Source organism: Rhineura floridana, chromosome 6 (genome assembly GCF_030035675.1).
Source record: "Rhineura floridana isolate rRhiFlo1 chromosome 6, rRhiFlo1.hap2, whole genome shotgun sequence".
NCBI lineage: Eukaryota > Metazoa > Chordata > Lepidosauria > Squamata > Rhineuridae > Rhineura > Rhineura floridana.
In genome coordinates, this window is record NC_084485.1 from 64,193,137 (window position 1) to 64,481,494 (window position 288,358).

Genomic DNA, 288,358 nt, shown 5'->3' on the forward strand with positions numbered 1-288,358 from the left:
GGCTCGGAATAGACGTTTTAAACCTACTTTAGTTAAGGATAGTAGGGCAGCATCATCTGCATATAACAGTAGGGGGCAATGATGACTCGCTAGTTTGGGGGAATGAAAGTCTGGTGAATGGCACCTAGTTGATAAATCATTCATGAAAAGATTAAATAGGAGAGGGGCTAAAATACAGCCTTGTCTAACTCCTTTTGTTGTAGAAATGGAGTTTGTTAGACCCCCCTCACGGTCACATCTGACACGGAAAGAAGTGTGCTGATGCAATCGGATAATTAGAAAGAGAAGTCTTTTGTCAATTGTGGTATTTACACGTTTTGCCCATAATTTCTCTCTAGGAATAGAATCGAATGCAGATTTTAAATCCACAAAAGCAACATAGAGGCCATTACCCCAACGATTCCTATATTTTTCAGCTAAATGATTTAAGATTATGCATTGATCAATCACAGAACTACCTTTCCTGAAACCCGCCTGCTCCCAACCCAGGATGTTTTCCTCTTCTAGCCATGTAGAAAGTCTCCCTTTCAAGTAGCTGGCATAAAGTTTTCCAATTACAGAGAGAAGACTAATTGGTCTATAATTGGCAGGATCTTCTCTGATCCCTTTCTTAAATATGGGAATAACTATGGCTTCAAGCCAAGACTCAGAGGGGTATCCAACTTTATTTATCATTGTAAACATGTTGGCTAACACGGGAGCCCACCAGGCTTGATGTACTTTCAACAGTTCAGGGGGTATGTTATCAAAACCTGGCGCTTTACCCGATTTTAATCTGTCAATCAAATCAATTATTTCCTTTTGGGTAACAGGTGACCAATCCGGGAGAATGTTTGTTTAAGGGAAGGAAAAATATGGCCTGTGCCCTCATAGCTGTCAGTAAAATATTGTTCCCACACATGGGGAGAGATGTTACATGGGGCAGGGTTTGGTGGTCTCATAGCTCCAGTAACAAGTTTCCAAAAGATTTTCGAATTTTTATTTCTGGAGGCTTGTATTAAGGCCTTCCACCCCTCCTGAACAGCCTGCCTTTTTTTGGCGGCTATCATTTTTTTATATTTCCTTTTAATGACAAAATATTCTGAGGGAAGAGTATTGGCATTATGAAGACGATATTGTAGATAGGACTGCCTTAGTTGTCTCTTGACAGCTAGACAGTCCTTGTCGAACCATTTAGAGGTATCTGTTCTGTGGGTTGCCCTATTGGAGGAAAAATTGGGTACTAAGTTCATGTTTAAAGTTGAGATCAAAGTAGCATAATCAGTTAATATAGAGTGGGGGTTTGTAGCTTTCGCTATTCGTTCCTGTAGGGCCAATCCAAGAGGGGAGGTAAAATTTTTTGCCACATTTGAAGCTATAGTAGGGCACCAAATAGTTCTTTTATGTGTGAAATATTCTGAGTTGGCCAATGGGTTGTACTCTAGCTCCACATGTCCCCTTTCTGGTAGTTGTATAGAAAGGTTTAAAGGGAGGTGATCGCTGTCCTGTCTATTGCCTACCCTAAACTTTGGTGATAGATTGAGTAAATGATATGAAATTAAGGCGTAATCGATGACACTGCTCCCTCGGCCAGAGATATAAGTGTATTTTGCACATGGATCAAGCCCACAGAGGCCGTTCAACATTATAAGATTATGAGTGCTAATTAAACGTGTTAGGCAGATGCCTCCATAGTTAATCTTAATATCCTTTGAGACCCTAACGTGGGAAGAGGCATAATGGGCATTGTCCTCTCCCTCCCAGAGATTTGATGCAATTAATGCATCGTTGTTGGGACCGGTCCTAGCGTTAAAGTCACCCATGATAATAAAAAAGGCTTTAGGAAATAAGACCTCAAGTTCTATTAAGTAATTTTCTAATTCTTCCCAATCTTGAGTAGTTAATTTCCTAGAAGGATGAGGGGGAATATAGACATTGATTAACAAAAATTATATAGTGTTATAGGACAATAAGACTCCCATAGCAATGTTTTTACATGGGTGAAGATTTTTAAAATGGGCTGACAGTGTAGTAGAAATCAATAGTGCCACACCCCCTTTTGCTCTACCCTTTGATTTAGCTAGAGAGTAAACCACAGGTAGGCAAATAATGGGAAAACCATCCAATATTAAATTTTGAGAGCACCATGTCTTGTGAAGAAAAATTAAATCAAATTTGTTCAGGTAAGCAATCATATCTAAGTTCTTTTGTTTAGCCGTCCAACCTGCTATATTCCAAGATAAGAGATGTAACGCATGCTTCGATACAGTTGTAACAGTCCGGCATAGCTCAGAAGCTGTTATAATTGGGACTGATAAATTTTCATATAGTGAATTTGTTTGGGGAGAGGAATGTCATTTTAGCTCAGTAATCTGGTTTAGTGACCCTGTAACATCCATAAGAACTGCACCTGGTTTAGTGGGGCGTACAGGAAATTGAGAGACACATTTATCTGGCTGTGGGGTGGATTGTTGCCGGGTCGGAGAGGCCAGTTCCCCAAGATCCAGAAATCTTGACTTTATCCAATCCTCTCCTCCCTGGAGCAGTTTGTTTAGTTGGCTGTGACTGGGGTCCTTAGGGGAGACTGTATGAAGTTTTAGCTGCTTTGGAGGCGTACTCGCATTGAGATTACTAATACGATGTTCTTTCGTTTGAGACATTATTGGTTTCAAGTCTTCAAGGCGATGTATTAGATGATATAGTTTGTCAATAATCATTGATCTCTCAGCCTCTGGTAGATGGGAATATATTTCCGTTAATTGCAGTTCCTCAGGCTCCAGTTCCATTATAAAAGCTGACGTCACTTGGGAATCGCTAAATAGAGTTCGAGAACGCACTGGCTGAACAAAATTCTGCTGTTGGAAGTCCCTCTGATTAACCTCTATTGAGGACGCCTCTAACTCAACATCAGTCGATCTAGGAGGTTTTGGTTGATAGCTTACCAACGGTGTTGGTAATACATTGTTAGTATAGTAACATTGTATGATTAAGCCCCGTTCCTTTAACTTCCCTCTTGCATGAAAAATCTGATTAGCAATGTTCGATGAATGAAAAGTAATAATCAACCGCCAGTCACCAGGCTTAAAGGATATATTTGTCATAAATTTAATGTAGTTAATACGATGAGTTTCAGAAAACAGAAGACCAAAACAGGAGTCCAAGAATGGAATGCTCGGAAAAGGAGACCGACGTCCATGAGTCCTCAGGTGGTACATGATTACTAGCTTTTCTGGCTGTAATACTAGATTCCATGGTTCTGGTTTCTTGAGGATTAGGGATTTGGTGGAAAATGTCCTATCGTCCGAAAATGGCGACTGCTGAGGGGCAGTTTCTCCTATTTTCTCTTTAGTAGAATCGAATGTAAGGGCAAGGCTCTTTTTATTTGGAGATAAGTATTTTTTTTTTGTTGAAGTCCAATGCCCTCTTTTATAGAGGGTTGTTCCTTTGTATTAACTTCCAACTTATGGGCGTCCAGTATTTTAAACAGGGGCTTGAAGTTCATTTTCCTTAGGGAACTACACTTAGATTTAGAGTTCTTGATGTTCTTTGGTTTTTTCTGATTTTGATTTAACCGAATATGTTTCTTCAAAGTCCTAGAGTTACGCTTGTTAACTCCCCCTGAAGACAATTTTGGATGCTCATGAGCAGATGGTATTGATCCCAGAGACCCCTGTTCACTATTATAATTGTGCAATTGCAGTCCCAACGCCTGGACCAGTGTGTTAAGCAGATTGTTTGTTATTGCTATATAGTTTTTAACAGAATACAGTTCGTTGAACAAAAGTTCCTTCCAGTCCAGGCAAGAAGCCGTTGGAGCATTAGTGGTTAAATGATTTATGCCATTCTCCTCTGTTCTCTCTTCAAGGGGAGGAGTTTGTTGCCCCTGAGATTCTTGGTATGAGTCTATAGTAATTAACTCCGTGGGGGGGCATTGCTTGTTAATATTGTTTGATTTGGTGTATTTATAGTACAATTAAAGCCGGCATCTTCCAATTCCTCAGCCAGACTTTTAGCTCTTGTAGAGGCAACATATGGATTTAATAAAAAGGGACGGTCTAACGACCAGTCATGAAGAATTTCTGGCAAAAGTTGGGAATTCAAAGCAACTTGAGTCCGTGCTGAAGATTTCCCAGAGTCATGTAAGTATGGGAAAAAGTTTGTAATTTTTGTTTGAAGGTTACTTGCCATATCATCACCCTCAAAAAAGATATTCCCAACTCCTGGGATCCCTTTCCAGTTAGGACTGTCTGCACAGAGTGGAGTTGAAACTGTGTCTGCAGTAATTCTTCCTCTTAAACTCTGCATAAAACCATTTAAGCATGTAGCCTTTTGGCTCTACGCCTGGAGGAATTCTTTCGTCAGTATAGTCTCATTAAGGAGAGTATTTTATAGCCAGAGATTTATGGCATTCAGCTCCTTCGGCACAGAACCGAAAGTATTTTACGAACGTCAAACACAGCAAATGGAAGGAGCTTTATTGCCAGATTATCAGCTTCCGCTCGTGTATCTCAGCAATTAAAATTCCGTTTAAAATATAAAAATGTAAAAATAACATAAAATAGAGTAAAAAATTAAAAGAAACAAGAGCGAAACAGGAGCAGAAGTAGACACGTCTTACTGGAAGCAGTCCCTACATCAACATAACGTACAATCATTGTCATTTGTTCAATATGACTAACATCAGGTGTGCAGTCCAGAATAATTGAGTAGTATTATATTCCATACCACTGTTGTGGTATTTATCTTAAAATAAAAAATATAAATTGACAGTTGCATTTTTACAAGGGTTAAAAAAACTAATCTATATAAAATTGTGCCCCTCAAAGGTCAATACTGCGCCCCTCTGAGGTCTGCGCCCTAGGCAGCTGCCTAGTTGGCCTAATGATAGCACCAGCCCTGAGTCTGTATGTGTGTGTGTGTGTGTGTGTGAGAGAGAGAGAGAGAGAGAGAGAGAGTCTGTGAGTGTGAGTGCGTGTGCGTGCTCGGGAGAGAGAGGGAGAGGGAGAGGGAGAGGGAGAGAGAGAGAGAGAGAGAGAGAGAGAGAGAGAGAGAGAGAGAGAGAGAGAGAGGCAGAGAGAGAGAGGCAGAGAGAGAGAGGCAGAGAGAGTGATAAGCAGAGAGAGGCAGAGAGAGATCCTGGACCAACTTTGACTTATGTTCTGGCTAAATTCCCTTTTCTCCTCCCTGTTAGTTCTTGCCACTATCCTTCAGGATGAAACTTTGAGTGGAGAACCATGATAGATGAGATCATATGCTCATCACACACCAGTCAACACTAAGTGGTGACCCAATTTCTGGTCCAATTCTGCTCTTTTGAGTACTAGGAAGGTTTTTTCGCCATCACCTCCTTAAGGAGAAAGAGTGGCATGGAGAATCATGGGTGAGACCATATGCTCCTCACACACTAGTTACCACTAGACAAAGGCTTTCCTCAGTTCCCCCTTCTCCCTAGCATGAATCAAATGGCCCTTCTCCCTTGCATGAATAAAGTGTGAAGGTGGGAAGCTCCTATGTTGCAAGGTCATCAGTAAAAAATAAAATCAAAAGTAAGAACTCACAAGAAGTATTTAGAAAAGGAAGAAAAAGTGTTTATATGTCTACCTCTTCCAAACATGGGGAACCCATGGATCTCCTGATGTTGCTGAACTATGACTCCCATCATCCCTAGCATTGTTCATGCTGGATGGGGCTAAAGGGACTTAGAGTTTAACTACATTTGGAGGCCCAAAAGTTCCCTATCCCTGACCTACAGAGGATGAAAAAAAAATCTAGGCAGGTTCCAAGCTTGTGGAAGCTCAACAACCTTGAAGCACAGCATTCTTTCCAGGCAAAATAGCTGACCATCGTCTAGGGAAAAAGGGTTCCTGTTTGTGTCCTTAACAAAGCTCCTATTATCTGGTAACCATCCTTAATAAATTACTCTCCTTATTCTTCCTTCGGGATATTGCTTTTAAAATGTTAGGGATCACTCATTTCCTTTCATGGTACAGCTTGAGGACGTTGACAAGGTCCTTGAACAGGTTCATGCAACCACTTCTGTGCTGGATCCTTACCCTTCTTGGCTAATAAAAGCTAGCAGGGATGGAACAGCCGGCTGGGCCAGGGAAGTGATTAATGCCTCTCTGCGAGAGGGGGTGGTCCCTGGCTGCCTGAAAGAGGCAGTAGTGAGACCACACCTGAAGAGACCCTCCCTGGACCCAGAAAATCTTAATAACTATAGGCCGGTAGCAAATGTTCCATTCCTGGGCAAGGTCCTTGAATGAGTGGTTGCGGGCCAGCTCCAGACACTCTTGGATGATGAGACCGATTATCTGGATCCATTTCAGTTGGGTTTCAAGCCTGGTTTTGGCACAGAAAGCCCTGTATGATGACCTTTGTCAGGAGAGAGACAGGGGGAGTGTGACTCTGTTGATTCTCCTTGATCTCTCAGCGGCTTTCAATACCATCGACCATGGTATCCTTCTGGGAAGACTGGCTGAGCTGGGAGTGGGAGGGACTGCATGGCGGTGGTTCCACTCCTACTTGGCAGGTCGGCTCCAGAAGGTGGTGCTTGTGGAACATTGCTTGGCACCCTGGACTCTCCAGTATGGGATTCCACAGGGGTCAGTTCTGTCCCCCATGCTGTTCAACATCTACATGAAACCATTGGGTTTGCTCATCCGGAGCTTTGGAGTGCGTTGCCATCAGTATGCTGACATACAGCTCTATTTCTCCTTTTCATCTTCTTCAGGTGAGGCTGTCAATGTGCTGAACCGGTGCCTGGCTGCGACAATGGACTGGATGAGGGCTAATAAACTGAGGCTCAATCCAGACAAGACTGAGATGCTGCTAGTGGGTGGTTCTTCTGACCGGATGGTGGATGTCCAACCTGTCCTGGATGGGGTTGCACTCCCCCTGAAGGAGCAGGTTTGTAGCTTGGGGTTCTCCTAGAACCATCTCTGTCACTTGAGGCTCAGGTAGCCTCAGTGGCAAGGCATGCCTTCTACCAACTTCGGTTGGTGGCCCAGCTGCGCCCCTATCTGGACAGGGATAACCTGGCTTCAGTTGTCCATGCTCTGGTAATCTCCAAGTGAGATTACTGCAATGCACTCTATGTGGGGCTGCCTTTGAAGATGGTTCGGAAACTGCAGCTTGTGCAAAATGCAGCGGCCAGATTGGTAACAGGGACCAGACGGTCTGAACATATAAACCGATTCTGGCCCGCTTGCATTCGTTGCCTGTATGTTTCCGAGCTCGATTCAAAGTGCTGGTTTTAACCTAGAAAGCCTTACCCACCTTGGGACCACAATACCTGATGGAATGCCTCTCCCGATACGAACCCACCCGTACACTACGCTCAACATCTAAGGCCCTCCTCTGGGTGCCTACTCCGAGGGAAGCTCAGAGGGTGGCAACAAAAGAGAGGGCCTTCTCAGTGGTGGCCCCCAAATTATGGAATGGTTTCCCAGACGAGGTGTGCCTGGCGCCTCACTGTTATATTTTCGGCGCCAGGTCAAGACTTTCCTCTTCTCCCAGGCATTTTAGCATGTGTTTTTAAATTGTTTTAAAAAAATTAAATTGTGTTTTAAATTGTTTTTAGAAGATGTGTTTTAAATTTGTATATTTGTTGTTAATGTTTTTAGTTACTGTAAACCACCCAGAGAGCTTCGGCTATGGGGCGGTATGTAAATACAATAAATAAATAAATAAATTATCACCTAATGCAAATATTACAAAATGAGTTTGAGTTGCAACTATGGCCACCTTCTCAGCTTTTCAGTTCTTACATGGCTATTTTGTCATACCTGACATGTGCCCCTCAGTGTGAAAAACATCCCATATTTATCAAAAAACCCAGCTGCAGACAGGTTGGTAGAAAGGCAGAGATATGAGCAGATGGGAATTCACACACCTTTCAAGAAAAACCAGGAGAGATTTTGAAAATGAACACAAATGTAGAATGCCTCTTTTAATGAAAGACACATATGAAGTTGTCTCAGAACATTATTAAAAGGTAGGACTATGCATGGGTGGTGTACTCAAGGGAAATGGTGGAGAGATATTGCCTACGTTTCCCTTATAGAGTTGCTTCTCATCTCCCTGGGAAAGCCAGATTAGGGATTAAAGTGGGCTGTATACATCAGGGTACAAGTTGGTGAGGTTGTCATGATCCCAACTGACCTAGGCTCTCAGCCTCAGGAAGGGCCAGTAGGCAAAAGTCATGGTTGCTGGTGTTCATCTACCCTTTCTCTAAAAGTATTGGAGGTTTCTCAGGGAAGAGAAGGTCTCTGACATTTGGCTGACAGCCTTCCTGTTGACTTCATCAGCACAGCTACCATACCTGATTTTCTTGATTAATGACTGGAAACCAGACAACCGGGAGCCCAGGAGTAGAGGGCTGATTGTGGGAAAACAAGTATGACTCCTGAACAGCTGACAATCTAGTTCTCACTCCACCAGATGCAGGGGATCAAAGCTAATTGTTCTGATTGCCTTGGAGTGTCCTGCAGAAGGAGATAAATAAGATTAGGCTGCTGTCATTCTGCTGTTGACCTGTTGCAATATAATGCATGTATACATATTCTGGAAAACGAATAACCAGCCTGCAACATGTTAAAAAAAGAAGACCAAATGGTGATGTCTAGAAAATGTGGTCCTTTGGTCTCAAAACACCTGAGAAAATGGATGTCTCATTTATTTATTTTAGGACTTGAGGAGAGAACAGAGAAAATTCACATTCCTAACTCACTTGATTCTTACATTTACTCCCTGACCTGTGCTTCTCCCACTCTACCCATTAAGGAGAGCTACAGCTGCAGTTGTGAGAACAAACCTGGGGACATCAGTTTTTGTAAGGTAACAGAAACTAACTATAGGTTTTCACATAGAACAGATGCAAATAGACAGCCAACTGAACATTCTCTCACAAAATGACGTGCTGTCAGCTAAAATCATTATATAGGTCAATTCAAACATACGTAATTGAAGCAGAACAGTTCTGATGTAAGAACTGTATCTCCTCAGTTCACTCTTATTTATTTGAGGCCCACCCTGCATAAAAAGCACATTCTGTGTGAAAAAGTAACACATTCTAGGAAAGGCCATCCTTCACATCTTCTCTTCCTCAAGGGCATCATTTTTGTATGGAGAGTGCTTTCAAACAAATGGTTTCCCTTGTGAAACATAGATGGTATGTTTCATGATAAAGGTCTATGCCACCTCAGTTAAGCATATTTGAACCAAAACTTTATAAACCTTTAAGCTATTTTCATATTAGGGGCCTTTCCACACTTACCTTTTATAGTGGTATAGTTGTTGGCTTTTTTCAGACTTTTTGGTATGCTTTCACACACTATCATTATTCAGCTACAATTCCAGAATAATGTACTAAAAAAAAAAGGTTTTTCTTCTACCACAAAAAGTCAGGCACTTGACCTTTGTGAAAGATTTGGAATGGATCCTCAATATTTTCGTTTGGAATATGTGACAGCATTATCCTACTTTCCGGGGGGGTTGATGGGCATGGATTAGGAAACATCTGTTTTGCACCACTTCCCTCTGACAGGTGTGTGTTGTCAGTTTGGGCTGGTGCTGTCCTGAGAAGAAAATAGCAAATAGCAATGGGACCAACCACAGCAGCCATGGAATTTCATAGTTCCTCTTGTCTAATGTCTTCTAATCTTGTATACTCCTACAGGATTCGAATTCTGGAATACTAGGCTTTATATTCCACACTCAAAACTCTGCAAAAGGGCAATCCCCGTGATAACTCCAACATTTACTGGCTGGAGGAGCATGAGGGTGTGCAAGGAGTATGACTACAGTCACAGAACTTTTCTCAATTTTGGCACAACCCACCATTAGTGTAGAAGGGGAAAATTGTGACTGAAGGCACAGACAGTCAACTCCAAATTCACTCTTTAAAATATCAAATCAATCAATGTCCTGGCTCCCAACCAGAGATGCAGACTCAGGACTGAAAGGCTGGGTTTTGTATGAAGTTTTATTTCAGCAGTCAGGAAAATTAGGCATGGCAGCAGCAATGGAGAGTTATTGCAACAACTTTATCACGCCCAGACACCCTAAATAAAAGAGAGGTGGGTGGGCACAATATTTCCCCAGCATTTCCCCAGCACTCTAGCATTTTCTAGCCTTGGCTGCAAGGTGGGAGCTTCTTCTGGGGAGAGACGCTGATGCCTTGCACTGAAGCCTCATTTTCTCCAGTCTGCATGACCTTGGAGAAACTATTATCTCAGACTCTGATAAACTACTCTCACTCTCGTCTCTCTGGAAGAGCCCAGTCTGTTCATTAGAGTCTATCTGTTCAAAAGCTGGTTTCAGATGGGTGCCATTGAGGATTCCTCCCATGTTTCTCCAGCCCCCTCCACAACCTCTGTAACCCACTCTCCATTCTCCCAATCCTGCCAAAGGTTCTCCATGGGGCCCATGATATCATCCCCCTCCCCAGAGGAATTCCCCTCCTCCCAAAACTCTGGCCTAGGCTTATGGGGGTATAATCTATTAATGTATCTCACAAGATATAGGGCATGTACGTCTTCTTCAGCTTCCCTGGAATGACCGTCTGATCCTGTTGGATCGCCTAGGGGGATTAGGAATAGGGGGCACTGTTTTACAGTGGTTCTATTCCTATCTCTCAGATAGGCACCAATGGGTAGCTTTGGGAGATGATGTATCAGACCCTTGGCCTCTTAATTGTGGGGTGCCACAGGGCTCTATCCTCTCTCCCATGCTGTTTAACATCTATGTGAAACCGCTGGGGGCCATCATCAGGAGTTTTGGGCTGAAGTGTCACCAATATGCAGATGACACTCAGCTCTATCTCTCATTTAAGTCCTCACCAGAGTTGGCTGTGGATACCATGTCCAAGTGCCTGGAATCCGTAAGTGGATGGATGGGAGAGAACAGGCTGAAGCTGAATCCTGACAAGACCGAGGTGTTGCTTGTGGGAGACAGAGGAAGGCTGGGTATTACGGACCTGATGCTTAATGAAGTGAGATTACCCCTGAAGGACCAGGTCCGCAGCCTCGGGGTCATTCTTGACTCCAGGCTGTCCATGGAGGCTCAGGTCTCGGCGGTGAGTTGGGCAGCTTGGTATCAGTTACATCTGATACGGAGGCTGCGACCCTACCTTCCTGTTCATCTGCTCCCACGGGTGATACATGCCCTGGTCTCCTCTCGCTTAGACTACTGTAATGCGCTCTACGTGGGGTTACCCTTGAACACGGTCCGGAAGTTACAGCTGGTACAGAATGCGGCGGCACGCTTGATTAAGCACAGCAGTCGCCGTGACCATATCACGCCAGTGTTAATAGATCTTCACTGGTTACCAGTTGTTTACTGGGCCCAATTCAAGGTGTTGGTGCTGACCTTTAAAACCCTATATGGTTTCGGCCCAGTCTATGTGAAGGAGCGCCTCCAGCATCACCAATTATGCCGCCTGACAAGATCAGCCTCACAAGACCTTCTCTCGGTCCCACCGGTTAAAACAGCTAGGCTGGTGCGGACCAGAGAGAGGGCATTTTCGATTGTGGCCCCCACCCTCTGGAATTCCCTTCCGTTTGATCTCCGACAGGCTCCCTCCCTGATGGGTTTTCGCCAAGCCTTAAAAACCTGGCTATTCAGGCGGGCCTATGGGATTGGGGAGGATTAATTTTATAAGGTTTTAAATAGAAATTGGTTTTAAATTGATTATGATTGTGTTTGCTTGTATTTTATTTTGTATTATGTACTGCTCTCTATTATTGTAAGTCGCCTAGAGTGTACACTAACCAGGACAGATAGGCGACCAACAAATAAAATGTATTATTATTATTATTATTATATACCCCTTTCAGTGGAGCAGAAACTGTAGCCAGCCACAAAATTGGTGGAAGTCCAAAATCTGTTCAACTTCATACTCCTCTTGCCCCTCAATGATTTCAGGTCCTAGGGGTGGCTCTTCCTTTTGATAAGGGGGGCAGGGGGCCCTGGAGTCAACAGGCAAAAGTGAAAAACTAGATGCACTTTCATGGAAGTTGGCAGCTTCAGTCTAAATGCCACAGGGTTAATCTGGGCCTCTACCAAGAAAAGTCCAGTGCATTGAGCATCCAACTTTCTACAAGGTGTGGGGGTGGGGCAAAAAATGGGTAAACAACCAAACTCCATCACCCACCTTGATGTAGGGTTGCCATATTGCCCGGATAGCCGGGTTTTACCCAGATTCTATGCATGCCACCCGGCGCCCGGCTAGCCCCTTATGTGGCCCGGAGTCTCAGCTTTAATTTAAAAAAAAAAAAAGTTTCTAGGTGGTCCGGTTCTCGAGATATACATAAAAACGTTAGCCACCCCCCTCAACTGTTAAATCTTTCTTTAAACAGTACTGTACTATAGCACTTTGTAGCTTTAACCCCGCCCGTTGTCAGGCCCAGGATGTGACTCAGGAACCAGACCAACGGTTGTAGTTAATTCGTGTTTTATTAGGGTAATGTCCAAACAAAGACTGCATTTTCTCATGAAGCAATACAGGGATACAGGTCCTGCGGCATTGGGAGAAAGTTGAAAGAGCAAGGGACTTCTTCCCGCCTGTTCTTTAAGAAGGGGCCAAACGGGCGCGCAATCTTTCGCTCCTCCTTAACTGCCCTTCAGGTACTGCCCGCCTTCTCTCCTGTCTTTTCAGCTGTCTGCATGTGCGCGGTGAGGGGGGAAGCATCACCCCCTCCTCTTCTGAAGTTTCCGATTCCAGGATGGGGGATAGGGGAGGGACTGATGGTAAACTGCCTCCCCGCTTTTCGGCTCTGAGCAGCCCTCCCTCTTCCCCCTCTTGCTCTGAGCCTGAAAGAGGGGGAGGCATGAGAATGTCCAGGGAGGGCTCAGGCTCCCCATTGCTAAGCGACCTTATCACTGGCAGTTCCTCTGTTTCGTCTTCGCTCCAAAGGGGGGAAGTTCCTCCCCCTTCCCTCTGCCATCCATCCGAATACTCTTCTCCCAACTCTCCGGGATCCAACTCTCCGGGATTGGGACCCCAGCTCTGCCTTCCGACACCATCCCCCCTCCCAGGCTGTGCCCCCCTCCCCTTGTCTGGCTTGGGACGGTGGGGAAAACGTTGATGGAAAAGTTTTACCAATTCTGGAGCATGCACATCAGCTGCATCTTCCCATGATCTGTCAGCCACCCCATAGCCTTTCCAGTGAATCAAGTACTGCAGCTTGTGGCGTCTGATCCTGGAATCTAAGATCTCCTCAACTTCAAACTCAAGCTGCTCATTTACCAGGAGTGGAACTCCGGGAGGTTCCTCTGGCCGTAACTCACTGGGAGGGGTGGCTTTCGTTAAGAGGGATCGATGGAACACAGGATGTATTTTAAACGTGTCAGGCAGCTTCAGTCGGTACGCCACGGGATTGATTTGAGTTTCTATTTCGAAAGGACCCACCCTCTTGTCTTGTAATTTTCTACATTTGCCCGGCCTCTGGAGGAAGCGGGTGGACAGTCATACCTGGTCTCCCGGTTGAAGGGGGGGGGCCTCCTTCCTGTGCAGGTCAGCAACTCGCTTGTACTCCGTTTTGGCTTCGTTTAACTGCTGTTTCAGTGTCTGTTGCGCCGCTTGCAATTCCTTAAGGAAGTTCTCAGCTGCCGGTACCAGCATTCCTTCTGAGCTGCTTGGAAAGACTCTAGGATGGAATCCATAATTAGCGAAGAACGGGGTTTGTTGAGTGCTGGAGTGTAGAGAATTGTTGTAGGCGAACTCTGCAAAATGCAAATATGATACCCAGTCAGTCTGTTGATAGGACACATAACTTTGTAAATATCTTTCCAAAACGGCGTTCAAATGTTCCGTCTGCCCATCTGTCTGGGGGTGATGGGCGGAGGAGAGTTTTAATTCCGTCTGCAACTGTTTCCACATTGCTCTCCAAAATTTGGCTGTGAACTGAGTTCCTCGGTCTGAGACTACGCTGTTTGGCAATCCATGCAGCCGGTAGACTTCTTTTATGAATAACTTGGCCGTTTCTTTAGCCTCTAAGGCCCCTGCACAAGGAAGAAAGTGTGCCATTTTGGTAAGTAGATCCACCACTACTAAGATGGCTGTCATTCCTTGGGACTTGGGTAGATCAGTTATAAAATCCATGGAGAGGTCCTTCCAGGGTTCGTGTGGGACAGGCAACGGTTGTAACAGTCCTGCTGGTGTCCCTGTTTGTGTTTTTGTCCGCAGACAGACAGAGCAGGACTTTACATAACTCTCAATATCCCGACGCATTTTAGGCCACCAGAAGTCCTTGGCCACGTTCTGAATGGTCTTGTAAATCCCAAAGTGTCCCGCTGTGATGGAATCATGACACTGGCGTAGGATTCTGAGCCTTAATTCCCCTTCTGGCACATATCTGGTGGTTTTGAACCATAACAGTCAATTTCTCCATTGAAAGGTTACTTTGGTTACCTTGTCCCGTCTCCAGCTGATATTTTAGCATGTCTGCATCTTCTTGTTGTGCCTTTTTGAGTTCCTCTTCCCATGAAGGCTGGCATACTCCCAATGTTAATTTCTCTGGCGGAATTACGTACTGAGGCTGGTCCTCGGATTCACTTTCTTTGTATTGTGGCTGTCTGGATAAGGCATCCGCTCTCTGGTTTTTGGCTTGGGCATGGTAAGTAATCTGGAAGTTAAACCTAGTGAAGAACTGGGACCATCTCATCTGTCTCTGGTTCAGCTTTCTGGCTGTTTGGAGGCTTTCAAGATTCTTGTGGTCGGAGCGCACTTCAATTCGATGAGAGGTCCCCTCTAGGTATTGTCTCCAGTTTTCAAAAGAGTCCTTGATGGCCAGGAGCTCCTTCTCCCAAACTGTGTAGTTCTTCTCTGGAGGCATTAACTTCCGAGAGAAGTACGCACAGGGGTGCAGCTCCTTCCCTTCTTGGTCTAATTGTAGCAGGACCCCCCCGATGGCAAAATCTGAAGCATCTGCTTCCACTATGAAAGGGCGGTTCGGATCAGCAAAGCGCAGAATGGGCTCAGTAGCAAACCTTCTCTTCAGCTCCTCAAAGGCCTCGGTGGCGTTCTCTGTCCATTGAAACTTTTTCTTCCCCCTTAAACAGTCAGTCAGAGGAGCTGTTAATTTGCAAAACCCTGGAATGAACTTTCTGTAATAATTGGCAAACCCCAAAAACCGTTGTACATCCTTTTTGGTGACAGGTTAGCCCCAGTCCAATATGCAGCTTACTTTCCCTGGGTCCATCTCCACGCCTTCCGCTGAGATTCGATATCCAAGGAAGTCTAGAGACTTGAGGTCAAATCCACATTTCTCTAATTTAGCATACAGGTGATTTTCTCTCAGTCTCTTCAACACCGTCTTCACATGCTGGTCGTGGTCTTCCTGGTTCTTTGAGAACACCAGGATATCATCTAAGTAACAGATTACATACGTGTCCAACAAGTCTCTAAACACATCGTTCATGAATTTTTGAAAAATTCCTGGACTTCCACAAAGCCCGAACGGCATGACCAGGTATTCATACTGTCCGTAAGCGGTCAAGAATCCTGTTTTCCATTCATCTCCCTCCTTCATTCTGATCAGATTGTACGCTCCTCTCAAATCCAACTTCGTGAAGATTTTTGCAGAGCGCAGTCGGTCCAGCAACTCTGAGATCAGGGGCAGCGGGTAGCTGTTGGGGATGGTGATCTGGTTCAATGTGCGATAGTCGTTACAGGGTCTGAGTTCCCCCCCTTCTTTTTCACAAACAGTAGTGGCGCTCCAGCAGGGGATTGTGAGGGGCGTATGAATCCTCGCCTCAGGTTTTTATCCAGGAATTCCTTCAGGGCCTCCCTCTCATTCTCTGTGAGAGAGTAGATTCTCCCTGATGGGATGCTGGCTCCTGGCACTAGATCAATCGCACAGTCGTAAGGGCGGTGGGGGGGTAAAGTCTCTGCCTCTTTTTCATCAAACACATCTTTGAATTCTTCATACTTTGGCGGCAGGGTCACTTGCTCGATCTCTTGCACTGCCCCCGCTAAGGTGTTCTTGATTCCTTCAGGTTGACAGTTCTCCTGGCAATACTGTGAGGTGACCCACACCACCGCCTCCTTCCAACTTATTTTGGGTTCATGCTTTGCTAGCCAGGGCATTCCCAGAATCACCTCAAAGTTCGAGAGATCTGACACGTATAGTGAAATGAACTCTTTGTGCCCAGGGATTTGAAGTTTCACTTCCTCTGTGGCTTGTGTCACCCCTCCTGACTTCAGGGGTCTCCCATCGATAGTCTCCACAGCTAGGGGAGCGTCCAGTTTCCACCGGGAAATTCCATGATGCTTGACTAACTTTGCATCAATAAAATTTGTGGAGGCTCCACTGTAAATAAAGGCAGTGGAATTAAACACCACTCCTCTGGAAGTTGTAATCTGAATAGGCAAGACCAACACCCCCTTTGAGGGAGGTTGGATCATTGGGGGGCCTTTATACAACACTGCCCCCAGTCCACCGGCCTGCACGTGGACTGGGTGTTCTAGTTTCCCGACGGCTCAGCTTTCCCCCCTTTCAGTCCACAGTCTCTGGCCACGTGGCCCGGCTTTGAACAATAAAAGCATAAACGTTCCCGACGGCGTCTTTCCTTTTCTTCTTCCGACAGTCTTGGCCTAGCCCCTCCCTGTCCCTCAGTTGCATTACCTGCCATCCCTGCAGAGGGAAGGATCTTGCTGTGGGATGCCAAGGCTGAGTATCTCGGGACCTCCTGCTTCCTTTCCAGGCGCCTTCCTTCCATCCGGTGATCTATCTGTAGGCATAGCCGGATGAGCCCTGGTAGGTCAGCGGGGGGGGAGGTCCTGGCCAACTCATCCAGGATTTCAGCATTTAATCCACTCCGGTACATAAACATCAGGGCGACGTCATTGTAACCAGTTTCCTGGGACAGAATTTTAAAAGCATTAGTGTACTCGGAAACAGTCCCTTTAGCTTGCTTCAGAGCGCCTAGTTGCCACGCTACTGTTTCAGCCCTTTGCGGGTCTTGGAACATCTCGGTCATCTCCTGTATAAATCCTCTGTACCTTCTTAAGACAGTATCCTTTCTCACGAGATACGGAGTCACCCATTTTGCAGCTTCTCCCTCCAGGAGGCTAATCATGAAGGCCACTTTAGCCCCATCGTCTGGAAATTCCGTATGCCTGACATCCAGATATAACTCACATTGAGCCACGAAAGTTGCCAACTGATCACTTTGTCCCACGTATTTTGGGGGCAATCCAGTGGGAACCTTTACTACGGCAGCTGGAGGGGCTGTTCGCATCTGGTCTATCGTGGCCTTCAAGGTTTGATTATCCGTCTTCAGCGCCTTGACTGCTGCTAGCAGGGCTTGAACATCCGTCTGCAAATCAGCTACCTTAGTCCTCAAGAGTTTCACTTCTTCCATCTCAGAAGTGGGGTTCGTCCCCCCCGCTGCTCCCTTTGACATCTTGTCCCAGTCAAGTGAAGAGAGCGTTGAGGGTGATTTAGGTGGCTCTGTCAAGCTGACAGGCCCAGGATGTGACTCAGGAACCAGACCAGCGGTTGTAGTTAATTCGTGTTTTATTAGGGTAATGTCCAAACAAAGACTGCGTTTTCTCATGAAGCAATACAGGGATACAGGTCCTGTGGCATTGGGAGAAAGTTGACAGAGCAAGGGACTTCTTCCCGCCTGTTCTTTAAGAAGGGGCCAAACGGGCACGCAATTTTTCGCTCCTCCTTAACTGCCCCTCAGGTACTGCCTGCCTTCCCCCTCTTCTCTCCTGTCTTTTCAGCTGTCTGCGTGTGCGCGGTGAGGGGGGAAGCATCACCCCCTCCTCTTCTGAAGTTTCCAATTCCAGGATGGGGGATAGGGGAGGGGCTGATGGTAAACTGCCTCCCTGCTTTTCGGCTCTGAGCAGCCCTCCCTCTTCCCCCTCTTGCTCTGAGCCTGAAAGAGGGGGAGGCGTGAGAATGTCCAGGGAGGGCTCAGGCTCCCCGTTGCTAAGCGACCTTATCACTGGCAGTTCCTCTGTTTCGTCTTCGCTCCAAAGGGGGGAAGTTCCTCCCCCTTCCCTCTGCCATCCATCCGAATACTCTTCTCCCAACTCTCCGGGATCCAGCTCCCCGGGATTGGGACCCCAGCTCTGCCTTCCGACACCCGTTCAGCATTCCAGCCAATCAGGGATTGTGTTTCAGTTTCACTGACCTCAGGCAGTGTCTAGAAAACAAAATGGTGGTTTCACCCCCCCCGTTTATCTGAAAATCTCATAAATTGGGTGCCCCAGGAGGGACTTAATACTGGGAACGATCTATCGTCCCCCTGATCAAAATGCTCAGGGAGACCTTGAGATGAGATATGAAATTGAGGAAGCATCCAAACTAGGAAATGTGGTAGTAATGGGTGACTTCAACTACCCAGACATAGACTGGCCGCATATGTGTTCCAGTCATGACAAAGAAGCAAAGTTTCTAGATATTCTAAATGACTATTCCCTAGACCAGTTGGTCATGGAACCGACCAGAGGGACGGCAACCCTGGACTTAATCCTCAGTGGGGACCGGGACCTGGTGCGAGATGTAAGTGTTGTTGAACCGATTGGGGGCAGTGACCACAGTGCTATTAAATTAAACATACATGTAACTGGCCAATTGCCAAGAAAATCCAACACGGTCACATTTGACTTCAAAAGAGGAAACTTCACAAAAATGAGGGGATTGGTAAAAAGAAAGCTGAAAAACAATGTCCAGAGGGTCACATCACTCGAAAATGCTTGGAAGTTGTTTAAAAACACTATATTAGAAGCTCAACTGGAGTGCATACCGCAGATCAGAAAAGGTACTGCCAAGGCCAAGAAGATGCCAGCATGGTTAACGAGCAAAGTCAAGGAAGCTCTTAGAGGCAAAAAGTCTTCCTTCAACAAATGGAAGTCTTGTCCGAATGAAGAAAATAAAAAAGAACACGAACTCTGGCAAAAGAAATGCAAGAAGACAATAAGGGATGCTAAAAAAGAATTTGAGGAGCACATTGCTAAGAACATAAAAACCAACAACAAAAAATTCTATCAATACATTCAAAGCAGGAGACCATCTAGGGAGACGATTGGACCCATGGATGATAAGGGAGTCAAAGGTGTACTAAAGAACGATAAGGAGATTGCAGAGAAGCTAAATGAATTCTTTGCATCTGTCTTCACAGTGGAAGATATAGGGCAGATCCCTGAACCTGAACTAACATTTGCAGGAAGGGATTCTGAGGAACTGAGACAAATAGTGGTAATGAGAGAGGAAGTTCTAAGCTTAATGGACAATATAAAAACTGACAAATCACCGGGCCCGGATGGCATCCACCTGAGAGTTCTCAAAGAACTCAAAGGTGAAATTGCTGATCTGCTAACTAAAATATGTAACTTGTCCCTCAGGTCCTCCTCCGTGCCTGAGGACTGGAAAGTGGCAAATGTAATGCCAATCTTCAAAAAGGGATCCAGAGGGGATCCCGGAAATTACAGGCCAGTTAGCTTAACTTCTGTCCCTGGAAAACTGGTAGAAAGTATTATTAAAGCTAGATTAACTAAGCACATAGAAGAACAAGCCTTGCTGAAGCAGAGCCAGCATGGCTTCTGCAAGGGAAAGTCCTGTCTCAGTAACCTATTCGAATTCTTTGAGAGTGTCAACAAGCATATAGATAGAGGTGATCCAGTGGACATAGTGTACTTAGACTTTCAAAAAGGATTTGACAAGGTACCTCACCAAAGGCTTCTGAGGAAGCTTAGCAGTCATGGAATAAGAGGAGAGGTCCTCTTGTGGATGAGGAATTGGTTAAGAAGCAGAAAGCAGAGAGTAGGAATAAACGGACAGTTCTCCCAATGGAGGGCTGTAGAAAGTGGAGTCCCTCAAGGATCGGTATTGGGACCTGTACTTTTCAACTTGTTCATTAATGACCTAGAATTAGGAGTGAGCAGTGAAGTGGCCAAGTTTGCTGACGACACTAAATTGTTCAGGGTTGTTAAAACAAAAAGGGATTGCGAAGAGCTCCAAAAAGATCTCTCCAAACTGAGTGAATGTCGGAAGGCAGAGCTGGGGTCCCAATCCCGGGGAGCTGGATCCCGGAGAGTTGGGAGAAGAGTATTCGGATGGATGGCAGAGGGAAGGGGAGGAACTTCCCCCCTTTGGAGCGAAGACGAAACAGAGGAACTGCCAGTGATAAGGTCGCTTAGCAACGGGGAGCCTGAGCCCTCCCTGGACATTCTCACGCCTCCCCCTCTTTCAGGCTCAGAGCAAGAGGGGGAAGAGGGAGGGCTGCTCACAGCCGAAAAGCGGGGAGGCAGTTTACCATCAGCTCCTCCCCTATCCCCCATCCTGGAATCGGAAACTTCAGAAGAGGAGGGGGTGATGCTTCCCCCCTTACCGCGCACATGCAGACAACGGAAAAGACAGGAGAGAAGGGGGGGAAGGCGGGCAGTACCTGAGGGGCAGTTGAGGAGCGAAAGATTGCGCGCCCGTTTGGCCCCTTCTTAAAGAACAGGCGGGAAGAAGTCCCTTGCTCTGTCAACTTTCTCCCAATGCCGCAGGACCTGTATCCCTGTATTGCTTCATGAGAAAACGCAGTCTTTGTTTGGACATTACCCTAATAAAACACGAATTAACTACAACCGCTGGTCTGGTTCCTGAGTCACATCCTGGGCCTGTCAGCTTGACAGAGCCACCTAAATCACCCTCAACGCTCTCTTCACTTGACTGGGACAAAATGTCAAAGGGAGCAGCGGGGGGGACGAACCCCACTTCTGAGACGGAAGAAGTGGAACTCTTGAGGACTAAGGTAGCTGATTTGCAGACGGATGTTCAAGCCCTGCTAGCAGCAGTCAAGGCGCTGAAGACGGATAATCAAACCTTGAAGGCCACGATAGACCAGATGCGAACAGCCCCTCCAGCTGCCGTAGTAAAGGTTCCCATTCGATTGCCCCCAAAATACGCGGGACAAAGTGATCAGTTGGCAACCTTCGTGGCTCAATGTGAGTTATATCTGGATGTCAGGCATATGGAATTTCCAGACGATGGGGCTAAAGTAGCTTTCGTGATTAGCCTCCTGGAGGGAGAAGCTGCAAAATGGGTGACTCCGTATCTCGTGAGAAAGGATACTGTCTTAGGAAGGTACAGAGGATTTATACAGGAGATGACCGAGATGTTCCAAGACCCGCAAAGGGCTGAAACAGTAGCTCGGCAACTAGGCGCTCTGAAGCAAGCTAAAGGGACTGTTTCCGAGTACACTAACACTTTTAAAATTCTGTCCCAGGAAACTGGTTACAATGACGCCGCCCTGATGTTTATGTACCGGAGTGGATTAAATGCTGAAATCCTGGATGAGTTGGCCAGGACCTCCCCCCCCGCTGACCTACCAGGGCTCATCCGGCTATGCCTACAGATAGATCACCGGATGGAAGGAAGGCGCCTGGAAAGGAAGCAGGAGGTACCGAGATACTCAGCCTTGGCATCCCACAGCAAGATCCTTCCCTCTGCAGGGATGGCAGGTAATGCAACTGAGGGACAGGGAGGGGCTAGGCCAAGACTGTCGGAAGAAGAAAAGGAAAGACGCCGTCGGGAACGTTTATGCTTTTATTGTTCAAAGCCGGGCCATGTGGCCAGAGACTGTGGACTGAAAGGGGGGAAAGCCGAGCCGTCGGGAAACTAGAACACCCAGTCCACGTGCAGGCCGGTGGACTGGGGGCAGCGTTGTATAAAGGCCCCCCAACGATCCAACCTCCCCCAAAGGGGGTGTTGGTCTTGCCTATTCGGATTACAACTTCCAGAGGAATGGTGTTTAATTCCACTGCCTTTATTTACAGTGGAGCCTCCACAAATTTTATTGATGCAAAGTTAGTCAAGCATCATGGAATTTCCCGGTGGAAACTGGACGCTCCCCTAGCTGTGGAGACTATCGATGGGAGACCCCTGAAGTCAGGAGGGGTGACACAAGCCACAGAGGAAGTGAAACTTCAAATCCCTGGGCACGAAGAGTTCATTTCGCTATACGTGTCAGATCTCTCGAACTTTGAGGTGATTCTGGGAATGCCCTGGCTAGCAAAGCATGAACCCAAAATAAGTTGGAAGGAGGCGGTGGTGTGGGTCACCTCACAGTATTGCCAGGAGAACTGTCAACCTGAAGGAATCAAGAACACCTTAGTGGGGGCAGTGCAAGAGATCGAGCAAGTGACCCTGCCGCCAAAGTATGAAGAATTCAAAGATGTGTTTGATGAAAAAGAGGCAGAGACTTTACCCCCCCCACCGCCCTTACGACTGTGCGATTGATCTAGTGCCAGGAGCCAGCATCCCATCAGGGAGAATCTACTCTCTCACAGAGAATGAGAGGGAGGCCCTGAAGGAATTCCTGGATAAAAACCTGAGGCGAGGATTCATACGCCCCTCACAATCCCCTGCTGGAGCGCCACTACTGTTTGTGAAAAAGAAGGGGGGGGACTCAGACCCTGTAACGACTATCGCACATTGAACCAGATCACCATCCCCAACAGCTACCCGCTGCCCCTGATCTCAGAGTTGCTGGACCGACTGCGCTCTGCAAAAATCTTCACGAAGTTGGATTTGAGAGGAGCGTACAATCTGATCAGAATGAAGGAGGGAGATGAATGGAAAACAGGATTCTTGACCGCTTACGGACAGTATGAATACCTGGTCATGCCGTTCGGGCTTTGTGGAAGTCCAGGAATTTTTCAAAAATTCATGAACGACGTGTTTAGAGACTTGTTGGACACGTATGTAATCTGTTACTTAGATGATATCCTGGTGTTCTCAAAGAACCAGGAAGACCACGACCAGCATGTGAAGACGGTGTTGAAGAGACTGAGAGAAAATCACCTGTATGCTAAATTAGAGAAATGTGATTTGACCTCAAGTCTCTAGACTTCCTTGGATATCGAATCTCAGCGGAAGGCGTGGAGATGGACCCAGGGAAAGTAAGCTGCATATTGGACTGGGGCCAACCTGTCACCAAAAAGGATGTACAATGGTTTTTGGGGTTTGCCAATTATTACAGAAAGTTCATTCCAGGGTTTTGCAAATTAACAGCTCCTCTGACTGACTGTTTAAGGGGGAAGAAGAAGTTTCAATGGACAGAGAATGCCACCGAGGCCTTTGAGGAGCTGAAGAGAAGGTTTGCTACTGAGCCCATTCTGCGCTTTGCTGATCCGAACCGCCCTTTCGTAGTGGAAGCAGATGCTTCAGATTTTGCCATCGGGGGGGTCCTGCTACACAGTTTGGGAGAAGGAGCTGCTGGCCATCAAGGACTCTTTTGAAAACTGGAGACAATACCTAGAGGGGACCTCTCATCGAATTGAAGTGCGCTCCGACCACAAGAATCTTGAAAGCCTCCAAACAGCCAGAAAGCTGAACCAGAGACAGATAAGATGGTCCCAGTTCTTCACTAGGTTTAACTTCCAGATTACTTACCATGCCCAAGCCAAAAACCAGAGAGCGGATGCCTTATCCAGACAGCCACAATACAAAGAAAGTGAATCCGAGGACCAGCCTCAGTACGTAATTCCGCCAGAGAAATTAACGTTGGGAGTATGCCAGCCTTCATGGGAAGAGGAACTCAAATCAATCCCGTGGCGTACCGACTGAAGCTGCCTGACACGTTTAAAATACATCCTGTGTTCCATCGATCCCTCTTAACGAAAGCCGCCCCTCCCAGTGAGTTACGGCCGGAGGAACCTCCCGGAGCTCCACTCATGGTAAATGAGCAGCTTGAGTTTGAAGTTGAGGAGATCTTAGATTCCAGGATCAGACGCCACAAGCTGCAGTACTTGATTCACTGGAAAGGCTATGGGGTGGCTGACAGATCATGGGAAGATGCAGCTGATGTGCATGCTCCAGAATTGGTAAAACTTTTCCATCAACGTTTTCCCCACCGTCCCAAGCCAGACAAGGGGAGGGGGGCACAGCCTGGGAGGGGGGATGGTGTCGGAAGGCAGAGCTGGGGTCCCAATCCCGGGGAGCTGGATCCCGGAGAGTTGGGAGAAAAGTATTCGGATGGATGGCAGAGGGAAGGGGGAGGAACTTCCCCCCTTTGGAGCGAAGACGAAACAGAGGAACTGCCAGTGATAAGGTCGCTTAGCAACGGGGAGCCTGAGCCCTCCCTGGACATTCTCACGCCTCCCCCTCTTTCAGGCTCAGAGCAAGAGGGGAAAGAGGGAGGGCTGCTCAGAGCCGAAAAGCGGGGAGGCAGTTTACCATCAGCCCCTCCCCTATCCCCCATCCTGGAATCGGAAACTTCAGAAGAGGAGGGGGTGATGCTTCCCCCCTCACCGCGCACACGCAGACAGCTGAAAAGACAGGAGAGAAGAGGGGGAAGGCGGGCAGTACCTGAGGGGCAGTTAAGGGGGAGCGAAAGATTGCGCGCCCGTTTGGCCCCTTCTTAAAGAACAGGCGGGAAGAAGTCCCTTGCTCTGTCAACTTTCTCCCAATGCCGCAGGACCTGTATCCCTGTATTGCTTCATGAGAAAACGCAGTCTTTGTTTGGACATTACCCTAATAAAACACGAATTAACTACAGCCGTTGGTCTGGTTCCTGAGTCACATCCTGGGCCTGACAGCGAATGGGCAGAAAAATGGCAAATGCAATTCAATATAAACAAGTGTAAAATTATGCATATTGGAGCAAAAAAAATCTTAATTTCACATATACGCTCATGGGGTCTGAACTGGCGGTGACCAACCAGGAGAGAGACCTCGGGGTTGTAGTGGACAGCACGATGAAAATGTCAACCCAGTGTGCGGCAGCTGTGAAAAAGGCAAATTCCATGCTAGCGATAATTAGGAAAGGTATTGAAAATAAAACAGCCGATATCATAATTCCGTTGTATAAATCTATGGTGCGGCCGCATTTGGAATACTGTGTACAGTTCTGGTCGCCTCATCTCAAAAAGGATATTCTAGAGTTGGAAAAGGTTCAGAAGAGGGCAACCAGAATGATCAAGGGGATGGAGCGACTCCCTTACGAGGAAAGGTTGCAGCATTTGGGGCTTTTTAGTTTAGAGAAAAGGCGGGTCAGAGGAGACATGATAGAAGTGTATAAAATTATGCATGGCCTTGAGAAAGTGGATAGAGAAAAGTTCTCCCTCTCTCATAATACTAGAACTCGTGGACATTCAAAGAAGCTGAATGTTGGAAGATTCAGGACAGACAAAAGGAAGTACTTCTTTACTCAGCGCATAGTTAAACTATGGAATTTGCTCCCACAAGATGCAGTAATGGCCACCAGCTTGGATGGCTTTAAAAGAAGATTAGACAAATTCATGGAGGACAGGGCTATCAATGGCTACTAGCTGTGATGGCTGTGCTCTGCCAGCCTAGTCAGAGGCAGCATGCTTCTGAAAACCAGTTGCCGGAAGCCTCAGGAGGGGAGAGTGTTCTTGCACTCGGGTCCTGCTTGCGGGCTTCCCCCAGGCACCTGGTTGGCCACTGTGAGAACAGGATGCTGGACTAGATGGGCCGCTGGCCTGATCCAGCAGGCTCTTCTTATGTTCTTATGTTCTTAAGTATATACATTTCAGTTTTTTTTCCTCTTGTGTGCAGGAGTCAGAGCTTGGGCAGTGTTTTGAAAACATTCCCAATACTTGCTTTTTGTAAAAGCAATGCTAATCCCATATGCCCAAAGTAAATCCCATTTAATTCAATAGGACTTACTTTGAGTAGACATGTTATGAATGTGCTGAAAATCAATGGGACTTTGGAGTGAATGTAAAAACGAATTATGTTTGTGTTCTAACTCTTTCTGTCTCCAGTCCAATTTTAAAGCAAGTAGGCAGGGCTTACTTAGGTATTACAGTTTTTATTCGGTAGGAAAGTAATACTGATTTTTTAAAAACTAATACTGATTTTTCTGCAATGACCAACTGGTTTGACAATAAACTATTATATGGGCTGTATGTATTTATACATCTGCTGTGTGTGCATGTGCGTGTATGGAGTCTTTCCAACACCCCTGTGAGGTAGGGTTGGAAACCAATACAGCTCACAACAAGAAATAAAGCCATTTAAAATCCAATGACCATAAAACAAGTATAAACAGTTGCAAAACAGCGTAAAGTGGCATAATTCGGAATTTTGGGTTGTGTGAATGAAGTTGCTTATCACTTGAGGTTGCAGTTCTGTCCCTGTTTGAGTAAGCCCCACTGAATATGCTGGGACTTGCTTCTGAATAAATAAACTTAGGATTGCACTGTAAATATCTTTACAGTTTGTGTAAATAATAAATATATTTGATAGTCATGCTTATATACATATTTCTTCATTTATCATATTTTTGGTTTTTGGTTAGGAATCCTGACTGGTTGTGAGATGCTTAGTTTTTTGCGTTACTCATAGGAATCTTGTTGTGGTTGGTATGGTATTACATTTAGGAAAGTGTTACTGCCTTCTGTGTTTTTTTTCCTATTTGCATTTCACTTATCTTTAACCTCACTCCGTTACAGCCATAGAAGCAACAGCAGCATATGCAAGATAATTAACTCCCATTAGTGATAAGAACAAGAATTTATAATTATTATTTCAATTAAAACAAGAGGCTTCTCAATACTTTGAAGAGGACCAGATATTTATTTTCTTTCTGAGCCCAGGACTGGGTCTTTCATGATGCCCAGGGAGCAGGAGAGTAGTCGATAAGACAGACATCCTGGCATTGGTAATCTAATTAGCAAGCTATGTGTGGGGTTGTTGCACACTTCCAGGCCCAGTTTCATTTTGAGTATGGAGGTGGAACCTGTGTAGATGTGGTTGAGAAATTTTGAGTTAAGCAAAGGTCTGCTTTTATAAAACCTAAGAAACATACAGATACTTTGAATGTCTGAGTGCCTGCACCAGAGGAATACTGGAGGAATTTGTAAAACTTGCTGCAACAGTATTTAGAACTGAGCATGTGGTGTGAAAGACTCCTTTTCCTAACATTTTGGCTTGTTTTTCTCCACCCACCACATCTCTGAAATATATTGTATATGTTATGGTTAACCGTGCTGCTGCCCTGACTTACTTTATGTTTGATGCTATTTTGTGTTTTTATTATGTTTTTATATTGATTGTGTATTTTTATTGTTTTTATTATATTTGTAAGCTGTGCTGAGCTCTGTTTTTAACAGCAAAAGGGCAGGATATAAATTCTCTTAATCAATCAATAAATACTCCATAGTGTTGGAAACTAGAGTCTAGGCATTTAAGGCTGAAAATGTTGCTAAAAAAAAAAGATTTCTCACATCTTTCCCCAGTTTTTGGTGGTAATTCCTAGGCACAAAAACAAAACAACTGGACAATCCAAATATTAATATGCAAATATTTGCATAATATGCAAATAATATGCAAATAATATGCATAATATGCAAATTAACCTGCCTGGATTTGTGGAACTGGAATATGGCAACCCTACCTTGATGTCACCTCCCTCCTGCCGATGTTGGTCAGCTGCATGCTTGTATATGGCTTTGGTTCTCTCCAGCTATTCTTTCAACAGCTGCTGCATGGCTTATATTTCCTGAACGAAATCTGTGGCTGAAGGAACTGAGAGGGTGGCCGCGGGGTACCCCTAGTTAGCAAAGAAGGGAGTTTCCTGGGTGGAAGAGAGAACAGAGTTGTTATAAGCAAGCTCAGCCAGTGAAATCAGGTTCAGCCAGTTGTCTTGCTGGTAGTTCACACAGCAGTACAGATATCGTTTCAGGGTTGCATTGGTGCATTCTGTCTGGCTGTCAGTCTGTGAATGACAGGCTGAGGAAAGGTGTAGTTCAAACTCCAGCAACTGGAGCAAGGCTCTTCAGAAATGTGTTGTAAATTGTGGGCCCCAGTCCAAGACAAGGCTGTCAGGCAATCCGTGCAATTTTTTGTCCAAAAAGCTAGACAGTCACTTTGGCTGATGGTAGTCCCACATGCAATGAAGGGGTGGGTGAGCTGGGAGGAGTTGATCTGACCTAGCTTTGCCCACCTGGATACTCAGTGCAACACCAGCACAGGCTGCAGGGATGGGGGGAGGGGTTGCTGTGGTCTACAGAACTTCCATCTCTGTCACCAGGAAACCAATCTGTCATGGAGTTAGCTGTGAGGGCCTGCACCTGGTGAAATACGTGCTGTGAGGCTAGTAAAACATCATAACCATGTGTACTGTGTGAGAGTGGCAAAGGTGGTCCACTTCTCTGCCACCATTGCATCCTCAAGTAGCCATCCAGTGGAGCTTTTCCGTATTGCCAGAGGTCTGTTGACATCAACTCCGGGAAATGGAGTTTTAGACCCTTCAGAGGCCCTCTGTGAATTGTTTGCAAGGCACTTTGAGGGTAAGGTTGCTCACCTCCATAGCAATCTTGATGCCCCACCTACATCTACTGTGAGGTGTCCAGCGCAACATCTGCTGCAACTTCTTGAGATTGGTTTCAGCTGATGTGGCCTGATGACATGGACAAGGTGTTTCCGATGATGTGGCCAGCAATGTGTCCTCTTGACCCTTGCCCTTCTTGACTTATTAAAGGTTACTGAGGGGGTATGACCGAGTGGATCCAGGATGTGGTCAATGCATTGCTGCGGGAGGGAGTGGTTCCAGCCACCCTGAAAAAGGCAGTGATCCAACCACTCTTGAAAAAGCCCACCCTAGACCCATTGGTTTATGTCAACTACTGTCCTGTCACAAATACTCCCTTTTTAGGGAAAGTGATTGAGAGGGTTGTGGCACAGCAATTACAAGTACTCTTGGATAAAACAGATTATCTTGACACATTCCATTCTGGGTTCAGCCCTCGTTATGGGACTGAATCAGTCTTGGTCATCCTGATGGATGACGTCTATTGGAAGAAGGACAGGGGGAGTGTGATCCTGTTACTCTTACTTGTCTTCTCGGTGGTTTTTGATACTATTGACCATGGTATCCTCCTGGGCTGACTTAGTGAGATGGATATCAGAGGCATTGTTTTACAGTGGTTCTGATCCTATGTCCAGGGTTGTTTTGAGAGAATAGCATTGGGTGATTGTCTTTCGGGGCCCTGGCAGCTGTCCTGAAGTCCTTATAAGCCCTTGGGAGTGGTCATCAGGAGTTTTGGGATGAGATGTCAGCAGCAGAGATGTCAGCTCTATTTCTCTGTAACATCTGAATTGGAAGAGGCCATGCAAGCCCTGGACTGGTGCCTGGACTCGGTGGTGGGCTGGATGAGGTCCAATAAACTGAGTCTGAATCCTAGCAAGATGAAGGCGTTGTGGATTGGTGGTTCCTGAGTTCTGATAATTGGTCAGTTGCCTGCTTTGGATGGGGTCGTACTCCCTCTGAAAGAGCAGGTTTGTAGTCTGGGGATGCTCCTGGATCCATCTTTGTCACTAAAGGCCCAGGTGACTTCCGTGGCTAAGAGGGTCTTTTATCAGCTTCGGTTGATAAGATAGCTGCAGCCATTTCTGGACCAGCATAGACTGACCACTGTCGTCCGTGCATTGGTTACCTCCAGGCTGGATTATGTAATGTGCTCTATGTGGGGCTGCCCTTGAGGTTGGTCCAGAAACTGCAGCTGGTGCAAAATGTGATGACGCAACTGCTCACTGGCACAGAGTATCGCCAGCATGTCACCCGGCTGCTGAAAGAATTGCACTGGCTGCCTACTACCTACCAGGCTAACATCAAGGATACCTGAAAGATCGTTTTATCCCTTATATACCCATTCAATCACTATGGTCTGCAGGTGAGGGCCTCCTGCAGATACCATCTTGTCAGGAGGTCCATTCTGCACAACATAGGAAGTGGACTTTTAGCATTGTGGCACCTACCCTTTGGAATTCTCTTTCCTTATATAATAGACAAACACCATCTCTGCTATCTTTTTGGCACCTACTGAAGACCTTCCTCTTTCAACAAGCCTTTTAAATAGAGACCTTATCCCAGTCTGTGTTGGAACAGATTTTTAAGGTGTTTTCAAAGCTTTTTTAAAAAAATGTTTTTAAAGATGTTTTGTTTTAATATATTTTAAAGTCTGTTTTTATGATGTTTTAGAATGTTCTTAGTGTTTTTATTTGTCACCTTGGGCTTCTATTGGGAGAAAGGGTGGGATATAAATTTAATAAATAAATAATATATAAATAAATAATAAGAGGTGCTATATATTATGGATTAATTTTGCCTCAAAAGATTGGCATGGTGTTGCTTTAGAAAGACAGCATAAGATTTCAGTTTATTAAAGTTATCAAGTAATTCTAAATTCTAACTCGAAGGATTGACATAAATTCTAGGATTTTTTTTAAGCCACTGTGGATTCAGTACTGAAATACACTGAGAATTCATTATGATTTTCATAAACAATTGATGTACAAAGCCTGATCCTGAGAAAGTCACAAGTTGGTTGCAACTAACTAATCTCATTGATTTCAATGCTACAAGCAAGAATAACTTTCTCTGGTTTAGGGCTACAGCAGAATCTAGCAGAAAAGAAGACCACTTATATACACACACTGGCCCCAGTCCAGGGCTTCACAGATGTATCCCAAGTTAGGGATTCTAAATAACACCAGTCAGCATTTAACAGAGGATAAAGGGCGATGGGGTAACTAGAACTGTTCAGCTCCCCATCCAAAACAGTTGATCAAAGTCTCTCATCAGAAATACACATGCAGAGCCCTGACTGATGGATCTAGCACACAATATGCACATGCACTAGTCACCATCCAACTTGGGATACATGCAGAAGCCAACTTCTACTCATGTATTTTCACTAACTAGATAGAGTGAAGGAGCATGACAACAGATTAGTATGATCAACATGTAATTATCCAGACACTGGAGTGCCATAGTTAAAAAAGAAGTTTTGGTTTTTGCACAAAATTTCTGCATCATTGCAGTTGTGATATTTTACCAATATTATTTTTCAACCATTCTATGAAGAATGTGTTGTGATTTTTCCTTCACACCATAACAATTTGCAGGCAACTAATCCTCTTAGGACCATCCTCACTACTGCCCACTTTCAGTTAAGACCTTGCCCATTATCTCTTCATCAGTTAACACGAAGTATGGTTAAAGAAGTGATTGTTTAAATATCTGTTTGAAAATGTTGAGTAATGGAGCATTTTGAGTTCCTGAGGTCTTCCATTTGGTTCCATGAGTCAAAGAAATTGTGCTGGCTGCTGTGTGGTACTTTAGGTGAAGGCTACACACATTTATAGTCATTAGGCAGCTTCTCAGAAACAAAGCGGGCTTCAGTTAAATCATTTCTCTACACAAGTTGGTTTACCAACGAGTCATGTGACTTATTCAACTATTCACCTATGAAAAGAAGTGAGAACACTTTTTTGGTGAGTCTCCCCTGACCAAGGGGAGTCTGAGTGGGTACATCAGCAATATAGTAACTTTTTCAGACAGAGGTTAAAAAAAAAAGTTCTGATGACTATCACAGCTTGGTCAAATTGGGGAAACTGTCTGTAAGCCTTGGTAAAAGAAAGGATGTAGTAAGCCTCCCACAGTTATCTCTTCTAGCCAAGCAATCAGCACTTTCTTATGTTACCAATACAAGTCGGGAGCCAATGGCTGAGAAGACATTCTACTGCAACAACTCTCAACCAAAAGTAATCTAAATGGAGCCACTGTCTAGAACTCCCAGAAGGCTGCAGTATGTCAAAACTGGCCTTAGTAATTCATGTCACACTGTTAGGGGGAAACACATGTAACCACATTTGTATTATTCTCTGGTAGAAACCAGATTGTTCCTAACCCTAATGTCTTAAGTAAGGGACATTTCATGAATATTTCGCCTCTCCTTGCCTGATAAAGAGACCCAATCAGCTGCTAATGCTGTTTACTCATCTTTCAACACCTCCATTCTCTTACCATTTGTGCCCCCAGCAGCTGCTTTTCTCTGAGCAAATGGACAGAGCACAGATTCTTTTCCTCACCTTACTCATCTCAACCTGCTACCTCTTCAGAGAAATATGGAACTGCACAGTTGTTCTGGAGAAGAATCCTCCATAGCAAACATCCTTAAAAGACAAAAAACAATACAGTGCATAAGATATGGCACGTTCAAGGGAGAGGAGGGATCAATATGAAATGGGCCAGAGGAACTTGTGAAGCAAACAATAGAGAAAAATGGTTAATTAATAAAGTGCAATGGGACTTTTAATCTCCGCTCCCTTCACACACCCCTAAATCTGTTCTAGGGGTTCCTCCAACCCTCCAGAGCAGATTTGGGGAGGGAGCAGGGCATGTTCAGAGGGAGGAGAGGGGAGAAGTCTCATTGCACAAGCGGAAATCCTTGTACTGATGAGACATGTTGGTTGAATACTGCCCATAAATTTACATATTTCATATGACTGGTATTTCATTCCAACATTTGATATTTGACAGTATTTCATACTTGTACTGGATGACATGGGTTGTATTTCGTGATTGACAGTATACAGTGGTATTTAGTATTTGACTGTATCTGTTTGTTGACATGAAATTATTTTTTGTAACTGACCATACTTGTTAATTGTAAAGATTTCATATTTCATGCCTGCCAAAAGAATCAATAGCTTCCAGAAAATTACAAGGACTTTAATTTTGAAATAAAATTTCACAATCAAAATGTAAAAATGTATTTTGAATTTGAAATGTTCCATCCAAACTTTTAGTGGCAAAATTTGAAGTTTTGTCTAATTTTATATATGTATAATTATTGTGTTGGTTACTTGTTCAGTATTTTATTGTTTCATAATTTTATGATGTCTTAATTATTTGATTGTACACTACCATATTTTTCTTTGAGCTGGCAGTTTTTAAATACTCAAATAAATAAACAATTCAGATATTATTTCAGCTCTACAATGCAGTTGCTCGCCTGACTATTTCAAGCCACACCTACATACCTGGTGACTTTCCTCATACAGCTTATCATATGCTAGTTGGAGATAAGAGCATGGGGTGAAGATCTCAAGTGAGAGTCACTTTGCCATACCCTAAAAGTTGGACACATGCCAAGAAAACAGACCTAAAGTGCAGTATTGCAAAATACGCAAATTTTTAGTCTCATACCTTTTAACTGTCTCTTTATGCCAATCTCCAGTTTGCACAATATTTGTCTTGTCATATTGGTACTGGTGAATGTTGCTACAATAGTGTTGTACTGAAGTTTTAGATAATGCAGTACCATTTTAGCCACACGAGCTAAACTAGATCAATATCTAAATAGCTTTTAGGAACATGTCAATATTAGCAAATTCAGATAGTAATTAATAAAATTATTAGTATAAATTAAATTGCTGAGTCACCTTTCTCAAAAACTACCCAATGCAGCTTACATTAGATAACTTCAGACAAATGTTAACAACCATCTGCCATTGCAGCAACAAGCAAAGCTACTATTTATAGTCAAAATGTGTTTGCAACAAATTTACCTAGAATTACCTATATGAACAATGAAATTGGTATAGGTATAGGGAATTTTAGAGGACAGCTGAAAATGAATATTGTTGGCAGATAAAGGTTTCTTTGTGTAAGCTTTTCTGTAAGCATTCTGGCTAGGAGTTTCGGGTGGGGAAAACTGTTACCAATGAGCACATACATACATCTACACACACATTTAGTAACATTGGATTTTTTTCCTCACAGAAAAGCAGAGTACTGTATAAGCATTTTAAAATGAAACAAAAAAACAGACGCAATTTCAAGACAAGTATACTGATAACATCTTTAAAAGACTATTTTATTTCTCATTTCCTGTTTTCTGGCTATCGGTCAGGAGCAATACCATGACAATGAAACATTTGCTTTTACTTCTCAAGGTCACATGCTATCACGGTTTGGAAATTAAAATATGAGTTGGCCTGAGTGAGTCAATGTGATGGCATAAATTATATTTTCAGCACCATATACAAACAGCAACAAAGAAGACCACAGACTTCTCTCATCGAACAGCTGGCTATCACTTCTGCCTTCCAGGGGCAATATTTTTAACCAGATAAATGCAGGCCAAAAAACCCATATATTTTCAGATCATGGGTGCTGACTTCTTTCTGTCATGTCATTTAGATGGTAAGCTGGAGGGCAAGGACCATTTTACTACTTTTGTTTTAGTAACTACTTCCCCCCCCCTTTTTTTTTTAAATAGGAAGCATAGGAACATCGGAAGCTGCCTTATACTGAGTCAGACCATTGGTCCATCAGCTCAGTAATGCAGTGGCTCTCTGGGGTTTCAGGCAGGCCTCTCTCCCAGCCCTACCTTCAGATGCTATGAACTGAGCTTGAAGCCTTCTGCATGCAAAGCGGGTGCTCTCCCCTCCTGAATCACAACTCTCCCCCCGTGGTCTAAAAGAATGATTGTAAGGTGATATTGTTGGGTATTTTCACCTGCTCTGGGCAAAGCAATGATAATTGCAATGATCAATATATGCCATTTTGAGCACTAGAAAGATAGCTAACAATTCTTAAAAGAATAAATAAATAAGGTGTTAACTGAAAACTTGTTGCTTATTGCCAAATATATATAAATACTGCTACTGTAATTCTTTATAAGAGTTTACTATACTTTTATATGTCAAAGCTCTTTATTCAGGGTGTCTGAAGAGACTTACACAGCAAAAGACTTACACTAGTGAGATAAATAACATAAAACTCTCACTAATCAAATAACAGTAATTTTTCTTACTGATATGTACATAAATATATAAGGATTTTACATAAATGATACAAAAAGAAAACAGCATACTGTCCTCCCAAAGTTCTGTCTGTCACCATAGAACTTCCCCACTTGGTCGCTATTAAGAAAAGCTGCCCTCTCTGAAACTTGGTCTTGCTGCTGACCACAGAAGGAAAATTGTCTCTGCTCATTTGCCTCAGTCCTACTGTAGTCTTCTCAAAATGGCCACCAGTACCAATAACTCAGGTAAATTATATTTATGGGCCTTCTGTAACGTAACATAATATAAAGAGACAAGGACCATATAGTTTTGAGAACTTCATCACTCATTTTAAATTTTAAAGGTAAACCACACTACTAACTTGTTCTTAAGGGTTCAGGGCCCTACAGAGAGAAGGAGCCAAGCATCACCCTAACTGCACTGTGGTAAGTAATTTCCCTTTCTTACAATAGGCTAACTGCTTCACCTGTCTTACAGAGCATGTGTAGCAATATCCTCCCTCTGGAATTCTTAAAGGAGAATACAGTAATACATCAGTTAACAAAGTAGATGCTTTCCTGGACATGACTTCTTTAACAGAAACTTTACCAGAGGTAGGAATAACATGGAAAGAATAGGGATAGGGTCCTACACCCGCTCATAGATGGTGGGGGCAGCTTCAACAGGGGCTTTAAAGATGCCTACCAGCACCCTCCCCCTCCTCTGAATCCTATTGTATCTTTCCTCCCCAGCCCTGGGAGAAAGCAAGAGATCTCTTCTAATGCAAAGCAAACACACAGGCTTGTCAGTTTCACCCTAGCAAAGCAAAGGCAGGGGCTTATCAGTTTATTGATAGCAAAGCAAAGACACAGGCTGGTCAGTCGCACCTTAAAGCAAAGGCATAGACTTGAAAGTTTATCCATAGCAACGTCAACATCACCCAAGATGGCAGCAGGGATGTGTTGACGCTCATGCCACCATCTTGGGTGATGGTAGGCATGCACACTGATGCAGTGAAGCAAAAGGTGGCACGACTGGATGTACTAAACTGTGTGCATGCGGGGGGGGGCACAAAGGTCTGGTGACAGCCCTGGCTCTGTAAGGGTTAATGGACACCATTAGCAAAGAAGGATTCAGCACGTAGACCAGAAGGAGGCGCAAGCGCAGAGGATTGTTCTAGGAATGGAAAATTACCAGCTATACAGTTATGTGTTGTGCAACACACTCACCAATGTATCTTTTCTGTTGTCTGTAACCCAATAAAAGAGCTGTGCCTCAACTGTCAGGAGACACAGTTTGGAGGACAAATTCCCCTGTGTCTCTGCTAGCAATAAAAGTCATCTGATGAACCGAACTTGGGCCTGAGACTCAAATTCTTACCTTAACATTTGGCACCCGAACAGGGACATAAGGTCAAGGGTATTCCATCCTACAGCGGAGTTCTCGGTCAGGGATATTTCCCCTGCACCTTCCTTGGGCCGCGCGGTTCCCTGGATCGCTTCACTACTCTGCAGGGAGCGCGCCTTCAGCAGTTGCTGATGCCCGGCTGGGCTAGGGAGGAGGCCGGGGAGCGACGCGGAACCAACGGAGGCCTTCCAGAAGTTCGGTCCAGATCACTTTAAACCAGTACCGGAGCTGTTCACCGTCAGGCGAGTATTAAGGGATCCCTTTCTGTTCTGTCCTGTTTCTGCCTGCCAGCCGATCCCAGTGGATCGAAGGGGGGTCTGATCAACCTCCATTTCTATTTCTCTGTCGGGAGGTTTGGGAAGGGGGGTTTCTTGTCATGTGCTTGGTGAGTGTGTGACTGACCGCTCGATTTCCACGTCTGGCCGTTGGAGGTACTAGTCCTGGGATGCCTTTGGGTGTCTTGAAAGTCCGGGGGACGTGGGCAGCGGAGCATGCCTGTAACCTTTACCTCAGCAAGTCGCTTCCCCCAATTCCTATAGGCGACTTGTGTTCTGTGCCCCCTCCCTTCTCTGTGTGCTATCCACTATCCTGAATTGATTAGGTTAGGAAGGAGTTAGGTCAGGATGGGGGGAGGCTCTTCAACCCCTTTGGCTCTCATGGTCAAACACTTTCCTGAAGTCTTTGATACCAGTATCTGCAATGTGCAGACCATGAAGACTAAATGTTCCTGGGACTGGCCTAGACTTGGGCCCTTAGTAGACTGGCCAGCAGAGGGCACTTTCATCATTTCCCGCCTCTGGAATGTAGTTACAGTAGAAGGCAATCCCGGATGCCCTGAAGATATTCCTTATGTGAAAGGATGGAGGAAAGTGGCAAGTAATCCGCCACCTTGGGCAAAGAAGTGGGTGGAGAACGCCGCCACGATTATGTTAACTCAGGTCAAGAAGACTTCTAAGACAGGCCGCGAAATAAGCCAGAAGGCCAAGATGCAGCCTGATCTTGATTATACTGTCACCTGGAAACAGAAGGCTGCCTCAGAAGGCCAGGCCGAGAAACCAGAAAAACCTGTTCTAGAAAATCAACCTGAAAAATTACCCCCACCATATGTGTGTCCTTGCCCACCTTCGGCACCGTTAACTCCGTTACCCCTTATAACTGAGACGCCAGAAAAATCCTTGTACCAGCCCTTACCCAGAGAAGAAAGCCAAGAAGCCCCTTAGAGGAGGGCATTGAGAATCTCCGAAGGTCCGTTCGGCTAATAGAAAAGGAACTAGGGAAACCCAATCCCGAGAGTATTCATGAAAGAAATTCCGAAAGCTCTAGAATCCTGCCTGTTCGTACGGTCCCAGCTATGATCCCCGCCCCAGACCCAATTGATCCCGGCAAAGTAGCCTATAAATCAGTCAATACTTTCACGTGTGTGCCATTTAGTTCCTCCGATTTGCTTAACTGGAAAAATCATGGACCATCATATGAGGAGGAACCGGAGAAATTTGTGGACATGGTTGAAGGCATAGTGTCAGCCCAGAACCCCACCTGGTCTGATATACAACAGTTACAGGGATATTTGATGACTACTGAGCAAAGAATGCAAATTCAGGTCAACTTAGAAGAGGCTGCAGGCAAGATTGCCAGGCAGGAAGGAGCGAGAGATGAAGATCGAACAATGTATATAGCCAGATATGCTCCGACTGTGAACCCTCGATGGGACCTTTCTAGTGGAGCAGACCGCACCGCTATGCGTCAGTATCAACAAGCCTTTGTGGAGGCAGTGAAGAAAGGGCGAAAGGGAATGATGAACATGCAAAAGATCCACGATGTAGTCCAGGAAAAGGATGAAAGCCCTGGGGCTTTTCTTGAACGACTTTTTAAGGCATACCGGAGATACACCCCCATTGACCCTGAGGATGAAAGGAACCGACAGACAGTGGCACTGGCCTTCGTGTCCCAATCAGCACCAGACATCAGAAAGAAGTTACAGAAGGCCGAGGGCTTCGAAGGAATGCCCCTCAGCCAGTTGAAGGTTCTAGCAGATAAAGTATTTCTCAATCAAGATGTGGAAGAGAAACGGGAACAAGTAAAACGGATGAAGGAAAAGGCTAATCTTCTTGCAGCTGTCCTGAGGCCCCAGGAGTCACGGGAACAATTCCCACACCCTCGTCCATCTTTAGGATGTAATCAATGTGCATATTGTAAAAAGGAAGGCCATTGGAAAAACGAATGTTCAGAAAGACCCCGGGAACAGTGGAGAAGTTATGGCCGAGGCATTAGACCCGGCAGGGGCTGAGGTCAGGAAAGGGGACGAGGAGGGCTCAACCATCAGGCATTATCGTCTTCCCAGATGCAGCAGCCTGCTCGGACCATGACTGCAGAGGACTATTATACAGAAGACTGAGGATGCCTACGGGGCATTCTGCCTCCCGACCCCGTACTGGAAATCACTGTGGGAGGCAGGAAAATCAAGGGCCTTTTGGACTCCCGAGCTCAGCGTTCGGTCCTCAACGTGCTGCCTGCTGAGTTGTCCATTAAAAAGAAAACCTGTATACCTGTCATAGGGGCGGGAGGACGAATTCTTCAACCCCTCAGTTGAACTAGTGTATAAACAGCATCACAGTCAATCAGAGATGCTCCTCTGGTTTCTATAAATTAATTTATAAATTGTGGATGGTAGTAAAGCATTTTACTTCCCCAATGAAAATTCTTTCTGGACATTATCGTCTTTGTTACTGTAATTAGGAGCCCCCCCAATTTCACGCATTCTCTGTTTTGGGACAGATCTTGTACAAATGAATAAGTCCTTCATCACAGTGAAATCACCTCGCTTTTGTCAGTTATCCCTGTAAGGTAACAGAGCTTAAGAATAAGCTTTGCTGGATCTGTCATGACACCCCAGACCCTTAAATTGCACCTCAGGAAAATGTGCGCTGAAACAAAGACTAAATGGATCCAGATGCTGCCGGTGGCTTTGTTACACATGAGATGTACACCTGGAGCTAATGGTCTCACCCCATATGAACTGGTTTACGGGAGGCCACCACCTTTGCCTGTGGCAGTGGATACCCTGGCACTAAGGGGGGAAATAAACCTGAAGCGCATTTTAAGAGAGTTAAACCGAACCGTTCTAGAGATAGGTCAATACACAGAACAGAGCCCCTTGGGACTCACCACCCCTGTTCACGGATTCCGTCCTGGAGATACAGTATGGGTCAAAAGTTACAAGGAAGATGCATTGGGAAAAGTTTGGGAAGGGCCTTTTATTGTCTTATTAACTACCCCTACTGCCTTAAAGGTTGAAGGGAACCCTACCTGGATCCACTGGAGTCGCGCTAAAATAGTCTCTCCGGAAGGATGGACGATTGCCAACCAGAGAGGCCTGAAGATGACCCTGAGAAGGGATGCCACCACACGGGACGCGACGGGAGAAGCCTCCTCGGGACCGGCAACCGAGAGAGCGAAATAGCTGGGGGCGCTGCATCCCCTACCGTCCTGGATAGAGTATTGGGACACCGCCCGAAGATTCAGATTTGCCCAACTTCAACTAGAATGCCCTGTTGTAAACTATCTTATTTGATTATACTGTTCCAGTTTGGGGTTATTCTAATGCTGCTGTTGTTTCCTCCCCACTGTGTAACGGCTACCCATCCATCCTGCAGGATTTGTATTAAGACTGTTAGGAACCATAACAATATCCAGGACACTCTAGTTTATCAGAGTAAATTCAGTTGTAAAGAGACAGCTGTCACATGCCAGTTTCGTAATGTTAGTTACTCAGCCTGTATTCAGGGAAACCAGACAACTTGTTATGACCCCAAAGAAAGTCCTGACCAATGGTGGCTTCAGGTGAGGGAAAGCACGCAGAGTGGACGAGTACTGTTCCAGACCAGATTAGCAACCCCTAATACTACAGCATGGGTTAAAATCGAACCTTGTGAGATTTCAAAATGGCCTGACCAATGTGGAAATCATGATTGGGAAAAGTCTTATACGTGGGATGATAAATACATTTGTCCTGAAAAGGGTATCAGTACTGAATGTACAAATCAGTGTCCTTATTGGAACTGTGTAGGCTGGGCCACTTGGCAAACTACTGGGATAAGTGCTCACCTTTCCAAAGTCACAGTACAAAGTGACTGCGGGCCTCAGAAATGTAATTACGTAAATTTTACTATTAATAATCCACAGGCCTTTTTGAGTAAATTTGGGCAACACTTTGGGTTACGCATTCATGGAACAGGCAGAGATCCGTTAGGATTGTTCTATCTGAAACTTGTTCAACTAACAGAGACAGGCCATACCTTGCAGCAAACCTTCTTCTCTGATTTCTGGGAGGAGATGAATACTTCTTTCCAGGTACCTGAAGTGGCCAGAAATTTGTTTATTACTTTTGCAGAAACTGTGGCCACCGTTTTGAACGTCAGTAATTGTTATGTTTGTGGGGGGACTCAGATTGGAGATCACTGGCCCTGGGAAGCTGCCGAATTGAATGTTAGTCAGCTTTACAATACCACCAATATCACAAACCCCCATAGTCAATGGATGTTGAAGGCTACTCTTGTTGGTCATTGGTGTGTACAAAGGATCTCACCCGGTGCCCCACAGATAGGTCAGATGCCTTGTGAAACCATGACCATTTTGAATCAGTCTGCAATTAGTTATTGGCCCAATGCCTCTGTGATTCCAGTTAATCTGTTGTGGACAGCAGAGTTAAAGTTAAGATTAAATTTGTCAGTTATTAATAATAAGTCTTGGAAAGCGTTACCAGGGTTTTACTGGGTTTGTGGGAAATATGCTTATTCAGAGTTACCCGAACCCTGGGAGGGAACTTGTACTTTAGGAGAGGTCAGACCATCCTTCTTTCTCATTCCCCTCAGTGCAGGAATTCGGTTAGGACATCCTTTGTATGGTAGGAAAAAGAGGATGACAGTTAAGATTGGTGACTGGAAGGATGATGAGTGGCCCCCTGAAAGGATAGTTCAGTACTATGGACCTGCAACCTGGGCCCAGGATGGGTTATATGGATATAGAACCCCAATCTACATGTTAAATAGAATAATTCGGTTACAGGCAGTGCTTGAACTTATAACAAATGAAACTGCGAGGGCTTTGACTGCTCTGTCTAAAACACAAACCCAACTTAGAAATGCTGTGTACCAAAATAGACTCGCCCTTGACTACCTGTTGGCAACGGAAGGAGGGGTTTGTGGGAAGTTCAATTTGACTAATTGTTGCTTACATATTGATGACAATGGAAAAGTAATAGAAGATATAACAGATAAAATAATTAAGCTTGCACATGTGCCGGTACAAACATGGAAAGGATTTGAGTGGGCAGAAGGGCTGGGTCCGTGGTTCCAATGGATAGGAGGGATACGAGGTATTATTGGAACATTAATTGTAGGAATTCTGATGTGTGTCTTGTTACCCTGTATTCTACCTCTGATAATGCGAGGGTTAAGGAACATGATGGAGAGCATAGCGGACAGAAGAACAGCAGTGCAGCTAATGGCGTTGTATGAATATAGGTCCATACCTACCTGTAAGAATGATACTCCCCAAACCTCTTAGCGAGGTCAGTGAAGTATCAAAGGGGGGATTGTAAGGGTTAATGGACGCCATTAGCAAAGAAGGATTCAGCACGTAGACCAGAAGGAGACGCAAGCGCAGAGGATTGTTCTAGGAATGGAAAATTACCAGCTATACAGTTATGTGTTGTGCAACACACTCACCAATGTATCTTTTCTGTTGTCTGTAACCCAATAAAAGAGCTGTGCCTCAACTGTCAGGAGACACAGTTTGGAGGACAAATTCCCCTGTGTCTCTGCTAGCAATAAAAGTCATCTGATGAACCGAACTTGGACCTGAGACTCAAATTCTTACCTTAACCGCTCTGCCTGTCATTGGCTCTGACTCTGCATAACTTTGGCCTCCCTGCTTTCCACCCTACCAATCTCAACGGGCACCAACAACCACTGGGTATTAATGAAAAACACATTTTCTCTGGGTCACTTTTCCTCCCTGCCTCCACCCCTGCTTTATATCCAGCCAGTGAGCATGTGTTTAGAAAACATACATATGTCTCATTTGGTGCTTTGGGCTTTAGTTCAATTACGGTTTAATAATAATTGCTTTTTACCTTTATTTATTTTTGTTTCATTTAAAAATGTCTAAACTACCCACCATCCAGGTAATTCAAAAATACAGTAAAAGCAAAACATAGCCCATTATAAAACAAATACTAAAAACCAAGCTAAAAGCCAAGTGTAGCCCCTTTAAAATGCCTGAGCAAACAAGAAGGCCTGAACAGTTTTAATACCCTGTTTTAATATCATTGTCTGCTGCTGTACTGTTTTTCTATTGTTTTTCTATTGTACTATTGTATTTTATCTTATTGTGTTTTAACTGCTGTACGTCGCCTAGAGTGGCCATTGGCCAGATAGGCGACACAGAAATTAAATTTATTATTATTTATTATTAACCTGGCAGTGAAAATATTGTAGTGTTGATGCCTATTGAGCCCCTCTAGGGTGGGTATTTCAAAATCAGGATACCATCACAGAAAAATCCTTCTCCTTTGTGCAAGTATAACACACTTCAGCAAGTATTGCATCCAGAGAAAGACCTCACTTGACAATCCTAACGATCTTAAAAGTCAACTTGTCATGGTTATCTTTCTAGTAAACAAAGGAGGTAATACCAAAAAGATTTAAGATTGTTATCTTACATGTTCCACCTGATCAACCTCTTTATCATTGTTCTAATTAACATTCCTTCCTATCCCCTTACAGAAGGCTGTTGTATCTGTAATCATTGTCATCAGGTTAAAATAAAGTGTCATCTTTGTTTGTCTTGTTCCAAATGTCATAAAATGATATATTTCCTGTACACGTAGCCATGATTTCCAGTTAAACTTATGAAGCAGCGAAATGGTATCACTTCTTTATTTTATCTTTGAACATCTTGTTTTAAATTATCTTGTTTCCAGTTGAAGTTACAAACCATTAGCTTCTTATAAGATGAATTGAAGGTCAACATGAACCCAATAACCCAGTTAAGGTAGTTAGGATTTTCTATCCTGTATCAGACATTTATAAAGGACTGAAAACACCATTTCAGACCACTTCCTATTCTGAAGAGAGTTCATACAGATAGTTGTATGGCAGGGAGATGAGGTTGCTGATTGCTCATTCCAAGCTACAGACTTCCATACTTGATCAGACACTACTCTAGGGGATCTCTGGATCTCAAGGTATTTCCAGATGGCCTGTTTATTAAGCATTTGTTTGCAGGGGGGCTGAACGATGTCTATTTATTCAGCATTCATCCTGAATTGTTTGTAGGGAGGGTAGATGGCATTGTGGTAAAACAAGGGTTATCCTACACTCTCCAGTGCATTTTCCTGTTTTCCTCACCATGAAAAGTCTGATCTTTTGGGGGATGTTTGTTTGCTGTGCAAGACCTCCCAATCAACTGTCATTGCACAACCTGAATTTGCCAGGATGTGATTCAATCAACAAATCAACCTTGAGCTTGTCTGGAGGTTCTAGCAGGGGAGTGGAGCTATTGTGTACCCTTGACCGAAGAACAGTACACACCTATCTGGGATGGTCGTCCCCTTCCACCTTGCGTGCAGCTTTGGGAGGGACTCACATGGAGCAGGGAGGGAGGGAGGGGACATCTGCCTAGCCAGCCAGATCAGCCTAATCAACCTGGAAAATCAATGGGATGACAGATGTCACAGCCAGATTGCCCTCACATCCAACTTGAAAATAGTAGCAACAGCCTAGAAACACCTTCAGGGGACTTGTATCCAACATAGCCAACATTTTGAAAACAAACTGTTCATAGAAGTCACACCAAAAAGAGTCATCATGAACAGAGGGAGAAACTGACCAACAGAGAAAATGGCAGTGATGTGCATTCATCCTCAGACAGCCCCAGAGACTGAGGAATGTCAATATGGGGCATATTGAAGTACCTTGGAGACAATGAACAATCCTCTTCCAGCATGTAAGAAAATTTAAGAAAATGCATGTAAGAAAATGTGTCCTGTCAGTTAACAACTCACATAACAATATGACTGATACTCTGCCACAAATCAGGTGAAAGTGGGAGAAACCACACTATTCCACCACAACCACCACCTTAAAAAGTCTTGATTGATCCAAATTTTCCATCTTTTCTACCCATTGGTTCCAGCCCAGCCCTCTGGGACAACAGAGATCATCTTCTGCATGACATTCCTTCAGATAGGAGAGAGAGAAGGAGAAAGATTTTTCCTCTGTTCTTGTTGTATTGTATTTGCATTGTTTTTGTTGCATTGTATTTTTACTGTATATTTTTTACTGGTTACTTCTTATGTAATTTTTTTTGTAATATGTTTTATAATGTTTAGTTCACCACTTTGGGGGCCTTTTGGCCAAAATGTGATATACTACTATAAACTATAATAATAAGAACATAAGAACGTAAGAAGAGCCTGCTGGATCAGGCCAGTGGCCCATCTAGTCCAGCATCCTGTTCTCACAGTGGCCAACCAGGTGCCTGGGGGAAGCCCGCAAGCAGGACCCAAGTGCAAGAACACTCTCCCCTCCTGAGGCTTCCGGCAACTGGTTTTCAGAAGCATGCTGCCTCTAGGGTGGCACAGCACAGCCATCATGGCTAGTAGCCATTGATAGCCCTGTCCTCCATAAATTTGTCTAATCTTCTTTTAAAGCCATCCAAGCTGGTGGCCATTACTGCATCTTGTGGGAGCAAATTCCATAGTTTAACTATGCGCTGAGTAAAGAAGTACTTCCTTTTGTCTGTCCTGAATCTTCCAACATTCAGCTTCTTTGAATGTCCACGAGTTCTAGTATTATGAGAGAGGTAGAAGAACTTTTCTCTATCCACTTTCTCAAGGCCATGCATAATTTTATACACTTCTATCATGTCTCCTCTGACCCGCCTTTTCTCTAAACTAAAAAGCCCCAAATGCTGCAACCTTTCCTCGTAAGGGAGTCGCTCCATCCCCTTGATCATTCTGGTTGCCCTCTTCTGAACCTTTTCCAACTCTATAATATCCTTTTTGAGATGAGGCGACCAGAACTGTACACAGTATTCCAAATGCGGCCGCACCATAGATTTATACAACGGCATTATGATATCGGCTGTTTTATTTTCAATACCTTTCCTAATTATCGCTAGCATGGAATTTGCCTTTTTCACAGCTGCCGCACACTGGGTCGACATTTTCATCGTGCTGTCCACTACAACCCCGAGGTCTCTCTCCTGGTCGGTCACCGCCAGTTCAGACCCCATGAGCGTATATGTGAAATTCAGATTTTTTGCTCCAATATGCATAATTTTACACTTGTTTATATTGAATTGCATTTGCCATTTTTCCGCCCATTCACTCAGTTTGGAGAGGTCTTTTTGGAGCTCTTCGCAATCCCTTTTTGTTTTAACAACCCTGAACAATTTAGTGTCGTCAGCAAACTTGGCCACTTCACTGCTCACTCCTAATTCTAGGTCATTAATGAACAAGTTGAAAAGTACAGGTCCCAATACCGATCCTTGAGGGACTCCACTTTCTACAGCCCTCCAGTGGGAGAACTGTCCGTTTATTCCTACTCTCTGCTTTCTGCTTCTTAACCAATTCCTTATCCACAAGAGGACCTCTCCTCTTATTCCATGACTGCTAAGCTTCCTCAGAAGCCTTTGGTGAGGTACCTTGTCAAACGCTTTTTGAAAGTCTAAGTACACTATGTCCACTGGATCACCTCTATCTATATGCTTGTTGACACTCTCAAAGAATTCTAATAGGTTACTGATACAGGACTTTCCCTTGCAGAAGCCATGCTGGCTCTGCTTCAGCAAGGCTTGTTCTTCTATGTGCTTAGTTAATCTAGCTTTAATTATACTTTCTACCAGTTTTCCAGGGACAGAAGTTAAGCTAACTGGCCTGTAATTTCCAGGATCCCCTCTGGATCCCTTTTTGAAGATTGGCGTTACATTTGCCACTTTCCAGTCCTCAGGCACGGAGGAGGACCCGAGGGACAAGTTACATATTTTAGTTAGCAGATCAGCAATTTCACCTTTGAGTTCTTTGAGAACTCTCGGGTGGATGCCATCCGGGCCCGGTGATTTGTCAGTTTTTATATTGTCCATTAAGCTTAGAACTTCCTCTCTCATTACCACTATTTGTCTTAGTTCCTCAGAATCCCTTCCTGCAAATGTTAGTTCAGGTTCAGGGATCTGCCCTATATCTTCCACTGTGAAGACAGATGCAAAGAATTTATTTAATAATAATAATAATAATAATAATAATAATGGTAGTGGTAGTGGTAGTGGTAGTGGTAGTGGTGGTCAGATTAAGATGATCCGCCCCTGAAGACTAATGGAATCCGCAGGATTCCTGAATGCCATGAGAGAGCTCCCAGTAGATAGAGCAGGTGACCCTGTTGAAGCCCTTGTCACACTGTGGAACAGCGAGGCATGTCGGGCTCTTGACACAGTTGCCCCTGAAAACCCTCTCAGGCATTGTGGAGCCCGGTTTGCACCTTGGTACACCAGTGAGCTAAGGGCAATGAAACAGGCTGGAAGATGGCTAGAACGCAAGTGGCAAAAATGTGTTGTGAGGCTGATTGAGCACAAGTAAAACATGATAACCGTTCCTACTGTGCGGTGGTGAGGGTGGAACTTCTCTGCCATCATCGCATCTTCAAGTAGCCAACCAGTGAAGCATTTCCATATTGCCAGGGGTCTGTTGACATCAGCTCCAGGAAGTGGAGTTTCAGACCCTTCGGAGGCCCACTGTGAATTGCACTTTGAGGGTAAAGTTGCTTGCCTCCATAGCAATCTTGATGCTCCATCCACATCTACTGTAGTCCCCAGTGAGGTGTCCAGTGCTACATCTGCTGCAACTTCTTAGGATTGGTTTCAGTTGATGCAGCCTGATGACATGGACAAGGTGCTTGCGATGATGCAGCCAGCAACATGTCCTCTCGGACCTTGCCCTTCTTGGCTTATTAAAGCTTGCTAAGGGGATTTGATCTGGGGTGTGGGCAGTGCATCACTGTGAGAGGGACTGGTTCCAGCCACCCTGAAAGAGGCAGTGATCCGACCGTTCCCGAAAAAGCCCACCCTGGACCCATTGGTTTGTGACAACTACCTACCGGTTGCAAATACTCCCTTCTTAGGGAAAGTGATTGAGAGGGTTGTGGCACAGCAATTTCAAGTAGTCTTGGATGAAACAAATTATTTTGATTCATTCCAGTCTGGGTTCAGGCCTGGTTATGGGACTGATTCGGCCTTGGTTGCCCTGATGGATGACCTTTATTAGGAGAAGGAGGGGGGGCGACCCTGTTATTCTTACTTGATCTCTCAACGGTTTGATACCATTGACCATGGTATCCTTCTGGGCTGACTTGGTGAGATGGGTATTGGAGGCACTGTTTTACAATGATTCTGATCCTATCTCCAAGGTCGTTTTCAAAGAATAGCATTGGGTGATTTCACCCAATTGTGGCAATTATGGCAGTTGTGCTGTGGGGTGCCACAGGGTACCATCTTGTTCCCCATGCTATTTAATCTATATGAAGCCCTTGGGAGCGATCACCAGGAGATTTGGAGCGAGGTGTCAGCAGTACACTGACGATACTCAGCTCAATTTCTCTGTAACATCTGAATCAGGAGAGGCTGTGCAAGCCCTGGACCAGTGCCTGGTCTCGATGGTGGGCTAGATGAGGGCCAATAGACTGGGTCTGAATCCTAGCAAGATGGAGATGCTGTGGGTTGGTGGTTCCTGAGTTCAGATAATTGGTCAGTTGCCCACTTTGGATGGGGTTGCACTCCCTCTGAAAGATCAGGTCCATAGTCTGGGGGTGCTCCTCAATTCATGTTTGTTGCTAGAGGCCCAGGTGACCTTAGTGACTAGGAGTGCCTTTTAGCAGCTTCAGTTGGTAAGACAGCTGCGGCCATTTCTGGACTGGGATAACCTGACCACTGTTGTCCATGCACTGGTAACCTCTAGGCTGGATTACTGTAATGTTCTCTATGCAGGGCTACCCTTGAGGTTGGTCCAGAAGCAGCAGCTGGTGCAAAGTGCGGCAGCGAGACTGCTTACTGGGGTAGGGTATCAACAACATGTCACCCCGCTGCTGAAAGAATTGCACTGGCTACCTATTAGGTACAGTGCTAAGTTCAAGGTTCTAGTTTTGGTGTACAAAGCCCTGTACAGCTTGGGATCAGGATACCTGAAAGATCCCTTATATATCTGGTCGATCACTTATCCTTTATATACCCAGTCGATCACTGCACTCTGCAGGTGAGGACCTCCTGCATATACAATCTTATCAAGAGGTCCATTCTGCACAATATATTTAGTGTGGCGGCACCTACCCTTTGGAATTCCCTCCCCTTAAATATTAAACAGGCTCCATCTCTGTTATCTTTTCGGCACCTACTGAAGACCTTCCTCTTTCAACCGGCTTTCTAAATTGAGACCTTATCCCAGTCTGCTTCTGTGTTGGAGCTGCTTTTTAAGATGTTTTAAAAACGTTTTTTAAAAGATGTCTTTAAATACATTTTGTTTTATTATGTTTTTAAGGATGTTTTGTTGTAATGGGTGCTGCTGGTGTAAATTTCCTCATGAATATATTTTTTAAAAAAGTTAATGAAATGCCAGCCAAACAATTCATAGTTGTCACAAATGAAGACCCGTTATTTCAACCATTTTTTCCAGCTTCTGACTGGGTAGCTGAGTAAATAGCCCATGACAGTTGACCCAGAAGACTGACAGGTCTTAAGATAGAGGCTCAGGTGAGGTGCTGCTGCTCACCAGGCTTCCCAATGCTGAATGTCACTGCCAGTTACCGAGAGGGGTAGTGGTGCGGTTGTGGGGCGCTTAATGGTGGAATCATTGGATTGTCTCTGCTACTTTGCCTGTATTGTACTGAACTCTCTACTGCCTCCCCCTCCCCCACTCAGTAACTGGCAGCAATGCATAGTGTTGGGAAACCAGGTTAGCAATGCCAACCACTACTGTTGAGTCATCTGCCCCTAAATATGGCCCTGACCTTCACTCCTTCAAGTGCTCAGATCCTAGTCCAAATTCCTATACCATCACCGACAGGTTGGTAGTCACAAGGGGCACCATGTTGCTGAGCAACAACAGCAGGAGACAGATGTTGTGCTAATGTTTTCCTTGTGGGCTTCCCATAGGCATCTAGTTGGCCACTGCTGAAAACAAGAAGCTGCCCTAAATCAGCCCTTGGTCTTATTCAACAGGGCTGTTGGTACAGTAGGGCCCCACTTTACAGCGCTTCACTTTACAGCGCTTCACTAATGCAGCGGCTTTCAATTAGGGAAAGTCCCCGCATTAAGGCAATTGTTCCACTTTCATGACGTTTTTTTCCCGTCATTTTCACACAACGCGCCCCATTATTGTCAATGGGTTCCGCCTTACGGAGATTTCTGCTTTGCGGCAGCAGTCTGGAATGGAACCTGCCGTATAAGCGGGGCCTGCCTGTAATTGCACCCACCTTATGGAACTTCAAAGGGCAGTTTCATGCTAGGAAAGATCTGTATGTTTCCATTTCATGTCAGTTTTGCATGCTTGCATTCATAAGTGCATTTCATCCTGTTTCTTTAATAATTTGCATTTTTTTAAAAACTGCAGGAGAACTCATATTTTAATGCATACTTTACTAGGTACTTTATAAAAAATACTATTTAAGTACATATTTTGTCTCAATGTACACATTTATATGCCCATTTCATCCTAAAATATGCATGTTGTAATGCATTTTGAGATGCTTACTTATTGAGCCAAGAACTAATTGCTTACCCACCCACCCCACCCTAGGCGCCTTCTGGGAGGAAGTGTGGGATAGAAATTTAATAAATAAATAAAGTGTACAATCCAAAGGATAAGTACATTCCGATCTGCGCTTATGTCCAGGTGTGGATCAGGTTAGATCATGCTGGAATTCACAGAAACTGAATTCCTCAAGCATTCCTATTTCAGTCTTGGGAAGATCAATAAAGCTTTTTAGGTTGGGTTGAGTTATTTTCTCTGTTATGTTGTGGTAATTATTGTGATTTTGCTTGTTTTATATTTTATTGTTATAAAGTTTGATAGTTTTAATGTGCTTTTCATCTAACTTTCATGTCCGGTGTCATGTTGTTTTCATTTCAACCACCTTGGGTACCCAGGTGTACAGAAATATCATCATTTAGATTTAAATAAAATCCAATACACTTTTTCCCTGAACCCCTAAATCACCGTAACTGAGAAAGGCTGGAAATTTTTAATGTGGGAAAATATAACTTCAGTCTTTCTCTCATTAAAAAAATTGAGTTAGGAACATTTGCTTGAGAACTTTCTCTCTAAAACCCATTGAACTGTATTCTGAACCCATTCAAGGGGTTCACTTGTGCTCAGGTTCTCACCACCTCGCTCTCATTAACAAAACAGTTCCTTTTAACAATGATGCCTTCTGAGAAATGAATGCTATTTAATGTGCTCACTGCCTCTCATACACTATCACTTAAGAGCAAAATGTGAGGGAAAGGATGCTTTGCTCCTTTCAAAAGAGTTGTAATCTTAGGATGTAACCATTCTGACTCATAATTCCCCATCATGAAAACCCATCATGAAATATAACAAAAGTGCTAACACTGTATATAGCAGAATGTTATGTAGCACAGCCTTCCCCATCCTGGTATTCTCCAGACATTTTAGACTACAATTCCCATTATCCCCAGCCAACATGACTGTACTACCTGAGGCTGAGGGCACCAGCCTGGAGAAGGCTGTTATAGCATGAATGCTTTCAAGAGTTCTCTTGTGAATACTAGAAACTCAACTTTCTTCCCCTTGTCTCTTTTTCTGTCTAGGTATCAACCTGCCCGCCCCTACCTCACAGTTATTGATATAAGAATTACAGTAAGACAGGGAAATTTTATCATTTCCCCTTTCTGCAGAAAAAATGCAAGCATAGATGTGAGAGGGAGATTCGGAAAGTGGAAAGTGGCATGTAGAAGTCAACTGTTTGGGGCATGTGAACTCCAATTGAAAAAAATAAGCTCAGGTTATCCTACTTTGGACACATCATGAGAAGACATGATTCACTAGAAAAGACAATAATGCTGGGAAAAACAGAAGGGAGTAGAAAAAGAGGAAGGCCAAACAAGAGATGGATTGATTCCATCAAGCAAGCCACAGACCTGAACTTACAAGATCTGAACATGGTGGTTTATGCTATTGGACATTGCTGATTCATAAGGTCATCATAAGTCGTAATCGACTTGAAGGTATATAACAACAACAACAAATGACTAATTTTGAGACTCACAAGGGGGCTGAGGACAGAAGTGGAACCCAAGACCTCCTGAAGGACCAACTACATCAGTATGAGCCCAGTGTTGGAGTTTTACCCCTGATTGAGGTCTCCTAACAACTCTGAGCACCCTTAATAAACTACAGTTTCCAGGATTCTTTGGGGGAAACCATGAACATTAAAGTGGAACAATATTGTAACCTATATCTGTCACTGAATAAACATGAGTATGTGCAGTTATGCACACTCAGCCACGACAAAGCTGTATAGTTTGCACAAGTGACAAATGATCATACCTGCACCATTGCAGAAATTGGCATTTCCTATAGCTCTAGATAACTTTTTTTTTTTTACAAAGCAACAGAGAAAAGGCACAAATCAGTATGTTTTCTCTGTTGCTTTGTAAAAATAAACTAACTGGAGTGTTTACAACAGCAAGAGGTTTCTTCAATTTCCTTCATTCATGTAGTTGAACTGTTGCATCCCTGCTTTGGCTTCCAATTCAGCAATTAACTCCAAACAACAAATGCTGATTTCATTGCTGTTTGATCAGAAACAAGGTACTTGGAAACCAGTCTTTTCCAATGGCAGCCATACATGAGCTCTCACAATATTTTGTGTGTGCATAGACAACAGTATTTTCAAGGCCCAATGACAACACATGTGCTTGTAGAATTTGAGAAAGTGTAAATGTCTGGTACCACCACCCCCTTCCATTTGTGTGCTCCCAAGCAGGGGTGTAGTTGTCCAGGGTCTCGGGATCTTAGACCCTTTACCTTTTGGGGAGCAGGGTCCCTATGTTCCAGCATCCTGTGAGCATGAAAGGGAAGTGTCTTAGCCACTCCAAAGAATCTTCTAACATGCTTCCTTGACCTTTCCTGCTGATTGGAGCCAATCAGAGTGAAAGCAGGTGAGTTAGCCACTGAGAAGAGTCTTCTCAGTAGCTAGCACTCTCCCTTTTCATGCTTATTGGCTCCTAGGGATGTCTGTTGTGAGAGAAGGCATTAACAAGGATCTCATTCTCAACCCTGCAGCAAAAAAGGGTGTGTGTGGCTATAACTAACATGAAGGGACCCTGCACTACATTACTGCTCCCAAGTTAAAATCTCTTGGTCAAATTTTTAAAACTGCTTGTGAAATCAGCACTGAAGCTATCTTACAAAATCCAGAAAACAGAAAATGCTCTTGGAAGCCTCCAACATTCACTTGCTCCTTTTCAAAACCATTTTTTTTCAAAAATAACATAAGGCTACTTTAAGGCCAATGGATGAGAACCAGTGTGGTGTAGTGGTTAAGGTGTTGGACTATGACCTGAGAGACTCAGGGTTCAAATCCCCACATAGCCATGAAGCTCACTGGGTGACCTTGGGCCAGTCACTGCCTCTCAGCCTCATGAAAACCCTATTCATAAGGTCGCCATAAGCTGGAATCGACTTGAAGGCAGTACATTTACATTTTAAGGCCAATGGATACACCAAAGCTAGACAATTGGCTCCATCTACTGGAGGTTTCCTGTCAATAAAGTCAGCTAAAAATGAAAGGCTGTAATATTATCTATACAGTACTGAATGGAGTTCCCAACATCTTGTCACACTGTAGTTCTCACAGGTAAAGACAAACATGTTTTTTAGGACAGCTGTAATCCATCGGGCTTTCAGATACTCAAAGGATTATGCTGAAAATCCAATATAGGGCTATGTTGATAGGGACAGGGTTCTCAGTGGCTGGAGCTAGCAGGGAGCAGGCGTAGACCAGACTCTTGGGTCTGAATGCATCCAAGACTTCAAGCTTAAGATAATATTTTAAACAGAGAAAGATGTATTCAATTTTTTTCTATAAATGTGCATGTTGCTTAGCCAAACAAATTGATATGCTTATCTTTTTGCAAGGCATAAACAGTAATGTGTCCATACCCTATTAAAGTCCAACACAAGAGCTCACAGATTGCAGTCGCATACACACTCGCCTGGGAGTAAGTCTTATTGAACTCAAATGTGACTTTCTTCTGAGTAGACATGCATAGGATTATAGTTACAGGGCTGTGGTGAAAGTCTTCACTTTTAGATATAAAACCACAGTGATGGACATATATGTTGGTGAACAGTATGTATCCATACAATGTATCCACTTGTATGTATGTATCATGCCTTTTAGATCAGTAGTCTTCAGCCTTTTCAGACGTAGGGTCCACCTAATACACATTTGGGGACCCATTTTTACCATGTATTTATATGGTGGTTGTGCTGTTGTTATGACCTACCTTAGATGAGGCTGCAACCCAGTAATGAGCCCAAACCAATCAGTTGAACAGTGCTTTAGACAGTAGAATAATTCACTAATAGGCAAAACACCTTGTGGTTTAAGAATGTACCTATAGCCCACAGCTATTTCTATCAAACTTTTAAAAGCAGATAAATTGGGCAGCTATAGTGAATGCACCAGGGGAGCAGGAGACCTGAACTCTTTGAGATATTGGACTGCCCTACAAAGTTGTCAAAATGCAAACACCATTTGGGTTGGTCTTTCACAGTCCAATTCACTTGCTGTGTAGCTTGGAAAAATTTGGTAACATGTGCCTCTGAGCATATGGTGAGTGGTGGCAATACCTGCCATCTCCAAAGATGGAGAATTATATTTTTGTATGTTTGTTGGTGTTCTTACTTTGCATCTTTCCTGTGTTACTAATGTTTCTACAGGGAATCTAAACTAGAAAATTTTATTTCCCTCATTATTCATCCTAGAAATCTGTGTCAAATTTATTTTTATTAATTTCAAAGCCTTTTTATTGGTCAATGTCATATGATGGTGAAGACAGCCTTTTGTATTTCAAATTGTTGGTTGGAAGGGGAAGGAGGGAATTGGAAGGGGAGGGGCAAAGGAAGGGGCAAGAGGGAAGGGATGGGAGGGAGAACGGAGGGTGGGTTTGATCTAGGGTTGCCAGGCTCAGGGCCTGAGAATGATTCTGTATCTTTAAGAGAAGAGAAAATTCAGCCAAGTGCAGGTTTTCTTGCAACACTGTAATGGGAAAAACCACAAGGTGAAATTCTCCTTTCCCCCTGCACAACTTTTAAAGATATAGAAGACCTCTTGGAGGCTGGGCCTGGCAACCCTAGTTTGATCATGTGCATACTTTTTGAGTTCAATGGGATGTATTTCTGTGTAATCATGTTTGAAAATGGAAATGGATTGCCTTCAAGTTGACCGAACTTATGGCAACCCTTTGAATAGGGTTTTCATGGTAAATGGTATTCAGAGGTGGTTTTACCATTGCCTTCTTCTGAGGCTGAGAGGAAGTGACTGGCCCAAGGTTACCCAGTGAGCTTCATGACTGTGTGGGGATTTGAACCCTGGTCTCCCAGGTCCTAATCCAACACTGACCAGGGGGAGGGGGAGGGGGAGAGGAGGAGATTGGGTGGGTAGGCACTGGGCAAAGGGGAAAATCCTTTCCTTTCCAAAAGGAAAACATTGTGAACACTATCATTGCTTTTCAGCATTTCCCTCACCTTTTTATTCTACAGCAGGCACATGTAGCCTCCCACCCAAATTTAAGCCAAAGCTGTTCTGTCCACATCCACACCAGGCCTTTATTTCACTTTGGACAGTCATGGCTTCTCTCAAAGAATCCTGGGAAGTGTAGTTAGTGAAGGCTGCTGAGAGTTGCTAGGAGATGCCCTGTTCCCCTCACAGACCTTCAATCAGAGTGGCTGACTGTTAAACCAGTCTGGCCACTGGAGCTCTGCCAGGGGAATAGGAGTCTCCTCTCAGCACCCTTCACAAACTACACTTCCCAGGATTCTCTGAGGGAAGCCATGGCTGTCTCACATGAAATCAAAGTCTGGTGTGGGTGTGGCCCCCTGATTAACCAAGCCCAACAGCTGTGAGGCTTGTAGAACACTGACAGTTGCTCCTTACTGGGCATGCCTGCCCTTATCATAAGCTTCCAGCCAAATTTTCTTAAATTAATTGAAAATCAACCAGGCATTTTTTTAACTTTTAAACTGCAAAAGATGAAGGTTAGGGTATAGGGCAAGGTCAGTATTAGGATTACAGGTACTCTGTGAACATGGCTGATTTTTAATGAATTTCAATAGATTATGAGAGCTCTCAGGGGGAAAAGTCCAAAAGGGCTCTGGGTTTTTTCCCTCTCTTTTTAGACTTTGAACTCTCTGTTCTCTCTGACTGTTTTGTGTATCACCATGAAAATTTAGAGGGTTGTTAAGCAAGCGTTTCTGAGTTCAGGACTATAAGTTTTGTAAGGTTTTGTTTTGAAATGAGCTTATGGAAAGCATCAGAATGGCATGAGGAGTATTATTTTTAATGTAACATTGTGGAATGTGAAAAATCCATGCTGGCTATAGTATGCAGCCACTCTCGTGGCTGTATAATTTCTGAGAGCACAAACATTCCATTGGGCAGCGATATAAGGAGGAGTCAGCCCCAAATGAACAATGCAGATGGAAAAGGGTCAGTCATTAGGGTGGCCAGGTGAAGAAGAGGACAGTGTTCCTCTACCTTTACTTGTGCAGAAGAGAAATGTTAAACATGTATAGCTAGTATGGTGACCATTAAAAGTACAGGAGCCCTATTTTCACCTAGCCACCTACCTGACAAACAATGCAAGGTTTCTTAATGCTTTCTCCTTAGTTCTAAATTACAGTCTGGGAGATGACATGACAAGTGAATTAATGCATGCAAGAAAGAAGTCTTTGATGCAAAATACGGCTATTTTTCCTCTTGTGTGAAAGGCCTAGTCTCATAAACCACTTTAACCACTATAATCTTCAACCCTTTCAGACCCACCTTTAACTCAAACATGCATCTGGGGACCTGTTTCTTATTTTTATACCATATATTTTTATGGTGGTAAGAGCTGCTGTCGTGACCCACCTTGGATCAGGCTGGGACCCAGTAGTTGGTCCACACACACCAGTTAAAGACCAATGTTTTAACATATGGAGGCCATGACGGAGTCTGCCTGTGTTAATTTGAGCTATACACAGATTGGGAACAACTGAGAGTCAGCAAACGGCTTAGTCATACTTGCTGGCAGCAGTGAGAACCAGTGAGGTGTACTAGTTAGTGTATTAGAACAGGGATACTCTAATTCCAACTCCTGCTCAGTGACAAAGTTTATTGAGCAACCTTGGATTGCCTTTTAGTCTAACCTACCACATAGGATTGTTGTGGGGATAGAAGGAGGGCCCATTTATGCTGCCCTGTTGGCAAAAGGGTGTGATTGTGATTAACCAAACAGAGGTTTTTATTGTATTAACAAATGTTTCAGCTTCCGCCTTCATCAGCTGCTAACATACAAAAAGCTCTATAACTGCCACCTTAGTAACAGCATTTGTATGTTAGCAGCTGATGAAGGCAGAAGCTGAAACGTTTGTTAATAAAATAAAAACCTCTGTTTGGTTAATCACAATTATGTTCACATATATTTTTATGTGATTAACAGAATCCTTATAGGGATCCAGAGCAAGCTTGAGTGAAGGTTTGTTGCTTTCAAAACTGTCTCATCTATCTATCTATCTGTCTGTCTGTCTGTCTCTGTCATTAATAAAAATACATATATATCTCAGAGGGAAAGTCAGGTTTCCTGCTCCCCTGGTGTATTCACTATAGCTGCCCAATTTCTCTGCTTTTTAAAGTTTGATAGAAATATCTGTTGGCTATAGTACATCTTACATTCTTAAACCACAAGGTTTTTTTGCTATTAGTGAATATAGGAATAAGACTGATTATAGTATACAATTGGTAGCAGAAGATTGAGAAGTTCCATACTTTCTGCGAAAACAAGACCAGGAGCAGACTGTGGTACAGATCATGAACTCGTAATATCAAAAATCAGAGTGAAGCTAAAGAAGAACAAAGCAATCATAATGCCATGTTCCTATTGTGTATGTTGTACAATTCTGGATTCTCCATTCGCATCTGTGTGCATCAGCCTGTGGGCTTCCTTTTGGCTTTGACCCAGTGGCGTCATTAGTCACAGTACTACTCGTACTTGTCCATTGTTCTTTCCCAGTAGCTCGCTGAGTGCCTTCTGACCTGGGGGGTCTCATCTTCCAGCACTGTCTCATGTTTCATTTTGGATACTCTATTCATAGGGTTTTCATGGCAAGAGATATTCAGAGGTGGTTTACCAATGCCTTCCTCTGAGTCTGGCTGCATCTTAGTCTGGTGTCTCAGCTTTGACCATTCCACCTTGGGTGCCCTTGCTAGAAGTCTAGCCTCTTGGTCTAGACTCCTGACAGCATTGTTCTCAGCTTCTTCAACACTCTCAAATCTCCTCACCACATTAAGGTGTACATCCTAGAGGGGGCTGCATTGTTTTTTATATTGATGAAACCTGTCATGGGATCACTTGTGTGACAAAAGGTGGGATAAAAATGAAATAAATACATGCATGTATATGCACACATACTGGACTATTGTAATATACTCTACCAGAAGTTGCCCTTGAAGAAGCTTCAATTGGTCTAAAATGTAGCAGCCAGAGGTTATGTCACTTCCATCAGCGTCTGGGTTTATTTCAACATGCTGGAGTAAAGGTGCTTTAAAGCCCTGAAGTATAGTTTAGGACCAGGGTACCTTAAGGATCAATTGCTCCCATATAGGTCTGCCTGGGAATTAAGATGTCAGAGGTCTTGGTCTCAGGGTCATCTCAGGAGATTTAGCAAGTGAGCTTGAGAGGCATGGCCTTCTCTGGCAATGTCATATACTCTCCCAATTGAAATAAGTCAGGCTCCCTCCTCATGTCTCTTTTAACCAGAGAACAGTTTTATTTTGGCAGGCTTTTAATGTGCAACACCTAGTTTTTATTGCTGCCCATGATTAATGTGTTTTTGTTTCAAGTACTGATTGTATTATATTTTGTTTGTCATTGGCTAGAGTTGTATTGTGCACACAGGCCAAACCTCCATCTGACACAACATGCACATTTATAAACACAAACTGTTTATCACTTATGTTGTTCACTTAAGTGTTGTAAATCTTGCATAATAAAATGCTTAAAAATGAAAAAGAACCTATATGCTGGGGGAGGGTGGGGGAAGAGAGTGGTAATGGCATGATTTTTCCGCATGTTCCTGATCGCTTTTGTGGGGTTCTTCCATGTCTATATTCTTCAAGCAGCCACTGCTGGTATATATCTAAAATTCCATGTTTGCATGTATCGTTAGTACAATCTGCAACTCAACACATGTGAAAAACTGAACTGTATTAAAGCCCACTCTGGCTCAATAAACCCAACAAAAGGAATAATTTTTTTCTAATGGATCACACAAATACAAACTCTGATGTACTGGATGTCTTTAATCCAAAGTGGGGGAAAAGTAGATCAAAGAATTTGTTTCAGCAATGAGACACCAACAACAACAAAAATTAAAACTCTTGTTTTTACAAATTAAAATTCCATACAGTGTCTAAAATGCCATCTAAAAGCTAAACCCTTCTTTAAAAAAAGGAAAGAAAGTGTTTTTTAAAACATTAATATGCCAGTGAAACAAATGTGGCAAAAGATATTCATTCATGGACTAAAGATATATAGAAAGAGGCAGAAAAACAGATTGACCACCAGCATAATGAGGCAAAAGTTGATGTGAAGGGACACTTCCCCCCTTTTCTTCCCTAAGGTACTGATAGAGTAAGACTCAAGAGAGCTAGACTTTAGGCAAATGTGCCCAAGTGGAAAGTTAGAATCCAACTGAAGTCTACAGCACATGTCAATTCTATCTTTCAAACTTCAGCTGAGACTTTTTGGTTTTCCAAACAGAATCCCATCATCATCCTTCCCTAGCCATATGGCTATTCAACACCCAAAGATGCTAAGGAATCCACCCAACAAAGCCTCATTTTTATGGTACTGCTGTTTCTCACTGTGTTTTTTTCTTCACATCAGAGTGTGCAGGTGGCAAATTCTGCTCCACACAAGCTCCAGGATATATTCCAAAAGGATGCAAATCTCAGATTTGAGCATTTGAAATGTGTTCCAAAAAGTTGCAGTTTCTTGGTAACGATGGTTGTGAACAGCAACACAGAACAATGATGCAACAGCCACAAGAAAATAGTTAACATGTCGGATGTGGGACAGCAACCTTATAGCATGACATCTTTAGAACTGCACCAAGGTCTTAGGATTTAAAACTGCATGAGGTGGTGATAAAAACTAGACAACAGGATATATTCTGACATAGTGCTCCAGGAAGGCTGCATCAATTATTGAAACAGATCAGCCATCAACATCTTCACTCAACAAACTCCTACTTTCCATCCCACCCCCAAATACCCTGAGATCATAATTGAATTCTGGATGCATCACAGACTTTCCCCACACACTACCCCTCAAAATTCAAGATAGAATATAAAAGTGGGAGGCTGCCTGTCTATACTTACAATATCCATCCTATCACATTATTACATACAATCCACAAACTCACAAGTAAGGGGAAGTAATTCTGTGCATGCACAGTTAGAAACAGAAGGCTTTCAGTTTAAGGAGGCATCTTGTACTTGGGACAATAATTTCCAAGGCCCAAAACTGAGCTTAAGATCCATCAGCAAAGGAACTCTTCCTGATGTTAAATGAAGACCACAGTATCAACATTGCCTTTGTTTCAGATGGAATACTTCAACAGCCCTGGCTTTTTCCTTTTCTTTTTTGACGCAAACTGAAAGCCTTTAACTCTTTAAAAAAAAACAGAAAGAGTACTTAGCACAGGACTCTGTCAGGATTTCAGCTCTACAGTAGTTTTAAAAATATAGATTATGTATATTTATTTATATTATTAACCTTTAAATGGTGATCACAGGAATTTCAGCGTCTCTGAGGGAAAAAAACGGGAGATTTTACTAATAAAAATCCAATTATCAGAAACATTTCCCTACAGGACAAAAACAAAAACACAGAAGTGTGTATCATACAGACAGCAGCTGACTCGTGCCTGACCCCAGAACCATGAGAGGCAGCTTAAAAAATAACTAGTCTGGTATAAAGGTCTGAAATCCATGTGTTTGATATGACAGTCTTATCTCTTATTTGTTTTAAAAATATATAGATATAGTTATTGCTTTCACAACCACTAGGCTTGGTTCTGCTGAACTCTCAGTGGGGGAGTGCTGTAGGTTCAGCAGGGTTTGCTTTCTTCCGCCTCTTCAAAAGCAATGGGTTAGATGAGTCTTCAATTTTCTTAATCTTGATTTGTTCATAATCCACTCTCATGGTGGCCAAGGCACTTGTCATCTCCTCCTACAAATGTGAGAAAAAGGAAACAAATTAGCATCCAATTAGTGAAATGGAGCAATAACCAGCATTAGTCATACTATGAGTAGGCCCTACCGCCTCAAAATGCAAGTTGCTGGGAACTGTAGGTGGTGACAGTACTGTTGCCCTCATGTCCAGTGTGCAGGCTTCCCATGGGCATCTAGTTGGCAACTGTGAGAACAGAATGCTGGACTAGATGGGCTTTTGGTCTCATCCAGCAGCCTCTTCTTAAGAGGCTCTCCAGCTCAAGCAAAGTAATCCTTCCTATCTCAAGAGAATCTACCATATTTTTAGCTACATTATTCCAGGTGTAAAGTACCCTCTCATGATATCCAATTGATACCTCTTTTTATCCTCGTTGTTGTTGTTGTTATGTGCCTCCAAGTCGACTACGACTTACGGCGACCCTATGAATCAGTGACCTTCAAGAGCATCTGTCATGAACCACCCTGTTCAGATCTTGTAAGTTCAGGTCTGTGGCTTCCTTTATGGAATCAATCCATCTCTTGTTTGGCCTTCCTCTTTTTCTACTCCCTTCTGTTTTTCCAAGCATTATTGTCTTTTCTAATGAATCATGTCTTCTCATTACGTGTCCAAAGTAGGATAACCTCAGTTTCATCATTTTAGCTTCTAGTGATAGTTCTGGTTTAATTTGTTCTAACACTCAATTACTGCATTCCCTAAGATCCCCTTTCTTTGGAATTGCGATGTATATGGAACGCTTCCAGTCTGTGGGCCATTGTTTAGTTTCCCATATTTCTTCAATTTGGACAGATTCAGTCTCAGTAACTTGTACCAACTCTGTTGGTTTGCCATCTATTCCTGGTGATTTGTTTCTTCCAAGTATTTTAAGAGCAGCTTTTACCTCACATTCTAAAATTTCTGGTTCTTCATCATACAGTTCCTCCGTGAATGAATCTGTCATCCTGTCATCTCTTTTATAGAGTTCTTCAGTGTATTGCTTCCATCTTCCTTTTATTTCATTTTGGTCAGTTAGTGTGTTCCCCTGTTGATTATTCAACATTCCTACTCTTGGTTTAAATTTCCCTTTCATTTCTCTAATTTAGCTATTGCAATCTGGATCAAATGATTGAGCCTTCCTTATTGTTTACTCGTCTGGCATGGATCAGAAAGTATGTTTCTGGTTTACAGACTGTGATTTTGTGTTATGTGGCTCAGTGGCTCATATAAATTTCCAAACTTGTTGCTGTTGTCTGTGCTCTTACTATACTATCATTGGCCTATGTCCCAAAGCAAGTTATTTTAATTGTGGTTCAAATCCATTTTCCTGCTCCCCATTAGCTACCCTCAAGATGTGTAGCAAGCCAGGAATTAATAGTCTAGATCTCCCATTGATTAGCTAGTACTTTTATCTTTTCCCCAACAATGGCCAGTGCCAAAAATGTACAAATGGAAAGGTAAACCTAGTCCTAGGTCACATCCACACCATACATTTAAAGCACTCTTCTACCACTTCAACAGTCAAGGCTTCCCTCAAAGCAGCCTAGGAACTGTAGTTTGTTGATGGTGCTGAGAGCTGTTAGGAGACCTGTCACAAAGCTACAATTCCCAGAATAAAAAATAAAACAGATTAATTTTTTATTCTTGGGCTTCCTCCAGTGACACCTTCTAGTCTAAGAGCTCAAGCAGGGGAACCATCTATTGAAATGAGTGTAGAAGTGCTTTCTCTGAGATACTGATATAGAACAAATGGAATGGACAATACTAGTATCACCAAAGGCTGCTCACTGGAACAACTAAAGGTAGGAAGTTGGGTACAGAAATGTCATGTATACTGCCAAATATAAACCTAACTAGCGAAGGACTGTTGGCTATAGGCCATCATCATACTCTAAGGGACTGGGTATTTGGTTTGGGCACTCAGAAATTCGATGTAGCCATAAATATTATGGGTTTCTGCAAATGGTATGTTAAGATCAGGAAAGATTATAAAAGGGCATAATGCCTTCATACTTTGAGTATGAGTTAAGAAATGCCTTGGGAAAAGAAGGAAAGTATATAGGTATACCACATAAGAAACAAATATGAGTTTTTGGATGCAAGCATGTTGAAGATTTTGTACACTGTACTGTCTATTGTTCTGTCCTGTATATACTGAACCAAGGGAGATTTTTTTTAATCACATTCTTTTACAGTACTCAGGTAAAGCATCACAAAATACTGTGATAGAATTAATAACAGAAAACTGATGTTACTTCACTTATATAGTGGTGCTGTTTGTCACAGTGGCTAGAAAATTATGTGCAAGTTTTTAAAGGGAATCCTTTTAATGATTTTAATAAATTCTGTATTGGTGCACTGTACTACAGATAGGGATTTTAATTATGATGGGTTTTAGGAGTAATGTAAATTTACAATTACATTCTGTTAATGGATAAGACTATATATAAACAAGATGTGACTGTTTTTGTTTTCTGCAAATGCCTTTGGTTATGTGCATTAAAGTTCATTCCTGTCAAACCTGGGAGGGGATGAAGAGATTTTAACCTCCCATTCCCAGATGCTGCAGTCCTGAGCCTCATCACATACACTCTTGCACCTGCTATTTAAAAAAAAGGGGGAAAGACAGATATGTGAAATGTGGCTATCCATTTCACCTATTATCTATATAAGCCCATAGATACAAAGTTTTGACAGTTTTATTTTAACCTTAGGCATTACTGTCATCCAAAGGAAAGATCCTATTGGAAACCTACCAATGAGCCAAAAAAGCCTACTTTCAAGTTCAGATTATGGTTGACATCATCATCTGCTACAGGCAGTGGCTTTCAACAGACTCACAATCACGGATACCTGGCATTCAAAATCCTCATACCTGCTACTTACAAATTTGTGAGATGAAGCATGTAGATAACTTACCTTAACATCCTCCCAAAGATCCTTCTCTTCTTTCAAAACTCTACTAGTGTGCAGTGGTGTCTGTGGCACCTGCATTGATTGCTGCAGAGAGAAGACAAATGGGGAGTAAGCCTTGGGATCTGGGGAACCTCAGGCATGGGAGTCGAGCGTGGCTCTCCATGCCTCTCTATCCAGCCCTTGGGACATGCCAGAGGCCACCATCTCCCCATACCCCTTACCAGCCCTGCTCCATGCCCTCCTCAAGTGCTTTCATGTAGCTGAAATGTTTATTTGAACTGTGGCAGTGTCTCTTGCTTGCCTGGATGTAGGTTAGAGAGAGACATGTGGGTGGGTGCAGAAACTCCTGACTTTTGCATGGTTGGAATATAGCCTACTGTACAAAGGTCACATCCAGTGCCCATTTCTTCTTCTGGCCCCACTCACGTTTTCCTCCCTCTTTTTCTCTCTCTCTCTCTCTTCCCCCTCCCATTGGCATGTGGCTGCTAGAGTTTCCTTACAATGGAATGTGGCCCTTGGGCTGAAAAAGATTTCCCTGTTCTATATGAAGGTGCCTTACCTGCTCTCATGTTTCTCAGCATAAACTGCTGCATCAGTTTTGGAAAGTTACTTTTTCTTCCTGAAAAACAACAACTGAGCTCTTACCATGATCCAGGGATGATTCATGAACTCTGTTATAGTCATCCGCTGGGTTGGATCTGTTTTCAACAAATTCCGGATCAGCTGTTTGACTGAAGGTGAAGGAAAAACAACAGCATTACCAATACACTCTGCATCTTTGCCATCTCACTCCAAAGTTAGCATCACTCTTCAAAAGTAGTAGAAATCAAGACATTTGTACAGCAAAAGGGGAGATGACTTGCAAAGAGGAATGGGCCTATTTGAAGTGGAACATACTTTGCTTTATATAAACCTGCAGTGGCTCCTCCTGAGCAGGTTTGTTGCTTATGGAGTTAAATTACGTGAAACATTTTGAGCACTCTGAATACTAAAAAATATTATTACTACTTATGAATAATGCAGTTTAAAAAATGATCATGTGTGATTTGGTCCTTGGAATCTGCCATTGAGGTGTCTGGTCTTTTTCCAATGCAGTGTTTATTTTAATTTATTTTACCATCCCTCAAGTTCCAAAGGGTTGTATTTAACTAAGTCCTATTCATAGTTGACCCACTGAAGTTTGTCCTGTCTGTTAGCTTCACTCTGAGTAGGACTAGCATTGAATATCACCCAATGTTTTTAACATAATACGTGCACAAGATTACTAAGGGGGTAGGTATAATCATAAATCAAATACACAGTCAACAGGCAAGTTTTGGGAGTTAAGAGGGCATCCCCATCTTGCCAAGCCCTCCAAACACAGAAGCAGAATCATTGACTGATTCTGGGGGAAGGCAGAAGGCTGGGGAGAATCACAGGTCAAAGGGAAAGCAGAAACCATGCTATGGAAGTGGTAGGCATCCGATTTTCCCTAACAGCCCGCCAGGGAGTGAGATACCCCAGTTATGGTGCCCAGAACAATTTATTTGAACCAGAGCAAGGCTTCCTCGTGAGTGGCAGCCACTCACAAGAGCCAGGGAAGCAGGGTCGGCACTGGGTGTGACTGGGCCCTGGGTGCCAGCCTGCCCCAGGGCCCCTGCTCCCAGCACCCCCACAGACCATGTGGAAGCACTCCACCTACCTCTTCTCTCTTTCTGTGAAAACCCTGCATGCTGGGCATGCAGGTCGCTGCCATCAGCCAAAATGGTGGTGGAGGCTTCTCTAACGGACTGATACCCCCGCCACCATCTTCATTGATGGCACATATGGTTGCTACGCTGCATGCGTGCACATCAATCAAGATGGCGGTTGGGGCATCAGCCCCTTAGATACTGCCATCTTGGTTGATGGCATCTGTGCGAGCAGCATGCAGGGCATTCTCAGAAAGGGAGGAGAGGTAGGTGGAGTGGGCAGGTGCCGTGGACCCGCACGGTCTGCAGGGAGGGGACTGGGAGCTCCATCTCTGTGATCTGTGGCAAGGTCAGGAGTTGATCCTGCCAAGGATCGTGGAAGAGCAGCGATACCCCCACACCCTAAGGAGGGGCCCGACCTGGCCACCCTTTGGAGCCAGCCCTGCAGGGGAGCCAGGAAATTGATAAGGCTAGAGCAGGGTTGACTAACTTGTCACCTTCCAGATGTTATTGGTTTCCAGCTCCCAGCAGCCCCAGCCAGCATGGCCAATAGTCAAGGATGATGGGAATTGTAGTCCAGCAATATCTGGCAGGACAGAAGTTAGCCATCCCTGGACTACATAATCTTATTTTAAAAGGTGGAAAGAGGAAGAATCTCTCAGAGAGAGAGCCTGGAGTTTCAGAAGAGGAGGAATTGAACTTCCATAGCTGCCCTCTCCCTAGCTGAAGCCAAATGGCCTTGAGTCCACATCCCCATAAAATATAGGCAAGATATATTTATTTTGTGTTCTTGGATACATCACTTACGCATCCAAATTCTCTCAACACTTAGTGCATTTCTCCTTAGTTTTCTTTTCCTCATGAAGTGCAGCTCTCCTTATCCCCAAAAATTGCCCTCCTCCATGTGGCAATTAGAGAGGGGTGGGAGACGTTTCTGCCGGCACCAACATAATTTCCTAAGCATAATTTCTTCTTGGAGGTGAAGAGGGGAGGCTGCAGGCCAGATCCAAAGGCACTGTAGGTCAGATCTGGCGCACAGTTTAGCAGTCCTCCATCCCTGCTATGCATGGGGAAGTAAATTCCACTATGCTCAAGGGGAATTACTCCCAAGAAAGTGTACATAGGATTGAATCCTTAATTCGTGATCTTGTTTTATAACGTTCTTCTGTTTTGTTGCCTCCATTGTTAATGTTATTTCAATATAAAATTGCATGTTAAAGACAAACCATAAAACAGTCTGGGATCATCTTCAACGTCCAGTTTTGAAACCATGTGTTAATCTTGTATCTTTTCTTTTCAGAACAGAACAATAACTGCTGTTCACATTTTTACCTTCCTCGGATACTTCGGACCACTCTGGATTGGGAAATTCATATTGACCCATCCGGATCCGTTTCTTCATGCCTGGAGAAATAGCCAGACCATGGTTGGAATAGAAAGGGGGATATCCACACAGCCTGCACAAAAGAGAAACATAGTGAAATGACACGCAGAACAGAAGTCAATTTTAATGCCATCAAGGTCTAATGCACATTAAAAAAAAAACACATAATTTTTACTGACTGTACTATAAATGCTAGTCAGATATGATGGTCTACTGCAGTGGGGAACCTCTGGCCCAAGTGTCTAGTTAGGCCTCCCAGACCTCTGAATTTTGCCAACGCCATTTTGGGCAAACCATGCCCACCTGTCAGTCACCTGACATCTTAGCACTTAAGTGCTAAGATGGGAAATAAGTGTTGTCTTATCTAAGCGTATCTAAGGGTTCTCAATCTAAGCACTGCAGTGCTAAGATGGGAGATGAGCCTGTGCCAGATCATTGAACAGTAAATTATCAAAGAGTAAACAAGGTTTCCCTCATCTCCCATCTTAGTGATATGGGACCACAGTGCTAACATCAGAGATAAGATTCTGCTGTTGCTGTTTACTATCGAAGAGCAAGCAGAGGTTTATCTCCAGTCTTAGCACTGTGAGACTTCCCCTACTCCTTGGAGCTGGAGAGTGGAGAGAAGATTGTCCCTGTAGTTACACTGCACTTCCAAATACAGTACAACCCTGGGGGTCTATATCTGACAGCCCCCCCACACACACACAAACACAGCTGAAGCTGGAGAGAAAGTCTGAGATTCCTTTTCTTACACTTGCCAGAGAGCAATGGAACACTCGCCATGGAAAGCACATAAAGTGAAATTGTAAACCTTTGTTCATGGGGATGAATGGACAAAAGGATACACGTTAAGGGGCCACAACTGCCCTTGTCCAACCTGTGTGAGTCCTTTGAACAGTACAGCTATACTGTGCAAGGACAGCGGGGAAGCACTAGCAACAATAGCTGCTATTGTGCCAATACTAGGGCACTGGCCTTGCAATGGCATAAGGAAACATGCTGTCCTCATTATATATTTATTCAGCATGTTTCATACTCTTCTATTCAGTCCAAATGCCCTCCAAGCAACTAACACAGTAAAAAAACAATAAAAACAGGTGTGTGGGTCTCAAGTGCTTTAAATGCTAAAACTGCTTTGAATTGTGCCATGCTAGAAACTTTGTGTCCAAATCCTATGAGCTATTGCGTCAGTGCAGTAGTAGCACATCAAATTAGGATGAAAATCTTAACAGCCACTCAGCATATGAAAATAGTGGTCATCCAAGTATTTGCCTTGCAAGGATGACCAACTTCGTATTCCCCCATTAATACATCCAGTGTCATTTTTACAGTCCAAGATTTGTTCCCAAGGTGATCAGAATTGACCAACATATTCTGTGCATCTTTCCTCAATACCTCCAAAGAATCTTCCTGAACTGACTGATCAAATAAATGAACAGAATGTGCTAAAAAAAAGAGAGAGAGTACAGCCCTTCCCAGTTTGTTGGCTCAAGAAAACCACAGAAGAATTCACAGCATCTCCGATGCACAACTCCAAAATGTTCTGGAACTCTGCCCACAGAGTAGAAGGGACAGAGCAATCATCAGTGCTAAGCAGTACAGTACAGAAGAGTTATATAGGAGATATTCACTAATAGGCAAAAAAACCCTGGTGGTTTAAGAACATACCTATAGCCAACAGATATTTCTATCAAACTTTAAAAAGCAGGGAAATTGGGCATCTATAAGTGAATGCACCAGGGGAGACCTGAACTCCTCTCTGTGAGATAGTGGACTGCCCTACAAATCTGTCAAAATGCAAACACAATTTGGGTTGGTCTTTCACAGTCCAATCCACTTCCTGTGTAGCTTGGAAGAATTTGGTAACATGTGCCTCTGAACATATGGGCAGAGGGAGGGGAGGGGAGGAGGAAGGGCAGAGTGGAGGAGGGAGATGGGAGCAGGAGGGAGGGAAATGGGAGCAGGAGGGCAGGTTTGATCGTTTGCATGCTTGAGTTCAATGGGATTTACTCCCATGCAATCATGCTTAGAATAGGTAAAACTGACCATGGATGAGGGGGAGGGGGAGGAGAGGGAAGGAGGAAGGGAGCAAGAAGGGGGAGGAGATTGGAAGGGGAGAAGGAGGGGATAGGAGGGGAGGGCTGGTTTGATCATTTGCATGTGTTTTGAGTTCAGTGGGATTTACTCCTGTACAATCATCTTTAGGAAAGGTGAAACTGACCTGGGGGAGGGGCAGGGAGGGGGGAGGAGGGGGAGAGAAGGGGAGGAGGGTTGAGGTAGGGAGGAAGGTGGAGGGGGAAGGGAGGAGATTGGGTGGGCAGTGGGCAGAGGGAAAGCCCCTTTCCAAAAGGAAAACATTGTGAACAGTATCATTGTTTTTCAGGGTTTCCCCCACCTTGTTATTCTACAGCAGGCACATGTTGTCCCATCCAAATTTAAACCAAAGCTGTCCCTTGCCACATCTACACCAGACCTTTATTTCATTTTTGACAGTCATGGCTTCTCCCAAGGAATCCTGGGAAGTGTGGTTTGTGAAGGGTGCTGAAAGTTGCTAGGAGACGTCCTATTCCCCTCACTGAGCTACAATCCACAGAAGAGGGGCTGTTAAACTCCTCTAGCCACTGGAGCTCTGTCAGGGGAATAACAACTCTCAGCAGCCTTCACAACCTACACTTCCCAGGATTCTTTGGGGGAAACTATGACTGTCTAAAGTGAAATGAAGGTCTGGTGTGGGTGTGGCCCCCTGATTAGGCAAGCCAAGCAGCTGTGAGTCTGGCTTTTAGAACAGTGACAGTTTGTTCTTACTGAGCATGCCCAGCATTATAATAGACTTCAATGTTACATTTCTTAAAAATCAGCCACACTTTTTTTTTTTAACTTTAAACTGCCGAAGGTGAAGGTCAGAGTGTGGGGCAAGGTCAGTAATGGGATTACAGGTACTCTGTGAACATGGCTGATTTATAATTAATTTCAACAGATTATGAGAACACTGACAGAAAAAAGTCCAACAGGGATCTGGATTTATTTTCTCTTGTTTTATACTTTGAACTCTCAAATTTATCTGACTGTTTTATGTATCATCATGAAATCTTAGAGGGCTGCTAAAGCAAGTGTTTCTGGACTATAAGTTGTGTAAGTTTTTGTTTTGAAATGAGCTTATGGGAAGCAGCAGAATGGCATGGGGAGTATTTTCAATTTAACATTGTGCAATGTGAAAAATCCATGCTTGCTAGAGTATACAGCCACTGATGTGGCTGCATAATATACTTACAAAATATACATGATGACACCAAGGGACCACATATCACAGGACTTGTCATATTTCTCTGGGCCTAGTACTTCTGGAGCTAAATGAGAGAAAAAGGAAACACAGAGTCAGCTTTGTGACATGCTATTTTGATGTGAAGGTTCAGGAATCATCCCCACCTTGCTGAGGCCTCCAAACACAGGAGCAGGGTCCCTGACTGGTTCTGGAGGTGGGGTGGGAGGACAAAGAAGAAGCAGAGGGCTCAAGAAAGAGGCAGGTTAAAAGGAAAGGAACAACATGACAGTGGTGGGCATCTGGTTTTCCCTGGCAACCTACCCAGGAGAGGGGGATGAGACACTTTTGCTATGACAGCTCAGAACCATTCCTTTGAATGAGAGCAAGGTTTCCTTGCGAGTGGCAGTCTACTGACAAGAGGCAAGGGAACCAAGAAGTGGCGTGGCTAGAGGGTCATGTTGAAAAAGGCAGAAAGGAGGAGGAGGTGGCTGAGGAGAAAGCATATCTATGACTCTCTCTGGTGAGAGGTAGAGCCAGAAGTCCTGGAGAGAGGAAATGGCCCACCCACCCTTTCCACACATAAGATCTAAACTTCTCAATTTTGCTTTTGCAGATCATAACTCTGGTACACTCAGGAAGCTGGCACCAAGGCTGCAGAACACACACTGAGAAGAGTGCCATAGTTCAGTGGTAGAGCACATGCTTTGTAAGCAAAAGGTCCCAGATTCAATCCTGGTTTATCCAGGTAGGGCAGAGGAAAATTCCTGGACAGCTGCTACTAGTCAGAGTCAATCCTACTGAGCTAAATGGACCATTGGGAAGTTACCAAGCTAAATATTAGGAGGGAAGGCACAGTTTTATAGTAGCACGCTGCACAAACCTATGCAGATGGATAGGGACAAAGGCTGGCTTGAAAGACCAGGACTGGAAGAGCAAGAACTGTTGCAGTGCAGGTTAAAGCAAGATAAGAAAGGCAGCATTTCTGCTTGCTCTTTTAAACAGTACAATTTTCAGACCTTTGTACTGCAAAAGGAAAAGCAGTCCCCTCTCTGGGGAGCTTATTACCTTCGGCAGCGGACATGGAGTACACTTCCTTCAGCTTTTGCTGTTCGGATATAGTTTATCTGGCACTAGATATTAGTTCTCAGTTCCTAGGAAAAACTCTTAAACCCAGACTTCCATAGAAAGTTTAGATGTTTGCCAGCAAAGGACATTAAAGGGTCCCAGAAAAACATTTAAGTGTTAGCAGAGGTCTTAGCCTTTGAAACTGAGCTGTATGTTGCTTTTCTCTGTTCTGTTTAAAAATGGACCAGAACAAAATCCCCAAAAGCTAGAGGTTTCTTATAAGCTTTTTTTTTTTACAAAGTTTCTAGACCTCATGAATAAGGAGAATGCTCTAAAAACCACAGCTGTGAAGTTTCTGAAATGAAAAGACAAGGAGAAAGTATCTTAATCTTGATTTTGGAAGTCTCAACGGAAACAAAAATATCACTATTTTTATTTGGCTCTCCTAGGTAGGACAAGCCAATTGGCGCATGCTGCAAAGAGCCAGGCCTCTTCTGGACATGCAAAGAACCTTAAGGATGGACTAAATCCCACTGAAATCAATGTGAAAAATTGGTCATGACTAATTAAGTCCCATTGATTTCAGTGAAAACAAAGTGCAGCTAGCTTTGTCTGGATCCAAACCTTTAGTTTAAAGGATAGGAGTGGCTGGCATGATGGAGCCAATCTTGTCACCACTGTGCTCTACCCTGATATGTTATAGTGACACCAGTATTGCGAGGTGGCTCTATGGCATTGCTCCACTCCACTGGTTGCTCTTTTAAAGGTTTCACCCTATGCCAGTTGTCGTCCTTCTCAGAAAGTGGCAGCACAAGCAATCGATATCCCTAGATGGAATCACAAAGGCTAGCTTTTGAAACATGCTTACCTGTTTGCCCAATTAGTTACAGCCCAGTGCTTAGCTTTTAAACTCAAGAGATATGCAGTTTAAGTTTAAATTCACTAATAGGCAAAAAACCTTGCGGTTTAAGAATGTACCTATAGCCCACAGATATTTCTATCAAACTTTAAAAAGCAGGGAAATTGGGCAGCTATAGTGAATGCACCAGGGGAGCAGGAGACCTGAACTCCTCTCTGAGATATTGGACTGCCCTACAAAGTTGTCAAAATGCAAACACAATTTGGGTTGGTCTTTCACAGTCCAATCCACTTGCTGTGTAGCTTGGAAGAATTTGGTAACATGTGCCTCTGAGCATATGGTGAGTGCCAGCAGAGCTTGGAAAAGTTACTTTTTTGAACTACAGCTCCCATCAGCCTAATCCAGTGGCCATGTTGCCTAGGGCTGATGGGAGTTGTAGTTCAAAAAAGTAACTTTTCCAAGCTCTGCTGAGTGGTAGCAACACCTGCCATCTCCAAAGATGGAGAATTACATTTTTGTATGTTTGTTGGTGTTCTTCTTACTTTGCTTCTTTCCTGTGTTGCTAATGTTTCTACAGAGAATCTAAACTAGAAAATTTCCCCCCTCCGTATTCATCCTAGACATCTGTGTCAAATGTATTTTTATTAATTTCAAAGCCTTTTTATTGGTCATTGTCATGTGATGGTGAAGACAGCCTTTTGTGTTTTATATTGGAGGTTATGTTCTATTTCTATTTTGGGTGCATTAACAGTTGAATCTGAAACTGCAGTTCGATGTAAAATCAGACTGATCACAATATGTTGCTACTTCAGCAATGACTCTAGCTGTTTGAAAAAAGAGGATGCATGTTTTCAGCCTGCTATGTTTAAACCACTTTATTTAAGGCAAGGTGTTCACGATCAATTAAAAACATACAGCACATCTAGAATTTTGCTAGAATATATTTCACCTTCCACTGTCTTATCTTGTGCAAATTGAGATACTTCTGAGGTCCACTGGAGACTATTTTGCAGAAGTCAGTGCCATTATTCCACAATTATGTTTGGAGTTTTTTTACTATAAATTTTGCAAAGTGTTGCTGTACTTCACATATTCATAGAAACAAAAGCAAAAGAAAATGATTTCCTATAGGAAACTTCACTAAAATTGCAAAGTAAATCAGACATATTTAAAGTGACCATCTCAACTATATCAACTGTCTTAATAATGTTGCTTCCTCCCCACTAAAACAAGATCAGCACAGGACATATCTTTTTTCTATTACCTGGGCTGATTACAGGTGTTGCCACCACTCACCATATGCTCAGAGGCACATGTTACCAAATTCTTCCAAGCTACACAGCAAGTGGATTGGACTGTGAAAGACCAACCCAAATTGTGTTTGCATTTTGACAAATTTGTAGGGCAGTACAATATCTCGGAGAGGAGTTCAGGTCTCCTGCTCCCCTGGTGCATTCACTATAGCTGCCCAATTTCCCTGTTTTTTAAAGTTTGGTAGAAATATCTGTGGGCTATAGGTACATTCTTAAACCGCAAGGTTTTTTGCCTATTAGTGAATTTCCCTGCTTTTTAATCCGGGAGGTAAGAAATGGGATCCTGCACAAGTTTGCTGAGAATGGATTGATCATTTGCATGCTTATTGAGTTAAGTGGGATTTACATATACACACACACAGCAATCATGCTTACGATAGGTGAAACTGACCACAGGGGATGGGGAAGGGAGGAGGGGGAGGAGGGAGGGGTGGAAAGGCAGAGGGGAGGACTGGGATGGGAGCAGGGAGGAGGGGGAGGGGAGAAGAAGGACAGATGTGGTCATTTGCATGTTTATTGAGTTCAGTGGGATTTACTCCTGTGCAATGATGCTTAGGATAGGTAAAACTGACTGGGGGAGAGGGACGGAGGGCTGGAGTGGGCAGGAGAGGCAGAAGAAGGAAGAGGGGAGGGGAGGAGGCAGGGAGAGGAGAGGGCAAGGAGGGAAAAGGCAGGTCTGATCATTTGTATGATTATTGAGTTGAATTGGATTTACTCCTATGCAATCATGATTAGGATAGGTAAAACTGACCAGGCTGGGCCTGGCAACCAAGACGTCTTCTGTATCTTTCAAAGTTGGGCAGGGGGAAGGCAGAATTCTACCTTGTGGTTTTTCCCATGACAATGTTGCAAGAACACCTGCACTTGGCTGACTTTCTTTTCTCCTAAAGATACAGGATCAGGATCAGGACCTGAACCTGGCAACCCTACCTCCCACCCAAATTTAAAACAAAGCTGTCCCTGGCCACATCCACACCAGGCCTCTATTACACTTTGGACAATCATTATTTATTTATCTATTTATTTAGTGTATTTATATACCGCCCCATAGCCGAAGCTCTCTGGGCGGTTTACAATAACTAAAAACATAAAAAACAAATATACAAATTTAAAAACACATCTTTTAAAAACAATTTAAAAGAATTTATCATGGCTTCTCTCAAAGCCATGGCTCAAAGCCAATCATGGCTTCTCTCAAAGAATCCTGGGAAGTGTAGTTAGTGGAGGGTGCTGAGAGTTGCTAGGAGACGCCCTGTTCCTCTCACAGACCTTCAGTCAGAGTAGCTGACCACTAACCATTCTCTCAGGGGAATAAGAGTCTCCTCTCAGCACCCTTCACAAACTACACTTCCCAGGATTCTTTGAGGGAAGCCATGACTGTCTCAAGTGAAATCAAGTCTGGTGTGGGTGTGGCCCTCTTATTAGCCAAGCCCAGCAGCTGTGAGGCTTTTAGAACACTGACAGTTGGTCCTTACTGAGCATGCCCCGCGTTATAATAGGCTTCCAGCCAAAATTTCTTAAATTAATTAAAAATCAACCAGGCATTTTTTTAACTTTTAAACTGCAGTAGATGAAGGTCAGAGTATGGCGCAAGGTCAGTATTAGGATTACAGGTACTCTGTGAACATGGCTGATTTTTAATGAATTTCAACAGATTATGAGAACTCGGGCAGAAAAAAGTCCAAAAGGGCTCTGAGGTTTTTCTCTCTCTTTTTAGACTTTGAACTCTCGATTCTCTCTGACTGTTTTGTGTATCGCCATGAAAATTGAGAGGGTTGTTAAGCAAGCGTTTCTGAGTTCAGAACTATAAGTTTTGTAAGGTTTTATTTTGAAATGAGCTTATGGGAAGCATCAGAATGGCATGCGGGGGTATTTTCCATTTAACATTGCGGAATGTGAAAAATCCATGCTGGCTATAGTATACAGCCACTCTCGTGGCTGTATAATAATGAACCAAATGCAATAAAATGCTGGAACTGCTTGCATGAAAATCCCTGCTCTGATTACAAAACACAAGACCAGTAGACATGTATACCCGGGAGTTCTCCATCACTATTTCTATGAAAAGAAAGATGCTGGAAGGTTGTAATACTCATGTCTCAGAAGGGGGTGATGTTCTCAAATGGTTTACTTACCCACATAGTATGGCGTGTAGCATGGTGTAGCTAGGGAGTTATGTGTGGTAGTTTCTTTGGCAAAGCCAAAGTCGGTGAGTTTTAATACAGCGTTGGGCCTTTTTGAGGTGTATAAGAGGTTTTCTGGCTGTAAGACATAATACAGAAAATAATCTTAAGAGAAGGCTATCTTTTGTATCACCTTGTACAGCCTGGCTGGGGACATGGCAGCAGACATAGCAGATCCGAAAAATATCTCATTGCATGGAATCATTTAACTTTTACTTTTTAATTTATACCACATCCTCCTGAGTCTTCAGTAAAAATTACTCCTAGGACAACCTTACAATAACTTAAAAGCAATTAAAAACAGCAGAACAGTAAAAGACAACAATAAAGAACCAATGAATCAAAACAGGAACAGACTAAAACACATCAGCAGCATCAGGGGCAAGTGAAAACAATTCAACTGACATTTAAAAAGGGGAACGAAAACAGTCTTGCCTGCTGCTGTAAAGGCATGAGAGTAGTGCCAGACAAGCATCCACAAGAAGAGTGTTCCACAAACAGGTGCCACAACTGTAAAGGACCTCTCAATAGTTGCCATTATGTATACATGTATATTATGTATGTGCTCCAGAACAAATAACTTAGACACTTCCCCATAATGCCCATTCCACTGAGTTCACTTGCAGACCTGATAATGTCCTCAAGACATGCTGCACTTTATATTTGCAAAAGTCAAGGCCAGCTTTGGGGAGTCTTTTATGGCCCATACTAGGATAACGGAGAAATTCATGTGGTATCGAATGAAAACACAGATTTACAGGAAGAATAGTGGCTTTGCCAATTTACCCTACAAATCAAATAAACTTGATTTAAAAATACCTGAAGTCAGCATAGTCTCTGAACTCTCCATAGCTAACCACAAGGCTCTTGACTTTAATTTATTGAAACAAATCCTCCCTAGCCCATTTGTTCAGTGGATGAAACATTATATAATGTTTATTAACACAAGGCCATGAGCTTTAGGTGGACAGGGAGTAGGCAGTTCTATATGTATTGGTCAACTTTTAGACAGTGGCCACTTTCATACCTAACATTAAACCATGGTGTTTAGTGTAATACAGACACACCTGAACAAGCCCAAGCAAAGCATTGGGCTCACAACTTTCCCTCTCCTCCTCCCATGAAAGGATTTCAGCAGTTTAATTTCTACTTTTTCACACAGTGCACCAGAGGCAGTGATGACCACCCACATGACTTTAAAAGAGGATTAGACAAATTTATGGAGGACCAGGCTATCAGTGACAACTTGTCATGATGGCTATGCTCTGCCTCCATGGCTGGAGGGAGTTTGCTTCTGAATACGAGCTACTAGAAACCACAGGAGGGGAGAAATGCTTTTGCACTCAGGTGCTGGGCTTGCAGGTTTCCCACAGGTATCTGGTTGGTCACTGTGAGAACATGATGCTGGCCTGTTCCAGGGAGGTTCTTTTGCTCTAATTTTGCTTTCAGAAAATCCAATCTTACTATTATGCTCAAACCAGTGATTCTGATCTAAATTGAACTCTGGTATGTTTCACAATGAGCTAATGTGAAAACCATAGGCTACAAAGCTGGCTTGTGAAACAAATCAAATTTGTTTTAAATCAGGATCCCTGGTTTGAATAAAATGCTAACCGTGCATTCTATAAAAGTGAAACTAAACTCAGTTGCTGCACTGGGGCTTGTTCAGGCTCAGCCTCCTATTGCTAAACCATGGTTCAGCGTTATGTGGGAACTGTTAGAATTGGAGTTGGATGCTGGCAGAAGTTGAACAGCTGAAGGAGCACACTTTACCTTGGATACAATCACATTGAGACCCTGTCTTCAAGAAAATAATAAACTGACATTTATTAAAGGAAATAGACATCTATTAGGAAAGATTCCTAGTTCTGGCTATGGTGGGGATACAATAAGGCATGATTGTTCCTAGATCTCAAGAGAAGATAGATCCAGAGGGTCTTCTCTCAGAGACAGGAGTGGAAGAAGAGAGAGAGGAAGTAGGAAGTGAGGTCAGCAACCCTAAGAGTATCAATCCAGCCCTGGAAGGTAGATCAACAGAGGTTAGAAGGGAAAGGATAGTCTAGGAAGCATGGAAGTTCCTCTCTCTGTCTGTGCTTTCCCATGCAGACGCATCAGCCTTCAGGGCAAACTGAGTTGCACCCCAACCCCTCCAACAGGAACATGTCCTGTATGTGAAAATATTTGTGTCTATGTGCATGCAGAGGTGGCACCAGACTGCAACGAGCCCTCAGGCACCAGATTGCAGTGGCCCCTCAAAGGTGGTGGTGACATAGTGGGACTGAATCGGCCTTGGTCACCCTGATGGATGACCTTTATTGGGAGAAGGACAGGGGGAGTGTGACCCTGTTACTCTTACTTGATCTCTCAGAGGCTTTTGATACCACTGACCATGGTATCCTTTTGGGCTGACTTGGTGAGATGGGTACTGGAGGCACTGTTTTACAGTGGTTCTGATCCTATCTCCAAGGTCGTTTTCAGAGAATAGCATTGGGCGATTGTCTTTCGGCACCCTGGCAGTTTTGCTGTGGGGTGCCAAAGGGTACCATCTTGTCCTCCATGCTGTTTAACACCTATATATGAGAGCTCTATCTCTCATTTAAATCTTCACCAGAGTTGGCTGTGGATACCTTGTCCAAGTGCCTGGAGTCCGTAAGTGGATGGATGGGAGAGAACAGGCTGAAGCTGAACTCCGATAAGACTGAGGTATTACTAGTGGGGGACAAGGGAAAGTTGGGTGATTTTGACCTGATACTTAATGGGGTGAGTTTGCCCCTGAAGGACCAGGTCCGCAGTCTCGGGGTCATTTTGGACTCCCAGCTGTCTATGGAGGCTCAGGTTTCTGCAGTGAGCCGGGCAGCTTGGTACCAACTTCATCTAGTACAGAGGCTGCGACCCTATCTTCCCATACATCTGCTCCCACGAGTGATACATGCCCTGATCTCCTCTCGATTAGACTACTGTAATGCGTTCTACGTGGGGTTACCCTTGAAGACGGTCCGGAAACTCCAGCTGGTACAAAATGCGGCGGCACACTTAATAAAGCAGACCTGCCGCCGCGATCATATCACCCCAGTGTTGATTGAATTACACTGGTTGCCAGTTGTATACCGGGCCCAATTCAAGGTGTTGGTTTTAACCTTTAAAACTCTATACGGTTCCGGCCCAGTTTATCTGAAGGAGCACCTCCAGTATCACCAAATATGCCGCCAAACAAGATCAGCCTCACAGGACCTTCTCTCGGTCCCACCGACTAAGACAGCTAGGTTGGTGCACACCAGGGAGAGGGCTTTTTCGATCGTGGCCCCCACCCTCTGGAACTTACTTCCCTTTGATCTTCGGCAAGCCCCCTCCCTACTGACTTTTCGCCGAGCCTTGAAGACCTGGCTCTTCAGGCAGGCCTATGGGATCTCTGGGGTGGGTTAGGTTTTACATTGTATTAATGTAAGATGGTCTTCAGATGAGATGTTATGATATTAATAATGTGATGATTATGTATATGAGTAGATTGTATTTTATATTGTATTTTATATTGTAAGTCGCCCAGAGTGTCCGTTCAGTCGGACAGATGGGCGTCTGCTAAATAAAATTTTATTATTATTATTATTATTACTATATGAAGCCCTTGGGAGCGGTCATCAGGAGATTTGGAGTGAGGTGTCAGCAGCACACTGATGATACCCAGCTCTATTTCTCTGTAACATCTGAATCAGGAGAGACTGTGCAAGCCCTGGACTGCTGCCTGGACTTGGTGGTGGGCTGGATGAGGGCCAATAAACTGAGTCTGAATCCTAGCAAGGCAGAGATGCTGTGAGTTGGTGGTTCCCGAGTTCAGATAATTGGTCAGTTGCCTGGTTTGGATGGGGTTATATTCCCTCTGAAAGATCAGGTCCATAGCCTGGGAGTGCTGGATCCATCTTTATTGCTAGAAGCCCAGGTGACCTCAGTGGTTAGAAGTGCCTTTTACCAGCTTCAGCTGGTAAGACAGCTGCAGCCATTTCTGGACTGGGATAGCCTGACCACTGTTGTCCATGCACTGATAACCTCCAGGCTGGATTACTGTAATGCGCTCTAAGTGGGGCTACCCTTGAGGTTGGTCCAGAAGCTGCAGCTGGTGCAAAATGCAGCAGCAAGACTGCTCACTGGGGCAGGGTATCACCAACATGTCACTCCGCTGCTGAAAGAATTGCACTGGCTGCCTATTAGCTACTGGGCTAAGTTCAAGGTTCTAGTTTTGGTGTATAAAGCCCTATACAACTTGGGACCAGGATACCTGAAAGACCGTCTTACCCCTTATGTACCCAGTCAATCACTGCGCTCTGCACGTGAAGGCCTCCTGCGATACCATCTTATCAGGGGGTCCATTCTGCACAACATAGGAAATCGACCTTAAGTGTGGTGGCACCAGTGGCGTGCTGGAGCTGGCTTGTACGGGCTTGCAAGAGCTGATTGTTAAAGTTTCAAGAATTTAGCGAGCCGGTTGTTAACAGAGGGAGCAGGGGAAGTCTTCTGCTCCTCTGATTGGTGGACGAAAGACATGTGCCAGAAGCATGGGCTTCTGGGCAGAGCTTGGGGAAGTTACTTGTTTGAACTGTAACTCCCATCAGCCCAATCCAGTGGCCATGCTGGCTGGGGCTGATGGGAGTTGTAGTTCAAAAAAGTAACTTCCCCAAGCTCTGCTTCTGAGTAGTGTCGCTCTTCCCTCATATGGAGGCACGAGGAAGGAAGTGGAGAGAGAGGGGAAAAATGCTACCACGGTGGAGGGAGAAAGCCAGAGGAGAAGGCAGCTGCAGAATGGAAGTAAAGAGCTGTGAAGGTGAGTGATAATGATGTGTGTGTGTGTTACCCTTTCCGGCTTGCAGGGGTGAACTTTGCACTCGCCCTACTGCCCCCCCCACCCCGCTCATATTGCAAACATACATTGGATAATGGAATAGAGCAAGGAATTTCAGAAGAAAATCACCCTGTGCTTTACAGATTACAGCAAAGCCTTTGACTGTCAGGATGCAGGATTGGGGTCCTGGCACTTCAGAGGATGAGGAGGGGGAGGAGATCATTTTCCCAGAGTTGGTGTTGCCCAGCGGTAGTGACCTTGGAACTCTAGCCGACACAGACACAGACTCTTCCCAGGAACTTCCCACGCTCACCCCCCTTCCCAAATCAAAGCAGTTAGAAACGGAAGGAGGGGGAATTCAACTCCCTCCTCAGCCAGAGAAAAGCCCGCCTGATGGGCATGGCCTCCACCCCCTCTTTCCCCAATACCAGAGATAGAATCCTCAGAAGGGGAGGGGGCAGCGCTTCCCCCTTCACCACGAACCCGGAGAAAACAAAAGAGAGCAAGGGGGAGAGAGAGGAGGGGTGTGGAAGAGAGCACCTTGAGGCGGAGTGAGCGAATTCGTGCCAGAAAGCTCCCTTTATAAGGGTCAGGGGGAGCAGAGATTCCTTGTTCTGTCAACTCTCTTGCATGTCGCTGGACACGTGTTATTGTGTTGCTTCATGAGAAGACGTAGTTTCTGTTTGGATATTACTTTAATAAAGACTGAATTGCTTTCACCCACTGGTCTGGTTCCTGAGTCCAGTCCCGGACACGACAGATTAACAGAACCACCTACTTCACCCTCAACGCTCCCACCTCTTGAACGTGACAAGATGGAGAAGGGAGCAGGGGGAGCAAATCCCACTTCTGTGATGGAGGAAGTGAGACAGCTGAGAGCTAATGTGGCGGATCTACAGGCAGATGTTCAAATCTTGTTAGCGGTTGTCAGGACATTGAAGACTGACAATCAGACCTTGAAAACCACGATCGATCAGATGCGAACAGCCCCTCAGGCCGCTGTGGTGAAGATTCCTATAGGATTGCCACCAAAATATGCGGGACAGAGTGAGCAGCTCTCTACTTTCGTGGCTCAATGTGAATTGTATTTGGACATCAGGAATGCAGAGTTTCCTAGTGATGTGGCCAAAGTGGACTTCGTGATCAGTCTCTTGGAAGGAGAAGCTGCCAAATAGGTAACTCCGTACCTGGTCAGAAAGGATGGCCTGCTGGGAAGATATAGAGAATTTATGCGAGCCATGACTGAGATGTTCCAGGGCCCTCAAAGGGCCAAGACAGTGGCCAGGCAGTTGGGAGCCCTGAAGCAAGGAAAAGGAACCATGTCGGAGTACACTAACGCCTTTAAAATTCTGTCCCAGGAAACTGGTTATAATGATGCAGCCTTGATGTTTATGTATAGGAGTGGACTGAGTTCTGAAATCTTGGATGACTTGGCTAGAACTACCCCCCCAAATAATCTGCCTGGACTGATTAGGCTGTGCCTGCAGATTGATCACCGGTTGGAAGGAAGGCGCCTGGAAAAGAAACAGGAGATCCAGAGATACTCAGTTTCAGCATCTCGCAGCAAGACCCCTTCAACCCCAGGGACATCAGGCAATGTGACCGAAGGACATGGGGGGGCTAGGCCGAAGCTGTCGGAAGAAGAAAAGGAGAGGCGACGTCGAGAACGTCTCTGCTTTTACTGTTCCAAGCCGAACCACGTGGCTAGGGATTGCGAACTGAAAGGGAAAAAACCAGAGCCGGCGGGAAACTAATGAACCCAGTCCACGTACAGGCCGGTGGACTGGGGGCCGCGTTGTACAAAGGGCCTCTGGTGGCGAAACCTCCTTCAAAAGGAGTCTTGGTGCTACCTATTCGGATTGTAACTTCCAAAGGAGTAATGTTTAACTCCACAGCGTTAATTGATAGTGGAGCAACCACAAATTTTATTGATGCAGAGCTAGCAAAGCGTTACAGAATTTCCCAATGGAAATTGGACACCCCCTTGTCGGTGGAAACCATAGATGGGAGACCCCTTAAATCAGGAGGGGTAACGCGAGCCATGGAGGAATTGAAACTACAAATCCAGGGGCATGAAGAGTTCATTTCGCTGTATGTGTCAGACCTCTCGAACTTTGAGGTGATCCTGGGAATGCCCTGGTTAGTCAAGCATGACCCAAAGATAGCGTGGAAGGACGCGGTGGTGTGGTTCACTTCTCAGTACTGCCAGGAAAACTGTCAGCCAGAAGGAACCACCAACACGCTGGCAGGGGCAGTGCAGGAAGCCAAGCAAGTGACCCTTCCTTCGAAGTATGTGGAATTTAACGACGTATTTGATGAAAAAGAGGCAGAGATCTTACCCCTCCACCGCCCTTATGACTGTGCAATTGATTTAGTGCCAGGAGCAAGCATTCCATCGGGAAGAATTTACTCTCTCACAGAGAAAGAGAGAGAGGCACTGAGGGAATTTCTGGAGAAAAACCTGAAGCGAGGATTTATACATCCCTCGCAGTCCCCCGCTGGAGCGCCCCTGTTGTTCGTGAAAAAGAAAGGAGGTGAGCTCAGACCCTGTAATGACTACCGTGCCTTAAATCAAATCACTATTCCTAACAGCTATCCGCTGCCCCTGATTTCGGAGTTGTTAGACCGACTGCGCTCTGCAAAAATCTTCACAAAACTGGACTTAAGAGGAGCATACAATCTGATCAGAATGAAGGAGGGACATGAATAGAAGACAGCATTTCTGACCTCCTATGGTCAATCTGAATATTTGGTAACGCCATTTGGGCTTTGTGGAAGCCCTGGCGTGTTTCAAAAGTTCATGAACGAAGTGTTTAGAGACCTCCTGGACAAGTATGTAATTTGTTATTTAGACGATATTCTAGTGTTTTCAAAGAACCAAGAAGACCATGATCAGCATGTGAAAACTGTGTTGGGAAGACTGAGAGAGAACCATTTGTATGCTGTTAGAGAAATGTGGGTTTGACCTATCATCTTTGGACTTTCTTGGATATCGCATCTCAGCAGAAGGAGTGGAAATGGACCCAGAAAAAGTGAGTTGTATATTGGATTGGGGGCAACCAGCCACTAAAAAGGATGTACAACGTTTTTTGGGATTTGCCAACTACTACAGAAAGTTCATTCCAGGCTTTTCCAAGTTAACAGCCCCTCTTACTGACTGTTTAAGGGGAAAAAGGAAGTTTCAATGGACAGAGGACGCTGCAAGCGCCTTTGAAGAGCTGAAGAGAAAGTTTTCCTCTGAGCCCATTTTGTGTTTTGCCGACCCTACCCGTCCCTTTCATCGTGGAAGCGGACACTTTGGATTTTGCCATCGGGGGGGGTTCTCTTACAGCTGAATGGGGAAGGAACGGAGCTACACCCTTGCGCGTATTTTTTCAGAAAACTCAAGGACGCTGAAAAGAATTACACAGTGTGGGAAAAGGAGTTACTAGCTATCAAGGATTCTTTTGAGAATTGGAGACAGTATTTGGAGGGAGCTCAGCATCAGATAGAAGTGCGTTCAGACCGCAAGAACCTGGAGAGCCTACAGACGGCCCAAAAGCTGAATCAGAGACAGATACGCTGGTCGCAGTTCTTTACCAGGTTCAACTTCAAGATTACTTACCATGCCCATGCCAAAAACCAGAGAGCAGATGCTCTGTCCAGACAACCGCAATACAAAGGAGGGGAAATTGACAACCAACCCCAGTACGTTGTTCCACCAGAGAAGGTGATGTTGGGAACATGTCAGCCTTCTTGGGAAGAAGAGCTCAGAAAGGCTCAAAAGGAGGATCCAGGCATGCAACAGTATATTCAGGAGATGGAACAGAGTCAGGACCCAGAAGTAAACTTCCACTGGAAAGATGGACTGTTGTGGTTTAAAGCCGCCAGATATGTGCCAAAGGGGGATCTAAGACTCAGAGTCTTGCGTCAATGTCATGACTCTATCACAGCCGGGCACTTTGGCATCTTTAAGACCATTCAGAATGTAGCCAAGGACTTTTGGTGGCCCCAAATGCGCAGAGACATTGAGAACTATGTAAAATCCTGTTCTGTCTGTATGTGGGCAAAAACAGACATGGGAAGACCCCCAGGATTGTTGGAACCCTCCCCATTCCGAACGAACCCTGGAAGGACCTATCCATGGATTTTATAACTGATTTACCGAAGTCACAAGGAATGACGGCCATATTGGTCGTCGTGGACTCCCTTACAAAGATGGCACATTTCCTCCCTTGCCCAGGGGCCTTAGAGGCTAAAGAGACAGCCAAGCTGTTCATAAAGGAAATCTACCGGCTGCATGGTTTGCCAAATAGCTTAGTTTCGGATCGGGGAACCCAATTCACAGCTAAGTTTTGGAGGGCAGTTTGGAGACAGATGCAGACGGAGTTAAAACTTTCTTCGGCTCATCACCCCCAGACGGACGGGCAGACGGAGAGACTGAACGCTGTTTTAGAGAGGTATTTACGCTGTTATGTTTCCTGTCAACAGACTGACTGGGTTTCCTATTTGCATTTCGCAGAGTTTGCCTATAATAATTCCTTGCATACTAGCACTGGGCAAACACCCTTCTTTGCTAACTATGGATTCCATCCCAAAGCCTTTCCCAGTAGTACATAGAGTGTACTTGTGCCTGCAGCAGGGGAATTTCTGCAGGAACTACAGGCTGTGCAGCAGGTACTTAAACAACAATTAAACGATGCCAAAATTGAGTATAAACGAATTGCTGATCACCAGGAGACCAGGTGTGGTTAATAATAATAATAAATTTAATTTCTTCGTCGCCTATCTGGCCAATGGCCACTCTAGGCGACTTACAAAATTGTTAGAATACAATTGATAAAATACAGTAATACAATATAAAAACAATACATCTGCAGCAACAATATTAAAACTGGGCAGGAGGCATTACAGTTATAACAATTAACCCTCCCCGGATACCCTGAAGGCCTGCTGAAAGAGCCAGGTCTTTAAGGCTTTCCGAAACATTTAGGGAAGAGGCGTGCCGGAGATCTTGTGGGAGGGAGTTCCAAAGAGTGGGGGCCGCCACTGAGAATGCCCTCTCTCTAGTACCCGCCAATCTGGCTGTTTTTGTTGGCGGGATTGAGAGAAGGCCCTGTGTGGCCGATCTTGTCGGGCGGCATAATTGGTGGCGTTGAAGGCGCTCCGTGAGATAAACTGGGCCGAAACCGTGTAGGGATTTAAAGGTCAATACCAACACCTTGAATCGGGTTGTCCACTCGCTTCCTTCAGATGCCGGGCAAGTGTAGGAAGCTGCAGGACAAGAGAGTGGGGCCCTTTGAAGTAGAGGCACAAATCAATCCCGTGGCTTATAGACTGAAGTTGCCAGCTACTTTCAAAATACATCCTGTGTTTCATCGCTCCTTGTTAACGAAAGCAGCCCCTCCCAGCGACTTACGACCAGAGGAGGTTCCGGGGGCACCCATTCTAGTGGATGGACAACCAGAATTCGAAGTGGAGCAGATTCTTGATTCCAGAAGGAGGCATAATCAATTACGGTACTTAATTCACTGGAAGGGTTATGGGCCAGCTGACAGATCATGGGAAAATGAGAGGGATGTGCATGCCCCAGATTTAATGAAAGAATTCCATCAATGGTTTCCCCATCGCCCTACGCCGATCAGTGGGGGGGGCACAGCATGAGAGAGGGGATGGTGTCAGGATGCAGGATTGGGGTCCTGGCACTTCAGAGGATGAGGAGGGGGAGGAGATCATTTTCCCAGAGTTGGTGTTGCCCAGCGGTAGTGGCCTTGGAACTCTAGCCGACACAGACACAGACACAGACTCTTCCCAGGAACTTCCCACGCTCACCCCCCTTCCCGAATCAGAGCAGTTAGAAACAGAAGGAGGGGGAATTCAACTCCCTCCTCAGCCAGAGAAAAGCCCGCCTGATGGGCATGGCCTCCACCCCCCTCTTTCCCCAATACCAGAGATAGAATCCTCAGAAGGGGAGGGGGCAGCGCTTCCCCCTTCACCACGAACCCGGAGAAAACAAAAGAGAGCAAGGGGGAGAGAGAGGAGGGGTGTGGAAGAGAGCACCTTGAGGCGGAGTGAGCGAATTTGCGCCAGAAAGCCCTCTTTATAAGGGTCAGGGGGAGCAGAGATTCCTTGTTCTGTCAACTCTCTTGCATGTCGCTGGACATGTGTCATTGTGTTGCTTCATGAGAAGACGTAGTTTCTGTTTGGATATTACTTTAATAAAGACTGAATTGCTTTCACCCACTGGTCTGGTTCCTGAGTCCAGTCCCGGACACGACATTGACTGTGTAGATCATGAAAAACTATGGAATGCTTTAAAAGAAATGTCACAGCATCTGATTGTCCTGATGTACAACCTATACTCTGGACAAGAGGCTACTGTAAGGACAGAATATGGAGAAACTGATTGGTTCCCCATCGGAAAGGGTGTGAGACAGGGGTGTATCTATTTGTTTAATCTGTACACAGAACATATCATACCGAAAGCAGGATTGGACCAAGATGAAGGGTGTGCAAATTGGAGGGAGAAATATCAACAATTTAAGATATGCAGATGATACCATACTACTAACAGAAACCAGTAATGATTTGAAACTAATGCTGATGAACGTTAAAGAGGAATGCACAAAAGCAGTACTACAGCTGAACATCAAGAAGACTAAAGTAATGACAACAGAAGATTTATGTAACTTTAAAGTTGACAATGAGGACATTGAACTTGTCAAGGATTATTAATACCTTGGCACAGTCATTAACCAAAATGGAGACCATAGTCAAGAAATCAGAAGGCGGCTAGGACTGGGGAGGGCAGCTGTGAGAGAACTAGAAAAGATCCTCAAATGCAAAGATGTATCACTGAATACTAAAGTCAGGATCATTCAGACCATGGTATTCCCAATCTCTATGTATGGATGTGAAACCTGGAAAGTGAAAAAAGCAGATAAGAGAAAAATCTACTCATTTGAAATGTGGTGTTGGAGAGAGCTTTGGGGATACCATGGACTGCGAAAAAGACAAATAATTGGGTGTTAGAACAAATTAAACCAGAACTGTCACTAGAAGCTAAAATGATGAAACTGAGGTTATCCTACTTTGGACACATCATGAGAAGACATGATTCACTAGAAAAGATAATAATGCTGGGAAAAACAGAAGGGAGTAGAAAAAGAGGAAGGCCAAACAAGAGATGGATTGATTCCATAAAGGAAGCGACAGACCTGAACTTACAAGATCTGAACAGGGTGGTTCATGACAGATGCTCTTGGAGGTCACTGATTCATAGGGTCACCATAAGTCATAATTGACTTGAAGGCACATAACAACAACAACAACTGCTTTCACTATTCACAACTGTCAAACAACAAATTCCTGTTCAGCTGAAAAATATAGTTCTTAGTCTTTTCAGCAGTGGCACAGTGAAAGAAAGGCTCACACCATTCATTTGGTTCCTTTCCCTGCATACAACCCCTTCTTGATTTTCGTTATCCATATTACATGAGGCTGTTCCTGCATCTCTATAAAAGAAATACATAAAGTAGAGGAGCCAAAAAGAACAAGACTGATAATCCAATTCCAGTCTTTGAACAACTGAGGGCTTTGTTTTGTGGTGATGAAATTTCACTTAGGACAGAAAACACACCCTGCCACGGACCAGACAAGGAATGGAATTAACCTAGGTGATGTGGAATTATGTAACAGGCAGGGAAAGGGAAGCCTCTCCAAGCCTATCCTGTTGCCTCAGGGTAAATGGATTATAATTACAACAATTAGATCTTTGCAGCCTCCTCCAACTCTGTTTAACAAGGAAGCTAAAACCATGGTTTCGACACTTGGGAATCTCTTCTGCTATGACAAGAGCATGCAACAGGATGCTGCAAATAATGGTTGTCAACCTAAATATCTTGGGGGCAGTTCTAATCAAAGGGAACCCTCTAACCAACTTAGAATTCTTCCAGGAATTAATTAGCTTTTTCTGTAACCATCTGCACAATTGCTGTTCCGCAGTGCAGTTGCACTTCAGGCTTTGTTCTTGCTTAGTTCAAAACTGCAGCCACAAGTGATTCTTCCAGAGTGCCTGTCTGCATGAACCCACTGCAGTTATGCTGGAGTTCTTCATTTTACCCACCATCTCTTTAGGAATTAAAGTGGGATTGCTCTGACTTAAAAATGCTATCCGTGCTTTCCCCTCTCTGTTAACCTGACAAGCAAGCAAGGGCAGCATATTTAAACTACCATAACTGATCAGTGTAACAGTCTTCACAAGTATCCACCACATATAGGCAAACATGTGGAGGACAGGGTGGGGCCACACCCCCACCATCCACTCACAGAGTGTGGATTTCTGTTAAGGGGTCCCCGTGTGTAAGCAACTGCTTGTGCATAGGCACAAGGAGTCCCTTTTGATGGGACATCCATGTGGGAACAGCTTATAATGCATATGCACCTGTTTACAGACATCCACACTCAATGCACAGACATCGGAGGCAGGGCCAGGAAGCATCTTATTTTGCCCCCCATGCGTTTAGACATTCAAACAAGTACTTTTTGCTTTCCTCTTCCACAAGAATCATTTACAGTTCATGTTGGGTTAAAGCACAATGGGACAGGTCTCCCTTGACCAGAACAGTCAGGCAGGGCAAGGGGGGTAAGAGAGTTCTGAAGCACTCTCTGCCGATGGATGCCTGTACTTGTCAATGAGAGGAGGTGGTCGGTGGTGACCTCCTAAAGAGACCAATACAGGCAGACTGGGTAGGCTGAATCTAGAAAATCAATTTTCCCTCACGATGCTTTCAGAAGACATGTACAAACTTAAAATAAAAAAAATAAAGGAATAGCAGTTCCTTCTTCCTTTGGTGAAATCAGATATAATTTGTGTTTGCATTGTGCCATTAGATTCAGCAAAATGTTTAGACCTACTGAATCAAATTTAGTACTATGGACTTCCATGCATGGCCATCTGCTTCCAATTTTCTGTTGGTACCACATGAATTGTAGTCATCCTGCCAAGTGTAAAGAATGTATGCTGTGAAATAATCCAGTTTTACTCCCATCAAACCACTACGCATAGATGACCCCAAAATTTTCATAGATTCATAGATTTCCCCCCCTAATGAATAACCAGTGTACAGGAAAAGTTGGAATGGGTTCATGGCATGCATGGAAGGGGGATTTAACTCTTTGCCCTTGCCATCATTCCAATCCACACACCCCATGCCTTCTATTTGCAACAGGAGGAAAGTTCACATTGACACCATGCTAAATATCAGGAGCTGGAGACGGGAGCAATTCAGATAAGTACTATGGCAGGGGCAAATAGTTAAATTGCCTTCTGTGCCATGGTCCCAATCCATGCTGGCTGTACATTAAACACACACACAGACACGGCCAAATGATATGAACAACATCATGTCTAGTTTGGCCCTTAGAGATACCTTAATTTGATCAGAGTCTTTGGAAAGGATTCCAAGTCTTGTGTAAGCAAAGAGTACCTTAACATCCCGGTGTGCAATGTTGATGGAGTGTAAATATTGAATAGCTTCACCGATGCTCTTCATTATTTCAGAAGCCTCTGGTGAAGATAAGAAAACAAAGTGGATCATTTTACGCCAAAGTCGTGGTTGCCTCTTTAGCTCCTAACATTCAAATCACAGAGAGTTACAGAAAGCAAAGTCACAAGATTACTGGGCAAGCTTCAGTGCAGAAGTAACATTACAAGGAACATGAGGCTACTGCTGCTGTCCCATGTTTTGGTCCTCCTTTCCCCACCATACCATTTGTCCTGCTTACCATCTTGCCTTGATATTATTATGCTGCACTTGTCCTTGCCTTTGTTCCACATCACTGGGTGCTGTTGGCAAGGGAATGTAGCACCACGTTCCTTACAAATTATTTAATTCAGACAGCTAGAAATAAGCTATGGCTCATGGTCCCCTTTCCATTTCATTTCTAGCCATACTTTGCCATGATGTCCAAACTGGCAAACTATGGCAAAAAAGCTTGCCTGGAATCAGAAACACACTTCAGACCATTATTTTGGGGTCCCAGTTTGTTCAGGGTTGAAGCAGTGCCAAATCAAACATTTTCATGTGCATACTTTCAGGAGTGGGGGACTTTGGTGGGTGATCCAAGGGATGACAATGGGGGGGGAGTGACAGTTCTTAAAAGGTTCAGGGAGCTTATCCTTGATGGTGGTACTGGTAGCAGTCACTGGTTTTCCTTTTTAAAAAATAAAACCCAAAACTGTTGGGGTTTTTTATCACTGCCTGTGTTGGTGGCAGTGGGAAGAGAATTCCTAATTTCCTGATGATTCCCCATATGTAGTGTTGCCCGATGGCATTCTGGGGGGGGGGGGAATAGCAACCACCAGTCTGGGGCTTTGTGCATGTGTGCCTATAGGGCACAGGGGGGAGGTAGCTGGTAGCAAGCAGCTGCCAAGAAGAACTCTGCTGGTTGTGGTAGCAACCAGTTACAAACATAAGAATTTTTTTAAAGGCCCACACCATTAAGAGTATGACTTCCTCAAACCTCTTAAGCAATCTGACTCTCTAAATCAGTGAAGAGCTTCTCTTAATTCACCGTCTGTGAATGGTGTGGCATATTTCACTGGGGTGGGGACATTCATGCTCAGCACTAACCACTGTTTGGCAACTCAAATATCATGGCAAACTAAAAGCCCTATTCAGGCATTATACTCAACACATGAGTGGATTCCAAATCACATGGAAGCCTTCTATGAAAGCTCCCTCTCTACAGACCTTTGTGATATTTGTGTGTGGACACCAGTGGCAATACCAGTGAAGTTAGTGGCGGGGTTACTCAGAATGATCCCACTCCTGCATTAATGTTACCTGTGAGTACACCTGAACAGGGGTTCTGATTAGCACTAAATAGGAAATCGAGACGGAGGAGCAAGCAAGCAAGCCTATGGCTCAGTCACAATCAGCTAAATCATGCCTTGGAGGATTATGAATGAATTGAGTTATTGTTTACTTCTGCTCTTAGAGCAGGGGTAGCTAATCTCTGACCCTCTAGATGTTATTGGACTCCAACTCCTATCAACCTCAATGAACATGGCCAATTGTCAGGCAAGATGGAAGCTGTGGTCCAGCAACCTCCAGAGGGCCCCTGGTTCCTATACCTGCCTTAGAAGCTACACACTTGTGCCTTAAGTCTTAAGAGTTGTTGATGCTTGTTAAGCTTTAAGAAATCTATTTTATCCCTTCATACCTCTTTCTGTGAAAGCCTGGTCTCCTCTGTCTTGAATTCGACTGAAGAGTTCTCCACCATCCAAGCTGGAAGTCACAAACAAGTGCAGTTACAAAATGGAAGCAACAAGAGTTACCGCCTAAACTAACTACCAGGCTATGAGTACATTTCCACCTCTATGCCTCAGGTGTATAGTTTCCCTAGGCCAAGGGTCACCAAACTTTATAGGCCCATGTTTGGATTTTTGAGTGCATGCTGTGTGCACCATCCCTTCTGGCCACTTCTCTTTCCACTTAGCCCCCGTCCACAGAAACAGAAAGAGAGACAGCATGCACACACACACTTTGCTTTCCCAAGGGATCTGACTATAGTTTGTTAAGGGTGCTGAGAGTTGCTAGGAGACCCCTCACAAAGCTACAATCCCCAGAATTAAAAAAAGAAAGAATATATTTTAACAATCCTCAGTGTTCCCTGAGAAGAGGGATTGATTGTTAAACTACTCTAAGCACTGTAGTTTTGTGAGGGAAATAGGGGTCTCCTAACAACTCTCAGCACCCTTAACAAACTACAGTTCCCAGGATTCTTTGGGGGACGCCATGACTGTTTACATTTAAAGCAGTTATCATACCACTTTAAAGAACAGATGGGGCTTGGGTAAAAGTCAGATCCACTGGAATTAAACTGAGCCTTGAAAAGCACATAGAGTTGAAAGAGAGGGTGAGAAAGAGTGTCACTCTTCCAACTTCCTCCTTCAACTCTATGTAGTTTTCAAGGGAGAAAAAGGTAACTACCCATACCACCTCAGGACCAAGGGGGAAGGGCTCAGAGGCTTTGGGGCACCTGGAGAAGACCTCAAGAGCACCATTGCATCCATAGGTGTCACAATGGCAAACCTTGCCCTAGCCCTTGCTTATGCCAGTTTAAAGTTTTTTGGGACTCAGATTATTTCAACAGTGAATGTGGCAATGAACATACACATGCAGTCATTATCCATCACAATAAGCTTGCAACTGCCACTATGCAGCTAATACACAATGTATAATACAAACCTCTCCCAACAAAAGCAAGAACAAAGGCAAGCGCTAAAAGACTGAAGATCCTTTAAAGATATAGCTGAAAGCCATGGAGATGAAAAGACAGGCAAAGATGAAACTGACCTATAATTTAATTTTCAGTACCTTTGTGATGAACTATATCCAAAAGAAAATAAGAAAAAGAAAGGTATGGGCTGCACAAAAGAGCAAATACCTAATAAAGTAATAATCCAATGAGTGTCTAGTGTCACATGTTTTCCACAATTCAGATGTTTTACTATAGTGAACACTGGAGAGCTTTCCTCTGTCAGTCAATCTGCTTCTGAAGCTACCTAGGACTCTAACTTGCCCTGTATTGCTGGTATCCAAAGGTTACACAAGCAAAAGGCAATTTACACAACCTATCCATAATTGATAGGTTACTGGATGATGTACTTGCATGTGTGAACTATTCTTTACAGCAGGGATGGGGGACCTCCAACTTGCAGTCCTGATTACGCCTGGCACAGATCCCAATTTGGTCCACAAGGCCACTTCTCCAAAACCATCCCTATCTGCCCCACACCTGTCATGTGTGGCATCAGCTGTGCAGCAGATAGAGATGTGGCTGCCAATATATAAATGGAAGCCTTAAACTGCACTCCAGATTGTTCCTTGGAATGAGAGGCTTGCTGTCATCACCAATCAGCTAATCTGTGGTAAGAGCAAACCTGCTGGGATTGGCTGTGTTACAATCGCACAGGAAACTCAGTAGCGTACCCAACCCCTCCCCAAAGCAGGGATTCAAATCATTGCCTATCAGCTGACACACAGTAATTTTGAGCTTGCTGGGTCAGCTGTGCTACCAAGTTCCCCATGCACAGCTGACCCCTGCAAAAAGCAGAACCTGAAATCACTGCCTATCAGCTGATGGCCAGTAACTTCAAGCCTCATCTGGGCTGGATTTTCCTTTGTAGCAAGGCTGCAAAGACATCAGGTGGGTGGTGCCCAGGATCCCACCAGATCCCACTGGCTGGATCCAGTTCCCCACACCTGCCTTAGAGACTGCCTACCTGAGATATTGAGGTCACCAGATGTGTTCAATTAGCAAATTAGCAAAACGTTCTTTGAACAGATTCTTCTGTTTCCAGTGATCTCAGTTTCATTTGATGTATAGTTATATTTTGGTTTGGACATATCCCTTCTTGGACAGAAACAACTTTGCCATGATCTATTAACATCAGGATTAGATCATTGCATTGTGTTGTACATTACAATACCTTTGAAGCCCACTCAGAAAGTTCTACCCTTCTACCCTTGAAGACTGCTCAGAAAGTTCAGTTGGTCCAAAATGTGAAGACAAGACTGCGAATATCATCATCCAGAAATCCATATACAGTACACCAATCTTTCAAGATATATTTCGGCCTCTAATGTGTTTCCAAGTGCAATTTGAAATGCTAGTTTGAATGTAAAAAAACCCTAAATGGTCCAAGAACTCTGAAAGGCTATTTTCTTCCTTATGAGCCTGCCTCCTCCCTTAGATCTGCATTAGAAGCCTTACTCTGGGTCTGCCAGCTTTCTGGGGTTTGCTGAATGTGTCTTTTCTGCTCTGTCACCATATCTCTAAATTCACCTCACCAAAGAAATCCACTGTTAGTATTTAGACACTAGATTAAGACCAGGGGATTTGCCCTAGTTTCTCTGATTATTTCCTCCCTCTTGCTGCTGAATTTTTTCATGTTGCAACGTGTGGTTTTCATGAATGTGATTTTCTTGTGATTACTTTGTAAGTCACTTTGGACATCTCTCCAAAAAGCAGGGTATACAGATGTTAAGTAAATAAATAAAATAAAAGCACCCACACTGTCCCTGAATTTAAGCAAAAGTAACAATCGTGATTTTTTTAAAAAGTTAATTACAGCAAAAAAACCTGGAGCTTGCCATCTAGAAGAAAAGTTTAGAAACAATGAAATGGGTAAAAAAACCAAAAACCTTCTGTTGCCTTTCCCTGCTTCACACCTTGCCCCTGACAGTCTCAGTACCCATTTACCCAAGGAGAAACTCTTAAAATCTAAATCAGCTTACACTTTGCAGGGAAAATGTCCTATCTCTAGAAAATTAATGGCTGGAAAAAATTCGCTTGGCATTGTAATAGTTGCATGTGTTAATGAGTTCAATGTAGACTTAAATACTGTTTCCAGTAAGGAGGAGTCATACATATGGGTTGTGGGACCACCTAAAAGGGGGAAAAAACCATATCCGTATTTTGGCAATGTGGTGGTGGACGCACAGTGTTTCCCCTAGAAAGCTCTTTAGCTATGAGCTGCACGACTTGCTTTGTCCCACCAGTCACCAACACTCACCATTCCATGACTATCAGGAGACATTTTCGACCCTGGTAAAGATTTTCATAGACATCTATAATCTTCACAATATGGGAACACTGAGATGCCCTCCAATGCAGCTCCACCTCCCTGCGAGCTTTCGGACAGTCTTGCAGCATCTAGAGAAGGAAAGGGGAAAAGGTAAGTGTGAGAATTATTTTCCGCCTTGATTTAATTAGTTTGGACAACACTCTTGACTAACAATTAACATCTTATCAGTAATCATTATCCCAGGCTACAGTGGGATAAAGTTTGCTTCATGAAGTAGTTTCCAAATTTGGGACTTGGATTTCACACAATCCACAAAAGAACACCCATCATTTTACAAATGTAACATACTTTATAAGTCTTCACATTTGTCATGTTCACAACTGTTAGGTGGATCATACTTCCCATTTGACAGACCGGGAACTGAGGTGACCCCTTCGAACTCCGCCAATTGTGTGTCAGCTCAGGAGAGTTGCTGCAGCATGCGTTATTGACAGGGCAGAGCTAGCCCCACATGTTCCCACAGATCCCTTGTGGATTGTGTGAGTTCAGCACTGAACACTTGAGCCCCCTCAAGTCAGGTGTGGCTGGCGTGTTGCTGTGGTACTGTGGCACTGCCCTCCTGACACCAGCATCGCTGCCACTTGCTGAGATGGTGCAGGAGTGAGGTTGGGGCTGCATGGCCGCAGCATCAAAACCAATCCAGCGCTTACTACACCTGTGAAGCTCTTGTCTCTCTGGGCTGCCCTGCCCATGCCCCATCCTGATATGTGGCAGCAACACTGCTGTTGGGAGAGTGGTGTGGCACCATTTCACCATGCCAACTACTCCTGTTTCAAATGATGAACACAAAGTGCATTAACAGGATCCAGTTCAGTAATTCATACTGAACATTCTAATGTATTAGGGTTTTTTCCACTTTATCCCAGGAACTTTAGGATGTTACCATATACCTTCTCTCTAATTCTCCCCCTCAAAAAACAAAAAAAGACCACCAACAGCCATCACAAAAGGTAGATTAGATGAAAGATGATCAAAGGCCATCCTGAGAGCTTCACAAACAAGCAGGGACTTGAACCAGTCTATCATCAGACTATAAAGGATGAACTGTAAATTCAGAGGACGCTGCATTTGAATCCCTTAAGAATCTTCTGAGCAAGTTACACCATCAAATATGAAGATATGCACTGCCATCTAGTGGTGAATGGGTGCAACCCATATCACTTGGTTTGGGGCCAGTTTGGGTCAAACATGCAAATTCCATCTTAGATGTAATATGCAAATTCCATCTTAGATGTAATATTAGAAATTAATATGCTTAATTTAGTCCAGCAAACAGCAATTAAAGACACATTTAGCAAAACATTTAGCAAACAGAGACTCTCCTTAATTATAAACAACACAGGAAATAACAATCAAACTAACCAGTGTAAAGCCACACTACAACCAGTGAATAGTTTCATTTGCACTATGAATAGGACAATAATGACAGAAAATAATGGCAGAAAATAATATGACTTTGCACCAGACGGTCAAGCCTCACACTGGTACATCCGGTTCTATCTGCATTAGATCCCCAAAGCCTTTATTTGTCAGGCAGAATGGAGAATTAGGCAGAGCCAGCGGTTGCTTTCTCTGTTGCTTTCTCAATATCGATGCCTAGAGCTAGCTCAGCTCTGTCAATGATGCTGTGAACCTCAAGCCAACATGTGATCAGCTGAGTCTGACTCCATTATTTATGCTGTCATTCAAGAGCAGAGAACCTTTGGCCTGCCATATGTTGCTGAACTACAACTCCCATCATCCCTAGCCATGGGCCATTCTTGCTGAGGCTGGTGGGAGTTGTAGTTCAGCAACATCTGGAGAGCCAAAGTTTCCCCACCTCTGTCATAACTGATTGATTCTATAAGAATCTTTTTAAAAAAATGTTCTCCCTGAAGAAAGGAGTAAATCTGCTACACTGCATCTTGCAATGTCAGACCAAATATGTGGGCTGGATAGAAAGGAAGCCCTGACAGTCTTATTCGAACCATGCTGAGTTACACCATGACAGGTGGGTTACACTGAGAAGGACCCAGCTGATGAAGCCTCTGTGAAATGTATATATTAGATGGGTGGAAGTACACCAAACTGTCACCAGCGTCACTGTAGCTTACCTGGGCTGGAGCAGGGCAAGGCAGTGGTGGTGAGGTTGAAGCTGTGCAGATGCACCAGCAGAGCCAGTCTGGTGCACCCATTGGTGCATCCATGCAGCCCCATTGTTCCTCATCCCAATCCTATCCAGGTAAACTCTGGTCCACTCTACACCAGCCACTACTAGAAGTAGGTATATCCATCCTCCACTTTGAACTATCCCTTTAAAACTAACCATCAAGTTATAAGAAGCCAGAGTGGTCCTTCCTCTCTTAGCTTCTAGTTCACAAAACTAGCAGGTTGGGCATGATTTGCCTAAAGTTGCAGGAATTCATTAAGCCCCAATATTTCCCTGATAATTCAATCACTTTTAACTCCATCACAGCCACCAAGTCTGAAGATTAGCAAGGCCACCTATAGGCTATATGACCCATTTGCTCAGAAAGCTAAAGACTGCACTATGGACAGGAAGCAAAGCTCAGACCTTCCCAAGAGCAAATTCAATCCTGGAAAGTGATAACAAGCAAGAAAGCCCCTTGCTCTCCAATAGTGCAGATCCAACTATTTATTTATTTAACTCAAACCATTTCAATACCACCCTTCACTAAAAACTCCAGAGTGATTTATAACTCATAACAATAAAGCCCATTAAAATCCAATAAATACAGTAAAAACAACAACAACCACAGTAGCAATGCATTGAAAATTACTTCTGGAAAACAACTTTGTTATAGGGCCTATTGTGCCACCTAGTCACTGAGATTAACCAACAGGTTTCACACCCAGAATTACAATACAAATCTAGGCTTCCCCTCAACCTAATACGACTTGTGTCAACCAAGTTCCAGGCAGGACTTTTAAAAACAACAACATTGAAATAAATAAACAAATAATCAAATATCCTAACAAGTATTAATATATTTCAAGGTTTTTAAGGAATGTTTTTAAGTCCTGGCTAAATATCAATAATGACATCTCACCAGGGAGGGCATTCTATTCTAATCTATTTATTTAACACAATATACTGCTTAATCATCAAAACCTTTAAGTAATTCTATAAGCAGGGGACTCTTACTGAGAAGGCCCTGTTGCAGTTCAACACCAGCCAGGCAGCACCTAGAAGTGACACTACCAACCGGACCAGGGCCGGTTCTAAAGGGCAGCCAGGTGGGGCACTGGCCCGAGGGCCCCTGGAGCTACACTCACCTTCTGCGATCCATGGCAGCAGCCGCAGATCACAGAGCAGGAACCTCCACCCGCCCACCATTCCCTCGCCCCACCTACCTGTATCCTGCCTTTTAGCATTGCCCTTAATGAAGATGGCAGCCGAGGTTTCCCTAAGATGCTAAAGCCCCTGCCGCCATCTTAGTTGATGGCAGAGATGCACGTGCATAGCACGCATGCGTGCCATCAACCAAGATGGCGGCGGAGGCTTCATCCCCTTAGGGAAACTGTGGCCACCATCTTGGTTACTGGCAATGCTAAAAGATAGGCGACAGGTAGGTGGGGGGGCATGGGGGGCCACACGTGTGCACGCCCACGCACGCACACACCAGGGCCCGGGGAAAGCTGATGCCCAAGGGCTCCGGCATGCCTGGGGCCGGCCCTGAACAGGACCTCCCCTGCCAATCGTAAGGTCCAAGATGGTTGATATTGGGGGAGACCATCTCTTAAGTACTTGGATACCAGGCCATTTAGGGCTTTGTACACTAGCATTAATCACTTCAACTGGTTCTGCTAGCTCACTGGCAGCCAGTGCAGTGCTTTCAGGACTGGTGACGCATGGTCCTGTCTGGCTGTCCTACTCACCAACCTGACAGCTGCATTCTGCACCAGTTGCAGCTTCTGGACTATCTTCTAAGATAGCACCATATAGTCCAGGCAAGTCACCAGAGCATGGACAACTGAAATTTATTTCATTTATTATTTGGTTTATATCCTGCTCTTCCTCCAGCAGGAGCCCAGGATGGCAAACAAAAGCACTAAAAACAGTTTAAAATCATAAAAATAGACTTTAAAATACATTAAAACTAAACATCTTTAAAACATTTTTTAAACCTTTCAGGACATTTTTTAAAAGGTTAAAAACCTATTAAAAAAAGGTTTAAAAACATATTAAAAAGCAATTCCAATACAGATGTAGAGCTAAAGAACCAGTCTCAAAATGGGCTACTCTGCAGATTTCATTTTGTTTTGTCAAAAAAGTGACAGCCATTGGATAATTTTGCTATTATACTCATCGGGGAAGGTATTTATGTGACAGAAGAGAGAGGCTCAGGAGAGTCTTTTACACCCTTCCTTGCCTAGCTGCTCCTACCTCCCCTACAGAGTAGGCCAGTTGGTCCCAGACTATCTGGTAATTGCTGCAATCACATCCCTCTCAGCTCACAGCCCCCCAGACAGGAAGAGATTTTGGGGTGACCAAGGAAATACTAAGATTCCCGAGATCTTAGGAACACTGCCCCGTGTTTCCCAAGCAGATTCCTTTTACAATTTACCGAGAGAGTAAAGTCACCCCACATTCTCCCGCCTTCCCCAGAGATGCATACTGGTCCCCAAATGATCTAGGCACATGGGAGTATTTGGATACCCTGAGAGTCTAGGAACCTATTCACAAAGACTCAACTGCCAGATTATAGAACATTTATTAAGAACAAAAGGAAAATGAACAGGACAAATGGACAAAGCAAAATAATGAAAATAAAAGGAGCTTTTTAGCTCATCCCTATCTACTCTGGCTACTTACAACTAGGCTTTGGTCTCTTCACAAGTAACACAGCTTCAATTGCCAGTTGCCAGTTCTCTGATGGTCTAATGTGAAGGACCCTTTTCAGTCCCTTTTTTAAGGCCCTTTCACACCTTTTGGGATCTGAGGGGGAAGGTGATAACCACCACCACCACCCATGTATAAGAAGATGGCTATCACTGGAGGAAACTGTCATCAGATTTCTCCATCTCCCTACCTTACGTTATAACTTGTAGATCTGGAGAATTTGGTGGATGTTACATGCTGGGCTGGGTTAGCCAAAATGTAGGGGCAGAAGACCCTGGATTTTCTTCACATCTAGTTCTGTCAAAAAAGTTAGAGTGATAACAATTTGGTAATTTTGCCATTATATTTTGCCCATTGGGGAAGGTATCTGAATCTTTGGAAAATGAACCAAAGAAAGGCTTCTTTTCAGATGTGAACAAAAGTGACATGTCTGCCCAAAGCTCTGAACTGAAGTGAGTTCAGAAGTTGTTGCTTTTTCTGTGCACCACCCCAAGTATATATGTGAAGCTTAGATTTTTTTGCCCCAGTGTGTATCAGTTTACACTGAGCTAAGTTTTGCCATTTTATAATCCATTTACCCAGTTTGGAGAAATCCTTTTGGAGCTTTTGTGATCCCTTTTTATTTTTACCACTCTGAATAATTCATTCATCCACCTCATGGGTCACCCCTAACTCTAGAATAATTTTATTATTCTGCCACAGAATACTTTTTGCCATTTTATACAGCATGTATCCCTCTGAACAGAGAGCCAGTGAGGTGTAGTGGTTAAGGTGTTGGACTACGGTTCAAATCCCCACATAGCCATGAAGCTCACTGGGTGACCTTGGGCCAGTCACTGCCTCTCAGCCTCTTGAAAACCCTATTCATAGGGTTGCCATAAGTTGGAATCGACTTGAAGGCAGTAAATTTACATTTTATCCCTCTGAACAGAAACATTTTTCAGCTTCTCCTGCAGGAGGAGCCCATAGCTTTAAACAACACCCCTTCCTTTTTTTTCTGAGGAATTGTCTGTCAGCTCAGCAAGTCTTCCTCCTTACATTTATGTGTAGCTGGGAGCATAAACAAGACAGCGTTAATTATACACTACAGGCTTGCAAATACAGAGCATTAAGGAGCCTAAATTTGGAGCTGTTGATGGAGCCCAGACTAGATACAAATCTCTTTGAGACTGTGCCCAGGCTCTCCATGTATTTTGCCTTTTAGTTTTCCAATAGCAAACCTCAGAAAGAAAGTTTTATACCACCTATCATAAGATAGGAACCCCTTCCCCACTGAAGGAAGGAAAGTGCCCTTCATACACACACTCTTAATTTAAATCCTTGACCTACGTCAACATTTGACATGTAATATTGTCAAAAATTACCAACTAGCAACCATGGCTTTCGTTTCTGCATGGAATATAGTGTTATCTGAATAGTGGGAAAATGTGTGGGTCTACCATTTCAGATTGTAGGTCGGGGCTCACATGACAATGCTCCTCCATGCCAAAAAGAAAAAAAAGTATCCCTCCACACAAAAACTAGCACATCAAGGAAGAAGAGTTCTAGTCTAGTCTAGTTTTCCTGTAGTGTTTATGTTTTGCTTTGATCAAGTGGGCTTCCACCTGCAGTCTGAATTGGTAGACTCCAGATATAGGCTTACTACAGTTTGGGTCAAAATGGCCCTATTTTGCTTGTGGAGCACACTAAACAGACAGAGAGGCGATGCACATAAAAAGGGACAAGATATTAAAACTTCTAAGCATTTGTTTGTTTTTGTGTTTGTTCATAGCTTTGAATTCATTTACTTCTATCACACATACATGCATGCATGCAGTAGCAATTATCTGCTATATGCGAATGGCACAAAAATCACATCTGTTAACCATGGCAACCAAGTTGCACCAATTCTTAGCAGGAGCCCTAGTTTATGGCGCAAGTAATATCATGATGCAATATGCTTACATCCTATTACTGGCCTTTTCATGTGAGACAGCTGACAAACCAAGTTAATTTTGAAATGCTCTTCTGTTATCACATGGCAAGCTAGTCATTTATAGCAGCTTGGTAAGTGATGGCAAAAACTGCCCATGACAACATAAAAATGTCAAAAGAGAGGTGGTCTGTGGTGGAGTAGGGCAAAATCACCCAAGCTAGACATCATATGATAATAGCTATCACACATTGAAACGTAAAGACTTTACACTGGTTTCAAATTTCAGATCATTTCTTATGGCCAAAGACCAGCACTATAAATTATTAAAACTGTAAAAACATATCAAGTTATTACAGGGAAGAAACACAGAGTTGCAACATGAAATACCGTAATGGTATTATACAAATACCCCAGGAGAATTAAGCCAGACCTCCACTACCACTCACCAAAATGAACAGGCAACAAGCCAAATCTACCATTCCTCCCTATACTCCTCTTACTGTTTAGGACAACTCCAGATGAGATTATACCCGGGGTGGGTGGGTGAGGGGAGAGAGAATGGATTTGGCTTAGGCGCCACCAAGAGGATGGAAATGGATATGCCCAACAGTCAGCAAACAACTGTTATAATAAACTTTTACTTGACTACAAGAGACCCAGACCTAATCTAGATGTCACTTCCAAGCCTCCAGCTGTGCTGTGGGCAATTTTAAATCCAATACAGATATGTGCTGGATTAAAGATTTCCTCCTCCATTCCTGGGTTTCCACTGACTATCGTTTGCTAAGACACCAAATCGGGCAAACATGGTTAGGGTAAAACCATAATTTGAAGTGGAACTGCAAAACATGGCTTAGTACCAAGAATACAATTTCTGGCAAATTATAATGAATTTCAGTCTGTGCAGCTTGAGGATGTTGACAAGATCCTTGGAATGGTGCGGGCGACCACGTCTGTGCTGGACCCTTGCCCCTCTTGGCTGGTGAAAGCTGGCAGGACCGGAACCGCCGTCTGGGCCAAGGAGATGATAAATGCCTCTTTGAGAGAGGGAGTGGTCCCTGACTGCCTAAAAGAGGCAGTAGTGAGACCACTCCTGAAGAAAGCATCCTTGGACCCAGATAATTTGAACAACTATAGACCTGTGGCGAATGTTCCGTTCCTGGGCAAGGTGCTGGAGCGGGTGGTTGCCGGCCAGCTCCAGGGGCTCTTAGATGACACTGATTATCTTGATCCATTTCAATCCAGTTTTAGGCCCGGTTTTGGTACCGAAACAGCCTTGGTCGCCCTGTATGATGACCTTTGTCGGGAGAGGGCCAGGGGGAGTGTGACCCTTGATCCTTGATCTCTCAGCTGCTTTTGATACCATCGACCATGGTATCCTTCTGGGAAGACTCATGGAGTTGGGAGTTGGGGATACTGCCTGGCAGTGGCTCCGCTCCTACTTGGTGGGTCGTCACCAGAGGGTAGTGCTTGGGGAACATTACTCGACACCCTGGACTCTCCATTGTGGAGTCCCACAGGGATCGGTACTGTCCCCCATGCTCTTTAACATCTACATGAAGCCGCTGGGTGCGGTCATCAGGAGTTTTGGGGTGCGTTGTCATCAGTATGCTGATGACACGCAACTCTACTTCTCCTTTTCATCCTCCTCAGGTGAGGCTGTTAACATACTAAACCGTTGCCTGGCCGCGATAATGGACTGGATGAGAGCGAACAAACTGAAGCTCAATCCAGACAAGACTGAGACGATGTTGGTGAGTGCTTCCCCTGCCCAGATGGTGGATGTTCATCCTGTTCTCGATGGGGTTACACTCCCCTTGAAGGAACAGGTTCGTAGCTTGGGAGTTCTTTTCGATCCTTCCTTGTCACTGGAGGCCCAGGTGGCCTCGGTGGCACGGAATGCTTTCTACCATCTTCGTTTGGTAGCCCAGCTACGTCCCTATCTGGACGGTGATGACCTCACCTCTGTTGTTCATGCTCTGGTAACTTCTAGATTGGACTACTGCAATGCGCTCTACGTTGGGCTGCCCTTGAAGATAATTCGGAAACTACAGCTAGTCCAGAATGCAGCGGCCAGACTGTTGACGCAGACCAGAAGGTCCGCTCATATAACACCTGTTCTGGCTCGTCTGCACTGGCTCCCTATTTGTTTCTGGGCTAGATTCAAAGTGCTGGTTTTGACCTATAAAGCCTTACACGGCATGGGACCGCAATACCTGGTGGAACGCCTCTCCCAATATGAACCTACCCGTACACTGCGCTCAACATCTAAGGCCCTCCTCCGAGTGCCATCTCATCGAGAAGCTCGGAGGGTGGTGACTAGATCTAGGGCCTTTTCGGTGGTGGCCCCCGAATTGTGGAACAGTCTCCTTGATGAGGTGCGCCTGGCGCCGACGCTGCTATCCTTTCGGCGCAAGGTGAAAACCTTTTTATTCTCCCAGGCATTTTAAAGTGTATTTTAATCTGTTTTTAAAGTGTATTTTAACTGTACTTTTTATGTTGTATTATGATGCTGTTTGCTTTTTGTTGTTATTTGTTTGTTTTTGGTTTTTGACTTTATTATATTTATTGTAATTATATATTGTGCTGTTTTTATCTCTTATGTACACCGCCCAGAGAGCCGTCAGGCTTAGGGCGGTATATAAATGAAATAAAATAAATAAATAAATAAATAATGAAACCTAAAAAGGAGAAGATAATTAGCAGAGAAGGAACTGTGGTTTGGAAGGTCATCTGCATACTGACAAATTTAGTGAGCTCTTGTTCTAAATTCTGTGCAGGTAAATTAAATTCTATGATATTTCTTTGGGATCTTATATATTGGCGCCTTCAAAAGCCCCACCTACTCTGCCAAGACACTCCTATCACATTTTCCCTAACATTATTTTCCCTCACAGGTCCCCCAAATAATTATCCGCTCAAAAAATTAATTACCCATCAGATTCCCCCTAGATCTACCCCCTCCCCCAGCATATGCCTCTTTTCCCAAGGAAAGACAGGAAGCAAAACCTAAAATCCCTTTAGCTGCTTCTGTGTCAGCACATAGGCTATACGTTTCCGGGCCCAATTCAAGGTGCTGGTTTTGACCTATAAAGCCTTACACAGCACGGGCCCACAATACCTGATGGAACGTCTCTCCCGATATGAACCTACCCGTGCACTACGCTCAACATTGAAGGCCTCCGGGTGCCTACTCAGAAAGACGCCCGGAAGGAGACTACAAGAAAGAGGGCCTTCTTGGTAGCGGCCCCCGAACTATGGAACACCCTTCCTGACGAGGTACGCCTGGCGCCTACTTTACTATCCTTTCGGCGCCAGGTGAAAACCTTCCACTTTGCCGAGGCATTTTAATATTTTTAATATTTTTAACATTCTAGTATTTCAGTATTTGTATTTAATGTTGTATTTGTTAGTTATATGTTTTATTTGTTTGTTGAATTGTTGATATGAGAATTAGATGGTTTTTTAATATTGAAATGTGAACATATATTTTTATTTGTTGTACACCGCCCTGAGAGCTTTGCTATGGGCGGTATAAAAATTGAATAAAATAAAATAAAATAATTGGAGTCAGCGCTTTAGCCCCAAAAAAGTTTTTTTAAGCAGTCTTGTTCATGCACATGAAAATTAATTTTTCATTATTTTTTGCCCCTGGCACATCAGGTGTGTACCAAGTGGCAACCTGCAAGTAGTGTTACAGTACAAACATTCACACTGCTTAGCTCACAATGTAAGATGGATAAGGGAGGGGGGTAGGGAGAATGGAAATGAGGCAACTGTATTATCTTGTTGACCAAGTGACACTGCTGCCTTTTGGTGTTACAGTTCAAACCCCAAAGGTTTTGTTAAAAATCCTCCACTGAAGGCAGATAAAGAGGCTTCCCTGGAGTCCAACCTGCAACAAGCAATGCCAGACCAACACGTCTATGACAGCTTGTGGAAAGAATGCAGCACATGGCCAGTGGAGTATGCATGAGATAGAGCCAGCCACCAGGCATATACTCAGCACAGGGTCAAGAGAAGGAGGGTGTTGGTTGAGGCAAGACACAGACCAAACACTGTCAAAACCTGCGTATTCTACATGGGAGGAGGGAGGAGAGGCACACACCAAGAGTTACTGGAACTTTGGAATGCAAGCAAGGCAGAAGTCTTTGCTGCAAATAAAAAGGGGGAATGAAAGAAAAAGCTCCTCGGGATCAAAAGCTAATCCTGACAATCAGTGAATGCATGTTCCAACAGCATTTAACAATCCCCCTTTAGAGACAGTAGTGTGATGTCCAGGGCTGTGTATACTCTGCACTAGTGTGATATTTTTATTTTATATTATATAAAATTATATATCAGGCAATGCAAATTTTGTGCCAAGAAAAACTGAAATATGCAACTTATCTAAATTGTCCATATTTAGCAGATTTGCATTTTAATGCAAATAATGAGTAGTGTTCAACTAAACCCTTGTGGTAGCGCAACAATGTCAACTAGCGCACAGGGATTTCCCCCTTCCCCCCAAGCACACCCTGCGCTGTCCCCAAATCTGCTCCAGAGGGATGGGGAAATCCCCAGAACAGATGTAGGGGGTACATAGCGAGGGGAGAACGTTCTGTTATGCAAGAAAAAATCCTTGCACTGATGGAATGGTTCAACTCAACATGACGTTGAATACAACCCAATATATTCTACTTATTGCTAATCATGGGGCTGTGCAAATAACTATGCAGGGCACTGATCTCAAAATATTTAGTTTAACCATGTCTGTAGCTTCCAAGCATATATTCACAGCCATAAGGGCTGTTAACATGCTTTTTAAATATGAAAGTTGAATATGTTAGGCAACTAAAATTCAACATATACTGGTCCTTTTCAGATATTACAGTCAAACCTGGCCCTTTATTTCCCACAGCAATGGGCAAAAAGTACCCACTTGAGCACATGCTGGAATTATTGCAGGAACAGGCCCCTCTCATGAGAAATTGCTTAATGAGCTGGCCCCATTTAATTTAATAAAAAAGGGGGGGAAAGAGCAGCAATAGGATTGCCTTCTATAAATATACTTGAAGGGCTAATAAGGAATTAAACTAACAGTTTAATTTTTTTAAGGAAAAGGACAATTATGACACAAGATCCTTTTCAGATGTTCCAATCCCCCATGTGATTAGAACTAAATGAGGGAAAGTGGGAACAAGTATGCAAGCTCCATCCTCATTACCGTTCTTGTAGCCCTCCACCAGTTGGAACCATTTGCAGCAGGTGTGAAGAACCTTTGGCCCTCCAGACTTTGCTGAACTACAGTTCCAATAATCCCTGGTCACTGGCCTGGTTTGCTAGAGCTGATGGGAGCTGCAGTTCAGCAACATCCGGACAGCCAAAGATCCCCCCCATTCCTGGTCTCTAGTGTGGATGGAGCCTGCTTTTCTCCTGTAAGCTCCCCATGCAGCTCAGAACCCTTGAAGATCTGGGTTCCAAACCACACATTTCAGTTCCCCATTTCAGAAGTTATCCCTCCAACTTCTGATGGAAACAGAGTCAGTGCCTTCCCTCCTCCATTGACCTGATTCACATGTAATGGTGACTCAAACCATGGCTTAATGCAACCATGTAAGCTCCCAGAGAGAAGACAGCTGCAGTTTTGTCCTCCTCTGGTCTTGCTGCTGCTGTGCTATTGTGAGCTAAGTCATGGTTTGGCTTAGCATTATGTCCAAACCCAGAGTTGTAGTTTTATCTTGCTCCAGTCAAACCACAAGGTGTAGCCAGGGTTTGTTCTATAGCTTGCTACTCATGGTTTGTCGGGGGGGGGGGTGAAAACATAAGCCTAGGTTTGGATGTAATGCTAAGCCAAACCATTGCTTAGTTCACAGGAGGAGTAGGAGTAAATCAGCCATGATCTTTTCTTCAGGAGCTTGTACGTTTTTTCATTCATGCTAAACCGTGATTTGGCTTAGCATTACAAGTGAACTGGGCCATTTTGTGAGAGATTAGAACACCTGAGTATGGCTAATGGTTAATATTTATAAACCTGACATTCTGTTTGTTTTCTCGTCAAGGGTGATAACAACTGCCTGCAGGTAAGCAGCTGAGAAGCAAATTGTAGGTACCCAGCACTATCATTACCCTGGACTTCATTTGGACCCTGGACCAGAAAACCACACCAAAACAGTATGACAGCCACACTCAAGACTCTCATTTATACCTTCTAGCCCTCTCACTAGGAAATAGTAACTGACACTATCATCTCTCTTTGGGAGTTAAAGATTCCAGTTATAAAACTGCCAATGCACAGCATCTGTGGAGGGGAAACCTGGGTGAACAGAACAGAAAATGATTATGTTCATGCAAATACATCTATGGGGAAAGGGAATTTCATGTGGTGTGTTTATGGACAGAAGAGTGGGTTGGACTCAATCATTTTTTACTTCCCTTTTATCTGACACTGTGATTCTATGACCTTGTGTTGTATTTAAGAACCTTAGAAAAGCAGATTTGATCTCATACAGCCCCTGCGAATATGATGAACACGATGTTCCCTAAAAACAGTTTTAAATATGATACGGAAACAGGAAGCACTAACACTATAAAAAGAAAAGGAAACAATAAAGTCCTAAGAGGCTAGAGGAAGTCATTGCATAGCTTTTTTGGAACAGGGTATGAAATGGGGAGATCCCCAGGCCACCCACCCAAAAAGCATGACCTTCAAATTGGAAGTCCATGCTATCAAAATAGTTCCCTTACTATTAATAGTGTACATGCCAAAGCTTAGTGCTTTCCCTTCCAGTCATTTGGGGCAGGGGCAGGGAGGAAGCTTTTATTAAAGGACAAGCAGATTTTCTCAAAGGGAAAGTTTCTCAACAATATGTATAGCATTTTTTTCTTTCCCAAACTGAAAAGTAGAGTCATTTCTCTTCAAACACTCCAGTCTACCAAGCCCAGTGAAGCCCTTTTCACCATGTATCACTGGAGAACTCTGATGGGCCCAGTTTCCTTGTACCTATTAAGCATGGAGAAAATATTTTCCATTGACAAGAGCTGGACAGAATAATCAGCCAGCCAGGCTTCTGTAACCTGAGTTGTAGTAAATAAACACTTAAACAATAACACTTGAACCAACTACTTGTAACAAGACAGGATACTCTTTGCCATCTGCAGTTACTCTCAAGTTTTCTTCAGCTTTGTCAGGCTTAAATTCTACAATGTTACAAGATAGGAATTGAAACAAATATATTTGGAAACAAGAATAAATGTCCTCCCAATTGAAAAATGTCCCTTTCAAGAAGAGAGCTTGCTAGATGTCTCTTATTGAAGCACTCATACATGTTTTCCCCTAAGGCTGTCTTTTATCTCAAGAGTATAACAGTAAAGCAAATGGTTCTATCTTAAGAGCAATATAGCTCTGTGGCATCTTATTACTGGATCTATTCCTCTCCATCAAACCTTTACAAAGCACAGCGGCAGAAGGGAGCACCCCAAGACTTGGTCCTTAAAATTCATTTGACTGGTATGGAGAAAAAGGACATTTGTCCAGTTAGATCCAGAAAGACTGCAGAGATCCCTTTATTCTGATCAAGAACATACTGTGAAGAAAACTATGAATACACTTACACAGGAAACAGTTCTACTGCAGCCAGTTTCAGCATAGAGATGGCAATTAATAGGCAGTTAGGCTTCAGGGAACCTATTTTCAAAATGCTGCATCAAATAGACTAACCACTGTTAATCCCTCACTTGGGAGCTGCCAGGATTAGGGCCTTTCATTCAGCACTGCAGACCATTAATTAAACACACCACAGGTGACTATGCATAAAGCCACTCTATGAAATCACTTAGAGCTAAAACTACACAACAAAATGTGATTCAGTGCTTACAAAATAATTTGAAAGACTGAAGAAATCACTCCTGCACCATCCTTGTTATTTAGATTTCTTTGCCGTCCTATCTAAATGGTTCAAGGTATGCTACAGTTTGTTCTTATTCTTGCCTCATGTCCAAAACAAAACTCTTACTCAGTCTTCATCAACTTGATGCCCACCAGAGATTTTGGACTACAACTCCCATCAGTGCTGGCTGGAGATGATGGGAGTTGCAATCCAGAACATATAGCGGGCACCAGGCTGGCAAAGGCTGCTCTCCCCTATTATTTGGCATTGGCTCTTATGTTTTCTTCAACCTTATACAAGTCACCTGAGAGCCAGTTTTATATAGCAGATTTGGTTTTCTCTGCTCCATACAAACAATCTTAGTCTTTCTAGCTGGGCGTACAATGATGTAGAAGAGTGTTAAGTGTGGACAGGGTGATGAAGGATATTGTCGACTTCAATTCACATTATCACAGTGGGGCATTTGACAGCCACAAATCAAAGAAATTACTGCCAGACAGGTGTACAACTGCCTGGTTTAAATAATATTGTCCCATGAAGTCTGGCTGTCATCCTCTTGAATCATCTTCCACCATCTAGTAAAGACTTACTTTATCTGGAAAGCTTTTGTCCTGCCAAGCAGATAATGTTTTTATCTATAGCTTGTTTTTATCTATTCCACCTCCATCAAATTTTAATTGCTGTAAGCCTCCCTGAATGTTGTGTATGCAGGGTAGAATGCTGTGAATCAGCCCAAAGGCCACAACCTCTCCTGGATAACCTTCTATGGACTACATGCCAATGGTTGGCAGGGCCAGAGGAAACAAGTGGGTGAAGCAGTGGGCATGACTCGTTTGTTCAGCAGGCTATTTTCCAGACACACAAACCCAGAGGTTTCTTTCTGTACATACAACTCAGAAACTCTCCATCTTCCCTCCTTCCCTCCAAGCAAGAGACACTTTCCAATCAGGAAAAAGCACTTGAGGAGGATGTAGAGGAGGGGTGAGGAGGGGGTGTGGCTTGAGGACAGTCTTGACCATCAGATAGAGAGGTCTGGAGGGGCACATTCAGCCCTTGGGCCTGAGGTTCCCTGCCCCTGATATGATTGATTTTATTTATTTCAGTCACAGACCAGCGTGAAACATACAGTATAAAAATTATTAAGGAAAATACAGAGGTTCAGGAATAAAAATATATTTAAAAACCAGTTTAGGCTGGTGAGGCGAATTCATTTTAAAACCAATATTACATCTAAAATGAGTTATACATTTATCAGGTTACTTCTACAGCGTATGGCAGCAGCACAGAACCTAGCTACCTTTGCTGATATTTGCGGAGAGTGATCAGATCAAAGTAAGTCCACATAGAAAGCCTCCTCCCTGCCAGGTATGTTTTGTAGAATGGGAGTCAGTAAGTCAGAACAGAGATCATGGTAAAATACATGGTGGAGTAAAACGTGGCCCACTGACTCTACTACCCCTTCGTTGCATGGGCACACCCGCTCAGCGTGTGGGATTTTTTTAAACCTACCATCCAGAAGTGCCAAAGGTAGAATGTTAAACCTGGCGTGCGTAAATGCTTTCCTAAGCTTGGGGATGGTCAAGGTAGCTAAGTAGCGAGCGGGGGCAGCTGGTCTTAAATTGGACCTAAGATCAGGGTAGAGTGTAGCCTGGGCTAGATTATTTGAAGATCTATATCTAAAATACGTTGTAAAATAGCTGATTTTGCTCTCGAGTAACCAAGAGTGAAAATAGAGGAAGTGGAGAAACCTAGACTCAGTAACTTCTTGTTTAATGACCCCCTCCATTTGGACTGAAAAGCATCAGACAACGTAAGGGGAGCCAAGCCCACAGGAGCAAACGTCATTTTTAACCAGAAATTTATTCTGGCAATCCAAATACACATTTCTATTTTGGTTAGCTGGGCTTCTAAGCGCACAATGGAATTGGGCACACATCCCAGAATACCAAGAATAGCTCGCAAAAATTTGGTTTGGACGGATTCTAAAGGGGTGAAGTTGCCATAGACACATATTTGTGATCCATAAAGCAGCTGAGCAATAACTTTGGTTAGAAAAATCTGAATTGCTGAAGGGACATATTGACACCCTTTAGTGTAAAAGAAGGACAAGAGTGTCTTCGTAGTTTTCTGGGCATTTGCGATAGCACTCTTTGCTTGAAGTCGCCACGCTCCAGACAATTGTAATATTAACCAGAGGCATTTAAAAGAAGCTACCTGATCTATTGGGTGCCCATTTATCTGCCAACAATGCTTGACCCTTTTTCGAGAGAAGACCAAGACCTTGGATTTGTCATAATTGATTGTCAAGAGCTTTTCCCTGCAAAAGCAGGCGAGAGCACTTAGCAGACATCTTAGTCCAATACATGAAAGATATAGAAGGACTACATTGTCGGCATAGAGGAGGATAGAAAGGGGCCTCTGGGACAATGTGGGCTGGTGAGAGCAGGCTGGGGTCAAGCTTTCAACTAAGGAGTTGATATAGAAATTAAACAAGGTAGGGGCTAAAATGCACCCATGCTTGACTCCCCTAAAGGTGGAAATGGGATTAGATAGCTGGCCGGCACTGTTGCATCTTATTTGAATAACGGTATTATCATATAAAGAGGGTATAAGTAATAGAAGACGCCTGTCAATGCTAGAGGACTTGAGCTTCGCCCATAGTCTATCTCTGGGTATCAAATCAAACGCCAGGATGATGGGTGGGTGGGTGAGCAAGGCAGGCATGAGGCGAGCAAGCAAGCAAAGTGGGAGAGCGAGGTGGCCCAGGTGACCCATGGAGGAAGTCAGGATAGGCTGGGGTAGCTCCTCATCAACTGTCCTGCTCTGCTGTTGCTTCCCCCTCCCCTCCCCTCCCCAACAGCCTCAGTGGAAGAAGGCAAGGAGGAGGGAAGCGGTGGGAGAGCAGGACAGTTCATGAGGTGCTTCCCCGGTCACTCTCCACTGTTTCCAGGTCACTTGGCCGGCCACCTCCGTCCTCCTCATAGGAGAAGGTCTAAAGGGGAGGAAAGGAGGACACTTGGTGACCCATTTGGGAGAAGAGGATGCTTGGTGACCAGTTTGGGGGTGGGGGCAGGAGAAGGTGACAGTTGGTGACCCATTGGGGGGGAGGACAATCTGTTTGGGAGTCTCTGGATGTGGGTGTTTGGATGTCCATATGTGTGAGAGTCTCCCTGTATGTGTTTGGGAGAGTGTATCTGTGTGTCCCTGGGTGGGTGGGTGTTTGAAACTTGCTGAGGGGGAGTCCCTGGGTGTGTTTGTAAGTCCCTGGGGGGGGTTGTGTTGGCATTCACAGAGCCAGCAGTTGGCCTCACAAAGTGGTAAGAAAGGGTTAAGCAACTCCCAGGCAGAGCCAGGGAGATAATGCGGCTCAGGTTGCTGCAATCAAACAGCTGCAGATACTAATGAGCTCAAGGCCCATAAAACAGCAGGAGAAAATGTGTGTGGTGTGGGGGAAATTTGGAAGGAGTTATCTGTGAGCGGAGGCTATCGAAACTGTTGCTGTCGGGGACTGTTGCTGCTGTGTATGCTGTATGCTATATGCACCAGTAAAGTATTCTTTGCACTTAGACCGCTGTTTATTATTGCTACTACCCTGTGTCTTGCACTACCACAAAAACTTCCGCCAACAGGTTGGTGCACAAAGTGCCCAGGAGTGAAATTCTTTGTGTAGAAAAAATGTATAGTGTGAACTGGCTGTTCATAGCCATACTTATTTCCCCTGCATTACCATTTACTAGCATAGCACTAGAATGTTTCCAGAATAGATATAGATATATGGCAGCAGGGCCTATATACCAAGAGCTTAATGAATGGCACTAGTTGTTTAAAACAAAACAAAACAGAGGAGCTACCCAAGGCAGGCACATGAATCAGCATTTACCAGCTGGAAAATTCAAAAGGCAGGAAATAATCTAATTATCTTCCTCCATAAATAGAAGAAAAGAAGAACATACACCTGCTTTCAAAAGGTTACTCAGAGTTCTTTTGAATTAGCACAGTGTGCTATTAATGAACTGAAGGACATAGGCCACCATTACCTCCACAGGTAAGAATAAGATACCTTTGTGAAGGAAATATTCAAACACCAACATAGGTCCTCTAAACATATTGAAAGAGCATTTCCCTCACAGATGAGTAACCTCACAGCCCACTGGCACATATACAATGCAGGGATTCAGCCCCAGCAGATCTCTTTTTAGAAATCAGCAAGTATTTGGAATTGATTCTCAAAATCTTGCCATGGGAATAAGGAATAATCCAGCCTGAGAAAGGAGAGTTTAGAGAGTTACAATCAATACTAAAGTTGTTGTGACAACATTTGCTGTTCTTTAGGAGAATGCTCTCAGCCCATAATTCAAACTGAGTAATAACAGCAGGATCTTTAATTCTCAGTCACATTAATTCCATTATCTTTCAGTCAATGTTTTGGTTATGGTAGTGGATGGCAGCAGAGCTACAAAAGCCTTGGGAATTAAAGGAATGTCCCATTTTGAGATTAATTGACTTTGAGGCAAGAGAATTATCCTTGTTCCTAATGATAACTACAAGGGCATGTTTTAAAGTAAACGGTGGACAGTTATGAACAAGCCAGAACCAGAAGAAATTGCAGTCTTATTATAAGGGAATTTTGTAATCACACAATGTGGCCAAGACTCACTACATGGCATTTGGAGAGTCACTTTGGCTATACGTAACACTATGAGTGAATTTTATATTGAGTTAATAAGTAATAGTTTCCCTCAAAGAATCCTGGGAAACACAGAAGAAGAAATGGAGAGATTTTTCACAGATGTACAGGATGAAATTGATCACACACCAGAGCATGATTATGCTCTGATAATCATGGGGGACTGGGATGCAAAAGTAGGGAACAGAGAAGAACTAGGAATTGTGAGGAAATGGGGCTTAGGAGATAGAAATGAAGCAGGAGAGAGACTTACTGAATTCTGTGAAGCCAATAACTTGTTTCTTGAAAACACATTTTTTGAGCAACCAAAAAGACGACTGTACATGTGGGCATCACCAAATGGTCAATATAGGAATCAAATCAATTATATAATTGGAAGCAGAAGATGGAGAAGTTCCATACTTCCTGCAAAAAGAAGACCAGGAGCAAACTGCAGTGCAGATCATGGACTGGTAATATCGAAAATCAGAGTAAAGCTAAAGAAGAACAAAGCAATCATAATGCCAAAATATAATTTAAATAACATCCGAGAAGAATTTAAAGATCAAATAAGGAACAGAGTTGAGTGAAGTCAGAGACATTATCACGGAAGAATGCAAAAAGACAATACCTCTAATTAAAAAGAGAGAAAGACCCCTATGGATGACTGATGAAACTCTTAAAATGGTTAAAGATAGAAAGAAAATAAAGCAAAAGGAGAAACACGGTTAGAACCATAAATACAATAATACAGCAACTAGTACATAGGGACAAAGAGAACTACTACAATAATTACTGTACAGAAATAGAAGAGGATAATAAAAAAGATGGAACAAGAGCCCTATTCCAAAAGATTAGAGAAATCAAAGGGAAATTTAAACCAAGAGTAGTGATGTTGAATAATCAACAGGGGAACACACTGACTGACCGAGATAAAACAAAAAGAAGATGGAAGCAATATACTGAGGAATTATATAAAAAAGATGCAAGGATGACCAATTCATTCACAGAGGAACCGTATGATGAAGAACCAGAAATTTTAGAATGTGAGGTGGAAGCGGCTGTTAAAATACTTGGAAGAAACAAATCACCAGGAATCGATGGCATACCAATAGAGTTGCTACAAGTTACTGAGACTGAATCTGTACAACTTTTTACAAAATTTTCAACAAATATGGAAAAGAAAAGAATGGCCCACAGACTGGAAGCATTCAATATACCTCCCAATTCCAAAGAAAGGGGATCCCAGGGATTGCAGTAATTATTGAACTATTGCCTTAATATCCCATGCAAGTAAAGTAATGCTCAAGATTCTACAACAAAGGCTCTTACCATATATGGAGTGAAAAATGCCAGATGTCCAAGATGGATTTAGAAAGGAAAGAGGTACCAGAGATCATACTGCAAACATACATTGGTTAATGGAAGGGGCAAGGAATTTCAGAAGAAAATCACCCTGTGTTTTATAGATTACAGCAAAACCTTTGACTGTGTAGAATGATCATGAAAAACTATGGAATGCTTTAAAAGAAATGGGGGTGCTACAGCATCTGATTGTCCTGATGCGCAACCTATACTCTGGACAAAAGACTACTGTAAGGACAGAATATGGAGAAACCGATCAGTTCCCCATTGGGAAGGGTGTGAGACAGGGGTGTATTTTATACCCTATTAGTTTAATCTATATGCAGAACATATCATACAGAAAGAGGGTTTGGATCAAGATGAAGGAGGTGTGAAAACTGGAGAGAGAAATATCAATAATTTAAGATATGCAATGATACTATACTACTAGCAGAAACTAGTAATGATCTGAAACGAATGCTGATGAAAGTTAAAGAGGAAAGTACAAAAGCAGGAATACAGCTGAACGTCAAGAAGACTAAAGTAATGACAACAGAAGATTTATGTAACCTTAAAGATAATGAACTTGTCAAGGATTATCAATACCTTGGTGCAGTCATTAGCCAAAATGGAGACCATAGTCAAGAAATCAGAAGAAGGCTAGGACTGGGGAAGGCAGCTTTCAGAGAACTAGAAAAGATCCTCAAATGCAAAGATGTCTCACTGAACACTAAAGTCAGGATCATTCAGACCATGGTATTCCCAATCTCTATATACGGATGTGAAAGTTGAACAGTGAAAAAAGTGGATAAGAGAAGAATCAACACCTTTGAAATGTGGTGTTGAAAGAGAGATTTGTAGATACCATGGACTGCGAAAAAGACCAATAATTGGGTGTTATAACAAATTAAACCAGAACTATCACTAGAAGCTAAAATGATGAAACTGAGGTTATCATACTTTGGACATATAATGAGAAGACATGATTCACTAGAAAAAACAATAATGCTTGGAAAAAACAGAAGGGAGTAGAAAAAGAGGAAGGCCAAACAAGAGATTGACTCTGTAAAGGAAGCCACAGACCTGAACTTACAAAGTCTGAAGAGGGTGGTTTACAACAGATACTATTGGAGGTCGCTGATTCATAGGGGTGCCATAAGTCGTAATCTGCGTGAAGGTACATCTCTCTCTCTCTCTCTTTCTCTCTCTCTCTCACCCTGCCTGTATGGTAATTACCATACAGGCAGGGTGAGAGAGAGAGAGAGAGAGAGAGAGAGAGAGAGAGAGAGAGAGAGACTATCCACCAACACAATTACATCTCCCAGAGGGAGATAACTAGGGAAGAGGGAATAACTATTAAACTAGGGCTGCTTTCACACATGGGGCTAATAGTGCTAGTTTAACAGATTAAAAAGGTAGCGCTTCTGTCCCGATTTCTAAAAAACCTTTCACACTGCAGTACCTCTTGCAATAAGGAACAGTACTTTTTCAGCCAATATAGTGGCATTTCGCACAACTGTCTTTCACACGGCTTGTTTTCGTCCCTCACCCATGCACACTGTTCCCCACTGTGTAGGAGGTCTAAGATCTTATCCCGTTGCCATGAAAACCCTCTCCCTTTAGGATCTGACTTTTTAAATCATTTTAGTTATATCAAGACGGGTGTGTGTTCATCAGGCAAAACAAAAACCTGTGTGACTAAAGGGCGAGAACGCAGTGCATGCTGGGATGCCTGTCACGTGACTGGCAGCAGCTAGCGAAACACTTACGCAATCTTCCAGGTTCCCAGCCTTGCTAACGGATTATTTCTGGTATCATTTATTGCGGAAATTAGTGGTACACTTGCACTACATTCCAGCAGAATTCCACAGTTACCCGGTATGTAGTGTGAAAGCTCAAATATAATGCACATATTACCAGGTAAGAAATCGTCAGAATAACAGAATATAGTGCAGTGTGAAAGCACCCTAATTTAAATATGCAGCAGTTTTGTCTCTGTCTCCACTCCCCTTCATGTTTTAGTTGCCTGTTTGTAAAAGCTTTGCATTAAAATTAAAATGCAGAACTGGCTCTGCATTTACTTAGGTATTACAAAACCTGAGGCTTCTCATGTCCAGCCCGTCTGCTGTGTGATCTGTTTTCATCAACACTTCTGGATTCTGTCACAGCATCAGCACACTCATTATCTCACAAGTCTCTGGTTATAACTGAACTCCACAAAGATAGCAATCTTGCCAGTGAGTTTCCTGCCATTCTTGTTCCTATTCTTGACTCTCTCCTAATGCCACTGGCATAGTTCAGTCAAGTCGAGTCGAGTTCTTTATTTGCATGTAGCCATAGGCCATTGCACAGTACAAAATAAACAAAGTAGGCAAAACAGACATTTTAAAACCACTTTCCACCACCACTCTCCTCCTTAACTCCAGTGCACTTTGAACACACCAGGTCAAAAAACAGCAAGAGTCAAATGGTGATGTTTCAGGAGACCACCTTCAGAAAAGCCTCAGACCACATCCTTAAAGACAAATGCTTAGACAAAGCCAGCCTTCAACTGATTCACCATGTTTCATGCTCCAAACCACTCTTTCCCAAGCCTTCACAACAGCAGTACAGAGTGCTGGCAGCCATCTATACCTAACTCAAGGAAGTACTGTAGTGCATTTCACAGTTACCCTATGCAGGCATTCAGGGCGAATGCATGTGAGCTTAAAGAAGACAGGCACACACAAGCATCACCTCTAATGTCTCTGCATGTGCCAGTTCCACTTCAGACCTTCCTACACTAAGTGGGAAGGTCTGAAAGGGGCTTCTTAATGTGTTCAGGTGAACATGCTTAGAAGCCTCTGTGACTGGGAATCCTGATAATACAAGGTTCCCAATGACATGGAGGTTTATAAGTGTGCTTAGTTGAACATGCTCTTTCAGATATTCCAACTCAACTGGAGAAGGGCAGGGGTGGAGCCCACAGGGGCCATTGTGCCCAGGGATGTTGGAAGTATGCACAATATGTGTACTTTTTTGCATGAGAGCAGTGTAGTGATTAGAGTGTTGGACTATGACCGGGGAGACCAGGATTCAAATCCCCACATAGCCATGAAGCTCACTGGGTGACCCTGGGCCAGTCACTGCCTCTCAGCCTCAGAGGAAGGCAATGGTAAACCACCTCTGAATACCACTTACCATGAAAGCCCTATTCATAGGGTTGCCATAAGTCGGGATTGACTTGAAGGCAGTCCATTTCCATGTCTTGTGTCTACATTCCCTGTTTGGGCATACATATGAATTTGGCTAGTCGCTACACTAATTCCTCTAAGTTTCATGAGAGAGAAAAGGGGCAGAAACATTTCAGCCTATGTCAAATGCTTATGCTTGCAGCCTACTGGCCTCATAGACCCTTGCTGAAGTACAGAAAAGTATAGGGAAGTGACACTTACTCTGTTTTGAACTTTGCCAATTTACACAAATCTTTTCCTGCCTTCAGTCTTGTGTGTCTATAACATTGACCTGTTGCTTTGGATATGAATAGGACAAACTTAAATAGCAATGAAATAGGCTGAAAATAAGAAGCTGAACAAATAATGTGTCTGGACCATGCAACATGGCTGTTATTTCCAGTTCTTTCTAAACTCTCACAGCTCATGGCATCTTCCTATACTGTGGGAATTCATATGGTTTCACACCTGATCCAATAATATAAGCATTTTGTTTGTTTGCATGCTTGCTTAACATTAATAGGCCACCTTTAAGAGTGAACTCTCTCAAAGCAGCTTACAACATGAAATATGAAAACACAATATAATACTTATATCCTGAAATACATAACCAAAAATACACAACCCCAAAGTATTGTTAAGTTACATTCCCCCACCTTTTAAAGACTGCAAAACATACTTTTTCCCACTAGAGGATGGTAACATGTTAACAGCCTAGCCCATTCATGATCAACCAGTTTCATAAGATGTGTTGCATCTCATACATTTTTTGAAGTTTAAGAGTGCTTCACACACATTCTCTCGGGAAAACCTTACAACATACTGTACTTGTCAGGTAGGTCAGTAATTTTATGTCCATGTTGCAGACTGGGAGAAGGGGGACTGTAATTTGCTTTAAGCAATGGTTTACTGTGACATGCATAAAGGTCACCACTGTTTGTTGCTGCACTACATCAGCTCTCAGTATATCTTCTCACATATAGCTAAAAATGAAGCAGCCTTGTTACCAACATTACACAATCATGCCTCTACACCCAGGTCTGTTAGGACACAAGTAATCCAGCATCAAAATGGAATGTACAGAAAAGCCCTGAGTGTCAGAAATAACCTTCCTAGCTAAGGGTGGAGAGAGAGAAGAGGAAAGAAGAATGATAAAAATGAAGATTGGTAGTTTCCTCTAAAAAAAAAAAAGGTACAAGTCAAGATTCAGCTTTTTCCATTTGGGGAAGGGTCATAGTTCAGTGGTAGAGCAACTACTCTGCATGCAGAAGGTTCCAGGTCCAATCCCTAGCATCTCCAGATAAGGCTGGGAAGACCCCTGCCTGAATCCCTGGACAACGTCTGCCAGTCTGCAGGCTATCCTAGATGGACCAATGCCTTGGAATAAGGCAGCTTCCTATCTTCCAATGTATGAATGTGCTGCAATTGCACCACTAGGGTTTCACATGTGAAGTCAGAGGAGGAGCTGACCAAAAAAAGCAGGACCTGACGAGAGCTGAGATTATCCCATAACCTTTGTTTTGATACTCAGATGAAACCTCTAATACTTACAATGCCCAAGGCCACCACTTTGCCCTTATCCAAGTAGAATATTTGCACCGGCAGCTAGAGCACATTCTGGCTTCCTGTTTCTCCAGTTGTCATGGCTGCATCAGGTACTGTTCTTTGATCCACCAGCTGTTCCACCATCCCACAGTTTTTCCTTATAAGTTACAGGACTTTGGGTATTTGTTTGTTTTTCTCCCATTAAAAATGGGAGCATTATTTAGCTGTTGCAGCTGGAAAGAACACATATCACAGGAAGGAGGAAGGTGCCAGCTCTCACGACTATTTATTATTCAACATTTTTTCATACACAAAAATAAGTATTTGTGGGAGAAATCATGTGCACTGTCACTTCTGAAATGTGGTGCATGTTTTTATTTGCCCAGAGTATAGATTCAGGAAGCCACTGTTTACAATATGACTTTCATGTGGTAAGTGGCCCACAGATTGCTGGAAACACTCTCACAGTCCAATTGTATGCATCTTAAAAGCAACTTCCCTTCAATGCTAGAAAATACTTCAATGGCTAAGATAATGTGGAACACCTGAAGTGCACTGTATAAGTACTAGGTATTATTAATAAATATAAGACATCCTCTTAGAACATAAGAACATAAGAAGAGCCTGCTGGATCAGGCCAGTGGCCCATCTAGTCCAGCATCCTGTTCTCACAGTGGCCAACCAGGTGCCTGGGGGAAGCCCGCAAGCAGGACCCGAGTGCAAGAACACTCTCCTCTCCTGAGGCTTCCGGCAACTGGTTTTCAGAAGCATGCTGCCTCTGACTAGGCTGGCAGAGCACAGCCATCATGGCTAGTAGCCATTGATAGCCCTGTCCTCCATGAATTTGTCTAATCTTCTTTTAAAGCCGTCCAAGCTGATGGCCATTACTGCATCTTGTGGGAGCAAATTCCATAGTTTGACTATGCGCTGAGTAAAGAAGTACTTCCTTTTGTCTGTCCTGAATCTTCCAACATTCAGCTTCTTTGAATGTCCACGAGTTCTAGTATTATGAGAGAGGGAGAAGAACTTTTCTCTATCCACTTTCTCAATGCCATGCATAATTTCATACACTTCTATCATGTCTCCTCTGACCCGCCTTTTCTCTAAACTAAAAAGCCCCAAATGCTGCAACCTTTCCTCGTAAGGGAGTCGCTCCATCCCCTTGATCATTCTGGTTGCCCTCTTCTGAACCTTTTCCAACTCAATAATATCCTTTTTGAGATAGCTCTTAAGGTAGCATGTAGACTGGCTCTATGAGAGACTGCTTAAGTACAGTGCCTTAATATATCCCATCTGTAATGTCATGGATGGCTACCCATATGGATCCTATTGATAATCTGGACACCTCCACGACAGCAGTGGATGGCTCCAGGAACATCTGATGCTAGTCTCTGGAAGAAAATCCAAAAGAACCTTTCTAAACAATCAGGAGAATCCAACCTGCACTACAGTCAGGGCATGACTACATGTCAAGGCATGACTACATGTTAGACAGATATAGCCATTGGGGGTCTTGTTGCTACCCCCTTCCCTTTCATTGATTCAAACTAAAAAAAACAACACTACAGAGAGCTCACAACTGAGCCATCAAGAACCATGGGAAATGAAAGGAGAGGGATGGGGGTAGGTGAGGTTTCCATTAGGCTCTAGACCAGGGGTGGCCAATATGGTGCCATACAGATGTTGCTGGATTACAACTCCCATAATCCCTGACTACTGGTCATGTTGCTTGGGTCTGATGGGAATTGTAATCCAACAATCCCTGGAGGGCACCACATTGGCTATCCCTGTTCTAGACATTGCCATGGGAAATGCTGCAGTATTCCTGATCTAGTGGAAGCCACATCGTGAGCCACTCTGTCACCAGTTAAATATGAGGGCAGGGTAGAAAGGGAATCTTACAGCTGGAGTCGGATGTGGAGATGCATCTAGGATTCACTAGGAGAAGTTAATTTCTCCAGGCTACATGGAATTCTGCATTGAGGGTGGGGGGTGGAATTTTGTAGTGAAACATACCCTTTGTCACCAAATGAAATGTTGCAAATTCAACAAGCAAACATGAAATAAAGACTTTCCTGCAAAGCATACTCAATAATTAAACACAGCAGATAGGGGAAGGGTTTAATACTGTTGGCCCACTGTCATGGGAGGGGTCAACCCCTCCCTAAAAGATTAGGTAACAAAACCCTTCCCCCTCCCATTCTAAACTATGCAACATATCCAAGAGCAGATATACTGAATTTCAAAGAGGCAAAAATGTGGGCTAGACTTTCAGGTGTATTTGTAGCTGGTTGATTAACTATATCTAGAGTGAACTCAAAAACAGCTCCTTGTCACCCTGAAGTAAAGTGATAAGTGGGGTGCCACAGACTTCTCTCCTGAACTCAATGATGTTTAATGTTTTTATAAATGCCTTGGGAAAAGTAGTGGAGGGGATGACACTAAATTGGGTTGGCTGGCTAATACCTTAGAAAATAGAAACAGGATTCAAGACAATCTTGACAGAATAGAGAATTTGAGCAAAATTAATAAAATTAATCAACAGAGATAAATGTAAAGGTAGGAAAAATCAATGCCCAAATAGAGCATGATTGACACCTGATTTGACAACAGTGCATGTGAAATGGATCTAGGGGTTTTGATAGGCCACATACTAAACATGAGTCTGCTAACACAATCTAAGGTTGCCTCAACAGAAGTATAGTGTCCAGATCACAATAAGAAATTATACTGCTCTGTTCTGGTTTTGTCAGACTTCATCTGGAATACTGTGTCCTTTCTGGGTACCACAGTTTAAGAAGAATATCAGCAAACTGGAAAGTGTCCAGAAAGGGGGGAGGCTGGAGATCAAGCCCTATGAGAAAAGGTTGAAGGAGTTAGGTATGTTTAGCCTGGAAAACAGACAATTAAGAGGTGATATGATAGCCATCGTCAAATATTTGAAGTGCTGTCACATAGATGAAGCAAATTTGTTTTCTGTAGGACCCAAGTCAATGAGTTCAAATTACAAGAAAAAGGATTTAGACTAAACATTAGGAAGAATTTCCTGACAATATGAGTGTTCAAAGATGGAATAGATTGTCGAAAATGATGAACTCTCCTTCATTGGTCGTTTTTAGCTGAGATGGGATGGCCGCTATCAGAGAAGCTGTAGTAATGGACTAAATTTAAGGTCCTTCTTATCTCTACAATTCTAAGTAAAAACAAGAACATGAGAAGAACCCTGCTGGGTCAGACTGAAGGCCCATCTAATCCAGAGTTTGGTTTGCACTGTGGCCTGCCAGATGCTCATGGGAAGCAGGACATGCACACAATGGCACTCTCCATATCCAAGAGATAAATCATTGGTATAGTAATTCACAGCATTGTGCTGATGCTGCTTTCATGAACACATTTAATGAATACATTTCAGTGGGTTAAAACTGAGTTAAAAGAGGCGGCATCTTTCTGGCCATCACTTGCGCTCCGCCCCATACATCACAGCAGGGACCTCAGAAATATCAACAGATGGTTAAGCTTACAGCACACCCTACCTTAGTCCACATTCCCCAAAGACACACTGTATATCACACGGAACATTGAACATGCTCATTAGCTTTCTCAAAATCCTTGGGCTGTTTAAACTAAACAACCATTAGCCTTATTATCAGAGCTTTCAGGCCACATACTACATAAGCCAACCCCTTTGTTTGTGTTTAACAAACAGGTCAGAGGTCATACTTAGCAAAACCACATTTTCAATTCAGCAGAAGCTGCAGCTTCTTAAAACAATACTTGCCATTAGCCACCAAAGCCCATCCTGGTCCACTTAATGCAAAGGAGAAAAGTCACACTCAGAGACACTGCCTGTCCTGTTGATACTGAAGTGCCCTCAACACCAAATGTGGGAGCAGCACCTAGTGGAGCCTTCCCCAACCTGATGTCCTCCAGAGTTTTTGTACTACAATTTCCATTAGCCCCAGCCAGTATGGCCAAGGGTAATAGTCTAAAATATCTGTAATCTAAAACATCTGGAGGGCACCAGATTGGAGAATGCTGCCTTCGGGGACTGGCAGAAGACAAAAGCTACCCAGGCAACATGTTAACAGAGAGACCCACAGGATTAATTGCTTGTTTTTAAAAAATAGCAGTTGTGCAGTACAATGGCAGTTATTTCTCCAAGACAGAATCTAGCACTTAATATTGTGCTTTGTTCAGACTGACAAATCTAGTTATTTATTTATTTATTTATTATTTGATTTATATTCCGCCCTTCCTCCCGGCAGAAGCCCAGGGAAGCAAACAGAAGCGCTGAAAACACTTTAAAACATCATTTAAAAAGACCTTAAAATACATTAAAACAAAACAACACTAAAAACATTTTTTTAAAAACCTTTAAAAACATCTTTTAAAAAAGGGTTAAAACATTATTTTTTAAAAAAACATATTAACAAGCAATTCTAACACAGAAGCAGACTGGGATGATTAGCAAAATACTTACTTATTTTTGTGTATTATTACACGTATGTCCCACCTTTCCTCCAAAGAGCTCAAGGTGATGTACATGGTTCTCCCCCTTCTCATCTTATGCACACAACAACCCTGAGAACTAGGTTAGGCTGAGAGAGAGTGACTGGCCCAAAGTCACCTAGTGAGTTTCCATGGCTGAGTGGAGATTCCTACACTCTAACCACTACACCACACAAAAGTTTCAGGACTGAAAGATATGTTCACATACCCAACCATTCACTATTTTATAAACTTTTTTCCTCCCAATACTCACCAGGAATACCAGCACCTCCTTTTTACTGCCCATGTCAGCCATTTTGTGCTGGCACCCATGGCACTTCTTTCATGGTATGGATACCAGCACCTACTTTTTTACCCAAAAAACACTGATTATGATATATTTGCTGCTATTATTATTATTATTATTATTATTATTTGTAGAGCGCTTTATAATGTTCGCATGCATTATCTTGTTTAAATTCTTACAACATCCCTGGAAAATAAATATTATTATCCCTGTATTGCAGATGGGCTATTGAGGATGAGGGAGTGGCTTTCCTAAGGCCACCTAGTGAGTTTAAGGTATAAGTGGATTTCAAATTGAGGACTTTCTGGTGTGTGGCTCAGCTTCTAGCCATTATTCCTCACCAACTCCATGTTAATAATTGAGGATTAGCTTGATTAACACTTGTTAGTGATTTCCCCATGTATACACAGATGGAAGATGCCAGTTTTGTAAACACTGACATGCAACAGGGAGCTGCAGCCAAGCTGCAGCCAATTAAGGCTTCCTAGAACACTCCATCACCACCCAAAAATATGTGTCTACCGTTCCCACTTTATGCTGCTCACCACAACAAAGCCTGAGCTGCACTCAGTAAACACAACTGCTGGGTAAAGTGTGAGTCAGTCTGCACAAGTCTGCAGTGAAAAAAGAAAGAATCTGGCTTAAGACCCCCAGAATCTCAGCGTAAGATTGGAGAGGATGGGAAGCTGTGATCTTTGCATGTATACCAAAAAGTCTATGCAACCACAGTTACTGACCTAACATCAACACTTTGCAACTCTTTACCAAGTTTAATCCTACCATGTGTTAATACATTACCATAAATAGTGGTGACATTTCACAATGAGGTGACGGGTAGCTGAAACAGTGAAGAGGCCATAAAAGCTGCTGCTTAGTGTTTGGGAAGTGTGGGGCTTTAAGAGGAAGCAGCCTCAGATCACAACAGTTGCACAAACTTTTGACAACATGGACTACTTCTGGCATCCAATAATAGGCAGATAAAGAGTTTTAAAGCGGCAGCTATGCCCACATTTGCACAATTATACATAATCTCATTTTGAGATCCAAAGAAAATGAAAATCAGACTTCTACATCTTTTTCAATTCCAGAAAACAACTTCAACACAAGGATATGATGAATGAAACTGATGTTATCAATCACCTTGATAAGGACACAGTGGTCCAACAGGAAGAGTCTAGAAGCATAAAAAACAGCAGTGTGTATGTGGAGGGGGGATTCCTCTAAAAAGGTTGTATGTCTAGAACTTGACAAACTGACATAGGCATAGGTAAAAAGCAGCTAAAAATATTCAGCATGACAGATGGGTAGGCAATAAATACTATGAGGCTAGCTATGCCAAGCCTAAATTCATACACCCAAGTATTATTCCAGGGTTGATAACAGAGCCCAAACAAACCCAATCCAATCACGTATCAACCCACAGCAAGTGATGCCTAAACATCTTCCTACCCACCCCTCTCTCTCTCACACACACACACACACAGTTTTGCAGCATGGGGAAGGAGTAAAAGTTGTCTTCTGTTCTGCCCAGCCGTCCAATTTCTATCGAAATACAACACATAGATATTCTGGTTCCTACATTCCCCCTCCCTACATTTTAATTTACCAGTTGTTTTTAAACAACTGGCCCATAAACCAGTGGTAGCTTGTAAGCAGAACACTGTCTTCCAGGTTTGGGTCTAAGAATGATGGATAGAGCTCAGCACCTCTCCCACACCACACAGAAAAATGAAACCTAGCTCTCATTGCTGCTTTGTGTGTGTGTGTCTGTGCGTGCATGCGTATGTGTGAGTGGAATTGTAAGTGCAGCAATTCCCCCTCTGGACACCCTTTAAGTATTATATGCAGAACTGATATAATAAAGTGGAAATAAGTGTCACATAGTGGTCAGGGGCTGTCAGTAGCTACTAGCCATGATGGCTAAGTTCTGCCTCTGGGGTCAGAGGCAGTATGCTTCTGAATACCAGTTGCTTAAAGCCGTAGGAGGGAAGAGTGCTGTTGTGCTCAGGTCTCACATTGAGTGGGCCACTCTAAGAACAAGACGCTGGACTAGATGAGCCACTGACCTGATTTAGTAGGCTCTTCTTATATTCTTAGGGGCTGTAAGCTGTCTGGTTCAAACCTCACCTCAACCACAAACAAGCATAGTGTGTCAGGTTCAGTAGCACCACTGTGTGTCATATGGGACAAGTTTTATCAGCCACTGCAAGAGGCTGCTTGCAAGTCAGTTTAAGACTGGGTGGAGAGAAGCAAAGCATAGCTGTTGTGGTGGATATTATGAAATGCATGCAGAGCAAGACTTCAGCACAGCCTTCCCATGTTTACTGAAAGAAAATCTAGAAAGTAAACGCTATTGGGAAATTCCTAGGCTGATGAATTCATAGTCAGGAGGTCATGGCTCTATTATCAGCTTTGCTTTTTATCTGTCTTGTATAAGTCATTTCTCATTTATCTTTTTTCCACAGCTTTTGTCTATTTTGTGTGTGTGTAGAAACCTCATGGTTTTCTTCAAGGTCAGCTAATAATGTCACAGAGTGCAAGAGACAGAAATGCAGCCTAGGAGTTAACACCCATGTGTTAGAAGGGACTATTCACTGGTTATTTGAGGGGCACAGCTCCATAGGCAATTTTTTAGTTTGGGCATCAGTGATTACACTATTGCCAGTGAAATACATTTAAACTGTCCATCCTTAAATATATATATGTCAGCCTTCTCAGTGATAATTTCCGCTCTTCTCTCCTCAAGTAGGCCTCCAAAAGTCTATTTAAGTTTTGCACTTGTGCTACACCTTTCCTTCAGCGTGCTCAGGATAGCTTTTTAAGGGTTTCTTTCTTATATTCTACTTGCAACAACCTGCAATTGTCAGATTGTGAGGCTGAGAGACAGGTTTGCCAGAGCTACCTAGTAAGGTTCAAAGCTGCATGAGATATGAACCCAGGTCTCTCTATTCCCAGTCCAGCACAGTATCCATTGTCAACGCACAGTCTTCCTAGATCAGCCTTGCTTTTTTTCACTAGGTCAGTTTCCATGCAGATGCCAAAACATTATTAGTTGTTATTTAGACAAGCATGGGGGCTTGCATGCTCATTTCTCCCCCTCCAATTAATTCATTTTTGGCTTGCAGTAAATAACAATTTGCCATTACCTTAAAATTAGCAAACTATGGTTTACACTTACTCTTCAAACCAGGACTGCAAACCAGCTTCAAAACATGGCTTGAGATCTGGGTTTGGAGGGCAAGAACAAACCACTGCCAGTTTGGATGTAATGGCAACCTATGCTACCCTGAGAATTATGAGGTACCTAAATAATCGGAGCATGTAAGGGGGAAAGGGAGTGGAATGGGAAGGAAAACTGTGGGAACCCAAGCCTTGGCTATGTACATCTGATTAGGATTGGGTAGCCAACATATTGCCCCCCAGATGTTTTGGACTCTAACACCCATCAGTCCCAGCCAGCATGACCAATGTTCAGGGATGATGGGAGTTGTAGTCCATAACCTCTAGAGCAGTGGTCTTCAACCTTGGGTCCCCAGATGTTGCTGGCCTTTAACTCCCATCATCCCTAGTCATCTTAGCTAATGGACAGGGATTATGGGAGTTAGAGTCCAGCAACATCTGGGGACCCAAGGTTGAAAAACAGTGCTCTAGAGGCATCATGTTGGCTATTCCTGGCCTAAGACCACAGCAACACCTATGTTTGGTATAGCATATATTCAGTCCGTCTAATAAGAATTCTTTTAAAAGCAGCTGTTTGAAACGTCATGTAGATGTGTCCGATACCAGAACTCTCTGTGAGAGGCACTTGGTAGTTATGTGTTATAGGCTTCATAAAGGGGCAGAGATGCATACACAATACTGATAAGCCCAAAATATTGAACTGTTGGACTCCTGCTTCCTGCACTCACACTGTAAAGCATATACTCTTCAAGGTGCACATGGAATGCAGGGAATTTAGAGGCCCTCAGCCAAGTAGGGCATCTGCTGAGTATTTATTCAAACACACGCAAATGGACACTCTTCCAGAATGACAGATGTGGCAGCTATTCAGTCTTTTCATATGGAAACAAAAGCCCTCTACATAGGGACAAAGGCAGAAAGTGAATTGTGCTTAAATAGGAGCCACCTGCCAGGGGCCTCTTGCCTTTCCCCCCTGCATTTGGGGGGGAAACCCAGCATCCCCACATTAAAAACAGCTTGTGTAAACAAGGGACTGCTTCTGTCCAAGCTGTGCTTCATTGCAAAACTCATTAGTCATATTTTTAAAATATATGAAGATCCTCCATTATTGAGCTCCCACACACACAAGGATCTTAAATGAAAACAAACAACCTACACGTCACAATTCCAAAAAGGTTAACAAGAACATTTTTGTGGGAGGCAAGAGAAGAGCACAATTACTGAAGGAACATTGTAACATCTACTTTAATTCAAAGTACAAGGAAGGAAGTGAGCAGGGGTGAAAATTGTAGTTAAAATGACTAGGTCAAAATCTTTGACTCAAAAGGGTGGTGAAAAGGGGGGTTGCTAGGTGAATGGGTATTAAAATGGCAAAAGCAATTCAGTGTAAGTGATGCAGATTGAGGCAACACACACACACACCTCACTTCACATATACACTGATGGGGTTCAAACTGGTGGTAACTGACCAAGAATAAAATCTTGGGGACATACAGGATAGCTCAATGAAAATTTTGACCCAATGTGGCATCTGTGAAAAAGGCAAAATCCATGTTAGGAATGAAAAGTAAAATTTCCTGTATCTTAATGCCAATACACAAAATCTATGGTGAGACCACATTTGGAATACTGTGGATAAAGTTTTTCACCCTCTCTCACAATGCTATAACTCAGGATCACCAAAGTTTCAGGACAAATAAAAGGAAGTAGTGATGGAGAACAACTTAGACAGCTTTAAAAGGTGCTTAGCCTGATTCCTGAAGGATAAGGCTGTCAATGGCTAATACTCTTGACGTCTCTGTACTACCTCCATGATCAGAGACAGCATGCCTCTGAATACCAGCCACTGGGAGCCTACAGTGGGAGAGGACTATTGTACTCAGGTCCTCCTGCTTGTGGTCTTCTGATAGGCATCTGGTTGGCCACTGTAGGAAACAAGATATTGGACTAGGTGGGCCTTTGATCTGATCCAGCAGGGCTCTTATGTTCTTAACATGAAAGTGCTACTGACTTTTGCATAAGGGAAATCGGAGCAAACAGGCAGGGGGCAATACAACAAAATGTACATACAAAGCCCCATAAGTGTACATGCACCCACATTACAAACTGGAAGGGAACTCTCTGAAACAGACAACTCTCCCCACCCTTAAACACTTACTAAAACAATGAACTCCTAAATATTAAGTTTATACTGAATTGAGCCAAGACAAGTTCACCTGTCATCTTCTCAAGTCTGACCCTTCAATCATTAATTGCCTAAAATTGCCTAAAAGCTGTTTAGGCACAATAACAAGAAGCTTGCACTTTCCAAAACAAAACTTCAAAAGAGATCCTCAAGTTTCTGACAAGGGCTCTATGAGATTACACAATGTATTTATGGGTAACTAGATTTCTTACCACCATCACAAAAAGTAACACATTGTAAGGCATAAAACTCTCCACTTTCCCATAGAGACAAGTGTATGGATTACATTGTTGCCATTTCACATTAGGTAGGGTAGAAGGAGAGGATTAGCTTGCAACAGTGCTCATTCAGAAACGGATTTGTTCAAATGCAGCAGATTAAACTCCATATGCCTGTTTGCTCATTCTGGGCTTGGACAGGGATTACTTCAACCAGCCAGGTTACAATCTGAACTGGCTGGCTGGCAGGATGACTGACAATCCTCTGCAAAAACATTACAGCAAGGAAGATAAGTAATTCTCATCCACCCCTAACTAAACATGATGTCAATTACGCAAATCTACAGTTGCATGAATGGTTCTTAGCCATGGGATGGACAATCTGTATCAGAACCCTGGTGGCTAGGGGAAGGGGGCTTTAACCCTTCTAACCATGGTCCTAATTTAGAACGGTCTCCCTGTTATTTGCACTGGAAGGAAAGCTCCCACTGGCACAGACTTTTGCTTTAAAAAAAATGTACCCAGGACCCAGTCTGGTAGCTTTGCTCCTGCTCAGCTCCTGCCCTTCCCAAGTCTGATGAATGCAGCAGAGTAGTCCCTTCCCTTCTTAGGCTGCTTTCACACATGGGGCTGATTGTGTTAGTTTAATAGATTTTAATGGTAGTGCTTCTGTCCCGATTTCTAAAAGCCCTTTCACACTGCAGTACCTGTTGCATTAAGGAACAGCAGCTTTTTCAGTCAATATATCAGTATTTCGCACAACTGTCTTTCACACAGATTGTTTTCGTCCCTCACCCATGCACACTGTTCCCCACTGTGTAGGAGGTCTAAGATCTTGTCCCATCACCATGCAAGCCCTTTAGGATCTGACTTTTTAAATTGTTTTAGTTGTATCAAGACAGGGGTGTGTGTGGAAAATGCTGCTGCTATCCGTGCCGATGCCAGAATACCAGTACAGCATTCGTCAGGCAAAAAAAACCCCCGCACAACTAAAGGGTGGGAACACACTGCATGCTGGGATGCCTGTCACATGAGCAGCTGCAGCTAGCAAAAAACTCCTGCAATCTTCCGGGTTCCCAGCCTTGCTAAAGGATTATTTCTGGTATCATTTATCACAAAAATTAGTGCTAAACTTTCACTACATTTCACTAGAATTCTGGAGCTAGCTTGTGCATTGTGTGAAAGATCAAATATAATGCACAAATTACCAGGTAAGAAATCGTCCGAATAACAGAATAAATTGTAGTGTGAAAGCAGCTTTAGGCAAGGTGCTTGGAGTGGGTGGTGATTGTGCAATTCCAGCTGCTCTTCAGTGGGACTGATAATCTAGATTCATTTCAATGTGATTTCAGCCCCATTTTTGGTACAGAAACTGCCATGGTAGGATGGCCTTAGCTAGTAAAAAGACAGGAGAAAGTGTCCATCTTGATTCTCCTGGACCTCTCAGTGTTTTGCTACCCTTGACCATGTCATCTTTCTAGACAGGTGCTCTGGGTTGGGAGTAGGAGGTACAGTGATATGGAGGTTCTATTCCTACCTGAAAAGGTGATTCTAGAAGATGGGGCTTGGGGACTACTGGTCAGTTCCAATGCATTTTATACTGTTTGGTTCCATCTTGCCGTCTATGTTTGTTAACTGATTCATAAGGTCATTTAGGGATTTTGAGTGAAGTGTCATCAGAATGCTGATGACATCCCACTTCTCTTTCTCTCATTTTAATTGGATTCAGGTGAGGCAGTGGAAATGCTGAACCAGTATCTGGAATCGGCCATAGGGTGGTTGAGGATCAATAAACTGGAATTCAATCCTGAGAAAATTGTGGTTCTACGAGTAAGTGATTTGTCTGTTCAGAGACATGGTGTTAAGCCTGTTCTAGACAAAGGGATCAAATTAATAATCATTCTCAATCCAGCTTTTCACTGGAAGCTTAGTTAGCCTCTGCAGCAAGGAGTGCCTTTCATCAGTTTTGGCTGCACCAGCTGTGCTGTCTCCTGGACAGAGACTATCTGGTCACATTCATTCATACTCTTGTGACATCAAAGATTGGCTGTTTAAATGTGTTCTTCATGGGGTTGCCTTTGAAGGTTCATAAGTTTCCATTAGTTTTAAATACAGTTGCTAGACTATTGACTGGGACTAGTCAATAGGAACATATCTTGCCAACACTGAAAGAACTTCATTGGCTTCTTCTGTTTCTGAACACATTTCAAAATGCTGGTGCCTACCTTTAAAGACATACCTGGCTTAGGACCAGCTACCTAAAGGAATTTTTGCTCCTATAACAACCTGTCCATACATTGACGTAATCTTCAGAGGCTCTCCTCCGGCCCCTTCACTGTTTGAAGATGGATGGTGATCAGAGAGGGAGAGGCTTCTCAGTTGTGGCACCCAATTGTGGAATTCCCTCCCCAGAGAGGACCACCTGGTGCCAACATCATTACCTTTTCAGCACCAGGCAAAAATATTATTCATGCATGTTAAGAAAATGTTTTTGTTTTATTGGTATTTTATCTTGTTTTTGTAAACCAGCCTGGAATCTCTGCAGGGGGGGCAGTATAGAAATCTTTCAAATAAATAAAGTGCTAAGATGGGATAGGGAACTAATATAGGCTTTCCCACTCCATCTCTATACCTCTCCTTCATGTATGAAACTTCAGAAAACCTTCAAACAGTTCAGTTCCACCTCCAAAGCAGTATAACATTGCAAATTAGGCAAGCAGTGGAATATTGTTTTGGGGAGGGAGGGGGAACAGTTTGAGGGCTCGTTGAAACATACACACAGCTAAACTTTTAAGTATCAAAGGTAGTAAGTAAGCCACAAAGTGCTATAAAAAGGTAGAGTGTGGAGGAACACAAAGGGATAATCTCTCCTCCCTCAAGGAAGCAGGCAGCCGCAATTGAAGTGAGTTTCACGTAAGAAGGGTTAGCACACACGAAAACAAGGCCACTATGAGTCAACAAATTTCAGAGAAATAGTACAGGACACAGTGGGCAGGGGGAACAAATAGATCAGAGCAAATTGAAGCCATCCACGGGAAGGAAGAGGAACTGTCTCAATCAAAGGCAAGACAACTGAAGAGCTAAGAGCAGCCTATTATGCCAGCTGGTAACTTAAGTGTGTGATAATCAAAAACAGAGAGGGTAGCAAGAGCATAGATTTTAGAAAGGCATCTTTGCCTGAAAAATAGAACGTTTGTACCAGCACACACTGAAGAAGCAAAGTCATGGCCAAATGTGAACATAGGGAAGGCACCCAAACAGAGTTGATTTGATTAAAATCAAACTGATTTTAATCATGATTTTAATCGCTTCTCTGAAAGACTCAATTTTAATTATTTAAATCACTAATAAAAAGATTCTATTTAATCATCATTTTTAGTAGAAGAACATTATTATTTAATATAATTTTAATACATATTCAGAGATGTAGGTTTCATTAGAAGCAATTATTCTGTTTTCTTCAGATTAATTTTCATCAAAAACGGGATGATAATTTGGTCATTTTATTACTAAAGCAGAATGAACTTGTGAAGTTATTCAGAAGGTGAACCAGCTTCAACTGTTCAACTAATCATAATCTTTTTGTCATGACGTGCCAGAATCACCACTACCAAACAATTTTAAATTGTACTAATAATAATAAGAAGAAAACTAACCAGAAGAATAATCAAACAACAACATTAACAAAATACGCACATGGATTTTAGAATGGTTAACTATTTCAGTTTTTAGACAAATGTCAAGTTCTTTAAAAATAAAATTTAGGCAATTTCAACCAAGTCAACATGAGAAACTTAAAATGCTGGGTGGCACATTTAACTCAGTCTTTTTCTTCACCCTTGTCTTCCTTGTTCATTGGGTGGGGGGAAATGCAAGTGTTCCTGCTTTTTGAGTTCCCAACTTATTTCTCAACTGAGAATGAATTAGTCCAAAGGAAGAAAAAATTCTCTCTACACCTGCAGAAGAAGCTGCTGTTAAGCGCTCAACTACCACGTCAGTGGACTCTCTATTCAGAGAGAGAGAGAGAGAGAGAACGAACTTCATGTACACCACCTGCAGAATAGGACTGATCAGGTTATCTCCCATCTCCATAAACTGCTGTTAACATATTCATAGAATTAGAAGTTGTATAGTTAGTATTAATTGTAGTAGCCTATGGCTCTGAGCAATAAAGATTAATTTCATTTCATAAATATCCCTACCTTTGAGCATTTGTCTCTCTTCTTCTTGAGAGGCACCTGTCACCTTTGTGTGCGCTCTATATAGCCTTGCTGAGTCAGGTAATTGTGATTTCATAGGGCTTCTCTCATAGTTAGTATTCATGATGATATCTTTGGCCTAGGCTTTTTTTACTAATTGTTTTAAGAAAATTTTGAAATCATTTAAAATGTGGTGCTGGACAAGAGTTTTGCAGATACCATGTACCATGAAAAACATAATAATTAGGTGTTAGAACAAATTAAACCAGAACTATCACTAGAAGCTAAAATGATGAAACTGAGGTTATCATACTTTGGACATATAATGGGAAGCATGATTCACTAGGAAAGGCAACAATATTGGAAAAAATAGAAGGGAGTAGTAAAAGAGGAAGACCAAACAAAAGTTGGATTGACTCTATAAAGGAAGCTAGAGACCTGAACTTATAAGATCTGGGTTACAATAGATGCTATCGGAGGTCACTGATTCATAGAGTCACCATAAGTTGTAACCAACCTGAAGGCACACAACGCACACACAAAGAAAATAACTTTACATTTCCCATACAAAAAACTCCCTCCCTGGGGCCCCTACATCCTGTCAGCACCCTGTCATTCCTGTAACCTTGAGTGTTGTCACCTGAAGTTGAAAGGATAAAAAAAAAAATCCAGCCCATAAGATAGCATTCCCCAGCTTGGTGCCCTCTAGAATGCGTTGGGCTACAACTCCCATCAACCCTGGCTAGCATGCTGGGGTTGATGGAGATTGTAATCCAAAGCATGTGGAGGGCACCAGGCTGGGGAAAGCTACCATAAGGCCTTGACTGCAGCGAATAAGGCATTTCATTTCTCCATCCCTGCCTGTATGTGTAAACAGGAATTGTTGACAAATATTGCCAATTCCTATGGCAAGAAATAAGCCTTTTCAAATTAAAGATGTTTAAAATAAAATATTTTATAGATTTTGCCTTTGCATGGGGTATTAATGGTAAGATGTCCTATGTTCAATATATTACACTTCTATGAATGCAGCAGATTGAACAACCGAACATTTAAGTTTATATTATGCCCCTGAGGGAGAAAAGACTGCCCACTGATAAGGGCAATAAACTACTATTTCTGTTCTTATTTTGCAACTTCACTGCTTTAATCCAGCTGTGCTCATCCCAAGGCCATAATATCAACTAGTAAAAATACCCTGAACATAAACAAATCCCAGCTAGGTCGGACCAAAGGTCTAATTTCAGCATTATGTATCCAATAGTCTCAGGGAAATTCATAAAGGGCTTGATGGCAATAGCCTCCTCTGTCATTTGCCCCCAGCATCTGGTATTCGAGGCACACTTCCTTGGGAAGATGGAAATTTTCATTTAGTTATCATGACTAACAGCAGGAATGGAGAACCTTTGGTCCTGTAGTTACTGTTGGTCTGCAACTCCTATTGTCCCTGACCACTGGCCATGCTGGCTGGGGCTGATGGAAACTGGAGTCCAACAACTCCTGGAGGTCCATGGGTCCCCCATACCTGAATGACAACATTAACTATTTGCCATTTATTTTGAAATCCTGATCTTCAAGAAGTTTGAGGAAAGTAAAAGTGTCAGCCAACTTCAAATTACAGCTCAGCCTCCTCCCCCAACTCATCTCCTATCTGCAGAGAAGAGCTGCAGCCTTGTTTACAGGTCAGCTTGTCAATCTGGCTTCCCCCCCCTTCTTTAGGATGAAATGAGGAAATAACAAACCCAAGTTACTAAGGTGATATGATAAGAGCACACACAACTGCAGGCACAACAGCAAGGTGTTCCTTCCAATCCTGATCTCACAACTGTAGTTTGGAAACTCAAATTACCTCCTCAGCTCTTATGAAAGCTTCAAGAAACAGACAATAGCACTACAAAATATGCCTTTTGAATCTTGTGGTAATTTTGATGTTCTGAACACTTCTTCTAACAGATACTTCGTTCCTAGGGACAAAGGGGTTGGGAGAGCAAATTTGAACAAAGGAGCAGAGATGGCAGCTTTGAAACTGGTGTGGATAACAGGAAACCTTGTGCTACTTTGCACAGATATTTTTTGAGGGGGGAAGGAAAGCACATCTTGTATGAGTGAACACAGCTGGCCATACAATGCATGTCAAGGTCAGACAGGTTGTCAGTAGAGGAACAGCATAGGGATAGATAAGTTAGGTGGAACACAAAGGCATCAACGATCATGAAGATTTGTCAAACCAGAACAAAATAAGAACCCAGTTATACAGGCTTGGGGAAAGTGAGGTGAAAAGCAGATAGAAAATCAGACAAGTGGAATCAAAGCCATCTCTGCTGCATCCAAAGAAAGGTTTGCTCACTTTAAGGAAATAAACTACAGTCTAATTAAATTCTGATACTATAAGTTTGCTGAAAAGTTTATTTCCAGCCTTGCTAGTAGTCCCCTTTTAATCTGTGCAACTATCAAAAGCTTCCTTGAATTGTCAAAGGGAGGAAGGCAGAAAAAGACAGTCTTCAAAATCAGTAGAAATGATGGGATTCCCCTACTGTAAGAACATGTCCCAAGCAAAACTTTCCTCTGGTTTATCCTGTGCCAGGTCTACAATCCAGAGTCTCATCTCTGTTCATTCTTCTCCTTATTTGCCTGAAGCATTCCAACTCATTAGAAATTTTCATGTCTTGAGAGCTGTGCATGCATTCTTTGGAAGATATGAACTGACATGTCACTGGCTGGCTGAAATTGTAAGCAAGTAGCACAGTAAGCAATCACTAATCTATGCAGCGGTCCACAACTTAGGTTGCTAGTGACACTGCCCCTATCTCCCTCCTGGTGTCCTCTGCTGTCATGGATGCCCTGCACAAAGATCCCTTCCCTCCCCGACTCCCAGTTTTCTATGCTGGGCAGAGAACCCAGATGGGATCTATGGGCTGGAAACAAGAGCAAGGACAGCAAGGCCCTGGGCAAGGTGTCCTGGCAGGTCCCACAACACCTCCCTCTTAAGGAGACAGGCCAAGAGGAGACAAGCAGTGGCAAGAAGTACCACTCCAGCTGCCCTGATACTCCCTCTGCCCAGTGCTGTAAAGCAGGAATGGGGAACCTGCAGCCCTCCAAAAACTGTTGGACTATCACTCCCATTATCCTGGCCATGCTGGCTGAGGCTGATGGGAGCTGGAATCCAACAACTAGGACCACAGCTATAGAGAGAGCTGCTGTGTAAGACACCTACAGCCACTGCCACCATCATCTTCCCCATTTCCAATGTCTCCAAGCACCACTCTCAACATGTATGTCAGGGGCATCAACCCAGAAGCATCGGGAAGAAAGGAGTGAGTGGCTGAGTGGCAGGTGCAGTTGTAGCTGCCTCGCTCAGGGCTGTAAAGAAAAAGGATGGGCATGCCGGTGGAGACACTTTTTTTTTTAAAGATTTTTTAAAAGATATTTAAAAGGGGGGTGTCATCTGTGATGGTCCTCCTGGGCCCCACTGGCCCTACATTTGCCCAAGCATACCAGGCAAAGAGACACAGTCTACCCCTCTCAGAGCCATCTCATTTGTGCACAGGATTGGGGTCTTTTCATTCCCTTTGCAATGTTCTTTGGGGGGAAAAGAAAGCAGCGCAAGTTTCTCTCAGTTTCCAGTTCTTCCTAATGCTTGGCGGAAACTGAGAGATCAATTCTACCCCTCCCTTGTATATGGCAGAGTGGGGAAGGGAGGGGCTGGTGGTAGCCAGAAACAATGTCTGGCTATTAAATCAAGCCAAATTAATCTTGGCATACAGCAAATACATATGCAGTTTTAAAGAATTTGAAAACATCAAATAACTCCATAGACCAGATTAAAAATAGTCCTCCTCATACATCTACAAGTGTTACTTCCTGCTGTTCTTGGAATTATATTGTTGGGATTTTTCTTCAGATAAAACAAAACCACTTTTTAGCCTGGTACAATAAAGAATGGCATGAGACCACCTGCTTCACCACAATAGCTCCCAACTTCTTGAAAGATTCCACCAACACTGCCTCTGGAAAATTATGCAAATTTCTTGGGAAGATAGGTGGACTAATGTTAGTGTTTTGGAAGAAGCAAAGATTACCAGTGTTGAAACAATGATCCTTCAACATCAACTTCGCTGGACTAGCCATGTTGTTCGAATGCCTGATCACAGTCTTCCAAAGCAGCTACTTTACTCCCAACTTAAGGATGGAAAACAGAGTATCGGTGGACAGCAAAAGAGGTTTAAAGATGTTCTTAAAGCAAATCTAAAAAAATGTAACATGAGCAGCGAGAACTGGGAAGTCTTGGCCCATGAACGTCCCAAATGGAGGTCAACTAAGGTGCTATGGACTTCAAAGAAACACGAGTACAGCGTGAAAGGGACAAACGAGCTAAGTGGAAGGCACGTCAAACAAGTCCTCACTGTGACCATCTTCCATCTGGAAACCTATGTCTTCACTGTGGGAGGCTGTGTGGATCCAGAATTGGCCTCCACAGTAACTTACAGACCCACTGTTAAAGATCTTATCTTGGAAGACAATCTTACTCAGCCACAAGTGATCACCAATGAATAGCCTTAAGTTGCTTAAAAATAGGTCACTTTGGTATCTGCAAAAGTCAGAAATACACAGTATATCTGGAGATCGAGATTGTAAGATAAAATGAAAAACATATAATATTCCTTGGCCTTAAGTAAGTTCTGTAACATACGGATTCTTATTTCTTATAGCCTAAACACAGGCCTTACTCTTATGTTATTGTTAGCACTGCAGGTGCTGCATTCCTATGGCTTCATCCCTGTAGAAACAATATTGGAATGGCATGATTTAGGAAGAGCATCACAATCAGTATCAACAACACCACCTCCACCTTCCCATAAACACACAAGTGGTTTCTTCATTATCTGAAATGGTGTGGGATGGTGCCAAGGGAAAGTGGAAAATACAGCATGGCATCACAAAAGAATAAAGTCTTGAATAGCAGCAATCGGGGGGTGAGGAGGAGGAAGAGGAGGAAGGCAGTAACAACAATAATAAAATACTCTGCCTTTGTCCACTAATGAAATATGCTCAAAAGCATGACTTACAATAGCCCCCTTCATCTGTTACTCATCTGACGGGGCAATGCAACAATGCACAGCTCCCCTTGGCCCCGGCCCCCACCATCCATGCTTTAAAATCCACTGCTGCAGATCACGAAATGGGAGTGCCTCCCTCCTACCCTAAGGAGGAGCCCTTCAAGGGCCTCTCTGGGCCACAGGGGCCTCGGTCAGGGCCCAATCTGGCCAACCTCTGGTGCTGGCCCTGCTTCTTTGCCTGGATAGAGGATATGTGCGCAGAAACCTCTGACTTTTGCATAAATGTAGCCTACAATACAAAGGTAAGAGTCTCATCCATTGTCCTATCTACTTTTTGACTCTGGTCCCACCCATCATTAGAAGGTTGTCCACAAGGGAATGTGGCCCTTAGACTAAACCCTCTGTTCCAGACCATCCAACCGTTTCCTTTAGCTATCCAATCTCTTAACCAGCACCTCTCCCTCTCTCACACTCCATAGCATCAATCTGCACTGGTTGCCTATTTACTTCCAGGTCAAACTCAGGTGCTGATACTTACCTTTAAAACCCCAAATAGCTTGGGACTCAGACAGCTGAAAGAACCTATTTCCATACCATGCTGCCCATGTCTTAAGATCTTCTGTCAAGGCCCTGCTCCAAGCACCATTTTTATCAGAAATGCACTACAAAATAACAAAATTACAAAGGAATGTGCTTTTTATTGGCTCTGAAATGTTCTTCCTAAGGAAGCAAAATAAATAAGCCTCTTCTGACTTTCAGGGCTGTGAAATTAGTCCCCTCTAGCCTCAATTCTCTGGCTTTTTCCAGGTCACCTAATCCTTACTTCAGATTCCTTCTTCGTATTTATTCAATGTATTATATTTGTATCCTTTCCAAGGAACTTGAGGCATTGTACATGGCTTGAGGCATTGTACCTGACTTGTGAGGTATGTTAGTCTGAGAGAGTGTGATTTCATGATTGATTGTAGATCTCCCCAGTCTTAGTTCAAAACTCTAACAACTATACAACACTGGCTCAGTCCATTTCCTATCCTGTTCCATTTCTTCTACAAGCTTACCTCCATTCTCCCCATCCCTCAGCTTCCTTATAGCCCTGCATCCAGTCCTCAGTCTGCCCCATGTAACGTTTTAGTTCTAGGCAAACTAACACCTGCCCTTTCCTCACAGAAGCTGGACTACAAAGTGTTTAATACCCTGCAGAGCTGAACATTCTGTGTCACCACACCAGCTCAGCCAATCAGTGTCAGAGATTTTACCACCACAAACGAACGACAATTTAGATGAAAAAGTAGTAGAATAAGGATATGAACCCAAGTCTCTCATCTCCAAGGTCTTTTTCTCCCTTCTCCAAGCAACCTAGCAATCAAGACACATAAAAACAGTGGTTTGTACTTCTCTTTCTTTTGCAGATATTCATCCCTTCACCTCTGCTCCAAAATAAATTTATTTGTACAGCCTTGATAGCTGGAAAATACAGAAGGCCAAAGGCTCTTTCTATCATTCCATTCTTCTCTGGGTTGGCATTTTGTTTGTAAGTATGCCATCATCTTCACAGGACATATATACTTTAGTGGCAACTAACACCTGCCAGGGGCATACATTAATTCCAGGCAACTTTGTACCAGATGTAATCTAGCTCGATGTGCAGCTGAAGTGATTTCTTTCTGCATCACATTTGTATACCACCTTTCCTATAAGAAGCTCAAGGCAGCGTACTTAGTTCTAAGCCTCAACGCCATTTAACTGCACGACCACCAGGAGCAGCCAGCATGGCAGCAACTCTGTTGCAGGGAGGGTGGCAGTACAGCACTGCCCCTCTGCGTCAACCGCTCCCAACAACAAGCCTGCTGTATTTTTAATGTGATATAGTTATTTTATGAACATTTTATATTATTAATTATTTACTATTTATTTATTTATTAATTGCACTTTTATACCGCCCCATAGCCGAAGCTCTCTGGGCGGTTTACAACATAAAAGCAACATACCATCATATTTGGTACAATTGATAGTAAAAGAAAACGAATATATTACATTTTAAATAAGCATAACTGAACAACAATCGCAAGCAATATACACATCTTCAAAAACAAAATATAACAACTATAAAAATATCTAGACAAAAATAAAAGAAAACTATACATCACATTATAAAACATAAACTGAACAATAAATCTTATACAATTCATCAAAAGCAGAAAAAAAACAATTGTAAAATATGTCTAATAACAGTTATAAAATATGTCTCAAAGTTTTCTACTGTCCCATTGTGCTTCTCCCCACCTAACTACCATCTTCTATAACCAGTAGGACTATAAACATTTTTTCCATTGTCCTCTTTCTCCAAGACACCCCAAAACGACTCCAAGTGTGACTCTAAGTGCTATGTAAAGCTGCACTGTGCTCCAGGAAAAAGAGGAAGGGTGAGGGTAAAAAAAACCAAATAAATAAATAAAGGCAGAGAGAGAGGATAATCAGTCATCCAATGAGCTTTATGGCTGAGTGGGAGATCTGAAAGTAGGTCTCCCCAATCCTAGTCTGACACTCTAACTACTATACCACACTCTTCCTGACTGTCTTTCCCCTTCATCTTACTTGACCAGAGGCACATGAGGTAAAGATCATACAAGGCATAGCCTTCAGTGGCATTGAATGATGTGGATTCATGGAGCAAGGCGATACCTATGTGGGACATATTCTCAGTCTTCTCAGCAGGTATATAATACAATATTATAATAGGATAGGTGTTGAATTAGATTCTCTAACAGGTATATGAATGGTTGAATATTGCTGTATTTTAACACACTGAGCATACACTGTATACATGAAATAATAACTTTGGATAATTCATGGGTCTAAATTGCAACTACTCCTCTGAATAAAGTTCTTTTTGTTATAAGACTATAGGATTGTTGTTAATGAACAAAAAGGATTTTTTTTAAAAAAACAAACCCAGTCTCTTCAGTATTAACAAGAAATCTGTGCAAAGGTATCAGGTAACAGCCATTACTAGCTGAAGCAGACCTCAGCGACATGAAGTCCAAAACTGTTAATTACTGGAAATCCCATCTGTGTTCTTTGAACCCTCCAGGCTGCTGGGGAGATAGAATCATAAAAGCACAAGCACATCAAACTCATACAGTGTTTTGAAGAAAATTTGATTGCCATCTCAGTCTAAGACCCTCACCTGCAACCAGTTTTCCACTGCCGCCACTTCCTCCACACCACTGATGAAGGAGTATATTAAGCAGGGAAAGAAGACCTGCCTTAGTTAAGCAGTAAACCTGAGAAAGATTCAAGGACAGCAATTGTCAGCTATTTATATAATTATTTCAGGTTTACATTCATTGCAGGGCTGAAGTGAGGTTAAAATCATCTTTGGATTTTCTGCCTCAAGGCACAAGAATGATTGGATGATACCCAAATTGTAATGTCTCACTCTGTATAAGTATCTATAAGGCATTTAATGTCAGAAACTTGCACATGTTGGTGCCCAAGGTCCTGTCACCACGTTAGTCACCATGCAATATACAGCCAACAATTCCATGCTGTGACCCTATGTATCTTGGGAAAAGGTTATTTTCCTAAACAGCACACTGCGTGAGAGCTAACTCAGCAGTCCCTGGAATAGTAAGCTAGGAGGGCCAATATTCTACAAACAGCAGTTACTTCCATATAAAAATGTGATTTATGATAAACTGCTGGAGTCTAGTTTTGAAACTACTTTCAGTTTCAAGCCAGTAGAGTGCTATGATTTTTAGACTTGGAGATCCCTGCCCATCTGCCAACGGGCCTAAATCCAGACCTGCAGTACAAGTTACTTCCACAAATTCACAAGGCATTTCATGCTGATTAACCAAACTTTAATGTCCAAGCAACATGGACAACTGAGAAAAGGGGCCTTCAAAATGGTTTAGCAAGCATGCTTGTCTGACTTCACTTCCTGCAGACTCCAGATGAACTGGAGCAAAGGCTACATCTTTCCTTAAGCCAGCATGTCACACTTGTTGCTCCCATGGCAACTTTTGCAACAGAACAATCTCTTTTACGTACATTACAGCAAGACACTATGTTTTTCCTCTGCCCCCACGCACCTGTTACTTTTACAGCTGGGGGACAGTGAAGCACAGAGAGGTGGGAATCACTCACCCATGACCACTGATGACTGGAGCAAGTGATGCAACTCAGGTCTCATGACTTTTTATATGTATTATGAATCACAGATCAGTTTCTTCCAAAAAGCACAAGTAGTATCCTGATCATTTGTAACACTTTGTTGGGACAATACATCCTCTCCCCTCTGCCCCCAAACCTCCCTTGGAGTGCATAGCAAACATTTAAAAAACAAAAGTAGAATACATTCAAAACACAAGAAATTTTGATAGCATTTTAAGCTATGTAAATTCTGTGATACTGGATGCCAATTTATACAGCTCTTTCCATGTTGCCTTACCCAAGATGAGTAAAGCCTAAATTAAATGAAACATATGGTGAAACTGGCAGCTGATCACTCCATCACCTGTTTGGCTCAACCACCAGCACATGGGAGGAGTTGACACCACATTTACAGCCCATGTTTTTGCTTGATGGATTCACTCAGTCTACATCTGGCCACCTGCATCTCCCTTCACTGTCTCTTTAATCTATACATAACCTCAAGTCCAGTCGGACTACACAAGCAGTCACTTGGCCTTTTCATTTTTGAAAAATACCAAGTGGATGCTTGGAGTCCATCTGGATGTTTGCTTACCTTATTTATTGGCTTCCCTATAAACTAATTTCTCTGGTTAGCTCACAAAAAGAAATAAATGAATTTAAAATTCAAAAACATAAAACAATAGAAGTACAAATAAAGCATAAAAACAATCGCAGAGGGTAAAAACTGTTTAAAGCTAATACAAATTTAAAAGGTTTGGGAAAAACACAATATGGTTTTATCGTTTTCTTGAGTTTTGTTTTTGCTGCTCCAGCTATGTCTTGATGCTGTATTAATTCCCAGGCTATGATCTGAAGGCACATAAGGCCAGCTCCCTGCTGAAGCTAGTGCCTGGATGGGAGACCATCTGGGAACCATATGTAAGCCGCTTTGGGTTTCAATCATGAAAAGAAAGGTGGGGTATAAATGCAATCAATCAATAAATAAATATTTATATTGAATGCAATATTATATGTAAAAATAATAAAAATGTGTTTACCAAAAAAAAAAGTATAACACCAAGTCACCCAATCCAGTTAGCAGTGTCACAGTAATATTCTGGACTAACTGAAGTTTCTAGAACATTTTCAGAGGCAGCCTCATATACAACACCTTGCAGCAGTCCTAATGGGAGGTTATCAGTACATGGATAACTAAAGCAAAGCTTTGTCCAGGTAGTGTCACAGCTGGCATATCAGCCTAAGCTGATAAAAGAGCTACAGAGGCCACTTGTGGCTCCAGTGACAAATAGCCAGTGTGGTGTAAAGGTTAGAGTGTTGGACCAGACCAGGATTCAAATCCCCACTCAGCCAAATTCTTCCAAGCTACACAGGAAGTAAATTGGACTGTGAAAGACCAACCTAAATTGTGTTTGCATTTTGACAAATTTGTAGGTCAGTACAATATATCAGAGACATCAGGTCTCCAGCTCCCCTGGTGCATTCACTATAGCTGCCCAATTTCCCTGCTTTTTAAAGTTTGATAGAAATATCTGTTGGCTATAGGTACATTCTTAAACCACAAGGTTTTTTTTCCCTATTAATGAGTTGATTTCAACTACTAAAAAAGACTGCAACAATGGAAGCAGTTTTTAATTCTGTTTCTCTTCACTATTTAGTTTTAAGATGATGTTCAGCTAATGGATCCAGCTCTAGGTCTCTATATTTCTTCGTTTGTATGACAGCTTGTTCTAAAGGGATACAAACTTTTAAAAGAAAAATAGAAAAAACCTGGCAAAGCTAAAATCAGGACAGTTTTGTTTTGTTCTCAGGCAGCCATAAAGCTCTGTAACTGAACTGCGTAATATTTATACAGTAATCTCTTGTACATATGCTGTTCCCTCCATTCTCATGGTGAGGATATTTTTCAGTGGTTGACTCTACTCTTTGGGCACTGATTTAATAAAATTTTCATCACCATTAGAGAACATGCCTCCCCTACACACACAAAAAAAACCATGTGTTTGGGACAAGCACATAAAAACTCCACAAAGAACATATGTCATAAGTTTGCCATAGGGTAAAACTGCTAAAACCTCCACTCTGTGATGCATGATCCCTGCTGCAGCATCACTACTTATAACATGGACTGCTATCACCATGCTGAAAGTATATACATGCCACCCAACAACCTTCAGGAATGACTGGGCAAGGAACATGGAAATCTCTGGTACTGGTACTGGTTGAGACCTATCCCAGTCTGTGTGTGTTGGAATTGCTTTTTAATATATATATATTTCTAATAATATGTTTTAACCCTTTTTTAAAGATGTTTTTAAAGCTTTTTTAAAAATGTTTTTAATGTTGGTTTGTTTTAATGTATTTTAAGGTCTTTTTTTGATGTTTTAAAGTGTTTTTAGCATTTCTGTTTCCCGCCCTGGGCTCCTGCTGGGAGGAAGGGTGGGATATAAATCAAATAATAAATAAATAAATAAACTTAGGAAAATAAAGGTAGTTATTTTCAGAAAGGTGTCATGAACTATAAGAAAGTTAGCCTTGCATTCACCTTTTTTAAAATGAGTTACTGCTTTTCTAAGTGTTTAAAATATTTATTGTTTGTTTTACACCTTTTATTCACCTTTCAGGAAGAGCTACCTATGTGTGGAGGATCTTTACAAATGTGAAAGTAATGAAATTGTTCTTTTTTAAAAATAGCCAATGTTTAGAATAAAGAAAGACTTTGAATGCTGTTATTCACAGCATACCACAACCGCTTCTTTCAGACCATGTTTGCTACAGCACTGTTGACTCAATGATGATGATAATGAAGCAAGAAGCAATTGTCCCTGGGGGAATAGACCAATTATGGCACCTTCCCCCCTTCCATTGGACTGGAATGAGCACTAGAGTGCTATTACGGCTGCACATACCTCCCCTCCCAACCTTCTAGCACCACCATAAGTAAAAGAACACATCACATCGCTATCACTATTGTCTGTCAGGAGAAGCAGCTCAGACAGTCACCATGATTCCCTTTCCCTCCTCAGTAAGCAGTTTCAGAACTTGAAATGGAAGTGACAGGGCAGGGAAGTAGTGGGGGAATCAAAAAATAAAGCAGAGAGGAGCAAGCACAGTAGGTTTAAAACGTTACAGTAGCCTGCAAACATTGACTGACAGGTTCTTTTTTTTATTTTTGAAACCCTTTCTTGAGAGCCTGTGCACTGCTTATACTCCTGTGAATCCAACCAAAAGAAACCGGAAGAAGCTTAAGAAAGCACTTTAAGGTGGTCATTTGAGGGTGGGGGAGAGGTGGGTTTCCATTTATAATTGTTAAAACTCTGCATGTTCTTTAAACCAAAAGGAGTTTATCTGTGTGACTCCAAATACTACCCAAACAGCCACTATTATACAGGGACCACTTTTAATAGCAGTTTTTCTTGACAGAATACCATCCAGTGATATTACATGGACCAGCCTTTCCCAACCAGTGTGCCTCCAGAAGTTGTTGGAGCACAACTCCCATCAGCCTCAGCCAGCATTGCCAATGGTCAGGAAAGATGGGAATTGTGGTCCAACAACATCTGGAGGCACACTGGTTGGGAAAGGCTGACATGGACAATACATTTATGTGACCAAGCCTCACTATGTTATTAGCAGTAGCTATGCAAGCTATGATACATTTTTCTGATCCATATTTGTCCCCTATCACATGCAGCAAAAGATTCAGTACCAGTGATAAATGTTATGCAACGCACAGGACTTCAGTATTATCAGGTATATGAAATCTCGTAAGATCATGCATTAATATTATTATTATTATTTTTAAGAGCACCTTGAATTGTTCATGGAGGACTACAGGAAGCTAAACGCAAGGTATTTTTCACATAGTGCCAAATATTTCTGGAATATTATTTTCCTCCTGATAGTAATTTCCCTCCTGATCTATTCGCAAGTAGTTTGTTTTGTGCTTCTGAAACCAAAAGAAAGATGTTGCTGTCCAAATACAACTCAAGGTGCAGGTTTTGATGCGCAAGTCTTTGAACAACAAAGTATGGTTTCTCATCTGACAATCAGTGCATGTGTTTTACTATATATGAGAGAAGCAGTCCACAGTGGGTAGAAGGCAGAGTAAGAAGAATTTGGGCAACCCACTTCAACTGATATCACTAGATCAGGGCTGGGGAACCTGTAGCCTTCCAGGTGTTGTTGACTCCAACTCCCATCAGCCCCCAGCAAGAATGGCCAGTGATCAGGAATGATGGGAATTGTGGTCCAGCAACATCCAGGTTCCCTATCCCGGGCATAAGAAGGTCCAAATGGGCCTTTTTTGAGTGGCAGATACTGCTACATCTCAAGCTATTGAATCATCCAATCACACCCAATGCAAATACTAGGTAGAATCCCCAGTGGAGGCCAACTGTAGAAATGGCAATGCCGAAGCAGCAACTCATTCATAGATGCAGTGGACAGACTATGAATGACTAGGTGCTCTGGGCTCACAGCAGCCTTACATTATTTGATTTAATTCATTCTCTCTGGCACAACAGGCTATTTGTCTATCTAGCCTGCTCTTGTCTACTCTCACTGGTCCTGTCTCTCCAGGGTCTCAGGCTTCTCATCAGCTGCTACCTGATCTTTTTAACTTGAGAGGCCAGGGATTGAATGTGCTCTAACATGTGCTCTACCACTGAGCTGTGTTCTCCTGCAGCACGCTAATGTGCTCCTGCACCCAATCTGGGTGCTACTAAGACTGGTATTCGGTCGAGTGAACTTCTCAAGGAACTTCTTTGCATGTCAATCCTTTCAAGGAATGTGTCCAAATGCAGGCTACTAATTGGTTCACACCACCATAAGATTATCTGCTTTTCTGCTGGTTAAGTTAAACTACCAGACTTTCTAGGTGCAAAACATATATTTTTTCCCCAGTGTGCCCCACTAAATCTGCTCCTGCCACCCAGCAGGCCTGACTGGTAACAACAGTATTTAGTCAGTAGAAACTGTTAAGTCTCAGAAATAGCAATAAGTTACCTTTAAAACAATAATAAAAAGCTGACAGATGGCCTTATGGTGCCCAATGAATTATTAGTATTTGTACTAGCATTTAACTATGCAAAGTTGTCCCAGGAGGTTACATACAGCAACACAGATTCTCACAGCCTCGGGGCACAAATCAAATGCTTCCCTAGCTGACAGAGAGAAATCTCAGGTCTTGCACTGTAAAAGTTTAAGCTTCTCCAATCCAAGTTATACAAGAAGCATTATTAAAAGAGCTTAGGGCCTAAGGAATGTTGGGCCCAGGCAACTTTCAAACAATCCTGCTTCTATAAGCTTCTGGGCTTAGTCTACCCTTTTCAGGACATTTTTCCCAGTGCACACAGGGCCAGTGTGACTATATGGGACTAGTAGTTTCTAGTGGCTGAGTGGGATGGCATGTTTTTTTGAGGCTGTGCTCACCCTCTCAATATGTGATGGCTGAGGAAAGCAGATCCAACTTGGGTATCACAGGCTCCCCTGAGATATCATGAGGGTTGCCAGGGAACAACAATCTGACATTACTTCACTGGTGTTTGCTGTATGCAAGCCAGGAGTTGTGGCCTCATATCTTATACCACACAGCAAAAGTGTCTAGGATGTACCTTTCCGACACTGAAGACTTGGGGAAACAATGTATCTTGAACAGATGCTGGGAGTATAAACGATTCTTGCAGATGTCAAACTATTAATACAATGCATTATCCTATTCTACTGATAATAGCTTCCAGTTTATGCTCTCTGGCTTAATTCAATTGCCATTGTAGTAAGTTGAATGCATTTGTCACATACTGGCTCTATTTTAGCCCTGATTTCTAAGGGCTGGCCGGTTTCCATTTGTATTACAGCTCAAATTTCAATTGCAATAGACAGCAAAAGCTTGCAAAGCGGGGGGGCGGGGTAATGCTGTACTTCCTTCATGTGCTCCTGACTGCCAAAAACAGCACAGGGCCTGTTGCATTTCTTTCCCTGACCAGACCTTTCCAGGAAGATGTTTGTGTATTTGTATCACCTAGGAGACCAGAAACCTGTTCTCCTGGAATTCCCTAATTCAAATGCCAATCAACCTTGTTACTATGGGGCTTGAGGCCACACTGACCTGGAAGTGATAATTCATTTTCCTCCTGCTGGGAAATCCTGTTTGCAGAAAGCTCCCTAACTGGCTTGTTTCAAAGTCATGAGCTAATTGGCCAAAGACCTGGGGAGGGGTCTGATCCTGCAGTAACTGAGGGAGGAAGGGCTTGGATTTCTCTATCTTCCCATCTCATTATCTCTCAAGATTTGGTGGAAGAACACTGATTGCTGATAATTGGTTACTATTTCCATTGGCATACTAAAGGTAGTTAAGAAAGAATATTATCACTGCAAATAAGAATCCCCTTGCCCATCTGGGCATCACTGCGAGCATTTGTCTCTGATTGGCAGGCACTGGTTGGGTTTCCAGGGACATTGTGGAAACGTCTATCATTTTTACACTGTTTTTGTGTCCATCCCCCTGTCCCTGGCTGAGTATGTGTAGGTTTACTCAGTGGCATCTCTTCCTTCACCCTAGTATAATTGGTGCATAGGATTGCTCTGCTTGAGTACTCCTTTGCAGTTAAAGAGCCAGATCTGTTATGGGTTCCAACCTTCAGCTAATAAACTATATTGGAACTTCACCAGGCTTGCATAATTATAAGGGCATGCTGGCAATATACTAAATGGAGATTTCAAAAGCCCATCCCCACCACCCTGCCTGCTACAGCTGTGTAGGTTTGGACTAGGGTTGCCAGCTTCATGACCTGAGAATGATCCTGTATCTTTAGGAGAAGAGAAAGTCAGCCAACTGCAGGTGTTCTTGCAACCCTGTAATGGAAAAAACCACAAGGTGGAATTCTCCCTTCCCCCTGCACAACTTTTAAAGATACGGAAGACCACTTGGAGGGCATGAGGGCATTGATATTGACTGACTCAGTGATATATTTCTATCCCCCTTACAGGTGGGGAGCCAAGACCTAGAAATCTTTATGAAAAGAGTCATGAAGATTAATATATTAGAGACGACAAGACATCTGTACTATGGTGAGGGCAGCCACAAAATGGTAACTCCTGAATCCTGGACAGTAGTTGCATGAAGATAAGCAGAGTCTTATGATTTATGGGAAGAACTAAGAGACATATTTGGGCTAACTGTGTATCACAAAAAACATAGTTGCTCTTCCAAATAGTAGTTATAAAATATGACAGACAAATTCCAGCTCCTGATTCCGTGTGTGTGTGTGTTATATAAAATAAATGGTGGACTCTTAATATCATTTGGATTGCTAATACAAATATAATTTGCTACTGGTAATTGTGATAATGATGTATTAAGACAGTTGCAACATCTGTATACTTAGTACATAGTAATGCTTGTCTGATTTGGTTATTATTATTTTATTTGTTATTTTATTTATATCCCACTTTTCCTCCAGGTAGCTCAAGGTAGCAAACAAACATGGCTCTGCCCTTCCCAATGTTATCCTCGCAACAACCCTGTAAGGTAGGGTGACCTTGGGTCACTCACTGTCTCTCAGCCTGACCCAAGGTCATCCAGTGAGCTTCATGGCAGAGAGTGGATTTGAATGCTGATCTCCCAGATCCCAGTCTGACACTCTAACTACTACACCACACTTCAGGATGTTTCATGAGAAGAGATTCATATAATAATAATAATAATAATAATAATGGGTTTTATATATTTTATAATTAGTTGGGTATGGGGGACTCCATCATTTTGAGGTGTGTGCTTGCAAAAGCATATCAATTGAAAAGCTAGCTATGTTGCAATTCTGGTGCTATATGAACCACCAATAAAATCCAAATTCAAATTATTAAGGGATATTAGCCAGTAATATTCCATAACACCAGAAATCTACATTTATTGCAGCTTGACTTCTCTCATCTGGACCCATGTGTGCTTCCTTGTAAATGCAGACAACAGAAGGTAGTATTTTTAAGAGCAAGCTACAGGTGTTCAGCTTGCTGATCCAAATAAGATCCTAATATGACCTGGCAGACTGCAACCTGTTGTCATAGGATATACTCTCTCAAGGGCATCGTTTGTCAAGCATGGGATATAGCAGGATTTTGCAGCTGTGTGACACAAAATAGGAACAGAACACATGCCTTCCTTCTGCCGGATAGGACTAGGAGGGGCCCTCAAGATAAAGTACATTTGAGAAACTACTACCTCTCAAAGAAGGAACTCTGAAACCAGAAGTGCCATTTCAGATTTCAGTAAAAGGTGCAAAAAGATGGGTCAGCGATTCACAGCAAGGATCCAAGACCTCTAGGATATCTTTAGTATTAAGTTGTGTGTATACATGTGTGTGTTTTCAAACAAATTGTATTTTAACAGTTTGTTGTGGTTGCTTTTTATATCTAATAACAAACCAGATATATAGGTGAGCCAGTGAAATGATCCTGTGTGGTCTGAAACATGAAGGTCAGGGAGGATAAACTGCACCCTCCATAAATAGCTCGTCTCTTGGAGATCCTACTTAAAGCCCTTACATCTCCTTTATGTGCTTGGGTGGTTAAAGCTTGCGCACACAATTTGTACCCTAGGGAAGTAGGGAGTATATGTGAAAGGGAAGGGTCAGCAGTAGAGCACATGCTTTGCATGCAAAATATCCCAGGTTCAATCCCTGGTGTCTCCAGGTAGAGCTGGGAAAGACCTGCCTGAAACCCTGGAGAGCTGCTGCCAATCATTATCAACAATGCTGAGGTGGATGAACCAATGATCTGGTCTGGTATAAAGCCACTTCCTATATTCTTATGTAGATGCCAATATTCCTATCAAAAGCTCTTTCCAGAAGTGTCATCCATACAGGCAAATATGTGAGAGATGGAGTGGGCCATGCCTTATTGCACTGCCCCTGACATGATGCCTCATGCTCCCCCACAATCTCTGCTTTAACAGCTTAAAGGGGAAGCCTATGTGTAAATAGCTGCTCACATTTACCCTTCCAGATGTCCATATGCAGACATAACGAGTGGGTGGAGCCAGGAGACACATGGAAAATACTTCTGAAAAGGGCTCAAGCAATTCTTTTCCTCCCCGCAGCTACAAAATGAACGTCAGCACAGGTCTTTCTTTGCAACTGACCAAAAAAAAAAATCTTAGGAGACATTACATTGTAAATGCATTCCTGGTGACTTGAACACACATACAATATAGATATTCTTGCATGTGCTTCAGTCACACATGAACTAGACCCTGCACAAATCAGTGTTTTACATTATTGGAATTCTATGCACAGTGACTGGATGCATATGTGTGAACCATTTTGTACACAGAGACAGCATCTCTGTATAAAATTTGTTTAACCAAATCTTATGGATGGTGTTATAGAGCAATCATTGTTCCATATCTTATTCATGTTGTTGTTCCTCATTGCATGTTAAGTCTTGAAATAGGGCAAGATGAGCAGTGGTTGGAGGCAAGAAAACATTTCAAGCTTGATGTTATACATATTTACACAAACACGGGTCCTGCTATGTTCCATAGTGGTTAGTCCCAAGTTAATGTGCATGGGATTACTTACATTCATGTGTACCCCAGTATAAGATGAGTACTTGGATGGGGTGTGGGTGGATGTTGACTGAGAAAAGGAGTTAAGTAGCTCGCCCTCCTTCACTAAAACTTGCAGCCCTCAAAACCTTCTTTCATTTCTTTTTAAGCCACAAAGCTTTGTTCTCATGTAGTTGCCACTGAAACTATTATGCTACTACAACGTGTCTTCTTTGACACAGGTACAGCTAATTTCATACACTGTGGCAGTAATAGGATAGGAACGACCATATATCAACAGATGAGCATTGAACAGGCTAGTGTTTCTTTGCAAGCCCCTTAGTTTCAGTTAGCTAACAGGAATCAATTAGGAGACCTCATGCAGCATTGGTCTTTGAAGGGCAAATCCAGGCATAGTGGAATAGCCATCACAAATTTGGCACTATCAGCATAAATAAGCATGAGGAGTCAAGAAGAAGACACTAAAGATACCAACAAGACACTGTGTACACATTTCAATGAGAAAATTAACCAATTTGTATTTTAAAAACACACATGTTCATCATGCATGGATTGGATGCACAAACATACCATCTGCACAGGTGTCCATTAACAATATGAAAACTGCCAGCAGTAACATCCAACCATTCAAGCCATTTTTGTGTCTCCATTATTGTAACTTTTGGACTCCTCAATCAACTCTACAGTATACCTTGATGTAGAAAACTAAACACTCACGTGTTCTGCTCAGAATATGTACATTCACTACAGGTACTATATGTCACAACTCCACCTGACTTTAACTGCAAAGGGTAATATTTATTTATTTATTTATTGCATTTGTATACTGCCCTATAGCTGAAGCTCTCTGAGCAGTTTACAACAATTAAAAACATTAAAAATAAATATACAAATTTAAAAACATTTTTTAAAAAGCAATTTAAAAACACATGCTAAAATGCCTGGGAGAAGAGGAAAGTTTTGACCTGGCACCGAAAGGATAACAATGTTGGCACCAGGCGCACCTCGTCAGAGACATCATTCCATAATTTGGGGGCCACCACTGAGAAGGCCCTCTCCCTTGTTGCCACACTCCCAGCTTCCCTCCAAGCAGGCACCCAGAGGAGGGCCTTTGATATGGAGCGTAGTGTATGGGTGGGTTCGTGTCGGGAGAGGCATTCCATCACGTATTGTGGTCCCAAGCTGTGTAAGGCTTTATAGGTTAAAACCAGCACCTTGAATCAAGCTTGGAAACATACAGGCAGCCAATGCAAGCAGGCCAGAATCGGTTTTATATGTTCGAACTATCTGGTCCCTATTACCAATCTGGGCGCTATGGTCTTTCCCTTAAAAAAACAGAGTAAGATTCTAGTCCTCAAGCTTCTGAATACAGGGCTGGTTTAAATAGGAAGCTGCCTGGTACCAAAGTTGGACCATTGATCTATTTCTTTTGATTATTTACCTGCAGTGGCTCTCCTGGGTTTCAGGGAGGGAGCCTTTCCCTGCCTTACCTGGAGATGCCAGGGGATACACCCTCAACTCTCAAAGCATGGATTAATCTGATTTTTTCCCCAAAGCCACCTTGCCCAACATAAGACCAGTAACAGCATGCATTCATTTCAAAAAGCATAATCACTGGATGCATACAGCAGTGGATCTGGCTGCTGTGAAGGAAGCTCAGGTACACTCACCAGTCTGGCAGAAATGTTGTATGGGAAAGAGAGAAAAAGATGGCATGACAAACCCAGAGGGGCAGGACTAGGAAACATTGGGATAAAAGTAAGGTTTTGGGGCTTTTCATCTGGTGGAGTTGCAACCTGACAACATGGGAATTATTTCTATCAAAACCAAGGTAACCTGTGCACAGCTCCTGGCCAAGGCTCTAAAACATTTCCCCAAGCCATCTCTCTTATCCATGTGAAGTAGAGTAAATATGAACACCAGATAAAATGTGTTGTTTTAATTGCCATTTAATCACCATTACCACAGCCAAATAGTTTCAAATCCTAATTGTATCAAGCCAGAAGGCCATGGATGTTTACAAATAAAATTTCCCGCTGAATCTCACTAGTATAGGATGCTGAATAATTCCTTGCTTTTAGAATTCTGCTTGAAGCCATATTTAAACATTAATGTTGACAAAGCTGTGCTTTCAGGTCGGTGACCTCACTGTTCTTTCAGCAACATAATCTATACTTTTATATTCTAGTTCTCTTATGTGTCTTTGTTGTCACCCAACTTTAACACCATTGCTGTCTGACAGAGATAGGCTCATTACCACTGCCTCAAAAAAGGAAAGAATTTTAGACACACCGGCTTACAAAATGTTGCAATCACCATAAGAACCTGTGGCCTAGAAACCTTGCATCACATGGTTGAAATTGGTTAATATTCACAGATCTTTATTCAGCACTGAGGTGTCTGAGCAGCCTGAATAAGAGACTGAAGCACACACTCCTCTACATTCCAAAATAAGTTTATGGACACACCAAATCATTTCCACTATCACACCTGGAAAAAAGTCCTCTAAAAATGTGTTACTGCTGAGTCTAGGCCATATTAAAATGCAGCCACCCCCTTTCCTTATTCATTGGTATATATGTAAAAATATAATTGACATTGGGCATCATCCTGGAAACAGGTTACAATCAAGAGAAAAGTGTGGGTCCTAAAATATCTCAGGTGTCAAAGGCCAGAGTAAAGAGGTGTATCTTCAGCATCCAGCAAAAACTACATAATTAAGGTGCCAGACACACTTCTGTGGGGTAGGAATACCATAGCTTAGGCTTAGGGGCTCCCAGAGAGAATGCCCTCTCCCTGACCACCACCCAGGGCTCGCCTTTGGGGTGGGTGAGGTGAGGAGTTGCCCAGAATGTTGAGCTGAGAGGGGTGCCTAGCTGAACTCAATGGCTGTGTTTTGTGAGTGTACTGTCTGCAGTGAGCTAGGGTGGCAAAAAGCAAGTGTCTGTAACCTTTTTTTCAATGTTCTACATCTAAGGTTGTTTGGGTGCTAACTGCAAAAGTAATTTTCCTTCAATTAGCTTTAAAGTTTCCACTTTGACATCATTTGTACTAGGTAAAAATCAGTGGAACACAGCTTTATTTTGAGGCAATATTACCTAGTACAGTGATTTTTAACTGCTGTGCCGGGAATGGTCCGCAGGTGTGCCGCGGGAGTTTGCTCACGCGAGAACGTCCCCTTAAAAAAATTTCACTTTAGCAAATGGCAAGTTGTGTCGAGCAATAATGATAGCGATTGACACGTAAGGGCAGGGTGGAAAGTGGGGCGGGGCGTCGCTGACACCTGATGAGGAGAATCCGAGGGGGAAGTTTGGTGGTTGCTGCCCCAGGCTGTGACAGGAAGCGGATCTGCCCCCCTTAGGTCATTGCTATGGGATACATTCAGCTCTATCGGGCAGAGTTGCCACCTCGACCTGCCGCAAATCACTGTGGTGGGCAGTCAGAGCGCAGGCAAGAGCTCCATCCTCGAGAACTTCGTCAGCTGGTCAGTCAGTCAGTTGTTCGTGCGGATGGGGGAAGAGACACTTTGGCTGCATGCCTGAGTGGCTTCCTTGTGCTGCCGTCCACCCATCAGCTGTGTGTGATCTAATTTTAGGCGGGAGGTTTGAATCCCCGAAGAGCAGAAAACCTCCCGCCTAAAATTAGATTGCACACAGCTAATGAGTGGGCGGCAGCACAAGGAAGCCACTCAGGCACGTAGCCGAAGAGCGGGAGATTCCCCAAGAGTGGGAAAAAACCCTGCCACAGCCCAGCTTCTCTATATAGCCAAGCGCGGGGGCCCCAAAGAGCGGGTCTCAGGGCAACTGCCCCACTTCCTGGTGCCTAGGGGCGGCTCTGGTCGTGGGTGATTTTCGTAAGTAGCTTTATGAATGGTGGAATGTGACATTCTCTCCCCACCTCCTGTAGTTGATATGGATGACTACTTCGATGTGCTTTCTCATTGTCCAGTCCAGTAGATGCATTGGGGGGTGTCACAAAGAGTTCATATGGTTTCCCCACCCTTCCTCCTTCCATACACACAGCTCAGACTCTGTGCTGTTAGCTACTCTGCCAGTGTCTATTCTAGGGTAAATTACAAAGTAACCTTTGTGCATCTACTCTTGTTGCCATTATTATTATTATTGTTGTTGCGATTAGGATTTCATATCCAGGGTTACAATAATATATTGTTACAACAGTATAAAAACACAGTATTAAAATGAGTTAAAATAAATAACAATTTAGTAGGTGGTCTTTCCTAGATGGTCTTGGCCTGGTTTATATGTTTGTCAGTCCTTTTTGCATAAAAGCTCAGCTTTCTTGGGGTGTTGCTGCATGAGAAAAGTTTCAAACTACCAGACTGTCAAAAATGTCAAGATAGTTTGTTATTTCATTTTGTTTTAGTTATTTTGTTATTTCTGAATTTAGTTCTTAATATTTTTTTTCAGGACTTATTAGACATGGATAGATTTTTAATTAAAAAACGTAAGTTGGACGATGACAATGAATCAGGTGTGGCTGGCACTAGTTCAAGTAGTAACACACATAGTACCGTCAGTGTTAATTCTAAAACCGTCGTGTGCCAGTATAATGAAGACTATTTGTCCTTCGGATTCAGTTCATCGGGAGAAGAAGTGCCACGTCCTAAGTGTGTTGTTTGCGGTGAGAAACTGGCAAACCAAGCTATGGTTCCAAGTAAGCTGAAAAGACACTTTCACACAAAGCACTCACATTTATGTGAGAAACCACACGTCAGGCTAAACAATTTACCAAAATCACAACTATTTCTGACAAAGCTCAAGAAGCAAGCTATGCCATTGCCGAAATCGTGGCAAAAAAGATGAAATCTCATACAATTGCTGAGTCAGTAATTTTACCAGCATGCTGTAAAATTGTAAATATTATGTTTGGCGAAACATATGAAAAAGAGATCTTGAAAATCCCTGTGTCAGATAACACTGTTAGTCGGCATATACAGGACATGTCTCAAGACATTGAGTCACAAGTGATAGCTAACATTAAAGAAGCAGATTTCTTTGCTATCCAGTTGGACGAGTCAACTGACATCACTGGAAAAGCTCAACTCCTAGCATTCGGCAGGTTTGTTTTTAATGGAGACATCATTGAACAATTGTTATTTTGCAAATCACTTCCAGAAACAACAAGAGGCCAAGACATTTTTGATGTTGTCAACATCTATTTCAATTCTCATGATTTGTCATGGAAATCATGCATCACCATCTGCACAGACGGTGCTCCCTCTATGTCGGGAAGCCTAAGAGGATTCGTCGCACTGGCCAAACAAAAGAACCCCGGCATTGTTTTTACACACTGTTTCCTGCACAGAGAGGCCCTCATTTCAAAATCAGTACTACCTGAACTCCAAAAAGTACTGGCTGAGACGATCAAAATGGTTAACTGCATCAAGAGTAGGACATTAAAATCGAGGTTGTTTTCAGTACTGTGTTCTGCCATGGAAGCTGCTCACACACAACTTCTACTGCACACGGAAGTGAGATGGCTATCTTGAGGGCGGGTGCTTTCAAGGTTGTATCAGAAGAGGTTACATCAGAAGAGTCTGAGCTGGCTGACCTGCTTAGTGATGAGACCTGGTGCAATAAAGTTGTATTCCTAGCTGACATTTTCCAAGCTTTGAACACTCTTAATAAGAGTATGCAGGGAAAGAATGAAAATATTCTTACTTGTACTGACAAAGTTATCTCCTTTAAGAAAAAACTAACACTGTGGGGAGCCAGAATCAAAAAAGAGAACAAAGTTGAAATGTTTGAACTGACAAAAAGTTGCAGACTGGACAAAAATCTTGTCAATTTAATTCTACAAAGTTTGTCACTGCTGAGTAAAAACATTGAAAAATATTTCCCGTCACTTGATGTATCTTCCTTGGACTGGGTGAGAGATCCATTTGTGTTAAGTGTGTGCGAGTCAGCAGAATTAACTGTTGCAGAAGAAGATGAGCTGACAGAAATCAGAAATAATAGAGGACTGAAAGTGAAACACTCATCAACAGATATGGCCTCATTCTGGTTGTCTCTCCGAGAGGAATACCCCATCATCACAAAGATGGCGATTAAAGCACTTCTTCCTTTCTCAACATCTTATCTGTGTGAGGCTGGTTTCTCTGCTATGAACACAATGAAGAGCAAGAACAGGTCGCGGCTTCAAACACTGGAGGAGGACTTGAGGGTATGCTTGTCAATCATCCGCCCTCGGACAAGGGACATCATGAAAAATCACCAAGCACAGATTTCCCACTGATTTATTTTTTTTAAAAAATAACACGATTAAAATTTTAGTTACTGAACTTGAAACACAATCTTAAAAAACTGATGGTGTGCCTTGACAATTTTAGCGCCTTGTTAGTGTGCCGTGAGATGAAAAAGGTTGAAAATCACTGACCTAGTACTTAGCACTTCAAATACTATATAATTAATAAAATAAAGCATTAAGCTGCAAGAGGTCAGCGGGATACGTTTTTACTTTTAACATTTCTTTATTATTTTTAAGATAAAATTAATGGATATTCTGAAATAAAGAATGCTTACCAAAAGATAGGAACTGCTACCAAAAAAATATTAAAAATAAAACTTGCAGCAGGTCTGCCATGTTGCATAGTGCACTGCCACTGCTTAGACCAGCCTTTCCCAAGATGTTGTTGGACCACAACTCCCATCTTTCCTGACCATTGGCAGTGCTGGCTGAGGCTGATGGGAGTTGTGGTCCAACAACATCTGGAAGCACACTGGTTGGAAAAGGCTGGCTTAGTCTGTGGCTTTTTGACCTTTCACCTGTGAAAACTATAGCACAGTGGCTGAAAGATAAGGGTTTTGAAGAAGCTACAGCCTGGGATACTATAGCATATGTTGATACTGTTCCTTTAATACTAGTTATACCACTCCAACAGAGGGCCTACTTGTTGCAGCTGAGGAGGGAGTGTTGAAGCTCGGGGAGGAGATCTTGCAGCTGGAGCCATTGTGTGTGCACTGAACATAATAAAGGATATGGGCCTACAACTCCATGAGAGTCATCCTGTGAGAGCCACACACACCACATGACAGAGACTTCATTGGGATCCTAGAAATGGAGTAGGAGTGCCCTGAAAGCACAGCAGCAAGTAAGAGGTAGCTCACTCTAGACCTTTTTCATAGACATTGGCGGGGGGAAAGCCTTGGAGTAGCAGGATCTGTTACACTGCTGTTTTGCAAACCTGTATAAGCCATACAACTTGGTAATAGTGCAAAACTGTGGGGTTGCCCAGAGGGGGGCAGGCAACTGGGGATATTTGCCCCAGACCCCTGCAAAGCAAGGGGCCCTCAGCTTCAGATCTTTGTTGGCCCCTGCCCTGACCCTGCCACATTACTCACCAGAATTTTTGGTATTTTGCTTAAAATTTTCCTAAAAAGGTATATTAGAGTGTAAGATGACTGAATCTCAACATGTAATTGTGAAATAACGAGACCTGTCCCTGGCCGTGATGAAATAAATATTTTACATAGTTGTGTATGAAACAGCATAGATGCTAATTTGATGGTTAAGCTGGCTGTAAAATGTATCCTTGGGAGGCTGGAAGGGAGGAGCCTGCTTATTTGCTAGGTCTGCCTTCCAACTGTAAAGGTGTCTGACCCAATCAAAGTAGGGTTACCAGATGTCCACTTTTTGGCTGGATACTCCAGCTTTTGGGGGTCATCTCTGGGTGAGTCAGCTTAATCTCTACACTCTCAGGTTTCATTTTTAAAAGTAAGCTTCTAGGTGGCCTGGTTCTCAAGATATACACCAAAATGTTGGCTGGTCGCCCCCCGAAACTTCCATAAAATGATCTCTTAGCTGGCTGCTCTAACCCAACCCTTTCAGGTTTGTAGCCAATAAGTGAAGTTAGGGTTGTGATTGACAAGGGATTTCTGGGCCTCCAAGCAATCCTTTGACTCCATTGCAAAGGTGGAAAATGTTTGTTTTTTCCTGTATCTGAAAATCTCATAAACTAAGTATATAGCTTTCAGCAGTATCAAAAGTCTTTTTTTCTCTTGTGTTCACAAGTCAAACAAATTTAAATTTTCCTGGGCTATTGAAAATGGCAGTTTTTTGAAAACCTCCCCAATATGAAGCTTTAATCCAATACTTGCTTTTCTGGGAATAAAGCTGCTATCCTAATCCCACATACCTGGAGTAAATCCCATTGAATTCAATAGGATTTATCTCTGAGTAGACATGGTTAGGATTGTGCTGTAAATTAATGGGACTTTTGAGTGAACATAGTAAAGAACTTTGTTGGTGTTGTGAATCTTTCCCCCTCCAATCCTATTTTTAAAGCAGTTAGGCAGGGTTACATAGATATTACTGCTTTTATTATGTAGAAAACTAATACTGATTTTATTATTTAAAAAAAATGTTCTGCAATGACCACCTCATTTGGACAATAAACTATTGTATGGGGTCTGTGTATTCTTACGTGTGGGTGTGGGTGGTCTTCCCAACAACCCTGTGAGGTAGGATTGCTGATTGGGAACCAAGGCAGCTCACAACAAGAAATAAATCAGTTTAAAATCTAATAACCATAAAAAGTACAAAAAGTTGTAAAACAGCTTGAAGTGGCATGATTCTGAATTTTGGGTTGGGTGAGTGTTCTTTATCACTTGAGGCTGCAGTTCTGTGCACGCTTCCCTGTTTGAGTAAGTCCCACTGAATACATTGGAACTTACTTCTGAGTAAACAAACATAGGATTACACTACAAATAACTTTACAGGTTGTATAAATAATAAGCATCTTTGACAGTCATGCTTATATAAATATTTCTTCATTTAAAGCACATGACTTCCAATAAAGAATCCTGGGAAGTGTAGTTTCCTCCTCAGTTATAGTTCCCACCACCCTTAACAAACTACCGTTCCAATGATTCTGTGGTGTGATTCATGTGCTTCAAATGTGTGTTGAAAGAGCTTTAAATGAATGGTGTGGATCTGCCCTAGGTATGCTGTGCATTCATTAGTGAATTGAAAATAACAATTTTAAAAAGATACTTTTTTAAACAGGGCTGTAGCTCAGTGGTAGGGCACATGCTTTGCATGCAAAGGCCCAAAATTCAATTTCTGGAAAAGACTATTGCCTGGAATCCTGGAGAGCCAATGCTAGTCCATCTCATCAGTACTGAGCCAGATGGTATCAAATGGCCTGAGTTGGTATAAGGCAGATTCCTTTGTTCCTAAAAGTGGAAAGAAACCCAAGGGCCACAGTGACTCCAAAATTTATTTATGTATTTTATTTACAGCATTTATATACTGCTTTATTGTAAAAAAAAATCCTCAATGTCTTTTACAATAAAACCTCAAAAAACCCTGGTTTACAGAAGGAATTAAAACAATAAATATATTGGTAAAAACAGTTAAAGACAGGTATTTAAAACATTCAAAATAATAAAACCAACAATGAGTTAAAAACAGCTAAAAACACAATAGCTTCTACATGCCTGGACAGGCTTGCCTAAACAAGAATGTTTTTAGCAGGTGCTGAAAACAGTGCAACGAAAGTGTCTGTCTAATGTCAATAGGCAAGGAGTTCTAAAGTGTAGGTGCTGCCACACTAAAGGACTGATTTCTTACAAGAGCAGAACAAGTACTATGTGGCACCTGTAGCATGGAAAGCACACCTTGAACTTGGCCTGGTAGCAAATCAGCAGCCAGTGCAGATTTCAGAGCAGATGTATTTATTTATTTATTTATTTATATGCCGCCCTTCCTCCCAGAAGGAGCCCATGGTCTCACTCTTGTCAGCACTCGTGCCCCAGCATTCTGCACTAACTTCAGTCCCTGGGTCAGGTTGTGCTGCATGGGGATCTCTCTGAACTTGGCTGACTGGCTGCCAGGATTTTTTTTAGCTTCATTTTTTGGTTAGGAATTCTGACTGGTTGTAGGATGCTGAGGTTTCTGCCTTACTCATAGGAATTTTGTTGTGGTTAATGTGGTATTGTATTTAGAAAATCATCACTGTCTTCTATTTTTATTCTTCTGTTTGCATTTTGTTTACCTTTAACCTCACTCCCTTACATCCATAGAAGCAAAAACAGTGGTTCCATGCGATCAGCTCAGCCCCCTTAAACCCACTGATGATGCACCTTGTTGGTTGCATGATGGTTTGTTTCTTGCCCAGTAGTGGCAAAAGAGAATTCATATGCTGGGAAGTGTGGCTGCAACTGTTGTTGTTCCCAAGCTGCTGTCTGTGAAGGTAGATCAAACCATGTGTTTTGTCTCTGTCAATTATTACTCACTGGAATTGGATTGGCTGTCAAAGTGAGTTTATAGCAGCCCACAAGGTAGACCGAAAAGGGTAGAGAATCTTCTTTTATTCATTTCTCAGACCTCTCTCAGAAGTGAAGGGTCAAATTTATAAAGAAGTTTGGAGCAGCCATGTTGAAAGGTATGGGCAGGGCATTGCAGGCAGGAGGTTGCCAACCCTGCTTGGATATGGAAATATTTACAGAAAATCCCTAGCCAAGCTTTACCAACAGCACAATCCAAACCATATCTACTCAGAAGAAAATCCTATTGAGTTCTATGGGGCTTAGTAAGTGTGTTTAGAATTTCAGCCTTCAGGAGCATCCATCTTTACTCCTGAGTGCTGCTATCTAACATCTCCACAACCCTAGGCTCCTTTCTTCCTACAATGGCCTTCTGGTGACTGGGTTTGCCTGAGGGCACTTCAATCCTTCTTGCCAGAATCAAGTAGGCTAGATTAAATGTTCCCTACCCAGATTCTATCTTTCAGCTAAGATTTCTATCTTAATTTCCAATCAGAGAAATGTTTTTGTTTGAATTGTATGCTTCAAGCAACTGTGGTTGATCCTTAATGACATCACTTGGGCCCACCCGTGACAACACTATGACCTGCCCCATGACATCACTAGGGCCCTCCCCTGAAATCTCAGGCTTTGGGATGCTTCTGACCTGGCAACCCTAAATCACAGTAAGAATATATATATATGTCTGGGCAGTTACAGAGATAAGGTTGGTCAGCCAGGCTAAGTAGCCCAGGTTACAGAGTTTGTTGTAAGGTGAGAAGGAACAGAGACAGCTTTAAGGAGGGATTCTGTGGCAGAGAGGTGGCTGTCCTCATCATGGAAAGAACTCTGGGCCTACTGGAGAAAGAGTTCCAAGCAGCGAGTGAACGAACGCCGCCTGAGATTTCCAGGCAAGGTGCCACTGGAGAGTAATTTTCTGTGGCAGTTACCACAGGGAATGGCATAAGAGAGGTGTGAGGCCAGGCCTTAAGGAAGAAACCTTTCCTGAGTAAGGAGGGGAGAGGCCAGCTGCAGGTCACAATCAAAAAGACCTGTGAGATTGAGTCCCAGGAAGCAGGGAAAAAAAACTCTGCCAGGAGTTTGGGATTTGGAGGAGGTACTCAGGAGAAGCACAACCCAATCCCTATTCCCTTACCCCATGTAAGAAAAAGAATGAAGCACATATATCATTCTGCTTGATCCCAGGACAAGAAGGAACTGCAGACAAAAATTCTCACATGTAATCCATCCATGCATGCATTAATTATTGCATGCACTCCTTCCAGCTTTGTACACATATGCATGGACCCTTTTATGGGGCGGCAGCAGGACCCCCAACGTCACACCTGCACTGGGCCCCATAAACTCTCTGCATGGCCATGCAAAGCTGTTCACAGGGGAGTGGGTGGTGCTGAAGGCACTCCTCTTCTAGGGCACTATGTATCCTAGGGCCTGCCCTGACATCACTCCCAAGCTTCTGAGATAGTGGAATTGCCACAAGGACAATCTCTGACAAACTTAACACCTGAGAGGATGCAGTCCTCTCCTCCAGTTCATTATTTAGATTATGGGAACATCACGTGTTAATGTATGTTACACAAAAACTAAGTTTTAGAGTGCAACTCTTGCTCATCTCAAAAGGGGTAGTCTCCCAGTCATGGCAGTATATGATTTTGTCTGGCCCAAAGCTTACTTGGGGTGCAAGGTATCCTTCAGTTACTTATTTGAGTAACTGTTCCACTCTGAGCTACTCCTGCAGCTCTGTAAATAAATAAAGCACTAGGAACCAATTTGTCCTTGCATCAAAAACAGAAATGGTGTGAGGATTTGGGAGGGGTTACAATTACAGGAGGGAATACCAGTCATGTCAACATTTCATCTCATTTTTCTATTTTGTTTAAAATATTTGCATCCTGCTCACTAATCAACGGTGCTTGAGGCAGGTTATGGCACATTAAACAAAAATGAAAAACTACAAGCAAATAAAGTAATAAAGTTTTTTAAAAAATAAAGCGGTAGTTTCAGGTTCTTCTAGGATACGTTTTATCAGTGGCTGTGTCTATTTGTTTTAATTATCGTCTACCCACATGCCAAATGGATGTTTGATTCTTGAGTTACATAACACTGTATAGTTTCTCTTTAGGGATCCAAACATTATTATTTCCTGGTGTTTAGGATCTTTCAGATGCAGTCAGCCAGAATACAAAATGAACAATCCTGGCAATAGTCCCTGCTAGCACCCCTGGGCAGCTACTAGAATTCAAGTAGCCCAGCAGGTCATATTGACAACATAGGCCCTGGGCTGCCAGTATTGCAAGCCACCTGCCATTTTAAAAACCCACAGTGCCCCCACTTAACTCTAGGGCACTGTGAAAAATTAAAACCACTAGCAGATAAGTTTACTGGGGCCTGGGGGATGGACTCCAATGATGACGAGGGTAAGGGCTTGGTTCCTCAGTCACAGACTCAGTACCCATACAAATCCCCAGTGTGAATGAGTATTTGAGTGAATGGCACTTTTTTAGTTAGGCTTGATGGAGTCCTAGGTTTTAGACTCATAGTGTTAGGCTGCCAGTACTGAACGATGGTATTTTTGTATATGTACCTCAGGGATTCCAGGAATTGGTAATTTTTGAGAGTGAAGCAGTGTGTTCTTTCTGTGTATGTTTTTGTGTAATCATTTTTATATATGAAAATGTTTTATATGTGTCTTTATTGTTGTTTTTATAGTTAAATCCAAGATGTGCTATAGAAAGTGATTCATAAATGAAATTAAATAAAAATAAAAGCGTAGGCGAGCATGTGTAGGTGCAGGCTGACTGAGCTATGGGTGTGGAATTTGTGTGGGTACTGAGTGAGTAGAATCATATTTTATGGATTGTGATGTTACCTGTTTTGTTATATTATACTGAATTTAAATTTTATTGTTTTTACATATTGCATCTAACTTTGTTTTTATATCGTTTATGAACAGCTTTGTGAACTTTTCTGATGGAAAGCATGAAATAAATAAGGGACTCCAACAGCGCACACTTTGTGAAGCACCCCCTCAAACCCAAAGCTGGCCCTGACTGAAGTGTACTTTATTCCTTTATTATTGCTCTATTTTATAATTTGTTTCTACTTTATTTTATGGATGGTAGGTGAAGAGGCAGAGTGTCAAATTGCTAATAAAGTAGATTAACTACATGCCATCTTTCAACAGGTGAGAGAATCAAGAATGAGACCCCCATGCCAATAGTAGCCCAGAAATAATACAAGAAGCAAAGGCTTTTATGGAACTTATTTGTCTCAGTAGTCTGATGAAAGAAAGGATCTCTGCTATCATTCAAGTCAAGTTACATAGAATCATTTGTACAGAACTTCAGTATGGACTGTACAGAGCTTTAATACTAGAACTTCAATACTGCCCATATTCAGAGGCAGTGCTTAAACTGGCAAGAGAAGCAGAGAAACGTTCTTGTCACTAAAGCAGAAGCACTTTACTGAATATAGAGCAGCAAGAAAGCCACAAAGCCTACTTTGGTGTCCCTATATTGTAACAGCCCAACCTTCAAAATGAACCCTTACTAAACCAATTAGCAATAAGACAGCTGGCTCTGATCATCCAGCAGTCATTCTCATTTGTGAGTGGGGCATACAGGTCACCTGATAGTATATTGGCAGACCCAAGAATAGAATCTAGGCTGTCCCATTCTCAGATTCCACGGCTCTAGCTGATCAAAGTACTGCTGTCAGTAATGGAAGCACCATTCACAACCACAAAGCAAGTTCTGAAGGAAATCCAAGAGTGTGCTACTGCTGCTGCAACAGGCACTGTGTATAGGCTACTCCCTAATGGCTCTCATCCACAATGCAGAGCCAGACCAATATTCTGGATTCCTTGAGCATGATGAAAGCAGGCAAGCCCATCAGCTAAAAGCTGCTGAGTCATAATTTCACTATGATGATGATGTCATTTGGATAATTACACAGCTGCTAATGCTGGCAAGCTCTGCTGGAAACCCACATGGCTCAAGCAGGCAGACAGAATTAGGCATTCGCCTTACTCATTCCAAAAAAAAGAAAAAGCCGGCTTCATTAGCCTGATGATTTCAAGGAGACATCCCAATCTGATGACTTCTGGCAAGCCTTCTTTCCAAGGAAAATGAAAGACTGGTAGATGCCAACCAATGCAGCAAAGACCAAGCATGTGAAGCAAAACCTTTCAGTCATGAAACTGGAGGAGGAACAAAAGGAAAGGACAAGTTCAGCTGATTGTTTGGCAGGCAGGATCCTGCCATTGTTTGTTGTATAAGCAAGCACCTAAAATACAAGCAGGTGTCAGGTGAAGGACAGGCTACTGCTTGACTTTTCTCCAGCTGTTTGCATACATGTGCCTTTTGGTCAGCCATGAGGAAGTGTGCTTCCCATTAAACAAAGCAGGGTTTTAAAAAATCCCAGGGACCAAAAACTAGACGTGTGAAACTTGCTGGAGAAATTCCACAGATGTGAAATTCCCATTCAGTTACTGGACCTCTCATTAGTTTCTGTCCAAATCAGTGGAGGAAGTGGCTTCGAGGGATTCTTGAGGTCTCCACTCTTTCACGCTTTGTCCAGCCATGTTGCCTCCAGGTATCAGCATGTACAATCCACTGGCATCATGTACTATCCACTGGCATAAGCACCAAGAGACCTCTGACAGGCAAAGCACAATAGAAGAGACATGAAGAAAGGAAGAATCCATGCAAACCATAGGATGTGCATTTGAAAGTTAGCGCTGGATGCTTCTGCAACTCTCTCTAAGCCCATCCCAATAAGAAAAATCTAAATTTTCTATATTGCTTCAAAGTATTTCATTTCAAGATTAACAACTATGTTGATAGTGATCTACATTTTAAAATAGTGATCCATTGAACAAAGAGAGAGACAGACTGATTTTGCTAGGCTACACAAAGATTGCTTGCTGGGCTCCTAAAGCGGTATCACTATATCCCAGTTTGAGACATGGGCTCTGTCAGAATCGTGAATCCAGGCAGCCAATCTGTTTCTAGACCCTAGGGGGGGAAAGCAGCTGAACAGAGACACTGCTAGGCTCCCACAATGAAGTTTCATCACTACATTTCTCTGAAATCACATTTAGCAGTAATTCTATGAATATTGTGATTGATTTGGCATACATACAGGTACCTTTTAAAATGATTGTATTGCCATTTCAACCGGTGCTTCCTTAAAGAGACTGCCACTCTGTGGATAGTCACAGTCTGGCAGAGATTGCCAACCTTTTTGGGGACATGGGGACACCTGCAAACGGGAGAAACAGTTGTGGGCACCCTACACACAATGCATCCAAGTACACACTGTAACCTGTTCTATTGCCTTCAATAGAATGTGTCTTTCAAGCATAAATTCACGAAGGGGAGGGAACCCTATGGGTGCCAGGGAAGACCTCTGTGGGTGCATGTGTACACGTGCTTTACATTGGTGACCCCCAATTTAGAGCCTCAGCCTCTTCTCTGTCATTGTCATATGCATAGGTTTGATGTTCTCAACTCTTAGGACAAGACTCTTTTAGCAAGGAGCCTGAGTGAGACAAGGGTTGATTTGATTTAAATTGCTTCTCTGAAGGACTCAATTTTAATGATTTAAATCACAGCTTAAATCACCATGAGGAAGATTCTATTAATCATCATTTTAGTAGTACATTATTGTTTAATATAATCTTAATATATATTCAGAGATGTAACTACACACTAAGCAATTATTCTGAATTGTTTTGAGATTAATTTTCATCAATAATGGGATGATAATTTGGTCATTTCAGTACTAAAGCAGAATGAACTTGTGAAGTCATTCAGGAGATGAACCAGCTCCAACTGTTCAATTGATCATGATTTTTTTTTCATGATATGCCAGAATCACCACCACCAAACAAATTTTACTAATAATATAAATTGTACTAATAATAATGTTTATTCTTCTGGTTAGTTTTCTTATTCAACAAACAACATTAAAAAAACATGCACATTGATTTTTGAATGGTTAACTATTTCTATTTTTAGATAAATAAAGTTCTTTAATAAATAAATTTTTGGCAATTTCAACCAAGTCAACATGATTTGCAGCCCTGGGTTCCTGTGGGGAGGAAGGGCGGAATATAAAATAATAAATAAATAATAAATAAATGAGAAAATACTAGGTGGTACAGTTAAGTCAGTCTTCTTCTTCACCTTTATGTTCCTTGTTCATCATCGGGAAAAGAAATACAAGCTTTCCTGCTTTTCCAATTCCCAACTTCTCAATTGAGATAACTTAGTGCAAATGAAGAAAAAATTCTCTCTACACCTGCAGAAGAGGCTAGTGCTGTTAAGAGCTGGATTACCACTTCAGTGATCTCCTCCTTGTTCAGATTTACTCCAACTCCCCAAATTCTCTGTTCATTGAGCTCTATCTTTGCACTTAGACAGAGGCAAAGCCTTGGAAGAGAGAGAGAGAGAGAGCGCACTTCTTGTACACCACCTGTAGAACAGGACTGATCTCATCTCCATAAACTGCTGTTAATGTATTCATAGAATGTAATTAGAACATAATTAGTATTCATGATGGTATCTTTGACCTAGGCTCCTTTTTTACTAATTGTTTTAAGAAAATTTTGATACCTGATTTAAATTAAAAAATCTGATTTAAATTGTTTTAAATCCTATTTTTTATTTTTTTAAAAATATCATTGATTTTATCAACCCTGAGAGACCCACAGCCTGAGCATGCCTTTAAGCTTTACAGTCATAAAAGTGGAAGAGGAAAATATTGTTTAACAAAGCAGCCAGCTTAATCTGTTTTGTTTACAGATCAGCCTTACATTGTGCAATTGCCATAAACTCATTCATTTCTATTTGTGCACACACAAGACACACCAAATGACCCTCCACCCATTCTTCAGTTCCTTCTATTCTCTACGCCTGACAGTCATAACATGGTTATTTTTTTGTGCAATCTTAGCAAAACTCAATTACAGTGGCGTTCAGGCGCATACAAGTCATCAGTTTCACAGATTTTGGTGGCCCAATGCCTATTCCTAGCAGAAGATTTCAAAATAATAATAATAAATTAATGGTATTACCCAGCTTTTTTACAGTGCAATCCATTGATCAGAGAGGTAGCTTTTAACAAGGGTTCAAAAGGGATTCACAGAGTAGGGTTGGATATGTAATTAATTCTCAACTATAAAATGGGTGGATTGTCTCTTAGGAGTAGTAAGGAAGAGATAAAGATTGTATTTAATATGGCAATGCCCACACTGAACGTTTAAATTAGGACAAACTATGGGCTTTCCACACATTCACCTTTTACCATGACATCATGAATGTGCCCAGATTGTGCCAACCAGGAAGTTCTCCTGTGGTCTCTGAATAGTGGTTTCTCAGCAATTGGATTATTAAAGCTGCAAGTACTGGGAAAATAGAATTATTGCAACAAGCATGAGTGCTTTACATAGTTTCTTGCTATACACATTAGATGGGATATCATGGTTTAATAGTGCAAAGGACACCACTACAAGGCATGTTAACAGTTCCTGTGCTTGCTTATCAATGTCATTCTGAAACATCATTCAAGTTGAGGGTTTCTTTTGGGGCGGCGGGAGTCGCTGCCATGGTACAGCAGCAACTGAGCTGCTGTGGACAATTATAAAGTGGGCCTCAGGCTCAGAATGTGTGAGGCACTGATCACACTTCATTTTCTAAAAAAATGCAGAGATTAATAACAGATGTCTGTTGAACATTTTTGACTTAGAACTATTGGCCTATAAGGTAATTGTTTCATATCCATGGCCTCAAAAGAGAAAAATGAATACACACTTAGCAACAAGTCAGGAGAGTCAGCATTAGAACATTGAGCTTTAAGTTACCCATGGTTTAGTCATTAGATCACATACCCTGGCACAGCAAAGTTACATACATGGAAGTGAGAGTTTTTCAAAGTCAATAGTACAACACTGGCTTTCAGTTCACTGGTAGCAAAGGTTAGAAAAGACAGAATGGAGTTTGTTTCAATAGTACAGTAGGAGACTCAGCCTAGAAAATTACCCTGTAGCATTAAGGGGCATGCCTGTGCGCATTGTTTGCAGGGAAGTATGTATGGTGAAATGAATAAGCAAATTCTGATGCAATATATGACTAGGCACCTTGGGAAATCATGGTTCCAAAATGGAACCTCAATGGATACAAAAGGCTCCCCACTACAGACAGTTGCCTTCCAACTCATGGAATACCAATAAAGTAGGCACAGTGGTGAGGGAAAACTAGATGCTTGTCCCCACTGCCTCTCCCCTTACTCATTTCTTGATTAGGGCTTACAAAAGACTCCTATATAATATCACGGAAGGATAGCCCTGAATCCAGCCAGGGCACACACCCTAATAGAAGTGGTCAACCATACTTGAAACAGAAGAGTCCATTTGTTACTTCTCTCAATTTTGGGGGGAGGGGTATTGGAAAATATAGCTGTACATATTCAAATTATTTGCACAGAGTGTGTGCCATTTCCACCTTTGCTGCAGTAATTGGGGGGAGGGGCAGATTTTCTACAGAACAGCTTATTCTTTAATGGTGAGAGTCCTTACTGACAAGAGGGGTTAATGAATGCAGATAAGCCTGCCATATAAACCAGTTTTTGTTCCAGTGGGCTACCAGGAAAAACACCATTTTGACAATCCCCAAATGTTCATCCCGCCCCCAATTCCTGTGTGAATGGGGGAGGTTCCTTCTATCCGTAAAGCTAGGGTTGTAAAAATAAAATCCCAAAAATAAGGAAGTGGGGAAGAAGAGGGCCTGGAGACATTTGGAGGAGCGGTGAGATTTGGCATAAACTTCTATTTGATTCACCACTTTTATCATAAGAGTTTTTCTCTAAGTCTTTAATCGTTCTTAGAATACTGCTTCCTCCAAGAATCCAAAGGGGAGGGAGAGAAGGACATGGCGTATAGCTTCTGAAAAGGAACTTTCATCCTTTCTAAGGACATGTTTAGATAGCATGTGAGATTATAACTGAGGGTTCACTGACTGCCGCATGGCCAATCACACTCATGTTCACAACACTACCCTTCTAGACCTTTCTTCATTAGAACTAAATATACATCATGCAATGCAGTTATTCTTGGAGACCTGAAAGTGTGACCTCATGCTCCCTAAATGCTGCAACCTGAAATGGGTTATGGGACTTGCACTGAAGCTCCCACTGCCACACAAAGGGCTAGTCTCTAAAAAAGAATTGTCATTCTTTGCACTGGCTAAATTCCGCAATGGCCATTTCGCAAAAGTGAAATATTATGCTACACTATGATAGCAGGGAGAGGAAGAAAGTAAGAGGGTTGCCACTGTTTCACCAGGCTGTTTTGGCAGTCCCCAATTTATGGAACGCTTTCCCCAAGGAGGTACACCTGGCACCATAATTATCTATCTTTAGGTGCCAGGCAAAAGCATTTATCTTCTTTCAGGCATTCAGCTTTTAATTTTGGAGGGCTTTTGATATTGTGCCCTCCTTTTGGGAGGGGTGCTGTTGGACCACCTTTTATATTCATATTCTGTGTTTTTAAATTTTTTACTTGTTTTAGTTTTTTATATTGGCTTTCATATTTTTATTGTTTGTAAATCACTTTAGGTTCTCTTTTATGAAGAAAAGTGAACAATAAATTTAATAAATAAAATAAAATTCACTTCTCTTGGATCCACTCGTGTGTGTGTGTGTGTGCGCACGCGTGTACGCACGCGCGTGCATGCCCCTGCCAAGTTAGAATAACATTTCACACATGAAGGGACTCTAATCCACAAAAGCTTATGCAATAATAACTTTGTTTAAGGTGTCAAAAGATCTACTGTTTTTGCTGTAACAGACTATGATGGCTATTTTTGGAACTTCCCTCAATATCTACTACTGAATCTATTACTGTGAGAGTCACCAAACCAGTGCCCACAGGCACTACGGCTCCTGCAAAGGCCTTCAGGGGCAACCCTAGCAGGTGGCCCAGACACTGAGGTTTCCTTCTTTTAAAAATAAGTCTGTCTCTGGTCCTCTTAGAAAGTTATAGAGCAAAATATGCAGGTATCCTTCCAAACGATTTATGTGAAAGAAGCCAGCTGGCTGCTCTCACCTATCAGTGTTTTTAGCCAATGACTGAAGTCAGAACTGTGGTTGATAAGTGACTTGTTTAGACACTAAGCGATAGGAATTCCTGGGGTCCTAAACAGCTGCTGTTTTCTCCTCCCCTTTAATGCACTTTTCTGGCTTCTGTCTATTTTTCCCTAGTCTTTGGGATCTCCATAGTTTGCCCTTTCTTTTCCCCTAGCAACCAGGTTGCATCTTTCCTGTGGCACATTCACCTAAAATCAGTAGCCCATGTAAGTTATTTTCTGCAAATAGTACTACACAATGAGTGTGGGTGAACATTAAAGAATCCCCCGAAAAGGCAAATGTGAAACCTTTGCAAAGAGGCTTAGGCATGTCTCCTGCTTTGCAAGAGCTAATCAGGGCCTCATTAAGAATTCACTGTATCGTTTACTTATAGTACAATGGTATACATGTCAACTCAGAAGTAAGTCTTTGTTTAATGGAGCTCACTTTCAAGTAGTGGGTACAGGATGGCAGCCTAGACTTTGGTTTAGGGTTTGCATCAGCGAAAACAGGTTCTTCTACCTTTAAACAGCTGTATGGCAGGCAGACATTCAACAGGCCAAGCCTTTTCTAGGGTGGAAATACAATTATGGGAAAAGTTTCACCATGACTACTCTCTAAATTTGTGTTATGCCATGCCCTCCATAGCAGCCATTTTGTGTGCCATGGAAGCCATTTTGTAATTGGTGCCTCCAGCATGCTGTCAAAATTTGAAATGTACCCTCTGGTCCAATAAGGCTGGCAACCCTTGTACCACTGTACTAATGATCTGATTTTTTCCAGTGGTACTTTGGTGTTAAATGTGGCAGTCCTACAGCAATTAAGAACATAAGAGCCTGCTGGATCAGGCCAATTGCCCCTCTAGTCTATCAGGTTCTCACAGTGGCCAACCAGATGCCTATGAGAAGCCCACAAGCAGGACCTGACCTGAGCACCACAGCACTCTCCCCTCCTGTGATTTGGAACATTTGCATTCATAGCTCCAGCTGAAAACCATCTAAAGATCCTGCTGCAAAGTTTTGGAATAATGGCAGCTCACAAAGGAAGGAGGCCGGTCTCAACATGAACAGCTCCATTGAGAGATGCTGCTGGCAGGCTAGCTTTTCACTTCTCTGAAGCATGAGACAAGCCAAAGCAGGAGCTTCCATTCAAGAATACCTGAACCATTCTAAGCATTGATGCAGCAGCCATCGATTTTTATAAATCCAGGTTCAACAGGACAAGTTGCTGTGATTTACAATACAGTTCCAAGCAGTATCAATAAGGGGTATTTTGTTTTTTTGGTTATAAACCTACTCACCAAGTGCATCTGAACAATCACCAGCCATGATTCAGGTTATGCATAGTAGATTGAACAACTTGGTACACAAAAAACATCCTGAAAAGAGGCAGATACATCTTTTCCCTGTAAGACACCCCACCAATCCACATTCACTGAAGAAAGCCTGCCCTACATTTGCCCCAATTGAGGCATATGAAGTCATTTTACAGACCACAAGTGTTTCTAGTTATAGGACCCATCTGCACTCTACATGTAAAGCAGTATTGTTCCACTTTAACGGTCATGGCTTCCCCCAAAGAATCCTAGGAACTGTAGTTTGTTAAGGGTGTTGACAGTTGTTAAAAGAACCTGGGAAGAGGAGCTGTTCATCAAACCATTCTGGAAACTGTAGATCTGAGGCAGGATTAGGAGTCTCCTAACAACCCTCTGCGCCCTGAACAAACCACAGTTCCCATGATTCTTTGAGGAAGCCATGACTGCTTAAGTTGCATAATATTGCTATAAATGTAGAGCCAGATGGGGCCATATACAAAGAAAAAAATAAAGGACACATGATATTGGCCACACAAAACATCCTGTAATTCTTAGGAAAGAAAGATGATGACCAGGAGAACTAGAAAAGACAGCAGAAGGCATTAACAAAGATATAAGGGAAATTGATCAGGATCTTCGTGATTTTTTAGAAGGCAAACAGGGAGCTATGGGCTGTTTTACATAGGTAATCCGCATAGCATTTAGCTGAGCCTAATTTGAAGGTTTGCCGTCTCCTCTTACATTCCTTCTTAAGACTACGACTAACTGCAGACTCCATACCCTCACTATCAGCCAGCTTTCTCCTGAAAGACTCACATGCACTTTCATTGCAGAAGGCCAGTCATGCAATTGCCCTGGCTGAGGGAGGCATATCTAGATAAGAGGGTGTGCCACTTTTTCACAGGGCTGCTTTGACATTACCTTCCTTTGGATTGTCTGACGCTACAACTATGTCTCTGTGTGTATTGTATATATAATATATATAAACACCTCGCTTTGTTTACCAACTTGCCTGATATATAGTTCTGGAGAGCTCAAAAGCTTGTACACTATTTTGTGACATTTCAGTTGGCTTTATAAACATATTGCCCTAATGTGGACACTGGAGACTGGATAACGTGTCACCCAATGACTCAAGAGATGAGACTTCATTGAGAAGTGTTGTATGTTTGTGGTGTTTCCAGGTGACACAAAGATTCTGTCCATAACAAATTTATGTGTGAGCATTGTTCATAATTAGTATTTATATAGTGCTTTTTCCAAGTGCTCCACAAGGAATAAACATGCACATGCGGACTCGTCATAAGTCTAGAATTAATCAACAACAAAGCTTTTGCTGGTCCCCTTCAGCTGCATGGACCAGTGGGGAATTAGCCCAGGATGAGCACCTAGCAATCCCCAACTACAGGGCCCAGAACAGAAATACTTAGTCACCACTTTCAGTCCCCTAAATTAACAACATATGTACGTGTTCACATGGCTTTCATCCTACAGCCATTTTGCCTAGCTATTTTTGCAGTATATACCAATAGCTATAACGGGGGGGGGGGGAGGCAGCATTAGTCATACCTGATTTAATTTCAAAGTGTTGTCATTCATTTCTTACATGTATCTTTGATACATGAGTCCACAAATTAGCCAGTCAATTCTCTTTTCCGTTTGGATTCTGGTCTGTGAACACTGGATGATTTCAAATTTAAAACTATGGTCAGTCTTACAGCTCCAGAACAGGTCCATACTTTGCTTGCCAGCAATCTCAAACCACAATAGAACATTTCTGTTCATATCCTAATGCCACTATTTCCTACTCATGGATTTACCACATGCTTAACGCAGTGTTTACTAAGGCTTTCCAAACAGAATTTTTTTTTTAAAAATAAACAAGATGCAAATTCCAAGATTCCTCAGCCAGAACACTAAGGGACTGGAACCATAGCAAGTCATCACTGCTGTCTGTAAACAAAAAGATAAATAAACAGGGTCTCTGTGATGCCAAGGAAAGGAGACCTTGCTACATGCTATTTTTGGAACCACAGCTGAAGACACTTAGCAGGAAATGCTGCTGGAGTCCAAGCTGTGAATTATAGGGATAGAAAGGCACTCTCTGTTCTGCCACTTCTAGTGTGTCTCCACCTCTCTCTCTTGAAAACGGGCACATACAACGCTAGTCAAATCCTGCCACTTTTTACTCTAAAACCTAAATGAATCGGCTTGAGTACTATTTTTAAAATTCAGCTTCAAAGAGATTTTGCAACTGATTGGCAGATCAACCCATTCTCCCGCCAGGTGTGGCTAATGGAAATGCTTTGATCTAGCAACTAGTGAGTTCACGGCCTGGAAGCAGAGAGTCGATCAACTCTACAATACTCTTTCCCTCTTCCACATCAGCTATTCTTCCTCTAATACTAGAATCAGTGTCTAATTCAAACAATATATTGACTATCTGCTACTACCTCCTCCAGCAACATTCTTGTGTTACAGAGGCCCAACTGGCCTTAACCATAAGCTGGGAATTTAGTGTTACCGGTCCCATGCTTTGGAATACTCTCCCAACAGAGATTCAGCAGACATCCTCACTTTTGACTTCAAGGGGTCTCTTGAAGACTTTTTTGTGCCTATGCAGCTGTTTGAAGCTTGTTTTGTTTTGTTTTTATGTTTTATCATTGTACACCTCCTTGATATTGCAGTATATAAATGGCGGTATATAAAATGCTTTTATAAATAAACACCCATTCCTCTTTCCCAAGTGTTCCCTCAATATCCACTTCTTTCACTAAGCTTTTCCTAACCTACTACAGTTCACCTGTTCTGCAACCTCTGCCAAACAGTTTCCTACCTGCCATTCATGCCATCCCTTTCTCAGACTTCCTTTACCATTGCCCAGCATACCCAAGACTACAACCAATCCCATTTCCCTGGCAAATACATATGTATGCACACATTTGTATATGATCGCATTTGATGCATCCCCAGTTAATTCTTGAGAGTTTATATGCACCATATCTGTGTCCTTGATGTCTCAGTGCATTGTGAATCAACAGGCATGTTTGAAGAAGCTTAGTGGAAAGTAAGGGGATCTGGCATCTGTCTACAAAAGCAAGGTATTGTTCCCTACCCTTGCTCAGTCTAATGGGAGCTGTGGCCCTCCAGATGTTGTTGGACTCCATCTCCCATCACCCCAGCCACTATGGGCAATTATCAGGGAATGATAAGAATTGTAGTCCATCAACTTCTGGAGGGCCACAGGTTCCCCACCCCTGCATTAGAGAATGAGGGAAATGCCCACAGATGCCATAAAGTATACATCTAAAAAATTTAAAAATCAAGAAGCAATGCTGGAACTGAAGAGACCTGAAGTTTAATGGAATATCTGTACACCTCCTTTTTTCCTCTCTCTCTCTCTCTCTCTCTCTCTCTCTCTCTCTCTCTCTCTCTCTCTGTGTGTGTGTGTATAACAGATAGATTTAATCATTCATATGCTTGAAAAGAGAAAAAATAGCACTAATGGCCTTCTATGCTTGTCCAACATTTGAGAAGCCAAAATGAGAAATAATTGTTCTCCAAGAACACAAAATATCTCTACGCAACACCTAGGATGTTTTAGAAAATTGTTTCTGTTCTGCCTCCTACAGTATCTCAGCTCATTCCATCCCCCATCAAGGCTCTCAATAAAGGAGCACTGAAAAATGTGTACATATGAAGCTGCCATGCAGAGTCAAATCGCTGATCCACCCAGTCCAGTATTTCCCTCCAACTGGCAGCTACTCACTAAAGTCCCAGGTAATGGTCTTTCCCAGACCTGTGAATTCTGGGGACTGAACTCTACTGTGGTCTGAACACTGAGCTATGAAGAACTAAGCAATACCCCCTCCCCCCAAAAAAAAATCTGAGTTCCTAAGAGTTTGGGGAATGAGTGCTGAGGAGATTTAAATTTGTGAGTTAGATATGTCTTTAGACTTAATGGGGTGGGGAGCTTTTTCATGATCCATTATAAGTAGTCATGAGCTGTAATCCTTATCAAGACAAAGGCCTGGAGCCCACTTTACTTCAACAGTGGGGAACCTGCAACAGCACTGTCCTTCCAATGTTCCTGGCATAGCAAAGAGTCCAGGACCATGCAAGAGAAGCCCATACTGTGGCTATTCCCTACTTTGGTGTCAACCATTGAAAAGCTAATTTTAACTTCGGCACAGGCGAGAGCCATAATTCTGGCTCCTCCCACATAGCCCAGGGCTTCTCACAGTATCCTGGCAGCACTCCGGGCGGCAGAGCAAGAAAAGTAGAGCTGTGGCTCTCAGGCTGTTACAATTATGCAGTTGCCAGGCCTGAGACTACAATTGTATGTACACTTACCAATTATTAATTCCATTGAACTTGTGGGGCTTACCTCCAAGTGAAGATGCATAGAATAAATCTGCAAGGTCTCACTATGTGTTTGTGTGAAGAAGGCTCATTACACAAAGTGCCTGAAGTGCTACTGGAAAGAATATAAATAGTAAACATGATAGAAAGCTTGCTGCTCTCTGCGAAGCACTTTGAGGTCTACAGGTGGAAAGCACTACATACAAGCTCTGCATTACTACTCAATAAGCAGGGATTTCAATGCATGAAATGACAGGTACACTAGGGCTTGGCTCAACCTAGAAGCCTCTTTTAGAAGACATGGATCTGCATTTACATGATTTTTCAGTAATGAAGGTCTTAGATGCTAAAAATAATGGGAATTCTGAGCGCAAACCAGTACAAACAGAACACTGTGGCAATTTAAAATGTGGTCTTTGGAGGTGGGGGGGGGGGAGAAAGAGAATCAAGAAAGAAAGCCTCCTTGGTAATATTTGCTTCAAGGTTTTAACTGCTGCACCAGGACCACTTTGGATTTCTCAAGAAAAATCATGACTGGAGATAATGTGAAGTGTCCATGTTGTTACAGAAAGGCAAAGGTTTTACACATAGCGAACAGGCAACAGGATGAGATTTATTGGAAGAAGTGACAGCTCAAGTACTGTGTCACTCCAGTGAAATACACATAAATCCAATGTAATTCTTAGGTGGGTAGAGTTTAACATCAAAGTTAGAACTACTGTAAGAGAGAGATTCACACACTACTTTTTTCCGACAGTGGTTTGAACATAGGTATGCACACCTAATGTCTACATTAGTTTTTTTAGCTACAGTGATAGGAGGATAGGAAGCTGCCTTATACTGAGTCAGACCATTCATCCATCCTGCTTAGTATACTCTTATTTCCCAGTTCTACCTGGAGATTGAACATGGGGTTGTCTTGGGCATCAAACCCACAACAGGCATTATTAGCACCATGCTCTGACCAAATGAGCTCGCCTGCTGACAATTTTACTGCTACAAGTAATGCATAGGAAAGTGTTTCCATACTCATGCCATGGGTACCATATCCAAAATCCAGTAGGTATCTGGAGGCTCTGCTGGGTTACTCTCCCAGTTACCATTTTTATCATTGTAGGTAAAACAGAATTAACACACCCACATAATGTATTCACACTTGCAGCCAAAATTCTATTCCCTTGTCACCAGTCATATTTTGCCAATTGTATTTATTTATATATCTATTGATAAACTGTCTTCAGTGCAAGGTTCCCATCCACAAGCACCTACTCCATCCAGACAAGCAAGAGACATTATTACAGTCCAGAGGGCCAAACAGAGAGGCCTCAAGGGCTGCATTTGACCCCCAGGCCCTAGGTTTCCCATCCTTGCCTATATACAATAATACAGCCCCCTGAATTATCCTGGGACACACACAAGACAGGGATGGGGAACTTGTCGCCCTACAGGTATTGTTTGACATCAACCTCAGCCAACACGACCAATGGTCAGGAATATTTTATTTAGTTTTATTTATTTTAAAATATTTCTATCCCGCCCTTCTACTCTATAATAGGGCACTCAGGGCAGCTTACAAAAATAAAACCATACATAATAAAAGTGTAAACAGTAAAATCACAAAAACATTAAAATAAATTAAAATACATAAAATACTATACATACATACATACGTACATACATATAGGGAGTGGTACTAAAGGGACTACAAAGGTAAAATTTAACGTAGAAGGCATAAAATCAGTGTCAGGTTCTATCTTCAGTCCCTCCCAAAGGCTCTCCGGAACAAGATCATTTTCAGAGGTCTCTGGAAAAGCAACAGGGAGGGAGCAGAGTGGACTTCTTGTGGTAGGGTATTCCAAAGCTTGGGAGCCACAGCTAAAAAAGCTCTCTCCCGTGTGCCTGTCAGTCTAACATCTTTTATTCCAGGCATGCAGAGGAGACCAGAGGCAGATGATCTTAAATGCCAGGCAGGTACATGTGGGCGTAAGCAGTCCCTCAGGTATATTGGTCCAAGGCCACTGAGGGCTTTAAAGGTCAGTACCAGCACTTTGAATTGGGCCCGGAAACAATTGGGAGCCAGTGGAGTCGATAAAGCACAGCGGTGATATGCTCCCTGCGCCATGCTCCAGTTAACATTCTGGCTGCTGCATTTTGAACCAACTACAATTTCTGAACTGTTTTCAAAGGCAGCCCCACATAGAGTGCATTACAGTAATCAAGCCTCGATGTCACCAATGCATCTGTCACTGTGGCCAAGTTAACTGCCTCCAGGAATGGACGCACCTGGTAGACCAGTTTGAGTTGGCCAAAAGCACTCCTGGCTACCACAGCCACCTGATATTCCAGCAGCAAGGCAGGATCCAGGAGGACTCCCAAACTGTGGACCTGCTCCTTCAAGGGGAGTGCAACCCCATCCAGAACAGGTTGCAACCTTGTCCCTGGTGCAGTTTTCCCCTTGACCAGCAGTACTTCCATCTTGTCTGGATTAAGTTTCTGTTTGTTAGCCCACATCCAGCCCTTCACAGCCTCCAGGCACCGGTTTAGGATGAGCGCTCCCTCTCTGCAATCAGGTGGTAGGGAGAGATAGAGCTGAGTGACATCAGCATATTGATGACATTGTACTCCAAATCTCCTGATGACCTCTCCCAGCGCTTTCATATTATACAGCCACAAGAGTGGCTGTATACTATAGTCAGTAGGGATTTTTCGCGTTCTACCATGTTAAATGAAAATACCCACCCCCACCCCCACCCCCACCCCTACCCCTTTCTGGTGCTTTGTATAGTCCCAATTCAAAACAAAAACTTACAAGTGTTATACTGTTGGGTTCAGAATCGCTTGCTCTACAACTCTGAAAGTTTTCTTGGTGATACACAACCCCCACACGGAGAATCCACAGGTTAAAGTGAAAAATGGGAGAGAGAAAAACAAGAAGCCGTTTGGACTTTTTTCTTGAGAAATTCTCATACTCTGTTGAAATTCATTAAAAATCAGAGATGACTGTAAGGTATCTCTAATCAAATCCCTGAGCTTGCTCCAAACACAAGCCTTCATCTTCAGCGGGTTTAAAGTAAAAAAACAGCATGGTTTGTTTTTAATTAATAGATTAAAAAATGCATTACCATGGGTTATAACGTCATGCAGGTGCAGTAGAAAGCAGAAGTTTTTTCGTTTCACTCCCCCTCCCCCCTCCCCTTCCAGTTACGTGGAGAAAGCAGGGGACGTCTGCTCCTGTGATTGGTGGGCAACAGACATGTGACTCACACTGGCCTTCTGCTGAGCTTGCTCTTCCCTCATGCTTTGTGTGAGGAAGCACGAGAGAGAGAGAAAAATGGCCTGTGGAGGGAGAAAGCAGCAGCAGAATGGAGGTGAGTGACGGTGATGTGTGTGTGTGTTCCCACCCCCGCTGTCTCCTGCAGCCTGCTCTTTCCGCTGGCTCAGTTGCCCCGCCACCCCCCACCCCCTATCTTAAATGGGTTTATAAATGACAAATGCTCAAATACTTTTTGTTTGCAGTGTGTGTGGCTGTTTGACCTGTGCTCATAACATTGTTGTAGTTATTTTGAGATATAGTGCAGCAGTGGGGAGGGGTGGATATATGCATAGGTTACAGCAGCCCTGCAAAGTAGCCTAGTGTGGCTGTACAGATATTGGGGGGGGGGCTGAGAGGGAGTTGTGTATGACAACCCTGAAGTGTAGTCCAGTGTTGTTCAGTGAGTGTCTTGGTTTTATGTTTTTTCTTTTTACTTTTTGAAAAGAACTTTTAAATTGACTGTAGCAGCAGCATTTATTTCTTTAATTTATTAAATTTATATCCCACCACTCCTCCCAGAAGGAGCCCAGGGCAACAATGGATAGAGGGATCATTGCTTTCCCACTCATGGGGGAAAAATAGAGGCTTCTTGTGGTTGGGGTGATGCTGGTGGTATAAATCCTTAAATGGGTTTATAAATGACAAACACTCAAATACTTTTTGTTTAAAGTGTGTGTGGCTGTTTGACCTGTGCTCATAACATTGCTGTAGTTATTTTGAGATTTGATGCGACTCTTTGTTTTTAACACTTTAATCCTGAATTTAGCTCTTGGTTGTTTAATCTTAAATCTCTTTCACTCACTCACTCACTCACTCACTCACTATCTGAAATTAGTCCTGTGTTGAAGCCCCCACCTGAAATTAGTGCTGTGTTGGTCACTACCTCCCACTTTTGTGAAAGCCTTTGCTGTATAGGGAAGAGGCATTTTCCCCTTCATCTTTTGCAGAGAACAGAAGGTCTTCATCAAACATTTGCAGGGGCATCAAACACTTGCAGTTAGTGTAATACCATATTACACTAATGAGGTGGCCAAGCGGTTTTTCTGTTTGTGACCAGTAGCGCAGTAGCAAATTAAAAAGTGCAGGGTCTCTTCATGATAGTCACAGCCATGCCCCTCCTCCTTTTTTTTGCTGCTGGGTTGAGAATAAGATCCTTTTTAATGCCTTCTCCTATAACAATAGACGTCCCTAGCTCACTACTGACTGACAAGGTTTCAGATAAGGATCTCTCCCAGCCCTAATTGGAGATGCTGGGTATTGAATGTGGGGACTTTTGCATGCAAAGCATGTTCTCTGCCACTAAGCCATGACCCTCTTGTAAAAGTAAAGGCATTCTTGATGGTAATAACATTTAAAATACACTGCTGAACTATTTCTGTTACTGCTGGTGCTAACTTGCACAGGATCCCATCTCTTACCTCCCGGATTAAAAAGCAGGGAAATTCACTAATAAGCAAAAAACCTTGCGGTTTAAGAATGTACCTATAGCCCACAGCTATTTCTATCAAACTCACCACTCACCATATGCTCAGAGGCACATGTTACCAATTTTTTCCAAGCTACACAGGAAGTGGATTGGACTGTGAAAGACCAACCCAAATGGTGTTTGCATTTTGACCAATTTGTAGGGCAGTACAATATCTCAGAGAGGAGTTCAGGTCTCCTGCTCCCCTGGTGCATTCACTATAGCTGCCCAATTTCCCTGCTTTTTAAAGCTTGATAGAAATAGCTGTGGGCTATAGGTACATTCTTAAACCGCAAGGTTTTTTGCCTATTAGTGAATAAATGTTAAAGAGCATGGGAGACAGAATGGAACCCTGCAGTACCCCATAGGCGAATGGCCAGGGGGACGAGCAGTAGTCTCCCAGCACCACTTTCTGGGTCCTGTCTGTCAGGTAGGACCGAAGCCACCATAAGAGTGTGCCTCCCAATTCCATCCCAGCTAGAAAGCCCAGAAGGATACCATGGTCGATCGTATCAAAGGCTGCAGAGAGGTCCAGTAGCACCAACAGGGATGCACTCCCCTTGTCTGCTGCCTGGTGTAGGTCATCAAGCAGGACGACCAAGGCAGTCTCTGTCCCATGACCAGGTCTGAAGCCTGATTAAAAAGGGTCTAGATAGTCTGATTCATCCAGGAAAACTTGGAGCTGAGCAGCCACTACCCTCTCAATCACCTTGCCCAGAAAGGGCAGATTAGAGACTGGGCAGAAGTTGTTACGGTCCGCAGGGTCTAACGAATGCTTTTTTAACAAAGGTCTTATCAGAGCCTCCTGCAACAATGTTGGCACAGAACTTTCCCTTAGGGAGGTATTAATTAAATATGCCAACCAGCCAGCCACTCCCCCTCTGGAAGATTTGATTAACCAGGATGGGCAAGGGTCAAGAGAACAAGTAGTGGCCCTCAGTTCTCCCAGAATCCTGTCCACATCCTCAGGCTTTACATGCTGAAAAGTATCCATAGAAAAATGACCAGAGGAAGCTTCGAACTTGTAGTCCAATATTATCTGGAGGATGTCAGGCTCCCCATCCATGCCCTGAGAGATTAGTTCACTTCTTCCAACTATTTAGTAAGGAACTTTGTTTCTCATAAAAGTAGCTATTGGGGGTTCTCAGGAGCTCATCCATATCCCTTCCCTTAAATCTGAATGAAGGAAATCTGGCAAGAATGGGCAAATGCTAGAGACACCCTTGTCTTCTGGGTTTGTGCTGCTGCTTCCTCCAGTCTCATGATCCTGTCTCCAGCAACAGTCCTTTGAGGCATTCTCCAGGGCTACACCAACAAAAACAACAACAACAAAATATGCTGATTATTTATTAGAATTCTTACCCAAACTTCCCAGGGCGGGTTACACAACCACCACAGTTCAATCTAAATCAAAATAAAACCAACAATGCCCAGTAATCATCAGATTAATTTTCAACCATCAAAGGCCAAGGTAAAGAGGTACATCTTCGGCATGTGATGGAAGCTAATTATGATGCTAGACACATCTCTGTAGGGAGAAAGTTCCACAATTTTCATAGTACCACAAAGAAAGCTCTCTCTCAAGCTGCCGCTCTTCAAACTGTCAAGGGTGGCAGAGCTACCAAAAGGGGCTCCTCTGTTGTTCTTAACATTTGGGGTGATCTGTAGGGAAGGAGGCAGTCTTTCAGATATTTGAGGTGCAAGTCATGTAGGGCTTTAGACACCAATGTGAGCACTTGAATTGGGCTCAGAAATAAACTAGCAACAAGTGCAGCTGCTTTAGAACAGGAGTTAAATGCATTCTATATGTCACCCAAGCCAGTAATTTGGCCACCGCATTCTGGACCTGTTGAAGTTTCTGACCATATTCAAGAGCAGGCTCATATAGAGAACATTGCAATAGTTCAGTCTGGAGGTTACCAGAGTGTGGAGTACAGTGGCCAGGTCATCTGTGTCCAAAAGGGGGCTTAGCTGGCAAACCATCCGGAGCTAGAAATAGCTCTCCTAGCCACCGAAGCCACCTGGACCTCCAGTGACAATGTTAGCTGCAGAAGTACCCCCAAGCTATGCACCTCCTCCTTCCAGGGGAGTGCAACTTTGTCAAGCACAGGTCATCCCCTTACCCTTTGGACCCAAGAACATGGAACACATAACGCCTCTGTCTTACCAGGATTCAGCTTCAGTTTATTAGCCCAAAACCAGCCCATCACAGCCTCCAAGCCCCAATTCAACACCTGGAGTGCCTCCCGTGATTCAGATGGTACCAAGCACAACAGCTAGCATTTTAGGGAAACAAGAAAAGAGAAAGTAGCAGCACAGTCTCCTGTCCTGACCAAGAGTAGTTTTGACTACTTTGCATTTGGGGCTGGGTGTGGTTGCACAATCACCCAAAGAATTCTGACTCAAGATCAAAGCAACACACAAGGCCCACAGCCCATTTACTATCATCTCTGATCAGAGCCAACAGCAGAAGCTTCAATACAAGGGAAAGTAAGTCTTCATACGATCTAATCCCGCACCCTAATTAAGGATTGGCTTCAACCCTAAATCAGGTGGGTCTCCCTGCCTCAACTGTTAATATTAGAAAGCATATGCTTGGATATTCTTGCCAGAAAAGACATAAACCACCAGAGTGGCCCCTCATGTTAACATTCCACATATAACAGCTAAAAAAAGTACCCAAGCCCCAAAAACTAATTGTGATTGCAAGGAAATGACTAGATCATATTTCACAATGCTTCTTGTATCCAAGTGCATGATTGGGAGAGGGGCCTACAGAGAATAAATATAGATGATGAAGGGATGAGAAGTTGAACCTAGTCCATGCTCTCAAACTGAGTACATCAGGCAGACATCCAGATAATTTCCTATATCAATAGCAGAACAGGCTCCAAAGTAATAAATCTGCAATATTTGGGGGGAGTCTGAATAAGGAAATTCAGTTATCTTTACATGCCATAAGAGAGGAAATAATTCAGTCAACAATTAGCAATAAAAACAATAATTGCATTCAGATGTAATGTTCCGAATCTCTGAACACTCAACTATACTTACAGAAAATATGGAGGGGTTTGCATGAGTGAGAGGAGGAGGGAGCATATGAGCCTTAAACATGCTTTGTCCAGTCCAAACATTCCCAAGGAAATAAGTAAAAAGCATCTCTATCCAGATCCCAACATAGCCTGAATAGTGACATTTTTGCAGGTGACATCCCAAACATGGTTTCTGCATTTTCCCCAGTGACAAAATCAAATGAAAAACCTACACTGATGGTAATGTACATCTGAGTTCAAAATGGCTTGTCCACTTTCAACCTCACATTAAACAACATTCATGTCATATTCTTTGCTTCATTTGTGAAAACACCCTTAGATTCAAACTGACTGAATTCCCTTTGAAGTAAATCAGCATAAATCTAAGTACCTTAGCTTTGAAATAGATTGGGCTGACTGCCATTATAAAATGCATTCTAAGGCTGATCAATCGCGACTGAGTTAACCACACCAGTGAAAAATATTTTCAGCTGGACTAAATGGGTTTCCCTTAAGTTAAGAAATAATAAACATGCATATACCCATCACCTGAACAATGTAATTATTCTCAGGCTGTTAAAATGGGGAGGTGGGGATAAAAATCCCTGTACTTATAATGGGCAGATTTTTATCAAAGGGACACACAGAATGCCTCTTCTGGGTACAGTTTGAAGGAGCACGTACATAGCTTCAGAGTACTCCTGGATACATCTTTGTCATCAGAGGCCCAAGTGACCTCTGTGGCTAGGTGTGCCTTCTGCAGCTTTGTCTGATACATCAGCTATAGCTGTATCTAGATCAGGATAACCTGTCCACTGTAGTCCACGCACTGGTAACCTCAAAACTGGATTATTGCAATGTGCTCTATGAGGAGCTGCCCTTAGGCCTGGTCCAGAAGCTCCAACTAGTGCAGAATGCAGCTGATAAATTGCCGATAGGGGAAAGACAGCCAATAGCATGTGAGACATCTACTAAAACATCTGCACTGGCTGCCTATATGCTACCAGGTCAGATTCAAGATTCTTGTGTTAACAATCAAAACCTTAAACAACTTCAGTCCAGGATACCTTAAGGATCACCTGAGCACTTACATCCCAGCTCACTCACTGAGATCATCTGGAGGAATACCGTTAGTTTTTTCCCATGTTTCAGAAGCCTGACTGGCTTCAACTAGAAGTCAGGCATTTAGTGTCACCTGCCCCATGCTATGAAATACTCTTCCAGCAGAAGTTAGGCAGGTATCTTTGCTGCTAACTTTCTTGAATACTTTTTTATACCAACAGGCCTATTCAGTTGTTTCAATATAAGCCAGTCATTTTATGATTATCTGGTATTGTTTTACGTATCTATTGAATTATTGTATTTATATATATTATTGTATACTGCTTTGACATTTTATATGAGTAATAATAATAATAATAATAAAATTTTATTTCTAGGCCGCCTATCTGGCCGCGCCAGCGGCCACTGTAGGCGGCGTACACAATCAAGTAAAATACAGCATATAAATACACATAGAAACTGAAAATCTAATATAAAATTATACTAAAACCACCCACAGCTATAACAGATAAAATTAGGCTACCCCAGGGGTCTTATAGGCCTGCCTGAATAGCCAGGTTTTCAAGGCTTGGCGAAAACTTGGCAGGGAGGGGGCTGTGATGCCCTTCCCTGGCTCTCCCTGTCAGGTTCCTACCTACTCGTGGCTACTGCCTTTCACTAGGCACCACCAGGGACTCCACCAGTCTGGACTGTCCTTTTTTATGGTTTCTCTCTCCGCTCTAGCACAGATCTCAATAGATCCCCCTGCTAGGCAGCACCACCAGTCACGTTCTACAACCAATGTTCCCAGAGACCTTGCCTGAGTCTCTCTATCCGGTTACATTCGTGACTGCGTGCCTATGCTGTTCCCAACCCCCTTGTATCAATGCAGATAACTCATAACTCGGGGTTGCTCTGGATACTTATAATGTTATCTTCTCCTCTTCACCGCTCCAACCATTTGTTACTGTTTCCCTTCAGCCTTGGTTATTACCTTACCCTTCCTTCTGGTCTGTGAAACCCCAGCCAAGGATCAGGCCTTCAGTAAACCAAAATAGTATTTATTAAATAACATTAATAACAAGATAACTTTGATAATGATCTACAAGCTTATGGTTTCATCTGTTACTGTGATATTTGACTTATTACTAATCCGAACTCCACCTCCCTCTTTCTCCACACTCTCCTGACATACACCAACTCACACCCACCTCCAAACTCCACCAAAACAACCCACTCACGTCCACCAAACACCTCTCAAACAACCCACTCACGTCCACCAAACACCTCTCAAACAACCCACTCACGTCCACCAAACACCTCTCAAACAACCCACTCACGTCCACCCAGATTCAACTGTCGTCCTTCCATTTATACTCTCAGCCATCCAAACACTCAGCCAATCATCCAGCATTCTACTGCTCATTTACTCCCCCCTCCTCTTTCATTCCACTTACCATGTATCTTCTATACAAACAGCACTTACCATATATACATTAATAAAGGAACATCACAGGGGCATGGTGAAGATCATAAGGCAGAGAGTTCCAGAGGGTGGGGGCCACAATTGAAAATGCCCTCTCTCTGGTCCACACCAGCCTAGCTGTTTTAACTGGTGGGACCGAGAGAAGGTCTTGAGTGGCTGATCTCGTCAGGCGGCATATACATATTTTCATGAATGAATAACACAAAATGTTGCATAAAGACTCAACAAGGTATAAAACCCAAGTTTTCAACTGTACGAAGACATAAATATTTTTATTTTAGGTTGTAAGCCTGTGAGGGAGGGCCTATTATATTTAAACAGAAATAAAGTAATCATCATCTTCATCAGTACTCAGAAACCACAATTCCTCAAAAAGAAGTAGGAACTAATAATATAAACAGCACCATGAAGAGGGGTTGCTGAGCAAACAGCTACAGACATCTCAAGTAGTCTTCAACAACAAATAAATGGTGAGGTGGAGACAGAACAAAGGAGGAAAGAGTCACAGCCCCAAGAAGACCCCCTCAAAACCCGAAAGGCACTTTTCTAACAGTCTTGGTACCATTTGCTGTGTATGTTTACTCTCACAGCTAAAACTAGTTCAAAACAGCATCAACTTACTCAAGACAAGTCCCATTTTTAAACAGCCCCAAATTTAATGCCACATGACACTATGCAGCAGTGCACCTTAAAGAGAACTGTTTGCACACATCCATGCACAATTAACAGAATCCCCATCATCTTCTGCCCCAGGCCACCTGGTGTTTTTTTCATAAGAAGTTGAATTAAGGAAGCCAGTCACACACTAACCCTGGATTTCATATAAAGTTATAAACACAAATCAAGGTTGAATTTTCATTCTGAGGTATGGTTTTTCTAATTCTGCAGTCTGTGTAACACAATACCAGGAGTTCATCTGCAATAAACAGGTCCAGGTAAAGGCAGCAGTGACCAATATACTCCATATTTTCCATAATATGTACATTTTATTCTCATCCATCAAGACATTTCAGCAGCTCGAGGGAGAAGGGGGGAGACAACTCTCACTACCTCATTTTCCAAAATAAGTGGCCATAAATGTTAACCTTACATTTCAAGCTCCCAACTGATGATGGTAATACTGTACAAATCTTGCAAAAGTCTTTGGCAGGTATTAAGTGCTTCGCATGAGCAACTTGCTATTCCCAACATCAGCAGAAAGTTTCCTGCTGCTTTACAGAATTACGTTCAATGTGTCCAGGTCTGTTGTTTTCAACAGGCCAGGCTCTAATTACTCCTGAGTACTTTTCCAATTTCATATTGTATTGTAGTAATTAGTAGTCAGGCAACATTTTAAAAAGAAGTTACCTGCTAGATTTCATCATACTGCTAAGTTGCACTTCTTTAATAGGTTATGGCTGCAATCCTCTGCACACTTACTTGGGAGTAAGTCCATCCAAACTCAATAGACCTTACTTCTGAGTAGACATACATAGGACTGTGCTATAAATATATTTAATAGACAAGACTGTCCAATATCCCATAATTACTTAAAACACTTGTCTGGGAAAATCACAGTTTATTTAGCATAAGCACACTTTGACTTTGAGGATGGAAAGGGCCCAAGAGTCATATACTGCCAAAATGTGGAACTCCCTCCCATAGAGGTGCATCAAGCATCTTCATTACATAATTTCTGTCATTTGCTGAAGACGCACCTCTGACCTTTGACAGTAAAGATGTGTGTGATTTTTGTGAGATATACATTCTTTGGTCTGTTTTAAATTTCTTAATTGGGTTTTAATGTTATATTATTATATAATTGTGGCCATGGATGGGTAAGAAATTTCTTAAATAAATTAATTTCCCTTGCAGTTGCCATGTACCTATTATGGAGATGAGTCTTCAACAAATCATAGTGTAAGAGCACCTAAAATGAGATTTAGCCTTTTCCATGGAATTCCCAACAGGGCCAAGCATAACTAGAAGCAGTAATCTAATATTCATGAGGTCACAATGGCTTTTCTCTTTGAGGGAAGATTGCATTATTGCCCCGCGACCGCTGGAAACAAGAAACACCAATAGAAAGTGTCAGATGGGCAATGCCTACATCAAAACCTAAAAATTAAATTGCAGGGAAAGTTTCAGCTTTAGCTCCTGGCAGCAACCCAGTCCACTCCTTTGTGGCCTCACCGGAAACAAGACAAGCCCTGTTGCAATTCTTTCCTGGTATCTGGTTTCTTCAGTTATTGCTTTTGTGTTGACATTACGAAATATCTCCTTTTCATTTATATATAGATACAGATAATGACCGGATAAAAGTAGCGCATTTCTACTCATCAACTGTATATTCATCTATATGGCCCCTTCTGCCTCCATTAGTCAAATGGTAAGTTGGGAAGGAAGCTCTAAACCTCAGTAAACAGCCAGGAAGCTGTATCTGCTCACTCTAAAATAATAATTCAGCAGCTCAAATAAAACTGGAAGGGGCCACAGACACTGTACTTTGCACTGAAAAGGATGCATCCGATGGCTTGTTTAAACTCATTCACAAGAAGAGAGAGAGGAGACTGAAAGTAAAAGCTCTCCCACAGGGAGAAATGTAAAAGAAATATTATGTCTACCAACAGCAATAAGCAGGGTTTTACAAAACATCTGCTTCAGCTAAGATCCGGCTTGCTTTGTGCTAGGTACAAATGTGTTTGTTGTCATCTTAATCAGTCCTAGCTACAATAGAGCACTCTGCCTAGTGTACCAGACTGAGATGTGTAAACTCAAGTGGCGCAGTTTATATCTCATCCCTGCCATGAACTCATTAATTCGGGAACGGCCACAGCTCAGTAGTAGAGCATCTGCTTTGCATGCAGAAGACCTCAGGTTCAAACTCCTGCATCTCCAGGTAGGGCTGGAAGAAATCCCTGTCTGAAACCCCAGAGAGCTGCTGCCAGTCAATGTAGACAGTACTGAGCTAGATGGACCAATGGTCTGACTCAGTATAAGGCAGCTTCCTCTGTAAACTAGATTACTAAAATAACACAAGTGAAGCTCTTTGAACATTCAGAGCACTATATATAGATGCTATTATGTATTTTTATTTAACAGAAAGAAGAGAAGCATACAGAGGTGAGGTGATCTGACCTACCCAAGCCAACTTCAATAGGCCAATACTAAGGATGGACCCCACTAAGCCTCCAGTCCACTTTACTAACCACTGGCCAACAGTGTCAGCATTCATTGTCACTACATTTAGCCACATACATTCCATCTGTACAGGTCTCATACTGAAAAACAACAGAAGACCTAAGTTCTAAGAACAAAGTTTAACATCCAGCAACTTATCATCCACCACTAATGTATTACTCCCAGGCTATAAACTTCACTTTAATTGGCTCCAGATGATTAAAATGTCAGAGCGTGATTCTGCACATGCCTGTGGCGTTGTGCTTTGCTGTCGGCAAGATAAATTGAGCTTAAGAGACCTGCACTCCTTATCTCAGCCCATATTTCTAATGCAGGGTGGTCATGGAGATACTGGTATATACTGCTTCTCTTCTGCCTGAACCCTAGTTCCTCTTGCTTCACACAGGCGAGTGTTGGAAACTTAGTCTAAGAGTGGTTGTGGCAACGGCCGATTTGATTAAGAGTGTTCTGTCAAAACAGAAGCTGAGCCTATTCATTTACAGCTTAAATGGGAAAAAAGAATTAGTACGTCTCAGACATAATGATAGTGATAAATGTGCATGTTCTCAGGCAAAATGCAGGATTCTGCCATTCAGCTGATTAGGTAAAAGAACATTTCCCACAAGCTCTTTTTAAGTTCAGCATTTATGGCTACACACAGACATTTGCTTTGCATGAGAAATTCCTATTTTTTTTAGCTGCTTTTAAAATGGATGTTTCTGAAAAAGGGGAAATAAGATTTAATTGCAACAGACGGAGACTTCTTGTTTTTCACCTTTACAATAATGTATAGCATTTCTGAACAGCTAACATGTGGGAGCAAATTTATGTCTAAAATACAGACTGTTCCATTTTTCCAAAATAGGCAACATGTGTGCCCATCTCTCCTGAGAGTTCACCACTTCCAAAGTCTTTTTTTTGGGGGGGTGAAGCCTTTACAGAAGGGTTCAGGCACCACACACACACATACACCACCTAATGTCACAGTAAATGAGGTACCACAATGCTCTGTCTAATAGAATTAATGAATCAGCCTTACTGAATGAAGTCTAAAGAATGCCTGCAAATGAGAATTGCCATAGTGAGTAGTATTCCACACATTATAGATTTTCTCCTTGTAAAGTCAAGATTCCCTTTTCCTAACTTTTAAGAATGTTTTTTTTATAAAGAACAACATGATAGAATATCAATGAAAGTGAATACGGATGGATTCTATGAAATATCTTCTCCATTCTTTATGCTTTATCTCACAAGATTGTGGATTTGTTGTGTTAGGTGTTTTGTTTGTGGTTGGTTTAATTTGTTAGTTTACCATAAAGAACAGTCATGAGGACACACCCCAGTTATATGCAACAGCCATACACAGCCACAAAAGCCAGCACCTTTCTCTCAGTAGTGGTGTTGTAAACTACATACCATTCTCACACACCCAGTCACTTCTTAAGTGAGAAGGCAGTGTCAGCTGACACAGAAATATTACATAAAATTCTAGGGATGAGCAGGTACATTTCAAAACAAAGAACCAAACAAACCTTGCATAAATTTCAAAGTCCGATGAGATCATTCAGACCCATGTGAAGATTTTTTACTTTTAAAAAGTTTCCATTGGAAAAGGTTAGCCAGTCATGCAGAACACAAATTATTCAAATCACTGTCAGGAGGAACGTCAAGAAGATCAGGAATACAAGTCATCACATTGAGCACAGTGCTTTACATTCCCATCTTATACCCTTACAACAAGGCTTGCATTATTTCTGTTTCATAGATGGGAAAACAGAGGTGGAGGCAATCACTTTCAGCCAGCCCAGTGAGGGCTGATCTTTACCTGTGACAGAATGAAGTTATAACATTCTTAGGTATACATCTTTGGGCTCAGGAAGGGCTCATTTTGAGTGATTCCTCTACTGAAACTCATTGCAAGTAAAGCATGTTGTTGTTGTTATGTGCCTCCAAGTCGACTACGACTTATGGCGACCCTATGAATCAGAGACCTCCAAGAGCATCTGTCATGAACCACCCTGTTCAGATCTTGTAAGTTCAGGTCTGTGGCTTCCGTTATGGAATCAATAACCCCTTGGGGGAAAAAAAAATTTTTAATCAGATCAGCGAAACAGGATCCCTTCCCTAATGTGTTTGCTTTCTACTTGCAGGGAGTTTTTTGGGGGGAGTTTTTTTTACATGTAAAGGAAGTTTAAAACTGCTGTCCAAGTCCATTCAACCATTTCAGGGTAGTAGAAGCGTCCGATCTACCACTTCAGGTTTCTATTGTTCTGTCTCACTTCATTCTTCCAAGCTTCAGTTCACAAAAAACAAACAAACAAAAAACACGAAACACAAGACAAAGGGGCCACTGGCTCACTATCAATCAGTACCTACACATACCCCTGAAATTTTTGTCTCTTAGCTCAATCTGGTAAAAAACCACCCTCCTTGATAACTGTGGGCTAGTGAGTTACATAATCTTATTTGCAAAGCTGTTTTGGCTGTTGCCGTACAGTATTCTTTATTATTAATTTATAGTATGGTTAGGCTGAAAGAGACAGAGAGGTAGGAGAGACTGGCTCAAGGTCAACCAGTCAGGTTCATGGCTGAGCAGGGATTTAAATGCAGGCCTCCCCACCCCAAGTGTGACTATCTATACCATGTGGGCCTTTCAGAACAGCCACTGCTAGACTGGTGTAGTAGCTGAATGGGTGGGTGCAGAACAGGGAGTCCCAGGTTCAATATCTAGATAGCTATGCTTCTTGTGGAGCAAGACTCATACACACACAGAGCTCCTGTTCCCAACCGTAAAATGTACCCCCATTTAAACTTAAAATGAGATATTTCCAATAACACTTTGGGTAAACCACAACAGCAATGATCAAAACTTGAGCATGCTTTCACAAGCGACACTGCTCTCTGGAACTAACCTAACTGCAAAAGGATTTTTACACACAGCACTATAAGTATCTCTTAGCTGCTCAACTGCTATATATGTGAAAGTCTGAATGTTGAGAATGTGGAATAGAAAGGACAAGGGGGGCATTTTTATACTGGGTGCACATTCTAACCAAGGTAGATTTCATATCCACTTTACAGAAAATGCAAAAGCCACTTTTTAATGTTGTGTGCATACTCTCACCCAAGCCCACTGTTTTAAAATGGCTCACTTCTGTGCTTTATACCCACCCATGTGTTTAGAAACAACTCAGGAGAGACTCCAAGGTGCTTTTACTGGGGAAGCCCAACCATGTCTACTTAGAAGTAATCCCCACTGAATTAAATGAATCCCAGGTGAGTGGGTTTAGGAGTGAAGTTTTAGTGTCTCTGTGTGAATACGACTGTAAAAGGCATTTACAATAATAGGACCACCACAGGGGGCAGCAAGAAAGTCAAACCACCCTACAATGCTCTTTTTCCATTGTCCAAGCTGAGAAACACGTGAGCTGTCAACATACATGTTAAGATGACCGTTTAAAAGCCTCCATTTTCCTTACCAAGAAGTGCCTTTTTTATGCGTGTTTTTAGAAGCCCCCTTCGCCCTAGTAGCCTTTACTGACTAGATTACCAGTCTTTGGAAAAGACTCATCCGTCAGGCCCCTCTCCAACGCAATCACATTCCTTTTACAGTCCAGCAGAAAACGGCTGATAGTCAATTTCACGTCTCTCCCCCCCTTGCTCAGACATCCGGGGGTGGGAAGGCACCAGCCAATTACCAGACTATGGCGAAACTAACTGTTTCTCTAAAGACCAGGAACTGTCTCCTGAACAGTTTGGAAGGCTTTTACAGAAACAGGACGTGAATTCAAGGGAAGGGAAGAGAAGGGAGGGGAACCGCACCACAACGCCCCAGAATTAACGGCTTGTGAATGAGGGCGATGTGGGCATCTCCGAGTCGTAACGGAATTTTATTCCGTAAGGAGGAACACTCTGCCCTGGGCTGGGGTCTCAAGCGGCCCCTCATGGGATACAGAAGCTGTCCACGCAACGCTTTCGTCTCGTCCTCCGCCCCGCCCCCCGCACGGCGATCTGGAAAAGATTCGAAGCACATAGAAATTGAAGCCCCCCCCCCTTATACAAATACGCTGTGCTCTGCTCGCTAGTTCCTAGGACACTGCCGGTCACAAAACACATTGCAACTCCCAAAGGGGGTGGGGGGGCAGGGCAAGAGGAACGATTCAAAGGCCCAGCTTACATTTACAAAACTTGACAGCGCGAGCTTTGACACGTCTACTTGGAGGTAAGCCGCACTGGAGTTCAACGGGGCTACCTCCCAGGTAAGTGAGGATAGGGCTGAAACCACACACGCGGTTGGGCCTCTAGGGATTTTCCCCCACCCGTGGCAGCCTCCCCTTGGGGAACTCCTAGTAGTTCATTCAGACGCTGGATCTGCTTAAAGGGACGTGATGGTAAGGAGGAAGGGAGGGAACCATGTGATTACATCATCAACTGCCCCCATCCCTTCCAGAAAGCACATAACTTTCCAATGGTGAGTAAGCGGAGAAGTTCTCCACAAGCCATAAAATGTAGCGCCTCCGTTCTTACTTTGCTTATTGTGGGGTTAAACTAGACACAATACGGCGAAAACCACCCCCAACAGACAGACGTCACGCACCAAAATGGAGCAAGTTTTATTGTTCTACGGCGGTACGGATCAATCTTCTGAAATATGCAGGGGCTATAAAAACCCCTCACGGCGTGCCCTACACAGCCCGATCCTTAATCGTGTTTACTCAGCGGCAAAGTCCATTCATTTCAGTAATTATTTACTTCGGATGGCTGAAATTTAAAACTTCTGAATTACTCACAGAGCACAGGTAAAACTTTTTTTTAAAATAAAGAGGCCACGGATCTAGTTCCAATTCTCTCCGCTCCCACCATTAGACTTACCTTCAGAGCAAATTTGTCTCCAGTTTTCTTGTTAAAGATTTCCAAAACTTTCCCATTAATTCCCAGCCCTAGCACTTGCGTGGTGACCTTGTAATCATCCGTTATGGCGTTTTTCTTGATCGGGAGGGCGGATTTGATGTGGAACTGGGGGAACTGTTGCTGGGCCAATTGTTGCTGTTGCTGCTGCGGCGGCTGGAGTGGCGGCGGGGGAGGCGGTGGCGGATTGGGGAAAAGTACTTGTGGGTTCTGATTCTGAGAGTTGGACAGCATCGTACCGTGAGGAGCCGGGGCAACCAAGAGCAAATCCCTCCCTGTCCGCCTCGCCTCACCCCTCCTCCCTCTTCCGTTTCTTCGTTCCCCAACAGTAGGAAGTTTGCGCACAACAGCCGGATCAAAACTCAGTTTGTTCCCACTTCTCTGCTAGTAAAAGACACGATTTCTTCTTTGGTAAATCCTCCGCCCGGGTCCCGAGAGAAGCTGCGGGCATTCAAATACGCCGATCGGCCTCCGCTGGATCTCCCCGGAAGAAGCGGCCGCCCCTTCTAAGCGGATCCCCCCCCGCCCCAACCCCAGCTTGGCCCCAGCGCCCGGCTCGCTGACTCTTTCGAACGCAGAGACAGGAAAAGGAATCGCTACAATGTATCAATCTCGTTTCTTCCCCGGGTCGGCTTCCCTGCGCTGATGTCACAGCCTCGCGTTGACTGGCTGCGCTGTACAGGGGGAGGTGCCTAAGGCGGGACTTAAGCCAGGGAGGTGGTGCCGACAAGTGGGGGTGGGGAGAGAGCGTGTGAGTGGGATAGTGGAGGAAAGACGGCTGAAGGCTGAGAGAAGGTAGAGGGAAAGGTGTCTGGAGGTTGTCACAGGGCACGGTTCGGCTGAATTGCTCGACGGCAATTCCTTAAATTCCTCTCTTTCCAGAGTTATACTTGTTTTGCACATTTTCCTGGGTGAAGGTGGCACCGGCAGAGCAGCTTTTCTTCTCTGTAAACAGCCAATCTGAAGAAGAGTTCTCTGTGACTGGGAAACTTGCTACCACGTATTAAACATATTTTGAGCCAAATAAAATGAGTGGCTTGTGTAGATGTGGCGGTGGCCAATGCGGGCAGTAGGATCCACCTTACTGTACACATGTAGATCATGCTAGGCAGAAACAATCTCCTGTATTAGAGACACCTAATAATAAGCAACACTTAGGATTTATATTGTGTTTTATAGTAAATGACTCCATTCTTATCATGAAGCGTTTCAAGGACTATATTTTAAAGAAAACCCATATACACCTCCTCTCTGCCAAATGTAGAGACATTAGAAAAGTACAGCCTGAAAAAAGGTTGTCAGCTCTACACACACACAGTGTCTTTAAAATAACTATATACTAAGATAGCAAAATCTCAGTCCTGTGGTTGTTGAAAGCTCCACTGAGTCTCCGCTAAGTGACCTACATACATACTGCTACAGTAGACTTTATATTGAGTTGTTGTTGTTATGTGCCTTCAAGTCCATTATGACTTATGGCGACCCTACGAATCAGTGACCTCCAACAGCATCTGTCGTGAACCACCCTGTTCAGATCTTGCAAGTTCAGGTCTGTGGCTTCCTTTATGGAATCAATCCATCGCTTGTTTGGCCTTCCTCTTTTTCTACTCCTTTCTGTTTTTCCCAACATTGTCTTTTCTAGTGAATCATGTCTTCTCATGATGTGTCCAAAGTAGGATAACCTCAGTTTCATCATTTTAGCTTCTAGTGATAGTTCTGGTTTAATTTGTTCTAACACCCAATTATTTGTCTTTTTCACAGTCCATGGTATGCGCAAAGCTCACCTCCAGCACCATATTTCAAAGGAGTTGATTTTTCTCTTATCTGCTTGTTTCACTGTCCAACTTTCACATCCATACATAGAGATCAGGTATAGCATGGTCTGAATGATCCTGACTTTGGTGTTCAGTGATACACCTTTGCATTGGAGGACCTTTTCTAGTTCTCTCATAGCTGCCCTCTCCAGTTCTGGCCTCATTCTGATTTCTTGACTATTGTCTCCATTTTGGTTAATGACTGTGCCAAGGTATTGATAATCCTTGGCAAGTTCAATGTCCTCATTGTCAACTTTAAAGTTACATAAATCTTCTGTTGTCATTACTTTAATCTTCTTGATGTTCAGTTGTAGTCCTGCTTTGTGCATTCCTCTTTAACTTTCATCAGCATTCATTTCAAATCATTACTGGTTTCTGCTAGTAGTATGGTATCATCTGCATATCTTAAATTATTGATATTTCTCCCTCCAATTTTCACACCTCATTCATCTTGGTCCAATCCTGCTTTTCGTATGATATGTTCTGTGTACAGATTAAACAAACAGGGTGATAAAATATATCCCTGCTTCACATCCTTTCCGATGGGGAACCAATCGGTTTCTCCGTATTCTGTCCTTACAGTAGCCTCTTGTGCAGAGTATAGATTGTGCATCAGGACAATCAGATGCTGTGGCACCCCATTTCTTTTAAAGCATTCCATAGTTTTTCATGATCTACACAGTCAAAGGCTTTGCTGTAATCTGTGAAGCACAGGGTGATTTTCTTCTGAAATTCCTTGCTCCGTTCCAACGTATGTTTGCAATATGATCTCTGGTGCCTCTTTACTTTCTAAATTCAGGTTGGACATCTGGCATTTCTTGCTCCATATATGGTAAGAGCCTTTCTTGTAGAATCTTGAGCATTACTTTACTTGCATGGGATATTAAGGCAATAGTTTGATAATTACTGCATTCTCTGGGATCCCCTTTCTTTGGAATTGGGATATATATTGAACGCTTCCAGTCTGTGGGCCATTGTTTAGTTTTCCACATTTGTTGACAAATTTTTGTCAAAATTTGGACAGATTCAGCCACAGTAACTTCTACCAACTCTATTGGTATGCCATCTGTTCCTGGTGATTTGTTTCTTCCAAGTATTTTAAGAGCAGCTTTTACCTCACGTTCTAAAATTTCTGGTTCTTCATCATACGGTTCATACGTGAATGAATCTGTCATCCTTGTATCTCTTTTATAGGGTTCTTCAGTGTATTGCTTCCATCCTCCTTTTATTTCATCTTGATCAGTCAGTGTGTTTCCCTGTTGATTATTCAACATCCCTACTCTTGGTTTAAATTTCCCTTTCATTTATCTAATCTTTTGTAATAGGGCTCTTGTTCTTCCCTTTTTGTTGTCCTCTTCTATTTTTATACAATAACTATTGTAATAGTTCTCTTTGTCCCTACCTACTAGTTGCTGTATTGTTACATTTAGAGTTCTGACAGTGTTTCTATCGCCTTTTGCTTTTGCTTTCCTTCGTAACCATTTTAAGAGTTTCTTCAGTCATCTATTGAGGTCTTTCTCTTTTTAACTAGAGGTATTGTCTTTTTGCATTCTTCCCTGATAATGTCTCTTGCTTCGCTCCATAGTTCTTCTGGTTCTCTGTCAACTAAGTTTAAAGCCTCAAAACTGTTCCTTATTTGATCTTTATATTCTTCTGGATGTTATTTAAATTATATTTTGGCATTATGATTGCTTTGTTGTTGTTCTTTAGCTTTACTCTGATTTTTGATATGACCAGTTCATGATCTGTACCGCAATCTGCTCTTGGTCTTGTTTTTGCCAAAAGTATGGAACTTCTCCATCTTCTGTTACCAATTATATAATCGATTTGATTCCTATATTGACCATCTGCTGATGTCCACATGTAATCGTCTTTTTCAGTTGGTGAATTGAGGGGCGTCCAAATTTTTTGTCTGGTCTAACCTTTTTTTGCTGGAGTATCCAAGATCAAAATGGGTTAAATCATAATACCTTGACAACACAATTCTATACATGTTTACTCAGAAGTAAGCACCATTGGCTTTAATGGGGCTTATTCCAAGTGAAGTGTGTGTATAGGAGTAGATCTAAGACTGCAATCCTATATATACATGGGGTTAAGTCCCATTGACCTTAGTGGTGCTTTATTTAATTACAAATAAACATGCATAGAATTCTGCTATACACATCTGCTGTAGCTGTAACATTGAAAACAGTGGCTTGCAGTGACACAACAGTCTTTCATTGGGTGGACTGCTTGTTCCACCAGCCATGATTAAATTTTCCTTTGCAGGAGCAGCTGCCCAGCCCATGGCTGCCTGACTACAGATAAAAAAGTCTGATTATGGACGTCTGCAGGAATTTTTCACTGGGGTCAAAATAAATACTCCAGATAAATAAATAAACAAATATACCAAACTAGCACCAGAGAACAGGCCTATCATTTCTGCTAGATGTGGTGACTGAGTGGTGGCAAGGCCTGGGTAGACCGACCTCTGAGAAACTTGTATTCTAGATTTACCCCTCTGTTAGTTCTCAATGGGTAGACCTGCTGTCCATCAATAGGTAGACCCAGCATCTCTAGACAATGTCTCAATTCACCAAGGACTAACAAGGACTGGACAATCTGTTTTCTGGCTCTCCCCTGCACTGGGGGTAGGGTAGATTGTTTAGGTGTTAATTTTTTTGTTCTTTTATGTTGTTTCTTCCCCCCCCCCCAACTCAGAGAGCTGCATTTCTTTGCGCCTCTTCTTCTCTCCCCTCCTCAATTTTCCAAGCAGGCTGCCCCTTCTGGCTCCCTTCCTTGGAAAAAGCAGTCTTCCCTCACACTCCCTTTCTCTTTTACGCTCTTTTACTCAAACCTTCAGTTCTTTCTATGCTTCCTTCCACCTGCTCCAGCCTTTAATTAATTGCACTGCTGCACCAACCACTTTCACAGCCCCTTCCACCATTTATTTTCCTAAAAGCACACACCCTTGGTTAACAACACTGGACTACACTTCAGGGTTGTCATATACTACCTCCCCTCTCTCTTTAGCCAAATGTGGATAACAACAGCTACTTTGCAGGCCTGGTGTAACCCACACTCTCTCAGCCTCAGATCTGCCTCCTGAAATATGGGTATAAAAATGATGGACTTCACCTGCATTGGCATTAGCAAAGTGATTTTTAAAATATTTATAAACCCAGAAGAAAATCACATTTTTTGTATGAAATAATACCTGGGTTTGAAAAATCATGAGCTCCTATCCTTGCTGCTACCTTTAGTTTTTGACAATCATAGCTATTATTGAATCTTACTCTGTGTTCCCCAATCACAGCTAAACTAAAATCCTAGAAACATGAACTGTTTTTTATGGGGCAGAAATTATTTCTCCACCAGGAAAGACCAGCAGAAAAGGCTTAAAAACTAGCCAAGAGTCTCAATAATGGGTGTTTCACTCTAGTCTTCTATTTGTCTAATCGATTAGATCTGCTTTCCTAAATGTCAGTCATTGCTATGACTTTATTCATTGGCTAAAAACACTGAAAGGAGACAGCAGGCTAGTTTCTCTCAAAACAATTGAGGACAATAGAGCCTGCACATTTTGTCTCATATCTTAGGTTCTACAAATGCTAAAAACTTAACTTTTTTAAAAAAAATTAAAGCCGAGAATCTTAGACTAGATCATAGACTCATAAAACAGTACAGTTGGAAAGGGCCTATAAGGCCATCGAGTCCAACCCCCTACTCAATGCCGATAGGTGACTGTGCAGGTACCTCTTGAATACCTCCAGTATTGGAGAGCCCATCACCTCCCTAGGTAACTGGTTCCATTGTCCTACTGCTCTGACAATTAAGAAGTTTTTCCTGATGTTTAGTCGAAATCTGGCTTCCTGTAACTTGAGCCCATCTAGAGATTATCGATCATCCACTATGGACAAGTGTCCTCTCCCACCCTCCCCTGCAGACACCTATGGTCTCACCAGAGTAAAATAAGTACATTGCTCCCTACTAAGATTCAGATTTGGCCATGAAATGTTATAGGAAGGAATTATAAAGCCTTGTCTGAAGGGGTTTTGAAATCAGGGCTTTGATGCTTAACCCACTTACAGAGTAATCCAGTTGCTGGGGAGCAGGCAGAAGGGGAGCTAGTAGAGGAGGAGCCAGCGGAAGCTCTGTGGGATACCCCTCCTGCTCAGGAGCTGCCAGCCTGGCTGAACACAGGCTCGCCAAGAGCTGTGCGCATGAGCTGGCTGGAAAGCACCAGCTCCAGTGAACAGGCTTCCCAGGGAGTAAGCACTACTTAATGCCAGTAAAGCACTACTAAATGCCACAACGGGGCATTTTTTAAATTATTTTACTCTGCCGGCCTTTTGGCCGATGGACTTTGAAGAGGGATCGGGACTCCAGGAAGAGGTCTGGATGCAAGGAGGATCTCGCATAACCCCCCCCGCCACATTTCCTCCCTCACCATGCCTCCAGAGTGCCCCGTTTTGAGGTCTTCCACCAGGCCTCTGTCTGGCTGGCTGGCTGACCCCAGTGGACCCCCGGCAGCACTGGCAGGCTCCTGATGGAGCCACATCTCTGCCACAGTGGAAGGCTGCTGCCAGTGGAGCCCGGTGCAGCTGGGAGCTTCCCGACGCAGCTGGCACTCCGCAGCATCCAACTCACCCCAGCCTGGTGGAAGGGTGAGTTGGATTGCACTCATATTCTTTAATGTAGATAGAGAGCCAGTGTGGTGTAGTGGTTAAGGTGTTGGACTATGACCTGGGAGATCAGAGTTTGAATCCCCACACAGCCATGAAGCGCACTGGGTGACCTTGGGCCAGTCACTGCCTCTCAGCCTCATGAAAACCCTATTCATAGGGTCGCCATAAGTTGGAATCGACTTGAAGGCAGTACACATTCATTCATTCAGATAGACAAACTTACACATAGGCATGAAGTCTGAGGAAAGTGAGGTACCCCTTCAGATGGGTTAGAGATCTTTTCCTTCTCCCATCCATTTTTTATTTTTTTTAAAAAAAAATTAAGTAAATAAATTCAGGATTATCATAGTATGGTAAAGCAGTATTTAGGCAAGACTTAAGCAGTACTTAGCAAATTGGGTCAAAAGGTTCAAATTTACAGGCAAAACTAGGATGAATTAATTTAAAAGCTATTTTGTTAGGAAACAAAAGACAATAAAGCACACAGAAAAATAACTGAAAATATATATTCATTTACTACACATAACCCTACTAGTTTAAAAGCTGAAAGTCAAAGAACTTTAGAATAGATTTTTCAGTAGAACCCCCCAATAAGAGTACAGATTCAATTGGATTGTTGTTGCAGATGATATTTCCCAAGCCACCCAAAGACTACTTTTTGTCAATTCCAAGCAGTTATTTGAAGGTTCACAGCCTCTGCTATTCAAGCAAGGGTATCAATAGCTTTCTTACCCTCTCTTATTCAGGGGCTCCTTCTGGGAGGAAGGATGGGATATAATAATAATAATGATGATATGTGACCTCTCAAAAGCCCTATAGGTATTGCTAAATAAATTATTTACAGAGACAGATTTTTTTAATGGATATTTTATTTGTATGCCACCCAACAATAGTTTTCTCTGGGTGGCTTACAACAAGAAATTAAAAAGGTATATAATAGTCACAAAGGACTACAGGTTCTGTTTCCTATGAGAATTACATTATTACTCTGGAAAGACACAAAAGCTTTAGATACACATTTGCCCAAGTGAAGACAGGAATGGAGGAGCCCAGAAAGCTGCCTTATTTATCCTGAGTCAGACCATCTCCTTCAGTATTGTCTACAATGACTGGAAGCAGCGCTCCAGGGTTTTAGACAGGAGTCTCTCACTGCCATACCTGAAGATGCCAGGGGTTGAATCCTTGGATATTCTGCACATAAAGTGGATTCACTACCACTGCACTGTGGCCTGTCCCCAACTGATTGGCTACCATGATTCACACATCAGAAAGGGTGTATGGAAAGTCTTGTTATCACTATCTCATTGATTTAGGTGACCAGGACTTTCTGTGCCAGAAAGAGTTTATTTCTTTATTATTCCATTTATAGCACACTTTTCCTCCAAGGAGATCAAGATGGCATACATGGTTCTCCCCGCCCTCTCCATTTTATCCTCACAACAACCCTGTGGAGTAGGTTAGGTTGAGAGGCTGTGACTGGCCCAAGGTCACCCAACAAACGTCATGGTTAAGTGGGGATTTTGACTTTGGTCTCCCAGGTCCTAGTCCAAAACACTAACCACTACACACACTGGCTCTCTAGCTGAGAGACATACAGATTCTTGAAAGATTTTTGAAGCAAGGAAGCATTACCCTTTCAAGAACTGAAATGAGTGTTTGTGGACTTGCATGAGAAAAGTCAGGTAAGAACAAAAGATCCAGTATACAATTATGTGAAACCCCTGCAATGAGCAAATTCGAATATCTTTTCAGTGCAGTTAACATTTACTGATCCAGTTATTATACCCACCTGCAACATGAATCTTTTTTCTGTAATGTAGCACAGCCATGTAATCATCATTGCACCAGATACCAGTGCAACAGTGCCAAAGGTTGTTACTGTACCATAACATAGTCATGCATTCCTATAGGAAGCTGTGGTTTGTGCAATACTTTATAAGATTGGTCTATATGGCAAGGCTTTAAAAATATGCCTTTGGGATTTGGCTTCGGTTCACCCAGGGTACATGAACGTGATCAGTTTTGCAAGCATAGCAGAAGCAGGATGGGCAGAGATGGGTGATTCAATACAAATTATGGAAATATTCTCAACATGAAGCATGTTGATTAAGAAAACAGTGATATTTGGTGCAGAAAATGCCCACAATGAGTAGATGATTCCCTTCTGTTCCTACAAAGCAAACAGAAGGCAAATATTAAAGGCTATGGCTAGCCATTGGCATTTCTGAAAGGCCAATTTCATATTTGACGTAAGCTAGAGCAAACGGTGGAATAAAACAGCACACATTTCTTATGTTCTTAGTGGGGAGGCTGGGAAGACCCTTGCTAGCTATCAATGTAGCACAGCCATCATGAACAATACTTTTCAGCCTGTGCGGCTGCCAACAAGCATGGAAAAGAACACACAACAAGCATGGAAGATGCTCTCTTATTCTGCATGGTGAGCTAGAAGCAGGAAAATGTCCTTTGGAACATGATGTCATTCTAGCTGAGTGGGCAAAACATGACCTTCTGAACCATAGCACATTGCTATGTAAAAGTCTGCATGGTGCATACAGAAATATAGCGCCCGTTCATTCTGCATTCTGCATCAAAAAACACCTGATGTTTAAGCACCATAAACTGATGTTTCAGTACCAGGGATACAATATGGATTAGGCCAAATTGTACTAGCCCTGCACTGGGCTGTGTGACTACACACATCAAGTTGATGTGATCAAGTTCCACCTTGAAAAGGCATTAGCCGGAAAGGTGGCCTAGTCATATTTTAAAGTAAATAAACAAATTTGGCAAAGTTAATGAGGCTAATAATAACTAGATATTAAGGGGCACTTCAAAGATATCAACTGCAAAAATTTTACATGGAAAGCACTGTTGTGCAGAATATAGTAGGCAGCTCACAGACCAACTGTAATGTGCAACTGTCATGAACTGCTGCCACAAGTTCAGTCCCAGGACTCAATTCCCAAACCCAGGGCAAATGATCCTGGCCAGGCACAACCCATGCCACCCTTACCAGGGCTGAGTAAACCAACACCAACCCTGCAAGGTAGATAGACTGCCACCACGCCTTAATCCTGGTCACCCACTCTGGGCCAAGGGGAAACCCAAAGTGCTAGAAATAGACCTGCCAAGGATTCCAAAGGTAACAGCCAAAGGTACACTCCTTATCCTGGAGCCTTTCAGCAAAATACCAAAATATATGGTAGTCCATGGCTAATTGGTGTTGGATTTAGAGCCAAATCTCCCCTGCAATGAACACCCACTTGTAAATAAGAAATAGCTTTATTAAATAAAGTGTACAACTATAGCAGCAAAATAGGTCCTTAAAATCCACCCACCCCTGAGGGCCTATTAAAATACTGAGAGTTACAGTCACAGACAAAAATAACAAAACTGTCTAGCCTAATCTATATCTACAATAGAGGTAAACAGCAATCCACCTCATGGTTCCACATCTCCCCAAAGATGTATAGCCTGGATAGCAGATAGAAGATGGAACCCCACCTATATAGCATCAGCAACCATAGGCGTTCTTGCTTATAGCTTAATTAACTAGCTTCAGCTGTGAGAAATGCAATCTCATGGCCTTCTCAGAGGTGCCATTTCAGGCATGTTTCCACAGTTTCTTGCCTCGGAACCATTTCAGTTTTTAACCTTTCAAACCAGGCATTCTTGACAGCAATGATAGCATATTGGCAAATAGGGTTAATTACCAATATATTTGGCTTTTTCCAATCCAATTTCCAGTCCCTAAAATGATGGGGTTAGATAAATTCACAGAGGATGGCTACTAGTCATAATGGCTACTCCCTCCAGGATCAGATGTGGCATTGTTTGCCAACTGCAGGGAACAAAGCTTGCTCTGCTTGCGGACTTCCCATAGGAATCTGGTTCACCACTGTGGGAAAAGAATGCTGAACAAGATAGCTCTTTGGTCTGATCCAGCAGGGCTCTCATTATGATGTTATGAGCGTATTTCTGAAACTAATGGAATATACAACACAAGTGGCTGGTCAATCACGTTACCATTACTTTCCACAACACACACTTTGGCTCCAAGCTTTTTAATCTATGAGACTTTATAGCAGCAATTCCCGTTCTGTGTAAGGATAGTCAGCTTTGAGGGCTTTCCCAGCATCATCATTTAAAAAATAAACCACTGTGGACATAGAGTGGATTACACATACACATGCCAATATAACCTTGAAGAATGCAGAATCCACAAAGGCAGGAATGTAGCTGAGGATGGAAGGAAAAGGCTGGAAAGGAAAAGGAATGGCCAACACAGGAAATTATCTCTTCCTCCTTCCTACCAGAGGACAAGCATGTAGGTCAACAGCAGAAAGGAGTTCTGTGAGTGTGTATTTTATGATGAGTAAGTGAAAGTGGGATGGAGCAGAGGCGAGAATGGAGACAGGATTCCTGTGCTGGAAATCCTTTTCCTTTTGAGCCTTCTCCCTCGACCCCAAACCACCCCTTTGATCCTAGCTTCTCATTTTTCTCATGCATGGACTCTTTGTCCTGCCACCACCATGTGAAGATGGATATCTGGATCTGGATCATGCCTCTAATTTTTAACTTCTATTTTAAATAAGTAATAACTAGATGCCAAGTTACTACATCAGTGTGAAGATGGTTTCATTCGAGGAAGAGTCAAACCACAATGGTAGAGAATCTGCTTTGAATACAGATGGTCCCAGTCCAATCCCCAAAATCTCTAGGTAGGGCGGGGAGAGGCTCTTGCCTGAAACCCCGGAGGGCCACTGCCTGTCATGTAGACAACACTGAGCTATAGAAGGACCAATGGTCTGAGCCAGAATAAGGCAGCTTCCCATGTTCCTCTTTGTCCAAATACTGTCCATACTGTTCATTCTACACAACTTTTGGCTGAGAGTCACTGACATTACATAAAGTACAACCTTGAAATGTTTCACATTACAAGTCGTTTCTTCCACCTCTCTTCACGTGATGTTTCACTTATCATAGAAATCACTTCTCCTGTTTTTACAGAAGCAATCTCTCAATACAACAGCCCATGTAAGATATTTTATTCCACTTTCCATGCTGCCAAGATGTCTAGTGCTGTGAAACTGAGGTTTCAAAGTTACATTCAGTAGTGGAGGCATTTTTGTTAGTGAAGATCAGCTGTGGAGATGAGTCGTTCTGGTACTCTTTCTTTGAGGTAACTGTAGGGGGGAGGGGGCAAGGGAGGTCTCTTGCCCAGGGGCTCAAAAAACCTAGTTTAGAATTAGAAAAATCCAGAGAGGATAGGTTTACCAATGGCTGTTCACCATGATAGCTAAATGGAATCTTTGGGTCTAGAGACAGTATAATTCTGAATACCAGGTGCTGGGCACAAATGGACTCTTACTTTCACACAGGGCCAGCCCTACCATTATGCAAAGTGGAGCATCTGCCATAGGCAGCTGATTGTGGATGGTGTGAAAGGGCAGCAAATTGTTGTTTAATTTATTACATTTGTATTGTCATGGAGGGGCAAATTATTTCTCTCAGGTGCCAAACTAACTTGACTGGCCTTGATTACTATTTATTTATTTATTTATTTATTTATTTATTTTGTTGCATTTATATACCGCCCATAGCAAGTAGCTCTCAGGGCGGTAAACAGAATCGGATAAAATACATACATCATAATAATAAAATCACAAAACATATAAGACACAATGAAAACAAAATACAATTAACAAAATATAAGATAATAAAAGGATTAGTATTACAAGATTAAAAAGATAAAAAGATTAAAATGATTAAAATGCCTGGGAGCATAAGAAGGTCTTTACCTGGCGCCAGAAAGATAATAATGTAGGCGCCATGCGTACCTCTTCGGGGAGGCTATTCCACAACTCGGGGGCCACCACAGAAAAGGCCCTAGATCTAGTAACCACCCTCCGGGCTTCACGATGGGTTGGTACCCGAAGGAGGGCCTTAGATGCTGAACGAAGTGAGCAGGTAGGTTCATAGCGGGAGAGGCGTTCCACCAGGTATTGTGGTCCCAGGCCATGTAAGGCTTTATAGGTCATAACCAGCACCTTGAATCTCGCCCGGAAGCAAATAGGTAGCCAGTGCAGGCGAGCCAGAACAGGAGTTATGTGCGAAGACCGACTGGTCCTCGTCAATAGTCTAGCTGCCGCATTCTGCACTAGCTGAAGCTTCCGAACTGTCTTCAAGGGCAGCCCTATGTAGAGCGCATTACAGTAATCCAATCTTGAAGTTACCAGAGCATGAACAACTGAGGCGAAGTCGTCGCCATCCAGATAGGGGCGTAGTTGGGCTACCAAACGGAGATGGTAAAACGTGTTCTGTGCCACCGAGGCCACTTGAGCCTCAAGAGACAAGGAAGGGTCAAAAAGGACCCCCAAACTACGGACCTGTTCTTTCAGGGGGAATGTAACCCCATCCAGAACAGGATGCACATCCACCATCTGAGCGGGGAAGGCATTCACCAACAGTGTCTCAGTCTTGTCTGGATTGAGTCTCAGTTTATTAGTTCTCATCCAGTCCATTATCACGGTCAGGCAACGGTTCAGCACATCAACAGACTCACCTGAAGAAGATGAAAAGGAGAAATAGAGTTGCGTGTCATCAGCATACTGATGACAACGCACTCCAAAACTCCTGATGACCGCACCCAGAGGCTTCATGTAGATGTTAAAAAGCATGGGGGACAAAACCAACCCCTGAGGGACTCCACAATGGAGAGTCCAGGGTGTCGAGTAATGTTCCCCAAGCACTACCTTCTGGCGACGATCCGCGAAGTAGGAGCGGAACCACTGCCAAGCAGTACCCCCAACTCCCAACTCCGCAAGTCTCCCCAGAAGGATACCATGGTCGATGGTATCAAACGCCGCTGAGAGATCAAGGAGAATCAACAAAGTCACACTCCCCCTGTCCCTCTCCCGACAAAGGAGACAGGGCGACCAAGGCTGTTTCAGTGCCGAAACCGGGCCTAAAACCGGATTGAAACGGATCCAGATAATTGGTTTCATCCAAGAGCACCTGGAGCTGGTTAGCAACCACCCGCTCCAAAACCTTGCCCAAAAAGGGGACATTCGCCACCGGTCTGTAGTTGTTCAAATTATCTGGGTCCAGGGAAGGTTTCTTTAAAAGAGGTCTCACTATTGCCTCCTTGAGGCTAGTAGGGACTACTCCCTCTCTCAAGGAGGCATTAACCACTTCCTTGGCCCAGCCGGTGGTTCCAGCCCTGCTAGCTTTCACTAGCCAAGATGGGCAAGGATCCAGAACAGACGTGGTTGCCCGGACCATTCCAAGCACCTTGTCCACTTCCTCGAGCTGCACCAACTGAAACTCATCCAATAATAAAGGACAAGGCCGTGCTCCGGACACTTCACTGGATTCATCTGTCACAACGTCGGAGTCTAAGTCCCTACAGATGCAAGCAATCTTATTTTGAAAGTGTCCAGCAATTTCGTTGCAGCGGGCTTCAGATGTTTCTATAATATCGTGAGGGCCAGAGTGTAAAAGCCCCCGCACAACTTTAAAAAGCTCCGCTGGGCGGCATAAGGATGACCTAATAGAGGCAGCGAAATAAAGTTTTTTCGCTGTCCTTACCACTTTCATATACAACTTATTGGTGGCACTTACCAAAGCATGGTTACGTTCGTTGGGAGTTCGCCTCCATCTGCACTCCAGCCTCCTCCTCTCTTGTTTCATCACTCTCAGCTCCGGGGTATACCACGGAGCTGTATGAGCTCTACATCGGAGGGGGCGCGCAGGAGCGATCATGTCAATAGCCCGAGTCATCTCCGTATTCCACAGTGCGACCAGGGCCTCGACAGGAGCACCAGTCTTATCAGCCGGAAAATCTCCCAGGGCCCTCTGAAAACCAAGAGGATCCATCAGACTCTGGGAGCGGACCAACCTAATAGGTCCTCCACCTTTGCAGAGGGGAAGAGCTACTGTAAGTCTAAATCTCAACAAGCGGTGATCTGTCCATGACAATGGGGTAGATGAAAAACATCCCACCTCCAGATCACCATCTCCATGACCAGTGGCGAAGATCAAATCAAGAGTGTGTCCCGACACATGCGTTGGGCCAGTAGAAAATTGAGACAGCTCCATTGTTGTCATGGAGGCAATGAAGTCCTGAGCTGCACCAGATAAGACAGCCTCGGCGTGGACATTGAAATTCCCCAGTACCAAAAGTCTAGGGGATCTCAATAGTACCTCCGAGACTATCTCCGTCAGCTCAGCTAAGGAAGCTGTTGGGCAGCAAGGTGGACGGTACACCAACAGTATTCCTAGTCTGTCTCCCTGGCCCAATACAAGGTGGAGACACTCCAGACCAGTCGCCGCCTGGACAGGGTGCTGTGTGAGAGGGAAAGTACTCCTATAGACCACAGCAACTCCCCCTCCCCGGCCCTCAGATCTACCACAGTGCTGAACCGCATACCTGGGTGGGCAAAGCTGGGAAAGAGCAACTCCTCCCTGATCACCCACCCAGGTCTCGGTTATACATGCCAGATCGGCACCCTCCTCCAGAATTAAATCATGGACAAGGGAGGTTTTATTATGTACCGACCTGGCATTCAAGAGCAGCACGTGGAGATCCGAGAGCTGGCTGATAGGACAACCAGCAATCCTGTGGGTAAGAGGAGAACCGGCACTGACACAACTTGTCTGGGATGAGTTCCCCTTACCTGGCCAGTTCTCCTCCTAACACCATACCTCCCATTACCCGTCACTACGTTAATTGGGGCCCCCGAAAGTCCCCCCACGAAGGATGGAATCCTTTCTCCCAGGCACATAATAAAAATACACAAATACACATACACAAAACAATCATACAAATCATTCACACCACACTAATCCACACACACAGAACACACAGAACAACAACCACACAAATACAATTAATAAAAAAAAGCAAAAACGAAAGCAGTAGCACAGCAGCAGCAGCAGCAGCAGCAGCAGCAGCAGCCTTGATGGGGAGGGGGGGCATCATTTGATGCTTTGCCTTGGGCAGAAAAATGTCTTTGGCCATCCCTGTCTTCATACCTTCCTTGCAAGCTTCCCAGAGGTTTCTTTTCTTGCAGAACACAATTGCAAAAATGCTGGAATAGACAGTCTGATCCAAAAGTGCCATTTTATTCAACCTGGAGCTATTCCTGAAGGTGAAAGACACTGGGTAGGTTGGGCAGTACACAAGAGGAGATCTTATTCTGAGACAGGCCATTGGTCTATCTAGCTCTACAGTGAGTTGTAGGATTGCAGACAGTGTTCTCCCCCAGCCCTACCTGAAGATACAGGGGATTGAACCTGGAACATTCTGCATGCAAAGCATTCTGCATCCTCACTTGATGCACCCAGTGGTCATGCAGGCATGCTTTATATTTTCTTCTCTGACCACAGATTCACTGTTTAACTAGATGATACATTAAATGCATGATCAAATTCATATATTCATACAGGTATATACATAAACTAAGGGCTACTGCCCCTGTTCACTTCACATTGCTCCCTCACCCACCCCACCACCTAATCCTCTTGCTCAAACCATCCATTCTCCTTAGAGCTCATCCAAAGCCTTTTATTATCCTTCTCCACTTCTCCTTTGCCTCTGCCCAATGTTGGAGGTGCAAAGCAATGCCAGCCCCCGCATTGCCCCCAGGTCTCACCAAATTCCTCCTTCCTTAGACCTAGCCATACCTCCCCTCCCCCCTTTTTTCTCTAGCTCGCCCTAGCACAGATCTCACAAGATCCCACTGCTAGGCAGCAGCATCAGTCACTCCCTGTAAACAATACTGCCTGGGAACTTCGCCTTAGTCTCCCTATGGCTTGTTACTTTGTGTCTGGGTGCCCTTGCTCTGTCCACAACCCCCTTGAATCTTTGCCTATAAAGCAAACAATCCTGGGTTGCTCTGGATACTTGATGATGTTACAATATCTCCATTCACCGCTGCCACCATTTATTTGATACCGTTTCCATCCAGCCTTGGTAATTACCCTGCCCTCCCTTCTGGTCTGTATATCCCCAGCCAAGGATCAGGCTTTTGGCAAGCCAATAAAAGTATTTATTTGATAACACCAGGAAATAACAAAATTACTTTAGGAATGTTCAACAAGCGTATGGTTTCATATATCTGAATTATCACAGATCAGAGATTCTAAAACCTCATTTAGTGCACGGGTGAGAGGTGGAGCCATTTTGTTGTGGCCATTGTTGTTGTCATCATAGTGTCACTCTTTATGTTTCCAGTCTTATATATTCTGCCTAAATACCAGCCAAATATAATCCAAACCTCCCTCAGAACTCTGCCAACCTACTTCTCCAAATAACTCTCCACTAACGACTCTCACAACCCCCCCAACAACCACCCCCTGACTCAACTGTCATCCTCTCATTTATACCTTCAGCCATTCAAACACTCAGCCAATCATCATCCAACATTCTCCAGCATTCTAGCCCATGTACTCCCCACTGTCACTCAGTCACTTACCATATGTCGCTTAATAAACCCGCACTTACCATATTTACAGATATTAAAATACAGGGACATCACACTCCCCCACTTTCTTCTTTTACTTATGTTTCAGGGAGCCAATTAACAATCTGATGTGTCACAGTCAGAGAACACAGTCCAGGGCAGGCATGGTTCAACTTCCAGAAGTGGGTAAGGTAATCCCAGATAGTCAGAAAGCCAAAATCAGTAAGTGAGAAGGAGAGAAAGGTCCTGTTAGTAACAACACATATGTATGGATTGCTCATCTTGTTGCAATCCATAAAACAAATTTGCAAGGTATTATCCCCCATATTGCAGATGGAGGGACTGAGGCTGAAAGAGAATGACTTGCCTACAGTCAGTTCATGGCAGTGGAGAGGCTTAATCCAGAGTGTCATGATTCACTGCTCATCCACTTAGCCACAATAATTATTTTAACAATGCACTCTACCCCAAGTGCAACACTACACCGGGTGTGGGCAGACTTCAGGCTTGCTGGATCTACTTTGTTTATTACTAGAACCCTGAGATCCAGCAATGGGAGCCAGCTACAAGACAGTGGTTCAGGAACAGAACCACCTATCTATAGTATCCCAGGTGCCATACACTTGGCTGACTTCCATACAGAAGAATAAATCTATATCTGAATTATCACAGATCAGAGATTCTAAAACCTCATTTAGTGCACAGGTGAGAGGTGGAGCCATTTTGTTGTGACCATTGTTGTTGTCATCATGCGCCTTCAAGTTGATTACGACTTATGACAACCCTATGAATCAGCGACTTCCAATAGCATCTGTTCTAAACCAACCTGTTCAGATCTTGTAAGTTCAGGTCTGTGGCTTCCTTTATGGAATCAATTCATCTCTTGTTTGGCCTTCATCTTTTTCTACCCCCTTCTGTTTTCCCCAGCATTATTAGCTTTTCTAGTAAATCATGTCTTCTCATTATGTGTCCAAAGTATGATAACCTCAGTTTCATCATTTTAGCTTCTAGTGATAGTTCTGGTTTAATTTGTTCCAACACTCAATTATTTGTCTTTTTCATGGTCCATGGTATCCACAAAGCTCTCCTCCAACACCACATTTCCAATGTTGATTTTTCATTGATGCCATTGTTAAACCATCAGAAATCAGAATACTGTACCAGTAGACCACTTTCTGCCCTGCCCTGCCCATCAGTACATCTCTCAAGTAAGGCAAGTTCTGAAGCTGGCATTTTAAGAGGCTGGTTGGAGCTGGATTGATGTCTAGGGTCAGCTGACCAAATGCTAAGTAAAATAAGTGCTAAGTATTACAGTCTGTAGTGCCCCTGAGAAACACAGTTCAGTCTGTAAGGCAGTCTTCCCCAACCTGACAGCCTCCAAATGTTTTGGTCTACAAGTTCCATCAGCCCCACCCATCATAGTGGCTGATGGGAGTTGATACCTTCCAGAACCTTTTGGACTACAAACTCCCATCAGCTCCAGCCAGTTGAAAAAGCAAGGCTCATGGTAGAAATATAACACTGGTGGTGCAAGATATAAGACATTATTGGATCCTGTTTGCTGAGATCTGTAGCTTGAACCACATGAACCACTAATGGAGAAACACAGGGAATGGGCTCTTTATGTGTGTGCGTCTGTGTGTCAGGGTAATGTGTGTGTATGTAAAGGAAGGAGAAAATCAAATTCCACTTTGCTACTGCATTGGCAAAAGAAAACTTGCAAGGAAACTGCTATGCAGCTAAGAAATCTCCTCTGAGTATGATTTCTGCCCTGGGCTCCTACTGGGAGGAAGGGTGGGATTATTGTTGTTGTTGTTGTTGTTGTTGTTTCCATTAACAAGCCTTACTCTGTTTTACTCACTTTGTTTCAGATATCTCTAATTCCACAAATGAAAACATAAACGAGTTAATCATTGCATTCGCCAAAGCCTCCTTTTTTCGATGAGTGTTTATCTGTAATCAATTCCCATGAAGAGAAGAGACATGCATAACGGTTGAGTGTCAAGGAAAGGCCAAGAGGTGAGAATGAGTTCTGCAAAGAACAAAGCACATCCCTATAGCAGCAAATTAACCCACTCTTCCATGTGCAGCTTTGAATCCAATAAAGAAACCAAGTTTCCTCAGAACTAGACTTCAAAGATAAGGGACAATCACTTGGAGCCAATTTATCACTGCAACTGGGCATCTGCGATGGACCAACTCAGATTAGATTCAGATTTGTTTATTTGAACCTTAGTCATCAGATCTTTGCCAAGCAAGTGTTTGACAAAAGCGGACTACATGTCCATATGGAAGTGACACAAGTCAAGTTAACATAAATAAAATAAAACCCTAATAAACTATGTGCAACATAAAAATGGGCTGCCTTCAAGTCGATCCCGACTTATAGTGACCCTACAAATAGGGTTTTCATGGTAAGTGGTATTCAGAGGAGGTTTACCATTGCCTTCCTCTGAGGCTGAGAGGCAGTGACTGGCCCAAGGTCACACAGTGAACTTCATGGCTGTGTGGGGACTCGAACCCTGGTCTCCCAGGTCGTAGTCCAACACCTTAACCATTACACCACACTGGCTCTCTAAGTGAAACATAAAGGACCTTTAAAAATTGTATTTTCTGGCAAATCACAGCATGGGGGCCAGTTGGAAGCCTAGTATTCCAGACATGAGAGAAAGGGAAGGTGTTTGGTTTGTTTCATTTATTTATTTTAAAAATGATAAATGTAGAATGGATAGAATGTCCCCAAGGACTTTTAAGGAGCGTTTAAGAAATACCAATGGCTGATTCTGACTAGCTTTAAAAAATGACTAGCTTAAAAAAATTATTTACACACACATTGTTTGTACTACACAGTATGTACAAAAACATAATGTGCAATACAACAGGTACATGCATACACAGGTGCTTAATCACTGTTATTCTTCCCCCCTAAGAAAAGTGAACCCTCTGGTGGGCTTGAGAATCCACAAAGTGCCTGCATGGCTTCTCCTGCTTCCCCTTCTTTGAGAGGGAGAGAAACTGCTAAGGAAGAGACAGCCACACCTCCTTGCTCCCCACAGCACTGAACCCACAGAGCAGGAGGAAGAGGGATGGGATGGGATTAGCCCCCTCCTCAGAGTGGCTGTGTGTCTTCAGGACCCCTGAGCTCCTGTGGAGGAAGGCAATTTATAAATACCCTAAATTTTTAAAGGTGCTTTACAGAGGACAGTACTTTATTTGAAGGTATCCTCTGTTTGAAGGGACACCCAGTCCAAGTTGGTTTTAAAGATAAAACATCATCAGAAGGGAAAACCGCCGGAGCCTTGACATTGCCTGTCAACAGTTGAACAGTACAAACAGAGCAGGCATGCAGGTCACCTGGTCACAGTCTTGTTCCCCACTAGATGAAGAGATGTAATTGGATTTCTATATAAGTGATAGCAATCATTTCTACTTTTGTATATAGCCATATAAATTAGCATATGGAAATGTTATACAAATATTTCCTTTTTGGTCCTTTCTGGACCCTATGCCTCTCCTTCCTATCTGAAGCACTGGGGGGCTGCTGCCCCTCTCATTTCCGTGACAGGGAGAGTGCAGGGACTGCATTTCCCTAGCAATTGTTGTTGTATGAATACAATGTTGTATGAATGCTAGTAAAATGCAATAAATCCATTACAGAAGCATTACCTAGAGGAAACAAACATATCTAGACCCACTACAAGAAATTAGTGCAAACTATGCAGTTAGGCTGCATAAACTAACTGGTCATCTGGAAAGATCCTTAGAATTTCTTGTTTCTCCGATTCCTGGCCTTGTAATTCAAACATCTTACCTTCTCTCTCATCCTAGATTTAACCAAGGTTAAAATGTTAATTCATTTTGTTCAAAACCACACCAATAAACAACCACCAACACCATCATCATTATTCTTTATTTATAAAATTTGCACTAGGTGGAGTACAAAAAGAAAATGAGCAGGTCCAAGCCTGCAGGCTTACAATCAACATCCTCATCTTCATGAAAGGAGAGTTGACCAGAGTGAGGAAATCAAGTCATCTGGTTCATGGATGATGTTTTTTATAAGCCTGTGCTTCAGTGTCTATGCTGGCTTATGGCTAGCCAATGAAGTCACTTAAGTGCATATAAGCCATTCACAACAGAGATGTCATAAATGACAGGCTGATAAGCTATCTCTTGGCGCCAGCACTAACCATCAGATCTCAAAGTGATTGAATCTATCAGTTGTCAGGCAGCATTTCATATAAATTATAAAACCCCTTCCTGGGGAATCATTGTCTTCTGCCTGGAAGGCCTTGGAATCTGCAGAACAGCAGGAGCTGTTTCCAGCTATGTTAGCTCATTAAGTGTTTGTGTTAAATTAGTATTTCTCCTACCAAGAAACCTCCTTAATTACAAGGCGTGCACCATCTCAGGAAATCTGTGTTCCAATTGAGGTATTTTTTCTGATGCTTTTGCTCTGATTACCATGGAGTTTTAAATGGTACATGTGTAAGTCTGTACATGGCTGCTTTTTAAAAGACCAACATAAAGCAATTGTAAAAGATCAAAGAATCCAGTAGTATGCAGTTAGGTAGTTTTAGTCTCTGGACTTAATGGTCTTATTCCTTCCCCCTCATCACCTCTTTAGATGGTAATGTCTATTACTTCACTTGCTTCAGAATGTGGTACATAAGCCCTGCTGTGTTTAGGGGCCTTCCTGCTCTTTCTGCTGAGTGGAGCCCTGAATTTCTTCCCCAAAAACCTACTCTGACAGCACTACTGGAAGAATCTTGAAGAATCTTTAATGAAGTTATAGTTGTGTGATTATTTTTATTTTATTAGACTTGTTAGTTGCTTATTGCTATCACATCTTTTGGAATTGCTTAATGGATTGGCTTGCCTGATTTAATCTACCTTTGTCAGAATCACTTACAGAACTGAATTTGCAGAAGTATTTAGGAGCAATAGAAGCAAAGCTGAATATGATTCCTTCTTCTTTCCTTCAAAACATTCCAGCAAGACCAAGTGCCAGAGCACAGAACAGCAAACCTGGGTAGGAGCATCCAGACTTTTTGCCTACAAAGTTCAAAACTCACCTTTCATTATGGGCTCCAAAGATCACACACTACAGGACAGATACAGAAGGCTTGATGAAGGAGGGATTATTTCCATGCAAGGTTGGCCAAGACTTTTTACTGCCCCTAACAGCTGCATCACATAATCTGAGAGGGGCACCCAGGATCTTTTGCAGTATTACAAAGCATGTTGCAGTGCAACTGTCAAATCACCCTGCTTCACCGGCTCCCTAAAATCATTGCTGCTTCATGGAACTGCTTTTGTTGTTTGTTCGTTTGTTTGTTTTAACAGAACTGGTATACCATTTAATCATAAAAAAAACTCTAAATGGTTTACTTAAAATAAAATATACAGTAAGATTATTGATAAAAGTCAGAGTTAAAAACAAGTTAACCTAAAGAATTTACAATATGCTGCATAAATAAAATCAGCAGTTAAAATATACATTATAAAATAAGTTTACATATTAAAATATATGTTAACTTTACATATCTGGGTAGTCTTCTCTAAATGAAAACAGTACAGTGAAGATACATGCCTAGTGTCAATTTTTCAGAGTGTAGGTGCTGCCATACTAGAAGAATTGTAAATTGTATTGTTTTTATTGATGTATTTTTATATTTGTGTTTTTTGTAAGCTGCCTTGAGGGCCTTTTGGCCAAAAGGCGGGGTAGAAATAAACAAGAAGACCAATTTCCTGCAACTGCGGAACGAACATGGTGTGGCTCCTGTAAAACTGCCAGCTCTGCAGATCAAAGTGGTCAAGGGAGCATATCTGGGCTAAGGTGATTCTTCAGCGAAACTCGTCCCAGCTGTAATGCTGCATTGCTTATGTAATTGGACCAACTCTGATAGGATGGACTAATTCAGTAAAGATCAGAGAACAGGAGAGTACAAATTGCAGCAGAAGATAAAAGGGTTGGCAACTTGACACAGATTGATTGTGTGCACATTTGATGAAGTGTCTCAAGGTGATTCATATTCACAGGACTATTTGTTGATTAGAAGATGCTCTTCTTTTACTAGAAATCAGAGTTTTGTGATAAGATTTGGGTTCATATGATCAAATGAATATGTGGTTCCTTCCACTTAAACATTGGGAGGGTAGAGATATTACATTTATTGGGCCTCTGAACAATCATCTGTTCACATGGAATATTTTTTATTTGTTTATTTGTTTATTTAAAGGATTTCAACCACACTCTTGAGATGAAAAGGCTCCCAGAGTGGCTTACAAAAAACTAGAACCAGGACAGTCCCTGCCCCCAGGCGGCGGCAGTGGCTTCTTCTTCTTCTTCTTCTTCTTCTTCTTCTTATTATTATTATTATTATTATTATTATTATTATTATTATTAATGAATCACCTTTAATATAAATTTAAAGGTGATTTACAAACATCCATTAAAGAGAATTAAGTTTAAAACAATTCACTAATAGGCAAAAAACCCCGTGCAGTTTAAGAACATACCTATAGCCCACAGATATTTCTATCAAACTTTAACAAGCAGGGAAATTGGGCAGCTATAGTGAATGCACCAGAGGAGCTGGAGACCTGACCTCCTCTCTGAGATATTGTACTGCCTTACAAATTTGTCAAAATGCAAACACCATTTGGGTTGGTCTTTCACAGTCCAATCCACTTCCTGTGTAGCTTGGAAGAATTTGGTGAAATGTGACTCTGAGCATATGGTGAGCTGAAATGAAAACAATTCAGGTAGCCTGACAGAATGGTTGCTGCTAGGTGGCAGTTGAGGGTGGTCCAGAGACAGCTAGTTTCTCAGCAGAGGTGATGTAATAGCCCTGCTTCTCTTCTCTCCCTCTGCTCTGCAGCCTGATAGCATGGCTGCAGGTAAGTGACAGCTGAAGAGAGCCAAAGGTGTTTGTAGTTTCAGAAGAGACTGTAGAATAGCCTTGCTTCTCTTTTCTCCCTTTGCTCTGGAGCCTGGTAGAATGGCTAGTGCTAGCTGATAGTTTAGGAGAGCCAAAGGCACCTATAGTCTCTCCATGGAGATGATGGAATGGCCTTTCTTTTCTCTCTCTGCAGCTTGGTGGAATGGCTGGCATTAAGTTGCAGTTTTGGGGAGTCAAAGTCAGCTGGTCTCTCAGTAGGGATGATGGAATAGCTCTGCTTCTCTTCTCTACTTCAACTCTGCAGCCTGATGGAGTGTCAGCTACTAGGGAACAGTTGGTTTACGAGTGATCTTATATGTGGTGTGTAGGGGAGAGGCATCTGGGTCACTCCTCTACCAAACAAAACCCACTGCCAGCCAAGGTATCTGTAAACCGGCCCACAGTCTCCCCCAACCTAGTGAAACCTTCTTGCTTCCCCAGATGGAGGTCTCTCAAATATATACATAAAGGACAAATATTTACCTGCTTGAGAGATTTACCCATACTCAAGAAGAAAAGAAAAATTATGTGTTTGTTTATTCAATATCCCACTCTTCCTCCCAGTAGGAGCCCAGGGTGGCACAACCCCCCACTAAAAACACTCTAAAACATCATAAAAACAGACTTTAAAACATATTAAAACAAAACATCTTTAAAAACATATTAAAACAAAATATCTTAAAAAAAACTTTTTAAAAAAGCTTTAAAAACATCTTAAAAAGCAATTCCAACACAGATGCAGACTCGGATAAGGTCTCTACTTAAAAGGCTTGCTGAAAGATGAAAGTCTTCAGTTGGTGCCAAAAAGATAACAGAGATAGCGCTTCTCTAATATTGAGGAGGATGGAATTCAAAAGTGTAGGTGCCACAACACTAAAGGTCCACTTCCTATGTTGTGCGGAACAGAGCTCCTGATATCTGCAGGAGGCCCTCACCTGCAGAGCACAGTAATTGACTGGGTATATAAGGGGTAAAACAATCTTTCAGGTGTCCTGGTCCCAAGCTGTACAGAGCTGTATATACCAAAACCAGAACCTTGAACTTAGCCCGGTGTTTATGCGATGAAATCCCAAGGATGGTTGACTCGGGCATATAACAATACTGAGACTCCAGAGCAGAGCTTGGAAAAGTTACTTTTTAAAACTACAACTCCCATCAGCCCCAGCCAGCATGGCCACTGGATTGGGCTGATGGGAGTTGTAGTTCAAAAAAGTAACTTTTCCAAGCTCTGCTCCAGAGTTATTTGTGGTGGAAATAACACATTGGATGACTGAGTCCATCCGCAAGGGTCCAGTGTGCTCACAAAAGCATGACTCTCAGAAATGCTCCATAAGGTTGGGTGGAGCACAGTAGCTGATGAACTCTGTCCATGACCGCAGTGTTGTGTGGGAGGTTTAAAGGAAGAAGCTGCTCAGCTGAGCAGGCAAGGGGACACGTGGTCAGCATGGAGAAGTAATCTGGAAAGGGCTAAAAGAGATGTGGGGGGAAGGAAGAGGGGTGATGTGGGAGATCCATGCTCTAATTTCTTGACATGTTTTCCACTTTGAAGCAGCTGTGTGTGACCAATTTGGCTAAAAACAGTGCTAATTTCTTTCCCTGATCTAAATTGCTTTCTTGAAGCTGCTCTTGGACCCTTAGAGAGGAAAAGACCAACCTGATACAAGCACCTGGCTTTTTCCCACTATTGCTGTAATATTAGCTTCAAAGGGGGTTAGGGATTTAGATAACCAAAACAGGGTGGGGGAAGGTTTCAACACACCTCCTCTGCCATCCCCCAGCACGACTGCTCTAATCAAAATTGGAACACTCACCATCACCACCCCGGCTGCTTTAAATTAGAGGGGGAACATTAAGAGATATGATCGCACAACTTGCATTACACCAATTTTTGTGTGTGTTATGAAGATATATATTATGAATTAAGTCACATGTGAAGATGCCCCATCCCATCAATTTGTTGCATTTGTTAAATTACCTTGCTATTCACTAGGTGGCGCCAAACAGTAGGAAAAAAGTACTAAAGGCTAATCAAAATGGAAAAGAAGATTCAATCTGGAGGAAACATTTAATGGAAATGCAGTAAGGAGCCAGGATTCAGGTACCTGAGGGCCACTTTGAGCACTCTCTCTCTTTCATTCTCTCTGTCTCTCACACACATGCACACATTTAATCATAGCAACTACCAGTTTTACTACCATGTGTACATGCAACAGGATGTGCAGTCAATCTTACCTGTAATATTTGCTGTGGCAAACATTGTAAAATGGTGCTACAGCAGACAGATAACAGCAAACAAACACTGCAACTGCTCTACAAATGGCCCAACTGTCCTAGGTCTCAGTGCTCTTCTAGGCATCCCCAGAACTGTTTTCCTCCATGTACCCCTCATTTAACATTTGGGTTTCTACTATCTTTATATACCCTCATTTTAAAAACAAAGTATTTGTCTCTGTTCTAACAATAACTTCTGATCCTTGATGTAGTCACAGGCATCTCAGGGTCCAAAAGCTTCTCTGAAGGGAGTCTCACTGTGACCTATGGCAACAGTTCCATTTGCTCCCTCTTGAGTCTTGACACTAGGCTTGCTTCTCCCTCACTTATGTAGCTATGAATGCATTTTTCCTTTTTTTCATCTATCACTGGCTCAAGACTTTTAATGCGCTGCAGATCTCTTCTGTTCCTCTTGTAGAGAGCTGCGTCCTCCCTTTGTACCATAAATTGTGTTGTGGTTATCTGTCTGAGCAACACAGAATTATTTTTATTATTATTATTTGCAGGTTTCCGTATTCCATGTTGACATAATTTTGGTTCTCTTCATCTTTTTCTTTGACAATTGGACATTTGGTACGTGACTGTATGTACAAATGACTTCCCAATAAAAAGCTTCTTGACTCCTTCTTTTACACAGTTCAATGCCCAAATGACAACTATAGTGTATAGTATTCAGTAATGTATTTGTTTAGTCTTATGGTCATGATGTTAGCTTGAAGTTGGCTAGGTGACAGTGGGGAAAGACATGCTTTGGGACCTTCTGCCCCTGGTACCGATACCCATGTAAGGCTTTTATAGTGTTCATACTAATGAACCTTGCACTTGTCCATGTTTCTTGTTTTGTGTTTTTCTCTCTCCTATTTTGCTTGAATGACTTAAAATCTCTCTCTCTCTCCCTCTCTCTCCCACTCACTCACACACACACACACACACACACACACATTTCCCATATTCTGGGCTGGGATATCTGTGATGGGTTGTGCCATGCAAGCTTTTGCCGCTTCTGCAAGTGGCACTCCTTTCTGTTTGGGGCATTTGTCAGTGCTGAGATTGCTTTTCCTCTGAAGCCTATCTTATAAGTTCTTTGCATCCAGTTTTTTTCCTCTGCTGCTCTCAGCCCTTTCAACTGCTTTGTAACTACTTCCTGTGCCCTACATACAGTATATTCACTGCATGCTCCTGGTTAACCTAGCCAGATCTCAGTCTTTCTAATTTTATACCACCCACACGTTAAGTCTTTAAAACAGCTTCAAAACAGCCACGTACGAGACTAGACTCTTCACCCGAATGTAGAATTTATGTCTTTCATATATAACATTTCTTCTAGGAACATTAAATGTTTCAGATGTATTAATCAAAACTTTATTCCTGAATGGTTATAAAATGAAGAGTATTAAATATCTATCCTGTTTTATCTAAGCCAAGATAGACTTAATGCTAAATGCATAAATGCATTTAATGTGCCCTTTTCACCCTTTTATTTTCAGAATGCTTTCCTTCCCCCCCCCTTTGAGCCCATGCAGACCCCAATCATGACTGGAACCACAGTGCATGGAGGGTGGTGGTGATGCTTTTCCTTCCATGCCACTACCCCAGAGAAAGTCCTCCCCTCCCCAAGGCTGTTATTTACCCTGGCAAGGAAGGTGCATTGGCATCAATGGCAACTTCGCTCCAAGAGGAATTAACACCTTTGGGGGACAGGAATTTTAACTGTGAACATGTCATCAGGAAAGGGTAAAACCCTCTTTTCCATGCATCACAGTCCTGATCCACACACGCAGACATGCACCAATCCTGTCAGTTATTTTGGAAGTTTAAAAAATATATATGTTAAAGTGCATTCATGCATTTTTTTCAATATATAAAGCAGGGGTGGGGAACCTCTGACTTGCAGGCCAGGTGCAACCTCCAGGGGCTCTCCATTTAGCCCACCACTTCTGCAGCTGGCCTCTATGCCTCAGCCCCACACCTCCTCAAATCCACATCAGCTCCTCCTCCTGCCCTGTCACCACTTGTGCTGTAGCAATCAACACTGCAAACTTGCTTGCCCTGTTGGAGCTTTCCACTTGAGCCATCTCCTCTCGCAGCTCTGCCCACTTCCTGCTTCTGATGAGGTGATGCGAGAGTGCAAGCCTCACCTCTTCATGGCTCCTCTGTGGCTCAGCCCTTTTACAAAATGGAGCCAAAGAAGGAGCTGTGAACAGGCTTCTCTCCTGCGAGCCTCTGGCTGGGAACAGTTCCCCATCCCTGGCCTGTAGTTTGGCTGAAAGACAGAGCACTGACGGAAATCTCTCGTCTTTTTCTTATCTGCTCCACTTGTAGTGGAGCACAACTCAGATTCTTGCTCCCCCCTTCTCCAGTTCTCAGCAGCATTTTGTTTAAACACCAAATTTCCTGGAGGTTTTTACTGGTCCATCTTTACATTCACTTTCATGTTTTCTCCTGACACTGTGTTATATTAGCTGAGGCAAACTTCGTATGTAATGCCATAGGAGAACTGAAATGCAGAACAAACTTTACTGAAAATTGTGCAATTTGTCTTCAATGCACACATCTACTTTATATATGTGATGGTAAAAGTACACTATTTGTAATGTCCTTGAGACAGTGTGTGTGAATGCAATACTCTGACTCCTTACACTGGAGTCATCTCAGTGAAGTCAGTCTCAGTCCAGGGCTTCCACAAGAAAAAAAATAAAAATGGAGGGAGGGGAAAATATCATGCACAAACATTTCCGTGATGAATACAGAGCTATACTTCAGCTGCTTAAGTTCTTCTTTTGTTGAGCACAGGTGTTTTCCACATAACTGCCTGCCAGTGAGCATAGTTCACAGAGAAAACCAAGCACACCAAGAAGCCGTAGAACAAGATGTCATCAAGGAGGAAAAGAGCAGTAGAGTAGGGCCAGGATCAGACGTAACAGGAAACTGTGGTTTCCCACTCTGAGGATTAGCTACAGAAGGCTTTGGGCTTGTATGCCCCACATGCCCTTTTCTCCTCTATTGCACCCATGAGAATAAATATGATATGAAACTAAACATAGTTTCCTATGGTATCTGAACTCAGAAAATTGTAGTTTATTTAAACTATGGTTTGGGAATAAGCCAGGACAGCCCTGTAGCCAGCCTTCCTTGTTAGGTGGAGCTGTCACATTTTTAGGTTGGACATTTGGGGGGGATGCACAGTGTCAGCCAATCCCCCCCTCACTGGTGGGGAGGATGTGAGGGCCAGGCCAGGGGAAGGAAAGGCACTGACCATCCCCCTCACTCCTCCTCCATGGAGAGAGTGTGTTAACTTACATAATGGGCTAGGTAAAGGTCAAGTTAACAGAAAATTTATTATGAACATCAGGAATTAAATGATTGACTTTTTTGTTTCATAAGAAAAAAGGATGTTAAGGTTACAATGAACAAGGGGGTACCAAAATATGTAAAACAAAAAAATAGTTTATGCTATAACTAAGAAGTTAAAAATTAGTATAGAGCTTGTTTTCTCAAAAAAACAGTTTTAATCTTGTATCATCAACACCAATACCAAAACAAAAACAGATTTAGAAACAGTGTAAGAACACATTGCAATGCAACCGTAGTCAGGCATTAGGGAGAGTGGTGCTGAGAACAACATGCACATCTTTCTTGTTGAAGTCAATGAGATTGAGTTCTTAACTTTGTAAAATATTTACAGCATAATATACCTCCTTTCAGAGACTTATAAAAATGTTTGATAAACATGCAAGAAATCTTTCTGAATGCTAGGTTCATACTACATCTTTTCAAAGAGAAAATAAATACTTTAGGGTGTGTTTGTTGACTCTTCTTTGAAGGCCCCTCCTTCTATGTCTTGTTCCTGGCCTTTAAATTTTCCTTTCTGTTGGACAATCAGGAGAAAACTTTTTAACTGGTTGCTATGTAAAGGACTAACTAAGCAATTGGAAACTAACTGTGGAAAGCAACTTTTTTTAACTGGTTGTTGGGTTGATTTTTCTGCCCAGAAACCCTGAAAAGGCCTCATCCTGAGCTGCACACACAGCCAGCTACCTGTACTGTGCACAGTAGTGTTTCTGTTCCTCTAGGGCTGTTTTCATCCTTTGCTATCAAGTACTCAAGAAAAAGTAGAAAAATAGACATTATGATTATGAATATAATGACTGCTTTAAAAGAGTAAAGGATAACTTAGGGTAGATATTTTTTTCAGGTCACAAGTTATCTCTTTATTTCAGCCTTTAGCAGTAAGCACCCAATCCTGCTCTGCTTATCATCATAACTGCAGAATAAACAAACTTTTACTTCTTACTGCAGACAAGCAAACATGGTTCTTTATTGCTGGCTGGGTAGAGAACACAACTTAAATGGAAACTGAAAAGCAGAGCAAAGGAAAGGCCAAGGGATGGAGTCTAATACAACATTCTAATATTTAACCCCTCAAGGGTCATGTTATTATACAGGCTGCTTTTTCCCCAAAAAATCTTTTTTCAAAAAGTTTTCCAATTTTCCAAAAAAATACAGGGAGGGGGTGAAAGTGCACACATTTGCCCCATCCTGGCTACATGGCTGAGCCAGGATCTGAAAGTATAGTTCAATCTTGGTTTGTTCTCAATTATTTAAATAAAGCACTGTTCCCCACATTTAATACTATGGTTAGTATTAAATTTTAAAAAAGGAAAGCTTTCCTCCTTACAGACATGAAAGAAGAAGTGAAGGGAGGGAAGGAGCGCACTCGCTGCAATCTCACTTTCAAATTCAGAAACCATGGTTTTCTGCAACATGTGAACTCAGCCATAATCTCTTTTATCTGCAAGATCTAGTGTGTATAATATTAAGGGTTATATTCATCTAAGTCCTACTCAGAGCATTGAAATTCATGAACATTAGTCATGTCTATTAACTTTAGTGGGTCTATTCTGAGCAGTACTTGGATGGAATATAACCCTAAGAATTTATATATTTAATTCTTTGTAAAATAGGGTGTCTGTATGCAGTTTGCTGTATGTGTGGCCTAAGTGGAAGAAAAGCAGGGCAGGAGAGTCGGCAGAGAACACAAACACCCCCAGCAGAAAAATTTCATTCCTGGCTGCAAAGTCACCTCGTGGGACAGTTGTACTCCTCTCATGCCACTGGGAAATATCTTTGGCACCAAAAGGTAGTGCACACAGGCACTACCTCTGGGCTCAGAGAGACCAGGAGGATCAGGTGGGATGGTCAAATTACCATACCAATCTTCGCTTCTGTTTGGCCCTGCTTGAATTGAGGATGCTCAGGATCTTCCAACTATGGCTGCAAAACCAAATAAGCCAGTGACTATACAGAACCATCACAGAGAAAACTAGAGAATGGATTTATTGATCAGCATAAATAACAGCAGGGATGCTAGCTCCATGTTCTTCCCCAATGATTCTCAACAGGCTGCAGTACTGTACCTCAACCCCCAGAGAGCAATATTGCTTCAGCTGCTGATTACCTTTTGGTACACTCCTCTACTTAATAGTGGGCTTACACTGTGGCATCATGAAATCATAGCAGCAATGTGTGATGCCACTGGCCAACACCCCATAACCTGACACAAGAGCTAGAGAGTAGAAAATCATAGAAAGGTGATAAAGTGGACAAGCACCATTCCCGTTAGGAAATCCTTTGTTCTATCTAGATTCCTGTGTTCAGCTTCTCCTATTTATTCCTTCCAATAATCTGTCTATCAGTTTCAGTGCATAAAGTCCCACAGGAAAATCTTGTCCATGTCAGTTTCTAGCCTATGGCAAGGCAGTGTGACAGATGACATGATATATCCACCAGTACACACAGGATTTTGACATGCCACTGTAAATGCAATTCTTCAATATTTGTGATATGACAAAATCTGAATTGGCTGGAGAATATGAATGGCAGCAGGTGCATGCAACTTCCTCATCATATATAAAAGCAGATTGGAATCAAATGGGCAAGGTTGTTATGAACATAGGATGAAATGGTCATGTCAGTGGGTCTTAAGATGGTTCTGTGAACAGACCCTTAACTCATGCACTTCAACAGGATCTAGAGCCTAAAAATGAAATTAAAATGTGAAAAGACAAAGTGATCCTTAAATACTGGGACTGCAGTCCCCAGTGCATTTATTTCAATAAAAGCTCCACAAAAATTAATTTCCAGGTACATATTTAACATAGATACATCTTGCCATATATATATATATGATTATGGCATGAGTTTTCACAGGCAACAACTGACTGAATCAGATGTTCATGGTGAATATTTCCATTTCAGTCGGGTTTCAGGCCTGGTTTTGGCACAGAAACAGCCTTGGTCGCCCTGTATGATGACCTTTGTTGGGAGAGAGACAGGGGGAGTGTGACTCTGTTGATTCTTCTTGATCTCTCAGCGGCTTTCGATACCATCGACCATGGTATCCTTCTGGGGAGACTAGCTGAGTTGGGAGTGGGAGGTACTGCATTGCGGTGGTTCCACTCCTACTTAGCAGGTTGACTCCAGAAGGTGGTGCTTGGGGAACATTACTCGGCACCCTGGATTCTCCAGTATGGGGTTCCGCAGGGGTCAGTTCTGTCCCCCATGCTGTTCAACATCTACATGAAACCGTTGGGTGTGGTCATCCAGAGCTTTGGAGTGCATTGCCATCAGTCTGCTGATGACACGCAGCTCTATTTCTCCTTTTCATCTTCTTCAGGTGAGGCTGTCAATGTGCTGAACCGGTGCCTGGCTGCAATAATGGACTGGATGAGGGCTAATAATAAACTGAGGCTCAATCCAGACAAGACTGAGATGCTGCTAGTGGGTGGTTCTTCTGACCGGATGGTGGATGTCCAACCTGTTCTGGATGGGGTTGCACTCCCCCTGAAGGAGCAGGTTTGTAGCTTGGGGGTTCTCCTAGAACCATCTCTGTCACTTGAGGCTCAGGTAGCCTCGGTGGCACGGAGTGCCTTCTACCAACTTCGGTCGGTGGCCCAACTACATCCCTATCTGGACAGGGATAACCTGGCTTCAGTTGTCCATGCTCTGGTAACCTCCAAACCAGATTACTGCAATGCATTCTATGTGGGGCTGCCTTTGAAGATGGTTCGGAAACTGCAGCTTGTGCAAAATGCAACGGCCAGATTGGTAACAGGGACCAGACGGTCCGAACAAATAAAACCAATTCTGGCCCACTTGCATTGGCTGCCTGTATGTTTCTGAGCTCGATTCAAGGTGCTGGTTTTGACCTATAAAGCCTTACATGGCTTGGGACCACAATACCTGATGGAACGCCTCTCCCGATACGAACCCACCCATACACTACATTCAAGATCAAAGGACCTCCTCCGGGTGCCTACTCCAAGGGAAGCTCGGAGGGTGGCAACAAGGGAGAGGGCCTTCTCAGTGGTGGCCCCCAAATTATGGAATGATGTGTTTGACGAGGTGCGCCTGGCGCCAACACTGTTATCTTTTCGGCGCCAGGTCAAGACTTTCCTCTTCTCCCAGGCATTTTAGCATGTGTTTTAGCATGTGTTTTAAATTGTTTTTATATTGTTTTAAATTTTAAAATTGTGTTTTAAATTGTTTTTAAAATATGTGTTTTAAATTGTATATTTGTTTTAATGTTTTTGATTGCTATAAACCGCCCAGAGAGCTTCAGCTATGGGGCGGTATACAAGTGCAATAAATAAATAAATAAAATATATTGTTATGGCCAGCCATTATTAAGTAGATTATTGGCTAATGGTCCACAATGACCAATGAGTGTTTTCTCAATAGTCAGGGAACAGCTGAGCAGCTCTTGGGGGTTCTGAAGGGGGTAGATGGCACACACTCCCAGCTAAAGACATAATCTAGACTTGTCGATGAATAAAAAAGAACAAAAGACATAGAAGTAGGTTGTAGGATCAAGAAAATGGACCTCAGACAGACTAGGGGTAGAGACACACTTATTATTGTGACAGTTCCAGTGCGTCTCCACCTCTCTTTTCTGAAAACGGGGGCACATGATTCTAGTCAAACTCTGTCCCTTTTTACTCTAAAACCCTGTTTGGATCAGCTTGAGTGGTTTTTTGGGTTTTTTAAATTTAGCTTCATGGAGGTTTCAATTGGTAGATTGACCCCTTTCACTTCTATGTGTTGCCAATGCAAATGCTTTGCTGCAGGCTCAGGCAGAGACAGTGATTGGCCCAATGCTTTGCTGTGGGTGGTGTTAAAACGTCTGAACACAGCTGTGAGGAAAGGCGGTATGGCCAGAAGAGGGCAGAGTAGCTTCAAAATTCAGCTAGAAAAACCATTATGGCTGCTTTTGAAGCAACTACTGTGCCCACAGCCTAGGAGAGAGAAGCAGAGTGAGAGCTAACCTTGAGCTCTGGAAAATATCTGAGGTACCACTCTGGGGATCTGATGCAAGCTGCCTTGTAGGTGTATTATGCTGACTGCTTTCACTTATGCTCAAACATGTATATTTGTAAATAAATGCACAGAGTAGCTCAAAATACTATAAGCCTCCAGAGATCTCTCCTAGAAAGGAAACCAAGGCTGTGGGCACACTGCTGACTGCAAACCTTTCAGGACCAGCCACAGCGAAGTGTTGGGCCAATCACTGTCTCTGCTGGAGCCTGTAGGAAAATATTTCCATTGGCCACACCTGGAAGACAAACAGGTTGATTTACCAATCCATTGTGAAATCTGCATGAAGCTGATTTTTAAAAAAACAAAACCCCACAGGAGCTGATCCAACCAGAGTTTTAGAGTAAAAGGGGGTGGAGTCTGACTAGCATCATGTGCCCCTGTTTTCAGAAAAGAGGGTGGAAATTCAATGGAACTTGCACAACAATCAGTGTGTCTCTACCCCTAACTGCCCCTGGAACTTCTCACTATCTGCATAACAATATATTAGTTACTACTTTTTCTGTGTCTTTAATACCTGCAGCTTTTTCCAAAAAGGAAATGTAGTGATGGGAAATATATTGCCCTTCCATTTCTGCATATTAAGCAGCTATTAAACACACATAAGCTTTACCAGTTATGTATTTGTTTATTTAGACTATTTCTGCACTGCTTCCTAAATAACCAGCCAGATGGGCAACTAATAAATCTAATAAATAAATAAATCTAATAAATAAATAAAAATATCTCTAGGCAAAGTACAGAAAACTAAAACAGCATGTCTAATATTTAAACAGAGGGAATAAAAAAATTGTATTACAGCTACATGAGTTCTGAGACAGATTGTCTTGGAATAATGAAATGTGATTAAATTTGACTTTGTTGTTGTTATGTGCCTTCAGGTCGATTACGACTTATGGCAACCCAATGAATCAGCAACCTCCAAGAGCATTTGTTATAAACCACCCTGTTCAGATCTTGTAAGTTCAGGTCTGTGGCTTCCTTTATGGAGTCAATCCATCTCTTGTTTGGTCTTCCTCTTTTTATGCTCTTCTGTTTTTCCCAGCATTATTGTCTTTTCTAGTGAATCATGTCTTCTCATTATGTGTTCAAAGTATGCTAACCTCAATTTCATTATTTTAGCTTATAATGACAGTTCTGGTTTAATTTGTTCTAACACCCAATTATTTTACTTTTTTGCAGTTCATGGTGTCCACAAAGCTCTCCTCCAATATCACATTTCAAATGAGTTGATTCTTCTCTTACCCACTTTTTTCACTGTCCAACTTTCACATCCATACATAGAGATCAGGAATACCACGGTCTGAATGATCCTGATTTTAGTGTTCAGTGATACATCTTTGCATTTGAGGACCTTTTCTCGTTCTCTCATAGCTGCCCTCCCCAGTCCTAGCCTTCTTCTGATTTCTTGACTATGGTCTCCATTTTGGTTAATGACTGTGCCAAAGTATTGATGATCCTTGACAAGTTCAATGTCCTCAATGTCAACTTTAAAGTTACATAAATCTTCTGTTGTCATTACTTCAGTCTTTTTGATGTTCAGCTGTAGTCCTGCTTTTGTGCTTTCCTCTTTAACTTTCATCAGCATTCGTTTCAAATCATTACTGGTTTCTGCTAGTAGTATGGTATTGTCTGCATATCTTAAATTATTGATATTTCTCCCTCCAGTTTTCACACCTCCTTCACCTTGGTCCAGTCCCGCTTTCCGTATGATATGTTCTGCATGTAGATTAAACAAATAGGGTGATAAAATACACCCCTGTCTCACATCCTTTTTGATTGGGAACCAATCTGTTTCTGTTGGACGTGGGGCAAGAGCAACTCCTGTTTTGTTCTTTTGTTTATGTTCCAGAAGGGAGATAGTTAGGGTACTCCAGATGGCTAGGCTTGACTACCTTTACCTGTGATGCTCTGACTGACTTCCTTCTGTCATTAGACTGATATGCTTAGGGAAGCTTATCTGCCCCTCCTCCTTCCGCCCTTCCCTTTCTTCTCTTCTTCCACTGTCCGAGAGAGAGAGAGAGAGAGAGAGAGAGAGAGAGAGAGAGAGAGAGAGAGAGAGAGAGGTCCCTTTGTCTCTGCTTGCTCTCTCCTGAGTCAGGAGGGCAACTCCCAAACCTGGGCTTTGCGCCTCCAACTTAGTAAGTTAGAACTAGGTATGCCTTTCCTATCTACTATGTATTTTTATAAAGTAGCTTTTCTCATTTTACTAAGTCTTAAGTCTCAGTGATCTCAATGCAGGGTAAAAGCCTGCTTTCTTAGGTAAACGCACACACTGACACACAGCATCTCCAACCGTTGACAATCTCTGCTAATACCTATACAAATTTACATAACAGTTTCTCCATATTCTGTCCTTACAGTAGCCTCTTGTGCAGAGTATAGGTTGAGCATCAGGACAATCAGATGCTGTGGCTCCTCCATTTCTTTTAAAGCATTCCATAGTTTCTCATGATCTACACAATCAAAGGCTTTGCTATAATCTATACAGCACAGGGTGATTTTCTTCTGAAATTCCCTGGTCTGTTCCATTATCCATCATATGTTTGCAATATGATCTGTGGTACTTCTTCCCTTTCTAAATTCAGGTTGGACATCTGGCATTTCTCGCTCCATATATGGTAAGAGCCTTTCTTGTAGAATCTTGAGCATTACTTTACTTGCATGGGATATTAAGGCAATAGTTTGATAATTACTGCATTCCCTGGGATCCCCTTTCTTTGGAATTGGGATATATATTGAACGCTTCCAGTCTGTGGGCCATTGTTTAGCTTTCCATATTTCTTGACAAATTTTTGTCAAAATTTGGACAGATTCCATCTCAGTAACTTGTAGCGACTCTATTGGTATGCCATCTATTCCTGGTGATTTGTTTCTTCCCAATATTTTAAGTGCAGCCTTTACCTCACATACTAAAATTTCTGGTTCTTCATCATACGGTTCATACGTGAATGAATCTGTCATCCTTGTATCTCTTTTATAGGGTTCTTCAGTGTATTGCTTCCATCCTCCTTTTATTTCATCTCGATCAGTCAGTGTGTTTCCCTGTTGATTAATCAACATCCCTACTCTTGGTTTGAATTTCCCTTTAATTTCTCTAATCGTTTGGAATAGGGCTCTTGTTCTTCCCTTTTTTGTTGTCCTCTTTTATTTCTATAGAGTAAATTCCACCACCTATGATTGATTGATTCAGGAAGTAACTGAGTAGGGAGGCTTGCACTCTGTACCTATTATAACCATTTTTAAGGAAGTGGATTGTAAGTGGAAGCTATCACATTCCCACCATCATGATTCAATTGAGAAAAGAAAATGGACAGCCTCCATTTCAGCTCTTATTGCAGCACAACTTAGCTGACCCGCTAAAGTGTTTTGCTCAGCATGCAATAAATTGCATAATTATTGACTTCCAGAAGTGATGCAAGGCAGGGTAGGGAAATTACCTTATGGATTAGGATAAGAACAGATAAGATGACATGTTTGCAGCTTATTTCTCAAGTGCCAGTCTTTCATGCTTAAAGTACTACAAAACCTTTAAATAATGCTGCATGCAGCTTTCAGGGCAAGGGTAATTGAGTTGAAAAGATATTGCTAATCCCAATTAGGGCCTATTAATAGCCTTTAAGCAGTGAGAGGATTGGAGATAGGTGTACTTAAGCCTGCAAATTGTTTTTAATATAAATGAAAGAGCAGCAACTACTTAATTATGTAAATAAGGGTGCACACTCATTTTGTGTTAGGGCTTGCTGCCTTCTTAGCGTAAAGATAAACCTGCTGCTGGGGCTGGGTGGTATAACTCACAATCCACACTAGCATCAGATCGCAGAGTGTGCACCCTACAACCTGATGCTGATGCAGATCACAGAGTGGCAGCCACCCTCCCAGGCACCCCCCACCCGCGGGGGCTAGCCGCACAACTTCCTGTAGCCTCATGGCACCGCATCAGTGTGCTGTACAAACATCACCCAAGATGGAAGTAGGGGCAACAACATGGCCCCCATCTTGGGTGATGGAAGGCAGATGTGCTTGCACAGTGTGCTAATACATGAGACAGCTGGGCCTATTTAAGCCCTCCATGACACCCACCCCTGCCACCCGCCCAAAACAATGAGGGCCTCTACAGGCTGGTATGCAAGGACCCACTGCAGGATGGTACCAGCCCTCCTTTTTAGCCTGGCATGAACTGTCCTGTGGGTACAGCTGCCTTATAGGCAAAAAAAAGTGGGCATTCACTTGTGTAAACCATACCTTTTCTCCTTTGCAAGATACCCATTTTAGAGCTATGGGCCAAAATGTACAAGGGCCACCCAGTCTTACACTATGAACAAATCAGCAGATCAACTGAGTGTTACAAAATGTTGTCATTTGTTCAGTTTATTAGTTGCTTTCCAGAAGGAGTCTCTAAGCAATTTACAAAAATAAAATGCCAATATTTAATACAATTTATTTAAAAAAACAACAGAATAACACTAAAAGTGATCAAACCATAAAACAAATACCTCCTCCCTCCCCAAATAAGCATGATCACCAAAAACTTACCCAGATTGAAAAACAAATATATAGCAAGGGAATTAGCACTCAAAGGCCTGGTAGAAAACACACATATTGGATTGGTGCCAAAAAGATGTCAGGGTTGGCACAGCTGAGGGGGGGGACCACATTCTAGGCTGCTGCCAGAGGGGGCATGACCTAATCTTAATCCTAACACACACCCTACAATTGTCAGCACAGTCTCTGATCCAAATTGGGACCATAACAGGGGGCAAAGGGTTAAAGTGTCCCTAGCATCCCACCACAGTAAGGCCTGATCCAGTTTGTGTAAAAGAAACCATGATGCAGACCTGATTAATTGTCTAATTTGATCCTAAACCTGACACATAACATCTTCTGGGGTAATGTTTGATGAGTTCAGTAATCTAAATAATGACAATAATGGAAAAGCTAAATCCTCAACACTCCATGGAGATCAAAGTGTACATACGATATACACTTGGGATCTTGCAGTTGCCAGATTTTAAACTGGCCCCTTGTAGCTATTCTTGTAAGAGCAGCTTGATGTGCACAAAAGCAAAAGCAAAGAGCAACAGCTTCATGATAAATCCCTTTATCTAGGGATTTCTACACATTACACAGCTGTTGTAGGCACATGCCACTTTGGGGGGTCTTTTGGCAACCCTATTAGGATTGAATACTGCCTATCTATTCATGATAGAAACAGTAGAGTCCAAAGGCTTTCTATCTAGCTGGCAGCATTATCCCACATGAATTTAGTGGTAAGCTTAGCGTAACAGAAAAATTCCCTCTCAGACAGACTGTGAAAAAGAAAGGTGCTTTTTGACCACCTGACCTGTGGCAGTTCAATGGCCTTTGCATCCTAATCAGTTGGATAAGCGGCCTTGCAGTGCCCAGAATTTCTTGCATGTCAGAACAGAATAATGTCCCCCAAGGATTTATGAGTTTAGAAATACTCTTGTTATAAACAATATGCCCCAGTCCCTTTTAGGGATCCTGGTAGCTTGGATCCGCTCCCAATACTCACCCAATAGAGCTCAAGAATGAACGAAACAAGTTGGAGGATAGAGTATATTTATTTCTAACACGTGCATGTGGAGAAGGGCCAAGCCAGTTCTGACAAACTCTGCTGTGCTGGCCTTTTTATAAGCTTTATTTTACTAATTATTCATGCATCAATTTAATCACATCTACATCATAACTACATCATTAATCCATGCCCATTTCCTCCTAGTAACCATATTTAGAAGTTGTTTTTCACACTTGTTATGTTCATATTGACCTTGTATATGTGCAACATAGTTTGCAACATAGTCTGATACTTTCTTCGACACAGGTGCATTTGCAACTATAAGCCTGTGAGAATACAGTTATCTATTCTGCAAACACAGCTTTTAACAAACAATGATTCTACAATTCAGCAAATTAGCATTTCTCTTTACACACACACAAGTAAATTAACTGTCAGCATTTTAACACAAACAAGGTGATTCTCAATTCTTTTCTATTATGAATTCAAAACAGGCAAAAACAGGCCTAATACTCCTTTTTAATTTGACTATGCAAAGAAAGCTTAATTAAACAAAATATGTTATTAATTCAAACAGTCAAACAAATAGAATTCAGTGTTACACTCTGACTGGTTGCAAGGGCCCATAATTGCATGGCATGTTACTAGATAATTTCTCAGGATCAAATCAACCGGATTAATTGGGAAAGGATCCAGAACAGTGTTGTGAATTTCTTTTTCACTCCTCTGCTGGTTAGAAGGGCACTGGCTTTCTGCCTTTCTTGTGCAAACAAGAAAAAGAGAGAGAAGGGGAGAGATTCCTTGCTGCACTAGATCAGTTTATTGGTAAAAATACCAGAAAGAAACAAGGAGCATAAAAGGGACAAAGCAATGCTCCTGAGCTGATAGCTTTCTATTAACAGTAGAACTTAAGACAAAGTTGGCCTGTAATTGGGCAGGGTATGGTATGGTGACTGTTTCAGGTGGCAGATGTTGGGGGGTGGGCGGCAGCAGTTAGCTGTGGGAGCTGTGTGTGCCCCCAGGCTGTCCTGTGCCCACTTAGACACAGCTTGCTGCCCTCAGGTGCGGTGCCGGCCCATCTCCAGCTCCAGTGTTAATCTAAGATTTAGCCACCAATATATGGAAGGTAGTAGGTGCCATTTTGTTCTCTGCCTCAGGCAGCAAACTGGCTTGGGCCAGCCCTGGCTTAAGACAAAATGGACTGAGACAAAATGGATAAAACCTAGCAAGAATCCACCCCCTTTCAAGTCTTATCCCTTCATGTGCTTCCCAGGGAGAACCATGTGTGCCACCTTGAGCTCCTTGGAGGAAAAGCAGGATATAAATGTAATAAGCAACAAATAAAGTTCATAGAAAGGTAGGGGATAAATGGAACAAATGAATAAAATAAGAATAAAAGAGTTGCCTATGCATGTGTATACTCTATGGACCAATGTGGAGCTATGGTGTTTGAAGAATGGAACCATGAATGAAAAGTATTTTTTCTAGGGGTTTCATGACCTTTCTCTGGGGTTCTTTGTGAGTGTTTAGTGAGGTTCTGGGTATTCCGAAATACAGAGACCCCTTCAAAATATTGCTTTTCCAATTAACCTACTCATGCCCATCTTCCTGCTACCAGCAAAGGTCACTTCTGGGTCTCAGGGGACATCCAGGCTTCTATGAAAGCAAATTTAGACAAGTGCTCAACCCTGAATAGCATGAATAATTGCATTATTCAGCCCTTGAGCACCCAGACATATAACGTGACATCTGTATGAAGTCTACCCTCTGAGAAATAAATGCCCACTGCAGGCTTTTTCTGCATGAACTGATTACTGCAATGCGCTCTATGTGGGGCTGCTTTTGAAGATGGTTCAGAAGCTGCAGCTTGTGCAAAATGCAGCGGCCAGATCGGTAACAGGGACCAGGCGGTTCGAACACATAAAACCGATTCTGGCCCACTTGCATTGGCTGCCTGTATGTTTCCGAGCTTGATTCAAGGTGCTGGTTTTAACCTATAAAGCCTTACATGGCTTAGGACCACAATACCTGATGGAATGCCTCTCCCGACATGAACTCACCCGTACACTATGCTCAACATCTAAGGCCCTCCTCCAGGTGCCTACTCTGAGGGAAGCTGGGAGTGTGGCAACAAGGGAGAGGGCCTTCTCAGTGGTGGCCCCCAAATTATGGAATGATCTGTCTGACAAGGTGTGCCTGGCACCAACACTGTTATCTTTTCGGCACCATGTCAAGACTTTCCTCTTCTCCCAGGCATTTTAGCATGTGGTTTTAAACTGTTTTTAATTTTTTTTTAAATTGTGTTTTTAAATTGTTTTTGTGTTTTAAAATTTGTATATTTGTTTTTATTGTTTTTAATTGCTGTAAACCGCCCAGAGAGCTTCGACTATGGGGTGGTATATAAATGTAATAATAAATAAATAAACCCAAGAACATAAGAACAGCCTGCTAAATCAGACTAGTGGCCCATCTAGTCCAGCATTCAATTCTCACAGTGGCCAACCAGATGCCCATGGGAAGCCTACAGGAGGACCTGAGTGCAAGAGCGCTCTCTCCTCTTGTGGCTACCGGCAACTGGTTTTCAGAAGTATACTCCTCTGATTATGGTGGCAGATGCTTTCCAGAGCAAGTCTGAAATCTTCAGAACCAATTCATGGCACTAGTTTATTTGTATCATATTGAAACATAGGGTACATCAGCCCTCCAGAGTCCTCTCTGTATCCTTAAGTGCCTTGGTTTTTCAACCTGTGAAATGGAGAAAGTGACACTTTTCACAGCAGCGTGAACTTTTATTAACGTTGTACAGTCATTTTGAAACATTATCCCATAACCATGTGGTTTTTTTTATGCCTTTCTGCTGAAAAATGTTCAAGGTGGTGAACAACAGTAACACAGCAAAACAGCAGCCTTAAAATACAAAGTAAAATGGTCACAAAAACAGCTCTTGACAATGTCGCCTCCAGCTCTGCAGAGCCAATTCTACACCTTAGTATACCAGAGATCTAAGGGCAATTAAACAGGACAGACAATGGCTAGAGTGCAAGTGACAGAAGGCATGCTGTGAAGCCGACCACACATGAGTGAGAACATATAATTGTGCCTACTGTGTGGCAGTGAGGGTAGTGAGGAAGGTTCTGTCTCTTTTGCATCTTCAAGTAGCCATCCTGTGGAGCTTTTTTGTATTGTCCAGGAACTGTTAACAGCTGCTCCAAGGAATGGAGTTTTAGACTCTTTGGAGCCCACTGTGACGTGTTTGCTTGCAAGGCACTTTGAGGGTAAAGTCAGTCATTTCCGTAGCCACATCCATATTCACTGCAGTCTCCAGTGAGGGGTCCAACACAACATCTGCTACAACATCATGGATCAGTTTCAGTTGATGGAGCCTGATGATGTCGACAATGTGTTTGTGTTCTCTCAACCCTTACCCCTCTTGGCTTATTAAAACTTGCCAAGTGAATATAATTGGGAGGATCCACGGTGTGGTCAACACATCTTTGTAGGAGGGAGCAGTCCCGGCAGTCTTGAAACCGACAGTGATTCAGCCACTCCTGAAAAAGCTCACCCTAAATCCATTGGTTTTGTGACAACTACCAGCTCCTTGCAAATATTCCTTTTGGAGAAAATTATCGAGAGGGTTGTGGTGCAACAATTGCAAGTACTCTTGGATGAAACTGATTAGCGTGACCCATACCAATCTGGCTCAGACCTAACTATGGGACTGAATTGGCCTTGGTCACCCTGAGAAGGACAGTGGGAGAGTGACCCTGTTATTCTTTCTTGATCTCTCAGTTGCTTTTGATACCATTGTTCATGGTATCCCCCTGAACCAGCTGTGTGAGATGGGTATTGTGGACACTGCTTTACAGTGATTCTGGTCCTATCTCCAAGGTTGGTTTCAAAGAATAGCATTGGATGATTATCCCTCCCCACTCACTAGGGAACCATCCTGTCCCCAATGCTATTTATCATCTACATGAAGCCGTTGGGACTGGTCATTAGGAGATTTGGGAGAGGCATCAACAGTATGCTGATGATACCCAACTCTTTTTGGAGCATATGCATCTAGTATTGTAGCAGCTGCACTGGTTGTGACCTGCCCCTGATGAGTTAGTGAGCCTATAGCACAGATTAAGGAATTGCACTCAAGTCTTCCAAGTCCTAGCTGTAACCTTCCTAACCTTCGCAACATAATCTTTATAAAGAATACTTTAACGCAGTTGGGAGCTGGTGAAGAGTTACATCTTTTTATAACTTGGGGAGGTTTATTGCTCAGGTAAGCATGAGTCTGGTAACTACTAATTCATCTGGACATAATCTAAGCAGATGTTTTGCAAGGAAACCCTCTCCCCTGCCCTGCCAGAGCTCTCAGCAGAGTACACATGGACAGTTATTACAACTGGGTAAACTGTTTTGTATGAAGACCCTATATGTTGGTCCATGCTTCTTTTCCAAGGCATTTCTATAACATTGACACCTAGAAGGCTCAGCAAAGCACAAGTCCCACGCATGCTAGGAGTATGAGCTCCCATATGATCCTCCAGGGAGAGAAAAAAGAATAGGTCCAGAAGAGCTTATGGCTATTTGATGGTACAAAGGGGAATAGGCCAGATGTGTCCCCCCCCCAAAAAAAAAGATGACAAAAAGGGACATAGGGTTGTATAAAATTTATAGGTAAAGATGCACATTCAGAAATAATTACTGCAATTAAACACTATACATCTCACCATAGAGGGAAAGACTGTGGTGCCAGCTCAGTCTGCTGTCCAGATGCTGACTGTCGGAATTTCTCTCTACTGAGATGCGTAGCAAAGTTGCATAGTGCTGCGGAACGGAGAGTATTGAGCGAGCTTAGTGTGTGTGTGTTTGAATCTTTGCTAATATTCTACCTTCCCTGCAAATTAGTCAGACAGAGACTTTAAGCTTTAAAATAAGAAACAACTACTTTATTCTGGAAGTACATGCTTGATAGGAAAGAGTTCTATATCTAGCTAACTAGCTATGCTGGAGCAACGAGCACTGGTCCCAGTACTCGCCCTCATCCTGGTTGAGAGGGAGAGACAAAGAGAAGATGTCTGCTCCCCTCTCGAGAGAAAGAGAAAAACTGAGAAAGGTGGAAGGAATTGGGATCAAACATCCTTTGCATATCTGTCTAGCAGGAGGGGGAGAGATGGCAAGGATCAAAGGACAGGTATATCCTGGCAACAAGGAGGTCTCCTCCCTAGCTACCCTTTTTAACCCCATGCAGCTTCAATCCACCAAGTTGGAGTTGAACCTCATACATTCCAACACTGACCACTGATGGGCAACTGACAATTGCCTGCTACTCTCTCTCCTTATGGCTTGTTACCTTTAAAATGAACTGACAGCCCTTCAAATAGAGGACTCCTTCAAACATTGGAAGTTGCCTCAGTATAATCTGACTCAGTCTGTCAGATCACTGGTCCATCTAGCTCAATATTGTCTACACTGACAGGCAGCAATTCTCCAGGGTTTCAGGGAGGAGTCTCTCCCAACCCTACCTGAAGATGCCGGTAATGATGGCTATATGCTACCTCCAGTATTGGAGTCAGTCCGTCCCTGAATATCAGTTGCTGGGAATTATGAAAGGGAGAAGGCTATTGCCCTTATCTCCTGCGGTTGGCCTCTAGGAGAACAAAATGCAGGACTGAAGGGTTTATGGTTTGAACCAGCAAGGATCTTCCTATGCTCTTATCTTGTACTCTCACCTCCCCCTCACTGTCTTCCCCTCCCATGCCAGATCCCTTCCTTACCTGCGCCTGTCCTCCATCTCACCTCACCATCAGCTTCCCTCATTTCACATCACTAAACATCCCTCCTGGATGCTCTTTCACCACTGCCACCACACCATGTGAACGCCAGGAGCCAACATCTCCCCTTCTGCCCTTCCCAAGTGAGGCCACTTAAGACAGAAAAAAACTAGAGGCCCACCACCTGCTTTCCTCATGGACTGTCCTCTGACATCCTTTCAATTAGAGGACTGTCCTCTGTAAAGGAGGACAACTGGACATCCTAAAGAAGAAAAGAGAACCTGAAATATACATAAAGAGTCCTGGCCCCCCCTTTTGCCTGGTTCTGATTTTTATCTCTAATATAGAGAACGCAACTCTATACACTCTACATGGGGTTACCCTTGAAAATGGTCCAGAAGCTGCAACTGGTACAGAGTGCGGCAGCTCGCCTGATCAAAGGCAGCCATCCTTGGGCTGAACAATCTTCCCCGGTACAGTATGAGTACACCCACAATTGTGAGGTGTGTGAAGAGATGATGATGATGAGGCCTCCCCAGCTGTTGCCACGGGGTGTGGACTGCCTGTGACATCACAAAAGCACATCCGCTGAGTAGATATAAAGGTGGGCCAACTGGAAAGCCAGTGGACTCAGGCAAAAGCATGGCCTGGTCTTCTTTCACTTGGAGGAGGCAAATTGGCGAATGCAAGGAGGTGATCATCTGGCTGCGGGATACCATCATGGAGCGATAATGAGGCAAGTTTACTTGCTGAGAGGGATCGCGGCTTGGCTGATACATCTGAAGCTGGCTGATGTCTAGTGATGGACCTAGTGGAAGCTGGCAGTGTGTGTAGAAGCCGGTGGATTTCGCATTTGGAAGCTGGCGGATGCCGCAAGGCTGAAGCAGGCGGATGTTTGTGGAGGAAGCTGGTTGAAGGTGGATATTTGTGGCCTGAAGCCGGGGAACGAATGTGAATGGATGGGGCGGGGCGAGAGAGGGGCGGATGTTGCCACTGGCGTTCTTCATGGATGTTGGCTGGCCGTGTGTGTGTGTGTGAGTGGAGTTTCGGATGCGGTAAAGGGGATGGGTGGGTGTAAGTGTGTGAATGTGACAAACCGGTGGATGTACCATGACTAAATGACACCAGTGAATGTTGGCAGGTGGAAGCTAGAGGATGAAGTTGCCAGGTGGATGCTGGTGGAGGTGCCTGGGTGAGGCTGTTGGATAGTTGACATCTGTGACGCCCTTCCCTGGCTCTCCCTGTCAGGTTCCTACCTGCTCGTGGCTACTGCCTTTCACTAGGCACCACCAGGGACTCCTCCAGTCCGGACTGTCCCTTTTTATGGTTTCTCTCTCCGCTCTAGCACAGATCTCAATAGATCCCCCTGCTGGGCAGCACGTTCTACAACCAATGTTCCCAGAGACCTTGCCTGAGTCTCTCTATCTGGTTACATTCGTGACTGCGTGCCTATGCTGTTCCCAACCCCCTTGTATCAATGCAGATAACTCATAACTCGGGGTTGCTCTGGATACTTATAATGTTATCTTCTCCTCTTCACCGCTGCCACCATTTGTTACTGTTTCCCTTCAGCCTTGGTTATTACCTTACCCTTCCTTCTGGTCTGTGAAACCCCAGCCAAGGATCAGGCCTTCGGTAAACCAAAATAGTATTTATTAAATAACATTAATAACAAGATAACTTTGATAATGATCTACAAGCTTATGGTTTCATCTATTACTGTGATATTTGACTTATTACTAAGCCGAACTCCACCTCCCTCCTTCTCCACACTCTCCTGACAAACACCAACTCACACCCACCTCCCAACTCCACCAAAACAACCCACTCACGTCCACCCAGATTCAACTGTCATCCTTCCATTTATACTCTCAGCCATCCAAACACTCAGCCAATCATCCAGCATTCTACTGCTCATTTACTCCCCCCTCCTCTTTCATTCCACTTACCATGTATCTTCTATACAAACAGCACTTACCATATATACATTAATACAGGAACATCACATTTCCCCCCCCCCTTAAAAATAACGGCAGAGTATTATTCCTGCTCTAGGATTCATACGCCGCGTTAACAATAAAACCAAGTCTTTATGGGGAAAATGTCTTTTTTGTTCCTACGTCTGTGTCACGTCACTGCAGTCCCAGCCACCTGCCTTGACAGTCCATCGGCCAATACATTGTCCTTGCCTTTTATGAACTCGAAGTCCACTTGATAGCCTTGTAGGGCCCAGAACCACCTCTGCAGCATAGTGTTATGGTTTTTCATAGTCTGCAACCATAACAAGGCCCGATGGTCAGTCGTCTCCGTAAATCTTCGTCCCCACACGTATGGGCGCAACTTGTTCAGTCCCCACACGACCGCTAGGCACTCCTTTTGGACCGACGAATAGTTTTTCTCCCTCGACGTCAGCTTGCGACTCAGATACACCACTGGATGTCTGGTGCCTTCTCTCTCCTGCAGCAAGACGACTCCCAGCGCAAGGTCCGACGCATCCGTAGCCACGATGAATGGTTGCTCATAGTCTGGTGCTATTAATATAGGTCCTTGGCATAAGGCTTGCTTCAGCAGATCAAAAGCTTTCTGACATTCATCCGTCCATACCACACGCTCAGAACACTTTTTCTTTGTCAACTCATGCAAGGGGGTTGCTATTTCCCCAAAATCTTTCACAAACTTTCTATAAAAACCAGCCACACCTAGAAATGCCCTAACTTGTTTTTTAGTTAAGGGGATAGGCCACGATCGTATTGCCTCCACCTTGCTCCATAAGGGGGTTATTTTCCCACTCCCCACCTTATGTCCTAAATAGATTACTTCACTCACAACTTTCCCATTCACACGGTACGGAACGGATCTGATTGGGGCATGATCTCCAGTATCAATGGAATGTTTGGCTATATTGGTTCGGCTAGGTTTATTGCTAAAGAGATTCCCATAGTTTTTCAAAACTCTCAGAATCTCTTATTTTACTTCCTCCTTCACCTCCTCTGACCATTCCAATTGATCTACCCCTCCTTTGTCTTTGCTTTCCTGTACCAAATCCAGAAGTTCAGGCCCACTTCCCTCAGGGAATAAGGTAACTTGCAACACCTTTGCATCCCTGGTATGGTAAGGCTTTAACATATTTACATGAACCACTTTGTTTTTGTTTAATTGGTCTGTGGTAATTACATACGTCACTGTGTCAAGCTTTTCTCTTATGGTATATGGTCCCTCCCAGTTAGCCTGTAATTTATCATGTTTCCTGGGTATGAATGCCATAACCATATCTCCCACATCATACATACGTTCCCTGGCTGTTCTGTCATACCAGTAACTTTGCTTCTCCTGAGCTTGACTCAAATTCTTTTGTACAGCTTCCATCATCGATGTTAATTTGCTGCGGAAGTCTAATACAAAATCAACTACAGATGTTTTGTACTCTCCCAGGGTTCCTTCCCATGAATTTTTTAACAGTTCCAAAGGTCCCCTCACTTTTCTAGTGAACATCAGTTCAAAGGGTGAGAAGCCTGTTGACTCCTGAGGGACTTCTCTGTACGCGAATAAGAAGCACCCCAAACGTTCATCCCAATCTTGTGGGTGATCTTGAACATAACTTCTTATCATGCCCTTCAGAACTACATTGAATCTGGTTCTGTATTTGCTAGGTACTATCAACTGCTTCACTGGTTCACATTCATCCTTTCTCTCAGCAGGCATCCACAGTCTATATAAAATCCTATTCTCACACACAATTTGATTCCTCAGCTTGTCAGTAAAGGGAATCTTTTATGTCAGGGCTTGGTCCTTTATTTGCTTCAAACTTGTATCCTTATTCAGTTCTTCCCTGAACTGCTCTGCCTCATCACTAGAGACCACTTGATACAAGTTGTTTCTTTCAGCAGGCCTTCCAGGGGTTGCCATGGTGACCGTAGGCTCGAAAACAGGTTCCACCCTGTTTCCTTCAGCCCCTTTTAACATGGCTTCTGTTTCTCTGCCAAGTTGTTGTCTGGTTACCACATATATTTTTCCTTGTGCCCCCATTACATCTCTTCCCAGTATCACTGGTTCTTGTTGTTGGGCATTAATACCTACTTTATATTTTCCCTCTCTGCCTCTCCACTGCATTTTCACTAGGGCCATGGGTAAGCTTTCTGGTTGACCCCTCACTCCTTGGATAGTCACCGTTTCCTGAGGTAATATTTCCTCAGATTTTATTAAATCTGGCCTCAGTAACGTCTGAGCGGCACCAGTATCAAGCAATGCCCAATAATTTGCCCCTTGAACACACACTTCTTCTCTTAGACTCGAATCCAAGTCTTTTACTTCTGTCCAGTTTATCTGACAGAACTGAACCTTTTTCGTTGTTAGATCTTTTGGTTCTGTTTTTACTGCCCTTGCCTGAGCAGGATTACTAATGGGGTTGGCAACCTCACATTGAAAACGTAGGTGCCCCGGTCTACCACATTTATAGCATAATTTCTCCTCCATTTTAGGGTACACAGATCCACTCTGGGGTGTCCTGTGCCCTTCAGATTTTACTGGAGGACTCACTCGCTGTGGCACCACATCCTTTTTGCCGCCATTATATGGTCTGGGTTTAAACTCTCTTGATGTTTTCCCCACCCAGCCAGTTCTATTGGAGGCAAAGTGATCCGCCATCTCTGCGGCCTCCTGCACCGATGTAGGGGAACGGTCTTTGACCAGGAGCCTTATTTCTGGTGGTAACTGATGGAATAATTGATCCAGTATCATGAGGCTTTTCACCTCTTCCACTGACTGAGCTTTGGCACTACTCATCCACTTTCCAAATATATCCATCAACTTTGCTCCTAGTTCAACAAAAGACCTCCCTGCTTGGATCTGACAGTTTCGGAATAACTTTCTAAAATAGTCAGGTCCCAGTCTGAACCTTTTGTATACTGCCTCTTTAAACTCGGCATATGTGACGGGCCTGTCTGAGGGGAAATATTGGTATACCTCTGCCAATTCCCCTTTGATCAGGTTTGATAAATATTGCATATATTTATCCTCCGGTAGCCCCCACAATTGAGCTGCCTTTTCAAAAGTGCTGAGGTAAATCTGTGGGTCTTGTCCAGGCTCAAACACTGCAAAGTCTTTTGGTGTAACCTTTATCTTTGTTTCATTTCTGTCCTTTCTTGTTTCATCAGAATGAAACTTCTCTCTTTCAAATTTTAACTTTTCCACCTGTAATTCAGCATCCAATGTTCGTTGCTTCTCCCTCTCCTCAAACCCCATTCTCATTCTCTCAATTTCCAACTCCCGCTGTTTTTCCTTCTCTTCCGTTTCAAAGACCCTCTGCTTGTCTTTTTCCTCAGCCTCCCATCTTAACTTCTCTCTCAAATACTCTATGTAAGCGGGATTGCTTGAGTACCCTTCTGGGGTCTCTTCCCTGACAGGTTGTTTTTGCTGGGCAGTTGCAAATCCTATAAGTGCTACCCTCAATTCGTCTACTCCTTTACCCTCGTGAGGTAAATTGAATGTTATGCACTTCTCCACCAGCTCCTCTCTTTTCATCTTTATATATTCAGCCATGGTGTTTGAGTTCACTCACTCTTTGCCAGTCACTCTTTGCCAGTCACTCTCACAAGTAATCTTTATTTGTTATTTCTGTTTGCCACACCACTGTTTAGGGACTCTCTATTTCGTATCTGGACTCTCTTTTGTTCGTATCCCACCGCTACAGCCAACACCTGTGACGCCCTTCCCTGGCTCTCCCTGTCAGGTTCCTACCTGCTCGTGGCTACTGCCTTTCACTAGGCACCACCAGGGACTCCACCAGTCCGGACTGTCCCTTTTTATGGTTTCTCTCTCTGCTCTAGCACAGATCTCAATAGATCCCCCTGCTGGGCAGCACCACCAGTCACGTTCTACAACCAGTGTTCCCAGAGACCTTGCCTGAGTCTCTCTATCCGGTTACATTCGTGACTGCGTGCCTATGCTGTTCCCAACCCCCTTGTATCAATGCAGATAACTCATAACTCGGGGTTGCTCTGGATACTTATAATGTTATCTTCTCCTTTTCACTGCTGCCACCATTTGTTACTGTTTCCCTTCAGCCTTGGTTATTACCTTACCCTCCCTTCTGGTCTGAGAAACCCCAGCCAAGGATCAGGCCTTCGGTAAACCAAAATAGTATTTATTAAATAACATTAATAACAAGATAACTTTGATAATGATCTACAAGCTTATGGTTTCATCTATTACTGTGATATTTGACTTATTACTAAGCCGAACTCCACCTCCCTCCTTCTCCACACTCTCCTGACATACACCAACTCACACCCACCTCCCAACTCCACCAAAACAACCCACTCACGTCCACCCAGATTCAACTGTCATCCTTCCATTTATACTCTCAGCCATCCAAACACTCAGCCAATCATCCAGCATTCTACTGCTCATTTACTCCCCCCTCCTCTTTCATTCCACTTACCATGTATCTTCTATACAAACAGCACTTGCCATATATACATTAATACAGGAACATCACAACATCACCCTCATTGTCTGTGTTTTTTTCCTTCCAGGCATGTCTCTGAAGCTGGCGAGGTTTTGGAAGAGACCACCTGTGAAAGCAACAAAGGGCTCATCCAGACGACTGCAAAATGTGTGACACGCGCGCTATGTGTGCTTATTATTTTTCAGTCGTCCAAATGACGTTGCGCGGTGTCACGCATTTTTGCGGGTTAAATCTGCTCCTTCCGATACCGGCAAAACTGCGATTTGCTGTTTGAAATCGGGAATTTCATTGGGACATTTTTTTCATTGGGAAACAGCGAACAAAAAGGCGAAAAGTGAGGATTATCAGCTGACAAACCGTATATGGAAACGGTGGATTATCCCGCTCCGTTTGGATAAGCCCAAAGAGGACTGCAAGGCTTAAAGGAGCCAGTTTTTATTTCTAAATAAAATGTTTTTTGTATTCATCTCCTGTGGAGTCCCTTGTTTTATTCAAAAACAGGTAATGGGAGATCAAATCCCAGAGTGTTATGGTGTGCCTCTCCCTGGTATCAGTATACATGAAGCCATAGCTATACATGAGGCTAGAAATATTTTAATAATAAATGAATACATCACTGCTGAGGTGTCCTTACCATTGTCAGGCCGAGGGAGGTTGTGCTGTTACTGTGGGCAAGGGACTGCCTGTGATGTCGCAAAAGGACATGGTGGCTGAGGGGAAGGAGGCAGAGGGAGGGGGGACAAATGGAGGGAAGGAACCCAGGAGGAGGGGGAGGCTGAGGGGGAGTGAATCTAGAAACTGGAGAAGCTGGGCTAGCTCCCTCCTGTGTACTTGAGTTGCCAACATTTTGCTCCCTCAGAGCTCCTGTGCCTGTCTCACCTGCACTGCTGTCAAAAAAGGAACGTAACTGACGATTCTCCTTGCCTCCATACACACCAATAAACACCTTAGAAGGATCTCATGGGTTTGGAAAGCTCTTTTATTTGTAATATGCCTGCTGGGGCTGGTGAGGACCTTGCTCAGGATCCATCGATGACAACTTTGAAGAGCCTCGGTGTAATTAAGAGCTCAGCATCTAGGCTTTGAAGAGGACCTGGGTTCAAACCATGCCTGCACGGGAAGGGGGAGATGTTCTTTTCTCAGCTTCCCCTTCTCCCTCCCTGCCTCACATATTTACAAAATGGTTTGTGTGTGTGTGTGTGGTTCCCCTGCCCCCCCCAGCAGCTTTGTGCTGCCCTTTTGGTCTGTTTGGTATCATTATCCCCATTTTGCAGGCCGGAGCTGAGCCTGAAGGAGAGGAGGCCAGCTAAGGCTGCCTGCCAAACCCATGGGACAGCTGCAATTTCTTTCTTTATTATTTTATTTATATCCCGCCCTTCCTCCCAGCAGGAGCCCAGGGCTGCAAACAAAAGCAGTAAAAACACTTTTTTGGGGGCTCATTCACACAGCAGTTTAATCTGACATCAAGCCTCCCTGCATACCTGTTAAATTCGCAGCGATCACATGACGTAGGAGGCAAAGGGGAGGCATCCTGCTGCTTTCCCCTTTGAAGCAAATGAAACCACTTTAAATCCGAAAAAGGAAGGAAAAACCGCCTGTGCTTCGCTCTGTAAGGGTGTGTAGGCGGTTAGCTCCGTTGTTCCCACCCACTTCTTCCTCCTCCCTTTGTTTTTTTCTCTCTGGAACAAACTGAGCATGCTCGGTTGCCAAGGTAACCAGAGGAAGAGATGGTTTGACCTTAAGAGGGCGTGATCATAAGAACATAAGAACAGCCTGCTTGATCAAACCAGTGGCCCATCTAGTCCAGCATCCTGTTCTCACAGTGGCCAACCAGGTGCCTGGGGGAAGCCCGCAAGCAGGACCCGAGTGCAAGAACACTCTCCCCTCCTGAGGCTTCCGGCAACTGGTTTTCAGAAGCATGCTACCTCTGACTAGGGTGGCAGAGCACAGCCATCGTGGCTAGTAGCCATTGATAGCCCTGTCCTCCATGAATTTGTCTAATCTTCTTTTAAAGCCATCCAAACTGGTGGCCATTACTGCGTCTTGTGGAAGCAAATTCCATAGTTTAACTATGCGCTGAGTAAAGAAGTACTTCCTTTTGTCTGTCCTGAATCTTCCAACATTCAGCTTCTTTGAATGTCCACGAGTTCTAGTATTATGAGAGAGGGAGAAGAACTTTTCTCTATCCACTTTCTCAATGCCATGCATAATTTTATACACTTCTATCACGTCTCCTGTGACCTGCCTTTTCTCTTTTCATTAGGAAGCTGCGAGATTAACCCTTTCCCTTCAGTATGAACGGGAAAAACGGTTTGAGGACTCATACAAGATAAGAAGTGTGAACCTTTAAACCCTGTAGCGATGAGAAAAGCTGTGTCTTTAATCTGCAGTTTAGCTGAAGTCAGCTGCAGTGTGAACCAGCCCTTTATAACATCATAAAAACAGACTTTAAAACACATTAAAACAAAACAACTTTAAAAACGGTTTTAAAAAACCTTTGAAGACATCTTCCAAAAAAAAGGTTAAAAAACATGTTTTTAAAAATGGTTTAAAAACATATTAAAAAGCAATTCTAGCACAGAAGCAGACTGGGACAAGGTCTCAACTTAAAAGAGTCGTTGAAAGAGGAAGTTCTTCAATAGGTGCCGAAAAGATAACAGAGACGGTGCCTGTCTAATATTTAAGGGTAGGGAATTCCACAGGGTAGGTGCCGCTTTACTGGGATTTCCGGTTTGCAGGGTGCTTCTGTCACACTAGGCGTTTGATTATGATGATGGTTGTGGCAGAGTAGTGCTTGGGCATTACTATGATTATTTAGTACTATTATTTATCCCATCCTTCCTCTTAGGAAAGTCCAGGGAGGCTAACAATATAATTTTTTTTTAAAAAAGCGGAACCACAATCCAAAATTCAACTCACCATGATAAGCAACATTGTATCATACAAAAAGTGTCAGGTTTGTTATGCTCCAAAGGCCTTCCAGTCTTAAGGGCTTAAGGGCTAAACCCTGAATGAACATGGAAGGGACGGGACGAGCGATTTCCATAGTTTAACTAGACTCATGTGAAGAACTTCTTCCTTTCTCTGGCCTGAATCTCCCACCATTCAGCTTCCTTGCATGTCCCTGAGTTCTAGTGTTATGAGAGAGGGAGGGGGGGAAATTTTCCTCTGTCCACTTTTTCCATGCCATGCATAAACTTACCGCAAAGAATGTGTGCGCATAAGCACCCTTGACAGGGAAAAGTTTCTCTGCCCATGACCAGAGGTAATAATGTGGTTGGATTCCAACTCCCAGCAGCCCCAGCAGCCAACGATCAGGGATGATGGGAGTTGGAGTACAGCTACATCAGGAGGGCCCCACGTTGACCATCTCGGTCCTAGAACCTCACTCCGAATTCTCTACAGTGCTCAGGGGCTTCCATGGCACAAGCGCACAGTGGACTAGCACATGTGAAAAATGTTGCCCAAAGGTATCAAACCTATTGAGATAGAGGAATAATACAAAACAATAACTCAATGGTACAATTTTGACAGACTAAAACAGCTACAATCTTGGGCATGCCTAGACCCTCCTACAAAGGATTAATTCATTTGCTTTTATCCTCATTTGCTTGCACAAATCTTACACAGAGGCTTCTTAACAGGGGAGTTGCAGGTTGACTATGGGTTGCTCCAGTCAGCAGCCTAGCCGCTGCATTCTTCACCCATTGATACATACATACATATATACATGGTGTCCTTGCATGTTTTTCCCCTCCTGATGTCTTTTGGTGGTGTAACTTTTCAGAGAAAAACTGTGGTATTAGATTTCATTTTGCTGCTCATAGTAATTTTACAGGTTTGTACAGGTAGGTTTTGGACAATTAAAAAAGCGGATAAAAGAAACATCAACTCATTTGAAATGTGGTGTTGGAGGAGCGCTTTGCGCATACCATGGACTGCGAAAAAGACAAATAATTGGGTGTCAGAACAAATTAAACCAGAACTATCACTAGAAGCTAATATGATGAAACTGAGGTTATCATACTTTGGACACATCATGAGAAGACATGATTCACTAGAAAATACAATAATGCTGGGAAAAACAGAAGGGAGTAGAAAAAGAGGGAGGCCAAACAAGAGATGGATTGATTCCATCAAGGAAGCCACAGACCTGAACTTACAAGATCTGAACAGAGTGGTTCATGATAGATGCTGTTGGAGGTTGCTGATTCATAGGGTCGCCATAAGTCGTAGTCGACTTGAAGGCACATAACAACAACAACAACAGGTAGATTTTTAGAGCTGAGTTTTCTATGTGCTTTTTGTACAGCTCTGATTAATTTTGTTACTTTTAGTTTTGGGAGATTTTACTTCTCCCTTGTCAGAACTGTTTCTTACCAGTTTTGCACAGAGCTAGGTTTTTTCCTACGGACAGGTTTGCACGGGTTTGATTTTTATAGATTCATTTTCCTTTCTTCTTGATTGGATTGGATTAGATTGGAATTCCTGTTCCCTGAAATTCCACTCTGGACGGCCGGTGCTCCATTTGTCCGTTCAACTAAAAAGCTATATAATTAGGATAGCTGGAAAGATAGTGATCTTTAGCTCCCAGGTGGTGAGAGCCTCTGGCCCATGGACAAAAGTGGCCCTTCAGGCCCCCTACCTCACCCTCAGCACTCCAGCCTGTCCATGGCCTTCACTGTCCCCGCTCCGTTCCCTCAAGGGCTTTTGCCTAGCTGCAATGCATCCTTGGGCTGTGATTGTGCTTCACTGGAAAAGAGGGTTGCCTGGTCTCCAGATTTTGCCTGGAGATTCCAGTTTTTAGGGGTCCTCTCTGGGTTTCCAAGTGAGTCACCCCAATCTCCAGACTCTTAGCTTTCATTTTAAAAAAAGTTTCTAGGTGGTCTTATTCAAGAAACATACAGCAAAATATGCCGGGTGGAAGGGCAGGATATAAATCAAATAATAGATAGATAGATAGATAGATAGATAGATAGATAGATAGATAGATAGATAGATAGATAGATAGATAGATAGATAGATAGATAGATAGATAGATAGATAGATAGATAGATAGATAGATAGATAGATAGATAGATAAAATGTCAACCACTGCCCCTCACAACTTCAGTTAGGGGTCAGCTGCTCTAATCCCTGCCCTTTCAGGTTTTTAGCCAATAAGTGAAGTCAGGGTTGTGACTGAGAAGAGATTTGCTGACCTCCAGGCAATAGCTAGAACCCATTGCAAATCCTGAAAACAGTTTCCGTTTCTTGTTTGTCTACACATCAGAAGTTAGTGAGTGTATAACTTTCAGCAGCAGCAATATTGCTTTTCTATAATATACCAGGAATTTTAGGAGATCACAGCAGGATCTTGGCATATGCAGTAAACAATTTCAGTTATTATGATTATAATAAAAGTGTACATGTATGTTTTTAAATTACTTTCAAAAATAGCGTATTATACATTTTATCTTTCAAATGATTTTTGAACAGAAATTTGAAAAAGTGTACGTGCTGCAGCTCATGATGCCATTACAGTATGTTGTACTTTTCTAATTATAAGGAGTCAAACAAGTTTAAATTTTACTGGGCTGTTGAAGAGGGCAGTTTATTTGTCAAATTCATAGCCTGTTTTGAAAACCACCTTCCCAATATGAAGCTTTAATCCTCTACCCAGTTTTCTGGGAGTAAAGCTGCAATGCTAATCCCACATACCTGAAAGTAAACCCCATTGAAATCAGTAGGACTTACTTTTGAGTAGACATGGTTAGGATTGTTCTGTAAATCAATGAGACTTTTACCCCCAATAAACAATAAGATTATTGGCAAAAATAGTTACATAGGTATTTGTTGTTACATGCCTTCAAGATGATTATGGCTTATGGCGACTCTATGAATCTTTATATATAAAGATGTTGAAAATAATACAATGAAGGCATCTGTCCAACGTCACTAGGCAGGGAGTTCCAAAGGGTAGGTGCTGCCACACTAAAGGACTGATTTGTTACAAGAGCAGAAGAAGCACTATGTGGCACCCGTAACATGGAAAGCACACCTTGAACTTGGCCTGGTAGCAAATCTACAACCAGTGCAGATTTCAGAGCAGAGGTATTATGTGCTGACAGCAATCGTGCCACAGCATTCTGCACTAACTGCAGCCCCTGGGTCAGGTTGTGCTGCATGGGGATTTCTGTGACCTTGACTGACTGGCTGCCAGGATTTTTTTAGTTTTAGTTTTTGGTTAGGAATCTTTACTAGTTGTGGGATGCTGAGTTTTCTGCCTTACTCGTAGGAATCTTGTTGTGGTTCGTATGGTATTGCATTTAGGAAATCATCACTGTCTTTTCTTTTTCTGTTTGCATTTCATTTACCTTTAACCTCACTACCTTACATCCATAGAAGCAACAACAGTGGTTCTATGCACTCAGGTCAACCCCCTTAAACTGGGGTTGCCATATTGCCCGGTTATCCGGGTTTTACCCCGATTCTTTCTATGCCACCCGGCGCCCGTTTAGCCCCTTAGGTGGCCTGGATTCTCAGCTTTAATTTTTTTAAAAAAATTAAGTTTCTAGGTGGTCCAGTTCTCGAGATATACATAAAAACGTCAGCCACCCCCCAGACTTCCCGGAAGTGAGTGCTCTGCTGGTGTTGCCTCTGAGTGAGCTCTGTCTCAGAGGAAGCTTTTTTCAGTTAAAAACCAGTCAAGAGGAATTTTTGACTGGCGTAAATGTTCTCCAAGACAAAGGTGAACCAAAGAGATTATCCACGGAACTTCGTTGAGCTGTAGATAGCTGGAATTGATCAGGAATCCCCTGAGATAAGAAGGCTTATCTAGCAGCGGAAGACGAAGTCAGGACTTCCAGCAAGCTGTGCTGAAAAAAAGCGATACTTTTTTTTCCTTAAAAACGTTCTATAACGAGCGAGCCTCCTTCTGTCTAAATCTTATCATTTGGTTTAAATTACTACAGTAAAAGAGACTTGTCTACGAATCAGCAATTGAGAAGCCTGGGTGAGTCACACTTTTTTCCTTTTATATAAAATTAAAGAAGAAAGAAAATTTAAAGAACTTAATTTTTAGCTTAATGACAAAAAGCTGGCTTGAATTTGGAATTATAAAGATTACAACGGATGAGAGGCAACTTATCCGATAAGATGATTTGATTATTTGAAGGAAATATATCTGGGACTATTTTTTTTCTTTTTTTTGGACTATTCTCTTTGGACGAATCTGCTGTTCGTGTATGTTACTGACGGCTGGACACTGTGAACCAAACTTGTTTTGCATTCCTGGACGTGCAGGAGATAAGAACTGTTGCTGGCTAGATCATATTAACAGGCCTGGAATATTAACTCTTTTGTTGTTGGGGGGAAAAAAAGAAACAGACTGCCTCTAGGTTTGGGAACATTGGTTAATAGCAGAAACTATTTTTTTTTTTCAAGAATGACAACTAGGAAAGCAGCTAAGGCCCTGGAGCGAAGAGGTTCAACTGATGCACAGGAAGGGGCTGTCTCCCCAGACATGTTCCAGAAAATAATGGATGGGATTAATGATCTTAAACAAGATCTCAAACAAGAGATGAAACAGGATAGACAAGAAATTAAAGATGAATTTGATAAAATGAAGATGGAATTGAAAGATACAAAAGATTATATCAAAACAGAATTGGATGAGATTAAAGGCACAATTGGGCAAGTAACACAGGAGGTAAAAATGTTAAAGGAAAGGTGCAAATCTTGGAGAATAGAACAGATATATTAAATCTGGAATTGGAAAAAAACTTGGACCATATCGCTGTGATGGAATTGAGAGATAAAGAATATTGTTTGAGATTTCGTGCAATTCCTGAAGAAACAGGTGAAGATATCAGAGATAAAATGGTTAATGCTCTGGTAAAATTTTTGGATTGGAATGAAGATCTGATGGAATTTGAAATAGATAAAGTTTATAGAATTAATTCAAGATATGCAACAATGAAAAAAATCCCACGAGATGTGCTTGTGCATTTTGTAAAAAAGAGAACCAGATATATGGTATTACATCAACACTTCAATAATATCTTTAAAATTGATGGCAAGGAAATACTGGTGATGAAAGAAATCCCTATTAGACTTTTACGCAAGAGAAAAGAATATGCTTTCTTTACAGAAAAACTTAAACAATGTAAAATTCAATTTAGGTGGGATGTTCCAGAAGGAGTGATTTTTACATTCAGACAACAAAAATATCAATTGAATACTGTTCAAAAAGCAAGGGACTTTCTGAGAAAAGCATCAAAAGACATGGAAGAAGATAAATTCAAAGACATGGATATAATTCCTGAGAAACAAAGTCAACAGGAACATGAAGAGGAGGAAAAGGAAGATGATGGATTAAAGGGAGCATCAGGTACTTTTTAAAATATATGCTTAAAGATGGATTACAAATATCTAACTTGGAATATAAATGGAGCCAATACGTCGCAGAAGAGAAAGTGTTTCATTATTTGAAAAAATTAAAATTGGATATAATTTGTTTACAAGAAACTCACATCAAGAAGAAAGATTCCAAATATTTGATTTGTAAAAATTTGGGTGAAGAATTTATTTCGGCTGGATCAAAAAAAAAAAAGGTGTTGTTCTTTATATTAATCCACAATTGTTTCCTAAATTGATATTATTGGACGATAGTGGTAGATTTGTGGGGGTTGAAATTACTTTACAGGGTACAAAAATTTTGATAGTGGGCATTTATGCCCCCAATGAAGATAAAACAAGGTTTTACACAAGACTTATGGAAAAATTGTCAGAGTTTTCATATGATCATTGGTGTGTTATGGGTGATTGGAATGGAGTAATTTTACCAAAAATGGACAGACTTTCTGAGAAAAATATTAAAGAAACACAGGGTAAATTACCGAAGATTTGTTTTGAATTGATGGAAAATCTAGAATTGGTGGATGCTTGGAGATATATAAATGACAATGCAAAGGAATTTACTTATTTTTCAGAAAGACATAAAACATTCTCGAGGATTGATATGATTTGGATGTCTAAAAACCTAGTGAAAGACATTTCCAAAATGGATATATTACCAAAAACCTTTTCGGATCACAATCCAGTGATATTGACTTTCAAAAAAAAAAATCTTGGATTTAGATGGAAACTAAATGAATCTTTATTACAGAATGATAAAATAGTGCAAGAATGTAAGAAAAAATTAAAAGAGTTTTTTGAACACAATTTACATAAAGGAACAGATGAAAATATTGTTTGGGATACAAGTAAAGCATTTATGAGGGGATATTTTATTAAATGTAATTCTGAATTTAAAAAAAAGAAACAACAGAAAATGCAATTAATCTTGGAAGAAATAAAACAAAAAGAGGAAGAATTGAAAAAGAATCCAACTAAACTTCACAAAAATGAGGGGATTGGTAAAAAGAAAGCTGAAAAACAAAGTCCAGAGGGTCACATCACTCGAAAATGCTTGGAAGTTGTTTAAAAACACTATATTAGAAGCTCAACTGGAGTGCATACCGCAGATCAGAAAAGGTACCGCCAGGGCCAAGAAGATGCCAGCATGGTTAACGAGCAAAGTCAAGGAAGCTCTTAGAGGCAAAAAGTCTTCCTTCAAAAAATGGAAGTCTTGTCCGAATGAAGAAAATAAAAAAGAACACAAACTCTGGCAAAAGAAATGCAAGAAGACAATAAGGGATGCTAAAAAAGAATTTGAGGAGCACATTGCTAAGAACATAAAAACCAACAACAAAAAATTCTATAAATACATTCAAAGCAGGAGACCATCTAGGGAGACGATTGGACCCTTGGATGATAAGGGAGTCAAAGGTGTACTAAAGAACGATAAGGAGATTGCAGAGAAGCTAAATGAATTCTTTACATCTGTCTTCACAGTGGAAGATATAGGGCAGATCCCTGAACCTGAACTAACATTTGCAGGAAGGGATTCTGAGGAACTGAGACAAATAGTGGTAACGAGAGAGGAAGTTCTAAGCTTAATGGACAATATAAAAACTGACAAATCACCGGGCCCGGATGGCATCCACCCGAGAGTTCTCAAAGAACTCAAATGTGAAATTGCTGATCTGCTAACTAAAATATGTAACTTGTCCCTTGGGTCCTCCTCCGTGCCTGAGGACTGGAAAGTGGCAAATGTTACGCCACTCTTCAAAAAGGGATCCAGAGGGGATCCCGGAAATTACAGGCCAGTTAGCTTAACTTCTGTCCCTGGAAAACTGGTAGAAAGTATTATTAAAGCTAGATTAACTAAGCACATAGAAGAACAAGCCTTGCTGAAGCAGAGCCAGCATGGCTTCTGCAAGGGAAAGTCCTGTCTCAGTAACCTATTAGAATTCTTTGAGAGTGTCAACAAGCATATAGATAGAGGTGATCCAGTGGACATAGTGTACTTAGACTTTCAAAAAGCGTTTGACAAGGTACCTCACCAAAGGCTTCTGAGGAAGCTTAGCAGTCATGGAATAAGAGGAAAGGTCCTCTTGTGGATAAGGAATTGGTTAAGAAGCAGAAAGCAGAGAGTAGGAATAAATGGACAGTTCTCCCAATGGAGGGCTGTAGAAAGTGGAGTCCCTCAAGGATTGGTATTGGGACCTGTACTTTTCAACTTGTTCATTAATGACCTAGAATTAGGAGTGAGCAGTGAAGTGGCCAAGTTTGCTGACGATACTAAATTGTTCAGGGTTGTTAAAACACAAAGGGATTGCGAAGAGCTCCAAAAAGACCTCTCCAAACTGAGTGAATGGGCGGAAAAATGGTAAATGCAATTCAATATAAACAAGTGTAAAATTATACATATTGGAGCAAAAAATCTTTATTTCACATATACGCTCATGGGGTCTGAACTGGCGGTGACCGACCAGGAGAGAGACCTCGGGGTTGTAGTGGACAGCACGATGCAAATGTCGACCCAGTGTGCGGCAGCTGTGAAAAAGGCAAATTCCATGCTAGCGATAATTAGGAAAGGTATTGAAAATAAAACAGCCGATATCATAATGCCGTTGTATAAATCTATGGTGCGGCCGCATTTGGAATACTGTGTACAGTTCTGGTCGTCTCATCTCAAAAAGGATATTATAGAGTTGGAAAAGGTTCAGAAGAGGGCAACCAGAATGATCAAGGGGATGGAGCGACTCCCTTACAAGGAAAGGTTGCAGCATTTGGGGCTTTTTAGTTTAGAGAAAAGGCGGGTCAGAGGAGACATGATAGAAGTGTATAAAATTATGCATGGCATTGAGAAAGTGGATAGAGAAAAGTTCTTCTCCCTCTCTCATAATACTAGAACTCATGGACATTCAAAGAAGCTGAATGTTGGAAGATTCAGGACAGACAAAAGGAAGTACTTCTTTACTCAGCACATAGTTAAACTATGGAATTTGCTCCCACAAGATGCAGTAATGGCCACCAGCTTGGATGGCTTTAAAAGAAGATTAGACAAATTCATGGAGGACAGGGCTATCAATGGCTACTAGCCACGATGGCTGTGCTCTGCCAGCCTAGTCAGAGGCAGCATGCTTCTGAAAACCAGGTGCTGGAAGCCTCAGGAGGGGAGAGTGTTCTTGCACTCGGGTCCTGCTTGCGGGCTTCCCCCAGGCACCTGGTTGGCCACTGTGAGAACAGGATGCTGGACTAGATGGGCCACTGGCCTGATCCAGCAGGCTGTTCTTATGTTCTTATGTTCTTAAAGTTTCTATTGTAAATCAAATTAAAATGTTACAGAAACAAGTGTCAATGTTGACAGTTAGAGAAATTGAAAGGAAATTAAATTTTGCTAAACAAAGGACTTTTGAATTTGCAAATAAACCGGGGAAATGGTTAGCATATAAATTAAGAAAAGAACGACAAAAAAATCTTATTTTAAAGATACAAGAAGGAGATGAGATGTTGACAGACAATGTAAAAATCCAAAGGGTTTTTCATCAATATTATTCAACTTTGTACAAGTGTCAGGAAATTCCATCTGAAAAAATAGAAGAGTATATATTTAAACAGAATTTGCCTAAAATTACAGATTTTCAGAGACAAGCTATTAATGGTCCTATTACGTCAAGAGAAATATCTGAAGCTATAAGTAAAATTAAATTAGGAAAGGCGCCAGGACCGGATGGACTATCAGCAGTGTATTACAAATGTTTGGAGGAGGAACTCTTATTACCTTTACAGTATACAATGAATTCTATTTTGCAAGAGGGGAAGATACCGGACAGTTGGAAAAATGCCAATATAACATTAATACCTAAAGAGGAGCAGGACCTAACCAAAACAAAAAATTATCGGCCGATATCTTTATTGAATAATGACTATAAAATTTTTACAATGATTTTGGCAGAAAGAATGAAAATAATATTGCAACAATTTATTCAGGAAGATCAAGCGGGGTTTCTACCTAAAAGACAATTACGTGACAATGTCAGGAATGTTTTGAATGTGTTAGAATACTTAGAACAACGAAATGATAAACAAGCAGCTTTGATCTTTTTAGATGCTGAGAAAGCATTTGACAATTTGAATTGGAAATTTTTGTTTAAGGTCTTGGAACAAATGGATTTTGGAGATAATTTTATAAAATGGATTAGATCTATTTATACATCTCAGAAGGCACAGATAATTGTTAATGGGGGGTTAACGGACTCATGTGAAATACAAAAGGGTACAAGACAGGGATGTCCATTATCTCCTCTTTTATTTATCTTGGTCTTGGAAGTGCTGCTTAGAGATATAAGGCAAGATAAAAGGATCTCGGGAATAAAGATAAAAAAAGAGGAATACAAATTGAGAGCATTTGCTGATGATTTGATAATCGTATTAGAAAACCCTTTGGAAGGAATTAATGTATTGATGGACAAATTAAAATAATTTGGACCGTTAGCAGGATTTAAGATCAACAATCAAAAAACAAAGATGTTGGTGAAAAATTTATCTTCAAGGGAACAAAAAGAGTTGATGGACAAGACAGATTTTAAAATAGAGGAAAAGTTGAAATATTTAGGTATTATTATGACAAATAAAAATTCAAAGTTGTTTCATAACAATTATGAAAAACTATGGACAGAGATTAAGAAAGACTTGTTAAGATGGGATAAATTACAATTCTCATTAATGGGCAGAATATCCGTGATAAAAATGAATGTATTGCCGAGAATGATGTTTTTGTTTCAAACAATACCTGTAATATCCTCTGACTTACCTTTTAAACAATGGCAAAAAGATATCTCTAAATTTGTTTGGCAGGGAAAAAAACCAAGAGTTAAATTTAAATTATTACAAGATGCCAAAGAAAGAGGAGGACTGGGATTACCAAATTTGAGACTTTATTATGCTGCCTGTTGTTTAGTCTGGATAAAGGAATGGTTATTATTGAGGAATAAAAGACTATTGGATTTGGAGGGCCATAATCTGAAGTGGGGATGGCATGGATATCTATGGTATGATAAAGTAAAAGTTAATGTGGATTTTAATAATCATTTTATAAGACGTCCTCTGTTGAAAATATGGAATAGATATAAACCAAGGTTTTACTCGAAAATACCATTATGTGTCTCAAGTCAAGAAGCATTTTATAGAAGAGAAATGGCTGGAAAAGAGAAATGGTTAACTTATCAAGAACTTTTAGAAAATGTACATGGAGAATATATAATGAAAGAGAGAGAACAACTGATAAAGGAAGGATATAGTTCTCAATGGTTTGCCTATTTACAATTGTTAGAGAGATATAAAATGGATAAGAAAATGTATGGGTTTGTGTACAAATGATGAAAATATAATTGCGAAAATGTATAAACTCTTGCTGAAAATGGATATGGAAGAAGAACAAGTAAAAGAGTGTATGGTAAAGTGGGCAAAAAACTTTGGTTATAATATACAAATGGATCAATGGGAAAATATGTGGAAAAAAGGCTTGAGATTTACATTATGCTATAATCTTAAAGAAAATTTCTATAAAATGATGTATCGTTGGTACATGACTCCAGAAAAGTTGTCAAAAATGTATAGTAATGTTTCTAATGTTTGTTGGAAATGTAAACAACAAGAAGGATCATTTCATCATATGTGGTGGTTGTGTAAACAGGCAAAATTATTTTGGGCACAGATAGGTAGGATGATGCAAAAAATTCTAAAGATAAATATACAGTCAAAACCAGAATTTTTTTTATTGGGTTTTATGGATAAACAAATAGAAAAGAAATATGGAAGAATAATATTATATATGATTACGGCAGCAAGATTATTATATGCACAAAAGTGGAAAATGGAATCAACACCAACAACGGAAGAATGGCTATTGAAATTAATGGACTTAGTAGAGATGGATAAATTGACATGTTTACTTAGAGAAAAATTGACAGATACATTTCTTAAGGAATGGAAGCCTCTCTTAGACTTTTTGTTGAAAGATAAAAATGAAATGATGATAATGGGATTTGACGATTAATTAAGATAGACTATGGAGAAAAGTGATTTTGTATGTATTAAGGGACAGGTTTGATATATATTATATATTTATAGCTGATCTGTGACAAGTTGGAAGTCAATTTTTTTTAAAAAAAATTATTTTTATTTTTATTGTGTTATGTTTTTGATTTTGTTTTGTTTGTTTTATGAAAATTTGAATAAAAAATTATTGTAAAAAAAAAAAACAACGTCAGCCACCCCCCCGACTGTTTAATCTTTTTTTAAAAACAAATCTAGCACTTTGTAGCTTTAACCCCGCCCATTCAGGATTACAGCCAATCAGTGTGAAGCCAGTTTGGTTGACCTGAGGCAGTGTCATTGCAATGCCAGAAAATGGTGCCCCCCCCCCGTTTATCTGAAAATCTCATAAATTGGGTAAGTATATACATTTCAGGTTTTTTTCCTCTTGTGTGCAGGAGTCAGATCCTGGGCAGTGTTTTCAAAACCTTCCCAATGCGGACTTCCGGGAAGGGTGACTTAGCCTGTGCCTGCTTTTGAGACGGGCTCCTGCCTCAAAAGAAGCTTATTCAGATATATCAGTCAGTTTTTTCTTTTTTTTTTGACTGATTAAACTTCTCCCGGGTAGGGAGAAACGAAGAGATTAACCTCAAAGCCTATTTTTGTTGGGACGACCAGATCTCATTAATTTATGGGACGAGGTCCAGCCGACGAAGGTGGGACGGATTTTCAACAGCAAGCTCTATCTGTTAAAGCGAACGTTCATCTTATCTTCTAAGAGAGAACGCACTAACAGGCAAGCACCCTTCTTTCTATATTTTTCTTTTACTTGACTTAAATTGTTGCTGTTTAAAAGAGATTTGCCAGATTGATCAGTTTTTGACATCTCACTGGGGAGCCATAACTTCTCTCTGCTACGCACTAATTAATAGCTTATCTCTGTTTTTGTTGCAAAAAGCTGTCCTGGATTTGCATTCTAAAGATATACACAGAAGAGGGATTTCTATTCCAGATTTTTATTTTGAAAAATATTATACTGTTTTGAGACTACTCTCTTTTTGGTCTATTTTATTTTGACGAATCTGTTTCTTGACGATTGCCATTAATTGTTTCGATCCTGGGAACTGCATTTTGTTTACTTAACTATTGGAGAGATAAGGCTGTCTGCTCTGTTTATACTGTGATGTCACCAAGTTTGGAGTATTAACCCAACTGTTGCTGAAATAAGAAGTGGTTTTCCTATATTTTTCTTTTAAAATGGCAATTAAGAAAGTGGCTGAAAATCTGGAAATAACTATGTTTCAGAAAATAATGGATGAGATTGAGATAATGAAAATTGAATTGAGTAAAATGAAGCAGGAGATTAAAGATATAAGGGTCCCTGTGAGAGAGGTGACCCTGGAAGGGGTCCCTGTGAGAGAGGAGACCCCGGAGATTGGAACAGGGGTCCCTGTGAGAGAGGAGACCCTGGAGACTGGAATAGGGGTCCCTGTGAGAGAGGAGATCCCGGAGATTGGAACCAACGTGGAACAGGAACAAGATTTGGAGTCTATGGACTTTAGAAATAAAATCTATTGTTTGGAACTCAATGTTATCTCTGAAGAAATGAATGAAGATTCTAGAGATAAAGTTATCAATGGCATGGATAATCTTCTGGACTGGAATGATGTGATGGAGCCCAATATAGAGAAAATCTATGGAATTAACTGCAGCCATGTGACAATGGAAAAACTTTTAAGAGATGACCCAGTGTATTTTGAAAAAAAGAACAGAGATATGATTTTACAGCAGTATTTCAGCAACCTATTCAGAATGGATGGCAAGAAAATATTTGGGATTGAGGTAATTCCCATCAGACTCTTACTATATGACTATGGCTTTGACAGCAAGATTATTATGGAATACTGATAATGGAAGATTGGATATTGAAATTACTGGACTTAACAAGACTACTGAAGATGGAAGATGGAAAATGGAACTAATAGAGATAATAGAACAATGGCTACTGAAATTATTGAACCTAACAGATTCTGATGTGATGGATTAATTGAAATGTTTATTTTGACTATGGTTATGACAATAAGATTATCATAATTAGTAATGAGATGGATTAATCGATATGCTTATCTGGAAAAAAAAATTGATAGATATATTTCTTAAAGAATTGAAACCTCTCTTTGACTTTTTGTGGAAAGAATAAAGTAATGTTTATGAGATTTGATGATTAAGTAAGATAACTACTGGAGGAAAGTGATTTTATAATATGACTTAAGAGACAGGATTGTTATATATTATAGACTTATAACTGATTTGATCTTTGACAAATGGGAAGTCAATATTTTACTCTTTATTTTTTATTTTTGTTTTTTCTTTTCTTTTTTTCTCTTTGTTTAACTATTTTTGATTTTGTTTTTTGTCTTTGAATGTTTTATGATTTTGTCTTGTATGTTTTATGAAAATCTGAATAAAAATTATTGAAAAAAAAAAAAAAAAAAAAAAAACCTTCCCAATGCTTGCTTTTGTGGGGGTAAAAGCATGCTAATCCCATATGGCCAGAGTAAATCCCATTGAATTCAATAGGACTTACTGTTGAGTAGACATGGTTATGAATGTGCTGTAAATTAATGGGACTTTTGAGTGAATGTAAAAAAGAATTGTGTTTGTGTTCTAACTTTTTCTGGCCCTCTCCAGTCCTATTTTAAAGTAAGTAGGCAGGTATTACAGTTTTTATTCTGTAGGAAACTAATACTGATTTTTTTAAAACTAATACTGATTTTTCTGCAATGACCAACTGATTTAACAGTTGTATTTATACATCTGCAGTGTGTGTGTGTGTGTGCGTGCGTGTGTGTGTGTGTGTGTGTGTGTGTGTGTGTGTGTGTGTGTGTGTGTGTGTGTGTATGGAGTCTTTCCAACAACCCTGTGAGGTAGGGTTGGGAAACCAAGGCGACTCACAGTAAGAAATAAATCCCTTTATAATCCAATAACCATAAAGCAAGAATAAACAGTTGGAAAACAGCCTAAAGAGGCATGATTCTGAATTTTGGGTTGGGTGAATAAAGTTTATTTATTATTTGATTTACATCCCGCCCTTCCTCCCAGTAGGAGCCCAGGGCGGCAAACAAAATCACTAAAAGCACTTTAAAACATCATAAGAAACAGACTTTAAAATATATTAAAACATCTTTGACAATATTTTTAAAAAGCTTTAAAAAAAACATCTTTTTTTAAAAAAAGAAAAGGCTTTAAAACATATTAAAAAGCAATTCCAACACAGACTCAGACTGGGATAAGGTCTCAACTTAAAAGGACAAGTTGAAAGAACAAGTTCCTTATCACTTGGGGCTGTAGTTCTCTGCACACTTCCCAGTTTGAGTAAGCCCCATTAAATACATTGGGACTTGCTTCTGAGTAAACAAACATTGGATTGCACTATAAATATCTTTACAGATTGTGTAATTCATAAACATATTTGATAGTCATGTTTATATAAATATTTCTTCATACTGTGTCCCAATAAGTATTTGATTTCACACTATGGTTGTAGATGATTTTTTCCTCTATATTTTAAGTGTGCCCTTCTTCCTGGGGGTGGTCATCGTTCTCCGTTGTTTTCATCCTGAGGGGAGGATAGACTGAGAGACGGTGAGTAGCACATTTAAGGTCTAAGAACATAAGAACATAAGAGGAGCCTGCTGGATCAGGCCAGTGGCCCATCTAGTCCAGCATCCTGTTCTCACAGTGGCCAACCAGGTGCCTCCCCCCCCTTTTTTTATTTGTATTTATTTTATATTTCTCCAATATCTTCCCTGGCTGTTTTTATGTATTTTAAATATTTTTAGATTAAATAAATAGGAAATCATAATTGTGAACCTCCCTAAAAGCAATTTACCTATCCTTATGTTTTGGCAAAGTGATGGTGTGAAGGCATGTTGGTAGAACAAGAGACCATGTTTGAAACATGTTATAAGGTGTTTGAGGACTTTGTCACACATTACTTTTTGAGACCTGTAGATTCATGTTGGAAAGAACATGTGCACGTATTGAATGGTGGCTTGGGTGCTGTTTTTTCAATCTACGCTGCATGCGTAGGGAAGGTGACACATCATCTGGCAGTTAGCTTCATAATGTGAGAATGAAAAACATTTGGATCACCATTCACTTGTTTACTTTTCTCACTATTGAGACCACTTCATATATTACTTTTTCATACACAGAAATTTAATCTTTGTATAGGAAAAAGTATTTTCTATATAGGAAAAAGTATTTTGTAAAATATGAAGGACAGTGGCTGCCCAGTCAGTATGACCACTGTACAAGATCTACTCAGCCACTGTAATTACCTTTTTGTTTTGAGTGCCCTGTTCTCTGGGTCTTGGTTCAAGTGTGTATCCAACTTTGATGTGCTTATGGAAAGGGTGTGCAAGTAGTGCCCCCCCAAGTGTGGAGGCTTGGACAAACATTGCGTTATGGAAAACCAAAGTCTGTGTGAAAGTACATATTTGAGAATGCCATCAGTGTGATCCTAAGCACACTTAATAAATAATTTCATGTCGAACTTGCACGTCACAAAATATTTTACAGCCATGTCCATTAGCACCAGGAGTGTAGTCCCCCAGGGGGTCTTAGTCCCTCTGCTTTTTTGGGAGCAGGGTCCCTATGTCTTATCCTACAATCAGCATGAAAAGGGACTGTGTTAATCACTGAGAAGAGTCTTCTAATATGCTTCCTTGCCTTTCCTGCTGATTGGAGCCAATCAGAGTGAAAGGAGGTGAGTCAGCCACTGAGAAGACTCTTCTCAGTTGCTAACGCTCTCCACTTACATGCTGATTGGCTCCTAGAAATGTTTGTTGTTGTGAGAGAATGCATTAACAAAGATCTCATTGTTAATCCAGGAGCAAAAAAGGGTGTATGTGGCGGCAACTATCATGAAGGGACTCTGCACTTCTGAATTTTCTACTAAACAACTGATAAATACCTATGTAACTTTGTGTCTGGAGGCTTATTATTAAGAATCACTTTCCATAATTGTAAGGAGGTATGTCCACACACATGCATCCCAGGCACCTAAATGAGGGATGAGAGCATCATAGGGACATAAGCAGATGTCTTATACCAGGGGTTCCCAAACTTTTCTTCTACATAGACCACTTGAAAATTGCTGAGGGTCTGAAAGTATCTGAAAATTTACTATGGGCATATGCAAGATAATTAACTCCCATTAGTGATAAGAGCAAGAATTTATAATTATTATTTTAATTAAAACAAGAGGCTTATCAGTACTTTGAAGAGGTTGTTGTTGTTATGTGCCTCCAAGTCGACTATGACTTATGGCGGCCCTATGAATCAGCGACCTCCAAGAGCATCTGTCATGTACCACCCTGTTCAGTTCTTGTAAGTTCAGGTCTGTGGCTTCCTTGATGGAATCAATCCATCTCTTGTTTGGTCTTCCTCTTTTTCTACTCCCTTCTGTTTTTCCCAGCATTATTGTCTTTTCTAGTGAATCCTGTCTTCTCATTATGTGTCCAAAGTATGATAACCTCAGTTTCATCATTTTAACTTCTAGTGATAGTTCTGGTTTAATTTGTTCTAACACCCAATTATTTGTCTTTTTCGCAGTTCATGGTATGCGCAAAGCTCTCCTCCAGCACCACATTTCAAATGAGTTGATTTTTCTCTTATTCACCTTTTTCACTGTCCGACTTTCACATCCAGGACTGGGTCTTTCATGATGCCCAGTGGGGGGGGAGGAGCAGGAGAGTAGTCGATAAGACAGACATCCTGGCATTGGTAATCTAATTAGCAAGTTATGTGTGGGGTTGTTGCACACTTCCAGGTCCAGTTTCATTTTGAGTAGGGAGGTGGAACCTGTGTAGATGTGGTTGATCAAAGGGAGAAGAAATTTTGAGTTAAGCAAAGCTCTGCTTTTATAAAACCTAAGAAACATGCAGATACTTTGAATGTCTGAGTGCCTGCACCAGTGGAATACTGGAGGAAGTTGTAAAACTTACTGCTACAGTATTTAGAACTGAGCATGTGGTGTGAAAGTCTCCTTTTTCTAACATTTTGGCTTCTTGTTTTTCTCCACCCACCACATCTCTGAAATATATCATATATGTAATGGTTAACCGTACTGCTGCCCTGACTTACTTTATGTTTGTTGCTATTTTGTGTTTTTATTGTGTTTTCATATTGATTGTGTATTTTTATTGTTTTTATTATATTTGTAAGCTGTGCTGAGCTCTGTTTTTAACAGCAGAAGGGCAGGATATAAATCCTCTTAATCAATCAATAAATATTCCATAGTGTTGGAAACTAGAGTCTAGGCATTTAAGGCTGAAAACGTAAATAATAATAAAAAAAGATTTCTCACATCTTTCCCCAGTTTTTGGTGGTAATTCCTAGGCACAAAAACAAAACAACTGGACAATCCAAATATTAATATGCAAATAATTTGCATAATATGCAAATAATATGCAAATGTTTGCATAATATGCAAATTAGCCTGCCCAGATTTGTGGAACTGGAATATGGCAACCCTACAAAAGAACCAGTGGCCTTACATTGATTCACACCTCATGAAGGGCTCCCAGCATTAGACTCCACAGTACAGAAATGCTCAAACTTTCTGGCTCCAACATTCTGATTAAACCTTGCAAGCATATTGTCTAACATGGGTTAATATACTGGTCAGCCTTTAGTGTTGTTGTAAGGCAGGGATGGGGAATCTGTGCCCCTCCAGATGTTATTGGACTACAACTCCCATAATTTATGCTCATTAGCCATGTTGATAGAAATTGGAGTCCAACAACATCTGGAGGGCCACAGGTTCTCTATCCCTATTTTAAGTATTACTGATATTAAATATGTACTTTTATCCCTTAGAAAACCATAAGTTTATAAACAACAACTGTAATAGTGCCTTAGGTCAGCTGAATAAACAGTTGGTTTTGTCAGCTTCTATATAATAGTCCTATAACCATACACAAAAGACTGCTTCCCTTTCTTCTTGATTTATCAACCTAGAATAATCAGGCTTTAGCCCTTGCTGTTGCTGTGGACTTCAGCCACAACTAAAGTTGTAATCCCTAAATACACCTGAGATTAGGCCCAATGAACATTGGGGAACCCTCTTTTGAGTATATATGCAGAGGATTGCACTGCAGATCCCATTGAAAGTGCTATGTCTTAATTTAGTCATGAATAATGTGCTCCATTCATTTCAGTGGGACTTACTGATTACAAATTATGGTGGCACCTTGGAGACTCAGTGGTTTATTGTAATAACAGATGTCATATCACCGGTTTCATATAGCTGAAGGGTTCTGATAAAATAATGTAAATGTACTGCCTTCAAGTTGATTCCGACTTATGGTGATCCTATGAATAGGGTTTTCATGAGGCTGAAAGGTAGTGACTGGCCCAAGGTCACCCAGTGAGTTTCATGGCTATGTGGGGATTTGAACCCTGGTCTCCCAGGTTGTAGTCCAATACCTAACCACTAATAAATGATAAAACAAGCTATCAAAAAGGCATATCATATATGTCACTCTAAAGATTGGTTTGCTGATATATGAGATTTCATACACACAACCATCTCCCTGGGTGCTAAAAGTAATCATAGGGTGAATAGTACAGTACATGAACAAATGGACAACTATCTACATTTTTGCTGGCATTGTTCCTCTGGATACATATCTGCCACTCTAGACATCAGAAAAGAAAGAAGTGGATGAGTAAAGGAATTTTTCAAGATCTCCCAGCTAGTGACCCAGCTAGTGACCCTGCCAGTGGTTAGGTTTTGTTTTGTTTATCCTTAATCCTGGCAAAATTTACAATTGTAATATCTTTAGTGGACACCTACAAGCCAGATGAGACAACTGTAGCATTTTAGTGGCTCCTGTGCTATTAAAAATCCCTAAATGTCAACAGACTTGCTGCCCATTTCTATTCATATTTACACCCAAATATCACCAGATTGCCCTACAGTCCTAAACATACTTCCTTGAGAGGTAGTCCCGTTGAACTCCATGGATCGTATTTCCAAGCAAAATACGCATGCTATCAGCCAGTAGGATGCATGTGAGATCTGGAATTAGGAACCATGATTGGGTGATCAGATGAAAAAAAAAGTACAGGAGTCTTGCACCTTTAATAATAGTGCAGAAAAGGAGATTTCAATAGGTGTAGCCCTATTCATTTTTTTACCTGGCCATCATAGACTGGAGGTTACAAAATCAGGGATCAAATCTCATAACAAAACATTTGGCCGCATATAGTGCATATGTCTAATGCACATCTGGCTGTTTTGCAGAGGCATGAGCTCTATTCTACAAGTCTCAAGAAAGCTGGCATCTACCATAGCAATACTAGGCTACAATTTGCAGAGCTTGGAAAAGTTACTTTTTTTGAACTACAACTCCCATCAGCCCAATCCAGTGGCCATGCTGGCTGGGGCTGATGGGAGCTGTAGTTTAAAAAAGTAACTTTTCCAAGCTCTGACAATTTGTCTCTCAACCTATCTAGCTACTGGATAGTTGTGGTGGGGGTTGTTATTGTGAGTCTTGCTGTTGATCAAACGGCTTATTTTGCATGCCTTGAAATCTTAACAGAACTTGGACTAGATGACCCATGAAAGTTTGCATGTAATTTCTGGAAGGTGGAGATATTGCAGAGCAGGAGCGGGGAACCTGTGGCCCTTCAGATATTTGGACCCCGACTCCCATCAACCATATGGCCAATGATCAGGGGTGATGGGAGTTGTAGTCCAGCAACAGATGGAAGGCCATCCCTACTCTAGAGTAAAGTTTCAACACTAAGCGCCCCTCTAGACATGATCATTTGTGCTTACAATACTATTGAGGTGATCATACACAATCCCAGTTTCATTACTGTTTGCACATGCAAAAGTTTTGGTGTGGGCATACTGCTTCATTTCCAATCAGTGCATAACCTGCAAATTCCTGCTGAAATCCCATAACTTTTTATACCACAAATCTGATTTATCTTTTTGTCCCACTTTTGTTGCACTATAGCCCCTCTGGACAGCAATAATGTGGTCACATTAGGGAAGCATTGCAGAACAAACTAAAGCAGAATAAACCCAGCACTAATGCACTATGACTGTGTCAAGAACATATTGCAGGATACATCTGCAATAAACACCTGTCTGGAGGGCTTCTTGAATTGTGTGTAAATGTGATCTGTCCAGGACCTGCCTCCTTGTGCTACATTGTGTACATTTGTGGCTGAATTGAGGATAATGTAATTAATATGTCTATCAAAGGTCTTGATAAAATAATCTCCGGAGGCTTGATAGAACATAAAGGCAGTGTACCCATTAAAAACAAAAAATCCAAAAACTTTATTCCTGGCCTGAAGGTGTGGTGGGTGGGAGGAAAGATCTTGACAAACAAGTCATTGTTGACCTTCATTTGGATCCCAGGAGTTCATTCATCTTTTACTCCTTTTTTTCTTTTCTTGTATGAAACATTATAAAGAAACAACTACATTAACAAAGTATTCATTTTAAACATTGTCCTTTCTCATCATCTCAACCCAAATGGGCAACTCCTTATGCTGGAAAGTCAAGAAACAAGGGCATGTAAAAGAGGGCTTCCCCTCCCTGTGGATTCAGCTCAGTGATAGGCTAAAGGAAACTCTTGGCTCAGGCACATGAGCAACCAGGAAAGCCAGCTACTCACTAAGCCAGGTGATGACAGTAATAAACCCAGCCAGTGACTGTAGCTCTCTTCATGTGGCTGTCTGCCTGGCTGCTTCATGTCAGCAGTTCCACTATATGCTTCGTTTTTCAGGGATTTAGAAAGCTCAGCCACTGAATAAAATGTGCTTGAGGCAATATCTGGGGCAGAGGGTCTTGTATTCAGACCAATAATTTATATGAATTCCTATAGGAATATTACACAGGTTGGCTTTCTTATATAAAAGATGCAACCAAATCTGTGAGACACACAGGTTGGTATTGAAGTGTGTGGGGTGGGGTGGGGGGAGGTGAAAGTATTGTAATGACATCTTCCTGATGGAAATCCTTTCATGCCATCTGTACCCATCTATTTTCCCTCTTATGACATATGAATTGTTCAAATTAGCACTTCAACTGATGGCAGCAGACAGGAGGACTTCTCTCTTCCTTCTCTGCTGCCAGGATGAGCAGCCACCTGAAAACGACTGGCCTGCAGACACCAGGATGAGGGGCCAGGAAGGATTCCTTATGGGTATTGCTTGCAGAGAGGGTAAAGAGCCTGGTGTTATATCCATAGCAACTGCCATGCCTTCGCCACAAGTAGACCTACTCAAAATAACAGATGGACAGCCAGTCACTTAACAGCTTCCCCACTGGCTTGGGAAGCCCATAAGGCTTAGAGAGGGGTTCTGGAATTAGGACAGAGGTAAGGGTCCTGAGAGAGCCGGTGTGGTGTAGTGGTTAGGGTGTTGAACTATGACCTGGGAGAGCAGGGTTCGAATCTCCACACAGCCATGAAACTCACTGGGTGACCTTGGGCCAGTCACTGCCTCTCAGCCTCAGAGGAAGGCAATGGTAAACCCCCTCTGAATACTGCTTACCATGAAAACCCTATTCATAGGGTCGCCCATAAGTCGGAATCGACTTGAAGGCAGTCCATTTCATTTTTCAAGGGTCCTGAAGCCACCAATCTAATTTCATGTGGCTCTCCAAATGCTGTGGGTCCATTCTAGCTCTCCAAAACACCTCTCTGGGAATGGCTTCATCTTCCGCATCATGTAGGCTGTGCATTTGTGAGATATGTAGTTGCTAATGGTGAGCCTGAGAATGGGTGGGGGGAGTACCTTTTAATGAGGTGGGGTGCGAGACCCTGCAGGGAACGGAGGGATAGAGAAAAAAAATTCCAGCTGGGAGGAAGGGAAGGATATAAATAAATAAATAAATAGAAATGATCAGAGAAAAACAGATATGGAATTGGACAGGAAGCTCTCTGTATGCAATCTGTTCTGACCTATGTTAATAATAGAAAAAAGGCACCCCACCCTTCTGTTAGAAAGTGAAGGGAGCCACACTGACACAGGGGGAATGGTGATCACAGAAGGTGCCTGAAGATCATTTCCAAATATTCTCATAAAAAAGACCATGCACTAGTGTTACATACATGTACAATCAACTCAGTGCTTGAAGACAAGGAAGGTGGCTCCTCTCCCTTCTTGTATGTATTGAGCATAGCTTGTGAAACAATTAGTGGCCCTACCTCACGAAGCTGCCCAAGAATGGCATTCCATAAATGGGTCACTATGGCAGAGAAAGTTCTCTTCTCAATTGCCACTCAGTCTCAGCAGGCAGGAGTGCCCAGGGATGGGCAAATCTTCAAGACTGGGCAGGAATCATATGCATATATTTACAGCTTCTAGGACCAGCCTAGCAGTTACACTAAAATGCTTGTATCATCTGATTAGCAATTTATTTCAAAGTATGCTCAGATTTTTATTTTAGCAGCTGGGACTTGAAGATAAACACTACAACTGAATAATGATACCTGAATAATTGGGGGAGCAGTTTGAGGAAGCACATTTAACTTATTCCTACTGGGGCTCAAGCTGTAAATAGTGCTCAGCACCATTTGTCTTTGTTGTTTGGACATGCAGCTCTGTTGCCTCCATGACTAAGCCTCTGGTGACTCTCCTACCTGCCTGGAGAAATGTTGGGCCCATTCCTGGGCAATAGCCCAAAATGGCCACAGCTATGACTAGAACATTACTGTGCATGCCAAGTGGCAATCAGAATGATACAAAGAAATGCCAGGCATGTGAATGTAAATCCACAACCCAGAGCACAGCTGCAGGAAGCAAAGACAGTCTGGTCACAGCTGAGGTGTTTTCCCCCCCCAGAACAACCTCCATGTGATTCCAGTGAAGAAGTTCAAGTTTAGATAAGCAATAAGAAGTTGCCACTTCTAACAAATTGTTTGGCAGTTCTGTGTAAAGTGGCATAGGGGTCATAGTCATATTGCAAGAGGATTCCCTGCTTTAGTATGCACTCCATGATTAATTGTTATTAATAATAAATAATAACAATAACAATAATGACTTTCATTCATCGCTTGCTATACAAAATGTCTCAAAGTGACTGGGGAATAGAACACCCCAGAAATAATAGTAATAATAGTAATAATAATAATAATAATAAAAACAACAACAACAACAACAGCAGCAGCAGCAAAACAACAACAACAACAATGGTATGTATCTCCCACCAATCCTTCAAGGAGCTCAGGGTATACATAGTTCTTCTCCCCCTCTTTTATCCTCACAACAAGCCTGTGAGATAGGTTAGGCTAACAGAGGGGTTGCCAACCTTTTTGGGCTAACGGGCACATTTGACATTTTAAGAGAGTGCTATGGACACCACTCCATCTGGTTGCTTCTGTCTGCTGTGTCAATTTCTCCCCTCCACCCCATAAGACAAAAAAGTGAGATTTCACAGATCCAATGCTTCCCAACACCACAAAAACAATGATCCAAGACATAGATCCACATGGAGCTTCATGATTTTTACACAGGTTGACAATAAAACTGCTACTAAATCACAGAACACATATATGGGCATAGAGATGATCTATAATTTGACAGTGGTGAGGACCCATGGTTTTTATGCCATGGTGGCACTGGAAAGCCAGATCTGTGATTTGATTGTGATGAGAGGAGATTTAGTTTCAAGATGACCTGTTTTACAGTACTAGATCCAGTGTGTGTATGTGTGTGTGTGTGCGTGTGCGCGCATACACTTTGTGGTCTCTCTCTGGCACTCCGTTGCCTCTCCCCCTTCCCCATCTCACACTCCATTCTCTTGCCCTCTGCCACTCCATTTTCCTCTTTCCTCCCATCTCCTAGATTACTTCCTATTCCTGCCTGTCCTTTTAGTCATTCCACTAGTTTCTGTGACAATCTGAACCTTGAAAAGCAGATAGAGCTGAAAGAGGAAGTTGGAAAAAGAGTCACTCTTCCAGCTCCTTTCTTCAGCTTTATGTACTTAGAATCATAGAACAGTAGAGTTGGAAGGGGCCTATAAGGCCATTAAGTCTAACCCCTACTCCATGCAGGAATCCAACTTAAAGCATACCCGACAGGTGGCTGTTCAGCTGCCTCTTGATTGCCTCCTGTGTTGGAGAGCCCACCACCTCCCTAGGTAACTGGTTCCATTGTCAAACTGCTCTAACAGTTAGGAAGTTTTACCTTATGTTCAGTCGAAATCTGGTTTCCTGTAACTTGAGTCCATTATTCTGTGTCTTGCACTCTGGGATGATCAAGAATACTTTTCAAGAGGGAAATGGTAATCACCCTTGCAATGTCACGATGGGTGCTACAAGCTTATCAAGTGCCAAGGAGAGGCTTTATGGGTGCCAGGGAAAGTTCTCAAGGGAACCATTATGCCTACAGGCATGTTGGCAACCCCAGGGCAAAGAGACAAAGTCATCTGGTGAGTTTCAAGGCTGAATGGGGATTTGAATTTAGATCTCCCTTATTCCTGGTCCCACACTCGAAGAACTATGCTATGCTGGTTTTTCAAGGCAATGACGCCCCTCCTTTGTTTTCTCTTAGAAAAAATATTTAACATCCAGTTTACATACTACTGTTTCAAGTGATAAAAAATGCCCATAGGCAATTGTACCATCTCATTTAAGATCATATTGCATTTGAATTGGGAAAAGACAGCTGGCTTTCACTACACTGGAGCAAATTTTGGTTGTATGTCCTGGCCAATAAAGCCAGCTTATCTTCCATTCAAATAAATGCATGAAGCCTCATGGCAAATCATATAATGTAAAAAAAATAGATAATGAAGAACTATGGAATGCTTTAAAAGAAATGGGGGTGCCACAGCATCTCATTGTCCTGATGCGCAACCTATACTCTGGACAAGAGGCTACTGTAAGGACAGAATATGGAGACACCGATTGATTCCCCATTGGAAAGGGTGTGAGACAGGGGTGTATTTTATTTCCCTCTTTGTTTAATCTATATGCGGAACATATACAGAAAGCAGGATTGGACCAAGATGAAGGAGGTGTGAAAATTGGAGGGAGAAATATCAATAATTTAAGATATGCAGACGATACCATACTGCTAGCACAAACCAGTAATGATTTGAAATGAATGCTGATGAAATTTAAAGAGGAAAGCACAAAACAGGACTACAGCTGAACATCAAAAAGACTAAAGTAATGCCAACAGAAGATTTATGCAACTTTAAAGTTGACAATGAGGACATTGAACTTGTCAAGGATTATCAATACCTTGGCACAGTCATTCATCAAAATGGAGATCATAGTCAAGAAATCAGAAGAAGGCTAGGACTGGGAAGGGCAGCTGTGAGATAACTAGAAAAGGTCCTCAAATGCAAACATGTATAACTGAACACTAAAGTCAGGATCATTCAGACCATGGTATTTCCGATCTCTATGTATGGATGTGAAAGTTGGACAGTGAAAAAAGCGGATAAAGAGAAAAATCAACTTCTTTGAAATGTGGTGTTGGAGGAGAGCTTTGCGGATACCATGGACTGTGAAAAAGACCAATAATTGGGTGTTAGAACAAATTAAACCAGAACTATCACTAGAAGCTAAAATGATGAAAATGAGGTTATCATACTTTGGACATATAATGAGAAGACATGATTCATTAGAAAAGATAATAAGCTGGGGAAAACAGAAGGGAGTAGAAAAAGAGGAAGGCCAAACAAGAGATGGATTGATTCCATCAAGGAAGCCACAGACCTGAACTTACAAGATCTGAACAGGGTGGTTCATGACAGATGCTCTTGGAGGTCGCTGATTCATGGGGTCGCCATAAGTCATAGTCGACTTGGAGGCACATAACAACAACAACAAAATATTAGAGCTGGACCTCAGTAGGCAGTTCTTTGGAGTCTGAAGACTTTGCTTTAGGCCCTTGAAGACCAGGTAGACTGCTGTGATGCTAGGTGGCAGTTTACTTAGAGATATTTTCTGTACAAGAGAGTTTTAATAAATTTAAAAAAAGTCAGGAAGAGAAACTGAAGTTGTTTAGAACAGCACACTTACCACCTCATCTGCTAATAGGATGTGTTTCTTCTATCCATCAATATTTCCATTTTGTTGAAACTTATTGGCAAGCGGAATCAAGGAAAGACTGTCAAACTGTTATCAACTGGATTGTGTTATCTGAAAAAAATCAAATCTTCAGAATAAATCAACGCATTTCCCCATATCTCAAACAAAGCAATGCCATTTTAATACCACCATGTTTATTTTCACATCATGCTTCAAAGACATTGGAGATGCACAATCTTGCATGCAGAATGTTTGTGTGTGCCAGATCAGCACATTTGAATCAATAAGTCGGCCATCCCAAGACTAGCATGGATTAAGTGGAAGAATGAGAAAGGGATGAACCTGGACAAGAAAACTGAAGAGCAGGGCTTCCCCATGTCACCAACCTGTGGCGGAAAACAGTGGCAGAAGGGCCAATCAAGGGACCAATGGAGACAATATAGTGCCAGCTCCAGGGAGACTTCATCAGATGTCTGGTCCACAAGAGCATAGGAGCTCAGATACTGATACAGAAGATGCATGGCAAACTACCAGTTTGGTCTGCTGGTAAGCAACTTGCAATGGGTTGGTAACATATGATGAAACAAACCATGTTCTGCTAACACACAAAATGTCAAGAACCAAGTCTGAAGCTATGAATTGGTCCCCATTCAAAGTTATCCAAAATGTGCTTGCAGGAACAAAAGTTGCCAAGGCAAAAGCATTGGGTTTAACCTCCAGGACAGACTTCACTGAATTGTTATTTCTGTTCCTTTGTAGTTTGAGATACTGAGCTGTCACCTGAAGGGCATTATCCGGGTGTATGTGTGAGGTGGGGGGATTAGAGACCATAGAGAGGAGCACTTGGATTCTTTGCTACACTCACTCACTTCTTCCAGTGTTCTTCATTTATTAATTTCTTTATATACCCATAGTATTTTCTATACACTAAAAATGAACAGGCCTTCAGAAAATGGTCATCTCTCAACCAGCTCCAGAGTGGGATTTCTTTTCTAAATAATCTATCAGACAGAAATTCAACAGACAAACCTTTCCCCAGCTCTGCATTACTGCCAGGCAGGAACTGATCTGTTGAATTTCTACCTCTCACACAGCTCTCAAAAGCACAGAAACTCAAGCAGTGAGGTGGGGGGGAGTGGTAGTGATGGGCTGTTGATATTCCTGCCAGCTCTTCTCTGTTTTGGCAACTGCCTGTAAATGATAATAATTTAATTTTGAGATGAACGCCTAGCTGATTCCAGAACTATTTCTTTAGGAATGTTAAGATACCTCCCTAGATCCATTACCACTTTCTGTAGAACACAGTTCCTGAATCCACTTAAAACTTTCCCATCCATCAGCTCCTACTAATATATTGTACCAAAACGGAATGCTATTGGCATCCTTGATGGGATTCTTTGGGCAGATGTCAACTACTACAGAAGTAATGATGTGTCATATGTTCAAGGTGATTCAGGTTAAGATAGATAACTGAGGACAGGTTAGATGTCCAACATGACTGCTTATCCCTCCCCCCAAGACACTTCCTAAATGAGAATTCTCCACTTTATGATTCATGATAAGTGCCCAGAGCAACATCACTCTGGCATAAATCTAACAGCTCATTCCCAGCTTTTCCAACTGCATGAAAGAGCAAGGATGTGTGTGCTGGCAACAGCAATGTAATCTGAAATCCTTACCCTTCTGCCAGCAACAAAAGGGTACTTGCCGGACAAGATTTACTGAGATTAGCTCTATTAGCAATAAACAGCTCCAGTCACTGGCCTTAACCCAAAGGGACATATACAGGCCAAGTTGTGTGATCTACAGGGTAGTATTTATTGTTTTTATTGACATGCCCTCCAGGGCAGTTTTTTCCCCACTGAGACTTTTGTTCTTTAGTTTGGTAAAGGGGTTCTATATTTTATATTGTTTTAAATGAGGGCTAAATCACATCAGCTGAGGGTGAGTGCTAGGCTGTTGTAAAAAAACCAGGAAAGGTAAAGCATCACAGAAAAAAACGAAGGGACTCCTTCAAAGTTAGGAAATGAACACTATGAAGGAAAGTCATATCATCCTGGAACAAGTTCCAAGTTTTGAAACAAAACAGCTGTTTCCAGGTACATGTTACCTGGTATTTATTGGGCAGAGCAATGAGTGACTCAAAATTTGTCTATGGTCAGATCAGCAGTTGTTTGGACACACAACAGTTTTTCCTAGCATGAGTTCTGAATTCAGACTGACTCTTTAATTATAGTCTTGGCTTCAGTTAATGGTTTATATTAGAGTCTAATATCAACTATTATTTAAAAACAAGACAATTTTTGCCAGAACAAATTGTTATGAATGTGACAATGAACTCATTTGAAGCCTTACTTGTTCCCTTGTCTTCCTCTGCTTTGCTGAAGTTCTAAGGAGTTAGACATCTGTTCAGCAGCTTTTAGGAAATGAAATTTTAACTTTGCTGCTGATTCATTCAGTGCCATTTGTTGGCACTGATGTTTGTTGCCTTCTCCAACTCATTTTAATAGAATTTGGCTCTCCCTGCCTTTGCTTCCTGCTCATGCTCCACTAGTGTGAATGCTGCCATCTCTGTTCCAGGCAGTGGTGGTGTCAGGGCAGGACTTTGAGGCAGACATCCAGGGCGCCACTCAGCAGAATGAGCAGGAGGGCCCCCAATGCAGCAGGGCTGGCTTACCATATTTTGAAGTAAGTGAAATGCTATACATTATTACCATCTAAGGAGGGCCCCCATTAGATCATTAAGTCTAAGTGAGTATTAAGTGCATTTAAGTAATACACATTACCATCTTAGGAGCACCCCTCCCTGCAAGACCAAGTCCAGAGTCTGAAATCATCTAACTGAACCACTGACACCAAGCCTCTCTGTAAAAGGTTTTGAGCAGGGAGCCTACTTTCCTTTTTCCATTCCGCTGATACAGGCTATGCTTGGCTCCAGCCTTTCTGCCTCAGCAACTTTATTAAAAAGCCAATGCAAATTCCAACTTAGCAGGGCTCTCAGGTTTACCCTACCTCAACACCCCCATGTTCTCCACTTAAGAAGCCAAATTCTGCCATTTTACTGTGAACAGAAAAACATTATGCAATTGTAATTGATGGTGATGATGATGATATCTTTAGATCAGACACTCCATTCAGCACTAGCAGAAAGAATCACAGTCTGAGACCATGGCTGGGGCTGGAGACAGTCTGCATCTAGAAATCGTACTAGAAAAAAGAGTTGTGTGCAAGGTCTGGAAGATGCCAAGGCACAAAACATGGCAGGAAAACTCTGGAGGTACATTATCTGTTCAGGAAGGGCAGGCCAAGTTGCAGGGATAGGCACTGCTTCTGACTTGGTCATGCCCATCCAAAAGTGCATCCTGCCTTTTTCCACAGACATCTATTAAAGAGGAGAGAGGACTGGATCCCCCAAATCCAGAGTTGCTTCTGTCTGAGAGTCTATGGGGGCAAAACAGCTTTTGCCCTATTTTGCTTCCCTTACTTACTGTTGGCAGCTTTTCTTTTCTTTTTGCCTAGACAGGTGTGAGAGAAGTCCTACTCTGGCTCCATTTAAATTTTTTCCTTTGTTATACTGATGGCTGTGGAATTACTGCTATACACAAGCATCAGCAGAGGGACATCAGAAGATTTCCAGCTCACCATGGGGGTGAAATTGCCCCACTGGGATGTTGGCACAAAGGGCAGTGATCTTGAAAATAATTCAAATTATACCAAGGTAATTTTGTGTCCTACTTCACTACTTCAGAATGTGAGTATACTTTGGCATACAGTTTGAGAGCTGGTGTCACAGTAGACACTAAAAGACTCATCTATGAATTGGGAATCTGATTATCACCATGAACTCACGAGATCAGGGGTTGCCAACGAGCCATTAACAGGAGCCAATGTGTCTCCCAGTACCTCCTATGGTGCCTGAGAAATATTTCAGTAATATTTATTAAATCAGTAAATATTCCATCAAAATATTCACAGTGGATGAGAGAATGCCTGCTCTTCCTCCTCAGTTCCTGTTTGTAGTAGCTCAGCCACTTCTATACTAAACACACACCCTTAAGTATGTCCACATTTAATTGGATGCCAGGACTGGACACCCCCCTCCCTTCTGTTCTGTACAGAGGAGAGATGCAAAGAGCTTCACTCTATGAGTGATGGCTGATGTAGGACTTTTCCCCTATTTTTTCTGGGTTGGGGGGATGTCTGCACCTTTTTGTGATCCTGTCTTGTTTCCTGCTCTTTTAGATGTGGCAGCCATTTTGTGTTATGCCCCAGTCACAAAATACTTCCTCAAAATTCCAAATGTGCCTACTTGTCTAAAAAGATTGGAAACCCCTATGCTAGATAATCTTAGATAAGCTGTTTCCCTTCAGCCTCTGCCTCCACATTTGCAATACAGGGCAGTGGTTCTCAAACTTTTACTTCCATGGATCATTTTAAAACGGTTATGGATCTTGGCAGACCACTAAATTGTTTTTCTGTATGTTTTAGCAATAGTAGTGCACTACCTAGATGCTGTATGATTATATTTTGACAGACACACAGTGGGCCATCTGAATAAAGGTTGCAGACTAGTGGAGATCTATCGGCCACAGTTTGGGAACCTCTGATATAAGGGATATAATATTGATTTACCTGATATAATACTGATTTACCGACCATTCAGGGTTGTTGGAAGAATTACAGTTAGGTAATGCACATGAAGGGCTTTGAAGACTTGACAATACTATACAAAAGTTAAATACAGGTAATAATAATATCAATTTCTCTGGGATAATTTTCATCCAACTGAAAATCCTCACAGACATCTACTAAGAAAAATCAAGGTAGCAGAAACATATGTGCTAGCATATCTGTACTTCCAGGAGAATGCCCCTGAAAAGATAGCAATGTATACTGTTTTATGATATATATTATTTCATCTCATTTGTGGTACAACACATGTTAAATTAGGTCAGTACTAATGCTTGCAAGTGCAGTGGCACAACAGCTCACAGAATCAAAATAATACGATCCATTTCTGATTCGGGCACGAGGCAAAAATCATGTAGCCTGGTGCTGGTATTGGAGTAGCTACCAGCATTCCTATGCCAGGAGCTGCCCTCACCTCTGCAACACTGTAGCCATCCACATGTAAGGTCACCAGCATGACATGTGCAGAAGTAAAAAGAGTCAGATTATATCCAGCCCTGTATGGCATGCATCATATGGGCTTTGGGGGCTTTTCAGTGATTTGGACATTTGGCAGAGTGAGGCAACCGCTTCAGGTGGCAGATGCTGAGGGGCAGAAGTGGCAGCCTCCTGGCTTACCCTTCTGTTTTAAGATAGAGCTATGTGTGTTACCTTGCCTATTCTGCACCCCCATAACTAGTCTGCTGCCCTCAGGCTCGGTGGTGGACAGTATCCTGTTGCCAGTACTGAAAAAAAATTAAATTGCCAGTCCAGTCAACTTCTGCACATGGATTAGGGGGGGCAATCACCTTGACTTCACCACAGGTAGCAAAATGTTTTGGGCCAGCCTTGTTAATGATGCAGGATTGAACAGAAGAAACCAGATGGAGAGTGTTAAATATTAAAACAGAGCAGTAGTGAACTTTGTGCTATAAGAAGGTGCAACATTTGAAATTAGCAACTGAAAGAATAAAAGGAGGACCTGGTGACCTACATTGTGCTTCTCTAGCCCCCCCCTTTAAAATATTATAATTATTAGATGTACTGATGTGTAACTGGATACATTTTTTAACAGTTAGAAATATCTACATGGCAGAAGAGGTTGTTCTAGAATTTTCTCATTTGTTGTTCATAGCTGAAAATAGAACAATTCCCCCACACTACTCCATAGACAAAACAGAATAACGGTAGCTTCTCCACTCCATTCCACGCCCTCAACCACCATGTAAAATTAGAAAAGATTTTGTCAGATTTCTAATAATCTCCACCCTGCTGGACAACATTCCAATGTCCGCCTCAGATCTGTCATCACCTTCTCTTAGCAGCATTCCTTAGCAGGTGGCAGCTATTTCAGCTCCAGGGTAGGGAGAGGGTTAGGGAGGGAATACTGTCTATTTTCTGATGCTGATGAAAAACTTTTATACCAGCAATGGACCTCGGGCAACAACTGCCGTTATGGCAGCCAGAACAGCTGTTCCTGGGTAATGCTGAAGAAGCTTTCATCCAAATCTGAAGTGGACGAAGGCTGCAACAAACAGAAACCAATCATGTAGGATTACATGGCCCTGACCTACAACCTGGTATGTAGCGTCTGCCAGAAATAAAACTGTTTACATAGCAACCTACATAATAGCAACAGCTAGCTAGGTGAGGCATGTCTATTCTCTCTCTCTCCCCCCCCATTACTCCAGTTTGTTTCTCAAAGGTTAGTTTGTTTACATTTGTTTTGGAGAGACCTATGTGTACTTTGCAGAAGAAGAAGAAGAAGAAGAAGAAGTTGAGTATGATGGTGCATTGGCATATATCTGTTTCTTTTGCATAATATATTTTGCTTCTGCTATGTCAAAGAACAAGAATCTATACAGCAAATGGATCACTGGAAATCCTATTTGCCACAATTTTTGACTTCTAACATTTCAACAGACATTACTCACAGTCATAAGACTCTTCAGAGCCATAAAAGATCCTTCCAGCTTTAAAAAAAAACAAATACAGAGACTCGGGATTCTAGGCTCTGCACCCAGTTTCCAAAATCTGGGCTTGTGTAAAAATAATAAAATACACCAGCTGGTTTTCAAAATGAACTAGCTTCATAAAAAGCTTGTAGCAGATACTAATATTATGAATGGCTCCAATTCTCAGAGCAAGTCTTGGAAGAAGTCATCATCACCACCACCACCACCACAATAATAAAATAGCAACAATAAACAAACTCTTCAAGCCTCATTTCCTATAAATATTTTAGAATCATAGAATAGAAGAGAATAATAGAGTTGGAAAGGACCTATAAGGCCATCAAGTCCAATCCCCTGCTCAATGCAGGAATCCAAATTAAAGCATACCTAACAGGTGGCTGTCCAGCTGCCTCTTGAATGCCTCCAATGTTGGAGAGCCCACCACCTCCCTATGTAATAGGTTCCATTCTCATATCACTCTAATAGTCAGGAGGTTTTTCCTGATATTCAGTTGAAATCAGCTTAAGCACATTATTCTGTGTCCTGCACTCTGGGATGATCAAGAAGAGCTCTTGGTCCTCCTCTGTGTGACAACCTTTCAAGTACTTGAACAGTGCTATCATATCTCCCCTCAGTCTTCTGTTTTCAAGGCTAAACATGCCCATTTCTTTTAGTTTCTCCTCATAGGCTTTGTTTCCAGTCCCCTGATCATCCTTGTTGCCCTCCACTGAACCTGTTCCAGTTTTGTCTTCATCCTTCTTAATGTGTGGTGTCCAGAACTGGACACAGCACTCAAGATGAGGCGTAACCAGTGCCCAACAGAGGAGAAATAGTACTTCATGCAAATTGGAAACTGTACTTCTGGTAATGCAGCCTAAAATAGCATTTGCCCACATCACACTGTTCACTTATATTCAGCTTGTGGTTAACAGCTATCCCAAGATCCTTCTCGCATGTAGAATTGGTGAGCCATGTATCCCCCATCTTATAACTGTGCATTTGAATTCCTTTTCTTAGGTGTAGAACGTTGCACTTATCCCTGTTAAATTTCATTCTGTTGTTTTCAGCCCAATGTTCCAGCCTATCAAGATCACTTTGAGTTTTGTTTCTGTCCTCCAGGGTATTAGCCATCCATCCCAATTTTGTATCATCTGCAGATTTAATAAGCATTCCCTGCATGTCCTCATCCAAGTCATTAAATAGAATGCGTTGAATGAGGAGGTGCAGGGCTTTTTCTTTTAGCAAAAAGGAAAGCGGAAGTTAGCATTTGGGACCAAACCAACCAGCTCCAGAGAAAAAGCAGTAACAGAATGCTTTTCCCCCTATGGGTTCCTTCCCAAGCCAGTACTCAGAAGCCACCTGTATAGATTACACAGCACATACAGATCCCTCAAAACTAGGTCCCTTGATCTGCCATACTGGTGGATCAGCAAAAGTGACCAATGGTGAATGAAGACAAATATGTTTCAATGTACCCATACCTATGTACTGACTTGTCCAAAGGCAAATGTCATAGCTTACTAGAGATTTGATCCTGTGTTGTCATAGTCCAAAACCAAAACCATACAAGGTGCACAGTAAGAAACTTTAAAGAAGCTATTGGGATGTGGCTCTAATTTAGATCAGAGCAGCAGCACTGGGGAGGAAGATGTTTTTTTTTTTATCATTAATTTTAATTCAAATTTTCAAAGACGAAAAAACAAAACAAAACAAAAACAATTAAACAATAAAATAAAATGTCGACTTCCGATTTGTCGCAGATCAGTTATAGGTCTAGAATATATAACAATCCTATCTCTAAAATTATATTATAAAATCACTTTCCTCCAGTAATTATCTTAATTAATCATCAAATCTCATAAACATTATTTTATTCTTTCCACAAAAAGTCAAAGAGAGGTTTCAATTTCTTGAAAGATATATCTTTCAATTTTTCTCCAAATAAACATGTCGCTTAATCCATCTAATTCAAATCTGTTAGGCCCAATAATTTCAATAGCCATTCTTCCATTATCTATATTAACTCCATCTTCCATCTTCAATAATCCTGTTAAGTCCAGTAATTTCAGTAGCCATTCTTCTGTTATCAATATCCCATA

At 42.5% G+C, this 288,358-nt stretch overlaps 1 protein-coding gene and 2 long non-coding RNA genes across 8 annotated transcripts; 1 reads left to right on the top strand and 2 right to left on the bottom strand.

Annotated features, from left to right (window-relative positions):
* Positions 1 to 7,959: 7,959 nt before the first annotated feature.
* LOC133386663 (uncharacterized) lies at positions 7,960 to 34,983 on the bottom strand. 2 transcript variants are annotated; one of them, XR_009763238.1, is made up of 3 exons: positions 34,909 to 34,983; positions 31,824 to 31,907; positions 7,960 to 8,462 (listed from the first exon to the last, which is right to left on the bottom strand). It is a non-coding gene; the product is annotated as an uncharacterized LOC133386663 (long non-coding RNA). The 2 variants fall into 2 exon arrangements; XR_009763237.1 differs by lacking the exon at positions 34,909 to 34,983 and adding an exon at positions 34,616 to 34,763.
* A 23,567-nt stretch (positions 34,984 to 58,550) lies between these two features.
* MAPKAPK2 (MAPK activated protein kinase 2) lies at positions 58,551 to 198,370 on the bottom strand. Of its 4 annotated transcripts, XR_009763471.1 has the most exons (11): positions 197,804 to 198,370; positions 94,529 to 94,668; positions 91,171 to 91,235; positions 89,433 to 89,512; positions 75,087 to 75,213; positions 69,724 to 69,799; positions 66,398 to 66,522; positions 64,041 to 64,126; positions 63,399 to 63,479; positions 60,048 to 60,503; positions 58,551 to 59,941 (listed from the first exon to the last, which is right to left on the bottom strand). XR_009763471.1 is itself a non-coding variant. In XM_061632091.1 (10 exons), the coding sequence occupies exons 1-10, from the start codon at positions 198,071 to 198,073 to the stop codon at positions 60,360 to 60,362; spliced, it is 1,194 nt and encodes a 397-aa protein (XP_061488075.1). In that variant the 5' UTR covers positions 198,074 to 198,370; the 3' UTR covers positions 58,551 to 60,359. The 4 variants fall into 4 exon arrangements, 3 of the variants coding, with proteins under 3 accessions (XP_061488075.1, XP_061488077.1, XP_061488076.1); XM_061632091.1 differs by having other exon boundaries at positions 58,551 to 60,503; XM_061632093.1 differs by lacking the exon at positions 197,804 to 198,370 and adding an exon at positions 149,892 to 149,942 and having other exon boundaries at positions 58,551 to 60,503.
* On the top strand, positions 197,103 to 220,131 carry LOC133387404 (uncharacterized). 2 transcript variants are annotated; one of them, XR_009763472.1, is made up of 3 exons: positions 197,103 to 197,190; positions 216,664 to 216,811; positions 219,788 to 220,131. It is a non-coding gene; the product is annotated as an uncharacterized LOC133387404 (long non-coding RNA). The 2 variants fall into 2 exon arrangements; XR_009763473.1 differs by lacking the exon at positions 197,103 to 197,190 and adding an exon at positions 197,313 to 197,402.
* Positions 220,132 to 288,358: the final 68,227 nt, after the last annotated feature.

Bases quoted from the DNA above. Each gene is read 5' to 3' on its own strand.
- MAPKAPK2 (XM_061632091.1), bottom strand. From the start codon at position 198,073: ATGCTGTCCAACTCTCAGAATCAGAACCCACAAGTACTTTTCCCCAAT. The intron at 94,669-197,803 runs GTAAGTCTAATG...TTCCTTCTCTAG, and splicing joins GAGACAAATTTGCTCTGAAG to ATGCTGCAAGACTGTCCGAA. The intron at 89,513-91,170 runs GTATGAAGGGAT...TATCTTCACCAG, and splicing joins CCAGGCTTTCACAGAAAGAG to AGGCTTCTGAAATAATGAAG.